Here is a 288358-nt window from a genome sequence, read left to right as displayed (position 1 = left end):
AAGTTTGTAATCAAGGTTGGAATACTCAAGAAAAATTGGATTTTTAAGTTTTATTTATGAAGTAGAAGAGCTTTAGGGTCCACATAGTTCTAGGGACTGAGGTGTCTTGATAGCAACAGCTCTGTCAGCAAATGCAGCGGGTGGTTTATAGGCTGCCTCTCTGATTCTCCCGGTGGCATCTGACAGTTGACCATGAACTCTCTGTGCCCTTGGCCTCCTGACCCTCTGACTCGTCATCCTCTAGTGGACTCTTCCTTCTCAACCCACCCGTGCCACACTCAGGAGTCCTCAGGCCCTTTTCCAGCCCCCTCTCTCCTTGCCGTGCACATTCCCCATGTGTCTCCTGTACCTGTGGCCTGGCCTCCATTCCACCCTGGCCTCCTTCCAAAGCTGAAACCTTGTCCAGCCCGCAGAGGGGCTGCAGGTGCCCAGAGCTGCCATCTCCTCAACCTCCTGAAACGGCAGCATCAACGCTCCTGGGCCCTCATCTCTCCCGCTCCCGTACCCAATCAGCCACCAAGTCCTGCCAATTTCACCTTCTCACTCTCTCGAACACGCCTTCTCCTTTCTGTCCCCTTACAGCGGCCCTCAGCTAGCCATCAATCCATCAGTCGGTACTTTCTGACAACTCACAATGTTAAGGTCCTAGAAATACAAGGCGGACCAGGGCCTGCCATTCGGAGCCTAAGCCAGCACTTCTCAAGCTTTACTGTGCACACCATTCCCGGGGGACTGGTTAAAATGCAGATTTTGGTGCTACAGGTCTGAGCTGGGGCCTGTGACTCTGCATTTCTAAGAGGCGCCCAGGTGCTGCTGCTGCTGCTGGTGGTCCCAGGCCCACTCTTTGAGTACCAAGGTCCTAGATTACACAAGGGTTTTGAGTCTTGCCAAACAGAATGGGCAGAGGGCCATGGAGGGGCCAGGAAGGAGGGGTCTTTTCACCCAATTGACGTTAAGTCCTTCTCCAGGGCCAATGCAATAGACTCTGGTTTCTTTCATCAAATCAATTTCCCTAGGACAGGGCTCTTCTGCTATTCTTGGCTGGATCAGGGAATTTCCCATGATGCTTAGTGAGCCTCTTGCCTCCTGAGCTTGGTAATTAAGATGCCCAAGGCTTTCACCCCATCTCTGGAGAAAAAAACAAACAACACTGCCTTCAACCCCTTCCTCTCTCATTGCATCCACCCCAGCCTCTGAAAGGGCTTGTGCCTGGCCAGCCCTGCGCTCCTCCACCAGCAGCTCCTGAATGGTCTCCTGCTTCTAAGATACCTCATCTAATTTTTCTTTCGGAACTTCCCGAAGCTCCCAGGGCTAAGGATGAGGTCCAGCTCCTTTACACTGCCCTCCAAAGGCCACCCTCCTGGACTTCTCCACTGCCTTCCAGCCCAGGATTCACAGGTTTGCTCTAACCAAGCAGAAACATCCTTTCCCTCCTGCTTCTCTGCTCTCCTCCTGCTGGTCCTCAGCCTAAGAATGTCCTTCCCAACTCCTCGACTGACCCTCTAACTTCTTAACAGGATTTTACAGTGTTTGCATTTATTTAATTTCTGTGCAAGCTTAGGAAGAACATATTATTTTGACCATTTTGTAGATGACAAATCTGAGGCTCAGAGAGGCTTGGTCACTTACCTCAGGTCACACAACCAGGAAGGCATTGGGTGGAGATTAGAGCTAAGCCTTTCACTCTGTCCTTCTGTTGGGTCACCCGAGTTTTGCTTGTTTTTAGCATTTCCTTGTGAGCCATACTTTGATGGAGGGCTATACACGGTGTGATGTGAGCCCAGAGGAGGCTCATCCACCTGTTACGTGCTTGAGCTGACTCATGTCAGCTGGAGAGAGCTGATGGCGGGCATCTCTTCCCAACTCATGTTCAGTGACATCACACTGGTAGCATGAAATTGGCTATGCTGGGAGTATTTACACCATGGAAGTCGGCAAATGCTACAAATCAGGGCTTCCTTCCTGCAAAGCAAGTGGTTAAACATTAGCCAGCACACCATTGCAACTCATCCAATTCTGGGAGGTAGAGACAGCCTCCTGGAGAAGATGACTTCTGAGCTGAGCCTGGCAGGATGGGTGAGGTGTGGGCAGGTGGACAAGTGTTGCCTTCACCTGGAACATTCTACCTGTCTGCTTAAGTCTCACAAAAAGTGAGCAAGGCACCTGGTCTATCCTAGAAAGGAAGCAAATGGTTTAGAAGAGAAGAATGCTAGGAGTGCAGAAGGGGTTCTAGTTGGAGGGCAGAGCAGGTACAAGGGCCACCTGACCTTGTGTTGTCACCTGGGAGAAACAGAGTTTACCCTGCATACACTTGGAGGCCAGTGGTGGTTTGCGTGCAGGAGAGAGACACAAGTGAACGTTTAGGGGGAAGATCTCCCTGCTAGCAGTGGGAAGGAGTAGAGGATGGCTGAGAGGGGCCGATGAGGGGGCCACTGAGACAACCCACGGAAGAGATGCTGAGGGCTCTAAGACAGCTGCCGGGGGCTGGCTGTGGGTGAACCAGCCAGCCGCAAACTCCATGACACCCTGGCTGACAGGTACTGTGGGGCGGGGAGAGAGGCAAGCGTCTAGAAGGAAGCTTACATTTCTGGCTTGGGCACCTGGATGCCAGTCACTTGAGACAGGAAACCTGGGCTGTGGATTAGTTTTGGGGGAAGAGATGGTGAATTCAAGTTACGTGTGTGTGATATGCATTTGAGGCACCTGTGCCATCCAGGTGGGAGGTCAAAGGCAGACAGACGTTGGAGCTAGATCTCCAAACACAGATCTGGGCTGGAGATACACAGTTGGAGGTCATTGGCTCAGAGTGATGGACACCTGGACAGAGCTCTGAGGGGCCCCAGTGTTCAAAAACCCATCAGGAGAGTCGCCAGATGTCCACTATTAGGGTGGTGGGGTTTTTTTCTCTTAAAAATAATGAGAACTTCCAGTTTCCAGTCCAGCACGTAAAGAACTTGAAAGTCATCACTCCCATTCTCCCAACAAGAAAAAAATCTGAACAAACTGAAAATCAATAACTCTTTTCAGATCCCTCAGAGAACTGAGGTCACAGGGCAAATCAGTGGCCTGAAAACTAGAGAGAGAGGTGGATACAGAGCTACCCCAGAGCAGAAGCCCACAGCTAGAGCCAGAGCTGCTGGTAGGACACTTATACGGCGGGTGACAATTGCTGGAGACTCCAGCGTAGATTAGCCTGAGAGTTAAAAACTTAAGGGGACCCCAAACTTTCATACTTTGGGCAGGGAGAGGGGAAACCAATTATTTGGAAATACATCACGAGCATTCTGTTCTCTGTAATGTAAGGAAATAAAAATTGTTCTCTATCCTCTTAGGGTTTCCAGCTGGGACTGACATAAAAGAGATTAACAGCAGAAAAGCATACAGATTTTATTTACATATAAGTGGGAGCCCTCACAACAAAAACAGAGACCCAGAGAAGTGACTGAGACCCAAGTGAATTAACAGTTAGGGTTAGGTGGGACTTCCCTGGTGGCGCAGTGGTTAAGAATCCGCCTACCAATGCAGGGGACACAGGTTCGATCCCTGGTCTGGGAAGATCCCACATGCCGCAGAGCAACCAAGCCCATGTGCCACAGCTACTGAAGCCCATGCTCCACAACAAGAGAAGCCACCGCAATGAGAAGCCTGCATACTGCAAACGAAGAGTAGCCCCCTCTCGCCACAACTAGAGAAAGCCCACGTGCAGCCCAACACAGTCATAAATAAATAAATAAATTTATTAAAAAAAAAGAAAACAATGACAGCAACCATGAAGATTTAATTATAAGATTATAGAATGTTTCTCCTTCATAACCTTCCAAAACAGAAAGCACCAGGCCCAGATCGTTTTGCTGGTGGATTCTACCAAACATTTGAAGAAGAAATGACACAGAAGCAGAGGAGACACTTTCCTAACATTCTATGAGGCCAGCATTACCCTAATACCAAAACCAGATGAAGACATTATAAGAAAGGGAAACTATACAGTTCATACAGCACAATATCAAAAAAACAAACAACCCAATCAAAAAAATGGGCAGAAGACCTAACTAGACATTTCTCCAAAGAAGACATACAAATGGCCAACAGGCACATGAAAAGATCCTCAACATTACTAATTATTAGAGAAATGCAGATCAAATCTTCCCTCCTGCTGCTTCGTGTCTCTTGCCATGGCTGTGTTATGGTTATTTAAATGGTCCCCTCTTTCTGGACACCCTTTTAATCTTTTTTTTTCCTTTTCTTTTCTTTTTTTTTCCCAAGGGGGAGTGGCTCTTACAAACAGTGCTGTAATTAAAATGTTTGTGCCTATTAAATCAGACTGGGTTCACATCCTACCTCAGTTCTGTTCCAGCTGTGTGATCTTAGATATGTTCTGTAATTTCTCTGTGCCTTGATTAATTTTCTTTCATTCTTTCTGGTTTGTTAACATAAACAAGTCCTGTCATTTAATATGTAAAGAGCATTGCTTTATCCCGTATCCCAAAAGTTCTGACATGTGTTTTACTATCGTCTCCTCTAAATGTTCTGCAGTTTGAATTTTGATTTCCTTTTTTCCCCCAAGTATTGTTTAAAATTTTCTGAGTGATAGGACCTTTGAGGAATTTGTTTATTTTACTGTCTGTTATGGGCTGAATTGTGTTCCCCTGCAAAGTTCATAGGCTGAAGTCCTAACACAGTACCCTCCCACAGTACCTTAGAATGTGACGGCATGTGGAGATAGGATCTTCAAAAATTTTTTTTTTTTTTTCTATTTTTTGGCTGCATGGCTCAGCACGGAGGATCTTAGTTCCCCCACCAGGGATGGAACCCGTGCCCCCTTCAGTGGAAGCGCAGTGTCTTAACCACTGGACGGCCAGGGAAGTCCCAAGACAGTGTCTTTAAAGGGGTTATAAAGGATTCTTAACCACTGCACCACCAGGGAAGTCCCTGGATGACCTGCTTTTAGGTAGAAAGGGGAGGGCAGAGAGCCCTTCCTGTATCTTCTGTTCCTCAAGTACCTTCAGCTCAGAGTAATCGATTTCCAGAGCGGTGTATTTGAGGGTAGCATGTTCTGAACCCCTTCAAATCCAAATCTTGGGGAAGGCAGAAATGCCCCAAAACTGGGGCTCAAATGCCACCCCTCCCCGCCCCCGCCAGAAGAAGAGGGCTCTCCCCCCACCCCCCATCCTGATCTCTCCTAGGGACCAGCTTCTTCCATGGGGTCAGAAACGGCTCTGCCAAAGGCTTCCAAGTTCCACCCTGGGGAACGTGACATTCTCGTCCTCGGCTCCAGTTTGCAAAATCCCGGTTCTGGGTTCTGACAGGTCCTCTCGGCCCATTGGCTGTGGTTTGGACACGCCATGGCTGGTCAGCGTGTTCTCTCCCTCTGGGAGGACCCTCCCCTCAGTGGCCGTCTGGTGTGGCAGGAAATTGAAAACCTGTGAGGGTCTGGGGCGGGGGACACTCAGACGGGGCTGGGGCCAGACTGCCCTCAGTCCCGGGCTGCTGACCGACCACTCAGAGGACGGATGCTTCATTTTCGGTTATGTCAGTGCTTCCGGGGAGCTCCACCTGTGCCCACCTGACCTGCCCCCTCTCACCTCCCCTACTAGGGCCCCCAGGGGATTGGAGGGGACATCTGGGGCCCCCTGACTGATATCCACCCCCCGAGACTGGGGCTGTAGCCCCTGGGGGGGTGGGGGTGGGCATTTGGAGCCAGCCTCAGGCTCGGCCCTGGGGACGGGCCTGGCAGGAGACCCACCTGGTCTCCCCCTCTTGGAGTCTTTGTTCTTTCTGTCATTTGGCCTCTGTTTGCCCCCAGTTTCCTAGGAAATTTGCTGGAGGGAGATTCCCTCTGGTCTCAGCTAAGCCAAGAAGACAACACTCTGGTCTGTGCTCATCCCTCAGGTTTGTCAGGCTGGGGCCTGGGAGCGTCCCTGGAGATTGGGTTTGGGGGCGCAGGGGAGTGTGAGAGGGAGGGAGAGAGATGCGGGGGGAAAGAGAGGATGAAAGAGTGATGAAAAGATACAGAGAGAGGACCAGAGATGGGGCAGAGAGGGAAAGGGTCGTGAGGGAGGACGGAGACCAGGCCCAGAGGCAGGGAGAGGAGGCCTTGGGAGGGAGCCCTAGAGGCTGAACCCCTGCCCCCCACACACTCCATCCCCAGGGACCTGAGGTCAGTCTCAGCTCCAAGGAGGTTGAGGCCTTTGGCCGCCTGGGCCAGAGGCTGAGAGCCCTGGGGGCCCCCTTTGATCCCAGAGCCTGGAGAGAAGGGAGTTGAGAGCTGCCGCCCGGGCCGTGGGCCTCCCGGGATGGACACGTTTGGGAGCCATGCTCCCAGGGTATTGCCACGAACAGTGGGAACACTGTTACTGGACTGAGCCAGGCCACACGCCACATCGGCCCTGACCACACCACCCCTGGGCACTGGTTACGGGCCCGGGGCTCCCTCAGTGCGACCAGACCCTCAGAGGCTACTGGGGGTAAGGCTGTGGCCACGCTCATAGCAGCACAGGGTATTCTCAGCAGCAGACCCTCTCCTTCATTCAGCAGACCCTCTTGGAACACCCTCGGAGCAGGATCTGTGCTGCCGGCTGGGGACCTGGCCACCCCGGGGGGCTCACGCCTTAGCGAGGGGGACAGGCCAGTCGACAGGGCAGCACAGTGTGTCCAGGGGCCACGGGAGCCCAGCAGAGGCTTCTGTCCCAGCGAGGCACGTTGGAGAGGCTTCCTGGTGAGAAAGAAGAGAGGAAAATTTGGCTGGAAAAGGCGTTGCAGGCAGGGAGACAGCCTAAGCAAAGGCCCAGGGGTGGAAGGACAGGAGCCCGCTGTGGTCTAACCTGTTTTTATATTTCTAAACATTTGAATCTTGGTTTTATAGTCTAAGTCTGATATTGACTACCTGTAGTCTTCGGTGTGGGGGGAATTATAGCTACTTTTCTCATGTGTTATATCAGCTCTCAGAGCCTGTGTATGTGTGTGTGTGTGTGTGTTTTGTAAATTCATATGTTGTTGAACTTAATCTGGAAATCCAGAGAGCTTGAATTGGGGACGTTTCCCTCCGAAGAGGATTTGTACTTGCCCGTGCCAGGAGCCAGCCACAGGCCTCATGAGCCAAGGCCACAACCAGGCTCAGAGCAGGGCGAGCACAGCGGCAGGGAACTGAGACAACCCAGCAGCGCTGAGAGGAGGGAACAGCGGAAGGGGTCACATCCCCCTCAGGCCCACGTGGGATGAAAGAAAAACTAAGCTCATTACAGCCGCATGAAGCTGGGATCTTCAAAGGGCACGAAAGTCCCAGGTTAGTGATAGATAATCCAGGAACCTGGCTCCTGGCATGGGCAAGTACAATTCCTCTTTGGAGGGAAACGTCCCCAATTCAAGCTCTCTGGATTTCCAGATTAAGTTCAACAACATATGAATTTACAAAACACACACACACACACACACACACACACACACACACACACACACAGGCTCTGAGAGCTGAAATAACACATGAGAAAAGTAGCCATAATTCCCCCCCCACCCGAAGACTACAGGTAGTCGATATCAGACTTAAGACTATAAAACCAAGTTTCAGATGTTTAGAAATATAAAAGATGGAGTAAAAGTAGTGAGCAGGGAACAAGAGACCATCCAAAGCGGTCAAACTGATTTAAAATGAAACCAAATAGAACGTGTAGACATTAAAAATACAATTTTTAAAAATTAAATTCTCAACCAAGAGGGGCTTAAACAGTACAATAGGCACACAGAAGAATTAGCTGGAGGGTATAGCTGGAAGAGAGATATAGAGACATTACTCAGAACACAGCACAGAGAGGCCAGGAGACGGAAGTAAGAAGACATAGCCCATCTAACCTGAGTCCCAGAGGGCCGGGGCGGGGGTGTGTGTGTGGCAAAAGAAGAGATAATGGCTGAGAATTTTCCAGAAACGGTGCAAGTCGTGAATCTACAAATATAGGAATCACAACATATATTAAGCAGAATAAATAAAAATAATCTAAACCTAGGTATGTTTTTGATGCCGAAAGCACAGCTTCTCTGTACACCGGTGCAGAACTGAATCTCAGAGACAGAGTTCTGGGTGAAGTAGAAAAGGATAGCTTTATTGCTTTGCCAGGCAAAGGGGGCCACAGAGGGGTCCTATCCTTGGAAACTATGTGTCCCAAGCCAGGGGAGTTTGGTGAGGAGTTTTACAGCAATGGTTCAAGGGTGGGGTTGCTGATAAGATTAGGGTGTGTGTAGGGCCTCTTTTCCTTTAATCTCACCCCAGGTAATCCTTTTTTTTTAACCTTAGTTTGGCTGTTCTACATGCAGGATCTTAGTTCCCGGAAGAGTGACCGAACCTGAGCCCCGGAGTCTTAACCCCTTAACCACCAGGTCACCCTCAGGAAATCTTCTCTGGTCCCTTTAATCTTGCCTCAGGTGGTTTCTTGGTTGCTTCTCCCTTAATTGGCAACTGTTTGAATCTGCTCTTTGGAACTCAGGGATGGTCCTGGAGGCTGGACTCTTGCCTACAAGAAATGGGGGACAAAAAAGGCCTCCGTTCCCGGGAGCCCCACAGGGTCCCATTCGATTTCATTTTCACAAAACTGCAAAGTTCAGACACCTCCTCTGAGCTCCCGTGGCCCCTGCACACACCGTGCTGCTGCCTCGATCAAAGTCAGCTCCCCTGGCTTCACAGCTGGGCAGGATGCGGGCTCACAGACTTCCAGGGACTTGCCACTCTGCTGTTCCCCCAACCCCTTCCTCTCCTGAGAGCTGCCCTTCCGCCCTCCCCAGCCTCGTGGGCCAGGTGGCTGGCCCTCACCACCCCCCGAGCCAGGTTGGGGTGCCCCTGCATCACTGCCCGGTCGCCAGGCCTGGCTGGGCCCGTTCCTGCAGGCTCTCTGTCCTCAGCCTCAGGAGGCCTGGGTCAGCCACTGAGCCTGTGTGGTCCTGGCTAAGCCCCTGGCCTTCTCTGGGCCTCAGCTTTTTCCTCTTGAAGATGGAATGAGGATCCCTGCCCCAGCAGCAGGAAAAGCATGGCAGCGCAGGGTGCAGCTCACCCTGGAGCGAGGTTTGGATTCTTCCGTGGGTGAGGGTCCTGAGCCCTCCTGTGGGGCTTAAAACATCTCCCTTCCTACCCTGTGCTCTCCTGAGTTCTCGTAGGCTGGGGCTTGGCTGTGGGAAGAATGTCTGGCCTGCGTTTCCTTCCAGTGTCCACCTGGCCCCACCGTCCCCGTGGGACCTTGGGTGAAACACGTCATCTCTCTGAAGCAGAAATAAGCGTAACTACTGCCGCACAGCACGTTCTCAGGGTGGACGGGAACACCTGCTCACAGCAGGAACTCAGCACAAGGTAGAGCTTGTATTGCTTCTTTGTTTCCTTAGAGTACAGTACCTCATAGTAATTGTTCTTAACAAGATGGGATCATCTTGCAAAGCTCAGATGCTGCCTGATTGCACCTGCGGGCTGCCCAAGTGTCCCTGCAACTGTTATTTCCAGGTCCCCTGTGTGTGTGGAGGTGGCATCGGGACCAAGCATGATGGTGAGTGTCCTGGGCACTGAAGGTCCTGCCCCCCACCTCTTTTTGGGATGATGGGTGTGTCCCCAGCATGTCCCGTCTTGCTGGATGGTTTCTCCAGGTGCCCAACTGCCCCTGTCAAAGGCTAGGCATAGATCCAGCCAGGCCTCTCGTCACCCTGAGTGTAGGTCCATGGTTGGCCGATGACCAATGGCCTCAGCCTGGGCCCAGGTCCTTCATCACTACTGTTGATGAAGAATTAATCAATAGTCGATCTAAGACAGAAATGGAAAATTTTATTCGAGCCAACCTGAGGATTATAACCCAGGAGACAGTCCTTCAGAAAGCTCTGAGGACTGTTCTGCCCATGAGAGGTCAAGGCACAGTGATTAAGTGTTTGAGACAAAGGGTTATACGTCAAATGACATGTTATTGACGGTTTACACAATACAGATCTACGTGTGGAAAGCAAGTCATAGGTCGTTGTGGCCTCTTACAAGATTAAGGAAGGTTATCTCCTAAGCAGTTTTGACCTTTGGTGAGATTAAGGAGGAATGTTTTCTCCTAAGAAGGTCTGGTTAATGCAGACGCACAATATACACTAAAGGGGAGGGAGGAGGCCCAAACGGACAAAGAAAAGGTTTATATTTAAATTTTTCTCATCTCGCTGTAATACAGGAACTTCATTTCATCATTATAAACTACAACCCCGTGAGTTCTGCTTTCCCATCATCCAGAGCTCTGGCTCCCCGTCCACTGAGCCCCCGCTGCGGGGGCTGGCTCAGCTCCAGGGCCTTCTGGGCCTCTGTTCACCAAACAAAAGGCAAAATCAAGAACACACGCGGGGAGGGAGCGTGACGACCAGGTTGCTTCGCCCTCCCCGAGCCTTGTGAGGTGGGACTGGAGGACGAGAAGGGGGACTGCAGCCAGCAAGGGGCCGGCAGCCGGGGCTGAGTCGGGCTTTGGAGCTGGGCCCCAGGACCCCAGGGCTCTGAGAAAGCCAAGAGCCAGGCCTTCTTCTTAACCTTCTTCCTTAGGCAGTGGGCCCAGACACAGCAGGATCAAGGCAAGGTCCCCCACGGGCAACATTTCACTATAAAGATTGCTCCCGTGGAGGTGAGACCTCCCAAAGGGCGAGGCCAGGGTGAGTGGAGAGTGAGGGCCGTGGCAGCTGTGCACACCCGCTGGCCCCCGTCCTGCCGCCCGAGCTCAGAACCCGGGTCGTCTTTGTGGGGGGCCTGGGGCTGGGCCCACAGCTCCACAGGCCTCTGGCTGTCTCACAAGTCGGCAGGATTAGGCTGCCACTGGGTGGGATCTAACTTTCTCTCTCTGACTACCCCGCTTTAAGCTGCTTAGACCTGTTATTTGTAGTCAAGCCAAACAGGATATAAAAATAGTCCCCTAAGGAGTTCCCTGGTGGTCTAGTGGTTAGGATTCTGGGCTTTCACTGCCGTGACCCGGGTTCAATCCCTGGGGGAACTGAGATCCCGAAGGCCCCGAGGCGTGGCCAAAAAAAAAAAAAAGAAAGAAAAAGTCTCCTAATCGACTTAAAAATGGTTCCCCAGAAAAGCAGGACAGTTGCTGCCCAGAATGCGTCAACCATTTAGGAACCAAGAGAGGACTTTAATTGTCCTTCGTATCACAGACACACGTGGGAGGGGGTGACAGGCGTTCCTGGTACTCAGGCAGCATTGAGAGGCATTGTCCCTGGGTCCCCCTGCGGGGCAAGGGGAGAGAGGAGGGGCAGGAATGCCAGGGCCCCCCAGTCCCTCTAGGCCAGAGGAGGAAGGGGCCGGAGGCCACACCAGACTCCCCACCACCCACCCCATGGTCCACCCCGCCTTGGGCTTCCTTGGGTGTCACTCGGCTGTTCATCCTCCAGGAGACTGTGGGCCATCCAGAGCCTCCGTTTCCTCATCCTCAAACTAGAAATAATATTCATCCTTCCCTCCCAGGTTCAGGGTGAAGTGCCGGCTACCTGGGGGCCTGGGCAGGGAGGGCACCATGGAGGTGGACAGGGTAACCCTCTCGCCATGAGGGCTTGTGCTTCTGTGGTCCGCGGCCTCACTCCCTTGTCCTCCCAGGACACTTGTCAGGCTGTTCATCCACACAGCTTTGGCCCTAACCAAATTATCTGGGCATCTGGCTCCAGTTCTGGCAGATTCCCTTGCTGTTCCACTCTCCAAATGGATAAGACAAGCAGATTAAATACCAATTATGTCTCCATGATCCATGGCTGGGTTTTCCTGGCCTGATGTGGTATTTTTCTGAGTAAGAGGAAGAAGTCATCGAGGCAGACTCCTGCCATTTCCGAAGCGCCTTCGGGCTTCTGGGTGAGTTCCAGGGAGACTCTCTTACCACCACTACCCCTACCCTCCAAACCCTGTCTGCATCGCCTCCAGGAAGCCCCAGGAATGTCTCAGCTATAGCCACCCTGAAATATGTCCCCTCCTCAGGCGGGTTTGTCTTTCTGTTTGGGCTCCGAGACCCTGTCCTCCAGCCGGAGCCAGCCAGGAACGATGGGCCAGAGTCACAGCCCCTCTCCAGTTGCAGGATGCTCTGAGAACTGTAAAGTCACCCCAAATGCTTATCGTCATCACCGTTCTCCTCCAAAACAGCCGTGGGGCTGGATCTGTCTGGATTCAAATTCCAGCTCCGCCGTGTGAGCACTGCCTGTGCGCTGTGGGCACGTCCCCTGGCTCCCGAGCCTCAGTCTCCTCCCCAGCAGAATGGGGACGACAGTGAACCACAGGCAAGGCCCGGCTAGGGCCAGCCACGCCACAGGGCTCAGCAAATGGGGCCGATTTCAGCGTAGCAGCTGCCTAGGCCCTGCTTGCCCTTCCAGCACTGGTGTGGTCCTTCAGCTTTAAGGAAAATTTTAAGAAGATTCACAATTGTGTGTGTTCTTTTTCATAAATTTATTTATTTATTTTTATTTGTTTACGTTTGGCTGCACTGGGTCTCCGTTGCTGTGTGCGGGCTTTCTCTAGTTGCGGCGAGTGGGGGCTACTCTTCGTCGCGGTGCGTGGGCTTCTCATTGCCGTGTCTTCTCTTGTTGTGGAGCATGGGCTCTAGGCACTTGGGCTTCAGTAGTTGCGGCACGCAGCCTCAGTAGTTGTGGCTCGTGGGCTCAGTAGTTGTGGCTCACGGGCTCTAGAGCACAGGCTTCAGTAGTTGTGGCTCATGGGCTTAGTTGCTGCACGGCATGTGGCATCTTCCTGGATCAGGGCTTGAACCCGTGTCCCTTGCATTGGCAGGTGGATTCTTAACCACTGAGCCACTAGGGAAGCCCTCACAATTGTTGAAATAAGAGAAATAACATGTAAGAGTTCAAAAACTAACAATAGTAACAATAACACACGGCTTTAATAAATGGTGTTGAGTCCATGGGATATCCATATGGATATAAGTGAGTTTCAACACCATTCCCCATATAATGGAGCAGGACCTTATGGGCCTTCCTAGGACAGAACGACCCCCGCAAAGTCCTCTGCCTGCCTCTTGTCTGTAGAAAACTTTAGTCAAACAATATATTTAATCAGAAAAATGAAAAAATACAGCAGCAAAGGAAAATAGTCAAACAAGACAAAATAATAACAGTTTAGTCATTAAACAAAGTCAAGGACCTTTAGTTCCTCCTCAAGGGCTGTAGATAATATTCTGAGCTGCATCCTTTGCGCTATTTTATAGGTACTGAAACCCCCACCATGTGGAAGGAGTTAACTACATGATGACCAGACTGTAGCCATGACATAAGCTGCTCCATCTTACACAATTCAGGGAACTGACCTCAAGGAAATGAGAACAAACCGACCTTGGAACTGAAGATTAACTGTATTTAAAATCATCAAGATGACCCTGATCAGACTACCATATGACCAATTTTAAGATGATTTTCAGAGCTAACTGTGCTGTTCTGCATGTAGCTTCCCTACACCCCTGCCTATGCACCCCTGAAATTCCCCTTTAAAAACTCTTGCCCCTCGGGACTTCCCTGGTGGTGCAGTGGTTACGACTCCGCACTCCCAATGCAGGGGGCCCGGGTTGGATCCCTGGTCAGGGAACTAGATCCCACATGAATGCTGCAACTAAGAGTTTGCATGCCACAACTCAGGTGCCCACCCGTCGCAACTAAGAAGCCCGCCTGCCACAACTAAGACCCAGCGCAACCAAATAAATAAATAAATAAATATTTAAAAAACAAAACAAAACCAAAAAACTCTTGCCCCTTGATCAACAAAGGGGAGTTGGTTCTTTGGGACATGAGTTCACCTTCTCCCCAGGATTGCCAGTTTCCTCAATAAAGCTCTCTTTCCTTTTACCCAACACTTGTCTCTAAGTATTGGATTCTTTCTTTCTTCTTTTTTTTTTTTTTGGGCTGTGCCCGCGTGGCATATGGGATCTTAGTTCCCCAACGAGGGATCAAACACATGCCCCCTGCACTGGAAGCTCAGATTCTTAACCACTGGACCACCAGGGAAGTCCCATCAGTATTGGATTGTTGAGCAACAAGCAGCCAAACCTGAATTTGGTAACACCCATACCATACATAAATATCAATTCCCAGTGTACTGACAATCAAACAATGAGAAAAGCGAACAAAGCTTCTAGAAGAAAACAAGGGAATATCTTCATTGGGTTATGCAAAGCCTTCTTAAAGAGGACACAAAAAATGCTAACCATAAATGAAATGATTGATAAATTAGGCTACACTAAAATTAAGAATTTCTGTTCATTAAGAGAGAGAAAAAGGTAACACACAGAGTGGGAAAAGATATTTGCAACATAGAACTTCCCTGGTGGCACAGTGGTTATGAATCCGCCTGCCAATGCAGGGGACATGGGTTCGATCCCTGGTCCGGGAAGATCCCACATGCTGCAGAGCAACTAAGCCTGTGCACCACAACTACTGAGCCTGCGCTCTAGAGCCCGCGAGCCACAACTACTGAGCCTGCGTGCCAAACTACTGAAGCTCGCGCACCTAGAACCAGTTCTCCGCAACAAGAGAAGCCACCGCAATGAGAAGCCCGCGCACCGCAACAAAGAGTAGTGCTACCCTGCTCGCTGCAACTAGAGAAAGCCCACACGCAGCAACGAAGACCCAGCGCAGCCAAAAAGAAAGAAAGAAAGAAAGAAAAAAGATATTTGCAATATAAATGTATGACAAAGGTCTGTATCTAGAATATATAGGAAACTCCTACAAATCAATATGATAAAGAAGATCAAAACAGGAGCGAATGACTTCACAGAAGAGGATCTGGAAAAGGTCAGTAATAAAAGCGTGGACGTGCAGATGTGTTAGTCATCAAGGAATGAGATTAAAGGTATGCTGCCATATCATAGCACTGTTTACCCGCTAGCAGGTTTCGAGTGAAAAGACAGATGCCACTCACTGCCGGTGAGACTGTGGAGGGGGAGGAACTGGGACACCCACGCTGCTGGTGAGTGTGCCCACGGTTACAGCCTCTTTGGAAAACATTTTGGCAATATCTTCCGAAGACACACACCATATGACCTAGCAGTTCCATCCCTAGGTACATACAACAGAAAGTGCACAGATGTTCCCCCCAAATCTCATACCTGAATGTTCATAGCAGCTTCATTCATAATAACCCCAAACCAGAAACAACCCAAAAGTCTCAACAAGAGAATGGATACACACCCGTGGTGTATTCACAAAATGGAAAAGTAGCACTGAAAATGAGCAAATCACAACACCACAACAACAGTGTGGACAAAGCCCACCAATACAACATTGAGTGAGAAAATGTAGACACACAAAAAAGAACAAAACACGCAATGCTGATTGCAGTTTGAGAAGACCTCACGATGGGAGATAGTGACTGGGAAGGGGCCCAAGGATACTTTCTGGTGCTGGTTTTATGGGGGCATCACTTGTGAAAATCCATTCTGCTGTGTGTATCTTTGTAGTCATGGAATACTTAATTCGAGAACTTACTTTAAAAAAGAAACAGTAATAATTTAAAAACCAACTCCAAATCCTGTTCCCAGGAGAAAGCTGACAGGTTGACAACTTTTCCTAAATGCATTTTCCCCCAGATTTAGGATGCATATCAAGACTTAGATCATGTTGGTTCCTGATTCTTCATTTCTACTAAAATGGGAAATTCTATAGGCCATCGGGGTGGATGGAACCTGCAATGGTCAGTTTTATGTCAATGTGGCTGGGCTATAGCGTCCAGTTATTCGATCAAACACTAATCCAGGGCTTCCCTGGTGGTGCAGTGGTTAAGAACCTGCCTGCTAATGCAGGGGACACAGGTTCGAGCCCTGGTCCGGGAAGATCCCACATGCCGCGGAGCAACTAAGGCCGTGCACCACAGCTACTGAAGCCCGCGCATCTAGAGCCCGTGCTCCGCAACAAGAGAAGCCACCGCAGTGAGAGGTCTGCGCACGGCAATGAAGAGTAGCCCCCGCTCGCCGCAACTAGAGAAAGCCCGCATGCAGCAACGAAGACACAACACAGCCAAAAATAAATAGTAAGTAAAATAAATAAATTTTAAAAAACATTTTCACACACACACACACAAAAAAGCAGAGGACTTTCTTTGGCTGGAGGCAGGAGATGTGACGGCGATTCCAGGAGCGAGAGGGACTTGGCGCACTGCAGCTGGCTCTGATGGAGGCTCCCTGGGTAAGGACGGGGAGCTCTCAGGTTGCTCAGGGCAGCCCCAGCTGACAGCCAGCAAGACAGCAGAGATTCAGTCCATAACTGCAAGGAAGCCAATTCCACCAACAACCTGAATGAACCTGGAAGCAGATTCACCCCCGATCCTGCAGAGAGGAACGCAGCCCTGTTCAGCAGGCATTAGGCCATCTCTAACTCCCCTCTGACTTATATACGGGACCAGACTATGCCACTTTGGCATAAGGATGATTTTGAGCTGGAGGCATATGAGAATCAACAAATGCAGAAGGATGCCTTCCTGGAACCTCCCTCACCTGACTTAAAGCAGAAACCTCTGAAAAACGGGGACTGCCACGAATCCCCTCTCCCGGGAGAGCTTTACGGCCACAAAGAAGATGGAAGCTCTGGGCCAGGATGGACCTGCACAAACAAACATTACTCCATTAGTTTCCCTGTATATTTACCTTCCCACGGTTTGCTGCTCTTGAAAGCCTAAATCCCTTTTCCTTTGTCTTCTCACTTCTCCAAGGATTTATTATTCTTTTCTTAAGATGCTGGGGGCTTCCCTGGTGGCGCAGTGGTTAAGAATCCGCCTGCCAATGTAGGGGACATGGGTTTGAGCCCTGGTCCGGGAAGATCCCACATGTCGTGGAGCAACTAAGCCCATGCGCCACAGCTACTGAGCCTGCGAGCCACAACTTCTGAAGCCCGTGCACCTAGAGCCCATGCTCTGCAACAAGAGAAGCCACCGCAATGAGAAGCCCGCGCACCTCAACGAAGAGTAGCCCCCGCTCTCCGCAACTAGAGAAAGCACGTGCACAGCAACGAAGACCCAACACAGCCATAAATAAATAAATTAAATTAATTTATTAAAAAAAAAAAAGATGCTATAGAAACCTTGGTCCTAACCATGGGTGCTCCCATGTGTATGTGCGATACACATGTTAACACACTTGTTTGCTTTTCTCTTGTTAATCTGCCTTTAGTCAGTCTAATTTTACAGGGCCCCAGCCAGAGAAGCTAGGAGGGTAGAAGGAAAAAGAATTTTTCCGCCCCTACCCTTTCTACACTGAAGCCAGGTTGGGCCTCTCTCAGCCTCCCCTCCAAAGCCTGAGGAACGCGGGGAGGGGGCAGGACAGAGGCCTGAACGGGGACAGAAGGGGCACGGGGAGCCTGCTGGGCGCTGGGCGCTGGTCACTCGGGTGTGTGCTGAGAGCACACGGCGGGTGCTTCAGTGAAGGAAGGAGTGAGACCACTTTAGTGAGGCCGCCCTGCAGAGGGGGACCCCAGGCTGGCACCCGCCATACCCGCATTTACCCATGTGACCTGAGCACATCCTGGGCACACTCCTGCCTCCGTGCTTTCTCCGTGAAGGGGCAGGGATGCCTTACCTACCTTCGGGGGCCTCAGCCAAGGGCCCAAGCCGCAGGCCTACTGTGTGCAGGGGGGCCCCACTAGGCGCCTCATGCACTTCCTGTGGTTCCTCCCATCGCCCGCGAGGCGGTGGGCCCTGCTCTTCTCCCCATTTGGACGATGAAGCGGTGAGACTGTCATCGCCCCTCGTAGCCTGCTCACCTCCTGAACCAGCTCTTACCCACCACCCGTGAGGGTTCCTCCCAGCGCAGGCAACCGCTGGGGAGAGGCCCGGAGGAGAGACAGAGCCTGGCTGCCCCTGGGCCCGCGAGGGGCTGAAAGGGAGGAGACCTGAGGGTCTGCGGACCACCCTGAGGGAGCTGGGGCAGGGCGCGAGCTGGGGGGACAGGGGGGCCTCTGTGTGTAAGTGAGCAGCTGGAGGAGGGGCCCCCGGGGCTGCAGAGCCCCCCTGGCCGGGGACAGCGAGGGCTCAGCTCGGGGGGAGGCCGTGGGATTGGGCACACGTGGGAAGGAGGCTCTGCACGAGCTCTCCGCACGCGGACGGTGGGAGCAGCAGCAGGGCGGCCAGAGCAGCCGGGCAGGGGCCTGGCAGGTGCCGCTCTCGCCACGGACCCGGTGGTCCTTGGAGGACCAGGTGCGGGTGAGTTGGGGAGGTGAGGGGGGAGGCTGCCTGCAGGTGAGGGGTCGCAGGGGCCGGTTTGAGGGAGGAGGGGTGGACTCGAATGCCCGGCAGGGTTCACCTAAACTCAGGCCGAGCCCTGGGTGCCTGAGCCCCACGTGCGGCCCGGGGCTGTCTGCGCTGCTGGAAGGGAGGCCAGTTCCCACACCTGCGGCGTGTTGTGCAGACAGGGTGCAGTGACCCAGCCGACAGGAAGGTCAGAGAGTGCAAGAGAGGAACTGGGCGCTCAGAAGACTGAGGTCATGTCTGGTGCAGGCGGCAGGGTGGGGACAGGATAGGAAAAGGGTGACCCAGGCGTGGGGAGTCAGCACCAAATCCTCAGGGCAAAGCTGGGACACTCAGCGGGCAGGGGGCCCCATGACCCGGCGCCTCGGGCCCCAGAGAGGGACCAGCACAGAGGGTGGAGGGCAGGCGAGGGAGCCTGTGTGGTCAGAGATACCCCTGGTGTCTCCGTCCGTCTGTCCATCCATCTGTCCAGGCCGGGCCCACGGCTGGCGTTCCTGCCACTGCGCTGTTGTTTTCAGCGAGACAAATGACCTGGGCAGGCAGGACGATAAGAACTACAAATAGAGGAAAATGGACCCGGAATGGAAGGGACGGGAGAAAGCACAGGTGCCTTTGTAAATCGATCACATGACTCAGTGCAAACAAGGGTGTCTGAGCCACGTAACCACGGAGAGCAGAGCAGTTTTCGGGTCTGGGGGGAAGGTCAGTGACCCCACATCCTGAGCGCAGGAGCAGCACTGGGGGGAGGGCTGGGGCCTCAGGGTCTAACCCTGGGAGGTCACGGTCACCTTGAGTCCCAGTGGCGGACCCAGACCCTGATGCCGGGCTTCCCGAATCCTCTTACGCCACTGCCGCTGCCCACCGTGTGTCCTGGGAGGTTGTCACCCGTCTGCCCACCTTAGCAACCTGCTTTATATGGCAGTGGGCCCGCCGAGCTCTTGGGGGGGGAGGGCAGGGAAAGCGTTGTGAACAAACCAAAACGAGTGGTGGTGAAAGAGATGGCTGGAAAATGTGCCTAAAACAGGGATTGCGGCACAGGGTTAGCGGTGCCGGGAAAGTCTGTCCAGGGTTCGAGCCCCAGCGTCCTGCCTGAGGCCGGGCCCAGCTCCTGCTTCAGCATCTCCTGTCATGCTAGCACATCACCCTCTGCAGGGCAGGGCTGGGAAGACGGAATTCCTTCCCTCAAAATGTGCTCCAGCCACGGTTCTAGGCACAGGCACAACCCGTGAACCAGACGGACCAACTACCCTGTCCTCAGGGCGCTTGTGTTCTACCGGTGCTGGGAAGACACAAGCAATAAACAGGACGAGGGAGGCAACTGTGGGAAAAGGCGGAAGGAGAGCAGGACTGGGGCATCAGAAGTGTCTCGGGGAGGGCTGCAATTTCTAGAAGGGAGATCGGGGTCACTGAGAAGGACAGAGACCTGAGGGTGGGGCCTTAGGTGGGAGGAGGGGCACGCTGGCCAGCACCCAGGAGGCCGGCCTAGGTCCAAGAGGGGCCTGGCAGAGTGGAGGTCTGGGGGAGGCTCTGACAGCTGGAAGGGGCCAGCGAGGAGACCCCGGGTTCCCTAGGTGGCGTCCCACGATTTGGGGGAGAGTCACATTGGAGCCAGGTGTTCAGGCTGAGTGTCCAGAGGCGAGAAGGATACAGGTGTCCTGAAGCCTCAAACTGCCTGTGAGCAAGTGGGAGGGGGGAGTCTGGCCGGAGTCCTGGCGTCCGTCTGAGGCCTTCGGGTCGGCTCTGCTCGGGCCCCCAGCGTCACCCAGGCCCCCCAGGCTCCCCACCCCCCTGGGAGCCCCATGGTCTCACACTTGGGTTCAAGCTCACTGGGAAAGCCCCCTCCAGGCAGCACCTACATCTCCATTCACATCCATTTACCTACATTCCCAACAGCTCTTCAAGGTGATCAAAAAATGCCGCATTTTCACAGAGAGCTTGTTTGGTAAAACATTCCCTTCCGCTTCCCCTTTCTCTCCCTTTGCTTTTCCTAATTTCACAGAAATACCTGGCCCTCACTGGCTTTGCTCTCAAGAACAAAAGCATAATAAATATCTTTTTCAAAGCACCACTGCTTAACCCTACAGCCCAGTCTCGGCCAGTTTCCTTCAGGTCCTTGGATTGTCGTATCATCATTTTCTTTTTTTTTTTAAATTAATTAATTAATTTTTGGCTGCGTTGGGTCTTCGTTGCTGCGCACGGACTTTCTCTAGTTGCGGTGAGCGGGGCCTACTCTTCGTTGCGGTGCGCGGGCTTCTCATTGCGGTGGCTTCTCTTGTTGTGGAGCACGGGCTCTAGGCATGCGGGCTCAGTAGTTGTGGCTCGCGGGCTCCAGAGCACAGGCTCAGTAGTTGTGGCTCATGGGCTTAGTTGCTCCGCGATATGTGGGATCTTCCCGGACCAGGGCTCGAACCCATGTCCCCTGGATTGGCAGGCTGATTCTTAACCACTGCGCCAGCAGGGAAGCCCACCGTTTTCTTTTTTCTTTTCTTTTCTTTTTTTTTTTAATTTTATTTATTTATTTATTTATTTATTCATTCTTGGCTATGTTGGGTCTTCATTTCTGTGCGAGGGCTTTCTCTAGTTGTGGCAGGCGGGGGCCACCCCTCATCACGGTGCGTGGGCCTCTCACTATCGCAGCCTCTCTTGTTGCGGAGCACAGGCTCCAGACGCGCAGGCTCAGCAGTTGTGGCTCACGGGCCCAGTTGCTCCGCGGCACGTGGGATCCTCCCAGACCAGGGCTCGAACCCACGTCCCCTGCACTGGCAGGCAGTGTCTCAACCACTGCGCCACCAGGGAAGCCCACCATTTTCTTTTTTAATCAATAGATCCCAAATGTGACTTGTTAGAACAATTATTAACTAACATCTTTACTATTTGAAGCACTCATGCAAATTGATTACAAAACAAAACACCATGGGGCGGGTAGTGCTGTGCAGTGGGGCGAGCCCATCCAGATGGGGCTCCTGCCAGCCACGGCCCTGTGGTCCAGAGGCCCTTCGTGTGAAGAAGTTCAATGATGGAGAAAAGCAAGGCCACATTCAGAGTCGGGGGAGGACCTTTCACTGAGTCTCACTCGCTCCCCCCGTAAAATGGGAACATAACCTGCTCGGAGGGTTTCCTGGAGGTGGACTGAGCCCAGGCCCCAGCCTGGAGCAGGGCTAACTCAGTGTGGGAGCGTCTCATGGACACTGTTATGGACGGAATTGTGTCCCCCTAAAGTTCAACATGACTGCATTTGGAGATGGGGCTTTTAAGGAGGTAATTAAGGTTAAAGAGGCCCAGATCCCACAGGACCGTGCCCTTATAATAAGGGGAAGAGACAACAGAGGGACCTCTGGTTCTCTCCGAGGGAAGGCTGGGTGAGACACAGAAGAGAAGGCAGCTGTCTGCAAGCCAGGGAAAGAGTCCTTTCCAAAACCACCCTGACGCCACCCTGACCCTGCACTTCTCGCCTCCAGGACTGTGGGAAAGTACATTCCACTGTTTAGGCTGCCTGGGCTGTGGCACCTTGTTAGGGCAGCGTTTTGGGCTTGAAAGACGCCACTCTGCACACCCTCACTTTCAACAAGGGCTCCGGCCCTGCTCCGGTGCTATGGACGACACCTCAGTTCAGGACAGCTGCCCCTCAGGCCTCACAGACACCCTAAAAACAGATCCATCTGGAATTACGTGCTAATCAAATGTGCATCAACGTTACAACATGAGCCTTGATTTATGATTCATTGGGAAAGCTTTCGTTAAGAAAAAAAAGTAGGCAACATGATCTGCCGCAACTGTTTATTGTATTTAGAAGTCTACAAATTTGAGCTTTTAAGAAAAATTCACAAAATATTCAGTTGAAACCACATTTCTGGTTCATCAAATGTCAAATATATTTTACTGTGCTGAACAATATATTCTAATGCTGTCTAAAACACAGCCAAATTATTTTTCTTTCATTCATTTGTACACATTCTGTAATTTTTTGAAAACCAAGATTAAGATAAAAAATGTTAAGAAAACTACCCAATTACAATGACTATTTTCCCATGTACTGGAATATTTTCTGTGGGTGTGTCTTCTTACCTTATTCATTTTTACTTCTGTACACTATTTGATTTATAAATGCACTTAGGGAGTTCTCATCTTACATTTCTCATAAATTCAAACAGCAACGCCTTGTCAAAAGATTAATTTGCTTGGCAATGTAGAAGCTTAGGCTGTTAAAAGCACTCACTGAAAATTATTTTTAAATTTATCGATCATCCAAAATAAACAATTTCAAAGGGACAGACTTCTTTAAACATTATTTTGAAATCACCTTAATATGTGGAAATATAAATGAAGCAATCTGTCAAATTAGACACCAGCCATTTTTGGTCTTTTGTTTTTATTCTTTGTTCCCTTTTTAATGAAATATATGTTGTGAATTTTGTTTCTCCAGGCCCTTCTCATATCAGCTGACGCTGGTAACCCTTAGCCCATGAGCCTCACAGCACTGACCGCCCCCCCACCGCCCCCAAGGAGAGGTGGAGGAGCCCTTGTTTCCAGACCCCCAGCTGTTGAAACCAAAGAGTCCAAGGAAATAAAGCAGAGGTGTGCACGGATATGCCAGAAGGAAGGTGTGTGCACGTAGTCACGCAAAACAGAAATCGCAAGGAAGCTTCTACTACATCAAAAATAACAATTTCTCAAAAGAAATATTAAAAATCAGTAATGTATGTATACCCTGTGAAAAAGTAGCAAAACAATCCACAAAACTGGCTGGTCTTCACTGCAGTCTGTGATGTGGTCACTGGTTCATTTAAAGAGGAATTTCTCCAGGAAATACATATCGCAACGTCAGTATTAAGAACCATAGCGATCCTACAGAAAGAACCAACACAAAAGTTTACGACTATCAGCATTAGTTCCTCATTCTCAGTGCCACCAAAACGGGTGCCGTAGCGACGGGAACCCGCACCCGAGGAAGTGGGAACTGGGAGCTCCTGGCCCCCATGCCGTGGCCCCTGGGCTGTGGGAAGGACTGTGAGGGGTGCAGGGCCCCATGGTGAGCCCTCCGGGGGGCAGGTGTGATGGGGGGACAGAGGAACCCTGAAATTCTGGTTCAGCTGAGTGATCTTGCAGGAGCACCTGAACCTCTCTGTGCCTCTGTTTTTCAATCTATAAACTGGGGATGATCACCTACAAAAAACAGGGATGTCACCTCCGTGGAAGGACTGATGTGGGCTCGGCTGACCTAAGGGACGTGAAGGAGCTCTGTGAATTCTAACCAAAGGTTGTGTCACCAACAGCAGGAGCCCCAGGGCTGAGGACCTCTCCACGGTGGGGGCACCTCCCCAACCCGGGAGCCCCCTTTAGCGGCAGCAGAGTCCACGTCGATTAGGTCCTACTCCCTACAGCCGTGTTTTACGTTAATAATAGCGTCCTAAAATAACGTGACGTAAGCTAGAAGTTTCACAAAACAGTCTTCGTATAATCAGAGTCAGCCTTAAAGCGTTATACATGAGCATGTTCCACTCTTGCCTCATTTAAAAGATTGAAATACAATCTAAATACCCAACTCGGGGAATATTTAAATAAATTACACCTATTTTCACTCAGAATGTGGTTTCTGAAGACTTTTTCACAACATGGAAGTGCTCATAACAAAACATCATGAAGAAAAAAGAGGATGCAAAACCACATATACAATACAACCCTTTAAAAATTATAAACAGGTATGCACAGAAATCTAGAATTAAAATAGAATAAACCAAAATATTAACGGAAGTCTCCCCTGTGAGGTGGGATTATGGGTAATTTTTTATTTTCTTAATATTTCTGTTTCAATATAGGAAAAACGTAGGTCATGATCATGACAATTCCTGTAACAATTCCTCTGGAGTCATAAATTAGAAAATTTAAACAAAAATGAAATTATAATTTCTGGTTTTCACGATGTCCTGGGTTACACTGTAGCAAACATATAAATCAATAATATAAAATCTAATTTTCCAGCAACTGAAGAGTGGTCCAAATCTCATTTTCAAAACTATGAACCCACCATCAAACTCAGTTAACGTCATCCCCGTTTCACTAACCTGAATCGAAGTCATGACTCCGTTAGCAAAGACGGAGAGCTTTCCAGCAACGGACCTCACTCCTTGCTTAAACTGGGCCATGTCGGGGGCCGTGGGCAGCATGCTCGTGAGGTTGTAGTTTCCTGCACACAGAGCAGACGCCGGCTCGTCACTACCGCAGGGATGGCACAGCCAGTGCCCAGGGGCCCGATGGCTTTGGAGAACTCGGCCCCCCTCCCCTCCAGACCATAAGCAGCAGCTGTGGTTAAGGGAAAAGGAGCCTGCGGTGGGTTTCAGCGCCAGCCCTACCACGAAGCAGCTGCAAGACCCCACGGTGAGAGAAGATGCAGCACTAGGTCTTAGGACCACCACGGGTTCAAATACTGGCACTGCCACTTCCAAGCTGTGTGCCTTTGGAGAGGTTCCTTACCCTCTCTGGGCCCCTGTTTCCTCCAGGCACTTAACACAAGACCTGACAGAGAAGTAGTCAGTCAATGGCAGAGGGGCGGACATCTGTGGGTTTTTCGGACTCAGCATCCCTTCCCTCTTTTGGTAAAAGCCCTCCTCCCTTCCTCTGCAGGAGGTCTCTTCCCCAGCCCCCTAAACCACGCGTGGGCACGTGACCCAGACCTAGCCAATCAGAGCCTTCCTGGATTCCCGTATTCTCAAGGGAGGGGAGCCGTTTGCTTGCTCTGGGGTTACTGGTGGGGACGAGGCGCTGCTGCAGCCGTCTGGGACTAGGGCTGTCCCCTCCCACTCACTCCTCAAGGAGGGAAGGAGGGAGCCTCTGGCAGTGCGGGAGGAGGCTCACCCCAGGAGGAAAGCCAGATGGTGGGTGAGGCTGTCTGCCGACTCAGCAGGGCCAAGCGCACTGCCAGCGCTCCCGGGTAGAGGCCGAGCCCTCACCTTCAGCGAGGCCGCCGTTGGCTGGGTTTCTGTTGCTTAGGTTTTGGTTGTCCCAACACAGACAGCAGCGTATTGCACACAGGTGAAGCGCATCAGAGTTACTACACATAAAGGGGTCCCTAGAGCTGGCAGATGGGCTTTTGCGGCGCACTTTTGTCACACAGCTGTAATAAGGTGCCGGAGGGGCTCAGAGACTTTGTGAGAGAACCCAAACCCTGCAGATCCTCCAGGGGGCCAGCCCAGCTGCCCCATGGCTCCGCAGGTCACTCTACACCCACCTGCCCCTTAAGCAGCAGCAGAAGCCAGGTCCCTTTCCAAGAACCAAATAGGAGGCACGCATTTACCCTCCAGCACGGACGCCACCCAGGAGAGACAGTGTGTCTTCCCACAGCGCCGTCCCGTGCCCAGCACTTGGGCAGGGGCCACAGGTGCGGCTGCTTCTCCTCTCTGCCTCTGGGTGACATTTTAGAGTCTTGTAGCCCTTTGCCAATGACAGAGCGACAGCCCAGCCCAGTGACGGGACTTGGGTTCAAAGCCCAGCACAGTGGTGCTACCAGCCGGTAAGATGCATCTGAGAGGAAATGAAGAGCTAGTGTGACATCCTGAGCGCAAAGGGCCAGAGTCACAGCTGCTCCGTGGCGTGGCGAGGTCCACAGGGGCGAGGGAGCTGTGCCCCAGAGGTCAGCGGAGGTGACCTCAGCAGAAGCGCCTCCACTTACAAGCTTCCAACTCGAGAAACGTTGAAAGAGGAGAGCAGAGCTGAGGCAGGAGGTTTAACGTGGAACCAAAGCGCTGCGGTGTCTGCTCCCCTCGGGCGCACAGACGCCCCTTCTTTTCGCTCAGGTTGACAAGACTCCGGTTTGTGTAACTGAACCTGGTTGGCGACAGCACCGCACAGCTGTGACGTATGACAAACACGTTCAGCAAATCACCAAACAAAACCGCCCGACGGCCGACTGAAGTCAGTGCTTTGGAGGCCGACAGGCCCAAAGAGGCCAGGCTCCTGGACCCCGGGCCAGAGCCAGGAGGAAAGGAGAGAGTGGCCGAGGTGCCTCCAGGGAGCCTCGAGAGCCAGGGACAACAGCAAACGCGCCAGGAGCCCCTACGACCCTGGGCAGTGCGCACCAAGCCCGGACAGAGGTGTGCGTCCGCAGCGCCCTGGGCTTCCCAGGTGGCCCTGTTCAGACTCAGATGATCAGAATCAGGTTTTGGAAAGAAATACACCGGAGGGGCAAGCTGGGTTTCCAGCTTCGTTTGTTCCGACACTGCTCTCAACAAAGAACAAAGCCACCTCTGCTCTGTCATCTGGTTCCCTGTGAGCCTGAGTGGCTCCCTCTGAGGCAGTGCCCAGCGATGGCCGTCCCCCGTCCCCCAACCGACCCTGCTCTGGAGTGAGGGCAGGGACGGACACTGCCAGCTGTGGATGCTCACGTGTGCTCCTCATCCACTCCCTCCAAGACCGTGGAAGGGAATGGCCTCCGAGCAAAGCCAGGGTTAACGCACGCCCCCAGGAAGTATTTCACTTCACCAGGAGGCATTTCTAATTTGGAGCTATCTTCCCCTTAACCCTGAAGAAATTGTAAAGGTGATCTACCCAGTGGCACTGATATTTCACGGATGGGGAAACATTTAAGATAAGGAACACAGAATACTCTCTTAAAACCAGCTTTTGCTCTTTGCTGAAACGCACTCTAAATATTTAATGAGAATTGTTCAATGCGCTTGCATTTAGAGCAGTTATTAAAGGCATCTGATGAGAGATGCAGAATGAGGGTAATCGTGGTCTGAACCATCTGGGTTTGGGATGGAGGAGGGAAGGGGAGGGAGGGCAGGTGCTGCGAGCTGGACCACTGGCCGCCGGGGAGGGGCTGCCTCGCACCCCAGGATGGTCCCATCATGGTTGCGAGTCCCCAGGACGGGAGCTTGTCTGGGACCCACAGAGGGCCAAAAAAATCAATGGACCTTTGTTCTCTGAAAGGGGACAGGAAGGTAAACGTCATCGCTGGCTGCAACCTTCCTTCAACAATTGGAAAGGCTGCTCATTTGATCTCTGAAAGGTTTTTTAAACAAACAATAACGTTTCAGAGTGAAACTTCCAGTAACTTGAATTACAAAAACACACACGCCCAGGGGTGAGTTTCAACCTGTTAGGTTCTCTGGACTGCCCTGCCCCCCGTGCCAGGGCGCCCATGAGGCAGCCCAGCACTGGCCCACGGGGGGCGGAGGCGGGACCCTGGGAGGCCTCCACAGGAGCCGAGCACCCCTCTGCCGGGGCGGCCACACAAGCAAGTGCCCTGACAAGAGGCCAGGACGCCGGAAGTTCGCATGTGAGAACACAAGCCCGTGAGCCGCACCTGCCCCAGCCCAGGCGCAGTGCAGGAAACGGCCAGTCAGAAAGCAGCCCCTCCGGCTCGAGGCCAGAGGGCGGCCTAGGAGGCTTCCTGCCCGGGCCCGCACGGGGCCTGCGTCCCGCGGGTCTCCGGTCCGCCCACCTGGCTGGAACCCTCCCTCTCACTGCAGCACCGCAGCCTGGCAGTGCCCGCTTCACCCAGGGGCCACGGTGGCTCTTGAAACGCCCCCCAAGCCCCAACACAGAAGGCCCCAGACGTTCGGGTCTCCCCCATGACCTTCTCTGTGGAGGCTGTTTCTCTCTGGACTCTGAAAACAGTTGTTCTCTGTGGCTGCAAAGCCCAGCGGCTGCCCGCGTGGGGTCCCTCCGTGCCCACGCCCAGCTCCTCCAGGGTTGGAGACGAGGGGTGGTCCCGGGCCTTGAGGCCTTGGAGATTCCCCCCCGCTTGGGTGCTCCTGCTGACGAGTGGGCTTCTGAAATGACCTCAGAGGACCCTGCTCCTTGAACGTCGGCCACGACACAAGGGGGACACGTGGCCCTCCCCTTACCCCCGAGGCCTGACTCAGGGCTGACTGGGACCGGAACACGGCTTTCCTACGGCTCAGGGTCAGAGGGACAAGCAGAGAGGCGCTTGGTTCTGGACGCCCGTGACGGGCCTGTGTGCCGAGGCTTACTCCCTGGGGGGGCCCAGACATCTCCTCACCGGGGTCTGGACCCTCCTCTCCACCTGCCTGGCTCCAAAGCCCCACTCTGTCTCCCCTGGGAGGCGGAGGCTGGTGCACTCACCTGCTCTATCTGCTCTGACCAGCCCTGGGGTCCGGGAGGGGCCGGGGAGGGCCTGCCATGTGCCAGACCCCGAGGTGACACTTTACATAAAGGACCTCATTTCAGCCTCAGTACAAACTGGTGAGATAGGTATGGATATTACCCACCCATTTAACAGAGGAGGAGCCCGAGGCTAAAGGCGACCTGAAATCCCCCAGGTCTCACAGTTAGGGAGTGGGTCCCGTCACACGGGAGCCCAGGGCTGTCCCCTCCAAGGCTGTGACACCACACGAGCCAGACACCAGGTTCACACCATGCTAGGCACCCCACCCCCCGTGGTGACGGTTCAGGGAGACGACATGCCGGGTAACTTTGGGGACGTTGCTTAAATTCCATGACTTGGTCTCTTCACGTGCAAAGCCCAGAATAATAACTTCTGCTCTGCCTGACTTAGAGGCCATAAGAGCATCAGATAATGGCCGCTAACAATCCTGGAAAAGTGAGAAGTCCTATCCAGAGAAAACGTGTTCACGCCGCAGACACGGAGGAGGCCAGCCCCGCTACCCGCCTGCCCCTTCCCCGCGCTACCTGCCGGCTGCTTCCTCTGCTCATCAAACAGATCAGCCGAACTGATGGACGAACTTGCCGAAAGCCTCTCCAGCCGGGCCCTGGTTTCATACTAGAGGAGACCAGGAGAAAAGAAACATTAGGCTCCAAAAACCATGAGCAATTTTGCAGAAAGAATCACTGAGGAGCTATCACGGCCAGGCTGGGGGCCGGCATGACACTCACGTCCTGCGGGTCACAAGCAGACAGATGAACGCACAACGCCACGGCCAACAACGGTCAGTGGAGGGGAACCCAGAGGGAGAGTGGCAGTGACAGCTCTGTCATGTGCCGCCCTCACCCAGCTGCCAGGAAAGGCCACTCCAAGAAGCTCTCTCCCAATAGCCTTATGTTATTTCTTAACTGAACTTGAATGTTGTCAACTTTAAAACAAGGCAGATTTTAGTGGGTGGAGAATAGCCAAGTGGCAACTCTAAATACACTCAAAATGCTAGTGGAATTTCTACTGCTACAAAATAAAATCGGTACACTTGAGGAAATAATTATTCTCTGTATCGTGCAAGAAGCCTAGTAATAACACTTATCTATAAGAGTTTTGCGTAAGCACATTAGTGCTTCACAATTAGAAGGAAACCTTTAAGCTCCCCATTTCCATTTGAGTCTTACTGCTTAGCCAGACTTCACTAAGATAAGCTCATTAACATTTCTGAGAAAAGAGGCAATAATCTCTTTTCTGAAAATAAATATACCTACCATTGAGAAACTATCTATATACTTCATTTAACTATGGTTAAAAAATTGCTAAGTAAATTACAGGTGTATCAAAAATCTCCTGAAATTTACTCAAAAGATATCGAATGGATGGCTATTCAAAACACTGCGAAAGGAATAAGAGAAATATGAGACACTGTCCCTACCTTCCAATCACTCCTCTAGCTGGAGCGGCAAAGTGGGGCGATTAGCCAGAAAGACCTGGGTTCGAGTCCTGCTCCAGCACGCTGGGGACAGGGGTCCCTTGCAGCTTGACTCCATCTCACTCAGCATCCAGCACCTCCTCCCACACCTCCCGTGGCCCTGCTGGCTTCCTGCTCTGTGGGGACCACACAGAAACCCCCTGGGCACTTACATCAGCTTTGGCTTGTCTTCCAAAGTACATATCTGAGGAAATGGCTTTGACATTGCCAAACTTCTTCTGGGCCTCATCTGTATTTTCAACTGGCTCATAGTCTGGCTTGCAGCGAGCAGGTCTACAGTTAGCAACAGGCAAAACAGGAATGACATCAGTAAGATGATGGAATAGGAGTTTTCTACCATTACCCCTTAGAGAACATTGGTTTTGACAATCACCCACAGATGAGGATGCCTTTGTGGGAGTCCAGGAGTCCAGCAGAGAGGGTCCAGCACACTGCTGGAGCAAAAAATCCAAGATTGGATGCATTAAAGAGGGTAAGAGGAATAGTTTCACTGGGCCCATGTCACTCCTCCTCCAAGGCAGCACAGCTCAGTGCCAACAGAGATCCACGTGGCCTGCAATTTCTCCCACAGGGGAAGGTGAGAGGGTGGTGAGCGGGTGCCTGGTCTCCCCAGCTGTGTGGGACATTGCCAAGGGTGCCTATTTCTTTCTCATCCCCCCCAGGATCCTGAGGTGACCAACACGGCTTAGGGGCTGGGGGAGGCTGGAAGCAGAGCAGCCAGGGCTCAGAACTCATCACAGCCACGCGGATTCCACTAGCCGCTTCCCGAACTCCACGAGGAGGCCTGCTCACAAACCACTGGATACACTTTGCCTGGGGAGCCCCCAGCTGGCCCTCCAGTGCTCTGCATGCCTCACCCGTGCACCTGTGGCCCCACAGCTGGCTCCCTGCACGTGCCCCTGCAGACGGTGAGGGCAAGCCTTTGCAGACAGCAAGTGAGCATGTGCAGAAAGTCAGCCCAACTCTGGGGGATCCGCAGAAAGCACACAGACTTGGGCATTTCAGGGCACCACCCTAGGGAAAGCAAGCAGGAGGCTCTCAGCACCTGGTCCTGCTTTGTGGGATTGAGAGAAGACATACCATCCTAAGACGTCACCCCCCAAAAGGAATGAGAAGTGTGGAGTGAGTGCATCCATAGAAAAGGTCTGCGTAAGCCTCAGCGTCTCTAGCAGGGCTGACTATTGAAGGTATTTCCCACCCAAAGCCAGGCAGTAAAGACTGGAGGAGGTGATTGCTCCTTCAAATGCAAAGACAGCAACACAAGACTCCAAGGAACATGAAAAATCAAGGAAACATGATACCACAAAGGGAGACAATAATTTTCCAGTAACTGATCCCAAAGAATTGCCTGACAAAGAATTCAGAATAACTGTTTTAAGGAAGCTTATCAACCTACAAGAACACAGACAACTCAATAAAATCAGGGAAATAATACACAGATAAAATGAGAAGTTCAACATAGAGATAGAAATCATAACCTCTCCCCATCACTCGCATTACCGTCTGAGCTCCGCCTCCTGTCAGATCAGTGGCGGCATTAGATTCTCATAGGAGCATGAACCCAGTAGGTTCGAACCAGAACTGCACGTGGGAGGGATCTAGGTTGTGCGCTCCTTATGAGAATCTAATGCCTGATGATGTGAGGTGGAGGTGAGGCGGTGATGCTAGCACCGGGGAGGGGCTGCAAATACACATTATCATCAGCAGAGAGGTCTGACTGCACAGAGACCATAACAAATCAATTGCTTGCAGACTCATATCAAAACCCTATCAGTGGGGACTTCCCTGGTGGCACAGTGGTTAAGGGTCCGCCTGCCAATGCAGGGGACACTGGTTCGAGCCCTGGTCTGGGAAGATCCCGTGTGCCGTGGAGCAGCTGGGCCCATGCGTCACAACTGCTGATCCTGCACTCTGGAGCCCACGGGTCACAACTACCGAGGCCCACGTACCTGGAGCCCATACTCTGCAACAAGAGAGGCCGCTGCACTGAGAGGCCCGTGCACTGCAGCGAAGAGTGGCCCTGCTCGCCGCAATTGGAAGAGGGCTGGCACGCAGCAGTGAAGACTCAACACAGCCAAAAATAATAAATAAATAAACAAATAAATAGGTAAAATAAATAAATTAAAAAAACAAAACAAAACAAAAAAACCCTATCAGTGAGTGGCAAGTGAAAACAAGCTCAGGGCTCCCATTGATTCTGCATTATGGTGAGTTGTATAATTATTTCATTATATATTATAATGTAATAATAATAGGAATAAATACAATAAATGTAATGCTCTTGAATCATCCTGAAACCACCCACCCCCCAATCCCGGTCCGTGGAAAAATTGTCTTCCACGAAACCGGTCCCTGGTGCCAAAAAGGTTGGGGACTGCTGAAGCAGAAGAAAGAATCTGTGAACTCGAAGACAACTCATTTGAAACTATCCAGTCAGAAGAGAAAAAAGAAAAAAAGAAAAAGAAAAAGAGCAAAGAAGCCTATGTGAATTATGGGACATCATCAAGAACACAATTCATGCATTATGGGAGTCCCAGGAGGAGAAGAAGAGAGGAAGAAAGGGGCAGAAAGCTTATTTAAAGAAATAATCTCTAAAAACTTCCCAAATCTGGAGAGAGATACGGACATCCAGATACATGGAGCTCATAGGTCCCCAAACAGATTCAACCCAAAGAAACCTTCACCAAGAAATATATAATAAAACGGTCAAAAATCAAAGACAAAGAGAGAATTTTGATAGCAGCAACAGAAAGAAACTCATTCTATAAAATGGAAGCCCTGTAAGGCTATAAGCAGATTTCTCTGCAGAAATCCTGAAGGCCAGAATATAGTGGGATGATATATTCAAAGTGCTGGAAAAACAAAAACAAAAACAACTGCCAGCCACCAGACCTGTCCTACAAGAAATGCTAGAAGGAGTTCTTCAAGCTAAAATGAAAGGATGCTAATTAGTAACATGAAAACATATGAAAGTATAAAACTCACTGGTGAAGGTAAGCATATAGCCAAATTCAGAACACTCTAATACTGTAATAGTGGTGTGTAAATCACTTAACTCTAGTATAAAGGTTAAAAGACAAAAGTGGTAAAAATAACGATAGCTACAATAATTTATTAGTGGATACACAATATAAAAAGATGTAAATTATGACATGAAAAACATAAAATGTAGGGAAGGAGAGTAAAAGAGTAGAGATTTTGTATGCAATCTAAGTTAAATTGTTATCAGCTTAAAATAGACTGCTATTAACTATAAGATGTTTTATGTAAGCCTCATGGTAATCACAAAGCAAAAACCTATAGTAGAAACACAAAAGAAAGAGAAAGGAATCAAAACATACCACTATGGAAAATCATCAAATCACAAAGGAAGACAGCAAGAGAGGAAGCAACGAATAGAAGAACTACAAAAACAGCCAGGAAACAGTTAATGAGATGGCAATAGTATATGCTTAACTATCAACAATTACTTTAAATGCAAACAGATTAAATTCTCCAATTAAAAGACACAGAGTGTCTGAATGGATTAAAAAAAAACGAAAACAAAAACAAGATACAACTATACACTGCCTGTAAGAGACTCACTTCAGCTTTAGGGACACACATAGGCTGAAAGTAAAGAGATGGAAAAAGCTATTCCACATAAATGGAAACCAAAAGAGAGCAGGGAGAGCCATACTTATATCAGACAAAACCGACTTTAAGTCACAAACTGTAATGAGAGACAAAGGTCATTATAGAATGAGTAAAGAGTCAATTCATCAAGAGGATATAACAGTTGCAAATATTTATGTACCCAACACAGGAACACTTAAATATAATAAGCAAATATTAACAGATCTGAAGGGAGAAATAGACAGTACTGCAATAATAATAGGGTACTTTATTATTATTATTTTTTTTTTTTAAAATAAATTATTTATTTATTTATTTTTGGCTGTGTTGGGTCTTCGTTTCTGTGCGAGGGCTTTCTGCAGTTGTGGCGAGCAGGGGCCACTCTTCATCGCGGTGCGCGGGCCCCTCACCATCGCAGCCTCTCCTGTTGCGGAGCACAGACTCCAGACGCGCAGGCTCAGTAGTTGTGGCTCACGGGCCTAGTTGCTCCGCGGCATGTGGGATCCTCCCGGACCGGGGCACGAACCCGTGTCCCCTGCATTGGCAGGCGGACTCCCAACCACTGCGCCACCAGGGAAGCCCGATTATTTTTTTTGATTTTTTATTTTATTTTATTTTTATTTATGGCTGTGTTGGGTCTTCATTTCTGTGCGAGGGCTTTCTCCAGTTGCGGCAAGTGGGGGCCACTCTTCATCGCGGTGCGCGGGCCTCTCACTATCGCAGCCCCTCCCATTGCAGAGCACAGGCTCCAGACGCGCAGGCTCAGCAATTGTGGCTCATGGGCTTAGTCGCTCCGCAGCATGTGGGATCTTCCCAGACCAGGGCTCGAACCCATGTCCCCTGCATTGGCAGGCAGATTCTCAACCACTGTGCCACCAGGGAAGCCCAATAATAGGGTACTTTAATACCCCACTTTCAACGATGGACAGATCATCCAGACAGAAAATCAATAAGGAAAACTGGACTTGAACCAAATGGAACAAAAGACATATTCAGGACATTCCATCCTATAGCAGCAGAACACACATTCTCAAGCACACACAGAACACTTTCCAGGATAAATCACAGGCTAAGTCACAAACAAATCTGAATGATACTTAGGTCTTAACAAATTTAAGAAGGTTGAAATCATATTAAGTATCTTTTCCAACCACAATAGTATGAAAGTAGAAATCAATAACAGGAGGAAAAGTAAAAGATCCACAAATAGGTGGAAATTAAACAGCACACTCCTGAACAACCAATGGGTCAAAGAAGAAGTCAAAAGGGAAATTAAAGGATATCTTAAAACACAATCTTCAACAAAGGAGCCAAGAATATACAATGGAGAAAAGACAGTCTCTTCAGCAAGTGGTGTTGGGAAAGCTGGATGCTGTAAATCAATGGAGTAGAACATTCCCTCACACCATACACAAAAATAAACTCAAAATGGCTTAAAGATTTAAATATAAGACATGACACCGAAAAACTCCTAGAAGAGAACATAGGCAAAACATTCTCTGACATAAATTGTACCAACGTTTTCTTAGGTCAGTCTCCCAAGGCAAAAGAAATAAAAGCGAAAGTAAACAAATGGGACCTAATCAAACTTATAAGCTTTTGCACAGTAAAGGAAACCATAAACAAAATGAAAAGACAACCTACAGAATGGGAGAAAATATTTACAAGTGATGCGACCAACAAGGGCTTAATTTCCAAAATATACAAACAGCTCCTACAGCTCGATATCAAAAAAACCCACAAACAACCCAATCGAGAAATGGGCAGAAATAGACATTTCTCCAAAGAAGATATACAGATGGCCAACAGACACATCAACAGATGCTCAACATCACTAATTACTAGAGAAATGCAAATCAAAACTATAATGAGGTATCACCTCACACTGGTCAGAATGGCCATCACCAAAAAGTCTACAAATAATAATTGCTAGAGAGGGCATAGAGAAAAAGGAACCCTCCTTCATTGTTGATGTGAATGTAAGTTGGTGCAACCACTATGGAGAACAGTATGGAGGTTCCTTAAAAAACTAAAAATAGAGCTACCACATGATCCAGCAATCCTACTCCTGGGCATATATACAGAAAAGGCAAAAACTCTAATTCTAAAAGATACATGCACCCCAGTGTTCATAGCAGCACTATTTACAATAGCCAAGACGTGGAAGCAACCTAAATGTCCATCGACAGATGAATGGATAAAGAAGATGTGGTTTATATGTATGCAATGGAATACTACTCAGCCATAAAAAAGAATGAAATAATGCCATCTGCAGCAACATGGATGGACCTGGAGATTATCATACTAAGTGAAGAAAGTAAGACAGAGAAAGACAAATTTCATATGATATCACTTACACGTGGAATCTAAAAAAGATGATACAAATGAACTTTACAAAACACAGACTCACTGACAAAGAAAACGAATTTAAGGTTACCAAAGGGGAAAGCTGGGGGAAGGGATAAATTAGAAGTCTGGGATTAACAGATACCACTACTACATATCAGTGTAAAACAGAGGGCTTCCGGGGTGGCACAGTGGTTAAGAATCCGCCTGCCAATGCAGGGGATACGGGTTTGAGCCCTGGTCCAGGAAGATCCCACATGCCGCGAAGCAACTAAGCCCGTGCGTCACAACTACTGAGCCTGCGCTCTAAAGCCCGCGAGCCACAACTACTGAGCCCACGTGCCACAACTACTGAAGCCCACGCACCTAGAGCCCGTGCTCCGCAACGAGAAGCCACCGCAGTGAGAAGCTCACACACCGCAACGAAGAGTAGCCCCCGCTCGCCGCAACTAGAGAAAGTCCACACACAGCAATGAAGACCCAATGCAGCCAAAAATAAATAAATTAAAAAAAAAAATCCCACCAATTTTCTAAAAAATAAAATAAAATAGATAAACAACATGGTCCTACTATATAGCACAGCAAACTACACTCAATATCTTATAATAACTTATAATGGAAAAGGATATGAAAAAGAATATATATATATATTCTTACATATTCAGTTGCATCTATCTATCTATCTATCTGAATCACTTTGCTGTACACCAGAAACTAACACAATATTGTAAATCAACTATACTTCAATTATAAAAAAAAAAAGAAAAAAAGGATATCTTAAAACAAATAAAAATGGAAACACTTATGGGATATAGCAAAAGCAGTACTAAGAGGGAAGTTTAAGACCAACAGGTATATGAAAAGGTGTTCAACATCAGTGATCATCAGGGAAATGGAAATCAAAACCACAGTGAGATATACCACCTCATACCTGTTAGGATGGCTATTATCAAGAAGACATGAGATAAGCGTTGGTGAGGACTGGAGAAAAGGGAACCTTTGTATACCACTGGTGGGAATGGAAATTAGTATAGTCACATGGAAAACAGTGTGGGAGTTCGTAAAAAAATTAAAAATAGAACTACCATATGATCCCACTTCTGGGTATATATATCTGAAGGAAACAAAATCAGTATCATGAAGAGATCTCTGCAGTCCCATGTGCACGGCTGCATTATTCACAATAGGCAAGATATGGGAACAACCTAAGTAGCCGTCAATGGGTGAATGGATAAAGAAAATGTAGTATATAATATACAATGGGATAATATTCTGCTATAAAAAAGAAAGAAGGAAATCCTGCCATTTGTGACAACATGGATGAACCTGGAGGAAGTCAGAGAGACAAATACTGTATGTCCTCACTTGTATGCAGAATCAAAAAAAAAGAAGTTGAACTCAAAGAAACAGAGAGCAGAATAGTAGTTCTCAGGGAGATGGGGGAAATGGGCAGATGTTGGTCAAAGGGTACAAACTTTCATTTATAAGATGAATAAGTTCTGGGGATCTAACGTACAGCATGGTGATTATAGTTAATAATCCTGTAGTGTTACTTGAACTGTGGGAAGAGAGTAGAGCTTAAATGTTCTCAGCACAAAGAACAAAAACAGCCAAACTAGGTTAAACTGATTTGAAGTAAGGCAAATGCACTTCTCATTTATAATGTATGCACATGCCATTTTACTTTTTAAAAAGCCAACAGCAGTAATTTTGTAAAAGGATTTTAGGCCACTTTGAAAAGCCTGAAAATTCTAATTAGAAAAATGACTAAATATCCAAACCACACAACATTTGAATGAATTTTGCTATTTAAAATAGGCCTGTTATTTCACTCTTCAGTTAGTTCCACGGATCAATTAGTAAATATTGAATATATTGTCATGCACGTAAGACACTGCTCCACATTATGTAGGATACAAAATGAGTAGGATGACGGTATATCCCAGTCACCGAGGACAATCCCAGGTCACACCTGTTGTCCCAACGTACTAGTATTGTCCCCCTGCACTCTAAAGAGTTCCCTGGTTTGGATGATACATTACACAGCCCTTCACTCATAATCACCAAAAACTGGAGACAGTTCTTTGACAGGTAAATGGATAAACAGACTCAAAAATAAAGAGGGAGGAACACAGCAACATGAATGAATCTCAAGTGCACTACGAAAAGTCAGAGAAGCCTGTCTAGCAAGGCTGGTTACTGCATGACTCCAGTTACATGACATTCTGGGAAAGGAAAAACTGTGAGGTCAGAATACAGACCAGGATACAAAGAATATTCTTGAAAGAGCACAACAAAATCATTTACTAGTGTTAGAGAATTTCCCTAGAGATGCATGGAGTCACTATTTACAATCCCACTGCTCTGGTATTCATACCTGTCTGTGTAGCCTGTGGTTTTCAGAATTATGTCAGTGTCTTTGATGGTCTCCTTTTTCCAGTAGGAATCCGAACTGTCATCCCAGCTAGAAAAAGAACTGCTCCTTAACTCCACTGGCTCGTCAAAGTACCTGTGTGAGAGAGAGCAGAACAGTGACTTGGGAGGACCTTACCGATGACCACTCACATCCGGTACGTGGGGACTGCCCTTCCCAGCCTCTTTGAAGTTGGGGGCAGCCACGTGATCTGGCCAATGCAACAGGAGCAGACATAAGGCGAGTCATTTCCAAGGCCTTTCAGGTGCCCAGTCTTCTCTTCCCTCGCCGCATGGAAGAGGTCGGGTTTTCCAGGTGCTTCAGCCTCGCGCAGGTGAAACCACCATCCACCTGGACAATCAGGATTCCACCAGAAGGACAGGTAAGCTGGACAATCACCTGTACCCTCAGCTGACTTTAGTGAATGAGAGACAAACCATCATTGTGTTAAGCCCTTAAGATCGGGGCGGGGGGGTGGGGGGCAGTATTTCTCCCTGCGGCATAACCTAGCTTATCCCAACAGCGCATGACGTCTTTGAGTGCTACCCCACTCTAGGTTAGTCACAAATAATACTTCGACCCCATCCGAGGAGCTCTTTGCCGGCAACCCTGCCATGTCAGCCACGGTGTAAGGCATCACCCCGAACAGCAACCAGCACTGAGTGTAAGCGGTGCTGACCAGCCTCCTGCTGGAACCAGTCACAGCGCTGCGATCGCTGATCACAGGACCCCCGCCCCGAGATGCCCTCTCGGTCTGGAGCTGGATGTGAGCTTTGTCTGTAAGCATCTCAGGGGAGCTGCTGGCCTTCTGGGTGGGTTTACACTTTCATTAGCTGAGCGCCACTCAGCAGGGCATCGCTGAGAGAGCAAGACTCAGTGACAGCTTTTGGTCCTGGGTGGTGGGAGAAAAATCTTTGACCAAGAGCAGCAGGGTTTGCCTGGAACAGGACAGAGGTTGACAGGTGAGGCGGATGCACCAGAGCCGCAGTGAAGAGTGACCGTGCCATCTCGGGATTCCGGACCGCTTAGGGTGGGAAAACACCCGGCCAGGCATGCACTGCTTATAAAGGTGGTTCCCGAAGTTCAGAAGAGAGACGCAGATCCCAGTGCTTGGGCCTCAGGAGAGGAAGGATGATGGAAGAGGGCACAGAGGCTTCAAAAATGTCACCAAGGTTTCTGCAGAGAGTAAGAACGGAAGCACACAGGAAACAAGGTGAGGGCCAAGCCCCGAGGGCATAAGGAGTTCAAAGATGAGCTAAGATGGGGGGCGGGGGAAAGGACTAAATATACTCTCTTATTCTCGCAGGAAAAAAAACCAGAAAAAGGAGGGGGGATAAACCTGCCGTTTGAAGCAGATGGTATGACTTCATATGAATAATAGAAAAAAGGCAGAATTTCCAAATGTGGTTTCTGCATTCTCTGGCAAGGAGGTCATTAGAACAAAACTTGTTACACTAGCCTTCTCTCCCCAGGAAGGAAAACATGCAGTGTTCAAAGCATATCTGGATTTCAGCTAGAAACTGACCAGGCTCTCCCTGTGGCCGATCAGCGGATGAGCCCTGAGCCACTGCGCTCTGCTCAGAGGAACAGAGACAACCAATCCCTGTTCAGAGAAGAGACCAGAACGGCGAAGAGGCTTGAAGTCACGTCTGAGAAAGAAGGTTTGAAAGATGTGACTCACGTGTTGGCCTGGAAAGTTACCTTCAAATATTTGAGGGACATATTTCTAAGGGACCAAGTGAAAGAACTAGGACCGATTCAATAAGGAATTTTAAAACGACTTAATAAGCACCTATGAGGGGCCAGGCACTTGCTGGGTGAGGATACTGGGCAAGGAGATATACTCAGACCCTGCCCTTACGCGGTTGGCCGATCTGAGCTCAGAAACCCGGGGAGATATGTAAGCATAGGGCCGTGTTTCTCATGGAGCTGCTGTTGGACTGAACAGCTGCCTGGAGGAGGAGGAGGAGGAGGGGGAGGGGGAGGAGGGAGGGGGAGGGGAGGGGGAGGAGGGGGAGGAGGGGAGGGGGAGGAGGGGGAGGAGGGGAGGGGGAGGAGGGGGAGTGCTGAGGGGCTGCGGCGTCCCCTGGAGGGCTCTGGGGTGGGGCTGGAGGTGAGCACTGGATGGAGGTGGGTGGAACTTCCAGGCCCTTCACAACTCTGAGGCACTGGTACTCATGACTTTTCGAATTTAGTATCACTCTAAGGGAATATTCTTCATTCTGGTAAGCCAAAGTGCTTATCCTGGAACGTAGGGCCATCGGATTTTTTTTTTTTTAAATGACTGGACAATTCAAAAGTCAGAAGGAGAGAGAAAGCCATTCTGCTAGGGTCCTACTGATTAGCAGGAGCCCGTTACATCGCATTCTCTGCGCTGCGGCGGGGAGGGTGCCCTTCCCACCAATCACCAGCGAGGCTCGCTGTGCTCCTACACGGTGTACACGGTGCGGGAGGGCCTCCAGATGCAGCAGGGAGGATGCGGTGGAGGATGGGCACCCACCAATGGCTGTGGGGCACCTGCCTTTCCTCGGAAACACAACAGCTGCCCTGGATCTCCAAATCTTTATCGACTTTCTAATGTTTTGATTTCTAGATCCTTGTTCTTAATACATTTCATTTTTATTTTCGCCCTCCCAGTCTGTCTTCACCCAACCTGAAAACATTCCTTACAATCCCTTGATAAGAGCCCCTAATAGCACATATCTGATTTACAGCTATAGACAACTGTCTATTCCCTTGAAGGCCACACTGGCTTTATAAGGCTGAACAAATTGTTCTAGTTTCATTAGTTGGTACTCAATGTATAATTACATTGTTTATATCCTGGAAATAATGGAACTCAAAAAAACAAACAAAAAAACAAAAACAAACCCCCAAGATATGGTTGGTCTTATTTTTAATAGAAACAGTACTCTTTCATAATTCATAATATTCAAGTTCTAATGGGCTAATGAATTATTTGGAAGCAATGAGAGCTCTTCATGGAATATGCCTGCTTTCCGAGAGTCCATGTTTATTTGACTTCATTTGCCAAAGTAAGCATTGTTCTACCAATAGTGGCTACCACAAGGAGGACCAGCAGAGGCGCTTACGTTCCCATCAGACAACCTGCAGGTGATGACAAACAACACACCAAGGTCTCTGGCAGGAACCCAGCAAGTGCGGTCAACATACAAACGCCATCTGCTCCCCGGTTTCAAACCGTGAATAACTGTTCCATAGCAACGAAGGCCTTTAGGGCTAACTCTTTTGACTAAGCTTTTGGAGAGGGAGGCCAACAGGATTCCTAAAGCTCCCAACGGGCAGAGGAAGCCCCACAGGAGCCCGCCGGCGGCCTGGAGTGGGCAAGGCTCCCCAGTTGCCCCCCAGGGCCCGTCCTCACCCGCAGCCACCTCTCCTTCCAACCCTGTGACCAAGCGGCACCACTCATGGAGCTGGAAACCTACTTCCTTTACTTGCCTACGCTCTCCTCTGCAGGAGTTGTAATGAGCAGTGAAATAATCAAAAAGGCTTTGTGGAGAAGCCAAGCGGGCGAGTGTAGACCCTGCACCACTGGGACTTTTCTTGACCCGGACACATCCTCTCATCTAGTGTGCACATCTGAAGTGACCTGACACACATGCAGCCTTCAAATCAAGTTAGACATTTAATTTTAGCCTGTAGAGAATGTATTTGAATACTTTAAAAGGCATGATTTGGAAGTTACCTCTAAGTAACCTGAAACCCAGTATGTTATACAGGTTACTCACAAGCGGCAAACATCAAACCATCCCTGTCTCTGAAAGCACTGACAGGGAACATCTCTAAACTACTAACTTTTTTTTGGGTAAAATATCTGGACTTGAAGTAATTTGAAGCTATGCTAGGAGAATGATTTAAAGATAGTTCTCTGTATTACAATTCCTTACTTACGAACTTTGATAGAATACAGAATTTCAGGATTAGATTCTAATTAGTTAACATACATTTATATCTGCTATGTATATGAAAACGCTTCAAGCCTGTATAATTGCCAGACAACAGTAATGCCCTTTGAGATGTGGGTGAGTGATGGCGTCTCCTTGTAAGGACCGCCCATTACTGATGGGCACACATTCAATTTCCCCAAACTCCAAACTTGAAGGTGGCCCTCAATGCGGTTAAGTATCTAACAATAGTAATTAAACATTTAGACTGAGTCACACGGCTCCTGAACTGAGTTTCTATATAATAATAGCAGCTAAACATGACAGCACTATTCCCAGTGCCCTGTATTAACACATTTAACCCTTGCACACCCTGAAAGGTTGGTACTGCTGGTGTCCCTAACTTACAGCTGAAGAAGCTGTAGCACAGAGAGGTTACACAGCTCGGCCCAGGTCACACAGTCAGTAAGTGGCAGGGCCAGGGTTCAAGTCCAGGTCGCCCAGCTTCCCAGCTGGTGCCCACCTCCTGATATCCCAAGTTCACTTGGTGCCTGTGAAGCAGGCCTCTCCCTGTGCTGCTCAGGTTCTTGGAGGAACCGCACAGACTGAGTCAATTCAAGTTAAACTTGTTTCCGGCCTCTGCGGGCGGCTTGAACCTGAACCACGGCCTCTCCATGGTCAGCTTCACACTGGAGTTGGGCAACTTGTCCCCGTCGGATGGGGAGCGCTGAAGGATGGGGCCTAGGCTTTATCCTGGGACACCTCTCTGAAAGCAACAGTGTTTTACATTCATAAATATGCACACACAAAGAGCATTTATTTAATATTCTATCCTGCCAACTGGAGACTCCAGAAGCTGGTATTCTGAAAACAAAAGAAGCTGCTGAAGGCACAGCTGTGAAATATTCCAACTGTTGGAATAAGACTAAACAACTTAACATATACCTTTGGGATTTTGCATATTTCTCCAATTTCACATTTTAGATAAATACAACTTTCCCACCTCTAATTTTAACTCTGGGTTGCAGATTTTATTTTATTTTTTTAAAAATTATTTTATTTATTTATTTATTTATTTATTTTTGGCTATGTTGGGTCTTCGTTTCTGTGCGAGGGCTTTCTCTAGTTGCGGCAAGCGGGGGCCGCTCTTCATCGCGGTGCGTGGGCCTCTCACTATCGCGGCCTCTCTTGTTGCGGAGCACAGGCTCCAGACGCGCAGGCTCAGTAATTGTGGCTCACGGGCCTAGTTGCTCCGCGGCATGTGGGATCTTCCCAGGCCAGGGCTCGAACCCATGTCCCCTGCATTGGCAGGCGGATTCTCAACCACCGCGCCACCAGGGAAGCCCCAGGTTGCAGATTTTATTAGCAAACATCATCCACTAAAGACAGTTACCCCAATTTTTTCCCAAAGGACATCCTTGACTCCAGCCAAAGCTTTTAAAAACAATGAAGTAAACTGATTTGTATTTGTTCCTAATGCAAATAAACTCGTGAGTCCATAGTGATCACTGCTTTTCAAAAAGACTTTAAAGATGATTTTTAACAGGTTACCTTGAGCTGGAAGCAAAATACGAGTCATCACTGTCATCACTATACTTTTTTCTTGGTTTTGCTGTGATTGGAGTTTCCTGTTCAATGGTCTGCAAATCTGAAGTCACTGAATGTGAAATACCACTTGAGAAAATAGAGAATAAAATGGAAAAGAATAATATTAGTTCATGAAGACACTTGTGTGTTCACCAAAGAACGAATCGTTTTTTTTTTTTTGGCCTCGCTGCGCGGCTTGCGGGATCTTAGTTCCCTGACCAGGGATCGAACCCGGGCCCCCAGCAGTGGAAGTGTGGAGTCCTAACCTCTGGACCGCCAGGGAATTCCCATGAATGTTTTAATTTATACTCTCAACAAAAATATACTTATTAGTGGGGTTAAAAACATGAGCAATAAAAAAATATTCTTTTGGTGTAAGCATTGAAAGATACTGGACCTCAGTGAGGACTGTGACTGATTATACAAAACACAGTCACATGTGTCAGCTATGTTCACGGCATCCACTTAATGACAAGTCAGACCTGTTTCCTTTTACCTAAGAATCAAATGTGGAATTTTTCATGCTACAGTGAACACCGCTGTCCCTCGGCTTCTGAGGGGGATTGCTTCCAGGACCCCAGCAGATAAAAAAAATCCACAGTACTCCTTTGTACTTTAAATCATCTCTAGATTACTAATAACACCTAATACAATGTAAATGCTACATAAATAATTGCAAATACAATGTAAATACTATGTAAATAGTTGCCCTTAAGAGTGGTATATGCAGCAAATTCAAGTTTTGCTTTTTAGAACTTTCTGGAATTCCCCCCCCAAACATTTTCAATCCCCAGTTGGTTGAATCTGCAAATGCAGAACCCGTGGATACAGAGGGCTGCGGGCGGCCTGTATTAGAGCAAAAGCAAAACAACTGAAGAAAGTGAGTAATGAGAAAACATTTCTGAAGTTGAAATTAACAAGGAAAATCCGTTCATGATTAGCGAACTAGTTTAAATTCTGAAATCCAAGAAAGCAGAGTCTTACATACCTTCTGCAATTTCCAAATCCCATGCCAAGTCTCTCTGATTCCACCTTCTTTTTGCCACTCATGTTCATCTTTTCATCTTTCTTCATTTCAATTTTAAGATCCTTATAGGCTAATCGTAATGATGACACACTGCCAGAAAAACCAAATGCTCCTTAATTTAGCTTTAATTCTGTGTTCTTAAGTTAAAATACGAAGAACATTAAACATATCACTCTACTTTTAGCTTTGTGCTTCTTTCCATAAAATAACAATTATGAAGGCAAGTTGGCATTTTTTTTGGGTAAAGGTCTTTTTTGAGTAGATGCTCAAGAAAATCTGAATGAGTTTACAGATACTTTTTGGTTGCTGCTGAACTTACATTACTATTCTAGTTTATATCACTTATTATCATGTCATAACATGATGTATACTGAAATTATTTCTCTAAAGGATAGTAAAAAGCAGAATTTCTTACTTGGACTAATATTTTACTATACTTCGACATTACATATCAAAAATACGAGGTTAGTCTTGTTGGTTTGCTCTGGTTTAAGATAAAAAATATATACAAATTTGACTTAACAAATAGATAAATTAAGAAGGGATTACTTCATTGCAAAAGGGTGCTTCAGTTTACAAGAAAATTTCCTGTAGGGTCTCTTTATGTAATCAGGCTCTGAGAGCATTTAAAATGGAGTTATCTCCAGTAATACCACTTCTGGGCATATATTCGGAGAAAACCATAATTTGAAAAGATACATGCACCCCAACGTTCATTGCAGCACTATTTACAATAGCCAGGACATGGAAGCAACCTAAATGTCCATCAACAGAGGAATAGGTAGAGAAGATATGTGTGTGTGTGTGTGTGTGTGTGTATATATATATATATATATATATATATATATATATATATATATATACAATGGAATATTATTCAGCCATAAAAAAGAACGAAATAATGCCATTTGCAGCAACATGGATGGACCCAGAGATTGTCATACCGAGTGAAGTAAATCAGACAGAGAAAGACAAATATCATATGATATAGCTTATACGTGGAATCTAAAAAAGGGTACAAATGAACTTATCTACAAAACAAAAATAGAGTTACAGATATAGAAAACAAACTTACGGTTACCAGGGGGTAAGGAGCAGGGAGGGATAAACTGGAGATTGGGATTGACATATACACACTACTATGTATAAAATAGATAATGAATAAGGACCTACCATAGAGCACAGGGAACTCTACTCAATACTCTGTAATGGCCTATATGGGAAAAGAATCTAAAAAAGAGTGGATATATGTATATGTATAACTGATTCACTTTGCTGTACACCTGAAACTAACACACCATTGTAAACCAACTATACTCCGATAAAAACTAAAAAAAAAAAAAAAGAAAAAACAATTGGAGTTGTCATTCCTCAGCCAATAGTTTCCTCTGCACCACCAGGCAGATACTCATCACCTACCTCTCAAATATTTGTGACAAATAATGCACCCAGGTGAGAAACAACGAATAAAACACTGTCCTTTACTCTCAGATTTCCAAAAATGCTATAAATACTTAATTTTTCATAAAGAAAACCAGGCCTATATTAACAATTACAAGAGTGTATTATCATATTAGTAAAACAGCAACAAAATTTCAGGACCTTGAAAAATGATATACCTACCTTATCATGATTTCTGAGCTATCATCCATTTTATAAAATTGTGTAAAACGTCACGAATTCTTCATAAGAAAGACACTGTATAAATTCCATAATAATATAAATACATTTCTCTGTAGTAAAAGGGAATGACAACAGAATTTCTTACTAGGAAAAAATAATCTTGCTTTTGCTGTTTCCCTCCTTAATGAGTCAAGCAGGATTTCTATTTTGTTTTAATCTGGCAGTTTGTTTTCTTTACTATTATTCCTACAGATCAGGTAATGGTAATATACCCACTTTATTACTTGGAAAATATAATATACTCTTTCAAGTATAATTTTTGGAGGAAAACAATAGATCTGTTTAAAATCAGTAGAACTGTGGTAACAGAGTCTTCTGGAGATGAATGGATAGGGGTGGTATGAGATGGGGAAGTTTTCCTTCTTGGGGTACTTGACGTACGATTGGGTCTATCCTCCATTAAAAGTGTGCACTTTTAACAGCCGGGCCCTGGAAGCACTAATGGAATAAGGAAGCCAGGACTCCAAGCTTCTCAGACCTGCAGAAGCCCTTCCAGTACCAGCTCGGCTCCGGGGAGGGCTGGCCAGACACTCAGGTCAGCAAGAGAGCAGCTCCAGCGGCGCCACTGTGTCTTCTTACTCTTTCTACCAACTGTGCACACAGACGCCTCCGAGGATGGGCCCAGAGACTGCCAGGCGAGGCTCAGGCTACTGCACGCAGAGTTTAGTTTCACAGTCCGACAACACAAGAAACGATACTGCTCCTGACAGCTGACTGAACTGAAATAAATTTATTTACAGCCGTTAAAAAAATGAACTTGCAGAAGACTAACATAAAGCTTGGGCACTTCCTCATAGCTGGCACAGCGCTAGTTTGGTGAAACTGAGCTGTGATGTGTCGGAGCGGCAGGACGGTGATTAGGGCGTGGTGGTGCAGCTGTTCTGAACAAGGCCACGAAAGGGGTCAAACTGGGTTCCCGAGTCCAGTTCATAAATACCCCATGATCTGCATCTTTGCTTTTATGCTGTACTGAATGGTCCTAATGAAAGAGCCACGTTGAGGCTGGTGTTGTTTCTAATAGTAACACGCTAGTGTCCGTCCACCTGACCCGCAGGGAGGGAGCTGCTGCTTCCTGTATTCCGTGTCTCCTGCTCTGATCAGGCGGGGATTTCACACGTTCTCTGGGAGAACCTCGTGCACAAGCAATCTGGACAGAGCCTGCTCCAAACATACTCAGATTTTTTTAAAACTATTTCTTAAAATTTATTTTATTTATTTATTTTTGGCTGCGTTGGGTCTTCGTTGCTGCACGTGGGCTTTCTCTAGTTGTGGCGAGAGGGGGCTACTCTTCGTTGTGGTGCGCGGGCTTCTTATTGCGGTGGCTTCTCTTGTTGCGGAGCACGGGCTCTAGGCACACAGACTTCAGTAGTTGCAGCACGTGGGCTCAGTAGTTGTGGCTCGTGGGCTCTAGAGCGCAGGCTCAGTAGTTGTGGTGCACAGGCTTAGTTGCTCCGCGGCATGTGGGATCTTCCCGGACCAGGGCTCGAACCCGTGTCCACTGCACTGGCAGGTGCACTCCTAACCACTGCGCCACCAGGGAAGTCCCAAACATACTCAGATTTAACCTTCCCCCTTGCCCAGTGTCAAGAAGCCTAGCGAAGTCAGAGACATCAAAGTGAAGTCTGTGACAACTCAGCGTAAACCTGACATAGAGCATTTCAAATCACATTTTACCCAAATACAGTTTCGTGCTGCCCCCTAGGTTCTGTGAGTTAAAGGACAGTGAGGAATAACGAGCGATTTCAAATGATCTGGGCTCATCACATGAAGGTCCTCTTAGCGCACCGTGAGCATCGATAGCAAGAAGTCGCACTGGCTGAGCACCTACTATGCGCCAGGCACTGTTTGATGCACTTTAATGAGAATTCACTAAAGGAATCCGCAAAACAACCTCATAAAGTATCTTCTTCATTAGGCAACCCGTAGTAATTAACTTAAGCTAAAACAGATACACATGAAAATAAGAGAAAACACCGTATAAATAAAATACACACGCATACAAAACAGGAGTCCAAGTCGCCTTTCCTCTATTCTCTCCTTACCATCCTCTATGCCCAGTCACGGGCACTTTCCAGACGGCCATGTGTCCCTTCTGTTTTCAACACAAACGAAAACCTCTCAGGAGCCTTAAGTATCTACCTAAAACAAGTCTCTAGTCTGGCCTCCCGGCCTCCAGTTTTTTCCCGTTCCTTCTGTCCTGGATATCGCCACCAAACGCACTTTCTAAAACACACCCCTTCTTCACAGCACTCCCCTCAGATGTGATGTAAAACTGCTGGCCTGACTTCAGGGTGACCCACAGCATCATTCCCATGTCCCCAATCCAGGCAGGACCCCAGTACCACCGTCTGGATTCCCTCTTCTTCATTCTCTTAGGCTCTTCCTGCTCCCCCTGCCCCGTGTCAAGTCTGACTCTGAGACTCCTTCAAGATCCAGGCTCAAAAGCTCTGGAGATGCCACCATACCCACAACCTTCCATCATACAATTAGAATTTAGTCACCAAGTTCAACGGGGCTTCACATTATAAACACTCTTTTCATTACTGAGATATAATTCACATACCATAAAATCCACCTTTCTAAAGTACACAATTCAGTTTAGCATATTCACAAGGCTGCCACCGTCAGCACCATCTAATTCCAGAACATTTTCATCACCCCCAAAAGAAACCCCCGCCCATTAGCGGTCACACCGCGTTCTCTCCCCTGCCCCCAGCCCCTGGCAACCACTAGTCCGCTTTCTGTCTCTGGATTTGCCTAATTTGGACATTCCATTTCTAAGGAATCATACAATATGCGGTCTTCTGTGGCCAGTTTCTTTGTTAGCATAAAATTTTTAAGATTTATCCATGCTGCAGCACGTGTCAGTACTTTATTCCTTTTTATGGCCGAATAATATTTTATTGTATGGACATACACATTTTGTTTATCCACTCACTACTTGATGGACATCTGGGTTATTTCTACTTTTTGGCTACAGGGATTAATGCTGCTACGGACACGTGTACAAGTTCTGGTGTGGCTACCTGGGCATATTTTAATTTCTCTGAGAATGTACTGAGGAGTGGAATTGCTGGGTCATATGGTAACTGCCACCAGCAAAGCACGAGGGCTCCAGTTTCTCTGCATTCTTGCCAGCACTTGCTGTCTGTCTTCTTGATTGCAGCTACCTTGAGTGAAGTGGCATCTCCCTGTGGCTCTGACTTGCATCTCCCTGACGACTGACGATGCTGAGTGTCCTTCCGGCGTAAGCACCTCCTGAGCGCGCTGTCTCTCCCCTCCCGCGACCCCATCCCAATCCTGCCTGCACAGCTGCAACCGGAAAGGGCGGCTGCCTCCTTCACCCCTGGTCTCTCCGCTTCTAATCTACACGTCCATGCAGTTTTCGTTATCATAAAACTGAATTTTGCATTATCCTCCTCACACACATGTGTAAGAATAAATGGCATTTGGAAAGCAAATCTCAGAGTTGTTTAATTAATAGGGTTAGTCACTAGAAACATATTACTATGACCCAATCAAACTTACACTGATTCTTCATTAGGTGCCGCCCTGGCCAGAAGGTCTTCCTGTTCCTTCATTTTATCTACGGCTTGGGCTTGTTTTTCAATTTCATTAAAGCACGTATTCGTCAGTTTCTGGGCTCCCAAACTTCCTTTTTTGGCCCCAAGCTAGAAGATACAGTATAAGATTACATTCTACCCAAACTGTTTGAAAACGTTTACAACAAAAGCTAACATTTATCGAGGGTTATTACTTAGTCCTCACGACTCCATGAGGCCGGCACTGTCACCATCCCCGGGTGATGGATGTGGACCTGAAGCTCCCGCCAGTTAAGCGACTCAACCAAGATCCCACAGCTGGCAAGTGACCAGGTCGGGACTCAAACCCCGCACCCGCCTCCAGAGCAGGGGCTCTGAACGGAATCACAGCATCTCAACATTCAACCAATGACAACCCTCCCAGCCTCACCAAACAGCACTGCTTTTAGAACCGTGACCATGACAGAAACTCCCAGGGAGCCTCTGTTGATTTTTTTCAGAATTTTGTCATTGACAGAGCAATGTTAAACACTCATTCTAGAAAATCTTCACTAAGTATAACATCCCCTTATTGAACAAAACAAGCTTTTTATCAAAGCCACATTCATTATAATATGGCTCAAAGTAAAAGTACAATGACAAAGGTGGCTTTTCTGAGTGCATAAGCCATTTTACAGCTAAACTACCAGATATTTTATACATAATACTCACTCCTCTTTTAGCTTGATTTGGTTTCTTTTTTATGATAGAGGAAACCTCTGTCAAAAAATAAAAAGTACAAAGTCAGACCAATGGAAATATATAATTTCAGTGTATATTTTCAGTGTATTTTTAAAAATTCTAAGATACTGTATTTTTTTTATTTAGGAGACTATAACATTTTCCACATTAGTTTGTCATCCACAAGGCTCAAGTATATGAGTGTACTTTAGATGAACAGAGTTTCATCAAAATAGAGTCCTCAGTATTTCCACGTAGTATCCAAACTCAGAGAGTACATATTTTTTTGGGACACCACACTAAAGAGAAATAAAGAGACTAAGTTTGCCCCATTCACTACTTTCTTCAGGAGCATTTCATATTACATTAGAACAAACCCTCCTATTAATCTCCACTCTTCAAAAATTTTCAAAATTGTTTTAAAGTAGAAAGTTAGCCAGGCATTACGTATACAACTAAAGCAGTGAAGTGCTTTCCACTCTGATTTATGTTATCATATTAACCAATAAGAAATATAAAACACTCTATTATTTTGGTAGCATTACATTCTAAATTGCACAAAAATATATGATGCTTTCAGGTAAAGTTTCTTAAAAATTGTTTTCTGGGTAAATTTTAATCATAGATTACATATTCTGTGTTTAGAATTATGTTAAAGAGACCCAGTAAGAATAAACCATTATTTTCTTACAAAGTGAGAATGTGCTTTAATAGGAAAAAGATAGCATAAAACCACAAACAACAAAGATTAAAACTTTTAGTCCTAATGAGGGAATAACCTCATTACATTTCAAGTGTAAAAAAGCCATCCATGGAAATTTTCCTTTTCATCACTTTCTTTTAGATTTGTACTGCGGTAGTCACATAATCTGCTCCCAATCTCCTACAAGTCTATTATAAATACATGATGAAAACACCTGGAACATTTCTAATAGTTTAGTTATTTTTCACCAAAGCAGCTGCTTTCCAATTAATGCAGTGTAATATGCACTAATTTCAGATTGTATTTCCCTGATAATGAAAAATTAGAAATTAAGTTCACCTACAATAAAATCAGAAAGAGAAGAAAATGCTAAGAGTTCTTGAGCAGCTAGGAATGACCTGGCTGCTCTGAGCTCTGCTTATGCTGGGACATAAACCAGCAAATCAAAAGCATCAGGAGCAACCTTCGCCGGGTACAGAGGCTGCTGCATTTCACAGTCCTCAAGCTGGCCGAAACAGAACAGCAGTTTTTGCTTAAATAAATCTCATTACATTTTAAGTTCTAGGCAGAATGTAAAGACAGGATTCATTTTTTTCTTAAGTTAATCTCACTCTCTAAATCACAATATAGGGTAACACATACCACCTAAAGCAGCCTTTGTTGGTACATTAAGACCTTCCACACTTGGTCCTTGTTCTGGTCCACCTGGAAGTTGAAAATATTGATATTAATGCAGAATATAGACTTATCAAATGTACTTTTGAATATATAATACACTCAACTTGCTCAGTACTACGAATCTTATCCAAGTCTGTCAATGACTGTCTTTTCTTTTTAGCTCCATATTCTATCATTTTAACAATTTTAATTTAAAAGTCCATTAAAACAGAAGTATATTTTGTATCCAGTTGCTTTGTAGAATGAAAATGTTATTGGTCTCCTTAATTAATATCATTTGGAATTCTACCTTATGGTCCGGTGTTTTATTTTACTTTTATTTCTTTCTTTCTTTATTTATTTGGTTACAATGGGTCTTAGTTGCGGCATGTGGGCTCCTTAGGTGTGGCATGAGAACTCTTAGTTGAGGCATGCGTGTGGGATCTAGTTCCCTGACCAGGGATGGAACCCGGGCCCATGCATTGGGAGCATGGAGTCTTAGCCACTGCGTCACCAGGGAAGTCCCATGGTCTGCTGTTTTAAAGTAAACTGTTCTGAGGGACTTCCTTGGTGGCACAGTAGTTAAGAATCCGCTTCCGGTTTGCAGGCAGAAATTGAGACACAGATGTAGAGAACAAACGTATGGACACCAAGGGGGGAAAGTGGGGGGCGGGTGGTGGTGGGATGAACTGGGAGATTGGGATTGACATGTATACACTAATATGTATAAAATGCATGACTAATAAGAACCTGCTGTGTAAAAAATAAATAAAATAAAATTCAAAAAAAAAAAAAAGAAAAAGAATCTGCCTGCCAATGCAGGGGACACGGGTTCGAGCCTGGTCTGGGAAGATCCTACATGCCGCAGAGCAACTACATGCCGCAGAGTTGTGGCCCGTGCGCCACAACTACTGAGCCTGCGCTCTAGAGCCCATGAGCCACAACTACTGAAGCCCGTGCGCCTAGAGCCCGTGCTCCGCAACAAGAGAAGCCACCGCAGTGAGAAGCCCGCGCACCGCAATGAAGAGTAGCCCCCGCTCGCTGCAACTAGAGGAAGCCTGAGCGCAGCAACAAAGACTCAATGCAGCCAAAAATAAATAAATAAATAAATAAATAAAATTTAAAAAATGCTTTATAAAGTAAACTGTTCTGAGATACCAAGTACATATGTGGACTATACACCCAATATATGTTAACATTTGGAAATTCTAATACCAATTATATCAGTGATAGAAACCTAAATTTTCAGTTGCCAAGAAATCTGCTCTGTTTTCTAGTTGATCTAAAAAAAATGATTCTGGTTAGGAACTCTATTAAAGTTTTTATTTTAAAAATGTTGTTATTTTAATTTAATTTTATTTATTACGTTAAAAATGGATAAACAAAATGTAGTATATCCATGCAATGGAATATTATTTGGCCCTAAAAAGAAATGAAACACTGATACACATTACAAGATGGATGAACCTTGAAAACATTATGCTAAGCACAAGAAGCCAGTCACAAAAGACCACATAGAGTATGATTCCATGTATATGAAATGTCCAGAACAGGCAGATCCTTAGAGACAGAAAGCAGGCCGGTGGTTGCCAGGGGCTGGGACAAGGAGAGAATGGAGACTGACTATTAACGGGTAGGGGTTTCTTTCTGGGCTGCTGAAAATGTTCTGAAATTAGATAGTACTGATGGTAGCACAACCTTGTGAATATACTAAAAACCACTGAATTGCATACTTTAAAAGGGTGAATCTTATGGTGTGCAAATTATATCTCAATAAAGCTATTTTTAAAAAAATAGCAGGCCCAACAGTGGTTTAGAGGAAACTCAAGTATTTTATTTTTATACATTTTTTAAAAGGTAAACTCTAGTTAAGGCATTTAAACAGGCAAAGCAGGATGAGTGAGAACAATGCCAATTTTTAGAAAGAGAACTGATTCTACATTTATTGATTACTTACTCTGGGCCAGGAACTGCTCCGGGCACTGGAGGAACAGCAGTGAACGACAGCACAGAAGCAGAGCATTGCAGGCCCCACATTCTATTTGTTAAAATTCTTTTGTTCTCTCGTTTTCACTGTGTGACCCTTACATTTACTCGAGACTGTACCTTGTCACCCGATGCTAACACATGAAATTCTGGGTTAAGCCTTGAGACGACAAGTCTCCCTAACTAACCACAGCTTAAGAAAAGTTCTAGATGGAGAAGAGAGAGGAAAATGTTGTTGCAGGTGCAGAAGAGGCGGGATTCCAAACAATAAAACCTTTTAGGGGAAATTCGTCAGCTAGGGACGCAGCTTCTGAGAGATTGCCAAGAAAACATCTTGGTCTGCATTCAGTTCCCTTAGCTTTCTGTTAGTAAAACAAAAGGAGACATCTGAACTTCAGAGGTTACTAGACCTCCCGTGGCAGGTAACCCTCAATCTCAGAAGGTGTTTTATGCTAATAAATTGTAAGAGTTAGAATATTCAAATTAGGGGGCTTCCCTGGTGGTGCAGTGGTTAGGAATCCGTCTGCCAATGCAGGGGACACAGGTTCGATCCTTGGTCCGGGAAGATCCCACGTGCCGCAGAGCAACTAAGCCCGTGAGCCACAACTACTGAGCCTGTGCTCTAGAGCCTGCGAGCCACAACTACTGAAGCCCGCGAGCCACAACTACTGAGCCTTTGCTCTAGAGCCTGTGTGCCACAACTACTGAGCCCACGTGCCACAACTACTGAAGCCCGCGTGCCTGGAGCCCATGCTCCGCAACAAGAGAAGCCACTGCAATGAGAAGCCCGTGCACCGCAACGAAGAGTAGCTCCCGCTCGCTGCAACTAGAGAAAGCCCGCGTGCAGCAACAAAGACCCAACGCAGCCAAAAATAAATAAGATAAAATACATTAAAAAACAAAACAAAAACTGTAGCAAGTTGAAAGTAAAAATCCTCAGTAATTTCATTCTCCAGTGAACAATTTGGTGTTAACTGTGTGATTTGGGCTCTGTTTTTTATAAAAATGAGATCATATTCCGTGTTCAGTAATCTTTTCTCCCCACTTTATAACTGACCATGGGCATCTTTCCCTAGCAAATGCAAGATTCTCATTTTCTAGTAGTTCCACAGATGCCAGTGAAGCACAGGACAGCACTACAGGGCAGGTCTCAGCACTACCTTCATTGTTTGCTGGAGGAGCGTCCACGTTCCCTGGTGTTAAAGAAGATGGTTCTGGTTCTGCTGATGCCCACCCTGTGCCACTCACCTGAAGCAAGGGGAGAAAAGTCGTTACCAGCAAAGCAAGAAAAGTCATAAAACACAAATAACAGGGGAAGAACCTAGTAATTTAAACAGTCACCTTCCCACCTGGATTAGTGGGAAGGATAAGATTAAAATATACCTGTTCTTAAGTCTCTGTTTCCATGCTCAAATTCCTTATTTTTCCTCCTTTTCTTTAAATAAAAATTTTATTACGCAATGATTTCAGACTTACACAAGAGTTGCAAAGATAAAAGTTTCTATGGACTCTTCACCCAGCTTCCTCTGATGTTAAAATACCCAGGGTACATTTGTCAAAACGAAGAATCATCATTGGTACACTATTCGCTAAACTCCAGACTTTATTTGGATTTCACCAATTTCCCCACCAGTGTCTCTTTTCTGTTCCAGGACCCACCCAGGACCCCACGCTGCATTCGTCAGGTCTCCTCAGTCTGCTCTGCTTTGTGACAGTTTCTCAGTCTTTCCTTGTTTTTCAGGACCTTGAAACTTTTGAAGGGTACTGATAGGTATTTTGTAGAATGCCCCTCACTTTGAGTTTGTCTGATGTTTTCTTGTGATTACACTAGGTCTGGGGGAAGAACAGCAGAGAGGAGGTGCCCCCTCAGTGCCTCATGTCAACACGACTGTGCACTGGTGATGCCAATCGTTTTCACTTGGTTAGGCTGACGCCTGGCAGTCTTTTCCCTGTAAAGTTACTGGTTTCCCCTTTCCATCCTCTAGTCCTGGGAAGCGTCACTAAGTCCAGTTCACAGGCAAGGGGAGGGGGGTTAAGCCCCACCTCCAGAAGGGTGGAGAGGTATATGCATGATTTGGAATTTTCTGTAAGGAAGACTGTCCTTTCCCTCCATTTCTTTATGCAATCATCCGTTTGTATTAGTATGGATATTTATTTATTCTTTCGATTATAGTCCAATACTATCATTATTTTGTTGTTCAAATTGTTCCAGCTCTGACGACTGGCACCTCTTCCAGGTTGGTTCCTGAGTCCTTCAGACATGTCCTCGTCCATTCCCCCTGCCCGGCCTCCTAGCACATCCTTTCTTCTAGCACCATAGGGCGCTCCAGGCTTATCTGCCGCAGCAGCCCCAGTCCTAGAACCGGCCATCTCTCCAAAGGTAGCCCTGGGTCCTTCCACTGGAAAACAGCATTTAGAAACCAAGGTGTGGGTGCTGGGTGTGCCTGCTGTCCCGGGGTGTCACTGTCTCTAGGCCTCTCAGTGGACAGAGCTAGGTCATATATCTGTGTGTACCAACCCGTGTGTACACACGTATCTGCAATTAGTTCTCCATCATGTGTATGTGTGTGTGTGTGTGTGTGTGTGCGTGTGCATATAGATATATAAACACAGAGAGAGAGAGACACTAAAATAAACATGAATTCATACTAATATCTCCAACTCTAATCCATACCAAACTGTTCATATCTCTCCTCTTTTTAGCCCATCATTTCTATTCCTAACATTTCTCAGCTACTAATCATGGATATTCTGTATCTAGTTCTACATTAAACAATAGCAGCAGATCACGATAGCACACGTTTCTCTTTTGTTTTCTGTTCCCATCTTTTTTGATAACTATTTCTGGTAACTATTGATTCTGTCAAAGATAACAAATGTGCAAATTACAATAGCAAAAAAAAAAAAAATCAAGGTTTAGCAATGTATACAACTTTACATAATTTTTACTTGAAAATCAGTTAAAGGACTGAGTGGCAGTTAAGCGAACGGCGGCCCCGCCCCATCGGGAGTGGAAGACGCAGGGCAGCTAACAGAATATCTGGGGCTGTAAGCCGGGGTGGCACGCATTTTCTTAAAGGACCAGCTAGTAAATACTTCAGGCTGTGCAGGCCTCATGTTCCCTGATCTAAGCGATCTGGGGAAAATGCACAGAGGGACCATGGATTGTTGTTACTACTATCGGACTACGAAGATGAGGTTAGTGAAACGGCACTTGTTGAAGGCTTCCTCTGTGCTAGGTACCAGCTACTTTTATCTGTGTTAACTCACTTCATTCTCACAATACCCTTGAGATATGTTCTACGTACACAGCTAAATAGGGGCAATGCGTTTCAAACCGCTCTTAAAATCTGGGTTAAAAAAAAACCAACAAAAAACTGTCTTCATTCTTTGTCAGTTCCAAAGCTCTGAACTGCACTGGGAAGACCCCTAGTAAGACGTCCTCAGCCTCCCTTGAAGCTGGGTATAGGGCATGGGACTGAATTCTAGCCAGCAGGCTATGAGCAGAAGTGACGTGGGCTACCTCTAGATTGTAAAAGGATGGGGCACTTGCTTTCCCGAATGTTTGTCCTCCTCCCGCTGGCTGGGAAAGGTCATGAACTGCAGCGGCCACTCTGGACCCTGAGTAGGAGCCACACAATGAGAAGAGCAAAATCCATACCCTGGTCAGCCCTGGACGGCCCACCTCTGCACTGCTGGTGGGAAATTAACTCCTACCTTATTCCAGGCCTGACTGTATTTCAGGGCTGTTTGTTACAGCAGCTTGGCCAATATCCTAACTGAAACATTATAATATATGCCCTTTATAACTTTACTGTTGATAACTTTAGTTATGTCTTAGAAGCACACATGAAAATTATGTGAAGTGTAACACATACCTCAGGAGAAGCATGAGAGGCAAAAAAGTCTTCCTCCTTTGGTGGAGGGGACAAAGGTGGAACCACACAGCTATCAAGCCACAGCTGGAACAAAAACACATGCACCGCTCAGCATTTCACCTGCTTTAAAGTGTTTATTTAATGCTCTTCACTCCCTCTCTGGAGGCCTGTCTGCTAAAGATTTGTACTTTCCATTATTATAAAGTCAGGGCCCCTGAGCACATTTTAGTAACACATCAATCCAGTAACTTCTGCCACCAAACCCTATGGAAGACAATTGCCAGCTCCCCAAGCCATTTCCGAAAAGGAAAGAGCCAGGGCTTCACGTCTAAGTGCAGGTTCCAAAGTACAGTCAACCCCCATCATTTGTGGATTCCATGTCTGTGAATTTGTCTACATGCTACAATTGACTTGTGACCCCAAATCTGCCGTCCTGCATGGACACACGCAGAGCAGCAGAGAATCTGTCACCCAAGATGCACGTTCCCAGCTGAGGTGGAACAAGGCAATGCTCTGCTTCCTTGTTTCGGCTCCTGCTGTAAACACGGGTCCCTTTTACGGGCTGTTTCCTGACACGCTTTCCACATTTTTGTGCTTTTTGATGGTGGATCCATTGTTTACAATGGTCCGGAGCACGGTGCTGAAGTGCCACCTCCTAAGCACAGGGATGCAGTTAGATGAGTGTCACTCAGCTCGAGCCACAATGCCCTTGGCCGCCAGCTCAGTGTCAGTGAGTCAACAACATACACTAAAGAAGGTGTCTTTAAACAGAAACACAGGTAAAATAAGGTTAGTGTTGATCAGCTGACAAAGGTGATGCTGCAGGACTCTCCTGCAGTGTTCACAGACACATTATCAAGCAGGACCATGAATAGTAAGAGTCCACTACACGCTGTTTCCTTGTAAGAGAATCCGGCTAGCAAGTTTTACTGTTTGGGGTAAAAACTACTTTTTCTACTGAAACAAATGTTCCTCTGAAGGAGACCCCCCAACCCGCTGTGCTTACGTCAGTGCCATGCTTCCGGGTTGCCTGGGAGGCCAGCCCCTTGATTCTCTCCCTGTAGAGCTGGGCAGTGCGACTGTTGTACTTGGCATTGGTGTCGTTGGTGTCACACCCGTGTTGGTGGAAAAAGGAAGACTGCAGAGGAAAATATGTAGGTTAACAGCAACGCTGCATTAAATCTAACATGGTGATCAAAAATGTTACTGCATGCTATGAAGAATTTTTTTGAAAATACTAGTGAAAACCAAAATAATTTAAACCATGAAAAATTTTTATAAAATTTTTCCTTGTAAAAGGGGTAATACCTTCCACAGACGTAACATTAATATTCTGGTAAAAGTGGACATGAGATTTGCCTCACAAAACAAAATAACTGGCCCTTCCTTGCTCCACTAAGCCACCTCCATCATCCTGAATGTTATTTGGGGGGACGCTTTCCACTCAGGACTACTTTTAATTTGAGGAATCCACTTTACTTTAGATTCCACTAAACTGGAATTTTTTTTCTCTTTTTCTTTGTATCTATACGAGATTTTTTTTTTTTTTTTTTTTTGGCTGCGCTGTGCAGTGTGTGGGATCTCAGTTCCCCGATCAGGGATTGAACCCGGGTCACGGCAGTGAAAGCCCAGAATCCTAACCACTAGGCCACCAGGGGGCTCCCTACATTGGAATTTTTGACAAGTCAGGAGCCATGCTAACCTTCTCCTTGTCGAGCACTATTTCTTCATCAGCGGAGACCACAGCATAGGCAAGGTGATGAAACAGATGTTTAGACAATTAGAGGACACTGCTTTCAACCACCTCTGATCTATGTACAGACATGAATTACAGTATTCATATCTTAATTGAAGCAGGTGTTCTAAAAGCCTGCATGAGGGACCCTCTTATTAACTCAATGGGATGAATAACGGTACAGAGCACCCACATGTACCAGGTCTTGTCTGGTCCTTTGTGGGCACCATCCCGTCAAATCCTCGTAGCCAGACTCTCAGACAGTCGGGGAAACTGAAGCAGAGAGGTTCAACAACTTGCCCAACGTCACACAGACAAGCGAGGGGCAGAGCTGGCACTCAAACCCAAGCAGGATGGTTCCAATTCCACTGCCTGAGCTGAAGGACCCCTGACTGACCTGCCTCACCCCATCTGCCCCATCTCCGCTGGCTGAGACAAGGAAGCTGCTCTCTGGAGTTGGTGGGGGACTCTGCAACCTAGGAAGGTTTAGTAACAAGGACAGATACTATCAAACCCACAGTATTAAGTTGAGGAACAAGTTCGTGGACATAATGAAAATGGGTATGGGTTTCTATTAACATGCTTGAAATACTTAAGGCACGCATTCTCAACAGGGGCAAAAACGGTTTCCTGGAAAGTGGAAAAAAAAAAAAAATCTTAGTTATTACAATGGTTTGTAGCCTTCCAAAGATCACCCTTACCTGACAAAATCATATTCCCTAGTATTTAATTTCTCTCACTAGGGAAAACTAAATCCAATTTAGATTTAAAATAAGTTAATCAATTAATTCAATTTTTCTGCTTAAGGAACAATAATGAAAAAAGGTTGAGATACACTGGTCCAGGGGCATCTGGGTATTTTGAAAACTACTATTTTAGATTTACTGTTTTAATTTTAAATATTTAATTGATGCTAGACATAATTTTTATTTGAAATGTAGACAAATTTGATTTCCAATACTTTGAATGTTTAATGGCATGTCTAAAGGAATTCTATTTACTCAACCTATACCATTTTGGCATACCATTATAAAAACACAATGGTATTTTATATAAAGGATGATTTTGCTGGCTAGATTTATAAGGCTGACAGTTTAGCGTTTTAGAAATCAGATATACTGAATTTGTAAATGAAGTTTAAAATGTGTGAGGATCCTTAACTACGTTTGTAAACGGGGTTAAGGAAATTTGCTCTTTTAAAATTATAAATTAATTGAACACTTAAAAAGTTATTTTTTACACAGAAATTACTAAGTTTATAAATTGATACATGATATTTAACTGAAGATTTGGAAAACAGGTTTTTTAATTTGTAGATTTAATAAATTAAAGAAATTAAATAAAATTCAGGTAAAAGAAGCTAGAAGCGTTCCATCTGAGTACAAATGTCACCCTCAGATATTAAAGAACTGTATTATCATAAAGAAGTCTCCCAGTTCCTCTATGCCATCACTTCCTGGTTTAATTTTCTTCAAATCACTTATCACCACCTTTTACTTTGTTTATTTACTGCTTTACTTGCTCTCTGTCTCTGCCTGTAAGGGCGGGGTCTCATTTGTCTTGTTCATCACTGTATCCTAGCCCAGAGTTTCGTGTTTATTAGGTTTTTAATAGATTTCTGGATAAACAAGCGAGCTGGGTCGTCCAGCTCCTAAGCCCATGTCTTTCCGCGGTCCGACCGGGCCTCCCAAACTCTTACATGGAAACGTTGAACTTCTTTACTAGTGCTACACATATTTATACAAGAAGAAAACGACAAGTCTGAAATGAACTTACTGCATTAGCGTTTCCTCCAACTTGCATGCATCGCAATTGAAACCAAGACCAGTTAGAATCCAACTCTGTAGATCTAAATGGAAAAAAATATTCTTAAATGTTAATACTGTTCTTCCCCATAATCAAGCCACTAAACTTTTGAGGATAAGCTTTCCTCGATCTTCAGGATCCTGAAGAATTCTAAGTTTGTGTTAACAGTGACACATGCTTCCAGGACGCTAGGACTCCAGGGTGCACAATAGTTGGTACAAGCCACTCCTGGCCCCTCTCACCCTTCCTAGAAGCCAAGGCTCCAAAAATAGATGTACTGTTTGGATTTTTTTCAGGTTGGCTATCGATTTGTCCAGTGTGACCCCTAACAGGAGCCTGGAGGATGCTCACGGTCTTATCATCAAGTAGAAGGGACCTACTCAACATCACCACCATCAGGGAGCGGAGAAGACTCAGGTTTTAATGCTGCTTAAGTGCCTCCTATCCCCCACCGACACCTTATGCCCTACTTATCTATAATCCAAGATCAAATCAGAGCAAGAAAAAGGCAATAATTGTAGTCCCTAACAAAAAAAAATTCACCAAGTGATCACCGTAAAGCAAGATATGACCGCCCAACAATATTAGAAATCTTTCTATTGAATCCATAGACATGAGCAAAAAGCAAGGCTAACCCATATTCAACACTAGCTTGTCCCACACTAACTGGAAAGGAATGTGGACGTTTTAAAATGGGTATAGGTTGAACACCCTTTACAAAATGGGCAAGGTAGAAAGAAAAGAAGCTTTAGATTCACCAAAAAATGTCTTTTATGCTGCCGTTCCTATTTCTCTTATTTCTCTGCCTATTGGTATGATTTAACTTTTGTAAATACTAGGATGTTATTTTGAAGCCAACAGCTACCGTAAGATTAATAATAATACTAATACATATTATTATTACATATACATAGGACAGATCGCCTTCATGGTAATATATAAAAAGTAAAAATTAAACCATACTTTATAAGAAGCAGATTTCTTATAAAGACAAAAAAAATCTCTTTTTAGAATCTGATTACCAAGCAAGGTGACTAAATTATATATCTTGCTCTGAAATCCTTTCCCTGAAAGATCTTGCTTAGTCACCACATTTTTAGGTTGAAGTTAGGTGCCATCCCCACCCCCCTTGGTCACAGGGTGGCAGTTAACAGCACAGTCTCTGGAGGCAGCCTGAAAGTACAAATCTCAACTCTGCCATTATGAGCTGTACGGCCTTGGAGAAATTACTTAACCTCTCTGCACCTTACTTTCCTCATCTGTAAAGCAGGTATAATTATAGTATTATCCATTTTGCTCTCACAGAAATTAAATAAACTAATATCTGAAAGGTGCTTGGCTCATGGTAAACACTACATGGCTAAAATGCTCATCACCACCATCATGATGATGATCACCATCACCATCATCATCATCATCATATCACGACCATCACCACCATCAAATTCATCACTACCACCATCATCATGATGATCACCATCACCATCACCATCATTATCATCATCGTGGTGACTCTGTCACACTGTTATAAGCGGCAAGCTCCAGAGGACAGGAGTCTCCCACATGTTTCTCTCAACTCCTAGCACAGGCACGTAATAGGTACCTGAATATGGGCTGACTTTAAACATTTTTAAAAGTCCTAAAATTGAGGATATACGTACTCAGATTTGCTCATCTGCCTTACAACACTTTTTAAATTAATTTTTACTTGAGTATAGTTTCTTTACAATGTTGTGTTAGTTTCTACTGTACAGCAAAGTGAATCAGCTATTCGTATACATGTCCCCTCTTTTTTTTAAAAAAAATTTATTTTAGGGGCTTCCCTGGTGGCGCAGTGGTTGAGAATCTGCCTGCTAATGCAGGGGACACGGGTTCGAGCCCTGGTCTGGGAGGATCCCACATGCCGCGGAGCAGCTGGGCCCGTGAGCCACAATTGCTGAGCCTGCGCGTCTGGAGCCTGTGCCCCGCGACGGGAGGGGCCGCGATAGAGAAAGGCCCGCGCACCGCGATGAAGAGCGGTCCCCGCACCGCGATGAAGAGTGGCCCCCGCTTGCCGCAACTGGAGAAAGCCCTCGCACGAACCGAAGACCCAACACAGCCAAAAATAAATAAATAAATAAATAAATAAGAAAATCCTTTAAAAAAAAAAAATTTATTTTATTTATTTATTTATTTATTTTTGACTGCGTTGGGTCTTCGTTGCTGCGCGCAGGCTTTCTCTAGTCGCGGCGAGCGGGGCTACTCTTGGATGTGATGCGCGGGCTTCTCATTGCCATGGCTTCTCGTTGCGGAGCATGGGCTCTAGGCGTGCGGGCTTCAGTAGTTGTGGTACGTGGGCTCAGTAGTTGTGGCACACAGGCTTACTTGCTCCGTGGAATGTGGGATCTTCCCGGACCAGGGATCGAACCCGTGTCCCCTGCATTGGCAGGCAGATTCTAAACCACTGAGCGACGAGGGAAGTCCCTTCCCTCTTTTTTTGGATTTCCTTTCCATTTAGGTCACCACAGAGCATTGAGTAGAGTTCCCTGAGTTATACAGTAGGTTCTCATTAGTTATCTATTTTATACATAGTATCAATAGTTTATATACGTCAATCCCAATCTCCCAATTCATCCCACCACCCCCTTTCCCTCCTTGGTGTCCATACGTTTGTTCTCTATTTCTGCTTTGCAAATAAGATCATCTATACCATTTTTTTAGATTCCACATATTTGTGTTAATATACGATATTTGTTTTTCTCTTTCTGACTTACTTCACTCTGTATGAGTCTCTAGGTCCATCTACATCTCTACAAATGACCCAATTTCGTTCCTTTTTATGGCTGAGTAATATTCCATTGTATATATGTACCACATCTTCTTTATCCATTCCTCTGTTGATGGACATTTAGGTTGCTTCCATGACCTGGCTATTGTTAAGTAGTGTGGCAATGAACATTAGGGTGCATGTGCCTTTTTTTTTTTTTGGCTACGTTGGGTCTTTGTTGCTGTGCTCAGGCTTTCTCCAGCTGCAGCGAGTGGGGGCTACTCTTTGTTGCGGTGCGTGGGCTTCTCACTGCAGTGGTTTCTCTTGTCGCGGAGCACAGGCTCTAGGCACACGGGCTTCAGCAGTTGTGGCACGTGGGCTCAGTAGTTGTGGCTCACACGCTCAGTAGTTGTGGCGCACGGGCTCAGTTGCTCTGCGGCATGTGGGATCGTCCCAGACCAAGGCTCAAACCTGTGTCCCCTGCATTGGCAGGTGGATTCTTAACCACTGTGCCACCAGGGAAGTCCCCATGTGTCTTTGTGAATTATGGTTTTCTCTGGGTATATGCCCAGGAGTGGGATTGTTGGGTCATATGTTAATTCTATTTTTAGTTTTTTAAGGAACTTCCATACTGTTCTCCATAGTGGCTGTATCTGCCTTACAACTTTTAATCCTAAACTATCTTTAAAAAAAAAAAAAAAGGCAAACATTTCTCTATATGTTTCTTAGAAATGAAGGTAAGAGGTAAGAACTAATTGTCCTTGAACTGACCTGACAGGGATTTTCTCTCCTAACACTGACATTTCGCAATAAAAGGTTGGTGGTAATGGACTCTGAATACAGTCAGCCGGAAGAAGGCACCCGAACTGCTCATCAGTTCCCATCCCTACAGCAGGGGGCGGCTCCCTGTAGGTGGCTTCTCACCTTAATTTAGATTAAGAGCTACGTGAAAGGAAGGGGTCTGTGACAGTGCTAAGAAAACAGTAAAGCAGAGAAAGTAAGAGAAGTTGGAGAATTCGTGTCACTTTAACAAAATAGCTTCTGTTAACAAATTAGGTAAATGAAAAAACAGGTTTCCCACAACCTCTATAATCCTTATATGAGTCAAGACATAACCTCCTTAAAAATTGCAAGAATTAGCTTCACTAATGGCTACCATAGTCAGTATTTTTTTTTTTTTAAGTAGAGCATTTAAATGGATTTCAGAAACTTATGAAATTCGAATGACTCTCACAAATAAACATGACAAAGTTAGGTAAGCAAAATTTTTACTTTTATTTATTTTTTTGGCTGTGCTGTGTGGCTTGCGGGATCTTAGTTCCCCAACCAGGGATCAAACCCTGCCCCCTGCAGTGGAAGTGCAGAGTCCTAGCCAGGGAATTCCCTGTAATCAAAATTTTTCAGTGGAGTAAATTACACCATAATTAATCCAGACTCGTACAGACAAGCCCAGCAACAGCTTCCAGGCAGCCATTTGTTTATAACTGGCTTGGTTGATTGATTTAAATCATGAGAGATGTTGCCTTTCTAGGCTAACATCATAAAAAGGTTCCCCCCTTGCTGGCACCTCTCCACTGAGCTGGCACCCAGATAATTCAGATCTGATCATCATCAACAAGCTGGGGGCGTCCCTGGTGGCGCAGTGGTTAAGAATCCGCCTGCCAACGCAGGGGACACGGGTTCGAGCCCTGGTCCGGGAAGATCCCACATGCCGCAGAGCAACTAAGCCCGTGCGCCACAATTACTGAGCCTGGGCTCTAGAGCCCGCGAGCCACAACTACTGAGCCCGCGAACCACAACTACTGAAGCCTGCGTGCCTAGAGCCCGTGCTCCACAACAGGAGAAGCCACCGCAATGAGAAGCCCACGCACTGCAACGAAGACCCAACACAGCCAAAAATAAATAAATAAAATAAATAAATTTATTAAAAAAATAAAAAACGATAAAAACAAGCTGGGGTCTGGCCACGTGCCAGGATTCATGTGAGTTCATTTGCTCACTCCTCCCAAAGCCCTAAGATGAGTACAAGCCTTCCCATCTCCACTTTTCAGGGAAGGAAACTGAGACACAGAGAGGTAAGGAACAGGCGCAGAGCGAGTAGGGGATGGCGATGGGATTCAGCCCCCCAGCAGCCTGGCTGCAGCATCCGCACCCCTATCACCTGCCCAGCACTGCCTTGTCCACCTCTGGGGCGCCTACTGCACCCAGGCTCACATCAGCCTTCCCGTCCCACGTGTACCCCCCAAGGGCCTCAGGGGCATAAAGTTTAAGCTCCCACACTGGCCCTCCCAAGGTCACACAGATCTTCCCCTTTGAATCTTATTTCTCCTCATTTTCCTATGCATATAAAAACTAGCTACTAAACATTTCACTTTTTCCCATCTCTGTATCTTTTCTTTTTTTTTTTTTTTTAATATTTATTTATTTATTTATTTATGGCTGTGTTGGGTCTTCGTTTCTGTGCGAGGGCTTTCTCTAGTTGTGGCAAGCGGGGGCCACTCTTCATCGCGGTGCGCGGGCCTCTCACTATCGTGGGCTCTCTTGTTGCGGAGCACAGGCTCCAGATGCGCAGGCTCAGTAATTGTGGCTCACGGGCCTAGTTGCTCCGTGGCATGTGGGATCCTCCCAGACCAGGGCTCGAACCCGTGTCCCCTGCATTGGCAGGCGGATTCTCAACCACTGCGCCACCAGGGAAGCCCTCTGTATCTTTTCTTAAAGTCTGAGTGCTGCCCTCCTTTTTCCCTACCTTGTCTCCATTATCAAAATCTCACCAGACCTTCGAAGTTCACTGCAAATGTGACCTCCTCCTTTACACTTTGCCTAATTTTCCAACCGGAAGTAGACACAATGCTCTGTTTCTATCAATGTTCTTTATAGTTTATCTTCTTATTTATGTTGTATTTGTACCCCCAGCCCAACAACAGTGATGCAAGGGGGAGACCCCCTGCACGTGTCACAGCTCATGACATACTTAATGGTGAACCTGAGAATAAACAGAGCCAGAGACAGGAGCACTGGGAGACTCAGCGGCACAGGCACTGGGCGAAGCGCTCCGAGTCCCGGGGGGTGGGGAGAGGCCAGACAACCAGGTCCACTCTGCAGTCAGCTCCCAATGCAGCTTGCCATTTCCATAGCTGCCTAACCTGCCTTTTCCTTTTTGCTTGGCAAAAGCCGTAGTTTAAAAATTTTTTTCCCTTTGTAAACTTGTTGACTTGAAATTCTACTTAAAAACAAAACAGGGGGCTTCCCTGGTGGTGCAGTGGTTGAGAATCTGCCTGCTAATGCAGGGGACACGGGTTCGAGCCCTGGTCTGGGAGGATCCCACATGCCGCGGAGCAGCTAGGCCCGTGTGCCACGGCTGCTGAGCCTGCGCGTCTGGAGCCTGTGCTCCGCAAAGGAGAGGCCGCGATAGTGAGAGGCCCGCGCACCGCGATGAGGAGTGGCCCCCACTCGCTGCAACTAGAGAAAGCTCTCGCAGAGAAAGGAAGACCCAACAGCCAAAAATAAACAAATTAATTAATTAATTAATTAATTAAAAAAAGAAGAGTATGAGCACGTTTAAAAAAAATACCCTTTAAAAAAAAAAAACACAAAACAAAACAAAACCAAACCTCCTTTTAAATAAACATTCCACCCATGCCAAACTGTTAATATGTTCAAGCCTGGGAAATGGGACTCTGTGTGTGTGTGTGCACGTGTGTGTGCAGCCAGCTAGCACGGGGAGAGGAAGGAGAGGGAAGCGGGTTCTAGAGCGGGGACTTTCACTTCCTACTTTATATACTCTGGGACTGTTTGGATTTTTTCTCCAGTGAACTAATGTTCGTAAATTTTTTAATCAATAAAAAATGTTTAAAGAGCAGCCCTACACCTCTTAGAAAGAAAATCCTTAGTACCCTTACCATCCTTGACTTTCTCTTGCCCAAATCCTAGACTGTTGCCCTTGGGTTATATGTACAGTGATTTTTTTTTTAAACAGTTGTTCTTGAGTCATTTATAAGCATCATGATTCATACAGTTATATTTATCTAACTTTTAAAAGGGTAGTGATTAAACCTGCCACATCCCAAACAGGCCCTACTGGTGTCCAGCCTCATCAGGCTCTCAGGCAGCCCTGCCCTCAGCTGGGGAACACGTCAGAAAACCACCTGATTTCCTGGAATGGTTTAAACTGGTGCTGTGCTGCAGTGGTGAGGAAAAGGGAGGGCCAGGTTCTGATGGGCGGGACCTCGCAGAGAGGAAGAGGGAAAGAGCACAGTAAGAGAGAAAGGAAGACAACAAACTACGTATTGCCTCGAGTCTAGGCATTGCGGCCTCTGGACAGAGTGGGTCACCATGTGCTAGCTGGTGACAACTGACTCTGGGGGAAAAAGTACATGAAGAATAAACTTGCCCTGGCAACCAAATCCCTCCACATTTCAAAAAGAGACAAGGTCAGGGGAGTGTATTAAAAATATCCTGGGTCCAGCATCTAAGAAAAAAGAAGACAGGAAACTGATAGATATTCTGAAAGTAGTAAGAACACCCAAGAGAAATCCCTTTTCTAAATCATGACCTATGGAGTTCTATGGCTATAATATTCAGCCCATTCTGCTTTGATAAATTGATTTCTGAAAAAAAGAACTCAGGAAAGTACAGTTTTTTTCAGTTAATACATGAAAAAGAAAGCTATGGGGACTTCCCTGGTGGCACAGTGGTTAAGAATCTGCCTGCCAATGCAGGGGACACGGGTTCGAGCCCTGGTCCGGGAAGATCCCACATGCCGCGGAGCAACTAAGCCCGTGCGCCACAACTACTGAGCCTGCGCTCTAGAGCCCGCGAGTCACAACTACTGAGCCTGCGCACCTAGAGCCCGTGCCCCGCAACAAGAGAAGCCACCGCAATGAGAAGCCCGCACACCACAACGAAGACCTAACGCAGCCAAAAATAAATAAATAAATATGCTTAAAAAAAAAAGAAAGTTATGTTGTTATTATTACTGTATAGTTTTTGCGCCAGGATACAAAATATCTCGTTGTAAGTTATCATAGATTTCACCCTACAGGAACAAACGCTCTTTATGGCAATCACACTGTGGTATCAGTATTCCTCAAGTCATAATATAAAATAAAAGTGCTCGCCATGAGTTCAAACAGCCTGCCTGCCTAGCTGGCTCCCTCCCTGGAAAAAGAACTGGCCGGGAAATCGGTGACCTGACCTGGGGAGGCCGGCCACACAGGGGTCAGAGCCACCACTGCTCAGGGGTGCCCCTGCACTTCCAGCCTCCTACTGGACTGTGGGACTGTGTCCAGAGGGGGCATCTTTCTCTGATGGCCACAAAGGCCCCAGAGAGGCTACTACCAAGGGGTCAGAGCAGAGACAGGGACTCGCCAGAGGGGCCCAGGCAGCCCACGTCTTTCACATTGCAAACATTTGAAATTGCCACTAAAATTCATGCAAAAATCATTCCCTCGGGCTCTGCTGTAAGCGTCCTTGGAGGCTGAGCTGCCGGATTTTGCTGGGGGCACAGCCCTGCTCTGACAAGGGTCTCCCGCCACCTGCAGTGACTCTCCACCTGGAGGAGTGACAGAGACCCCATCCCCCAGGAGGCATCAGAGCAAGACTCCTGTGTGCTGCTAATCATCAGAGACAAGAAAGGAAAAGGAGATGCTGCCTCAAGCCTTCTGTTCTGACTGTGGCTTCAGCACCGCTTCCTCTCACACCAAGCTCTACAGCACAGCGACCAAGTAGAAAATAACTCATTTTCCGAGTTTACTCAATTACATAAGATTTAAATCTCCATAACTCATAACCAACCTCTCATCTTACTTGACGTCAAAACAAACATAAAGGAAAAGGGGAGAGAGACCCACGTAACGAGGTAATCACTCCCACCCCCAGTGAGGAAAGGTCCCCTTACCGAATAAAACTCAGGTGGACGCCAAGCGAGCGGTGTGACCCCGAGCAGTCTATGCACAGGAACACCCCGTAAGTGATGCTGGCCCAGCTGGGATTCTTGGCACCGCAGTCAAAACACACCTGAAAGAAAATTTCAAAATTCAATTATTCATCGATTCTTATTAGCCAAATGAGCCATCCTATAGGACAATACAGGATTTGGCTTGAAAGCTGCTTAATCTTTACAATTTAAACTGATTATTAGAGGGAATCCCCTGGCAGTCCAGTGGTTAGGACTCAGCATTTTCACTGCCAGAGCCCAGATTCAATCCCTGGTGGGGGAACTAAGATCCCACAAGCTGCACGGTACGGCAAAAAAAAAAAAAAAAAAAAAAAGAATAATAGATAAACAAACTGGTTATTAGAAAAATATCTCACCTAGATTTTTTTTTAAAACCTCAAATTTCTATTTCTTTTATTATTATAATAATGTTACTGTATTATATAATTATATATCAATAGACTATTAACATAATGCATTAATTATATAAGTTATATAGTATTGCATATCTATTATAATAGTACGTAGTACGCGTGGTGAAGAGAACTTAGATGTGTTTATTGTCTCAAGTATGACTCATGCATGAGCATCAACAGGGTTCCTACCAGTCACATGAATGAACACTAGACAGGGATGTCCCCTGCTGGAAATGCCTTACTGTCCCCTGGGCAGTGGCTCTCTACCAAATGGCAGGCGTCTGTGCATATTTCTTCTCTCCCCAGCCAGAGGAAGAGAGCCCCCTGGATGCCCCCCTGGATCCTGCCCTCCTGGTACTCACCCCCTCATGTAATCCCCACCCTCGATTTGCCCAGGAGGCCTGTGTGACCAATGATATGGCAGAAGTGCTGGCGCGTCCCTTCCGGGGTGAGGTCATAAAAGACCCTGGGGCTTCCTTTCTCTCTCTCGCTCTCCCCCCTGGATCACTGGCTCTGGGGGACGCCAGGTGCCATGTCTTGAGGACACTGGGTCGCCCAGTGGAGAGAGCCACGTGGAGAGGAACTGAGGCCTTTAGTCCAACGGCCAGTGAGGAGGGGAGGCCGGCTGACCACCACGTGAGTGAGCGTGGAGTGGAGGCCCCAGCCTTCGGTGACTGCAGCCTCCTGAGAAGCCCTGAGCCTTCCTTCCTCAGCACCGACTAAAGTCAACATTCTTCACCTGATAACAAGAGCACAAACGTAGTGCTTGCTGTGGAAATGAAAACTTATGAGTAATTAGAGCCAGGACAACAGGACAGTTAAAAATTCCACAAATAACAGACTTGTTTTGAATTGTTTTCCAGGAAAAATAAAACCATATTTTAGCTAACTGAGCCACCCCCAGATTCCTGGCCCTCAGAACCTGTGTGAGACAACTTGTGTTTGTTGTTTTAAGATGCTGAGCTCCGCAATAGATGCTAATAGAGAGAGCTGTCCCTGCGTGAAATGCCGTGTCCTTCATGACCTCTGCCCCCTCCACTCTGTCCAGGTCACTGTTATTACTCAGACACACAGCTCACGTCCAAGGAGTGGGCCCCCTCCTGCACAGCTCGGAGCTCCTGCAGGGTCGGGGACCCTTCCCTCACCTTGCCTTCTTCCTGCATCTGCACAGAGCCCGGACGTGGCTAACGCTCAATAAATGTTTTCTGTGTGTTTTTTCATCTCCCACAGAGCCTGAAAAATAGTGACCTACCCATACAAACTATTCAGGAAATATATGTTAATCAAATGAACAACTTACAAAACTTATTACCAGCTCAAAAATTAGCACCAACCCCCTCAACAATGAAGTCAAACGTTCTTCATCTGATAACAGGACACAAAAGTACTTTAAAATACACAGTGCTTGTCATGGAATTAATATTTGTAATGAATTAACATCAGCACAACGGAGTGGTAAAAATTCCACGAATAGGAGGTTTTTTAAAAGTCCACATCTTTTAGGTATGCTTTATAGGCAGAGCCACCTATGTGAAGGTTGTCCCGACTAAAACCATCAAGAAAGATCTGGGGACTTCCCTGGCGGTCCAGTGGTTAAGACACCACGCTTCCAATGCAGGGGGGAGCGGTTCAAACCCTGGTCTGGGAACTAAGATCCCACATGCCATGCAGTGTGGCAAAAAAAAAAAAAAGCAAGCAAGCTCTGGCTTCTGGCCTTTTGAGGGCAATACAAGCGTGAAAACACGCGTGGATTTTCCAAAGCCCCTCACGGTGACAGGTTCACCATAAGCAGGCAGGAGTAGTGGCAGAGCGGTGACAGCTGACACGAGAGGCACCAGGCCTTCACTTCAGTGTTTACTGATTGCCTGCTGTGTGCCAGGCACTGCAGCAGAGGCTGAGGTATTAAGAAGTGGATGGCGGCACTGACTCCACAAGCGCTTGCTGAGTCTCCCCACCTTCCCCTACCCTCCGCCCCGGACAGGCCACTGAAGTGGGAGTAAAGGACACGGAAATGAAGATGCCCTGTGGTAACAGCCATCAGAGTAAGGAATGCCCTCCCCTGGGATGCCAAACAGTGGGCCCGACTCTGCCAAAGGTGCCGTCCCTCTGCGAGAGGCCACTGTGATCCCTCACTCACTTAGCTAACAGCTGTCACTATCAGTATGCCCCCGGCACACACGGAGTGCACGTACCAAGGTGGCCCGGGAAGAGTCAGCCCGCATGGAGCTCACGGTCCAGCAGTCCCAGCGGGCAAGACAACTAGTTACAATGTTGAACCTTAGTAAGCAAGGATAGGATGCAAAAAGTTTTCTAGACAGAGTCCAAGTGGCATGTGGGATATCAAGAATAGAGTCTAAAAGGGCAGAAGGGGCAAAAGCCTGTGCAGGAAATCGCCCTGTGCAGGGGCATGACCCAGAGATTGGGAGCACACAGCCCAGAGCAGGCAAGTCTGAGAATCACTCCTGAGGTGGTCGCAAGGCTGGTTATGAAAAGACAGCGGCGGGGTTTCTAACAAGAGGCCTCAGAATCCTCCTGACCCACCAACTAAGATGAGGAATTGCAGGCCTCTCGCCTTCGGAGATGGCCCACACTCTTGTCTGTGGAGTGTGTTTCTCCCAAGGCCGTTCTCGCCTTTTGAGACAGACCGCATTCGGTCTACAGAATATGTATCTCTCTAAATAAATCCATTTCTGGACTCCCCTGGTGGCGCAGTGGTTAAGAATCCGTTCCGCAATGCAAGAGACACGGGTTTGAGGCCTGGTCCGGGAAGACCCCACATGCTGTGGAGCAACTAAGCCCATGCGCCACAGCTACTGAGCCTGCGCTCTAGAGCCCGCGAGCCACAACTACTGAGCCCGCGTGCCACAACTACTGAAGCCCGTGCGCCTACAGCCCATGCTCCGCAACAAGAGAAGCCACCGCAATGAGAAGCCCATGCACCACTCGCCACAACTAGAGAAAGCCTGCACGCAGCAAACGAAGACCCAAGGCAGCCAAAAAAAAAAAAAATCCTTCTTTCTCCTGAAAAAAAAAAAAAGATGAGGAATTGCAGAATGTAGCTCTGTGAGGGCTGGGGCCTTGTTCACCTGAGCTGAGCGCTGAGCACTGAGCCTGGCACAAAGTAGGCACCAAATGCAAATACAGGTGGTGGAAGAGCTCACAAGCTGAGACTGGGCCCTGGGGAATCTGAGGTCAGAGGGCAGTTCGAAATCCAAGTCTGGCTCTCTGTTGGAGCAGGGACTCCATTTTGTTTTGATGGGCAATCCTAAACCAAAGTGGAGATATGGTTTACTAAGCAGAATATCAGTTCTTATGGTGATAAAAAGTAGTTTTGGACGAACAATTTCTTTTGCCACATGGTGAGAATAATTACTATAGAAATCACAGCTAATATTTAGTGTTTGCTCCATGTCATGCACTGTTGTTGGCCAACGGAATCTTGATAACAACCCTATAAGAAAGTACTGTTCTTATGCCCATCGGAGCCAGCTTCCGGGCGTGTGTGTGATCAACGCAGTCACACAGGACACTGCACACAGAAGGGCCCATGGGTGGTTAATGCTCTGCTGTCTCATCTTGAAATTCTTCGTACTTTTCAAACAAGGGCCCTGCACGTTCACTTTACACATTTCAAGTTCCCTGCAGAGTATACAGCGCCAGTTTTCATCCCCGTGTTAGAGAAAACTAAGGAAACATGAAGTTAAGTGTCATAGCTAAGACGTGGTATCACAGGGACTGGACCCCGGGCAGTCTGCCCCGGATCGCACTCGTCACCCCTTCACTACACTGCCTCTTACCCCGCCAGGCAGCCCTTTATCTGTCCTCCAGGCACCAGATAGACCACCTGCTTCCTGAAGGCAGGAGCCTGTCTCTTTTTCCATCAGTACATCCTCAGTGCTCTGCAGTGCCCGGCACGCTGCAGGTGCTTAACCAATATTTGCTGAATGGATATTTGCTGAGTAACTCAAACAATCAATATAACACTAAGGGAACAGCAGAGACAAGGGAGGATTTCACAAACTAGAAAACTGACTCTTTGAGTTAAAACCTTTGATCCAGAGTAAAGATTCATCACACATGAGAGGGAGAATTGGACACTACATTCTAAAAGTAAACCGAGGTGTTTTTAAGTACTTTCCTGTCTTGTGTGTCTTAGAGCTCTTTTTAACCACCTCATTTTAAAAATGCTTATTAACTCTTCCACATCATTAAAACTAGTTTTCATCTTTGCTTAGGTAATGGTTTCTTATTAACAATCAAATAAAAAGTCTTAATCAAGAAATGTAGCACAATACTGTGGAACACTACCAGGAAATATTTTTGCTCGATGCTTTTATGAATCCTACTACAGAATATAAAATTTTCTACAAGTGTGTTGTTCATAATTAAAATAATAATAACAACAAAAAATTGCTGACATGTATCGAGGGCCAGTATATACAGGTACTGCTCTAAGTGCTTTTCTTGGATTTTCTCATTTAATCCTCACAATAATAATAATAATTCAGATCTCTGAATTAGATCTAGTTCATGCCCCATTTTCCGATGAGGAAAATAAGGCACAACGTAGTCAAGTGACCTGCCCAAAGTGACAGTTAGGAAGTCCCAGGGTCTGGATAACAATTTACAAGCAAGCCCACACATGTCCCTCAAAAGTGTTCTTGGTATAAAGACACTGACTTCTTATTTAAAAGGGGCATCTTTTGATGAATTCAGTCAAAGAGAATATATGTTGGGTTTCTGAGATAAAGCAGACAAAACAGTGTATAGTTTCTACAGTGCTAACTGCAGATCTTAATCTGGTCTAGTTTACATCAACCCTTCTTTATAAACAGATTAACCTAAATTTGAAAATCAAGAAAATAGCACAGAAATTGGCACTGGAGAATTCCTGGACCCTTTCCCCTCCTGACTTTCCTATGTTCATCAGATAACACCTCCAGTAAACTGTTTCCTCGCTCACTTCTCTTAGGCTGTAAAAACATGGGCTCCCCTCCACCTAGACCTAAAACAAAGACATCTAAGTTTTGTAAAACTCTGGGACTTTCTTTCTATGCCATCATGTCATGGCACACAGAGTCCACGCTGACACGACGGCCCTTTGCACTGTCCAGGTTCCACTCTGACCTGTGATCCTCAGCGGAGGGTGTCACTTTAGCCCGATGTGTCACCACAACATCTCCAGACAGTAGCGAAAAGTTGTAAGAGTCATGGGTGGGGGGAAGGGACAGTCTCTGGAGATGAAAAAAAAAAAAAAGGAAAACCCCCATCTCCAAAGAGAGAGACAAAAGGGAAGGAAGGGAAAGGGGTTTGTGGCGGGCTTTCTTAGCAAGAGACAAAAGAGCTCGAAGCCACTTAGCAGTGATCACTTAGCAGCTTTATCAGACAGGGAAACTGAGGCTGCCACCAGAGGACACAGCTTCCCTGAGGAGCTTCAGAGGTGAGCTCGGAGACGGGGAGGGGGAGAGCCGAGCTTCCCCGAGCGCCCAGCGCTACCAGCTGGAGTTTCTGGCCCGGCGCATGCTTCCCGGCTGGGTCATAGGTGGCCTGCGGTCTCCGCCCCCAGTCGCAGGAGCCGCGGGTACGCCCCCTAGCCCTCTCTCGGGCCCCCGAGCTCGCCCCCGGCTCTCTCAGAACTCCTGTCCACTCCACCCCCACCAAAAGCCGCCTCCGCCCCCCGTACGTTCCCCGGCCCGGTGTTAGGAGCCCGCAAATGTCCGCCCCCGGGCCCCCCAGATGCTCTCGCCTCCCTCCCGCCCCCAGGACTCCCAGGTGCCCGCCCTGCCTCGGACCCTGGGGTGCGCCCCCTCCCCCGCCCCTCCCTTGCTGAAGCTGGGGGGCGGCGCACAGTCCGGACCCAGGCGAGGCCCAGCCGCTGCGGCCGCACAGTGCGACGTGTCACAGGCCGGGCCGGCTCCTCCTCCCGCGGCCGCGGCCACTGGCGCCGCAGGGGCCGCCCGCAGGGTCCGGCAGGGATGCCAAGCAAGCCCGAACACGCCCGGCGGCCGTTACCTTGTTGGTGGGCACCGACCGGAGGCGCCTGAAGATGGTCAGGATGTCCTGCTTGCTGGGGTCCCCCATGGTCAACAAAGAAACGAGGCGCAGCTGGCCCCGCCAACCGGGAAGGGCAGAGCAGAAGCGGTTGCCGCCTCCGGGAGGTAGACGATGGCCGAGTGGCAGGGCTGCCCGTGACGATGAGACCCGGCCTCTCGATGTCCCCGCCCACTGCCGGGGCGCACGCGCCCCTCTCCCCCGTGGCCCTCGCTTAACCGTGCCACTGGCTCCGCCCACTCAGGCCCCGCCCCGGTTCCTGCGCAGGAGGCTCGTGCGCCTCCTCCAGGCTTCCGCCGGGCCTCCGCTCCCGGCGGTGCGTGGCGAAGCCCGGCCCGGGTCGGCTTTGTGCCTACGCGCACGGCTGGTCGAGCCACCGCCGCTTCGGCTGACGCACTGCTTCCTCGGCCAAGGTACTCTCACCTCCTCCCCGTGAGAGCGGCAGAACCTGTCACTCCAAGTGGCAAAGGAGGAAACTTGCGGGGCAAGGGCCTCCCCGCCGTCTCCCCACACCCGAGGACTCAGTCCAGGCGCCGGATTTTCGCTAGTCGCCTGAGCCCTGGTGGGAAGCGTCCTATGGCGAAAGGGATCAGTTTGGGTTACGTCAGTGAGAGAGTCAGCAGTTCTCCTGAGGCAAAAGGCGCTCAGTCAAATCTGATGAATATAGACAAGAAAAGAAGCTGGCCCTTTCCTACCCTTCGGCTGACATTACTAGCTGGAGGGTTTAAACGCTTGGAGAAAGGTGCCCGTTTTGCGTTAGTGGCTGTGGAGCCACTAGGTAAGTGTCACCTGAGGTTCCGCGGGTCAGGAGAAGGATAACAGGTTTTGGAGTCAAATGCAACACCTTGGCTCCAAGCTCAGTCCAGCCAGCTCCTTCCCAGCTCTGTGACCTTGGTTAGATCACGTTTCTAAAGTTGGGTTTGTTCCTGTGTACAGTGGGGTGAGAGAGTGCTGAGCAGTGCAGGAGAGCAGCTTCCCAGTGAAGCCCTGGGAAAGGCTTTGGCAGTGGTCTTTCAACCTGTCTGGTTAGATGCCCTCAGGGAAGTTGGAAGCTTGCAGGGTTGGAACTATGCCAAGGAAGGGAAATGTATTACCTTCCAGAACAGTAAGTTACTTTTACAGTAAGTTTCAGCTGTGACTGAAAGTTCTGCCTTGTATTGAGTCAAAGTATATACATACCCCTGTACTTTGTGTCCCTAGGTACGGGTTTGACCCTACACAGAATACCTGGCATGTTTATGAGTCCTGTGCTTTCTGATGGGAATGGGAATGATGGTCCCATTTACTATTTGGAGTTGAAATCTTCTTACCAAGTTATATATCAGATTCAGGATATTGTCTATTCCAGTCTCCAGTACAGAGATCCCTGAGAAGAAGGAAAAAAGTGCAATGAAGTGTAGACAGTATCTACACTAGTTGGGGTATAAGGGGACACACACACCCAAAAAAAATACCATTTGTACACCCATCTTTCTCTTTTCTATCATCTGCTTAAGCGTTCTTCATAGAACTTACTATCACCTAATGCCGTAATGTGTAATACTCCCCTCAACTGAATATAAATTTTTTGAGATCAGATGTATTGCATCTACCTCTCTATCCCCAGCACCTAGAACAAAGCCTGGCACATAGTATGCATTCAATAAGGATGCGTGGAATGGGCTTAGAATGTAGAAAGCTGCAAAGAATGTCACTCCTAACATAATAATGAGAAAAGGCTGGATAACCTTTAAAATCATAACTTCTCTTGAGCCCATCAGAGAGCTGAGGTTGCAAAGCAACCAAGTAAACTGAATTCCAAAGAGAGCCTAGCCTCTCCAAAGACACTTTGAACAAAGAGCTCTTTCACCTTTGGCAAAGCACAGGGGAAAGAGGTGGCTGCCACACAAGTGGGCAAGAGGAAATCAGTTAAAATTTTAATGAATTCTTAGAGGCCAAGCATGGGCTAGCATGTCAATTTGGAATAGCTAGGAGCCTCAGAAACAACAAGAGTTTACATTCATTCACAAGCTCTTTTCCATAAACCTCCATCAGAAATCTTTCTTCATGAGAAAGATGGAGACAGAGATCTCTGACACCAGAGAGAAACCCCTTGGTAGGGCAGGCATCCAACTTTTGGGGGACGGGCACAAAACCCCACCCGCTTCCCTTCTCTCTTAGAAAGCAAAAGCAGCAAATTCACTCTCCCTCAGGCTACAAGCAAAGATCCATTGCTGCCAGGAGTAGAAGCAAAATCTAGTCATACCAAATCCTGAAGAGGATAGGAAATCCTCTTGCTGTCAAAGGAGGGTAGGCAGAAATTCATTGCTTCAGATCTGAGCATAACAGAACACAGAAGAGCTTCGAAAGAAGGGCCCAGCCAACAGGCAGGCGCATGTTGCCTTCTGGGTACTGTCCTTGCTATCTGTGTCTTATGGGGATATCCTGGTGTGGCTCTGGCCAAGTGAGGCAACATTTAGTTTATTTAGTCCATCCAGTCGGGCAGGAGCTTGCTGAAAGCCAAGTGCCACTCTAGGAAAAACCGGACATGCTTACATAGTTGTATGATGAGTCACAAAGTGAGAATAAGCGCAGATCTCGTCCTTGCCCTGGTGGACTTTAGTTAGTGCTGAAAAGAAAACAAATTGCTGACTTTAAAAAACAAAACAAAACAAAACACACACACAATGTAAGAGCTGTGAGTTGAATTTATTCAGTGTCTTCCTGAGGATTGTAACCCAGGAGACAGCCTTTCAGATAGCCTTGATGTACTGTTCCAAAGAGGTGAGGGAGGAGCCAGGATATATATAAATTTGGGGGGGGGGGGCTGGAAAAAAACATGTAATTGAAAGTCAAAAGATTACTGGGAATCACAAAAACAGACATCTCAAGTTAATGATTTTAGTGCTTTTCTCTGTATGGGAAGATACAAGAATCTGGGGTTACTGAAATTTTTCCTTAGTTGTGTATCTTAACTATCTCAGGGCCAGTATCCAAAGGACAGAATGATTCCTGTTTTTCTCCATCCTGAATTCCCCTCAGGTACACTGTCAGTGGGTGACTGCAGTGGCTGTTGGCTTGATCCTTGTAGAACTGGTATGGCAGGCAACATTTTTTTTTCTTTACAAACTGAACACTATCTCAGACATGCCATTTCCGTACAGGTCAGATACTTTTGAAAATGAGCTCATGGAATCATGAGCAACCTTATCTGCTTTTTTTTTTTTTTTTAATTAATTTATTTATTTATTTTGGCTGTGCCGGGTTTTAGTTGCAGCACGTGGGATCTTTAGTTGCGGCATGCGGGATCTTTTAGTTGCAGCATGCGGGCTTCTTAGTTGTGGCATACATGCGGGATCTAGTTCCCTGACCAGGGATCGAACCCAGGCCCCCTGCATTGGGAGCGTGGAGTCCTACCCACTGGGCCACCAGGGAATTCCCAGTCTTATCTGATTTCCACCAATCCATATATGCTCAGGCAGTGCACTTGTTACCAAACTGAACTTGGGTCTGCTTGCCTGCTGCACAACAAAGCCAGTTTACTGACACTGGGTTGTGGTGAAGGAAAGCACAGTGTTTATTGCAGGCACCAAGCAAAGGAGAATGGGCAGCTCATGCTCCAAGACCCAAACTCCTCAATGGTTTTCAGGGAATGGGTTTTAAAGGCAACATTGGGGTGAGGGTTTCAGCTCGTGGGCTTTCTTCTGATTGGTTGGTGGTGAGTTAACAGGGTGATATTTCAGGAACCTTCTGGTTCCAACCAGTCTGGGGTCAATGTGCTTGGGGTCAGCGTGTAGTCAACAACCTCCACCTGCGTGGGGTCTTAGTTTCTTCAGAACAACTCAAAGATGCATCAGATTGTTATGACAATTGTTATGAGGAGGAACTAGGACTCTGCTCTATCGATGAACTAGTTTCTTGACTGCTTTTCCTTTGTTTCTGCATTTCCTCACTTCCTTGATTAGTAGCTGCTTGAGTCTGGTCTTTGGAACACAGGGAAGTTCTGGGAGACTAAAGCTGTTTTTCACAAACAAGAGACAGGGGACACAGAGGGGCTTTTGTACCCAGGAGGGCACCGCGGAGTCCTGCTTGGTTTCACACTTCTGGAAATTCACAAATGCCCTCTCTGCCCCCGTTTTTTTGGCTGCACTGTGTGGCTTGTGGGATCTTAGTTCCCTGACCAGGGATTGAACCTGTGCCCCCTGCAGTGGAAGCGTGGAGTCCTAGCTCCTGGACCGCCAGGGAATTCACCTTGATTGATTTTTTAAAAATAGAAATTTAGGCCTTCCCTGGTGGCACAGTGGTTAAGAATCCGCCTGCCAACGCAGGGGACGTGGATTCGAGCCCTGGTCCGGGAAGATCCCACATGCCGCAGAGCAACTAAGCCTGTGCACCACAACTACTGAGCCTGTGCTGTAGAGCCCGCGAGCCACAACTACTGAAGCCCGCACGCCTAGAGCCCGTGCTCCACAACAAGAGAATCCATTGTGACGAGAAGCCCGTGCACTGCAACGAAGAGTAGCCCCCACTTGCCACAACTAGAGAAAGCCTGTGCACAGCAACGAAGACCCAACTCAGCCAAAAATAAAATAAATAAATTTATTTAAAAAAAAAAAAGAAATTTAAGCTGATGCCATTACCGCCCTTAATGGGATAAAAGATTTAGAATCCTCAATACTGTGACATTTGCAACATTACAATATTATAAAAAATAATTGGATAGTGAAATGAAAAATTATGTTTACACAAAACCTGTACTTGAATGTTTATAACACATTTATTTGTAATCAAAAACTAGAAACAACCCAAATATCCTTCAATTGGACTGACAAACCATGGTAAATTCATTCAATGTAAACTACCCACAATAAGTAATAACAAACTGATCCATGAAACTACGTGGATGGATCGCAGACGAATTATGTGAAGTGAAAGATAAGACAATTTCAAAAAGCTACATATTGTATGATTCCATTCATATGACATTCTGGAAAAGGCAAAACTATGGAAACAAGACAGATCAGTGGTTTCCAGGGGCTGGAAATACAAGGAGGGGTTGATTACAGAGGACCAGGCAGAAATCTGGAGAGTGAGGGGACAGTTCTATATCTCGTTTGTGGTGGTGGTTACATGACTTATGTGCATTTGTCAAATTATACACTGAACAGGGTGCATTTTACTGTATGTAAATTATACCTTAAAAAATAAAAAAAGATGGGAAACAAAGACATGCTCAGCAATATGAGACTTCTAACACATGGAATGTCATGCAGCCATTAAACATTTTTAGTGGAAGCATATTTAGGGACAGGAGAAAATGCTCATGATCAAATATTAAGAGAATGAAGCAGGGTACCAAACTACGTTTAGAGTATGATCCCAGTTTTGTAAAAAACACACACATTAATGATAAGGACAATGAAACATGGGCACATGTGTATGTATAGAAAAAAGACTAGAAAAAATGCACCAGAATGTCAGCAGTATTACCTCTGGATGTTGGGACTTCAATGTTTTTCTGAATACTTTTGCTTAGTTTCCAAGTTGTCGTCTGAACCTTTGTTCCTTTTACAGCTACAGAGTGGTCATTAACATGGTTATGTGAAAACTATCATAGAGGGGCAGGAGCAGCCCGGCTGATCTCGACCAGAAAGTGGCCAATGAGCTGCACACAGTTCGCTTGCAGTCAGTTTCACCTTGTTGATCAAATGCCATGCGGCTGGGGCTTCCCTGGTGACGCAGTGGTTGAGAATCTGCCTGCCAATGCAGGGGACACGGGTTCGAGCCCTGGTCTGGGAAGATCCCACATGCCGCGGAGCAACTGGGCCCGTGAGCCACAATTACTGAGCCTGCGCGTCTGGAGCCTGTGCTCCGCAACAAGAGAGGCCACGATAATGAGAGGCCTGCGCACCGCGATGAAGAGTGGCCCCCACTTGCCACAACTAGAGAAAGCCCTCACACAGAAACGAAGACCCAACACAGCCATAAATAAATAAATAAATAAATAAAAATTAAAAAAAAAAAAAAAAGCTATCCGGCTCGGGGCTTTCTGTTCTCAGACCTCTTGGCCAGGCACTCGGGTTTCTGTGGCCTTCAGTTGCCACGCTGCACGGCAGGGCTTTAGCCCGCTGACGGCCGGTGTTAGTTATCCTTTGCTCAGAGAGTGATGTTATTTATGCAGTTCATTTGTTCATCTGTTCCTTCCTTCCTTCATTTCCTAGCCTTTTCCACAGAGGATTTGAAGAGGTCTAAAACAGTCCAATCGGAGTTTTATTGGGTGGTCCAAAATTGATTTCATTTTTTCTTTTCAGTTTCGCTCCAAAGCACTGGGGCTAGAGAGAAGATTAAGGCCCAGTGTCTGCACCAAGGAGCTTGCTGTTTAAGCAAGAAGACGTGCCAGTAGTGGCACTGAGGGGCTCCAGAGCACGGAGGAGGGCCTTTCAGGTCCGGCGTCTCTGAAATGGGGTAACTCCCGTTCTGGTAGGTATGTTAACGAGCGCCACTGGGGGCAGGCACATCCCCGCCCTCCGAGGCAGGCGACCTCGTGGTCCAACAGCACAGCCTAGTGGGCAGGGACTGCACTGCACTACCCACGTCTGAACCTAGCTCGCTTGGCTGTACGGTACCTTTGGGCAAGTTACCTAACCTCTCTGTGCCTCAGGTTCCTTACCTATAGAAATAGGAATAATAATATTTACCTAGGTCATAGGGCTGCTTTGTTAAATATTAATAAATGTTAAAGAGTTTAGAACAGGGTCTGGCACAGAGTGAAATACAAATGTTTACTATTTTTTTTTTAATGTTTATTGCTGAATGTTACTGAGGTTTTTTTCTTTTTTTTTTTTTTAAGTTTAATTTTTATTTATTTATTTATTTATGGCTGTGTTGGGTCTTCGTTTCTGTGCAAGGGCTTTCTCCAGTTGTGGCAAGTGGGGTCCACTCTTCATCGAGGTGCGCAGGCCTCTCATTATCGCGGCCTCTCTTGTTGCGGAGCACAGGCTCCAGACGCGCAGGCTCAGTAATTGTGGCTCACGGGCCTAGTTGCTCCGCGGCATGTGGGATCTTCCCAGACCAGGGCTCGAACCCGTGTCCCCTGCATTGGCAGGCAGATTCTCAACCACTGCGCCACCAGGGAAGCCCCCAAATGTTTACTATTATTGCCATTTTATAGACGAGCAAACCAAGCCTCGGAGAAATTAAGTATTTTGCTCAAGGTAACGTAGCTAAGTAAGGTCCCACAACTGGAGCCAAGTTTGAGTGCAGAGAATATGACCTCACAGTCTATGCTCTTAACCACTGGCTTCGTTTTCACACCTTTGTAAGACTCATTAATTTTCAGAGAAGAAAAAAATATTTCGTCAAATTTTGGTGCGGAAAACCCAGCCTTCTTCCGTACAGTTTCAGAGATGGATGAATATACAGCTTGGAGGAAGCATTCATGCCCAGCCTCTGGCTGGGGAGGATCCGGAGTCTCCATCTGGGGTCTGCATACTTTGGTTATTACCGGCTTGAGTTAGGATGGTGTTTGGGGGTGAGACCACTTTCACAACAAGGTGCCTCATATTTGTGTGTTTTAACAAGCACTTTCACACTCTTGACCTCAAATGATGATGAAAAAGAAAAGATAGGAACCATTTCCCCATTTTCCAGATGAGGAAACTAAGGGTCAGGGACACAAGGTGCTCATCCAACCCTCATGAGGCACCTCTCCCTCTACTATCTGGCTGCCTCCTAACCCTCCCTGCCCCTTGCCAGGGATGGGAGGTCACATTGGCCTGTGTCCCTTGCTCCCTGGGCTTTGTCCATACCGTGCCCACCTCCTCGGCCCAGACTGTGGTTGATCGGTCTCTGGGTCCCCAGAGCTGGGTTAGGAGCATCTGCTGGTTGTATGAACAAATCAAGGAGGACACGGAATCGCTGGTACTTTGGGCAGCTCTGACTTGCTCAGAGGGTGGTCCTGGGTCAGCTGGGGACTTGTTAGATATGCAAGCCCTGGGCCTCACCCCCAACCTGGTGACTCAGAAACTCTGGAATGTGGCCCAGCAAGCTGGGCTGTAACAAGCCCTCTAGATGTTTGAGAACCAGCAGTTTAGACAGCAGCATCTGCTGTTTGGAGTTGGGCATCGGAGTTCAAACCCCACCTCTACCCTGACTTGCTGTGTGGCCCGATGTAAGTCACTCAAGCTCTCTCGTTTGTTTCCTCATCTATAAAATGGTGCTCATACATCGTGAGGAGATTTCTATGATCCTTTGCAGGGAAAGGTGCTCAGCACAGGGCCTGGCATGTAGCTGATAACATGTTTAGCCCAAGGCTGGTTGGAAACAGCAGGCTGAGAAGCTGCCTGTCCCCCAAGAGTGCCGGGGTCAGCGTGGCTCCTCTGACCCTGTGCTTGGCAGTGGCCCTGCCTGGTGGGGCATGAGCCTCATACCTCAACCTGGGTCTGTCCTTCCCCGGGCAGCGGAGCTGCTTCTATCCCGGGCCCAGGCCTCTCCACCAGGGGGCCCCAGGTCTGTCCATTGAGGCCCTGTGGCCCGGCCCTTCTGCTCGCTCCCTCCAGAGACCACAGAGATCCAGCCCGGAGGTCACTGCGGGCCCGTCTAAGGGAAAACTAAGGCCTGGAAAGGGGCACACACCTCCTGCCGGTGTCTGGGCAGGGGCGCAGAGGGGGCAGCTGCCACCCTGGAGAGAGCTGGGGCTGTGAGAGGGGGTGGGGGGACGAGAGGTAGTTTCCAGGACACCTTGAGAGCAGGGCCCTGACCTGGCAAGTTCTCCCGCTTCTGGACACCCAGCTCAGAGAGGCTCAGGCACCTGCTCGGGCTTCAGGGCCCCCAGGGGTGGAGGTCCCCCCAGTCTGCCCACAGCCCAGCCTGACCTCCACGCAGGCGGGGACGCTTCCCGCTGGAAGTGGGGGAAGCAGCTCAAGGACCCCATAGTGCTCCGCCCCTTAGGGCCTTGGAGCCGGGTTGGGAGGCCCCGTTTGTCCAAATTTCCCGAGACTTGTAGGCTGACCTCCAGAATCCACCGCGCACACTCAGGAGACCATCCTGCCCCCTCCTTTCTGGCCACTGCGGCCAGTATCACAGTGACTCCGTCCCTCCCTGATCTCTGGAGTCCCCTGAAGGCAAACGTGGGCCCTTCCTCATGTCTGTCCTGGCACCACCGAGTCTTGCACACAGTAGGTGCTCAAGAAATGCTTGGTGAATGAATACAACCCAGGAACAGAAAATAGGGAGGGAGGGAGCCAACGGCCTGCCAGGAGGGGCTACTCGGGGTCAGACCTGGCTCAGCTCCTCCAGCCACTTGCTCTGTGGCCACAGGCGCGTCACTCCTGACCCTCACTTGGCCTCAGTTTCCCCGTGAACAAGGAGGGGCCCCTCAGCCTCCCACACCCCTATCCCATGGATGGCAAGCGGCCCCCCAAGCCTGCCCCCTAGGACTTGAGGCGTTGGCACAGCCCAGACCCACAGGCCACCCAGAGAAGGCCAGGCCAGGCAAGGGGACCGGCCTGCCTGTGTTTAGGTGGATAAGGGCCCTGCAGGGAAGCCTGGGACACCGAGGCCAGCCCTGTCCTCCATCTGCAGGGACTTCAGAAGACCCAGTGTTTTAGCTCGTATTGTGGCAGCATCAGATCCCTGCCCAGGTCACTAGGCCAGAGGTCACTTGCCCTCTGGGCATTACTGGGGGGCTTGGAGAGGAGGAAATACTCCCCCCCGCGGGAAGTGGGGTGGGCTGCTGAGGGCCCTGGGGACCCCTGAGGGTGGTGTGGATGCAGCAGTGACCCAGGCGGAGAAGGGGCAGCTTGGCCCAGGCAGTGGCTGTGGGGGTGGGGAAGGACAGAGAGGCAGAGAGAGCTCAGTGGCCCAGCATGGAGGGCATGGGAGGGGCAGCCAAGGATGCCAGAGGGTCCTGACGGGGGACCAGGAGGATGAGGTGTCACGCATAATCATGGCAAAAGTTACCATCTCCTGAGCACCTGTGGCCTTTCACCCCTTAACCCTGACCCCCACCCGGGGAGGCAGGTATCACTCTCGCCTGAGAAGATGAGGCCCAGGAGCGAGTTAAGGTTTCCAGGCTCACCCTGAGGGCCAGGACAGGAGAGGGCAGGTCGGCAGTGTGGACCCTCCAGGCTTCCTTGCAGGAGCTCTGAGGATACAGGAAGCTGAGAAAAGGGCCTCGCCAAGCAGCGGTGGTGTCGGCCCGACTTTTGAGGGTTCCTCCTGTTCACCCACCTTGTTCTTTATCCGCCAGTGGAGGGAGCGAGGACGGGCTTGCCCTCGAGAATCCTGCAGATGTGGGTTTGAATCACGGTTCTGTCACAGGGCCTTGGGCAAGTCACTGGACTTGCGTTTCCAGACCTTCTGTGTCTTCTGCAAAGTGGGGTGACTCCAGCCTCCCCCGTGCGCTGGCATCACAGAACCTGAGCTCACCAGAAGCCCAGGGCTGGCTGGCCCAGCAGGCCTAGCTCAGGAGACGGGAGTGGGAGCCTGCTCTGACCACCCCCGTTCTGCCCTGGCCCAGCCTGTCTCTCGGAGGAGCCTGGGGCTGGCGAGGCAGAAGCTGGTGACCGCCCTGGGCAGCGGGCAGCGGCGATGGGCTCCAACTCCTCCTCAGAAGCGGACAGCAGGGGCCCCATCACCATCAGACCAGGTGGCAGATGACAGAGATTCATCCTTGGCCCTTCATGAGCTGGGCAGAGTTTACCCCTGCCGTGGCAGCTACCCCCTCGCTCCTCCTGCTCCCCTGTGAGGCCATGGTGCCCGGGTGGGGCGCTTCTCTGGCAGCCTGACCGACGTGAGTGAGTCCGGCAGCCCTCACATCTCTCCTTTCCCGCTTTGCCCCGGCCTCCTTTCGACTCAGGTCACCCCCGAGGGTGAGGGTGGAGGGCTCTTCAGGGATTTTACTTGGGGCCACAGACCAGCGGGGACTCCTTGGGTGAGTCTGGCTCTTGGAGCCTCTGCTTCTTTCTCTGTAAAATGGAGACGGGGAGACTCATCTCACTCACAGCGTGTTTGGAGATGGGCAAGCTCTTTGCAGATAATGTAAGGAGAGAGGGCCCAGTGCACAGCGGGTGCTCGGGAAATACGTTCAAGGAAGCTCGGGTGATGAGTGGCCTCTGGTCTGGTCCTGCTATTTGGGCCTTGGCGAGTGGGTAGGGAGGCGCCAGCCTGCTGCCCACACTGGGGGAGCCTAGGCCACACAGCGGCAGGTTTCGGGGAGAGGAGAACTGCAAGGGGCTCCGGTGCCTCAACTCCCCAACCTCTAGCTTGGCAGGGGCAGTGGGACAGGGACACGGTCCCCTGGGCAGTGGTCTTGCACCTGGGATCTTGCCCGGCTCCAGAGCTGGTGCATAAATGCCAATGAAGACACGTCCACCGGCTGATGAGAGCGTGAGGCACACGCACAGCACAGAGACTGTCATGCTCACGAGATCAACTGTTTATTGATTTTTTTCTAAAATACTATGCGTTTAAAGAAACACCTAAACTGAAAAGACGTGACAATTTTTGGTACATCTGTAGCAAAGGAATGAGGATTTCTGCTGGTAAGTGTTCATGACAGACAGACACACATCCATTTTCCAAGCAAGACATCAAGCTCACTGGAAACACTGAATAAAATGCATAGCTTGTGATGGCAGCAGCCATTTCTCCAATGTCTGAGTTACACAAAATAAAGGTTATCCCTCCCTCCCCTGCCCCGTGACTACAGTGTAGCTTCCTGCCCCAGCACGCCTGCTCCCTGATGACTAAGGATGCTGAGAAGAGACCCTTGTGCTAGGGGGGTGAGACCCAGCTTTTGTTTGCTCACGAGCAATACAGATGACAGTGAAATCTGCAACTGCTGGAAAGACACGGGAGGTTTGTACAGTGTTCTGCTACAGAAAGGACTAAGGCTAGTTAGAAGTTGGACCCACAGCCAGCCAGTGAGGACAGACTTCCCTACTGCAGGCTCCACTTCAGAGAGGCCCAGGGCCCGAGCCCGGAGGGTCTCAGCCGACCAGCCAGGCCTGTGCCCAAATGCCACGGTCTTCAAGCAGTTTACAAATTAAACCCACTGTCAAAAGCTGTTAAATCTCATTAACACAGTAGACGAGCTCTTTAGATTCTCTGAATATCAAATAATATATACAGATATACACCAAGACATGACAGTCTAATATAAAGCATCTTAACTATAGATGCATTCACTTGAAAAGTTAGTCTTCTTATTTTTTAACCTTTCAAATCACTGATAAAATTGTTAATTTGCGTGAGTGAAGTTTTAAGCACAGAGTGAAAATAGTTTTTAAATATGGTGACTTTAGAGAGTACTACATAAGGTTATTTGCGAAACTCACATTTGGATGCCCCAAATGTGGACAGCATTCACAACAGGAATCCAACCATGTGTTCCCATCTTTCTACTGCAATCTCTTGTCTCAAACATTGTCTGTCCAAATGAGCTACCGGCTCTCGCAGCTTGCCCCAGGCAGTGGCATGGTTGATTAACAGTACGACATGGAAATAGAGATATTTCCTTAAGACTGGTGTACATCCATCTATGCCATAATTTAAGTATAAATGAATGGAAGAACATGTATATAAAAAAGTAACTGTACACAGCCTTTAAATTAAAAACCTCAAAGTCCTCCTTCAGAAAATGGCATTTAAGTTTGTTCATCTAAGTTGCAGGTGATGGGACTCGTCAGAGAAAGTAATCAGTGGAACCAGAATCAGTGTAACCCACCATTACCATGGACTTGGAGGAGAGGAGGAAAGACAAGGTCAAGAATATACAGATCCATGATAAGCCAACACACAGCGAGTGGGGGAGCGGGGGCGGGGAGGGGCCCGGCGATTTCTGTTGTATTGCATCTTCCTGTTTGCACATCTCTCCATTTGCACTGTGGAAAGGGTGCCGAGTCCCAGGTAAAATGACCAGCTTGTCTGCCTTCAAGAGACACCATGAAGCCAAGAGCAATGGAACCATCATCTTTTGCAGGAAAAGGAGTGGAGGCCCACACAGCTGGCTGGAGGCACCAGAGCCCGGGGCCAATGGCTAACAGAGCTCCTGGGCCCTCCACCTCCACCCCTCCGCCAGCCAGCCCACCAGCCCGTCACTGGATCGCCTCGACGTAATTCGCTGGGTACAGGCCAACCTGTCCGCTGTCCAAGCGTCCCTTGCACCAGCCCTGCTCATCCTCATCCTCTATCTTGGTCAGCTCATCCCCTGCAAGACAAAAAGGAAGCGGTCTTGGTGACCACCGGGTCAGAGAGTCACCCTCATGTTTTAGCCCCCACCGTGGGCCCACAAAGGGTCCCTAACTTGGGTGGGAGGGGCAGGCATTCTCCTGGGGGCAACGTGGCCCGAGGGCCTGGCTCTTTCTCTACCAAGTTGCATCTGAGGTTTTGTGTTTAGCCATGGGGGCCTCTGAGAGATCTAAAGACGCCGGTCTCTCACACAGTGACCCCAAAGCAAGCCATTCTCAGTTGCCAGCGGGGCTCCCAGAATTAAACGCTGCAGAATTAAACGCTGCAGGACTTTTGCCTTCCTGACTGTCCCAGGCCAGGTCATAGGAATCCTTTCACAGGGTCCGTGCCACCTCCCTCACAGCCCTGTACTGCCATCCTTCCTTCCCCTGGGCCCTGGCCCGCCTGATCTTGTATCTCCTCCAGCACTTGTTGCCATGGTCTTGGTGCCTTCATTTAATGTGTGTCTAGACTGCAGGCTGTGGGAGGGTTGGGGACCCATTATTCTATCCCCAGCACCTAGCTCAGAACATTTGTCCTCTGACTTAAAGAAATCAACCCCTCCCAACACTGAGAGTGTTGGCACAGGTCTGGAATCTCCCCATGGCTCTGTGTTAGTGCAGTTTATCTTTCGTTTGTTCAAGCATGAAGGAGCCTCTACATCACGCCAAGGCCCTGTGTGGCGAGGGAGATACAGACATGAGAGAGGGACAGATGGAGCCCTGGCCCCTCAAGGAGACAGGCCAGGGGACGAGGACCAAAGGTGTGGTCAGGGCTGAGGTGGAGGGAGGTCCAGGCCTGGCACTTTCCTGTTCAGGACAGACCGGGCAGCCCAGCCAGGGGACGGGAAGGAGCTCTAGCTGGTGAGCACCCTGCAGAGACGGCTGTGGGAACTGGGGGAAGACAGGCCAGCTGAGGCCTGTTCTTATTGTTCAGTTTGCAGCTTTGTATTTCTTGCTGGCATTTTGGTCCATTTTTCAGGCTCAGTTGCATTTTTTTTCCTCAGGCAATTACGCCTTGTTTAGCAACATTTCCCTGACTCCTTACTTTGTGTAGCAGCAATACTGATCCAGATGCCTGGAGGGCCAATACCTGGGCTGCTGGAAGACCTGGCCAAGGCCCCGCCCCTGGGGCCTAGTTTCCTCATCTGTGGACTGGGGGAAGGGGTGGGGGGGGCGCTGTGAGGACTAAGTGTTAAAACACAAAAGGGCCCTGGGTCTGTGTAACGAGCACTCGGTAAACGGGGGCTGCCGTTACGCCCATGAGCGAGATGGTTCTCCTGCCCGCTGCTGTGAACCCGACCCGCTTCTGGCAGCACCCCTGCTCGTGCAAGTCTGGCTTGGGAACATCAGGAGCGAATGCAGGGGGCCGAGGCGTGGCGTGCTGAGCGGTAAACCTCATCTTCGCCCACCCCCAGGTGCCCCCGGCAGGGCCGACACTGACGACTGGTGTTTCTCCCATCAGGCCCTGATGAGCGAGGCTCCCTGGAGCCGATGGGGCACCAGCTCTATGATGCTGTCACGTGGTGAAAAGTGACCAAGCGAAGACTCCGCAGGCTCCCAAGGCCCAGAGACGTGGAGAGCGGCCAGAGCGTGCTGAAGACAGAGGCAGTGGTATGGGCCGGGAACTAATGTCACGTCGGGGAAAAGGAAAACAACACGGAAAACAGACGAAACTAACAGGAACCTTCCAAGTTGTGAAAATGTAAACCGGTGACTAGAAACATTCATTTGTTTGCTTTTGGTAATTCACTGGGAACGGAAGGAAACATTTTAAATCTATAAAACTGCTGACTAATCCAATAGGTAAAATTTAGAGGGAATTCCCTGGCGGTCCAGTGGTTAGGACTTGGCGCTTTCACTGCCGGGGACCGGGTTCAATCTCTGGTCAGGGAACTAAGATCCCACAAGCTGTACAGTGGGGCCAAACGAGAAAAAAAAAGATTTAGAAAGAATGAGAAATTGAAAATCAATCAGTCAACAAACAAAGCAGGGGGGAAACAACCCCAACCAAAGATGTCAGAAAACTCGAGGTAATTCCCTGGCGGTCCAGGGGTTGGGACTCTACCCTTCCACTACGGGGGGTACAGGTTCGATCCCTGATCAGGGAACTAAGTTCCCGCAAGCTTCAAGGCACGCCCCCCCCCCCCAAAAAAAAGAAACGAAAAGAAAACTCAACAGAGGTGTTTAAAGACATGTAAGAACTTTCTACATCCAGGGCTTCCCTGGTGGCGCAGTGGTTAAGAATCCACCTGCCAATGCAGGGGACACGGATTCGAGCCCTGGTCTGGGAAGATCCCACATGCCGCGGAGCAACTAACCCGTGTGCCACAACTACTGAGCCCGCGTGCCTAGAGCCCGTGAGCCACAACTACTGAGCCCGAGTGCCACAACTACTGAAGCCCACGCGCCTAGAGCCCGTGCTCCGCAACAAGAGAAGCCACCGCAATGAGAAGCCTGCGCACCACAGTGAAGAGTAGCCCCTGCTCACCGCAACTAGAGAAAGCCCGCGAGCAGCAACAAAGACCAAACACAGCCAAAAATAAATTAATTAATTAATTAAAAAAAAAAAAAAAAGAATTTTCTACAACCAGCCATAGGCACCCAATGACCAACCCTGGGGTCGAGTGTCTGGGGAGAGCTGGCTGGCCTGCTGAGTGCGGAGAGGAGGGCTTCCGGACACAGCCCCAGCCGGGGTGGGGTGGGTTCAGAAGTGAGGGTCTGTCCCAGAGATGGAGCGCGGAGGGCACACTTCAGCCTGTGCTGGTTGAGTCAGGGCCCAGCACAGCCCCTGCCCTGGAGGGATGGGTGCTGAATCTGGGCTGGCTTTGAGGAGGGGCAAGGCAGAAGGAAGGAACTTGGCTCCCTTTGGGCCCACTTGGCGCCAGGCCGATCAGGCCTCGCTGGACAGGCTCTAAGATAGTGCTCTTCAAATGGAGGGTTGCAACCCATTTGGTGAGCTGCAACCAGCATTAAAGAAAAAAAAAGAAAGGACAGGATAGAAAATCTCCACACGCAGAGCTCATACAATCAGGATCCAGACTGTTCTATAAAACCGGGGCTTCAGCTACTGGCAGCAAAGGTGTGTTGGTGGTAGGTGTGCACACAGCATGGCTGCAGGAAGAGCGTGAAAGGCACTGCCCCAAGATGAGGCTCTGCGGGCCCACGGACACGCTGCCTGCTATTCTGGGGTCTGGGCTCCTCTGCCAGCTGTGGGCCTCTGGAGAAAGGCTTCGCTTGGGGACCCGTAGGGCAGCTGCTTCCAGGGGGCCTGGCAATCAGCATCTCCTGTGCACAGGCCTTAGCCCTGCTGGGGCAGCATCTTGGGCAAAGGCACATGGGCACCTCACTGTCTTCTAAGCTTTGGTGTTGAGGATCTGCTACTTTTTTTTTAAAATTAATTTATTTCAATTATTTATATATTTTTGGGTGCGTTGGGTCTTCGTTGCTGCGCGCGGGCTTTCTCTAGTTGCGGAGAGCAGGGGCTACTCTTCGTTGTGGTGCGTGGGCTTCTCATTGCAGTGGCTTCTCTTGTTGCAGAGCACGGGCTCTAGGCAAGCGGGCTTCCGTAGTTGTGGCACGCGGGCTCTAGAGCGCAGGCTCAGTAGTTGAAGCACACGGGCTTAGTTGCTCCGCGGCATGTGGGAACTTCCCGGACCAGGGCTTGAACCCTTGTCCCCTGCATTGGCAGGCGGATTCTTAACCACTGTGCCACCAGGGAAGCCCCCATCTGCTACTTTTAAAATGGGGGGTGGATTGGCGAACACACAAATGAAACTAGCAGGAATTTTAGCAGACTTAAAAAAACCAACCTCCCCCAGCAGGCTGGAAGCACTCGCCCCCGATGCCAGCCGGGAAGTCCACCTACCAGTCTTGAAGCTCAGCTCATCGTGCTCCTGCCCTTCGTAGTCGTAAAGGGCCCGGACCCGCACTTCCGTCCCCGAGGGTGTGTCCTCGTCAAATGGATTTGAGTCCCCGTTGGCGTCCGTGGAGGAGAACGGGTTGTTAGACTCGTCGTCGGACCAGTCCGTGGGGTAGCTCTGGGTCTTCTCGTAGCTGCTCACACTGCAAGAAAGGGTTGACCCAGGGGCCTGAGCACGGGGTTGGCAGAGGCCTGAGGCCCTGCCTGGAGCCGTGGTCCCCGCCCGGGTGGCCGAGGGAGCCCTGGGGCTGGGCTGCGACCCCTTCTGCAGGATCACGGCCCCCTCAGCTGCCCTGCGTGGGCAGGCTCCCTGCGGGGCCACCCGGCACGCCCATCTTCCTGTGCTGGTGTGCCGGGACCTTGACATGGGTTAACAGAGGGCAGAGAAAAAGCAACCACAGCTTGTTAACTGGTGCCTCCCTCCCTAAGAGATCGAGAAGCCAGAGACCGTCCACCAGCTGGCAGCCGGGCCACCTCCTGCAGGCCTCATGCATTGCTTTGAGTGCCGAGGGGGTGAGACCCTGGACAGAGAGGAGAGACAAAGGGAGCGAGGTGGAAACCAGAGGGAAACGTTTGTTCACCAACTTTTTGGCCTTAATGTCCTCCTTCTCACTGACGGTGCTCCCCGTGTCGTCCTCGTCCTCGAAGGGGTTGTAGCTGGACAGTGAGTGCGCTGACCGTGCGGGGTTGCTCGGGACACTAAGGTCGCTACGGGGAGAGAGAGAGCTTTCAGGGGACCCCAACTCGGCGGCCCCCATGGCCCCGGTGCTCCCAGCTGCAGGATCACAGGGCCAGGGTTTGAAGGGACAAATCAGCTCCCCGTCAAATAGGAGGAATATGTTGTTGCGCAGAAAGCCTGTTTCAGCAAAACACTTGGCAACGCTTTGGCTGTTAAATGCGCTTTAAGTGTCTAAGAGAGAACAACGTTTCCCTTTGCCCTCCTTGTGTCTGAACACAGTCTATCCTAACAGGAGCCCTGGAGTGCGCACAGGCTGTCGCTGGAGCAAAGTGCTTCTGGGCTCAGGGGTTCTCTCCATAGTCCGCCCCACCTGGCTCTCTGCTGAGAGCTGGCAGCCGACAGCCTGTGGGGCTCAGCCTGGGGAGGGTGACAGCCGGGGAGGCTCAGAGCCCTGCCGAGAGCAGGAGGGAGGCTCCCGGAGCTCTCCAGACCCCACAGCGCAGCGTACCCTCTCCTTCTGACTACAGAAGGGCCCAACAGCCTCCGCCCTGGTTCTCCTGGGTCTGCAACTTCCAAAATCAGAACCAAAGCCTGATGAATAGCCCTTTCTGGGAAGAAAGGACCCCTTTTGTGCTCCAGAGAGGGAAAATCCATCTGCATAACTGTATCAACTGCCTACTGTGTGCCAGGCCCAGAGGGTACCAGAGAGAAATTTGACCCCAGCCTGGCCTGAGTGCTGACAGCCAGGCGATGAAATGCAGTGACTACAGGTACAGAGTGCAGAACAAGACAGTAGAGATAAGACAGGCCCCCGAGAGCCCAGGCACCCCACTGTTGAACTCTGAGTTGAGGGACCGCACCACTGAGCTGCAGGGCAGGGCTCCCCAGGCCAGCACCACCTCCCAAGCCAGGGCGGCACGGAGCGGGCCCACAAAGTGCTGGGGGGATGGCTCAGTCAGAGCAGGGGAGGGTAGGCAAGGAAATGCTTCAAATGCCACCAGAGTGACCCCAAGTGGCCGGCAACTGCCTCACTGGTTTCAGGCCAGGCAAGAGGCACTGGGCCTACGCCTGCCTGCTGCCTACATCCGGGCCACATGTCTGAGACCACCAGGCCCTCCTCCCTCCTCGGCACCTTTCTCCAGCTGACCTGAGAGGGGGTTGGTGCTGGGCAGCTGAATTTGTGCAGCAGCCCTGGCCAGCCTAGGCCGCCCCACCCCGCCCCTAGTCACACAGGTGCTGGCCTGACCCCTGGCACGGTGCTCACTGCTGCAGTCACTTAACCAGGCCCACCTGCCCAGACGGTGGCACAGCAGCTGAATGACAAGTGGCCATGTCAGCCCAGGGAGCCTGGGTGGGGGCTTCACTGCCCAGGGCTACAGAAAGGCCTGTGGAACCTGTGCTGACCCTTCCCAGAAAGCCACGAGCCTGAGGTGTGTTATCACCCAGCATGCCGTGGAGGCCTCTGGGCCCGGGGCCTGCAGGGCGGCCTCAGCTCTGCAGAGGACAGCAAGATTTATCTGCTGGGAACTCTGTGGCCTCATCTGGCACACGCTTTCCAGGAGGTTCTAAAGGACCTCAGTGCCACCTCTTTGATCCAAACTCAGTTTTAGCAAACAATGAGGTCAGAAATAACCAGTGCTCTCAGCAAAGAGGTAATTTGAAAAAGGGGGCACTTGACAATGTCCCACCCCCGAATCAGGCACCTGCATACAGCACGGGGAAGTAAGTACAAACCTGGCCAGGGCACCTGAACCCACCTGAAGGACCCCACCGACAGTGACCTCCACCTGCCCATGTGCACCACTGGGGACACATAATGACCAGCACCTAACATCAGTTCTTCCCCTCATTTGGGGCCCAAAGCACGTTTGTGGCAAAGGCTCCCCCTCTGGATCTTTCTGCAGCTCTGGCACCAGGGGGACTGATGATTCTCCCCAGAGATGACCTTGGGCCACTGCCCAGCAGAGCGCGGGCAGCCAGGGAGTGTCTGGAAAGATGGCCCTGGGGCTCCCTGCGAAGCCCCATTGGGGAGTCTCCCGGTGTCCCGGGTGGGGGCGTCCCAGCCCGTGCAGAGGACCAAGGGGACCTTTCCAGGGATTGAGGCTGCCCCAGTGCCCACCTGCTAGGCTTGCTCTGCAGAGCCTGGTCGCCGGTCTGGTTGATGCCCGTCAGGGTCACACCATCAGCAGTCTTCTTCTTCTCTCTCCGGCTGAGAGTTCGGTTCAGGTCTGCAGACCACTCCTGAGCAACGGGCACCGAGGGAGAGAAAGTCAGGAAGTTCATTTGTTTGAGGCCACATCAGTCTAAAACACCGGCCAGCGAGCCAGTGGCCTGCCCCGCACACTTAGTGACGTCTAGCCTTGCTGCCTCTGCTCTCCCTTGTTTCCCAGCAGACCCCGGGCTCATGACACCCACCACTGACCCCTCCTCACTGTGCAAAGTGTGGACTCCTCAGGGGGCCTGGAGGTCGGCACCAGGCCCAGCCTGCAGGGACGGATGGATGATAAGAAGACTGGAGCCGACACTCAGGGATCCTGCATTCCAGTCCCAGGGAGCCTCCCCGTCCTACCCCTGTCCCTGTGGCACTCAGCCTCCGGACCCTCAGGCCCGCAGCAGCAGCCAGAGGCCTCGCCAGGTTTCCTTGCGCTTCCAAAGGAGACAGAGCCCACCCTCCGAGGGGCTTGGCATTCAGTGCTGAAGACTCTCCCATCCATGCCCTGAACTGTCAGCAGGGCAAGAGAGCTGGGCGTGGGGGCCTGAGCAAGCCTGCAGTGTGGGAAATGGGCCCTGGGTGCAAACAAAATCAGGGGCCCAGGGGAGCTCCCGCATCAGTGCAGGGGCAACCCGGCCACTCAAGTCTCCAAGGAGCAGTGCCCTCCCCTGCCCAGGAACGTCCTCCCCCATCTGAGCAGTGTGCTGGGGGCTAGCTAACAAAGCAAAGCAGTGTTTATCTCCCCAGAGGTTCACTATTTTTCCAGCATGTGAACAGGCTTTTATCAACTGCACTGAAAACACTGGGAGAAAAGCACGTGTGTGTACACATTTAATGAACTCTTCCCCCTGCCCCATTTCCACCCATTATCAAACAACTTTATCTGAATTAATATTTGGGATGACTTTGAGCTTTGCTTTGAGTCATGAGCTTTGCTCATGTGTAGTTATGGAATTTCAAGGCTAGAAGCCACCTTAGAAACATTCAAGTCTAACCTGCCAATTTGTCAGATGAGGAAACCAACGCCCAGAAAGAAAAGTGACTTGCCCACGCAGAGTTGGTGGCAGACCTGGGCCCTCAACCCCAAACTTAGGTCACCTATTTATTTGTTAATTATTTTCTTAACTGAAATAAGCTGAGAACTCAACTGGCACTCAGAATCCCCATAGTGACCTTTTTTAAAAATTTTTCTTGAATTTTTGAATTTTACTTATTTTTTACACAGCAGGTTCTTTTTTATTTCTTTTTTTTTTTTAATTTTAAAGAGACATGACAACTGAATGCAACACATGAGAGTCTGAACTGTATCCTTTTGCCCTAATTACATTATTAGGACAACTGAAGAAATTTGAATGGAATCTCAGCTATCTATCTATCTATCTATCTATTTATTTATGGCTGTGTTGGGTCTTCATTTCTGTGCGAGGGCTTTCTCTAGTTGCGGCAAGCAGGGGCCACTCTTCATCACTGTGCGCGGGCCTCTCACTATCGTGGCCTCTCTTGTTGTGGAGCACAGGCTCCAGACGCGCAGGCTCAGTAGTTGTGGCTCACGGGCCTAGTTGCTCCGCGGCATGTGGGATCTTCCCAGACCAGGGCTCGAACCCATGTCCCCTGCATTAGCAGGCAGATTCTCAACCACTGCGCCACCAGGGAAGCCCTACACAGCAGGTTCTTACTAGTCATCCCTTTTACACATATTAGTGTATGTATGTCAATCCCAATCTCCCAGTTCATTCCACCACAACCACCGCCCCCCCGCCAGTCTCCCCCCTTGGTGTCCATACGTCTGTTCTCTACGTCTGTGTCTCTTTTTCTGCCCTGCAAACAGGACCTTTTGAAATATAAATCCGTCCTGACGGGGTGGCTTCCAAGGGCCGATGTGATCAACACCAGGCCAACTCTGAAGGGAAGGGTCTGCTATTAACTTGGACAACAAAACAGCCTGGGCTACACTGTGGCCACGGTTCTTTAACCAGCACACGCTGTTAGAAGCAGGCTGCGGACGCCACACACAGACCCACCTGGGCTGAACACACACTGCAAGAGGTTTGGAATTCAATAAGTTAGCCATAAAATAGGAACTTACTTCATCCTTGTGGCATGGAAAATAAAAACAAATAATTTCATTAGAGAAAGGAAGCATGATCCTGTAAGAGCTGCAAGCATGCACCACATGCAGGCATGGGTTCCTGGCCCGTGGGACCCACAGAGAGAAGGGCCACCATGGGCTCTGGCCAGGACACCCACCCCAGCAAGACTGCCTGTCAAGTCTTCCTTTCCAGACCATTCTGTTCTCTGGGTAGGGACGAACAACCCTAAAGGACCTGGGGGCTGGAGGGGATGCATGTCACAGGGGGTTTCCTGAGCCTCTCCTGAGAGCAGCAAACACTCCCCACAGAGGAGAATCCAGGTGTGTGCACAAGTCCCATCACCAACTCGCTTCTTGCCCGTGTGCCATCACCAGGGGGAGGAGAAGCCGGGCTGTGCTGTCTCCTCTAGGTCCACTTCCACCTGGGAAGGCCCCGGGCCTCTGCTCTTGGCCCCTGTTGGGAGCAGGTGTCCTAAAGGCAGTGCAGGGGGAATGCTCAGCTGCAGGGACCCACACTTTCATCTGGAGGAGCTTTCTTGAGAAACTCCAGGAAACAGAGGCACAGGGATGCGGACTGAAAAAACTATAGGCTAGGACGGGGCCAAACAAGCTTCTGTGTGGTGGGCCCAGGGGCAATACCCAGTACGGACCAGGTCACTGAACCCCCAGCCACCAAGAAGATCGGGGCTGTTGTCATCCCCGTTTTACACATGGGAAAACTGAGTCACAGAAAAGGGCAGATGACTTACTTGCTCAGCATCCCACAGCTAGTAAGTGCTGAGGCAGGATCTGAGTGCAGCCTGGGCTCCAGCCGCTACCGAGTCAGCGGGGCCAGGTGGTTGGAGCCCAAGGCAGAGGGGGCTGCCTCCAGCATCCTCCCCGGGGGAGGCAGCAGCCATGGCCCTGTGGGGCCCTTCCCAGCCCCTGCTTCGCCACGAGGTGCGGAGAATCCTTTCCCTCAGAGAACAGGGTGGTGGGACTCGTGGCCACTGCCTTCTTTGCTATCAGCAGGAGGCCAGGTGGGGCCTGGGGACCCAGTTCTAGGGCTGGAAGAGTCTTGAGATCCCCAGGCCCTCAAATTTTGCATGTAAAGATACTGGACAGCTTGGACCCATGAAAATGGGAAAAGAAGAAAGTTAATCCTACACCAAAGCTGGTTGAATTTATATAAGAAGATAAGGAAAAGCCCTCATGTGAAGGGTAAGAACAGCTACACACTAAGACCATGCTCCCCTCTCATCCTGGACCAGAGGCTGCTGAGCCGGTGCTCTTGGCCCACCAGGCCTGGAATGCACTGTGGCCACTCCTTCCCTGGCCATCCCGCAGGGCTGAGCAGGGAACTGTGACTCCTGCAACTCCTGGGACTCACCACGAAGGGAATGCCAGATGCTCAACAAGTGACCGTCAAAGTTGTCAATTACAAAGAACATAGTTGCATCTTCACCAGGGATTCAGAAGGCCCTTTGGTGATCCTGAAGCCCCCCGGAACATTAAACATCCACTTGGTGTCTAGGGTAGCCACGTGTAAAGGCTGCCACATAAACAGGGCACAGGCCAGCTCTGAGTTGGATGGAGAAAGAACCGTGTATGACTCGACCCTGTGGGCCTAGGCCCCTCCCAGGCCAACAGGTCACAGGCAGAGCCTCCTCTCACCTCAAACTGTGGCCAGTTCATGGACATGCCTGGCCCGTGGTTGGCTCTGAACCACCTCAGGTCCTCCACCGCGTCGGCAGCTTTGATGCTCTGCTCCAGGTCTCGGTAAATGTTTTTGTAGCTAAATCAGAGAGAGAGAGAAGCGTGACTCTTTTCGAAGGAAGGGAGGGCCAGCCCTCAGCCTCGCCCAGGGCCTGCCCAGAGCTGGCGCCACGGTCTGCAGCCGCACGAGAGTCGACGTCACAGGGCAGACCAGACCCCTGCCCTGGCTCAGCTGGACGGTCATCTGGCCGTGATGCACACAGAACGGGGCAAACAACAACCATGGCGTGGAAGCCACAGCTTCAGCTTCTGACAAATCAAACCAGGTGGCAACAACCTGGCTTTGCTCTGTGTCAGATAATACAAAAGGTGCTGGCATCGGGGCTACATGGGCCACGGATCTGTGTGGCCCCATTTAACCAGGTCCAGAACTGAGTGGCAGAAAGCTCCCCCTCATCCCTTCAAAAAAGCAGGAAGGTTTACACTCAGCTGTGCAAAAACAGTAAACGAAGATTGGCCAGTGCTGTGGTGGCTGCAGACCCCACGAGCCACCTGGGGGGGACTCCTGCTTCTGCGTGACCGCTCAGAGCAGCTCGCCTCCCTAGGAAGCTGACCGTGTCAGACAGGAGTGTGACCAGCGCGGGTCCTGGGGTTTTCACTTCTAGTCTGTATGGCTAGCAAGTCAGTTACCCTCTCTGGGCCTGGCCTCAGTGTCTTCCTTCACTGAGTGTGCATAATGCCACCTGTTATGGGGTGAACTGTGTCTTCCAAAAAAGATCATGTTGGAGTCCTAGGCCCCAGTACCACGGAATGGGACCTTATTGGGAAATAGGATCTTTACAGAGGTCATCTGTAAATTAAAAAACCACCTTTTTATAAAAAGGGGGAAATTTGGGTACAGAGACAGAGGGAAGACAACGTGAAGACACAGAAGACGGCCATGTGACTGGAGTGATGCGTCTCATCTACAAGTCAAGGAAGGCCAAGGATTGACCCCAAACACCAAAAGCTGGAAGAGGCAAGGAAGAGTCCTCCCCTAGAGCAGAGCCGTCAGAGGGAGTGAGGCCCCGCTGACACCTTGATTTCAGAAGCGCAAGAGAAGAAATTTCTGTTGTTCTAGGCTGCCCAGGTTTTGGTATTTCATTATGGCAGCCCTAGAACACTACTACACCATCTCCTCCCCAGGGTGGCTTGGAGGACTAAGGGAAGCAAGGCACATCAACCGAGGACAAGCCCTCGCACAATGGGAGTTACTCCACCCGCAGAAGAGCCTGGCAGCCCCAGCCCTGCCCCAGCCGGCGGTGCAGCCTTGGGCAAGTCCCTTAACCACGCCAGCCTGCTCCCTCATCAGCAAGATGGGGAATACTGCCCCTCCTTCATAGACACTCATAAGGACCCATTAGTTGTTGCCAGAGGAGCTGAACAATAATTGTTGCTTTTGATGTTTTTCCTATTAGAAGGAGACAAAAGGAATGTAATTTCCTATTCACGACAAGCTTTAACTTGTGAGTCATTTCTAAATGGCTCTGCTATGTGGATGACAGAAGTCTAGGTCCAGGGTTAGCACGGGCCTCTGCCCCGACGAAGGTGTCATGGGACCAAAGACAAGGAAAGTACGGAAGGAATATCACAGCCTCGGTGTCTCCGTTCAGAACCGAGTCTCTGAGGGTCTGTGCTGCCCGCGGCCCAGAACCACTGGAAGTCAAGGAACAAGCTGGCAGCCAGCTGCTCTGGATTGAAAGGACCTCGTAAAGGTCCTCAAAGAAAGGCCACCCCGGGGGCAGGGTGTGCCAGCCCCGGAACTGCTCGACTCACTCCCGGGTTGATTTCAAATGTGCAACTGTGGCGGGTCCAAGCCGCGGCCCTCCCTTCCTGCCCAGACGCAGAGGACTGCACCTAGAGCTGGCAGAGAGTGGCAGGCGGCTATCCGACTCAGGCCAGCGAGCAGCCGTCCCAGGCAGCAGGACACTGCATGGCCGCAGGCAGGCTCGGCCAAAGGGCCCTCCCTGGGCAGGGGAACTTAAGACCTTCTGACAAGCACTGCCACCCCAAGGCTGGAGAGCAGCAACCGATCTTTATTCCAAAGCAACTTTCCGCTGACTTCCCCGGGATGTGCTTTTCAGCTAAGGGACACTTACCTGGCCACGTTCGACAGGTCTAGGTGCTTCTGAACCTCCAGAAGAACTTCCCGGAAGAAGCGCAGGCGCTTCTCCTCAAACTGCTGGCACTGCTCAAACACCTGCTCCATGCCCTCCATGTACTGCGGCGTGCCCTGGCCCAGCTCCTTCAGGGACTTCTCGTACTTCTCTTTGGTCTACGAGAAAGTGCAGGCACACGAGTTGAAGACTAACTTCCACTCAGCCCGTTTCCCTCTGACCGAGAGCGAGCGAGCCCAGCTCTGCACTGCCCTGTCCCTCGCCCGGCCCTTGTCCCCCTCCACCACTTCTGAATCCATCGGCATCTAGACTCCTCCTCAGGCGACCCCGCGTCCAAGAAGCACCCGATCTATCGCCTTTGCCCCGCACGCTCCTGCCCAGAGGACTCACGCCCCACCTCTGCTCCTGACGGGGCAGCCACCCAATCCGGCCGTGAGACAGCCCTCCGCACTCCACACGCCAGGCCCCCCCGGCTCATCTTGGATGCTCTCCCCACCACCAGTGTCGCCCTTGGGGAAAGCTGCTCCGTCCCCCAGCCACCCCAGATTCCAAAACCCAAAGAGCACAAGCTCCAGAGTCTGACAGAATTCCAAGTTCAAGTCCCAGCCCCTCCACTTCTGAAATGCAAATCACACTCCTGGCATCTGCCAGGGCTCTCAGCTGGTGTAAGACCGAAACAGGTAGCCACTGGGGAAGAGGCGGTCACTTGGAGCCCAGTGTGCGTGGCCTCGAGCCCCACGTCACTTGCCCGTGTCCTCTCTCCCACGGGGAAGGGCTGAGCCTCGGATCTTGCCCACAGCAGCAGTGGCTCGACAGTTACCTTAAAGGCGAGATCACAGGGCTCCGAGCGCCAGACAGACCCGTGGCCAAAGCCTGTGCCGCTCGTTTTCTGGGAGCTTCGCTTTCCTTCTCAGAAAACGGAGTACTTCTACTTCACAGTATCCTGATACTCAAATGAGGTGACAGACAAGGACACCAAGCAGCACCAAGGCATTCAAAAGGGTCCTAGTCCCCTTTCCTCCAGCCCAAGACATCCCCAACACGGCTGTTCCTCCCCAGACTGTCCTCAAGAAGGGGTTTTACCAGAAAGAAAATATGAATATAGGTATGCCCTATTCTCAAGGGTGTCTAGGGACAGTGTGTCATGTCTTTAGCCTAAGAGCCATGGCTAAAGTTAGCACGTTTACCTCGCAGGGATGTGCCCGGGGTCAGTAAACCCATGCAGTCTTCCCTGCACCCCACATCGTTTTTTTGTTTTTTGTTTTTAATATTTATTTATTTATTTGGCCACATCAGGTCTTAATTGCGGCCCATGGGATCTTTGTTGTGGCATGCGGGATCTTTTTAGCTGTGGCATGTGGGATCTTTTTTTAGTTGTGGCATGCGGGATCTTTTTAGTTGTGGCATGGGGGATCTTTTAGTTGCAGAATGCGGGATCTTTAGTTGCGGCCTGTGGGATCTAGTTCGCTGACCAGGCATTAAACCCGGGCCCCCTGTATTGGGAGCGCAGAGTCTTAGCCACTGGACCACCAGGGAAGTCCCCCTACCCCAACATGGTTTTGATACTTGGTGGGACCATCAAAGTGATGGTAGCCTCCGAGGGTAAAGTTAGCGATGGCAGGGCTGGGGCCGCTCATTTATCACAAGCCTTTTCCACTATCAAGACCCTGAAAAATGGGGGTTGATCACGGATGGGTGGGCTGGTCACCTAGGAACTTTGCTTTTCTGTTCCTGACGACAGCGTGGGGCCTTCTGAGGAAGGAATGAACCCTCCCTGAGCTTTTGCGGGACCCTGTGCTTTTAAGACCAAGCCCTGGCCTCAGGGCCCGGCCCCTGCCACCTCTAGAGCAGCTTCTCTGCCCCCATTTGGGATCCAAGTCCACTCGCCACCTCCCCTGCTCCTCTCCCAGACGACTTTCTCTGACTCATGCCCTGGAAGACTCCCCTTTATGCTCCAAAGAGACCCTCTTCTTGAAGCCTTCCCCAACCTCCAGAGAGCAGGCCTGCCCACCCCCGGAGCCCCCACCTCTGCCCCTCACCCCTCGCCTGCTATCTTTGGTTCCTTGTTCTCTTCTAAGCCTCCTGCCTTGGCTGGGCTTGGGTCCTCTGTGACCCCAGAAGAAGGTCATCCCTGCCAGAGTTTGGGCATCCCCAGCGGGAGCAGCGCTCCACAGCTGCTCTGGTTATTCATCATCAGCTGCCCGTGCCTATACGTGTGAGGCCCCTCGCAGCAGCTCGAGCTCAGACGCCCAGAGACAAGCAGCTGCGGGTTCAAACGCTACAGTGGTGCCATCAGAGTGACGCAGAGCGACCACTTCTCGGGCTCCTGCACCATTCGGTAACCTCCCAGGACCCCTGGTGGTGGCGGGGGGGCTTCACCCGGCCTGTGCTCACGAGCAGCCCCGTCCCAGCACTGGCCAGGTAGAGAGCACGGTCATTGGTCATCGCCATTCGGGGAACTGCTAGCACAGAGACAGTTCCCAATGAATATTCACGGGGTGAAATGAGAGGCAGCACCCCCCCCCCCCGCGTGTACTGCGATGCTCAGCACGGAAGGGGAGAGGCCCCCCCGACGGCGCTGCGAGATGCAGGCGCTGCCTGGCCCACACGCAACACAGAGGACGTGTGCAGCCGGTTGGTGCTGGTTCTTAGAAACTGCTGAGAAGGGCAGCGGGAGTGAGCTGCCCTCCTCTCCGGGCCAGCTCTCCGCCTACAAGGACCATCGCGCCCCGAGGTCACCGGCCAGACCACAGGGGCAGGGAGGGAACCCTCTACAAAGCGCCCTGGTCATCCTGACACGCGCCTTACGTCTGACCTCAGGCCCTGGGTTTGTTGTGCCAGCGTATCAGCTTGGCGGAGTCTGTGCTGGGTGGTTGTAAAACATGAAAGGCACGCACCACTCTCTCTTTCACACGCACACACCTGGGTATGGAGATGCCTCATCTCTCCTCTAGGCACTTTCCTGGGCACCCGATTCCCTGTGTACCTGATGAAGGCAGCCCCTAGAGTCCCCCGAGCCTGTGTTCCTTGAGTCCAGGTGCCCCCCACATTCAGCAGGTGGTCCCAGGTTCCTCACCTGATCCCACGGAGGAGGCCCCCAGGCTGCTCCACGACCCCCGATTCCTGGCTCAGGCCCGTCTTAGAGACAGGCGCGGGCGTGGAGGGATTCTCCCCGAGGGATTCTGACACTCGCTCTGAGCAACGAACTCCCCTCTCCCACCCTCCTTGCTATGCGGGGAGCACTGGAGAGGGCACGGGCTCTCCCACGCTCACATCACTGGGTGGCACCTGACTGAACCTCTCCGAGGTTCCTCCGTTTCCTACGTCACAAAACAGAGATGACACCACCTAATTCCCTGGGGCTCAGCGATGCTCATCTGAGGCCCGAAAAGGTGGGCAGGTCGTAACACATCAGCTCGGGGCTCCTGCTTCCCCTTTCGGGGTCACGACCTATTCCTGAAGCGCACCTCCTCTCTAACGTCACCTTTTTCTCCAGATCCAGGCTGGGACTCTCTTCCGTGAACACTGCAGCAGGGCAGGCCCTTGACACGGGCAGCCTCCGGCCGCCCAGCCCTTAGAACAGAGCAAAGGAGGAGGGTGGGGCTGGGGGCCAAGCTGGGAGCCAAGGGCACAGGCCCAGAGCCTTGCTCACGTCGGCCCGCCCCTCCCAGGCTCTCGAACCTTCTCCCGGTGGCTCCCTGCCACAACGCCCCAAGCGCCTCACTTTGCCTGCGTTGCAAGGGCGCCGGCCGTCTGCTCCTCATAACCCTCCGAACCAGCTCGCCCACCAGCTCCCCGCTGTTGACATCCACAACTCGTGTCCTGCACAAGCTCTTCCCTCCCGCTGCCCCACTGCCCTGGCCCCCGCGCACAGGAGTCACCCGTGGCCCCTGCCTAACCAGAACTCGGTTCTGCCCTGGTCCTGAGGCGGGCACTAATGGCTGTGGTAAGGTAAGGCGTGACCCTGAGGGCAGGAATGTGTTTCATTGACACAGCCGTCTGTCCGAGCATCCGACCAAGCAGCGACGAAGGTACACTGCGTGCCAGACACGTGAACGGGTGAGGCGTGTGCTCTCAATATGTAAAGAGAAGTGCACGATTTACCTTAAGAACATCTTGCTTGCTTTTTTCTACTTTGTCTTGCAATTTCTTAAGCTGTTCAGGGTTGAGGGATGGATCCGCTTTGCTGTTGGTTTCTCGTGATATTGCCAGCTTCTCCTCTTTGCACGCTGCGTGGTAGGCTTTCTTTGCTGCTTCTACCTACAGGGAGAATGAGTTCCTGAACACCACGTTTAAAGTTCAAAATCCTCGCTAGAGGTTACACAGACTGTGGGAAGTGCTTGCACTCTCAAGAGGAGAGGAAAGAGCAGGTACAAAGCTGTATGTTCAGTATAATTACAACAAGTAAAACAGAGGAGTTCATTCACCAACTATTGGCGGAGCGCCTGCTTTGCTGTCAGGAAACATGTAGGCAGTAGGGGTACAGTGCCAGTCAAAAACCTGGGCTCTCATGGAGCTTACCATCTAGCTGGGAGAGGCAACCCCAAGAAACAGTTCAAGTACACAGTAAATTAGAAGGTGGCAAATGCCAAGGAGGAGAATAAAGCAGGGAGGAGAGGCAGGTGCAGTGGGTGGGTCTGGGCTGGTAGAGCGGTCCATGGAACGGTTAGAGAAAACCACGCACACAACATGGAGCAAGAATGTGACGGAGGTGTGGATCTGAGGCAAGAGCCGCCAGGCAGCTGGAAACCTAACGCAAGAGGAGAGTAATGTTGGGAGGCAGGGTTATGGGCACATTCCACACACACACACGTGTATATATAGATATGGATGTGTATGTGTGTGTATATATGTAATTTAATAGACACTTCTTACTTGAGCCAAAGTCACAGATTTCATTCTAGAGAAGAAAGATGAGTTTGTAACCACTGCCTCATGAGGGGGATAGTGTCATTACAAATGGAACCAGAGACAAGAAGGAAGGGAAAGGAGACGTGGCAAAAGCCAAGGCACAGAGCACAGAAGGAAAGCCTGTTGTTACAACCTGAAGCCAGAGGTCTGTTCTGGGTGATTCTGAGAAGGAGGAAGGCGGTGCAGCTCCTGAGAAAAGCCAGTGGCGGGAGTGGGGTTGGACGGAAGTGGCGTGTCCACCCCGAGCCCGGGCGGACCAGGCTGTAGGTCCTCACGTGCTGAAGGCTGGGGGGTAGGTATGACAGCCTCCAGCAAGCCAAGGCTGGGTGAGACTCAATGGTTTCCATTTGCTACTTTTACAAAAATGAGTATCAGTATCATTGCAAATTTGAGAGAAAAACCCATACAAGAGAAAGAACAATTTAAAATTATCCTTTTTACTAGTCCAAATGGACTTTTAAGTCTCTGTAATAGACAATTTCCCAGGGTTGGGGGAGGCATTGTTAGTGGTCAAGAGCTGGGGTTTTCCATCTAGGATATTAATTACTAGCTCCTGAGTGCTACCAAGAGCTCTTCTAAAACTGTGCTATTCAAAATGTAGTCCTTAGACCAGTGGGCGTGGCATCACTTGGGAGATTATTAGAACTGAGCATTAATAGGCCCCGCTTCTTTTTGTTTTTGTTTTTGGCAGTGCCACGTGGCATGTGTGATCTTAGTTCCCCGACCTGGGATCAAACCCAGGTCCTCATCAATGTAAGCACGGAGTCCTAACCACTGGACCACCAGGGAAGTCCCATAGGCCCCACTTCGGACCTACTGAATCATTATATCTGGAGGTGGGGCCTGGGAATCTGGGTTTTAGCAAGTTGCTTAAATTTAAGAAGCACTATTCTGCAATAGTTTAACCTCAGATAACCTTTGGCAACTGTGGATTTAATTTTTTTTTAACTTTTTTTTTTGAAGTATAGTTGATTTACAATGTCATTCCAATCTCTGCTGTACAGCAAAGTGACTCAGTTTTACACAGATATACGTTATTTTTTTAATATTCTTTTCCATTATGGTTTACCCCAGGAGATTGGATATAGTTCCCTCTGCTATACAGTAGGACCTTGGTGTTTATCCATTCTAAATGTAATAGTTTGCATCAATTTAATATTCTTGATAGACCAGAAGGTTCATGACATGGAGTTACTGGGAAAAAAAAAAAAAAGAGAGAGAGAGAGAGAGAGTTTGGGTTTTGAGTTCTACGCCCTGTGTGTGGTTTTCATCCTGTTTCCAAGACGGGGAAATGGGTTGATAAGGATTATGTAAAGGAGGCACATAAAGCACTCAGCGTCTTGAACATGGGTAAACGTTAGGCACCACAGGCTCCGGGCCTGAGCGCGGGCCTTTGTCTACCAACTGCAGCATTCTGTGCCTAAAGCTGAGGCAGGAACCCCTGGGAGTGCAGGAGGGGGCGCTGCAGGTGGGAGGCCTGGCCAGCGAGAAGCAGGCTGCAGGGGCCAGGCAGGGGCCTGCAGGAGGGATGCACCTCTTTCAGCTTCTTGGCCCAGGGCTTCTGTGCCTTCCGAAAGCCATCTTCGGCTTCTTTGGTCTCCTTAAAGCCTCCCATCATTTGCTTGTGAAAGGCCTCCTTCTGCCAGTTCTTGATCTTCTCGAAGTCCTCATTCATCAGCGAGGCCTTCACCTCCAGGTGCAGCTCGCTCACCTTCTCTGCCTCGGACATGACGGCCACCCAGGCCTTCTCCACCGTCCCGTACTGAGGCCCTGGCACAGGAGAGAAGCTGGTGGGTTACTAGGCACTGCGGGGCCCAGACAGGCCCTGGGGGAGGGGATTTCCTCTATTAACCTCCCTCAGCTGTTGGGATGGGGTTTTAGGCCGGCAGCCTGGCTGCCCGGCGGGGAGGTTTCCTCTTGGTTGTTTCAGATACTTTTCTCTCAGTGCCGTTCCTTTTTCAGTTCCTGGGATGAAGAAAAGAATAAGGAACTGAAGCTGGATCTGTTCTTTTGTTAGGGAAACTGGGGGATTACACACATTTCCTTTCTGTAAAGTCACTGAGCTCTTGAAAAACTCAAGTTGCTTCATCTTGGAAGTTTTGACTTGCTTAAGGTTGGCTAGAGAAGGAGGGCCTTCTGAAATGAGCTGACCTCTCTGCCAGGCCACTCTGAGCCCACCCGCGTGGGCTCCTGCTGGCCCCCTGGCTCCCCCTCCACCGGACCACAAGTTCTCCAAGGCCCATCCACTCCATGCAGAGCAGGACCCTGGGAACTGCCTGTCGAACGAAGGACTGTCTCCTCAGCAGAATGGAAGCCCTGTCCTGGGGAAGGAGAGGAGGAGACAGGAATCTACTCTGGCCCAGACAGAATTCTCTAGATAGCAGTGTGGGGTTGCCTGGGTCACCCCACTCACTGTTCTCAGGAAGAAAACTCCTAATCTGGCCCGTCATTTTGTTGAGGGTGTGGCGTGAGGTGATGGAGGGAGAGACGGGCTATGACAGAAGCTGAGGACGGAAACGGGAAGACCCAGCGCCTGCCCTCAAGGCGCTCCCGGGCGTCAATGACTGTTGGATCCGGGTAATGACACAGAGAGGCGTGGTGTGTGGGTGAGTGTGTGTGGGTGGGTGAGTGTGTGCGTGTGCGTGTGTGTGTGCGCGCACGTGCATGCATGAATAAACGTAGAACATTAGCCCCTCTGAACCTCTAACCCCTCATGTCTACAAAACGAGCAGCTCCCTGTCCTGCCTAGGTCTTGTGGCAGGATCCACAAAGTGAGCGGGCAAGAGTGCTTTATGAACCTCAGGTTCTGAATAAACAGAACGGGCGGCGCTGACAGCTGGATCCTGAGAGAGGGGATTCAGGCAGGTGGAAATAAAATAACAACAGCTACCGCTTCCTGAGGGGGCTGGCTCATCCCCAGTCACCCCTCACCCAAGCACGGCTGCCCCACTCCCTGGCACCCACTCTGTACCATGGCACTGTGCTAAGCTCCACAGAAAACCCGTTTCAGCAACAGGTGAAAGACGGGCAGCTGCTCTAGACCCAACTGAAGTCGCCTGGGGGCCCTTTGCCCTAGCCTGGTTTCCTCTGGTCGGCTCCCCTGAGGACAGTCAGTCACGGTAGAAGAGTCTGCCCCAAAACATACCCTGAGAAAGCCCTGCTAACCCACTTCTGTCCCAGGACGTCCTGTAATCAATCGAGCTCCCCCTCTACTGCTGGGAAGTGCATTCTGAGCACAATCCGTATCCACAGCAGCACTGTCACTAAGCTCTAGAATCTTCTGAGTTTTTGCTAGGGAGGGAGGGGAGGCAAAACCTGCATCATACGACACCTGTAGTTATTCCTGTTAAAATTCAATATTAGAAAGCCTGCCCGATGTCGCCATCTAGGCTTATCTGACTTGCTACTTGGCCAAGCTTACAAATAAACAGCCGGAGTGTCAGCCACCACGGTGCTGAGCAGCAAGGCCTTTGACCGGATAGGAGGCTACTCAAGTCTGGGCCCCGAAGGAGCCGTTCTTTGTTAACTCGGCAAGCGCAGCACGTCCTCTGGACGACAAGGACTGCCACAGGAGTCTTGGATGCTGTCCGAGGACAGGAGTCCTGTGTCCCCAGGAAAGGGGAGGAAAGCTCATGCAGCCTATGCTGCCGGGTGACGAATCACAGCCCCCCGAAACTGTGAGACAAACTCCTGCCCCGATCTTCCAAGAGAGGAAACTGGCTCAGAAAGGGTCAACGATTTGCCCTGCGCGCCTGGGGCTGAGACGCCCCCAGCGGTGGCCTCCCTACCCTTGTCCACAAGCTGCCTCCAGCGCCGGGCCCACTCGGTGAGCTGCTGCGCGTACGCCTTCTCGATGCGCGCCCGCTCGTGCAGGCAGTTCATGAGGTCGCTGCACAGGCGGTGGCCATCCTCGATCCGCTTCACGGTCCGCTTGTAGTTCCCGACCTAGGAAACAGAGCCACGCTGTGAGGCCTGGGGCCGCGGCTGCAGAAACGGCTTCCACGCCAGCCCAGCTCTCGGGTGCTCATGCCCCCCTCCTGTTTCAAAGGCACCCTGCGTTGCTAGATGACCAGCTCCCCGTTTTTATCACTAGCAGAAACACGCAAAACAGTGATTCGGAGCTTCTCAATGTCCATGCGGCCGGCGTCCATGCTCTGACCCGTGGGTCAGGGAGGGAGACAGGCCAGAGTGGGAAGGGCTCTGATGGAGGGAAGCGAGGGGCTGAGGGCACCCGGAGGGCATCTCACGCAGCTTCCCAGAGTGGGTAATGTCTAACTAGAAAGATGAAAAACAACAAAAACAGAAAAATAATTTTTTAGTAACTCAGATTAAAATGATTTTATAATTAACATTATAGACTCTTGGCTAAAGGCCTTTTGAGCATTACTGGAATAAGCAGGTTTTCAGGTGCCGACTGCTGAGATGTCATCACATGCTAGATTACTATTACTTCCCAATTAGAGCAACAAACACTATTTCCCACTTTCTGAGCACATGCCAGGCACCACAGTAGGTGTTCTACACCCCCAACATTGCCACTGCCCTAATGAGTAGGAATAACTGTCCCCATCTTAAGATGAGGAAACCAAGGCTCAGGGAAGTTACACTGTTTTCTAAGATCCCACAGTCGCAGTCCTAGAGGCTGGGCTGCAGCTGAAAGCAGGTTTTCAAATGGTTCCAGGTAGGAGTCTCGATGGCAAAGCTCACACTCTTATCTGCTCTGACGAGAGCCAAGGTGAGGCTTGATTACTTTATCTCACATATGAGAGGAGAGTTACCTTATCTATATTATAAATAATAAAAGAGTCATTGAGAAAATATTAGCGGCTAATTTGGAGTGAAAAATCAAAGTGTTCCATATGTTCCATTCATTGACCTGCTGATTAGAAAGGATACCAGGTAGCTGATACTGGAGCACTTGGAGGAAATATGACAGAAAAATGATCAACTGTATTTTCAACCCTTTCCTCCCAACTGTCTTCAAAAACTGTAGTCACCTTTTTGTCAGTTTTTCCGTTTCTAAATGTCTCTGCCTGGCTAATCACTCTCATATTTCATCTCCATTTAGAGTCAGCCTGGAAGCTCCTGGAGAACATGGAGGACTAGTTCCCACTTCTACAGAAAAGGTCACAGTCCTCTCTCTGCCACGTAGCCTGTTTAACTCTGACTTATGAACAGTTCAAACTGCCCGAGTCCCTCCCATCTTGTGCTGAGTTAGCCAGGTGAAGAAGAGGCTACACTGGAGTGGCAGGAAGACCTTGCAAAGAGACAGGACACATGGAGATGGGCATCGGGAGGAAAGGGGACTGTGGTCCCTCCAGGAAGGGCTGTCCCTGAGGCCAGAGCTCTGGACAGGTTGAGATGACCCCACTCCCATGGGAACCAGAATGCTGGGGAACAGCGAGGATCCCTGGAAGGCAGGTAGTCTGGTGGGCTTCTCCAGAGGTCTGGTATGATTTCCAGCAGTCTTGCTGAAGTGCACAAACAGCTCTCAGGCCCCACGATCAGTCATCGTTTCCTCCACAGACCCCTCCCGCCCAGGCGTGGCCTGGCTGCTACCCCCAGCAAGGAGAGCAGGTCAGCAGCTCACCAAAACACAGACGGTGAACCTGAGTTTTCAACTCTATCCTTCAGCGGCCCCTTTTTAGGAAGGAGAAAGCAAGCATTTCACAACCAATTAGAAGTGACATCACATGTTCATGTCCCTTAAAATAGGGCCTTGCTGTCATTTTGAAATTTACAGCAGGATGAAAAAAATAACCAAGAAAACACAACTCAGTATTGCTGAGCTGGTGGCAAGAAGAGCTAAGATAATCACAGCTCAATACAGACTTGACAGCCGACAGGAAACCACGATGTAGATCTGGTTTTCATCCCACTGTTACCAACAATATTCAAACTGGCAATCAATATTAAAATATGTTGGCTCTCCAGAAACCTGCCCGCCTCTCTGATTTTCAAAACCCTTGTAAAAAGATTTAGGGAAAAGAAAAGGATATTTCTTAACAAGGTACACATTGGTACAGCCCATCAACACATACCATAGATACTGTTCTTATTTATTTATTTATTTATTTAATTTATTTATTTAACATCTTTATTGGAGTATAATTGCTTTACAATGGTGTGTTAGTTTCTGCTTAATAACAAAGTGAATCAGCTATACGTATACATATATCCCCATATCCCCTCCCTCTTGCATCTCCCTCCCACCCTCCCTATCCCACCCCTCTAGGTGGTCACAAAGCACAGAGCTGATCTCCCTGTGCTATGCGGCTGCTTCCTACTAGCTATCTATTTTACATTTGGTAGTATATATATGTCAGTGCCACTCTCTCACTTCGTCCCAGCTTACCCTTCCCCCTCCCCGTGTTCTCAAGTCCATCCTCTATGTCTGCATCTTTATTCCTGCCCTGCCTCTAGGTTCTTCAGAACCATTTTTTTTTTTTAGATTCCATATATATATGTGTTAGCATAGGGTATTTATTTTTCTCTTTCTGACTTACTTCACTCTGTATGACGGACTCTAGGTCCATCCACCTCACGACAAATAGATACTGTTCATATTTAAATGACAACTCTTGAAATCTGAAAAGCAGCAAGGAATACGAAGGTTGTTCCTGGAAGCATGTGTTTTAGGTTTAAATGCCGGGCCCAAGGGGAAAGGGGAGTGCTCATGACAATAGGCACTGAGATGCTCCAGCAACATCGGCCCTGCTGTCCTTTGCTCAATGGAAGGCTACATATGGGCTTGTGACAGACCATCACTTCAGTCCACACACGGGGACATTCATCAGGTTTCACTGCTTCCATCTCCATAAACCACACAGCAGCAGAGCAATGTGGCTTTCCCACTCCCTGAGCAGGGCGCTGGTGGTCATCCTAAGAGCAGAGCCACTGTTTGTTTCTAAAATAAGACACAATCAACATAAAATAAAAATCACCCTTTACAGGTATAAACTTAGATAAGTTCAGACGAATGTATACTGTGTATAACCATCACCATATCAAGGTACAGAATACTTCTACCTCCCCACAGAGTTCCCTTGCACCCTCTTGCAGTCAATCTTCTCCCCACACAGCCCCTGGCAACCACTAATCCGATTTTTGTCCCGTTTTCACGATGTCCAGTGATGGGCTCCGTCACTTACCACAGCGCTTTCGAGACTGATCCACATTGTTGCCTATATCAGTAGTTCACTCCATTTTATTGCTAAGTTGTATTCTATCGTATGGACACACCACAATTTGTTTACCCTTTCATCCTGTTTAAGGACATTTGGGTTGTTTTTGGTTTGGGGCAATTATAAATAAAGAAGATATCAACATTTCCTATAGGTCTTTGTGTGGACATATGTCTTCATTTCTCTTGGGTGAATACCTAGAAGTGGAATTGCTGTATGGTTAAGTGTATGTCTAACTTTATAAGACAAAGTGGCTATACCACTTTGCATTCCCATCAGCAGTATATGAGAGTTTTAATTGCTCTGCATTCTCACTAGCACTTGGTATTATCAGGTTTTTAAAAAAAATTATTTTAGCCATTTAGTATATAGCAACATCTCATTGTGATTTCAATTTGCATTTTCTTAGTGTCTAATGACACTGGGCATCTTTTCTTGTTCCTATTTGCCATCCATGTGTCTTCTTTGGTAGAGTGTATTCTCTTTTTTAAAATTGAAGTATAATGACTGTTTTTTAAAATCCAAGAAAAATTAATTTCAAATATATGATAAACTGATAATACATTAAAGTCAGGAGATACATGGTTAGCTATTTCTGCTCTATCAGTTTTGTAATTACAAAGCTTCTCTCTTGCTTCTCAAAATACTAGCTTGTTTTGAGATGGCCAAATGACAGATGACTTTAGGTAGGAATTGAAAATAAACAAGCTTTCTTCCAATCCTTATTATCAATTGATTTGTTCATAAAATGCCCATTTTAAAAACTAGGTCTGAAGCCATCTATTTTCCTAACTTCTTTTAAATTCAGACTCACCCCCTCAGATACCAAGATGCTAAAGACAGATGTTCAACATGCAAGTGCCTGGGTGCAAGGTGGGGGTACCCCTACTCTCCCCTCAGGAACCCACCTGGCCGAAGGAAGGGTTAGGGGTGGGGCAGGTATACTAGAGGCAACAACCAGACTGAATTTTCAAGGACAAGGGGACAGATTAAAGGTGAGGTGAGGGAAATGATTCCCGGCAGAGACAATGTTGGCAAAATGAAGAAGGTGTGACAGCATGGAGACCTGGCTCTGGGACAAGTCCATCAGGAACAGAACGTGGACCACAGAATGCAGGGGGGTGACTAGAGACTTAGCTGGGCGCTGGGTACAGCAAGTGGTGTGCGAGGTGGGGTCAGTGAGATGGTGAAGAATCTTGAGGGTCAGGCCTTCATCCAAAAGGGCGCTGTGCTCGGGGAACGGTGGTGGGGTTCAGGAAGGTGAAGCCCCTGGAGGAGAGGTATGAGTAGCCTGCTGACTCTGGGGCACAGCAGTGGGGAGGAGAGCAGGAAAGCAGGAAAAAGGAACTGCGCTGTCCTCCGGGTGGCACATGGGGCCGGCACAGAGGTAGCAGGATCCCAACTCCCAGGCACCTGGGGGGGCGGGGGGGTGGTTCCTGCAGGCTGGACCTATCAGGTGGAGAGAGCGGAGTCCTCCTCCTTTCCAGAGTCCTCCAGAAACCAGTCTCCCGCCTCCCTCCACCCAATCACCAAAAGGCCTGCCTTGGGCTCACCAGGAGCCCAACCAGTCCTGCCATCCTCCCGGGAATCTGAGTCGCTCTACCCTTTTCTACCCTCAGTGCCCTTCACCTGGGCCCAGAGGCCCCTTGCTGCCCGCCGTCCTCCCAGCTGCCTGTGAGTCTGGATCTCATCATTCCTCTGGCTTTCCTCTGCCCCAGGCCCTGAGAATCCAGCGTCACACAAGCCTTGGTTTCAGTCAGCTAAGACGAGTCTGGGGCTGGAGTTGCAGACATCCCCTGGCAGAAACTGCGTAATCAGGAATCAGAGCAGAGACAGTGGGCTCTGCCTAAAAACCAGCAGGTTTATAATTACAGGGGTGCTGGGAAGTACTGTTCAAACAGGTCGCACCAGTTCCTCATTTATCCTCTGGGTGTAAACAGTCTGGAACTGCCTTTCACAAGGACGCTGGAGAATGTTTGCTTCTCCGACTTTACAGCCTACTTACCTTGGCCAACTCCATTCTGTGGAACACAGTGGCCAAAGGCAACAGGAAAGCTGGAGGATTTCCGCAGGTCAGTGGGACCCCTGCGACCCCAGGTGGATGAGAGGGAGTGCAAATGCGGACGTGCAGCTCCTCCCACCTGTTGGCCCCCAGTGCCAGTGCTGGGCCCCCGTGCCAGCTCAGTTACCATTACCTCTGTGAACTGCGGGCTCAGGTCGGAGAACCTATGGGGTCACCTCATGTACATCTTCCACATTATTCCTTTTACCCTTCTCTTTGGTTGGTGACCATCGAGCCCATCTCGCAGACAAATTGCGTGATTACAACCAAAGTCCCAGGGTGAAACCAGTGGCCCAGGTGAGAAGGGAACCGGCAGGGACACCACAAAGCTCACGCTCTCCCACCCCGTGCTGCCTTGGCCTTGAGGCGCGAGCCTCTTCCCTCCAGTGGCTCATCTCAACATCACCGAGAATCCCTGTGGACTCTGGATGTCCCCAGGAACCCCAACAAGCTTCTGGCTGTCGCACTCTGACTTGATGCACAACACAGAGGGTGCTCCTAGGCCTGCGGCCCGGACCACCCTGCCCTCCCCCCGCCAGCCCCTCTGCCCATGCCGCCCCCAGACGGCCTCACCGCCCGCCGTCCCGGGCCTGGGCAGACCAGAGCCCGCAGCACACAGGACACCAACCCCACGCACCTTCCGATGGTGCTGCAAAAGTATGCACCTTTGTCTTTCTTCACTGTTCTTTCTCAACTGCCTTCCACTCACTGGGTCTTGTCAGGCACTCAATAAAAATGTGAAAGGTAAAACCATAAAGCGACTCGAAGAAAATGTAGGCAAATATCTTTGTGACTTAGGGCAGGGCAGGATTCCTTAAACAAAATTTCAAAAGTAAAAGCCATAAGGTTACGTACACACACATCCGTGTGTGTGTGTAAATAAATTTTATTACTTCAAAAATTATGGATTTCTGTTCAGAAACCAATAACAAGGACAAAGTTAACAGATTCAAATACTGGCTACTAATCTGTCTAAATTGTCTAAATTGACAAGGGACTAAAATCTGGAATATCCCAGGAAATCCTACATATCAACATGAAAGAGAGGCCCCCGGGGAAGACGGGCAAAGGTATGAAGTGGTAACTTCAGAGAGAAGTGGAAGTCCATGGGGCTAAAGGCCTAGGCGAGATGCTCACGCTCGTGGGACTGCCCATGAGAGCAGCAAGGTAGCTCTTTACCTGTACAGACTGGCACACTGTAGAGAGCGGGAAATGCCAAGTGTGGGGCGGAGCTGGGCACACAGGACCCCTTCTGAATACAATGGTGGAAACCAGCCTGGGGCAAGCCTGTGAGAGCCGGGCAGTAATTAAGTCACTAAGCATACACATGCCCTAGGAGGACCCAGCCACATGGCTCCGGAGTTTTATCCCCATAGATATGTTGGCTCGGGTCACAGGGCACGTAGGGGTCTCCTCCTTGGGGAATGCATGGGTGAATGTGGGGGGCACCCCAGTGTGGCAGCAAGAAGGAAGTGCAGGACTGTGTAGACACCGCAATGGAACAGACCTCACACACAGTGCAGAGAGGAGAAAAAGAAACAGAACGGCAGGGCACAGGATGCCTTGATGTGAATTAAAAATAGCTGCACATGAAGCAAGGGTACAAAGTTTACAAGAACACACGTTCACAAAAGCCATAATATTAGAAAGGGGGAGAGATTAGGTGCCAAAAGCAGGGAAAGAAATGGAGAAGGAGGTGGTGCTGAACGAGTCCCGTCCTACCTGCCCCAGTTTCAGCTCTCTGCTAAGGCTCAGCTGGTCTTCCCCACAGAGGCTTCCCTGACACCGCCCGCCATCCCTGCCGGACCACCAAGAGGGCGGGCCTGGATCGCCTGCACTAGCAGACAGGCGACACCAATTCCCCACCATGGGGTCCTGCTGGCTGGTCCACCTGGGGGCCACGAGGGCCCTTCCAAACACTGCCCCCATGCCCCGCAGTCGTAGCTTGTTCCACATGGGTCACAGCTGCGCATGTTAGCCTCCCGGCCCCGCTGGACTGCAAACCACTTGGCAACAGGCGCCACACACAGAGTGTCTCCATCAGTGGCAGCATCATAATAGAGCACACCTACACTTTGCCAGGCAGCGTGCTCACAGCTCTACATGCAGCCTCATTTAATCCTGTGATGATCCCAGGCAGGAGGATTTTACAGAATAGGAAACAGGTTTGAAGAGGCAAAGTCACCCATAATCATGCAGCCAAAAGGAGGCAGACCCCACCTTCTAGAACCTTCCTCAGGCTGAGAACAGAGAGCATGTAGAATGAAGACTTAACGGGTCCATATCAGGTGATGTGTATGTTTCCAACCAGCCCTGCAGGTTCCAGGAAAGACCACAGAGTTCAGGACTGTGAGGCAGTATATGAGCCCCACTCCTGAACCCCCCGACTCCTCTTTGTGCCGGTGAGGCTCATGCCGGGACCCCCAAACCTGTACACTACTAAGACCGCTTGACAGAGATGACCTTGACTTTACTCTCAGAATGCTCATGCTCTTTAACCTGTGACTCTGAACTCCCAAGCCCCAGAGCTGCTCCCTCTACACCCTGGAGAGGCAGGTCCGAGAGTGAGCCAGCTGTGCCGAGCTGACCGGACAAGAAGGAAAAGCGGCTGGTGGTGCCCCTCCAGGCATGTGTACAGAGCCAGAGACCAACATTCTGTCCGAAGCTGCTGCAGTATGCCCAGAGGCTCCAGGAGCTTCTCAATCAGCCTGAAAGATAAGGATGAAAGACAAGCCTGAAGAGGTGGCCATCAGCCCCTGGCCCTCTCTGATGAGGCCACCTTCTCTCTACCCCCTCTCACGAGGGGAGCAGCAAAGAGCTGGCCCTGCCCTGAAAGAAATGACCAGGTCTCTCTGCCTGCGTTTCTATCCCTTCAGCTGTACGGTGGATTTTGTGAGGACGTACGCACTGGTAAGTTCACAGCATAGGGTGGGTTTTTTCCCAGTCAGACGTGCTCTTAGCCTGGGGCAGCCATCACTTGACAAGACCTGGCCATTTCTTCATCTTGTCCCTCCAAACACAAAATGAAGAGAGGGGACAGGAATAGGTGACCTCCAAGGGACCTTCATAATTCCAGGTAGCTAGCTGGCTGGCTACCTCCCGAAGCACTCAGAACTCTGTTTTTGAGGGTCTGGCAACACCCTCTTGCCACTCACAAATACGGGGTGAACACCTACTGTGCGCCAAGGACTATGCAAGGGGCTAGGGATACAGTGGTGAACGAAATGTCATCATCCCTACCTTTGTGGGACTTCGGTCAAGTAACAGTTACAGACGGTGACAAGTCCTGGAAGGAACACTCCAGGAGATCGGGGCTGCCTGGAGGAAACGATGTTTGAGGTAAGAGCCAAGGGACCTCTGGGGCAAGGTCACTTTCTGAAGGCTTGAGGCAGCATGTTGAGGCCCACAGAGCATGAGCTACATGCGATGCCACCCCCTCTGTGCAGGTCCCCCCTCCCCAGCAGCTCATCCCTCCCTGTTACTTTTGCCACAATGTCTGCTGTCACATGCAAAATGTGGTAACATATGGGTTTTGAGGGCAAGGACTGTGCCTTTATTCTTCTCCATCCACCATGCCAGGCACACAGAGGGCACCCTGTAATATCTTCTCAATGCCCGAATGATGCTGGGAGCAGAGATTCCGTTCCATGTAGACAGGAGGGGACTGAGAAGTTGCTGAGTGCCCAGCTAGAGGCACAGACAATGAAATAAGTCACGATCCTTTATTTATTGAGTTCTTAATCCAGTGAGTCCCTTGAGCTCTCCCCACAAAAGCTAAAAAGGATCACCTCTCAGCACATCATCAGATATTAACTCCACAGATGACAAGTGAGCAACTAACTAACACTTCTGCCAAGCACAAACCAGCAGGAGAGCCTCGCAGTTCCTTCATTGCACCTGCACGGCTTTCAGTCAAATTCCAGTTCCCAGTCAGTTTACCTCCACGTCCCGCCATGTCCACGCAGGCCGAGAGGGCTCCAGGACTGGGCCCTTCAGTGCCGCTACTTCCCCACCCGCATTCCCTGCGGAGTGCACAGCAGAGGCCATATCCATACACACCAGCAGGGCCTCCCGTCTCAGGCACCCTTCTTCAATCCATCCCAACCCCTACTCTGAACCTCCCTTTCCAAACAAGGGGTCACAATCGATCTTAAGGTTGTAAAATCTGTGATGCGCTTGAAAGGACCAAGGAGTAAGGCGTATCCTTGGAGAACCATGAACTCTGTGCCTTGCTCTCAAACTGGGCTCTGGCAGTCCTCGTTTCTACAGGATTCCACTTCCAGTTCTCCAACCTACCTTCCAGCTCACCCACCATCGGGCTCCCAATTCGTCCTGCACTGGAGCAGAAGGTCTAGGATCTCCTCACCTCAGTGCTCCCCTGAACCTGACCTCACCGGGCTCCCCATGCTCGAAACAGGGTAATGCAGTTTACCTGGCAGGGCCCCAAGAGGGTTAGACATCAGGCTCCTTGCCGGCCTGCTGCTGCTGTCGTTTATTTACAGCCTCAGTTTCCAGCCACCTTGAGCCTGACCTGTGTGCTGACCCAAACTAGTCCTGTCACTGCCCCGGGCCTCACTCAAGTCCCAACTCCTGGTTTTCAGATCTCACCCCCAACACTTACCAGCCCTACCCCCTATTCCTGGAATTTGCATTCATCAAGTAGGAGGGTGAAGAAATTGTGGCTCATCACCCTTGCTGTTTGAGAGTTTTAAAGCACAAATCCCAAACTTCAACAATGTTAAAAATAACTGCATTATCAATCTTTAATCTAAATGTTCAAAATGACAAGCTGAAAAATGGATGAAATGGAAAGTGAGAAATTCCAGTTCTCAGATCTAACTCAAAGAAGAACACATAATAACGTACAGAGGAAGGATGTGTTTAAACAGTTATTTTAGACCTGAACTCCTCCTCAACACTGGTCAGCCAGGCTCACTGTGCTCTGCCCTCTCGGCACACGTTGCTCAGATGTCAGGATAAAGGCCCAGAGACGCCTGGGGACTTGTTCCTGAGCACAGCACATGCCCCACCTGTGAGCCACCGCCCCGAAGACCCTGCCCTGGAGTGCCCAGTCTCCCCGGCATGAGTGTACGTGCACACGCTCATGCTTCAGCCAAGCGTCCGGGAAGCAGCCTGAGCACACGGCTGCCTGGTGACCAGGTCGCTGCCCCTCTTATTCCCCCTCATGCTCCAGTAGGTGCTGCATGAGTGGCACCTCCTCGCTCTAAGGGCTGCCGCCAACCCTGATGGTGAGATAAGTTCCGGCTCTGTTAAGTAAGGGCTCGCTGAAGACCAAGCCGCTTTTGGCAGAAACTCTAACAGAGAAAGGAGGCAGGGATGGTTAGAGAGATTTCTGAAATCGGTGAACCCCCGGGGTAAAAAGCCAAAAGACCTAGTGTGGAAATCATCAGATTGGAAAAGTGGGAATAAATAGCACTTCCTCCAGGGAGCACCCCGCTTCCACCATGTCCACCCCCTCCCCAGCTTGCGGCTTCCACAGCGCCCCGCCCCTCCCCCAGCTCCCTGGTTGAACGCTCCTGACTCCTGTTAAAAAAGGAAACCCTCCGCCCCAGGACTCGAGCGCCTCCGCCCCATCTCCGTGCCTGGGCCCCTCAGCACCAGGCCCACCGTACGCACCCACACATTGTATAAAGGTGTCCCAGTGCAGCCAGGCCACCACAGGCTAACTGAGCGCTCAGGACTTCTCCAGTTCTAAAATCATGCATTCCTATTTGTTACTGAGTAGAAATGGAAAACGTTTTCTCCTACAGGGCTTACACAAGTTACTTTGACATCACTGAAATCAAGAGAGAAAATAAAAATCTATCTTCAGAGAATAAGCTTGACAGCAAAACATCTTGAGTGTTCGAGTCTCTCAACGCCAGAGCTGAGCGGCTCGCTACCTGGCATCTAGAACAGCGGCATTTAGGCAGGGGAGGGGCAGGCCTGCACGGACCAGGGGAAAGGCCACCTGATTCGCCCGTCTTCACCTGTCTCCACGGGTGCGACGCTCACGCGTGAAGAGGTGACGCTTTGAGACCACTCGGGCTCGGAGCCATTCGGACCCTGGCGCTGTTGGTGTTGTCTGTTAATTCTCACAACCATCCTGGGAAGTAGGAATTAGCAATGCCATGTTCGCGCCTAGGACACTGAGCAGGTTACTTCTCTTCCCTGAATCCTCAGGGTCACACACTAAGAAACGCTGGCACCGGGCTTGAACCCAGACAGGATGCTACTTCCTCACGCCGAAGCAGAGGCATTTAAGTACGTGGCGGTCACTGCAAAGGAATGCCTCTCTTCTATAAGGAGCTCCCAGGAGGCTGAGAGCAGAGGCAGGAGAGCAGTTCTAGAGAGCAGGTGCTTGGGCCCAAATCCCAGCTCCACCCACTGCTAGCACCATCAGACCACCCGAGCCTCAGCGGCCCCACCTGTAAAGTGGAGCTCACAATCGCAGAGGCAGTGGAGAGGACCGAGAGCACCCATGTGAAGCAGAGTAGGTGCCTGGCACAGAGCAAGTGTGCAATAAATGCTAGCCGCTATCACTGGTTTTCATTGCTAAACGTCTTGTTGTGGGTTAACATTCCCACAGAGGGTACACAGACCCTCGCAGAGAGCTTATGGGCACCCAGCTCCAGGACTTGGCAGCACGTGCACACCCATGCATGGGGTACAAGGGGCGGCAGAAGTCACTGCTCTCCTGACGCCACCCCTGACATGGCGCAGTCCACCCGCTCAGGAGGGAGGGCCCTCTTCCACAGCCTCACAGCATTTGCCAGATGTAAAAGTCACTTTTGTCTGTTTATTCATGCTGCACCCTCAAGGCCTAGAATAGGATCTGGCACATAGTGGGTGCTCTGTAGGTGTTTACTGAAATAATGATTTCTGTTCAGTTTTATGGCTATTTGCATACATATTTTAATTCCAAATATTTGTTTGTAAGCTTCTTATGAGCAGGGCATATCTTATTACCCAGCATTAAACCTTATCCTTTCTCTGATTCACCTGTACATTCAATCAACAATCACTTAGTGTGTCAAGCACTGTGCTAAGTATCAGATTCCCAGGAAAGAATCACATCTTTGCCCCTAGGGAGTTCACAGCCTAGAGGGAGAAGCAAACGGTACAGCATGCTAGGCAGGCATGCGCGAAGGCTGCCTAGTCCTGCCAGGGAGGACCAGGGAAGGTTGCCCGGAGGAGGGGCTCCCCGGGAAAGAAATGGAGGTCAGGCTGGAGAAAAGACCACTGCTCTCAGCCCCTACCCTCCCAGGCAGGGAGACAGCTTTTGGTGGATGGGAGCCTGGGGGGGCTCTGCTTGGCTGGAGCCCAGGGCAGAGCTCCTTAGGAAGGGCCAGGTGTCCAGCAGCTGCCAGCACATGCTCAAGTCTTAGGCATGCTAAAGAGAGCGGCTTTACTTTGAAGGTGATGCAGAAAAGTGAAGCTTCCTACCCGGGGCAGGGAGTTGCACAGGTTTGCTTTTCTGGATGGGCTACCCTGGTTGCAGGGTAGAGAACAGACGGAACGCGGCACAGGGGAGGCTAGTGCCCTAATGCTTGGTCATGGTTCAGCAAATGCTAGTTTGCTTGAAAGAATGAATTAATGGTTCTATTTAGAAACTTTAGTGAAATAAAGGTAAGCCACCAGCCTGCTGGGAGCTGTGTTCAAGTGCTGTGGAATAGTGATAAGGCTGACACACCCACAGTAAGGCTGCCATGCAGAGAAGTCCATCCAGATCTGTGTATGTGGGAGGTGGCTGGAGAACACATGGAATGGACCACTGCTGCTGAGAGGCAAGGTGACAGTTACTTTCATACACCTCGTGCTTCCACTCACGGCACCCACCCAACCGCCCATGACTGCCCGCCACTAAAAATGTTGGCTCTGGGGTCCCAAGACTGTGCCCTCATTTTGGGACCCCAGGACTCAGCCCAGGGCCTGGATCGTGGCAGGTGCCAAATAAGGCTTTATGGACTCCATGAACAGGGGGCAGCAGCATCTTCTAAATATGTTACCTACAAAATTGGTCTAAAAGGATGGGAAAAGTACACACCATTCCACACGGATGGCTTTCCAGATGAAACACTGACGCACATGGAGATGTTCTTATGTGATGTGCTGTGTCCACAGTGCTCGAGTCTGAGAGGACCCTGCAGGGAGAACCTTCTCTGAAGGAGACGGCAAATACTAGTCACGTGCCAACTCTTTAGGGCTAACGTTCCCAGAACATTTTACAGCAAGATATTTATGTCCTCTTCATCTCCAAAATATCCTTCTCCTCAAAGGCTCCTTGTGCCCACAGAGAGTGCAGTACAGGCCAGCCCCAGCCTGGCTTCAGCCGGGGAGATCTGAGCTCTAATTGCACGTACTGCTGACAGTTGAACAGAGCTCCTGCCTCAGGGATGAGGCAGATGCAGGGCCCAGTTCCTGAAATCAGCAGTTTGCCCTCCCAGCCTGGCCCCAGGAGCCCTCAGAGATTCAGGCAGCAGCCCTCAGGCCTGCTGGGGCCAAACCCGCTGTCGTGTTCCCAGAGCCTACGAAGGGCAGAGGGGGGCCAGGCTTCCTAGGAAGCACTGGTAACACTTGAAAAGCACCATGGCCTGCAGCCTAGGCTCTCTCTGTACCCCAGCCCCCAGAGCCAAAGAGGAGACCCAGAAGGAGGGCCTGGAAGTGAAGGACGTGGGGGACACCTGCAGGCTCCCCGCGCGAGCCAGGACTTGCCAGAAGCGACCGAGCCACCCACGCCCCACTGGGGAGCCTGTGGGCAGGATGTGCAAGCCTCCAACTTCAGCCAACTGGTGGCTAAAGGAGTCATCCTCTTGGGGAACCACCTCCACTAGGCCTCGACCTACCTAATCCCACATGACTTCTCACCTCCAAAACAGACCCTTGGCTCCAAAGAGGTCAAGATCCTCAGCCCTCTGCAAGGCCATGCTCATTCCAACCTCCAGACGTTGCTCCGGCCTAGAATGCTGTCCCTGCTCCCAACTCATAGCCCAGCCCCACCCACCCCACACATCTTCTCTGGTGATGCCAGCAGCAGACCCCTCTGCTCTGAATACCATGACCCTGAGAAGCAGAGCTGTGGCTTGGCCTCACTGCCCTCACTCTCCATGGAGGCCACCATCCTTTCTCCTCCCAACACCTTCACTGTGGGAATCAGATATCCAACCCTCTTCTCTTCTGAGTCGTTTACTACGGTGTTGGGGATACAGAAAGTGTCCCCTCCAAATGCCCACTAAATACTTCTGGCTGATATTATGTCCCTGTGGGTAATCTCTCCTCCCAAGATCACCACTTGTTCACTCATTCATCTAGCAAACATCTGAGTGCTTAGTAAGTACTGATCCTGCCCATCTTCCATGCTACCTTTCCTGCCCCCCACCCTAGGGGGAGCCCTACCTCCCCCTTGCACCCCAGCAAATTCTGCAGCACCTCAAACAATGATCTGTCTCCTCCCTCAGGGAGCTTACCTCCAAATGTCACAGCCAAAGGCTCCTGGAGGGCAGGGCCATGTCCCTCCCGTGCAGGCACACAGCCAGCATGCAGAAGATGGTTCTGGAATGACCCACTTCAGTTAGCACCTTTTGGTGGGAAGGAGTAAAATTAAGCACAAAAGACTTTTCCACCTCGAGACCGCAAGGCTTTCTTTAGACTGTACAGCTCTGTGGGTCACACCAGTGAGAAGCGGCCTTCCATGGGGAAGAGGGAACTTGCTGGCAGCTTGGGAGCTGTGCACCTGGCAACGTGCGCCAAAGCTGCTCAGAGACGAGCAGGGCCGGTTCAGCCCGAGCAATCCAGGGCACATCCACCAGAGGAGGAGGAGGAGGGCGGCACTGCTGATTTATATGAGATGAAGAGTAATTTCAGGGACAGCATCACAAGATGAGCAGAGCCTGAAGAATCCTTAGGATTCTTCATACAAGAGATGTTCTTGTCTACCGACATCGTAGTTAAGAATTTAACAGGGTGCCTAAGGGTTTACATCAATGACAGGACTTGTTCAAGCTACCTGACTTAATATATGCTGACAATACACACTGGCAACTTTCACCTACTTTTTTCTTTTTTAACCAGCAGCTGAAGACTTCTGTAATAGCACTGTATTTAGCTACTTAATTTTTCCACAGCAGCTTCTGGCATCTGGGTAATTACGGCAACGCTGACCAACACACCCCAGAGGAACAGATTATATGTCGTGTGTGTGCTGATGGCCCCCCATCCCCCAGAGCAGAGGGACAGAGCTCCCAGCCAGCACCTGTCTTGAGGCCCGACACCACTTTACATGCATTTGTTCCCTTAACTCTCACAATCCTAAGATGTGGGTACTGTTAGTATCCCCATTTTACAGATTGGGAAAGTGAGAAAAAGAAAAAAAAACTTGCCTAAAGCCACACACACACAGTTAAGTGACAAGGCAGGGAGTCAAACCCAGGCCACTGGCTCCAAAGCCTGTGTCTGAACCTGTCCTGTTGCCTCTCCTGGTCTATCCCTCACAAGGCCGTTCGTGTGCTCTAGCCTCTCCATACTACCACCTCGCTCAAGGCAGGCGCTGATGGCAATGTCACGACAGTTACCAAACAGAAAGTTTCCCCACGACTGTAAAGGATTCTGTCCATAGTTTCAGATCAGTGTTGAGAAGAACAGGAACCTGCATGTCTAAAGGCCAGCTTCACAGGAGCTCACAGGAAGTCTCTGCAGCCAGCGCCAGCTCCCCAAGTGCTTCTGCAGTGCTGGCGAGGCCACAGCCTCCCCAGAGGACAGCAGGCGGAGCTTGCCTGCCTGTGAACCCAGGACTGCATACGGGACCAGAGGGGCAGTCCTGAATCCCAGAGGTGTCCCAGAGGCACCTCCACACTGCATCTTGGAACTGCCTGTTCTGATCCATTTTTATCTAGTTTTACCACCGACCTTCCCGCATGCTGTGAGAATGCACCTGACTATGCCAGGGAGCTGCTGCTGCTGAGCAGCTGGGATGCGCCGCGACTCCGTTGCTGCCCCGTCACTCTTGCTGCCTTCGGTGAAATGTTTCCCGGGCCACATGTGCCTCTCTGGCTACTGAAATTTGAGCTCCAGCCTGGACACCGACCAGGAAGGCTGCTACCAGCCGAGGGGTAGGGATTCAGGCTGTCACATTTTCCCCTGTAACTCACAGGGCCTAGCACACAGGAGGTGCTCAATAAACACACACTTTTTTTTTTTTTTTCTTTATTTACTTATTTTATTTATGGCTGTGTTGTGTCTTAGTTTCTGTGCGAGGGCTTTCTCTCGTTGCGGCAAGTGGGGGCCACTCTTCATCGCGGTGCGCGGGCCTCTCACTATCGCGGCCTCTCCTGTTGCGGAGCACAGGCTCCAGACGCGCAGGCTCAGCAATTGTGGCTCACGGGCCTAGTTGCTCCGCGGCATGTGGGATCTTCCCAGACCAGGGCTCGAACCCGCGTCCCCCGCATTGGCAGGCAGACTCCCAACCACTGCGCCACCAGGGAAGCCCAAACACACACTTTTAATAAAACGAAGTATTCAGCTAAAAGTCAATAATGACATTTCCCCCAATACCCAAAGAAGAAAAGTGTTGAGACAATTTTGAGTCCATCTTTTGAAAACTTGGGCTCCTGTGATCACTTGTCTCTGTTAGACTATAATATCAGATGGGGGGCTTCCCTGGTGGCGCAGGGGTTAAGAATCCGCCTGCCAATGCAGGGGACACGGGTTTGAGCCCTGGTCCAGTTAGATCTCACATGCCGCAGAGCAACTAAGCCCATGCGCCACAACTACTGAGCCTGCGCTCTAGAGCCCACGAGCCACAGCTACTGAAGCCTGCGCACCTAGAGCCCATGCTCCGCAATGAGAAGCCACCGCAAGGAGAAGCCCGCACACCGCAACGAAGAGTAGCCCCCTCTCACCGCAACTAGAGAAAGCCCGCGCGCACCAGTGAAGACCCAAAGCAGCCAAGAATAAATAAAATAAATAAATTTATAATATCAGATGGTATTTGATGTCAGACAAAATTATACACCTAATTAATCTAACTTCATAAAACTAATGTATTTTAGTTTCCAGCAAACCCCAGGGCCTCACCCTCATCTTTTGCAGCACTTGAGCCTTTTGTGTCAGGAAAGCACCCACATGGTGCCGATGTCTCCATTCTTATTTCATCCTGGCAACCTCACTCGAAGACCAGTATCATTTTCCCTCTTAGAGATGAAAACCCTGAAGCTCAGATTAGTCAAGCAACTTGCCCAAGGTCACACAGACAGCTAGTAATGGCACAGCTGGGATCAGAACCCAGATCTTTCCAACTGCAGAGCCAGTGTTCTTTCCACTAAGCCCACAGATGCTGGGAAGGTTCCGGGGGTTTTGCCATACGAACAAAATTTTATCAAACATGGACTTTGCTTTAACCAGCAGGCAGGAAGTAAGTGGGGTTCAGGAAGAGTAACCTCCAAAAAAAAAAACCACACACACCACAAAATAATCTGATTAGGAAAGGAATTCCTCATGGGCACAGACTGACAAGAAGATGCTCCAGCAAGCTCAAGGGTAGTGTGTTCAGCCCTCCGGCCACTTGCCTGTACCGTCCAACATGATGTCACATCACCGCCGTCCATTTTTCTATACAAAACTCAAAAGTAATGCCGCTTCTCAGGCCAAGCCCGGTAATTAGTGTACGTCACGCCAAGTCATATCAAGGCTAAACGTGGAAAGGAAGCTCTGAGAATGGACAAATTGACAAGACCTTAATTAACACCTCTAACCTCTCTCATTAATCCAACTCTCCTAACAAGGTAAGTTTACCACCTTCACTGAGAGCTAAGCCATACCTGCTGCCACCTAGATCTGACCACAAATGCCTGGCTGGTTTGGGGGTATGTTCATCTCATCCCCCAAATCCCAGCCAGAAAAGAGGGAGGGGTCGTCAGGCACGATTGGCGTGGTCTCTGCATTCATCCAGAAGAAATCATGGGCATTACCTCCCAGAAGCTGTCGCTGGACACTTCGACTCCAACGGAATCATCATAAGTGACAGACATCTCTTCAAAGGGTGAGGGAGCAGCAGGGAATGCTTAAATTCAGAGGTCAGCTTCAGATGCTCAAAATCCGTAGACAAACCTATAAAAGAAAAACATATCATTGTGGTTTTAAATTCCCAAGGTAAAAAAGCAAGCCATCTCCATTTCACAACTTCCATTTCCATTACTGCCTTCAGTACAGAGCAGTCTAAAATGTCTCCTTTTGGTGGGAGAAAGTCAATAAACTCTAAACTTGGCACTGACATACATGTGTGTGTTATATGCATGTGTGTGTGTGTATTTCACAGTAACAAGTAAACCTTTCAACATTTTAATTGAGGAGCTCAAAGAACTTTCTGCAAACAGTCCGTGTACTTAAATCAACAGATTGATAACCTTAATCGGCCTCATCCCTTGGAGAAGGGGACAGAGAACATGTGAAGAGAACACGCCAAAGCAGAGTCCCTGCATCTCTGGGCCCACTCTGTTCCAGCCTGTCCTACCCATCCGACAGGACTAGGACCTGGGGTAAAAATGTGAGTGGAAATAACCCACCTTCGACACCTGACTCCACTCTCCACAGAGTTTCCACCAGGCTTTGCTTGTGTTGGGCGCTGTCTCCCCCTTTCCATGACTGGCTCAGTTCAGCCACTGATGCCCCGATTCAGACCAATTTATTCTGACAGTCTGTGTGAGGGTCAGTTAGAAAGAGTAAAGTTCTAAATCCAAGCAAGGGTAACAGGGTGATTATTTCCCTTGCCAGAGAGAAGAAGTTGAAGGACCCCCCGCTATATTCACAAGCACAAGTCACGTTGATGGAATAACCCGTCCACAACCAGATGAGATTCCCTGACTTCTTGGTGAAAAAGTGATTCCACCCTCCCTTATACATCACCCTGCATTCAGACCACACAGCCAGAGACCTGAAACTTTCCTAACTGCCGCAGGCAGGAGTTCAAAGCCTCAGCTTAGCCACAGGAGGGAGAAGGTAGGGCAGGGTAGGCAGAGTGATCTACATTGTTACACCTACAAGGTACAAGACTTTGCTTTGTTCTAGGTACTTTCCCACATGTTATCGTACTTAATCCTCATGATTCCCTGTGAGACAGTCTAGAAGCAGAGTAAGGAATACCAGCTGCCTGGGCTCTAATCCCAGACCCATTACTCACTAGCTGGGCAACAGTGGGCAAGGTACCTAAGCTCTCTGTATGTCAGTGGCCTTATCTGTAAAAGAGAGACAATACTGCAAGGAACTACTGTGAGGGTCAAATGCGGCAGGACATACAGGGGTGAACAGTACGTGGTCTCCAGTTAACTGCTATGTAGTAAATGATAATGTAATTATTATTAGATAGTAATTATTATCACTATCATTACTTTTATCTCTACTTTACAGCTCAGAAAACTGATGCTAAGGGAGGCTAAGTAACTTGTCCATGGTCACCCAAGCAATGAATGGTGGAGACCAGCAGGACACCAACTGTGCCTGTTTGTTAAGGTAATGTTCTCTCTATCATACCAAGATGTTTTCTAAAAATGATCTCAAATTTAAATAAATCAGGTATCTTATAACCTAAGATCTAATTGCTAATTAAAAGGTTTAATCTGATGTATTTCACAACTTCCCAACTTGAACACAGCCCTGTACGGACAATAAATTTGAAGTAAAGAGCAAATTATGGTACCTCGAAGCCAAGTACTCCAAATGCACGCACTCTATAACCAGGCAGAGTCGCATGGGTGCCACACACGCACTCTTCCAGACAGCATGCTGGCAGGATCTCTGCTCCATAATCACAGAGGCAGCGTGTCCTTTTCATCCCTGGGATATAACAAAGGCCGGACAGGCTTCTCTGGCCTGGGCCCTGGTGCTACGTTTCACAGCATTCCCTTCCTGTGGAATCCGATGCTCTTAGCCAGGGCCCTCCTAGAAGCACCCCAGTCCATGATTGCAACAGCAGAAAGTTTCCTACCCAGAGCAGCTGGTCTCTGCTCCAGGCTCCTCAGGGAATATCTGGGCTTTCGGCTCAGGCGAGTCTCAAAGTGGCCAAATCCAGCCACTGGCTGGGCTGCCTGGCCAGCTCTGGGGAGCAGCTGCAGGGGACAGGTGCAGGGAGATGGGGCGCCTGCTCTGGGAAGAGAAGCAGCTTGACACCTGAAAAGCTCATTTTCAGGAATTCATTTTCTGCCTGGGTTCAGCCCTGGTTTAGACACTAACAGAAGATGAGTTTTGCACAAGATTTATTAAGAGCCTACTAAGTGCCAGGAGCCAAGAAGAGGTTGCCACCAGGCTCAGCACGAAACGACACAGACTTCTAGGAGCAAGAGACTGAATCACCGAGCACGGATGCCCTGCCCAGTAACAAAACCAAGAAACACCAGAGCTGCAGAGAGCACTGGAGATGAGGCATGGGCATACCTGACCAATGGAAACAAGGAAAGTCCAGCTTTCTTTGCCCAAGTCACACAGTGGCAACTTGGTAATTTTCCCTGTCAGTGCAGGGACCTGTTTCTCACCGAAGCACTGTGCTCAGTGACTGCGACATTCCCAAGATCAAGGCCAAGCTGACTCCACCGGCTCCCCGTGTAGCCACAGCCCAATGTGCAATGACTGCAGTCAGCTCACCTATCTGCGTGTGTGTTGTTTAGAGTTGCTTCTAATGCAGAACCAGCTCCCCCGCACAGATTCTCAGCTCTTGCTCCCCATCTTCCCACTTACACATTCTCCAAGCTTATATATGAATGTCATTGAGTAAATGCCATAATCTAAGTAAAACAAAATCAGGAAGGCCAATCTCTTTCTGTAAAATTGTGCAAGGCCTTCCATTTATATTACTAAATGACTTTTGGAAGATCTATGCCACCACTTCACTTCTGACTTGTAATAATTCAGAATTGATGACACTTCCCTTCTGAACCCTCAAAGCAGATCTGTTCAGTCTCCTCTAAGAAGTCAGAAGTCAGCAAAGACATTCAAAGTCCTAGAGAGGAAACCGAGGCAAGGCATAAAAAAAACCCAAGTAGACATAGAAAGTAAGAGGAAGAACTGAAGATCTCCTGCCCAAAGAGTTAGTGAGGTAATGTAGATGAAAGCCTAGGATGGTGGCAATCAGGAAAGCTCAGATTCACGAGCTCTACCACTGATGAGCTAGGTGACTGTGGGAAAGCCATTCTGTTCTCTGAGCCCCCGCTTCCTGAGCTGTGTTCTACCAGGTTTGAGCGAGGGTTAGACGAAATGGTGCATGAAGGCCCCAGGATCCCAGGTTGCAGCCCACGGCAGGGCCTCCCTCAGTGGGAGCCTTGCCCTGGGCCAACACCCTTGGCTCCAAGTGTCCTCACTCTTTCCTTCAGCTCCACATGACAGTCGTAAGGCAGACAGGAAAAAAAGAGGGGCCTGGGGGACCAGGGTCTGTACCACAGAGGAAAACCCAACTGGTATTAAAGCACCAGTTGACCTGAAAACTCATCTCTGACATTCACAGAGCAACACCAACTTCTGCGGGGCTTGAGGTCAGGCCGCCGCGGTCGCCCAAGCGGAATTCTCAACCAGCATCTCCCCAGGTCCCCCTTTCCTGACCTGCAGTAGGGGTCCTGCCCAACCCTCCACCCCTCCCAAAGCACCCTGTACCAACCTCAGTGATCCTGGTCTCTCCTGGGTCTCTTCTCCCTCTCTGATAACCCCCTCTCCTTCTCCCCATCACTGGTACGCCCCATGGTCCATTCTTGAGGCTCTCCCTGTACCTCCCAGCAATGTTTCATCCCTTCCTATGACTTCAAATGTCACCCATATGTGGGAAGCAGTGGCACCTCTTCCAAGAGTCAGCCCCTCAATAAAATAAGAATGAGAATATTTTTCTCACAGGACTGAAGGAGGATTAGAGACAGGGGATCAAAGTCATGTGGCATACATCTGACACCCTAGAAGTGGTAGCCATTGCTCTTAAAATCACCACCCAGCAAACCACCAAAAGGTAGTGAGAAATGCCAGTGACTGGGGCTGGATTTGCTTTTTGTTTTCCCATGACTGTTGCTACTGGGATAAGCACTTGTACGAGGCTTCCCCTACCACCCTGATACTATCACCAGCCCTCCTTCACTCAGCAATGGGGAGGCCAGTCATCACCTAATGCCTGGGAAGACATTCTCATGAGCCAGACACTGCACTAAGTGCCTTGCGTGTGCTGGCAATCTGCAAGGGTGCTGACCTAGGATGAGCTTCCACTGAGGGAGGCCCTGCCATGGGCTGTGACCTGGGGCCCTGGGGCCTTCATTTAACCCTAATGACAACCCTCTGAGGGAAGTGTTAGAATCATGCTCCTTGTTAAAGGGATCCTGAGTCACAGGAAGGGTAAGGAGCTGGGCCAAGTGGTGGAGTTGAGATCTGAATAAAGGCAGGTTCACACCAGCCATGCTCTTAACACTGACAGTAACCACCTCAGTGCTGAGCTCAAATCTTCTAGAACATAAAATGTGAAAAACAAAACACGTGCTGCTGTTTCTTTATGAGTTACTACTGAAGTCCAGTCCTCACGGACAGTCTGCTGATCTTAGCCTTCAGATGCATGTGAGTTGTAACACTGATTTTAATCTGATTTCCCTCACTAATGTCTTGTATAAATTATATGCATTGCCCTATGTCCTACCTTTTCATTGCTTAATGGTGCCACCTGTTGCATAAATATTCTTAATTTTAATATAGTCTAACCTATCAAATATTTTCTATTATAGTTAGTGCTTTTTATGTTCTGTTTAAGAAGTCTTTTCTTGGGCTTCCCTGGTGGCGCAGTGGTTGAGAATCTGCCTGCTAAAGCAGGGGACACGGGTTCGAGCCCTGGTCTGGGAAGATCCCACATGCCGCGGAGCAACTAGGCCCGTGAGCCACAACTACTGAGCCTGCGCGTCTGGAGCCTGTGTTCCGCAACAAGAGAGGCCACAATAGTGAGAGGCCCACGCACTGCGATGAAGAGTGGCCCCCGCTTGCCACAACTAGAGAAAGCCCTTGCACAGAAACGAAGACCCAACACAGCCAAAAATAAATAAATTTAAAAAATAAAACAAATAAAATAACAAATGTTCAAGTACAATTGGTGTCTAAAAAAAAAAAAAAGAAGTCTTTTCTTATGCTGAGGTCATAAAGACATTCATTTACCTTTATTATCTTTTAAATGGTTTTGTTTTGGTTGGTTTTTACTTTTCATACCCAGAAATTAATTTTGTATGTGATATGATATACAAGTCAAGTTTCATTTTTTTCCATATGGATATCCAACTGTTCCAGCATGATTTGTTAAAAAGAGCTTCTTTACTTCTGTATTCTGCAGTGCCACCATCGTCCACAGATGTGTGGATCTTTACGTACGCTCCCTATTCTGTATTCTGTCTGTTCTTGTGACAATACCACATTGTCGTAATTACCACAATCTTATAAGAATTCTTGGCATCTAGCAGAAGAAGTCCTCCGACTTTATTCTTCAAGAGCGGCTTGGCTATGCTTGGACGTATGTACACATGTATTTATTTAGCTGTACTGGGTCTTAGTTTCGGCATGGGGGATCTTTTAGGTACAGCATGCGGGATCTTTAGCTGCGGCATGGGGGAATCTTGTAGCTGCAGCATGAGGTCTCTAGTTCCCTGACCAGGGATCGAACTCAGGCCCCCTGCATTGGGAGCATGGAGTCTTAACCACTGGACCACCAGGGAAGTCCCACGGCCCTCTGCATTTCCATATACACCTTAAAATCTCCTTGTTCAGTTCCAACCAACCAACCAACCAACTCTGCTGGGATTTTGATCAGGATCTCGTTGAATCCTCAGACCACTCTGAGTTAATGGACAACTTTACAGTACTGAGTCTCCTAATCTGTGGAATGTATTTCATTTATTCAGGCCTTCTTTAATTTCTCTCAATATGGATCTGTACTCTTTTTATAGAGTTCACACACACCTTTGGTCAGTGTACTACTCAGCATTTAATATGACATTGATATTATAAATAGTATTTTAAAGTTTTTTTCACTTTGTTTATTGCTAACATATAAAGCAACTGATTTTTGTATACTTACCATGTACCCACCAACTTTGCACTATTTATTTCCTTTTTTTGTACTTATTATTTCTAATTATCTATAAATTCATTTGGATGACCTATACACACATTCATATCATATTCAAATAATGACAGTTTTATTTCTTCCTTTGCAATTCTTAGGGCTTTTATTTCTTTTCCTTGGTTTTTTGCACTGGAGAGGACTTCCAATAAAATGTAGAGATCCTTTCTGGTCTCAAAGATGAAGTATTCAACAGTTCACCATTAAGTATAATGTTTGCTATAGGACTTTTTTTAAAATATCACTTTTCAGGTTAAGAAAGATTCCTTCTACTACAATTCTACTAAGAGCTTTTATCACATATGGATGTTTGTGTAAGATTGGATTTATTTTTCCTTAAATGTTTGGCAGAATTTGTCAGTGAAATAATCTGGGTCTGGAGTTTTCTTTAAGCAGTTCTTTTTTTTTATTTTTTATTTTATTTATTTATTTTTGGCTGTGTTGGGTCATCGCTGCTGCGCACGGGTTTTTCTCTAGTCGAGGCGAGCGGGGGCTACTCTTCGTTGCGGTGCGCGGGCTTCTCATTGCGGTGGCTTCTCCTGTTGCGGAGCATGGGCTCTAGGCATGTGGGCTTCAGTAGTTGTGGCTCACGGGCTCTAGAGCACAGGCTCAGTAGTTGTGGCGCACGGGCTTAGTTGCTCCGCGGCATGTGGGATCTTCCCGGACCAGGGCTCGAACTCATGTCCCCTGCATTGGCAGGCGGATTCGCAACCACTGCGCCACCAGGGAAGCCCTCTTTAAGCAGTTCTAATGACAGATTCTAGTTAAAAAGTAGAAGACTAGTCACGTATTTTCTATTTCATTGTGATGATTTTGTAAAGTTGTGGTTTTCTAGAGAATCCAGTTCATTTTTTCAAATATATTAGCAAAAAGCTGTTCATATTATCCTCTTATGATCATTTTAAAGACTGAAAGACCTGTAGTAATGTTCCCCTTTTCATTCTTGACATTAGGTTTTTGTGCCTTTTCTCTTCATCAGTCTCATCAAAGGTTTATTGATTTTTGTTCTTTTTTTCAAAGAATCAACCTTTTTCTTTTTCTTTTTTTTTTCCAGCCGCGCCGGGTGGCTTGGTGGGATCTTAGTTCCCTGATCAGGGATTGAACCCGGGCCCCTGGCAGTGAGAGGACCAAGTCGTAACCACTGGACTGCCAGGGAATTCCGCAAAGAATCAACTTTTAGCTTTCTTTCAGCTGTCTATTGAATATTTGTCCTCTTTTTCCTTGATTTTTTTCCCTTTATTATTTCCTTTCTTCTACCATCTTTGGGTTCAAGTTGTTCTTTTCCTAACTTCTGGAAATTAAAGCTTAATTCATTAATTTTCAGCCTTTCTTTTCTAATGTATGCATTTAAAGCTATAAATTTCCTTCTAAGTACAGTGTTTTTTGTGTGTGTTTTTTGTTTTTGTTTTTACTATTTATTTTTTTATTTAGGCTGCGCCAGGTCTTAGTTGTGGCATGCATGCAGGATCTAGTTCCCCGACCAGGGATCAAACCCAGGCCCCCTGCATTGGGAGCACAGAGTCTTACCCACTGAACCACCAGGAAGTCCCTAAGCACAGTTTTAGCTATATTCTACAATCTCATTTATTTTTTCATAAGAGTCCCACGAGGTAGGCATATTTATTTTCTTTTTTGCAGATGTGAAACTAAAGGTCAAGTAACTTTTAAAAAATTTTTTTATCGAAGTACAGTTGATTTACAATGTTGCGTTAATTTCTACTGTACAGCAAAGTAATTCAGTTATGCATATATATACATTCTTTTTTATATGCTTTTCTATTATGGTTTATCACAGGATATTGAATATAGTTCCCTGTGCTATACAGTAGGACCTTGTTGTTTATCCATTCTATATATAACAGTTTGCATGTGCTAATCCCAAACTCCAAATCCATCCCTCTCCCATCCCTCCTCCCCCTGGCAACCACAAGCCTGTTCTTTATGTCTGTGAGTCTGTTTCTGTTTCATAGATAGGTTCATTTGTGTCATTTTTTTAAAATTTATTTAAAAAAATATTTTATTTATTTATTATTTATTTATTGGGCTGCATTGGGTCTTAGTTGCGGCATGCGGGATTTTTCGTTGTGACGCGCAGGCTCTTCGTTGCAGCACATGGGCTTCTCTCTAGTTATGGCGTACAGGCTCCAGAGCGCGTGGGCTCTGTATTTTGCAGCACACGGGCTCTCTAGTTGAGGTGTGCAAGCTCAGTAGTTGTGGCATGCAGGCTTAGTTGCCCGCAGCATGTGGGATCTTAGTTCCCCAATCAGGTATTGAACTTGCGTCTCCCACATTGGAAGGAGGATTCTTGACCACTGGACCACCAAGGAAGTCCCTCATTTGTGTCATATTTTAGATTCCACATATAAGTGATATCATATGGTATTTGTCTTTCTCTTCCTGACTTACTTCATTTAGTATGATAATCTCTATGTCCATCCATGTTGCTGCAAATGGCATTATTTCATTCTTTTTTATGGCTGAGTAATATTCCACTGAATATATATACCACATCTTCTTTATCCATTCATCTGTCAATGGACATGTAGGTTGTTTCCATGTCTTGGCTATTGTAAATAGTGCTGCTATGAACTAAGGGGTACGTGTATCTTTTGTTTTCTTGTTTTTGTTTTTTAAAAATATTTATTTATTTTGGCTGCGCCGGGTCTTAGTTGTGGCATGCGGGATCCTTTGTTGTGGCATACGGGATCTAGTTCCCCGACCAGGGATCAAACCCGGGTCCCCTGTATTGGGAGCATGGAGTCTTACCCACTGGACCACCAGGGAAGTCCCTGCATGTATCTTTTGAATTATAGTTTTGTCTGGATATATGCCTAGGAGTGGGATTGCTGGATCATATAGTAGTTCTGTTTTTAGTTTTTTTGAGGAATCTCCATACAGTTTTCCATAGTGGCTGCACCAACTTACATCCCCATCAACAGTGTAGGAGGGCTCCCTTTTCTCCACACCCTCTCCAGCATTTGTTATTTGTACCCTTTTTAATGATGGCCATTCTGACTGGTACCTCATTGTAGTTTTGATTTGCATTTCTCTAATAATTAGTGACCTTGAGCATCTTTCCATGTGCCTGTTGGCCATCTGTATGCCTTCTTTGGAGAAATGTCTATGTAGATCTTCTGCCGATTTTTCTATTGGGTTTTTGGTTTTTTGTTGTTGAGTTGTATGAGCTGTTTGTATATTTTGGAAATTAAGCCCTTGCTGGTTGCATCATTTGCAAATATTTTCTCCCAGTCTGTAGGCTGTCTTTTTGTTTTGTTTATGGTTTCCTTTGCTGAACAAAGGCTTGTAAGTGGGTTCCATCTTTTTTTTTTTTGCTTTTATTTCTAATGCCTTGGGAGACTTACAGGTCAAGTAACTTGCTCAAAATTATAAATGGTGACAAATGGTGAAATCAAGGTTCAAAACCAGGTTCTGTGCTTCTAAAATTCAAGTTCTTCCTATTATAGTACATTACATATAATTAGTAGTTTATAGGTATTATGAATAAAATGCTATGAAAATATCAAGAAAGCAAAGTCGGGTCTTTTCCTCCACAGGATGTGGGAAAAGCTAGAAAGGGACTTACAGGCAAATAGGCTCTGCTGAGGTACACAGGAGAAGGGCTTCCTATCTGTAAGCAGGGGAAGAGGGGAGGGGCAAGAGGGATTGACAAGATGGGTTAACAGAGGCCAAGAAAATCTCATCTGTCCCTGGAAATCCATGATTGGTGATTTTATAAAAGTAACAGAATCAGCTCTCAGCCTTCAGGGCTCACTCAAGAAATGTTCTCCATGATGAACAGTTAGATCCATTCTTTTATGACCAGGATTTGACTGGCATCACGATCAACCACTATCCCTGGGTCCACATGACCTCTTGAGTCATACCAGCGATAGCCAAGCTCAGAGACGGTCAGGAAGGGACTGGCAGAAAAGAGCACAGAAAGCATCTTGTGGCTTAATGACACACTGGTCTTGTGTCAACTTAAAACTGGAAAGAAGGGAAGACCTGTCATCCTCAGCTGCTCTTGGGGAGCCTCATTCATGCATTCAACAAAGATCTAAATTTCAAGAACTGAACTAGTGCTGGGAATACAAACAGCTTGTAGGCTAGACCTCAATTTCTTTTAAGTGAAAATGAAAAACTAAACTAGACTAGAATAATGGGAAAATCAGGAGATACTCAAACGTTAAATTTGTCAAACACAAACAGAATACTCTTTGCCCTTTTAGTACTGTAATTAAAGTGAAATTGGTAGTAAATGCTTGATGACAATCTAAATAAAATCACAGGATATCTGCTCTACAAATTTATATAAGACAAGAGAAACTGTGATACTCAATGCTATGGGGTCTTAATGTACCAATCAACTTGCAATGTTTTTTCTTTTAATGTATTTGTAACTTAAAAAAACAAAAATAACCCATGTTTTCCATAGAGAACTCAGAGAAGAGAGTTTGGGAGAGAAAGGAAGAACAGGAAGAAAGATTATCCATAGTTCCATCACTCAAAGACAACACAATGTATACTCTTCCCTCAAAGCTTATTTCCAGTCATCACTTAATTCCCTCCTTAAAGTGCGAAGTGGGGTGGGAATAGGGGTGGACATGTGTGAATAGGGGGCTTGGAGCTGCAGACAAATAAGTCTAAGGTAAGAGGAGAGGGCACAGGGCACAGCCTACACACAAAGAGAAAAATAAGATTTCTGAACAAAGCCCCCGAATGCCCAGCCACACACTGGCGCTCTGTTCCAGTGTGTGCAGGTTCACTTTAGTATGCCCCCCTCCTGAGGGGGGACCAGCTGCAGACCAGGTCGCACCCCAGGAGCACTCTCAATCCCATAGTGAAACCAAGGCCACCAAGGAAGGAACTAGAAGAGCTGCCTAATGGCACCAACTCAGGTGTTCAGTAACTATCTAATGACCGAAAGACGGCCCCAAAGAAGGCTCCCTGGGCTGAAGTCAGCCATGTCTGTGTCAAGTAAAGCAAGCCTGCTTCAACCAGGTGTGGTTCTGTTGCTCCACCTGGAGCCCAGGGTAGGCATAAACCAACATCTAAGCAGCTTCCACATACCGGGCACATCTTAGCACCAGCTTTAGACATATTATTTTTGTTCCTCAAAAACCCTGCAAAAGTGAATTACTGTGCCCATTTTACAGGAAGGCAACCGAGGTGCAAACCATTCAAACCATTCGTCAAGGGCCCCACAGCTTGCAAATGCGAGGCCGTGACTCAACCCAGCCTGTCTGACTCCATACTGCCCAACCCTAGCAGGACACCTCAACTCCAGCCTGAGTCATTCCCAGCTCTGGGAACCCTGCTTGGCTGGGAGGCTGCTCCCTAGAAAGGGGGCTTGATTCTCAGAGCTGTCTTATTAAGGGCCAAAGACCCTGACATGTCAGGGAATATTACTCAGATTTTTTTTTTCCACACACAAACATCCTTAACCATAAAAATGAACCTGGTTTCAGTACACTCTGGGTAAAGAAACATGTAAGTTGGGGAACCTGAGGCTTCTGAGGGCAACAAGAGAACCTGCAGACTCTGCTTCAAAGGGAGATCAGGTTGGGCACATTTCCTAGTTCTGCTTCCTTCATTCTTTCAGGGTCTTAAAAGACATGCTATGGCACAAGTCGGTCTCTCATGCCAAATGGTACTGAATGCTCCTAAGATACATTTATCAATGCCAACAACATAAATGTATAGTTAATAATTAATTGGGTGTGTCTCAACAGGAAGGTGAAGTTCCTCAGAAGACAGTGTGAGGATGGGTGGAAGACAAGTCTTAGCTTCACCTCTGGGAAGCCAGCCCCCTATCCCTCCAGACGGCCCTGTCCGCCTCTGTAAGGCAAGGGCATCACTGGTGCTCCTGCCCTCCCGAGTATGAAGAGGCTCAGGGGTGGTAACGGATGTGGAAGAACTTTGGGAAAGTGCAAAGTGACAGACAAGTGAGTTAGTACTGCTCTTCCCAAGGACAGGTACTGAGTCTGGCACTTCCGTAGTATATTTCAGACTGTCTAGCACCCAGCAGTTGACTGACTATTTCTCCCTAAAGAAACTGAACTACAGTACTCGACGATAATGCTGAATGAGTTCAGTTACCTCGGAACACACGCTGCACGTGAGGGAGAGCACTCCTGTTGGACACTCTTCCTGCACATGGACCCGGTCCTGATTCTATCTTGTGGGCTACACTGCGCACCAAACACGCTGAAACAGGCTTTTACACTCTAACCTGGTGATAGGAGAATGCCATCTGAATCCCAAACAACCACTCTGAAATGAACTTTTAGGATGAGGTAGTGTATACTGAGTTATTCTTGATCCCTTCCCATCACAACAGGAGAAACAGACAAGAAAATATGTTCCCCATGTATTTCCTTCAACTCTGTTTCTCTCCCCCAAATCACACTAAAACAGCCAGTTCAAGAGAGGTGCACACATCTCTCCCTCCCTGCCCCTAAGGGCCCACTAGGTTGACAAGAAGGAACTTGTAACAGTGCAGCAACAGAGAAGCAGGGAGGATGTGCTAGAGGAAAGCAGACAGGTCTGGGCTGGGAGGAGACTAAGAAAACCATCCCAGAGGCCAGGGTGGGGACGAGCCTTCCCAGGGCAGGGGTGCCGAACAGAGCTGGGGGAGGGGGGACTGAGAAGCAACCATCACAGTAATTTTTAAAACTGCACTTGTGACCATCGAGCCCAGACACCCTTCAGGGAGGCCCACCTGGGGCCTTTGCCCAGCCTCTGCTGAAACGCAGACATCCTCCCTCTTAAGGCAGAGGCCAACAGGGAAACCCGGATCAGCTTCCTAATCAACCTTCTTCTTCTCTCATGAACATGAACTGATAACCAAGGATCTTCAACCATTAAATAAATAATAATGAAATAAAAACCCAAACCATTAAAGAGTAGGACCAGGATAAGCAGGATGACTTTTACTTTGAATTGATCTCTGGGGAAAACACAGATATTTCAGGGAACAAGAGAGAAATTCTAATAAACGCTGGTAAGAATTCTCCAAGAAAGTCAAGGGTTATTGTACCCGTAAAACAGGAACAGGCTGCTATGAAAAAGGAGTGATTAGGTAGTAAGTAAATTTTTTTTCTTAATTTTTAAGAACCTTATTACCAAAATAAACATTTTAATGTTTGGTGTGTATAATAGAACGACAAGATTAAAGAGGAAGCTAGTGACCTAGATGATAAGATCACAGGAACCTCCAGTCACATAAAACAGGGGGAGTAAGAGGCTGGTTAAGGGACAGGGAGGAGCCAGGCTGGAGGTCTCGCGGGTGGGGAGGCGCAGGGGAAGCCCTGGACTGCAGGCTCTGCCATGTGTCTCACTTACCACTCGGCTCTAGTGCCCCCCAGTGCTGCACACAGTAGGTGCTCAACCAAGATCTGAGTGAGTGAATAGCAGGTGGGGATTTCCAACCTCTCCCTCCTTTTCCGAGGCCTCTGGGAGGAGCGCAGCTCCGCCGTGGCCACTCAGGGAACTGCTGGTCATCAGTGGAGTGGGCAGGTCCTCAGGCAGGCTCCTCTCGGAGACTTTAAAATTCCAGTTGCACAGGGGGTAGGGGCAGTGTGTTTCTGCCCATTGAAGGTGTAAAAGCAACAAATTTGAGACTTGAGAGCAAGAAAATCCTAAGTGTAAAGATGTACAAATCATTCCCCCTCCCCCTTCCCCTCCCAGTCCTGAAAAACACATTCGTGGTCCCCCATGTGTGTCCTGGGAACACAGTAGGCCCTCAAAAGATACTTGCTGAATACATTCAGGAATCCAGGAATGACCGAGGTGGGGGAAATGGTTCCCAGATCTCTGGATTCCAATGACTTCTGCCACTGATGTAAGTAAACACCGTGAGTCAGAGCCATTCCCAAAATGGTGCACAGAGTATCAGAGGTTAACAGAGGCTGCCAAGGGTGCCCTTGGTCCAGGCTGGGAGCTGGCATAACATCTTTCCTCCCCTCCGGGCCTGATAACACATATATCAAGTAAAGAAAGGTACAAATTACATAAGTACATTCAGCTCCCCCTTAATGCCCTTAATTCATTCCAAGAAATAAAAACAGAACAGGTCATTAGGCCAAAAGGATATTACTATAAAGCAAGAACATTCCGAGAGGAGGCACATGTTGCTCATCTCTCTGAAAGTCAGCCTTGGAGAAGTCATCTCTAATCTCTGTAACTGCAGAAGGCAGCACAGAAGGAAGGCGTCCTCACTGCTGCCCACACAACACAACGCTGGCCTGGCCTGTGCTGCCCTGCAGACCTCGCCGTGAGCACACACTGGATCTAAGGTTTGTTCCTCCTTCATTATCCAGGGTGGGAAATTCTTCACTCATTAGAAGTGACTACAATTTCTTCTAAGCCACTGTTTGGCCTGGAGTGAGGGGAGGATCAATCCTTAAGCAAGGAGTGGATTTACCCATTCATTCTACAAACAGATGTTTGAGTACTTACTATGTGCCAGGCACTCTTCTAAGTCCAGGGTTTGGAGCAGTGTACAAGACAGACACGGCCCCTGCCTGCCTGGGCCTGACGTCCTAATAGGGCAGACTGACACACAGTAAAGTAAAAACAGCCACGAGTGTGAAAAGGGCTAGAATGGAGGTAAATAAGGCGTTATGAGAGAGTGGAGGGAAGAACGGGGTGAAGGACTTGTGAAGGTAGAATGGTCGGGAGGACCCAAGGCGGAGAGCAAGTGGGGGTGTGAAGGACGGGGAGGGGCCTTTCCAGCAGAGGGAGGCCCCAGGGAACAAAGGTGGCTGTTCCAGTCCCAGCAGGGCAGGAGCCCACAGGCCTGCCTGAGGTGCCACTGAGGGCGCCAGGGAGGAATGGTCGGCGTCACTGGTGAGCTGCGTGGTAACTCAGATCTTGTATCTGTGCTAGCAGATAAAAATTCAAGCCTCAAGTGCTTGTAAGATATGCTACTGAAAACCAAGCACGTATATACGCATAGTCTTCCATACCTGTCTGAACCTGTGCTGCCTCTCAACACGTGATATATTTAACCGAAGAGAAACACCTAGCCTTTGACCCAACTATTTCTTCTAAAACTTCTCCTACAGATAAACTCACCCAAGGATTACAGGTAGATATTCACTGTGGCACTGTTTTCAGTAGCAAGAAAAATAAGACGCTGAAAACCACCTCACTGTCCATCAAGAGTCGCAAGTGCTGATACACCTGTGGAGTGGAACACAGGCAGCCAGAGGAGAGAGAGGGCGGGGAACTGCGTGTACAGACGCGGAAGAATGACACATCGGTGTTCCCCCATATCAAGCGGAATCAGTGGGTTGTAGCACGGTGATATAATCTGATCCCACTGTATTGAAACACAGGTACCCACCAAAGTGTGCCAACGCACAGAAAGTCCCAGTGGGGTCTCAGACCTGGGGGGGGGGTTGGACTTTCACATTTCACCTCGTTCTAACCTGTTTGAAAATTTTGACTATCACCATGTAATACTTTTAGGATACAGCAACTAGTTAATAAAAAATACCCTACTTTGTTTCGTTAATGGCCTGTGCTGGAACGAAGGAGGGGCCCTGTGTGCCACGTGACTGCACCACAGCCTCGAGAGAGGACTGACCACCCCCTCTTCAGAGGTGCCCGAAGCCCCCGCCCCAGCACCTCTCCGTTGCATAACCGCAGTCATCTCCCAGTGGTGTCCTGGCTCCCCCACTGCCCTTCAGTCTATTCTCAACACAGCGACGCTTTCAAAACTCAAGTCAGACCACAGAGCAGTCACTCAGTAAAAACCTGCTGGATGAATTCAGGAGGAGAAAAGTTGAACTGAAAAGTCTGGGTAGTTTTGATTCATACAGACTGAAGATCCACAGATGGAAAATACTTGGGGCATTTATGTGAAGATGCTTTAACTCTAGTGGCTAGAACTCTCTTATAAACACTCTGCACATGTTAAACTAAACCACAGCTGGGTTTAGTAACCACCGTGCGGGACGCGTGGCTCAGTCCCGGCTGTCTACCAGCAGCCACACAGGAAGCCCTTCTCCTGCTCAGCCACGGGGCCTGACCACCATGGGCACCCACAAGCTCCTGGGTCCTCTCCGCCTCCAGCTCAGGCTATTCCTGTACGTCTAGTCAGTCCCTCCTGAGGAAGGACGGGCTTTCCTGCTTCTCTCTGGCCCTCAAGCCACCTCCCACCCGGCCGGTGTCCAGGGAGTAGGGCCTGAGGTAATACACTCCTTTGCACCATTAGCAAAGCAGGAACGCTTTTTTTTAATGGCTCAAATGTCCAGCACAGACTATTTTGTTGCCAACGATTTCATCTGGAAAAGTGAACATTCCTCAAAGGAAGAGATAGAGATCAGCAAATAAAGTGACTTATATCTCTGGAACATTGTGTAGTGCATTGACTTCAACAATGGAAAGCAGCTTGTGCACCGCGAGATGCTCAGTTTTAAAGGCTGCCCACTCCAAGGGAAGCACACGCCACACCTCGGCAAGTCCCAGGCCCCGGACGGGGCGGGGAGGGTCCTCCAGAAGCACCTACAAGGGCGGGCAGTGTGGGCCGAACACACTCAAAGGTACTTCCAGAGACGAAAACAACAGTCAGCATCTCTCACAGACAAAGTTGGTGCTGCTGTGAAAACCACTTCCTGAAACTAGTAAAGGATTGGCAACCACTTGATGGAACAGAACTACCTGCTGCCAACTGAAGTAAGAGCTGGTGAGAGGAAGGGGAATTTCAAGAACTCTATTAGGACACAGAGCCATTCTGCCAAAAACAAACATGGCTCAGACCCTGGAATGTCACAGTTCAGAAGAAAAGACAAAAAGAGTGGGGGAAAAAAACACATCTTATTTTGTTTCATCAACACTACAGGGCCTCTTCCACAGAAAAAAATCATGTTGGGTTAGGTTAAAGAAAAACAAAATTTTCTAAACAGGGAAGCTATTCCACAATATCAAATGTGGCGCTGCTTTGGTTCAGCACAGCATCAGTTCCAAAGCAGGTGCGTTCCCACTCAGGTGTGACCACCCGGCTGCCATAGCTTTGCTCATTCAACCCGCCCTGTACTGCTAAGCCCGTGACAGTTTCAAGTCCAAATGTCTATTCTTTTGGTCACCACAGGGCCCTCAAAACCAGTGAGGGCTCCTCGTGGCGGGGCTCTGCTCTGCTAGCCTTCATTCTCATTACTCAGCCCTTTCTTCTCCTGTCATCCACTGTCTGTCTGTGCTGCAGTCACAGCCAGCAAGCCACCCTGAGCACCTCCCCTGCTGTCCACGCCGTCTCCCCATCACTCCTAACGGCTATACAGCATCGCGTCTTGGCCCCGCGTGACCACGCCAGGTCCTCACAGTCACACCTCGGGCGTTTGGGTCTTTCCCAGTCAGAGCCAAGACTGGGGGAATGTCACGGTACATACAGCTTCCCACTCTGTCCAGTTACTTCACTGGGGGCTCTGGGCTCACACGTTCTAACGATATTTGGTGAACCTCTCAAATACAGTTTAAAAAGCAGGAGTTCAATCTGACATCCTCAATCTACATTTAAGGGGGCGATTACACACCCATGAGAAAGGATGGAAAGACACCCTGAGAGGCATGGAGAAAAAATGACCCCAAAACACACCTTGGCCTTTGGGGTCTTACTTGTTTCACACAATGAATCTGAGGATATTTTTTCTTTCTTTCTTTCTCTTTCTTTCTTTCTTTCTTTCTTATTTGTTTGTTTGTTTGTTTGTTTGGCTGCGTTGGGTCTTTGTTGCTGCACGCGGGCTTTCTCTTAATTGCGGCGAGCGGGGGCTACTCTTCGTTGCGGTGTGCAGGCTTCTCATTGCGGTGGCTTCTCTTGTTGTGGAGCACAGGCCCTAGGCATGCGGGCTTCAGTAGTTGTGGCACACAGGCTCAGTTGCTCCGTGGCATGTGGGATCTTCCCGGACCAGGGCTTGAACCCATGCCCCCTGCATTGGCAGGCGGATTCTTAACCACTGCGCCACCAGGGAAGTCCCTGAGGATATTTTAGGATATGAAATAGCACCAATAATATTACACATGAACAAGAAATGGACAGAAAAAGGAAAAGAATAAGCTCGTGTGAAAAGGAGACTTAGCTGCAGTGGGGACAAATGAGCCTCATCACAGCTTCTAACTTCTCACTTGGTAAATACAGAAATCAGATTGGCTGCGGTTTTTTGTTTGTTTTTAAAAAGCTTCAAGTAAATAAACATTTATGAAACTTATAAATATGAAATTCCTTTGATGTATACATTTGCAGAGTGTTCAGGACTCACTCCATTCAACCTTACCTGGACACCTGTTATCCACGCATGGATATCCTGGTGGACCGATGTCCTTTAATCTTAGTGGGATGTTGTGAATGTCTGAACACAATTAATTCCCCCCAAGAGGCAGCGATGGTGGTGGTTAATCAGTCTGGTTTAGGGAATCACTGGGTACACCTTGCTGGGAATGCCAATTTTTAAAGAAAAATACACACAGATATTCATATACCTCAAATAAACAATGAACTTGGTAAAGTGGTACTGAACATAATTTAATTTTTGATGATTCCGAAGTCATTTTTTACTCTTACAAAGGGCTCTCAGGGCCAAAATTTAGAAGACTCATTCCAAATTTGCCACTAAACAGCTGCGGGACCTAGTGCATTTTCTCAGCATCCCACTATCTTCACCTAAAGAGTGTGGGATTAAGCAAACTCTTAGATGTCCCTGAGTTTAAAATGTTTTAAAAGAACCTCCAGGCTTCCCTGGTGGCACAGTGGTTAAGAATCCACCTGCCAGTGCAGGGGACACGGGTTCGAGCCCTGGTCAGGAAGATCCCACATGCCGCAGAGCAACTACGCCCGTGTGCCACAACTACTGAGTGTGCGCTCCAGAGCCCGCAAGCAACTACTGAGCCCGTGTGCCACAACTACTGAAGCCCGCGTGCCTAGAGCCCGTGCTCCACAACGAGAGAAGCCACTGCAGTGAGAAGCCCGCGCACTGAAACAAAGAGTAGCCCCTGCTCGACACAACTAGAGAAAGCCCGCACAGCAACAAAGACCCAACGCAGCCAAAACTAAATAAATTTTAAAAATAAATTTATTTTAAAAAAAAAGAATAAACAGCATACTGATAAAAACAAAAAAAACACCTCCATGATTTGGGTGATCCAATCTCTCAACCTGGTTTGAGTCAATGGGAAAATTTAAGAATTACAAAATGAAAGCTTCTGACAGTTCAGGTTCAAAAGTAAATTTATCATCCTAAGTGAAGTAAATCAGACAAATACCATATGATATCACTTACATGTGGAATCTTTAAAAATGATGCAAATGAACTTATTTACAAAACAGAAACAGACTCACAGACTTAGAAAACAAACTTATAGTTACCAAAGGGGAAAGGTAGGGGGAGGGATAAATTAGGAGGTTGGGATTAACATATACACACTACCATATATACAACAGATAATCAACAAGGACCTACTGTATAGAACAGGGAACTCTACTCAATACTCTAATAACCCATATGGGAAAAGACTGAAAAAGAATAGATTTATGTGTATGTATAACTGAATCACTTTGCTGTACACCTGAAACTAACACAACATTATAAATCAACTATACTCCAATATAAAATAAAAATTAAAAAAACAAAAGTAAATCTAACCTTGAAGTAACTGTATTTTATTTCTTACTGATATTCCTAATCTTAGAGACAGATGCTAAATGTATAGTGTAATGGTTTCTAATGAGATGTTAGATGAGCTTGAACACTTAAATTTGAACTAATATTCAAGTTCCTGGTATATTATATTCTGTGTAACTTAAATGTATTTCCATGTGCTTCACTGACTAAAAGAATGAAAATATTAAGCAAATGAAAGGAATAATCTTAGAAACATCACTACTAAGGCTGCAGCAGACACAGCAAAGGCATAACAGCATCTGGGCAAAAGTAGGTGACGAGGGGTCATTTCAGTTATCGGTTACTGTTGCTAAGAGGGGTACTGGCAACACATGAGCTGATATAATAATTTACTGGACTAAAACGTCAAGACTGATAGGCAGCGGGATGGGTAGAAGGGAGAAAACAAGTAGGACAAAACAAGGAAACCTGCCAAACCTAGGACAGTAGGAGAAAAGACCAGGAAAAATAAGGGGCCAAAAGCTGACCACCGTTCAGGCCGTCCTGCCCCTCACAAGGGTCCCACAGGGTCAGCATCCACGTGCCCCACAGCCACCAGACGTGCACCAGCGTGGGTGGAACTCTAACCTGGACAGTCATGTGCAGCCCAGTACTGCCTCCCACCTTTTCTTCCCTCATCCAACGTTTACAAGCCCTGAACCAGTGGCAGACACCATGGTAAGACTGGTGAGGGGTTCACAACTGCCCTTGGAGTTGTATGGGACACAGGTCCTGTCCTCACTAGATGGCAGAAATAACAGTATGTCAATATTTATTGAGCACTTCCTAGGTGCTAGGCACCATTCATTCTCAGAACAGCCCTACAAGGCAGCTATTATCACCCTCATTTTACAGGTGAAGAAACAAGGCACAAAAGTGTTTAAATAACTTGATCAAGGCCACAGAGGTAGGAAGTAGCAGAGCTGGGATTCAAACCCAGGCCAGGCACCCCAGAGCCTGCCCTGTAGCCGCCAGGCTACATTCCTCCTAGGTGAGACAGAGGCGATGGAAGACCGAAGGAGAGGCAGAAGGGAGGAATGTGAGCATGACTCCGACTAAACAAAAGGTTGGGGGCCTGACGGGATGGCGCTCCAACCAAGGCCCCAGTAAGGGTAGGATGTTAGCATTCACGCATTCATTCATTCAGCATTCACCAAGCACCTGTGGAGGAGTCCTGTTCTGGAAGCGTGCCTGCTCAAGCAACTCAGGGTGGTTGGGGAGGGAGACAGACACATAGCCCACACCTGCCTCACTCACAGGTGTATTTCAGAGGTGGGCACAGCGGCCAGCATGACAAGGCAATAATGAGAGAAGGAATGAACAGTGAATGAATCCCTGCCACACACTAGCTAGATAACCATAGGCAAATTACTTAACCTCTCTGAGCCTCAGTTTCCTCATCTAGAAAATAAAACTAATACTTCCTATTACTCCTTGGGATTCTTGGGCGAATGAAATACCTTAGTTCAGGGTGGACATAGCTGCTCTCCACCACGGTGCTGAGGAAGGCTGGAATAGCAATGTCCAGCGCAGACAGTTTCCAAGCCTGGGGACACCAAGCTGAATCCTGAGGAGCCAGTGGGAATCAGGCAGGTGTACAGGCGCAGGGGCAGGGTGTCCCAGACAGAAGAATCCTTGGGGAAAGGGTGGGGTCGGGAAGATGGGGGTAAAGAGGGGGCACAGGCCACCCAGGCTTCAGAGAGCTAGACAGCATGGTGGGGTGCCCACCCTGAAACAGGAACAGTGAGGAAGGAAGGAGGAACTGGTGTCACACTTCTATACAAAAATCCCCATGTGGTTTAAACTTGATGAGTTTCTCATAACTTGTAATCGTCCAGCTGCTGGCTATGCTGGGAACTATTTTACACACTACTGTATTAATAATTACATGTTTTCATTGACAGGATCATGCAGAGATCATTTTATCATTATTAACAACCAGAGTACATTTACTTACACAATACCTCTCCTCAAAAAGAACCCAGAAAACTTCACAAAATCCCAGATCACTAGGAATGCAGGTGGTATTAATAACTCTAAAATTTCAAATCTAAAATGAGAACAAAAGTTTAATGTTTTTCTAAGTAACCCCAATGTTAGGTAGAACAGAAAATCTACCCTCACTTTCAATTTTTAGTCCCCTCAGGACAACCTTCAAAAATACTTAAATCCTGTCACTTCCCTGCTCCAAACCCATCGCACTCAGAGCTAAACCCTAATTCGTCACATTTGCTACAGGTCCCATCCTGACCTGGCCCTTGCCTGCCACTTTGGCTGATCTCACCCACTGGCTGATCCTGTTCTATCTCAGCCACGATTATCTTCCTGCTGTTTCTCCAACACACTAAGCTCATCTCTGCCTCAGAGCCTTTGTACGTGCTGTCCCCTCTCCTTAGAATGCTCTTCCTTGAGGTAAGTGTGTGGCCAGCTCCCTGACACCACAGGAGCCTCTGCCCAAAGATCCTGAGAGGAGCTTCCCTGACCATCCTCTCTCATCCAGCCCCACCTCCCACCACCATCACCTCTATAAGATCTATAAGATCTTTACAACAATATACTGTTGTTAGTAATTTCATTCATGAAGCCATATAGTGACATCTCTTGGATTACATAAGAAAGAAAAAAAAGACTAGTTACTCAGATTATTAATCGCAAATGTTTCTTGAGCTGAGAGCAAAACTTAATTTTTCAGTGATTCTTCAAAAGTCAATTATTCTCTAATGACCAGCTTGTATAGTCACTCAGTCGGAAGACCTTCCCACGTGGAGCCTCCTGGGCAGCCTCCAGAGCACTCAGAACCACGTTTTATTTTGGTTTTGTTGTTGGAAAAGGGGTCCTCTCTGAATCAGTGGAAGCGGCTGTGTTAGTAACCAAAGGTCCAGTCAGTGATAATACACTTTAAATTCTCAAGTATTAGGAATTGTTCTATCATTAAGTCAGCATTAATATTTATAGTAGAATTTGAAAATGTTTGGCCAGACGAGTCCCCTATAATATGCCTTAGATACAGGCCCAGAACCTAGTCTGGTACTAGGAAAACCTGGTTATCCCTGAAAAGTGGAAGAGGTCAAAAACTTTAAGAGACTGGAAACAAACTACCTCTACAACTCCATATTGCTCTGGGACTTTCTCTAAATCCTGAACAGTCCTTTAAGAAATACACATTTCTCAAAGCAGTAAAATTCAGAAAAGTATCTCCTTGAATAGTCCTGAAATGCCAGGAAGAGAGAGCAAGGCAAACTTCACCAGTGACTGCCAGGACCAGCACTGTTTTTCTTTTGACTGCAAAATCTTAAAACAAGAAACCTTCCCAAAGTGGAAGCCTCAATCAAGTCCAAAAATAAATGAATAAACAAATAAGAGCAAGAGAACAAACACACACTCGTGCTTAAGGAGAACCAAGAACCAAGTCTGTTGGATGTCTGGACCAAAACATCCAGTGCCATCACTTCCCAAGCAAAGGTGGCAGCTGCCGGTCTATCCTGTACGCTCACTATGGGACCTAAAGGGGAAGTGGCTCCAGACAGACGCCACCGGTCCCCTGCTCAGACGGCCAATGGGCACCTCTAATAATCTCCACCCACCCTACTCACCGCACGGTCCTTCACAGAACCGAACCTCCTCTCTCCCCAAAATCTGTACTGGGAAAAACAGCTAACTTTTTCAATTTGGAGAAAAATGCTATTGCAGCTGGAGAAACATTCTTGGATATCATGAATAAGATATTCTAATTCTAAGGAACTGTAAATTTGATACTAAAGTGTGTGAAAGTATGAACAAGCAGATTTAAGGAAATATTATGAAGCCATGGTAACAGAAACCACGGAAGAAACTCCAGTTGCACAGAACTGTTTAAAAATAAACCGGATACTAAAATACCAGCAAAAAGCTACAATGACTCACACTGTTCTCCTCAAATACTTATGAGAACAGCCAGTTCTTTGACAGTCTTCCAGGCATTTTCCCCATTGGAGAAACGTGAGACAAAGAAAGTGAAAAGAAGCTTTGAAATTTTTCTCTAATTTTATGAGCAACTTGATATGAATAGGACCTTATAGGTTTTAAAATTTGATGGGAGTATGGAAATGTACATTCATGAAGAGAGAACTTTTTTGAGGCTTTTAATAAAAGCCAAACTAATTCAAAAATAACCGAGGCCGCAGAGTGCGCTATACTAAGTGCTCAAATACTAGTAAATGTGGTAAAGAACTGCAGCACAATTTCTATCATTAATGTACAACCTTTCAAGGCATTTTGTGTGTGTGTGACCACCTTCTCCCTTTCTTCACCTGCATGAACACCCCACCTCCCTGTCTTGGACCCCATCTCCACTGCTTGTCCTTTAACTACACATACACACCTTTTAATGTGCAGCTTCACACAGAGGACCCTCTTGGGCCCACACAGAGAATAAACCCACAGGTCTCCGGCCTGGGGGCCCCACATGTGCAGCAGAGTGCTGCCTGAGACTGACCTTCCTCAACAACTCCTACTCATCCTGCAAGCGCCAGTGTGACTGTCATCTTCTCTGAGGAGCCTCTCAACCATGCCAGTGACCCTCTGCCTAGCACTGTCCCAGTGTAATTCCTCCATGGAGCTATTATTTGGCTGCTATAACTCCATCTCCACAACCAGACTATTAGCTCCTGGGGGTACCCTGGTGCCTATCACAGTACCTGAAGCTCAGTGACAGTCACTGAAGGAAGAAATGGAGCCAGGGGATGAATGCATCTCTCAGGAAACCTCAGAGTCCCGGCGTGTCTGTGCCATATCCTCATTAGTCAGGACCCGGCTCCTCCCTGTTCCCCCTTCCCCAGCCTTACTCACCGTATCTCTTCTCTTCTTCTCCCACGAAAATAATTATTCTCCTGACCAAAATGCCCCTCTTTCACATGCCCAAAGACCTGTTTTGGACATACTACATACACCTACAATTCTGTCTGGAGTCAGAGCACCAGAAGAACTTGTTTGCGAAACAGCTTTGCTGCCAACTGATAAACAGTTTCAATGAAGAAACTGTACTTAGGCATCCCTTAAAATTCACTTTGCTTGTTTAGGGCTAATTTTTTAATCTTTTGCAACATAAATTATTTATCAAGTCCCATAATCACTGCGATTCCAATTTGGTTTGTTACCAAAAGCCCAGAAGAACCGCCCCAACACACACTGGCTTTGAGCCATGGAAAGTGTTGCCCACAGAGACAAAGGTCAACTTGAGAACGTGCTCATGGCAAGAAAATGGAACACACTGAGCCAGTGAAAACACAGGTGACCGACCAGCAGCAGCATCAAACACCACCAGGCCTGGACAGCAGGATCTCGATGCTCCCCACCACCGCTGAGGAGGAGATTCCCTGTGCATGCCGTGAGGGGCTTCGGGGGTGTCTCTGAGAGCACCCGCTGGGAACAGGACTGGCCCAACCATCCAGGTCTGACTAGCCGTGTGCACCAAGCAAATCACATTACTGCTCTGTGCCTCTGGTTTTCCACTCATAAAACGAAGGGGGATGACCATGCACACCCTGCAGACGTCTTAACGAGGCTTAGCTTAGATAATGCAAGGAAGTGCCTGTCTCTTATGTGGCAAACGATAAATGTTGGTTCCCTTCCCTGGCTCTGGTGCAAATTTAGTGAGATGGAACAGAATGACCTTGGTCTCAGCACAAGACTCCTTGGGGCTTCGATTTCCCTGTTCATAAAGTAGGCGATCTTTAAGTCCTGCGTAGATTCTAACATGCTAAGGGGAGCCTGGGAATGCAGGCAAAGGATGGATGGGGCTGGCACTGGCTCAAAGTTTTAAGTGAAAATGTGTATTATGCATTTTGTTTCAAAACAAATGAAGAAAGATGATTTTTTTTAATAAATCAAAGCAGCAACCAAAAGGAGGTTTATTTTTAATTAAATTAGCATATATCCATTGGGAATGCATTGGTAATCTATCCACCCTACTGCTTTTATTTTCCATTCTTTCCACACCCGTAGTCACACGATGTGCTAGGGAATCTAACAGGGTATGGAGCAGACAAAAATCTCTCCACCCTCATGGAGTTTATGCTCTAGCACAGATGACTGACAAAGAAAATAAATCACACAGTAGCAGCTATGCAGAGAAATAAAGCAAGGAAATAAAGCAAGGAAGAAGGATGAGGGTGGACGCGGAAAGGAGACTGTACTTTTAAGTAGGGTGGCTAGAGCAGGTCTCACTGAAAAGGTGACATCTGAGACAAAATGCGAAGGAGGAGCCCTGAGGACCTGTAGGGAGAAGGCCCCCAGCAAAAGGAAGATCGCATATGACGGCACGGAAGGCCTGTCTGGCATGTCTGAGAAACAGTGAAACAGCTACCGAAGTATTTCCCAGGGAGGGATGACGGTGGCTGAGACCACACAGACAGCAGGAGAAACAATGATACATGAGCTTTGAAAGAATACCGAGGATAAAACAAAATGGCCTCATTCTTTCAACTTCTATCATACCACAATGTCTACCCTAACTCCCTGACTAGGTTTCCGGGCTCAAGCATTCAACAAACATGTGCCCAGCAGCAATCGTGCCCTGTGTATCCCTGAGCTCAGCTCTCCCTGACCCAGACTTTCTCAAGACCCACTGCGGATAAGGAGCGGGGATGTGGGCCCCAAGCCCTTTCCGCTGAGCCATGTAGTTCTGAGAAGCAGGAAAAGTCCAGCACCCCTGCGGGTCCCACACTGTTGGGGGGCCAGCTGCATAGACATGAACCAGAGCAGCTTCTCCTCCCCACCAAGCAGTCCTGGACCCCCATCTCCAGAAGGCTCAGTCTTCCGCTCAGTAACTTCAGAACGAGACCGGGAGGTAAGAAGTCTTGCCTGTTCTGCGCAGCAGACTATTCCCAAGCTCATTTTCTCACCACCCCGACCCACACACGCACAGAGTAAAACAAAATCATCTTGCTGAATGCTAGATTGAAGCTGACAATCCTAAAAACCAATGCCATTGAAACTGAGCAGAATGTAAAATGTTTTTGAAGCACACCAGTCACTTCAGGTAAGTTTAGAGAAGATCTTTTGAAATCACTCACTCTGGATCTGCACAAGGACTTTAGTTTCTAAATTGTTTTCTGGACTCACAAAACAGCAGAAGATATGAATAGTGAATACTCAGCTGTGAATTCCTAAAGCCTGAGAATGAAAATTAAGAGGGTTCTGTAGATCCAGAGAAAGGTGTGTCTGTTTATTTTATTTTTACAATTGGCCTGAAGAAGAAAGTAAAGCCCCAGATGCAGAAAGACCTTAATAAAGCCTCTACCTTTGGGATATGCAAGGAGGTGTTAAAAGGCTTGACCTTTCCTTTCCGATTATCTTACAGGAAATGAACTCAAATCTTAAAACTGTTCTATCACACAGCTGGCTTCAGAAGCAGTTAGGGAAGTTCTTTCTTTCAGAAGGGCTCACCGAGTATGCACTGTGTGTCAAGGACCACACCAAGCAGAGGGTGTGCAAGCACGCCTGGCCCCAGACAGGCCACTTGGCAATTTCCCTGTGTCTTTCAGGCTCTGCCGTTTCCTCCTGCCACGCGCCATCTGCACAGGCTCACAAAGGTCTGTCTCCTACTTTACTTGGAATCCCACAGGGGAAGGTCTCTGCTGTCTTTTATCTATGTATAATCCAAAACAGGTGCTCAAGAAATGAGATTTGGACCACAAGGTGAAGGGAAGAGAAGGGGAGAGAAGAGGTGCTGAGTTGGATCTTGAAGGTTACAGAAGGTGACAGATTTTCTGTGCAAGAAATCAGTATTAAAAAATACTAGATTTGGGGCTTCCCTGGTGGCGCAGTGGTTGAGAGTCTGCCTGCCAATGCAGGGGACACGGGTTCGGGCCCTGGTCTGGGAAGATCCCACATGCTGCGGAGCGGCTGGGCCCGTGGGCCACAATTACTGAGCCTGCGCGTCTGGAGCCTGTGCTCCGCAATGGGAGAGGCCGCGATGGTGAGAGGCCTGCGCACCGCGATGAAGAGTGGCCCCCGCTTGCCGCGGCTGGAGAGGGCCCTCGCACGGAGGCAAGGACCCAGCACAGCCATAAATAAATAAATAAATAAAAATTAAAAAAAAAAAAAGCAGTGGAAAAAAAAAATACTAGATTTGGAGTCATGTAGTCACCCTTAAAATGACTATGTTTTGCCCCTCGTGTCTTTTACATCCTAACAGCTGAAAGAAAACAAGTGATGGCCAGCTCCCTGGTCATTTTCTGATGGCTTTTCATGTTCTGGGTAATAACTGTCTCAGGTTACAGAGAATCGGCAGCAAAGGTAGGATGAGACTCCAAGTCACCTGGCCTCGGTCCAGCCTATCAGCTGCTGGTTCACCCACATGATTTAATGAGGAGCTGGAGCAAACAGAATTTAGACTTGTCCCCAAAACTCATTTTTCTTATGTAATGGAAACATGTCAGCTGACAGGTCCGAGCCTTGGACTTCTTTGCAGGGGTACTTTTTTAGACCTCTGGTTGGCAAGCACCCTGGGAACGTGGAGACTCAGGCTGAAGATTTCCCTAAGCTAAATACTGAGTTAATGGCTCCACAGGTTTAAAAATAGAGAAAGTTACTTTAAAAATGACACATTTTCAAATCTACTCCCCTCCCCACAGCTCCTATGAGGAGCCAACCCCACAGTGGGAATGGGACACATCCCCACAGGGCAATATTTTTATAAGAAATATACCCATGTTTTTAAGATTGGGGTGGGACTGGAGTGTACAGTGAGACCACAGAGCCAGGAGACCTGTACTCTAGTGCTCACTCTGGCTTTTACCTGCACAAGCCATTTCCCAGCCAGCCTCAGTTTCCTCGCCTACTAAAAGAGACACATTCCCTGCCCTGACTAGCTCTCAGACAATGGAAGGACTGTAAGAAATTGCTGCACAAACAGTATCACTGCACTGAGGCCAGTCCCTCTGGTCATTCGCTTATTTACCAATTAACATATCTTGTGCACCTACTATGTTCAGGTAGGGGAGATCACATGAGCAAGATAAAGTCTTTGACTTCACAGAGCTTGCTTTTTTTTTTTAATTGGAGTAAAACTGCTTTACAATGTTGTGTTAGTTTCTGCTGTACAATGAAGTGAATCAGCTATATGTATGCCTATATCCCCTTCCTCTTGGACCTCCCTCCCACCCCACCCCATCCTACCCATCTAGGTCGTCACAGAGCACGGAGCTGAGCTCCCTGTGCTGTACAGCAGGTTCCCACTAGCTATCTATTTTACACATGGTAGTGGATTTATGTCAAACCTAATCTTCCAGTTCGTCCCACCCTCCCCTTCCCCCCCTGGGTCCACATGTCAGTTCTCTACATCTACGTCCATGTTCTTGGATTGGAAGAAGAGCTTGCATTTTAAACGTGGGATTTGCATATACCAGGCCTTTGATAAACTGTTGAATTTGAGAATGCTCCACCTAGCACCAGACCCAATTAGTAGATTTCGGAAGCTGGATTTTCTCCCCCTGGCCCGCTGCATTAGTGCAGCCTGTTGCAGGGAAGCTCCTCAGAGGGTGGTGAGGCTCGAGCAGGACGATGGCTGTGATCAGCCTAACAAATGGTATCGATCACTATCATTACACAGCCATTAAAGAACAAAAACTAAAACTAAACGGAAAGAAGTCATGCTGGCGTAAAACCTCAAATTCCTTCTTAACCACTCAGCAATTAAGACAGCATTTTACTCCAAATATAGATTTTTATATTCTATGCATCAAAAGGAAAGAAACGCATCGCGAAGTATAATTAGATTGTGATCTGCTCCAGGCAACCCATGTCGTCTTCACCTCTGCATATCAGAATCTGCACATTGCAAAGGGTCACTACGTGTCTACTGTCGAGTAAGTCCCCACAGTTGGCGAGAATGAAGGTTACAGCAGAGAGCCTGTGGTGCTCCAGGGACTGTTCCCACTCTCTTTAATACCTGCTTGTCCTTCCGCAGACTCAGAAGCTGAGTCACCGTGGTCAGTGAGTTCAGTAGGAAGTGGTGTCACCAGAACGGAGCCCTGCACTAAGGACAGGGAAACTAACGTGGCCTGGAGATGGAGACCCGCCAGTCCCAGTCCCTCCCCTTCCAGCTGGCAGCCCACACCTCCCTCCTCCTCCTCCTCCTCCTCCTCCCTTACTGTGGGGTTTTGTGTTTAACCCTGGAAATCACAGTTCAGGAGGTTCAAGAAAAAACAAAATTTTGTTTCTACAAGTGAAAAAGACCTGAACACATCTCAAGAAAAGACAAAGGAATGATATTATTTGCCAGGAGAAGTTGTGGGAGGGGTAATGGTTTAAGTACCTGAAACTTTTGCTATTTTTTCAACACCTTTATTGAAATATAATTCATACACAATTCAGCCATTTGACAGGTACACAATGATTTTTAGTGTGTTTAGAGTTGTGTATCATGACCACAGTCAATTCTAGAACATTTCATCACCCCCCAAAAAAACTCTGCACCCCCATTCCCCTCTCCTCCAGTGCCTGGCAACCACTAATCTACTTCTGTCTCTATGGATCTGCCTATTCTGGACATTTCATATAAATGGAATCATACGATGTGATCTTTTGTGATCATATGTGATCTTTTGCGGCTAGCCTCTTTCACTTGGCACAATGTTTTCGAGGTTCATCCATGTTATAGCACTTATCAGTAGTTCATTCCCTTTTATTGCTAAGTAATATTCCATTGTATAGATATACCACAATTTGTTTATACATTACCAAGTTGATGGGAATTTGGGTTGTTTCTACTTTTTGGCTATTATGAATAATGCTATGAGAATTTGTGTACAAGTCTTTGTGTGGACATGTGTTTTCATTTCTTTCAGGTACCTAGGTATGGAATTGCCAGGTCACATGGTAACTCTATGTTTAACCTTCTGAGGAGCTGTTTTCCAAGTTAGTTGTTTCCAACAGTCAGCCAGACTGTCTTCCAAGCAGTTTTACATCCCCACCAGCAGTGTGTGAGGGTTCCAATTTCTCCACATACTCACCAACACTTGTTATTGTCTGTCTTTTTTATTATAACTATCACAGGGGGTGTGAAGTCACATCTCATTGTGGTTTCAATTTGCATTTCCCTAATGACTAATGTTGTTGAGCATCTTTTCATGTACTTATTGACTATTTGTACATCATCTTTGGAGAAATGCCTATTCAGATCCTTCGTCCATTTTTAAATTACGTTATTTGTCTTTTTATTGGTGAGTTTTACCTGAATTCTTTATATATTCTAGGTATGAGTCCTTTGTCAGAGATATGATTTGAAAATATTTTCTCCCATTCTGCAAGCTGTCTTTTCACTTTCTTGATAGCATGCTTTGAAGTACAAATGTTTTAATTTTTATAAAGTCCGATTTATCTATTTTTTTCTTTTGTTGTTTGTGTTTTGGTATCATATCTACGAAACTATTGCCTAATCCAAGGTGAAAGATTTATGCCTGTTTTCTTCTAGGAGTTTTATAGATTTAGCTCTTTACGCTTAGGTCTCTGATTTATTGTATCAGTTTTGTATGTGGTGTGAAGTAGAGGTCCAAATTTATTCTTTTACATGTAAATATCAAGTTGTCCCAGCACTATTTGTTGAAAAGACTATTCTTTCCCCCACTGAATTGGCTTGGCATCCTTGTCCAAAATCAATTGACCATAAATTTAAGGGTTTAGTTCTGTTCTCTAAATTCTATCCCATTGATCTATATGTCTATCCTATATGCCAATACCACACTGTCTTTTTTTTTTGGCCACACCGCACAGCTTATGGGATCTTAGTTCCCCAACCAGGGACTGAACCTGGCCATGGCAGTGAAAGCCCAGAGTCCTAACCATTAGGCCACCAGGGAACTCCCCTACACTGTCTTGAATACTGTAGATTTGTAGGACTTTTTGAAATTGGGAAGTGTGAGTACTCCAAATTTTGTTCTACTATTTCAAAATTATTTTGACTATTTTGGGTACTTTGCATTTTAATTTCCATGTGAACTTTAGAATCAGCCTGTCAATTTCTACCAAAAAAAAAAAAGGCAGCTGGGATTTTGATAGGGGTTGCACTGAATTTGTAGATCAATTTGGGGAGTAGTGCCATCTTAACAATGTTTCAATCCATGGATGTGGGATATCTTTCTATTTATTTAGGTCACCTTTACTTTCTTTCAAAAATGTTTTATAGTTTTCAATACAGAAGTTGTGTACTTCTTTTGTTAAATTTATTCTTAAATATTTTATTCTTTTTGATTAAAAATTATTTTGATTATAAATGAAACTGTTTTCTTAATTTCATTTTTGGATTATTCATTGTCAGTTCATAGAAATACTATTATTTTTGTACATTGATCTTGTATCTTACAACCTTGCTAAACCTGTATATTAGTTCTAATAGGTTTTAAGTGGATTCCTTAGGATGTCCTACACATAAGATCATGTCATCTGTGAAAAGAGATGGTTTTACTTTTTCTTTCCCAATCTGTACACCTTCTATTTCTTCTTCTGGCCTAACTGCCCTCGCAAGCCTCCAGTGACTAGAAGTGGTGAGAGTAGACGTCATTGTCATTTCAGTGTTTGACTTTGCAACCCTGTGAGTTTTCATTCATGCCTTTTATCAGGCTGAGGAAGTTCCCATCTATTCCTGTTTCACTGAATGTTTTTATCAGGAAGGGGTGTTGTACTGTTCTGCTTGTTTTTTGTTTGTTTGTTTTGTTTTTTGTTTTTTACTGTTACAGAACAAAAAGGTACGACCAAGGACCAAAGTTAACTTAGATTAAAACCACTTGATGTCCGCGATGAAGAGTGGCTCCCACTTGCCACAACTAGAGAAAGCCCTCGCACAGAAACGAAGACCCAAGACAGCCATAAATAAATAAATAAATAAATAAATTAATTAATTAAAAAAAAAACCCACTTGATGTTATATACTTGGATGAGTTTGAAGTGTCATATGGAGCCAAATAAAAATCTACTTTAAGCAACTCAAAGAAAATAGCTTATTCTCTGGCTTTTAGAAAATGATAAATTTGTAATATTAAAGAAACAAAAGATATCAGAGAAAAAGAGGGATGTGCCCCAAACTTATATTATTTAAACGTCTGCACAATAAAGTGTAATGCAGAAAGCAAAGAAAAATGGATTTGACACAACTGATAATCTTTCTACCTAAAATATACTAAAGACTGATATGAAACTGAAGATCCATTTCCACTGCATAAAGAAGTTGTCAAAGATGAACATACAGGAGAGAAGACAGCTGGGGCACAGACAGGAACGCTCACAGAAGTTCTCTCTGCTAAGCCAGGTCACATAACTAGTGAAAAGCCTGTGCAAAGTCCCCAGCCTTCTCCTGCCTGCCTGTCATCCACTGAGGAGGATCACACTGCAGCTACAGGAGAGCAAGGTCTCCTGAGTCAGCGTGGCCCCAGAGTGACTGCGTGGACTTGCACCCCAGTGCCCCACAAGGGACATGCAGAGCAAGCAAAAGAGACATTTTGTTATGTAAGCCTCTGAGATTTGGGGTTGGCTTGTTACTGTAGCTTAACCTAGCCAAATCTAACACAACAAATTAACGTGTGGGGAAAAAAGCACAGCTTCCTTTAAAAATGGAAATAACTTGTAAAGATGAGAAAAATTAAAATGACAATGCCACTGGGGCTACAGGAAAAATAGGAATGAACTCGAACATTGCCAATAGACTTCATGGAAAAATCTGGAAACACAGAACAAGGCAGATAACAGTTACCAACCTCTGACCCTGCAGTCCCACTCTGGGGAATAAGCCTCAAGCAAATAAATTCAAAGAAAAAATAGCTTGAACAAAATGTTCATCCCAGTAATATTTATAACAGCAAAGACTGGAGACAAGTCAAATGCTCACAAACTGAGAAATCATTGGTGAACTGACAGAGTGGACACTACGTAGCCATTATAAAAGACAAGTAGGGGAACCACTTTATATTCGAAATTGGGCATACGCAAAAAAACAGAATAAAATAGCACACAGACCTTCATCACACACAAGTGTTAAAGGCAAGGATTATGTATTTTCATCTTTGTAACCCCAGTGCTTAGCATGAGGTAGACGCTCAAATATTTGCTAAGAGACTGAATGTCTGAACCAACAAATAACCAAGTCGGGGGGTGACAAGGTCTGGAGGAGACTCTGGGGACGGAGTTGAGTGCCCCTTATTTCTGTAAAATGACTTCAGTGTGTACACTTTAAGATGCATATATTTGAATTAGGAAAAGGGAAGTAGTATTCTTCCTTCATGTAACAAAGCTGGATTAATGTTTCAAGGGGATGGGTCATGACTTTACACAAAGAAAAACTCACTAAAATCCAAGCTCTGAAACACTAGGAAGGAATCCTCAGTAAGTGGTAACTGTGAAGTTCAAGGAGAGGCTGGCAGGTCGTGGTCTGTGCTGGGCAGTGGGAGAAGCAGGGTCAGGTCCCGAGGAGCTGGTTTAACAGTTTTACTTGTATTGTAGATGCCGATGTGCCGAACCACTTTACAGTGAGTGGACACGTACTGTAAAGGTGCATCATTCAGACACCTGGACACTTTCTTAGACCTCCCCAGTGTCTACTTTCAATTGATTCCTATCTGCAATCATAGAACCTCCTTCTGTAACTATAAATATCCTGTTTCTTCCTTTGGACTAATATTCACATTAATGGAAAAAATTCACCAGAAGCTCAACAGAAGTGATGCTGAGTGGTCACCACACCTCCTCTCTCTCCTTTGTCCTGGACTGGCTGGTGTCACCTGTCTTCAACCCTCTTCAACGCTCAGGGCAGCACTGGAACTAACTATGTCAACTCCTTGAGTCGAATTCTTCCTTCACACCTGCCTGGTGAAAACTCTGCCCTCTACCTATCACGTGGCCCTCAGCCTCCTGCGCAGTTACAAGCAGTCTGCCTTCTGTCTCCCAGCAGCTCTCCCAAGCCCTGGCCAACAGCTCTTGCAGACCTTCTCTCTGGTACCTCCCTGCCCTTCACAGAACATGGGCAAGTGGGCAGTCAGAAGCTCCTCTGTTTCTTGCCACCCACAGGCCGGCCTCTCCACACACACTCCCGTCTAAGGCTGACCCCTCATCTGCCTCTTCCCACTGCCACAGGACCCCCTCCAGCCATCAATCCCTTTCTCCATCTTCAGCCTTGACTCCCAGACCCTCTCTAGCAGTCGCTCACCCCTCTTCCCTTCATAGCTAAGCTTCTTACAAGAGCTATCCACTCTCAAGTTCTCCAGTTCTCACCCCACCTGTTCATTTCTCAGCCTACTGCTTCCTCTCCCATCTTTCTTTCTCTTATTTTAAAATTGATTAATTTATTTATTTGAATGCATCGGGTCTTAACTGTGGCAAGCAGGATCTTTCGTTGTGGCGCACGGGCTTCTCTCTAGTTGTGGCACAGGGGCTCCAAGAGCATGCGGGCTCAGTAGTTGCACTGTGCGGGCTTAGTTGCCCCACAGCATGTGGGATCTTAGCTCCCCCACCAGGGATCGAACCCACATCCCCTGCATTGGAAGGTGGATTCTTAACCACTGGACCACTAGGGAAGTCCCCCTCTCCCATCTTTCTAATAAAACTGATCAGACTAGAAAGCCCAAGACCTTCCTGGTGTCAGGTGCCACCCTAGTGTTAAACCACCCAGCTCTTTCAGGTCTTCTCACTGCCCCTCCTGCACGCTCTCCTCCTACAAGCAAGCCCCTGGCGTCCACAACACTGCATCTCCTGATTTTTCTCCTCCTCTCTCCTCAGGATTCTGTCCCAGGCCCTGCTCTCTAGCTGCACACTCTACCTAAGCAAGATCCTCTGTCCCCACACATCAAACTACCTTTAACCTCATAACCCTGGATACGCATCTCTGGCCCCAAACTCCAGACCCACACATCTGACTGCCTACTGGATGCCTCCACTCAGCCATCACACAGTCCCTGCAAACCATTTCCTACCTTCCCTGAGCCTGCTCCCATCCTTGGGTCTCCTCCATCAGGAAATGGTCCCACCATTCACCCAGCTGCTCAAGCCAGAAACTCCTTTTCTTCTCACACCCAACCCCTACCAACCCCACTACATTTAATCAGTTTCCAAGACCTGACAACACTAGTTCTTCAGTATCTCCTGAATCTTCTTACTTTGCCAGTTCCCACAACAATGGCTACCTTTATTAAGGCCACCATCATTTTTTGCCTAGTTCGCCAATGGCCTAACTGATCCCCCAGTCAACAGTCTGGTCCCGCTTCCTGTCTATCTCCATGATGCTACCATGGTGGTTGGTGGTATGTCTTTTGGAAGATCAAGTTATGCTTCTACTTGAAATCCCTCCAAGACTTCTTACTGTGGCCAGCAGGGCCTCCCAGCTCTAACCACTGCCCCCTCCAGGCTCAGCATTCACACCGTGCCCCCAGTCACCCTGTACTCCCTCCGCCAGTTAACAACCTGCAGTCAGCTCCATATAAGCACCACGCTCCTCTAGCCTCTGCGCCTTCACACATGCTGTTCCTGCTGAACAAACACAGGAGTGAATGAGAGGAGGAGGAATTAATTTCTCGCTGCCAAACAGTTTCAAAAGCAAAACTATAAAACTCCTTTCAATTAGTTTTACAATATAAAAAAAATGTTTAAATTAATGTGAGTACAACGTAATATAGCTAATATAATCCAGGGTGAGTGCCCAAAGTTTGCCTCACTCTAGAAGTGAAGAACAGAGGAAGATAACAAAGCCCCAGGACTTGTCAGGGCAGGGGACACCGCTGCCAGACTGAGCACACGTCACTGGTCCCTCCTGGCTTCTGACTTGGTGACAGCAGTAATGTGCTGTGTGCCCACCACGCTCCAGGCCATTCTCCACAAGGCCCCTCACGCTCACAGCAAGTTTGTAATAGGCCCCATTTCACATGTACTCGAACAAAGGCCGAGCCACCAAGTAACTCACCCCAGGCTTCTTCGCATGAATGGGGAAGGGGCTGGAGTCATTCACAGATCTGTCCCACTCACTCTCTTGACACTCAGTTTTCCCTTCTCCACAATGTGGGGGTGGGCTAAATGATAAGGGTCTTTGCAGTTCTGATTTTCTATCATTCCAAATGGAAAAGGGTTATGACCTGTGGTCATCAGAATCTCAAGGAAGTATCTGCCAGCCACGATTAAACACATTCAACAGATGTGGCTTCTTCTGTCCCCAAAATGTAAGCATTCTATGATGATCGCCCAGGCAGTCACATTCAACAAAGACTCATTTTACAGCTCCAAAGAACAAGTACTCATTGATTGGCTACCATGTCAACCCAGCAAGAAGCCCCAGTTACACCACAGCACGCAAAGCTGCCCGCCAAGGCTGAAGCAGTGTTATTCTAACATAATCTTAGAACGCCTTCACACAAGTGGCATCACGCATACACACACACACCATCCTGGAAATTCGCTGCTCCTCTCTCATGTCCAGCTGGCGGTCAGGGTTAGGAAGCAAGCACATGGGGACGCACTGGCTCATCACCACCACTAGCTCCCCCATTCACTTCAGGATGTCTTTACATCCTAACACAGCACCTAACAAGAGACAGATGTCACAGATACAAGAGATGTGTATGAAAGTTGCAGGGAACTGGGCTGTCGATTCGGGCACCCTCATTTCATCTTTATTCCTTGAAATTCTCTGTGCGGCTCCACCTCCCCTGTGCCAATCTTTGAGGAGCACCGCCAGAGACAGCTATTAAGCTTTATCAAACACTTCCCAAAGATTCCTTCTCTCAGTGAGAATCTCTTGTCCAGTGGGTTACTTCTTCCTTGAGCTGCAAGTTTTCCAACTCAAGAGACATACTTAAACACTAAAAAAGAAAAGTCAGACGAGACAGAAAGATTCTTCTGGCAAAAGTAGAAGGAAAAAATACAGAATGGGTCAGGAGGTTGTCCTTTGTTCAGGCAAGAAAATGGGGGTATTCAACAAGGGCAGATATGATAGGGAAAGAGGGGAAGAGAAACACTGACCACTGAGAGCAGGCAGTTATGGGGCCGCCCTCCAAGCTCTGTTAAAGCAGGTTCCCAAGATTCGACAAAGGACATTATTAACAACAAGCATGAGTCAGAGTGGCCCCAGGTCAACCACTTCAGCTTCTTTCAACCCCTCCACTTTGAGGCGGCCCCTTCTAGAAGCAGGACTTCCTGTCACACAAAGGGCCTCTGTGGGCAGTTCCTCGGCCTCTTTTCCTGTGCAGAGCACCAGCACTTTCCGAGGCTCTTCCCTCCCTCAAAGTCTGACTGAGCACTGAGCACTCTAGCGGGGCTGCAGCCTAGCTCAAGGGGTGAAACTTACCCGCCCTGAAAACTAGACACAGCAAGAGAGAACAATACCAAAGGACACGGCACACCTGGATGCATACAGCTAGAACTGAAATCTAGCCGCTGAAATCTGCATCTATGATGCTTCACAAGACATGCTAGGGTGATCCCTTGATGGCCTCATCACCTCAGGCAAAAAACTCAAGAGGTCTGTGATTGACACTGCTCATCTGTAAAGTGGAATCCAATCTGCCTTAGAGGTAGTGCAGATCAAATGGACTCTGTCTGGCGCCTGGCCCAGTGCCACTGTGGGGGCCTCCAGAGTGATGGTGACTATGGGCCAGCTTCAGTCAAACAAGCCGGGCGCCATCACTGAGGCACTCCCCTTCCCACAGGCTTGACGGACATTTGAACAACCTCCTCCAACACAGCACCAAGGCCTAGGAGAGAACACACTATTGGAACAGGAGGGTCCTGAAAGGGTACATGGGGCTGACATTTCAGTGGGAATTCATCAGCTGGAGAAGTAGGGAAGGGCATTCCAGTAGAGGAACCTGCATGGCAAAGAGAAGGTGGGATAAACCAGTGCAGTAGAGGGTCACACAGATCCTGAGGGCAAGCCCTGGGAAGTGGCTTTTAAGGAAAGAGGAGAGATAATTTACAAAGGGCAGGGTGCTGATGGTCACACCATCTGGTCGCCAGCCTCAGTGGCTCATTATGCTGCAAGAAGAGTGACTTCTGCTCTGTCAACCTAACAGCAATAAAAAGCAGCACATCCTGGGGGACTTCCCTAGTGGTCCAGTGGTTAAGAATCCGCCTTCCAATGCAGGGGACATGGGTTCGATCCCTGGTCGGGTAACTAAGATCCCACATGCCGCGGGGCAACTAAGCCCTCGTGCCGCAACTACTGAGCCACGCGCTCTGGAGCCTGCGCACCACAGCTAGAGAGAAGCCTGCGCGCTGCAACTAAGAGCCCATGTGCCGCAACTAAGATGCAATGCAGCCAAATAAACTAAAAAAAAAAAAAAGCACATCCTGAAATAAGCCCACCACGAGAAGGCTAGGAAACCACTGACTAGACTTCACACCCATCAGAGCTCTGTCAGGAAACAAACTACTCAAATACTTCTCAAGCAGTGCTGTAAATATGTGCCTTTGAAGTCTAAAAAAAAAAAAAAAAAAAGTCATGCAAACCACAAAAGGGTTTGGTTTTTAAGTATTTTGTAGGTATCTACGCACTCAACTACAGGGCCACTTTCTCAAGACACTATTACATTTCATTCAAACGTACAAGCTGGAGCCAAAGCATTCTGTTCCAGGGGAGGAAGGACACAGTGCCAGTGTGGACCTCTAGTGACAAACTGACAACTGAGTTCTAACTTGACTGTGATTTTATTTTTTAAAAAGTTCCCATAACGTGAAGGACTATCCAGTAATTTGGAAAAAGGAACAGGGAACCCACTTATCAAGCAACAGTCTAAGGCTACTGAGCTAAATAAAGTTTCCCTTAAATGGGGAAAGAGAGAGCAGGGCTTGAAGTAGCAGTGGTAGCTAGGTGATAGGTGTAAGTTTTAACTTCTAAGCCTCATTCTTCTCACCTGTAAAATGAGGATAAACATGGCTGACCTGGGGCTTCCCTGGTGGTGCAGCGGTTGAGAATTTGCCTGCCAATGCAGGGGACACAGGTTCGAGCCCTGGTCTGGGAAGATCCCACATGCCGCGGAGCAACTAGGCCAACTAAGCCCGTGAGCTACAATTACTGAGCCTGCGTGTCTGGAGCCTGTGCTCCGCAACAAGAGAGGCCGCAATAGTGAGAGGCCCGCGCACCGCGATGAAGAGTGGCCCCTGGTTGCCTCAACTAGAGAAAGCCCTCGCACAGAAACGAAGACCCAACACAGCCAAAAATAAAAATAATAAATAATAAATTAAAAAAAAAAAAAGAATCTAAAGATACCAAAAAGGTAAATTTAAAGGAGAAACCCTAGAATATAAGTAGATAAGTCAGCTTTCTCTCTGAGGCGACAAAGAGAGAAAATACAAAAGAAAGACTAATAGACTTGGAAGAAATAGTGAAGTCTAACTTACAACTCATGAAGTTCCAGAAGGAGATAACATTAAGAGCAGGGAAGAAGTAATATTTAAAGATAATTTTTCAGAACGCTGAAAGACATTACATCACAGATCAAGGAAGCCCAATGAACTCAAGCAAGACTTTAAAAAGAAAGAGAGAACCATACCAAGACAAATTAAATTAAAATTGTAGAACCTCAAAGGTACAGAAAAGATCATAAAAGCAGCCAGACAGAATTGATATATTTAACATGCTAAGCAACAAAAACTGCCAACCAAGAATTCCAAACCCAGCAGAATTAGTTTTTAAGAACTAAGAACTAGACATTTTCAGAAAGACAAAATATATACCACCCAAAAAACCCCTGCAGAAAGGGAAATTTTAAAGGATATACTTCAGGCAAAAAGAAATTATCTCAGCTGGAAAGCTTGAAGCACAAGAGAGAATGTTAAGTAAATATACTAGTAAATACACGGATAAATCTAAACAGCATTGACACTATAAAACACAGTATCTAATTTATAGGATTAAAAAATTCAGAAAAGAAATACTGGACAAGTTGGGAGGGGATGTGGAGTTAAAATGTTTTAAATCCTTCCATTAGTCAAGAGAAACATAAAGTCATCACTTTAGATTTTGTTAAATGTTTTTGTTAAAAATGGATATCTAGGATAACCACTAAAGGACTAGACAAAATTTAATTTCCAAGCTAAGAGAGAAAAACAAATGCAATAATTGGGGTGGGGGGGAGCAGGAGCATGGTGGAATTCAATCAAAACAAAAAGGCACACGAGCGCACACACACACGTAAACACACACACACACACACAGAAGAACTGTAGCAAAGAGAAGGCACAGGAACAAGAAAGGGCTGCATCTATTCAGTACCACTTCTATTCAAATTGTACTGGAGGACTAGCCAAAGCAATAAGAAAAATAAGTAAAAAGTATAAGAATTAGAAAAGGAGAATCAAAACATTATTTGTAGATGATATGGTTTTAGCAAGGCTGACGGACACTAAAGATATCTGTCCAGAATGACAGCTCTCAGCTATGACTTGAGAGCTGTCTAGTTAAGTACAGTGCTGGGGGCTCTACACATTTGGTTTCGTTTAACACGCGGGAAAGACCATTATAATCTTCATTGTACAGAAGAAGAAACCAAGAGTCAGAGGTTAAATATCTTGCCCAAAGGCACAGGGCAAGTAAATGGTTAGTTTTGAAATTAAGCCTCTCTGTCTCCAAAGCTTGGCCACTATGCCTGCCGCAGAGCGATAGACAAACGACGATAGCACCACACGATAAGCACCATCTGTGCTCTCTCACAGCCGCCTACGACGGTGTGATTACAAGTACTGGAGTACAAGGAGAAGGAGATTAACCTGAAGAAAGCCAGCGAAGAGAGCCTGGAGCTAGGTCTGAAGTGTGCAGGAGAATGTACAGACAGCAAATGGTAGGTACTCTGGAGAAAGACAGAACAGCATGTACTAAGGTTAAAAGGTATGAAAGAATCAAGAATGTGACAGTGGGAGAGCAAAAAAGGGAGTAGCTGAATACAAGGCAAGATAGGGGCCACCAGGCTGGGGGTCTTGAAGGTCACACTGGGAATTGGGAAAGTTATGGGGAGGGACCTGATCAAAGGCCCGTGAAAGAAAGTTCCCTCAGACAGAGAGCAGAGAACAGACCACCAAGCCTGTAGACCTGGGCTGTCCAATACAGCAGCCACTAGCTACTGAGTGCTTGCTTGAAATGCAGCTAGTACAACTGGGAAATTGACTTTTTTGTATTTACTTTTAATTCATTTTAATATAAATAGCCACACATGGTTACCAGCTACCATATTGGACAGTGCAGCTCTAGAGGTTAGAGATTGGAGAAAGAGAAAGGGTTAGGAGACCAGGAAAGAGGAGTAATATTCAAGAGAAGAACAGGCAGGATGAAGTAACCTGTGAATGAAGGGCAGAGGGGGAATAAGGCTTAAAAGTTCCTAGTTTTGGAGGCAAGGTAGGTGGTGATGCCACAAAGAGAAACAGAAAATTCAGAAGAAAGAACTGGGTTACGATGAAAACTACTGGCCTGGGCCAGATAAATTTGACGTACCTGAAGCCCAGCTACATATATACTACTGTTCAGCCGTATCAAACTCCCAAACACGGCATATTCCTTCTGACCTCTTTGCCTTTGCATATGTATTTCCCCCTGCTTCTCCTGTCTGCCTGACAAACCTCTCTCTCCAAAACACACCACCAACCTGTGAAGTTTTCCCCGACCTCCCCCATTCTTCACAGCAGATAAGGTCCCTGTAGCACTGTAAGAAGACGTATCACTCTGGAGTTTAGAAGTCTCTTTATCCGTCTGGACCGTGGGCCTCTCAGGGGCAAGAACTCAGTCTTAACCATCATGGATCCCAGGGCCTACTAGCATCATGCCTGACACAAACTGAGTGCACAAGAAACTCCACCAAGCGGGTAAGTTGAATGCATGCGTGCCCGCACAAGTGAACGAAGCAAGTGATCCAGCCAGCCAGCATTTAGGTGGACTGTCCCTCCAGGCAGTGACCTAATGGATGGTCAGAAATAAGCACAGGGCTCACTCAGGTGCCTGCATAGCTGTTAATGAAAGTAGTCAGATGATGGAACAAGCACAGTTTACATAAGTCTCACACTATGACTTTTCATCATTATGACAACCTCTACCCATCCCAAATTCAAACTCTTCAACCTCAGAAGTCTACTGGATGTGCCTAAGATAAATTAATGCCTTAGAAGTCAACATTAAATATGTAACAATTTCTCCTCAAAAAATGGTCCTGACACTTCTCCGCATGGCCTCGTAGTCTTGTTGTGTAACTTTCTTCCCGCAAAATAAGGGTCAGATCTCACGAATAAGTGAACCTGAGCTGAACACCCTCAGAGGTGGTAAGTTAACAAAATGTTTCTGTTTTCCAAGTCAACAGATACTTGGTCATAAGTGCCCTGTGCTATTTTTTCTTTATGTGTCAGCTCATACCAGAAAAGAACCATAAAAAGATCACTTCATTGTCTCCATATTGCCCTGTGCTTCATTTATTTTGCTAAACGAGCACTACCAATACATGTTAGGAACTTGAGAATCAAAGAAAATTCCAAATTGGTAAGTTCAACATTTTAGCCCTGTTAGTTCCATCAATAACATCTTGTCAAGTAGCAGTCTCCAGCAAAATCATTCTCCCTGATCTCCCTCAAGGACTCCACTGCAGAACAAATTGCAATGAGAAACAAGACTGAGTATGAAATTCGTAGCACAGGCTTCCCATTAACATAAAGAAATTTTAAATCCCGTACTATTGTGATGGCCATCGTCACACATTTCAAATTCAGAACACTTTGTGTTAGATTCTTTAAGTTTTCCAAAAGACAGAACATCGTGCTTTGCGAGTCCACATAGAGATTCATGTCTTATGATTCACGTATGACAGTCTAATTAGAAAAAAAATTGAGGCCAGATTCCCAGGGCTGTTGGAGACATTAAATAGACACCTAGTCTGCCACTTGACATCAAGGCAGAACTGTGAGATGCAAATGCATTTAGACCAGCCCAGTGAAACACAACTATAGTGCCTTCAATCTCTGTGGGAAGGAGACCATTGCAACCCTTTCATTTGTTCACTCACTCATTCAAATTAATGGCCCATGTTTTCCATTGTTACTATTCACCCCCACCCTGACCCCCAGCACGCACACAGTCCTCTTTACCTGCCTCTGGAGCCTGGGATCTACTTGGGCTACTAGGAGAAGTTTCTTCAAAGCCTTAGCGGTGGTTCTAAGGCCACCGCTAGAAGCTGGCGTGCAGAGATGCCTCGAGCAGAGACAGAAGTGAAGAAGGCCCAGACAACCCCAACCTCACACACTCTCAGAGACTTCTGGGCCAAGAGCAGCCTCAGGGGCTGCCTGTAAAGTCCTCCTCAGCCTGCAGCAAAGCCAGCACCACATCCCCCTTCACATATTTAAATCTCACAGGCACAATCAGAATTTACACTAACGTGGACAGAAGCTAGGGGCAAGGAGGAATGTCAAATATTACTTATTACTGACTAGGACTATTATATATTAATTATGTTTATATATACATATATATAATTATATATTTATTAAGGCCAACCCGACATGTATTAAGAAAAGGAAGCCAGTTAAAATATTCTATAGTTAATATGTACTGAAAATACAGCAGGACATATAAAATGCTGACTGGGGAACAAAGGTAACTAAATTACAGGAGAAGTGAACTAAGCCAGTCCCTGAAGCAGCCTCCTCACCCTTTCTTTAACCCCCGATGTAGTCAATCGGCTCACCAACTGAAAGCAGCTTCTTCAAGGACAATGACAAAAAGCGGTACCAGAATACCAGGAGGGAAGACACAGTCCCAACCTAGTGCGCAAAAGCATTGCTCATCTCCAGGCAAAGAGGGCAAGAATGCATGTCCACAGTCAGTGTTAAAAAAACAAAACAAAACAAAACAAAACATTGCTCATGTATCCTACTTCATTCCCAGGTTTTATAAGTTAAAATAGGTATAAAGTTATTGACCACAATTTCAAGTACAATTGAAATATTTATAAAAATGCCTATTTTCCTGTAGTATATTTGTTTCAGAAGTTCTCCACAACATATACTCTAAGTCCTCAGAAAATGCAAATACGTGCTCGTCTGTGAACCTCTCCAAGGCATTTTAAGGTGACTTTGGACAGAGTGGGCGCCACATCAAGGTCTAAGAACAGTCACTCACTGTTCTCAGCACGCCTCCATTTGCATCTAATTCCCATACTTGAATTTCAGAGGATTCAAATTCAATTTTTAGGAGAGACTATTTTTAAATGTTTCTGGAAGGTTGTAGATAAATTTCATTTTTATAAGTTAAATCACTACCCCTTTTATTTACATTATAATGTATTATTTTAAAGTCTATCCTATTCCAAAACCCTGTCAGTCCAGACTGAGAGTTAGCAAGATAGAGTTGTCAGTATTCCTTCCTAGGGGCCAAAATGCTCCCACAGAGTTCAGGGTTTTCCTTTCACAATCTGAAGAATCCTCTTTTCAAAGAAGAATCAAGTACTTTCGTCTATTTTTTTTATTAGTTATGATTTTATTAAGTATGGATTTCTCATCTAGCAGATAATCATATAATGAGGTTTTCTTATAACAGTAACAATTGAGTAAGACCTAGTTTAGGGGAGAAACAAGAAAATCTTTATAAAATAGAGAACTCTTTGTTTTTAAGAAAAATCTCTCACAAAGGGAGAAATGTCAATGCTCATTGTGCTTGACAGGTAATTTGTGCTTGAGGTAATTCATTGCACACCTGTGCCAAATGGTGCTCACTTAGGGAAATTCTTGAATAAAAGCTGAGTATTTGAAAATGAAACAAATGAAAATGGACTCATAAGAAGAAAAAAGCCAGTCTTGGCCAAGTCCTATTAATCTTGAGATAATATGTGGAGAAAGCAGATAAAGGAAAAGCCAGTGGCCCAGAAGTCAGGAGAACTGGGTTCCAGACTCACTCAGCCACCAACAAGCCATGTGACCTTGGATAAGTCAGCAAGGCATTTCACCTCTCAGTCTTAATTCCTTTGTTTAAAAAAAAAAAGATGAAGGGGGACTTCTTCCCTGGCCGTCCAGTGGTTAAGACTCCACATTTAAAAAAATGGTTCTGAAGAACCTAGGGGCAGGACAGGAATAAAGATGCAGACGTAGAGAATGGACGTGAGGACACGCGGAGCGGGAAGGGTAAGCTGGGACGAAGTGAGAGAGTGGCATGGACATATATACACTACCAAATGTAAAAGAGATAGCTAGTGGGAAGCAGCTGCATAGCACAGGGAGATCAGCTCGGTGCTTTGTGACCACCTAGAGGGGTGGGATAGGGAGGGTGGGAGGGAGACGCAAGAGGGAGGAGATATGGGGATATATGTATATGTATAGCTGATTCATTTTGTTATACAGCAGAAACTAACACAGCATTGTAAAGAATTATACTCCAATAAAGATGTTAAAAAAAAAAAAAAAAAAAGGACTCCATGCTTCCACTGCAGGGGGTGTAGGTTTGAACCCTGGTCAGGGAACTAAGATTCCCACATGCTGCACGGCGTGGCCAAATAAATAAATTAATTAAATAAAAATTAAAAAAAAAAAATTTTTTTAATGAATGGGCCTGACTATAACGACTCCAAGAGCCATTACAACTCTGAAGATCATGTTCCCACCTTTTTAATTATGCCACCTCCTAAAGAATAGAATTATATGGCTGAGCAAAACAGAATACTAACAATGTATAAAAGTGGGGGGGGGGGCTTCCCTGGTGGCGCAGGGGCTTCCCTGGTGGCGCAGTGGTTGAGAGTCTGCCTGCCAATGCAGGGGAAACGGGTTCGAGCCCTGGTCTGGGAAGATCCCACATGCCGCGTAGCAACTGGGCCCGTGAGCCACAATTACTGAGCCTGCGCGTCTGGAGCCTGTGCTCCGCAACAAGAGAGGCCGCGATAGTGAGAGGCCCGCGCACCGCGATGAAGAGTGGCCCCCACTTGCCACAGCTAGAGAAAGCCCTCGCACAGAAACGAAGACCCAACACAGCCATAAATAAATAAGTAAAATTTAAAAAAAAATTAAAAAAAAAAAAAGTGGGGGGGGGGCTTATTTTTACTACTGGCATAAATCTCAGACCTATAAGACATGCTTCAGTTTGAAGCTAGGATACCTGTTTATCATTTTCATAAATGCAGCATTAAAGTTCACCTAGAATTAGGTAAGATATCTTATATATGAAGAAAGAAGGAAGTTGAGATATTCTAAATCAGCGGTCCCCAACCTTTTTGGCACCAGGGACCAGTTTCGTGGAAGACAATTTTTCCACAGGCAGGGGAGAGGGGGGAAGGTTCAGGCAGTAACTCCAGTGATGGGGAGCAGCAGATGAAGCTTCGCTCTCTTGCCGCTCACCTCCTGTTGTGCAGCCCGGTTCCTAACAGGCCACAGACTGGTACCGGTACCGGTCCACGGCCCCGGGGTTGGGGACCCCTGTTCTAAATTATAAGAGCAAGGGTGAAACCTGATTAAGGTCTAGAAAATAGGAAATATGCAACCTTAAAAGTGTTAGAAATACATACATCACACTAGGTAATGACCTAACAAGAAAACATGCTTGTGCGTGTGGCACAGGCTGTACCAGCATGGCGCTTTCTGGAGAACAGAAAGAGGACACTGCCTTTCTAACGTTCACAGCAATAGGTAAGCCAATAAATAGTGATGAATCACTCACATATCGGGATTTTTTAAAAAAATCTTCTAATTAGAATTACAGTACTGCATAAACAAAGGAAAGGGAGAGGGAGCCAAAATTTTTCAATTCCAGAGTACGACTTCAAGATAAGAAACAAATATGTATGTAAAGCTGCTCAGCTATTGAAACAATAAAAGTTTTCCATTTTGCTATCCAATAAAAATGAAAATAAAGTGTCCAGTGATAGCAGTCAGATGGGGACGAGAGCACAGGGTCCAGATGAGAAGAAAAATAAGAACTGACTGAGGAGGAAGACGGAGGGGGGCCTTGGAGCAAGCCGCATGCTAATTCTGGGATTCTGGAAGAGCCGGTCATGAAACAGCAATTACAGTTAACTGGAAAAGCTAATTTGTTCATTTTCTATCACAAGTCCCAGTTGTGAGTTTGTAGATTAGCTGTGGCTGTTAAGAAAGGAAGTTGCAGCATGTAATAAACGTAATGCCTGACAGCAGGGGGAAAAGAAACCAACCCTCTATTAACTGTTAACTCAAGTAATTCATTTAGCTACACAGTAAGAAAAAAATACAGCCAGAGGTATGCAAACTAGTCTAAAACATGCCTAAGTTTTTAATTTATTCCCTCTATTTTGAAATGAAGCATGCACATATGTTCTAAAACCAGAGTAGAAATTATAAAGCATAGTCCTTCATTTGTTTAGGTCAAGATGAATTCACCAAGAAAATCAAACACGTACTCTAACATTTTCTCAAAGCATTTTGGATAAAACACTCCACACTGTTCAGTTGATATTGAACTGAGTGAACATTTCTATCAAGAAGCTCTAAAACTAGGTGTGCTTAAAAGGTAAGGGTTCTGTTAAATCAATCACTCTGGAGGGAAAAAAAAAATCAATGAAAATTTTACTTTCAGAAGGTCTCCCTTAAAGGAAATGCATGTTCTAAACAGCACACTCACGTTTTCCTGTCAAAGGCGGCTTCAACTGCCTAACTTGGCAGATCAGCTTCCGTACCTGCCTCCTTCCGTCCCTGCTGGTATGTCTGACCTCGGCTCCCAGCAGAATTCTCCCAGCACATTTCATCATTTCCTGTTGGCTGCCGACTCCTTGCAGCCGAGATAAGGCCATTCCCCTACACTGCTGCATTCACCCTACAGGCACCAGGTTCTCAGACTGCCGCTGCAAGCCTGCTGGGACCATCACAGAAGAGCTTTCTTTTCAGTAAGTAGCCAAACAGAAATCTCAGTATTCCATGGAAAATCAGAGAGAAAAGGACTGAGAACGAAAGTCAAATCACCCCCCAAAATCAACTTATATATAAACTAACTTACACTGTATATGATGGTCTTAGAGTCTCTTCTTGTATTTGGGATCCTCCCACTTAGGAGGAAAAAAAGACATGCTCTGTTTCTAAGGAGCCAGGAGTTAATGTGACAGGGGTTTACTTGCATGGGATAATCTTCCATTGCCCCTACGTGTAAAACCCAGCTTCTCTCTGTGACTCCACACACAAGGCAAAGCAGCTTGACAGTGGGAGATGCAGGGGAAGCCTGACGCAGGCTCATGCTGGACACAGGCAGGGGACCCTGGTCTCAGCAGTGTGACTGCCTCCTAGGAACTAGGGCACTCAAATATGCAAGTGTGATTCCCTAGAAGTAAAAATCAACACAAAAACACCTTACTTCCTAGAGTTTTACAAAGAACTGAAAGTGGAGGAAAAAAAGAATAATATAACTTTAGGTGAGGAGGAAGAGATCCTGTCTTCTCATTTTATTTATTTATTTTTTAAGTGTTGAGGGGTTTCTTTTTTTAAAAATATTTATTTATTTATTTGCACCAGGTCTTAGTTGTAGCAGGTGGGCTCCTTTTAGTTGCGGCCCGCGGGCTCCTTAGTTGTGGCATGCGAACTCCTAGCTGCAGCACACATGTGGGATCCAGTTCCCCGGCCAGGGATCGAACCTGGGGCCCCTGCATTGGGAGCACGGAGTCTTACTCACTGAGCCACCAGGGAAATCCCCCTATCTCCTCATTTTCAAATGTATGTGCCCACAAGAACATACTGTATAATTCCCATTAGATAAAGAGAAGGCACAACTCTGTGCCCAGTGAGGCCAGGACAGGGCAGAGCAGAGAGGGACAGAGCAGGAAGGGGTCACCAGGAATGCTTCTGAGCAGTGTTCTGTTTTTTGAGCTGTTATGGGTGTGGTGTATTTGTGAAAATTCATTGGTATACACACGTAAAATATGCACATTTTTATGTACATATATTTATACCTGAATAAAAAGTGTTTTAAGGGGCTTTCCTGGTGGCCCAGTGGTTAAGACTCCACGCTTCTATTGCAGGGGACAGAGGTTCCATCCCTGGTCAGAGGAGATCCCACATGCCGCAGAGCAACTAAGCCCGTGCGCCACAACTACTGAGCCTGTGCTCTAGAACCCGCGAGCCACAACTACTGAGCCCACGCACCTAGAGCTCGTGCTCCGCAACAAGAGAAGCCACCGCAATGAGAAGCCCGCACACCGCAACGAGAAGCCCGCGCACTGCAACAAAGAGGAGCCTCCGCTCACTGCAACTAGAGAAAGCCTGCGCACAGCAACGAAGACCCAACGCAATCAAAAATAAATAAATAAAATTGATTCTTTAAAAAAAAAAAAAAATCTCGGTTTAGAAATTCCTTAATGGAAAAACACCAATAAAGCAAAGACCATATCAACAAAAGCCTCAATTATTTGACATGTGATTATCATTCACACTACTCAGAAAATTATGATACCACTTTCCCCTCACTCTCCCCACGAAGTCAACCCAACGCAGACTTCACCGTACTCTGCCGCCAGCCTAGTTAAGTCAGTTACACCCTTACAGACGTGCACACGCCACAGCAGCATCCTCTGTTCTGCAGGGAGGCTGGCCACTTCATCCCAGGGTTTGCTGTGGGACAGACAGGATCAGGAACTGAAGGTCTAATGGCCCTAAAGGTCATTTTGTCCAGTGGTGGACACTAAGGCTGGAAAAGGTTGAGCAACAAGTCAAAAGGCTTGTTGAGTACCAAGACAGGCTTTCTAAAACCAATGGCATGGCAGCTCTCTTTCAGAGTACGTGCTTTAACTAAGCTTAAGCAGCATAAAAATATGGTCACCAAAGCCTTTGTCTGGGGGTATTCTCTTCCACTAAGAAGGAATACACACCTGAGTTGTTCTAGCAAAGCAAGCTGATTGTCTACCTCTCCTTGCTATAGCTAGCATGACAGAAAACTCTTCTTTGCCCCAGAGCCCCACTTAGCGCTCTTGGCTATGGGAGGGACAATCACAGCAAGGTTTAAGAGCCTCATGCTCTTTATTTTTTTTAAAATCCAACAAACAAAGGCTGCTCAATAAACATTTATATAGTGCTTACTTTATTTATGGTCAATCATGAAAATAACCTTATGAGGGTAAGTACTGTTACCTCCTCCATTTTCCAGGTGAGATAACTGAGGCACAGAGAAGTTATATTACTTGCCCTGTGTCTTGGAGCTGGTTCATGGCGAGGGCCAGGAATGAACCCCATGCAGTCAGCCTCCAAAGCCCAGCTGTTAACCACTACACCACACTGCCTCTCCATCTTGGCTTCCCTAAAGAATCAGAACTGGGTCTTGGATACAGCTGCTGCTTAATAAAAATTGTATATGAACTGAATTAAGAACGCAGATAGCAGTAGGACTATGAAGTAGCGAGACCAGCTTTCCAGCGTGGCCAGGGCACTTTCTCCCTCCTCATAACTTCAGCCACGTCTCACCAGTGGATGCCTGGCAGGAGGCAAGCTCTCCTGGCCCTCTGGCAGCTCTCCCATCCTGGGGCAGGGGTGCAGCCCCTGGAGGTGGTGCTGGGACAGAAACACTGCTCCAAGGAAACCCACCTGCTAACTTCTAGCATGTGGGGTCTAAACTGGTATTTCCAGTTCCAAACTGGTTTGTCACCAGACTTGAAACCATTGGGCATTCATTCAACAAACATTAGTGCCAGGCACAGTGCTTAGGGCCTCGGGGCCCCATGACTGAAAAGCCAAGGTCCCTTCCCTGCATTGCTCACAGTTTATGGTCACGGCAGAAGTGTAAATAAATTAAAATGGCACGAGCTGATAAATGCTAGAACCAACGTGCCCCAAGGGTTGAGGGAACAGCGTGAAGGGAGCAGTGACCCAGGGTGGGGAGGCTTCACAAAGCAGGGGACACAAGTGGGCTCTCCAAAAGCTTGCCACCAACATACTCAAACCATGTGGATTAAGGCAGAAAAAAAATTCAGAAGCAGAGAATCCAGCAAATTAGTTAAAGACTGCCAGGGTCACCCATTACCTCAGCCATCGTTACCAATGCACAGCAGCAGGGGGATTCAAGTGAACAGCGGTTAACCTAGCAGAACTCACAGACATCAGGACAGCGTCTGACCACGCTACCTCTTCTATCTGATACCTTTGTTATATGACTGTCACGTGGTGAAAATGGCTGCCTCTACCGAGCTCTTTTAAAAGATCCCATAAGATAGGTACTACTAGTCCCCTTTTACAGAAGGGAAACCAGCACAGAGAAGTTAAGTGACCTGCCCAAGGTCACCCAGCTAATAATGGCAGAATGGGGATTCAAACTCAGGTTCACCTGATACTTCAAAGCCCATCCTCTTTCTGCCACACTGTTATGCCCCCCATGGAACTAGAGCTGTGAAGCAAACTAGGATATTTAGCAACAGGTCATGTCATATGGGGAAAGAGTAAAATTTCTATGATGTCAATTTCCCCCCATTCCTCTATTGGTCTGTCCTTGCTCTAATACCACACTTTAAAAAAAATAGCTTTATTGAGGTATAATTCACATACCATACAATTCAGCCATTTAAAGTGTACAATTCAATGGTTTTTAGTATATTCACAGATATGGCAACCATCACCCCAATTTTAGGACATTTTCATCATCTCAAAAAGAAACCCTGTACTCTTTAGCAATCGCCCCTCTCCCTACCCCACCATGCCTTCCCCCAGCTCTAAGCAACCACTGCCTCTTACAAGGTGACTCTTTCTGTGTTTTTTTGTTTGTTTGTTTTTTGGCCACACCACAGGGATCTTAGTTCCCCAACCAGGGACCGAACCCGTGCCCCCTGCAGTGGAAGTGCAGAGTCCCAACCCCTGGACCGCCAGGGAAGTCCCACAAGGTGATTCTTAAAGAGGTTATGGGCACACAGTAATTGGGTTGTTAATATAACAGTGCAAATTGCAGTTCTGTGCTTTATTCCTCCCAACTGGGCTAAAGCTAACAGCTGAGCCAGGACAGAGCAGGACAAGAGCCAGACGACTCAGAGGCAGAGGCTGGGGTGGGAGGCGGGGGTGCCTGGCGGCCCCATGCTACATGTGCTCCACGGTTCACATGTCTCGGAACTTAGCAAGCCCTAAATGCAGAGCCAAGAGGCCTAGCGCCAGCAGGGATGGCACAAGTCATGCAAAAGCCCTAGAAGAGCCTCTCTAGTCACAAGACCTTAAACCATTCGGAATGCCCATCCCCCCATCTCCAGAAAGACAAACACCAAGATCATATCGGCTGCCACAAGCTAAGGGTCACCAGAATAGTGTTGCTCTGAGAAGCCAAACCACTTAAGGACTAACAAGACTCAAGGCTCTGATGAAAAGGTGACACCCCTAAAATCTTGGTTTGTTTATTTGCTCTTCCTCTCAGCCTTCCTCAATGCTGAGGAAAGTTGGGGGAAGAGGGTATTACAAACAGACTATGCGTATACTCCTGCAGAGCCCTGATTTCTCTGCCACACTTCTCCATACAGGACATCAAAAACAACCGTGGGCAGCATCATCGACACGCAGTGGAAAACTACTTGGCGCTTAAAAGGAATGAGCCACTGACAGAAGTAACATGAGGGAAACACAGAAACATCATGGTGAGCAAAAGAAGCCAGATGCAAAAGATACACACCGTGTGTCTCATATTTACATGAAATTCTAAACCAGGCAAAACTCACCTAGGGTGACAGATCAATGTATGCCTGGGGCTGGGGACAGGGGGGCTGACTGCACGGGGGCACAAGGAACTTTTTGAAATGATGGAAATGTTCTATGTCTTGATTAGGACAGTGGCTACACAGGCGTATCTATTTGTCAAAGCCTCTAAATGAGGGCATTCAGTTGTATGTTAATTAATATCTCAGTAAAGAGAAAAGGGAGGGGAGGAGGGGGAGAAGACAGGACAGGAGAGAAGAAGAAGAAAGAAAAAGAGGAGGAAAGGAGCCCTCTGCAGAACTTGAAAAACAGAACTTTCTCCTGCTCCCAGCATCTGCATCAGCGGTACAACAGCAACTGACATTCACCAGGAATTGAACTTCAAGGTCCTCTGGTTCAAAGGCCAAATGAAATAAGTTCTGTGTAATGTTAGCACTAAGTATATTTTATTAGGTCTCAATTCTTAGAATAATTGATCCTCTAACACACACAAATGATTCTGATGAGCCCGAATGGTCCACTTTCTAACCAGATTAGCTCAGTTCTCTCCATCATCACTGCAGTAAAATTTGATAATGCCAGTCAGCAACTTAGAAATGGCAGCTCTCAGTGACAAGTTTCAATGGTTGACAGTCAGTAAATAAGTAAAATCTAAGAACGATAATTACAGGTATTAGCTTTTCCTTTTTTTTTTAATTGATAAGTAAATCTTAAATTCTAGAAACCTACCATGTTCATAAATGGGTTATGTAAAAACATTCTGATCTTTTTGTTGTTTTTGTTTTTTGGTTGGGGAGAGGGTAGTGGCTATGTTCGAATCCTACTGGTTAGCCTTTCATATTTTTCATGAACCAAGACATAAACAGAGCCATCTTACCTTTACTCTTCTCACATAATGTACATGAAAAGGAATAAACAAAGCCAAATTTCTATCACTCTCTATCAAAGAAGTTGCCAGGACAAGCTAAGTACCAGTTCTATCTTTGGCAAAGTTAAAATAAAAAAAAGGTTAAAACCTTTTATATAAGCTTCTTTGCTTCTCTGACACTTGCTCAAAGCTTAAAAAAAAAAAAAAGAGAAAGAAAATATGAAGCCAGGCTAATTAAAGCAGAAAGCCCAATTAAGAAAAACTTCAAAGCACCAATGTGATAGAAAAAAACACGTTAATTTCTTTCCTTATGCATTTTATAAAATGCCAGCATGAGAAGCAACACCTGGAATTCTAACACAACATCTCAGTGGTTAGGATGTCATACAGCTCCTGCCGCTGCCCCCCAGTCCCGGGAACAGCTCGAGCCTTCTTTGGGCAACACACCCAAAGAAGAAGGTCTGAATTCAAAAAAAGAGTGGTGAGCAGAGTTTGTGGTAAGTTTTGGGGTATTTTCAGGAATAGAGTTAAAGATATGCTGTGCTAATGTTTTATTAGGGGCTTATTGGTGTCATTTCCCCCCTCATTTATTTATATGTACGCTCTCTCTGCTAGACTCTGGAAGTCACAAGCTAAATAATTCACCACACTTTTCCTTAAGCAGCTTAGAGTTTAGTAGGGTAGACAGACAATCCCCCAGAGGACCACACAGTGTGACAAGTGCTACGTAATAGACCTAAGCAGGAGTGAAGGGGGTTTGGGGGTTGGAGGCTGGGAAGAGATGTGGGAAGACTCCCCAGGAGAGGGGACCCTGAGCTGAGTCAGGTAAGAAGGGGTTGTGTCACTCTGCACCTCTGGCTATGGCTTCCTCTTCCCCAGGGGAGAGGGTAGGGCACCATATGAAAGCTCCAACTTCACTGACGAGTGCCTTTCATTAAGGGCATGTGAACTAAAATATTGCCTGCCATATCAGTAAACAAAGGATGTTACAGCCATCAAGCCACCACATTACAGCGGCCGACGGTGAGCCCTGAAGGAACTCAGAATAGAAACAAGATGCCCACCATCTAGCAGTCAATTGCCTCAGCCAACCCCGATAGTGCACCCTGAGGAGACTCAGGATGAGAAAGCACAGGATGCTGGCCCCATGTAGCTGAGGTGCATGTCAAAGGAATGATTTCAGTGAGCCCAGACTCTTGCATCTTCCCATACATAGAAAAGTGCTAAATTCCTTAACTTGAGATATCGGGTTTTCTTTTATTAACAGTAACCCTTTGATGTTCGGACTACCTGGTCTGTTGTTACAAAAACTCCTATATATCCTGGCTCCCCACTGTGCCTCTTTGGAACAGTTTCTCAGCGTTATCTGAGAAGCTGTGTCCCAAGCTTGAAGTTCTCAGAATGTCCACCAAATAAAACATAACTCTCAACTTTTAGGTTGTGCATTTTTTTTCAGTCAACAGGCAGAATCACCCAACTTAAGGCTGCCAACTTTATTCTGTCCACTAAGGACGTTAAGAAAAGAGAAAACCTAGCACTTAGCATTATTCCATTTCAAAGGCATTTTAATAATTTTTAAAAGGTATTTTAACACTAAAATGTGGGTCATACAACTTCAGAATAAATGAAAAGCCTCAAACTAAGTGTCTTTAGCTTAAACAATGATTATACTGTTGATATTTTAGCAGCACAGCAGTAAAAATACCATCATAAACTTGTGTTTGGAAACCCTGCAAACAGAGGATAAAATTAGGGACTATTTTATGACATTTTATATACATTTGCCAGGATCTTTACATACAATGATTCTACACTTCATGATAGCCCTACAAGGTGGGAGTACTGTCCCTATTTTTCAGATGAGGAAACTACGGCCGACGGGGCAGTGGCTGTGCATGGTCAGAACTGCTACACTTGGTTCCCTCTGACAGCGGAGCCTGTCCTGGGCCCCACAAACACTGAGTAAGAGCGTTCTAGGTGACCTCTGAGGTCCTTATCAGATACTAAACATCTATTTTATTGCTGTTGCTTTGGGGATAGCAAAGGAAGCCACCTTTTACTTATTTATTTATTTTTGATAGTCCCAAACAACCAACTCAAATCCTTTGTGAAACCAGGAGAGGTATAAATATGTAAATAAATGAACGTGATCCCAAGCACTCCAGAATGCTACCATTACCTTCTCCTTTCTCCTTCCCCATTTTGGACCTGTGCTAGGGATAAGATGGGAAAGATGGAAAAGATCAAGAACCCCATGTGCCAAGAAACTGGAAACATTTGAACTCTTATTCAAGATTTTCAATCCTGTACTTCAATTTGGCATGTAATAAGAATACATTAAGTGTTTAATAAATGAATGAATCTAAAGCTCGCAGGCACTGTTGAGTGTTATAGAAAGTCAACTTAAAAGACATGGTCTCTAACCTCTAAAAGCTTCCATTCTCAGTCTGAAATATGACTATAAATATAATACAAACTTTGAAGTGTATCTTGTTTTACAAACTTTACGTTTTTCTTCTACTTTCACCATTTAAAATGGAAGTCTACTATACGAAACAGTCTTTTAACACAATGTTCCCAGTCATACTCTGGCATGGGTCACGATCCTGCCGTGTGAGGACACAGGCCAGGTAACCATTGGAGGCAGGTCCCCTACAGGGCCATCCACAGACTTCTGCGTGAGAAAAGCAGCACTGAGTGGGGGCAGAGGTGAGCAGATGCAGGATCTTGGCCAGTCTGTAAGCTTCCTGTGCCTCTACCTGTAACATGAAGACGGCCTCAATAACCACCTCAGGGCTTGGGGAGACTGAGTGAGATAAGGTACACGTAGTGTGTTTTTCAATGGTAGCCATGGAAATCACCTCCTCATGACAGAACTGAACGCTCCAGAGGATGCTGGTCAAAACTAAAGTCAGGGAAGGGTCAAAGGGGCCTCTCCAAGGGTAGGGCTGAAACACAGGAGGCACATACTCAGGCAGCAGCAGCATAAGGTTAACCCCCAGGAAATTCAGAGAGTAGGCAATCAGTAAATGTCGGAAAATCAGTGAATCAATGCCATAACAATCCAAATGGAAACGAACTCACAATGACCACAGGAATGGAGTATGGATACGGAGAGGCTGGTTCAGAAGGTCTCATGAAGGAAGATAAAGTGAGGGAACCCTGCCAAGAGGCTGACCGGGCTGAGCACCTGGCGGGAGTCACAGGGAGAAAGCAAGCCACTCAGCCTGGCAGTGGTCACTTTGCATTTGTGACAGGTGATCCATCCTAAGATGAGGGACATGTATCTCCCATGTGTGAAACTAAGCTAAAGACGGACAGGTTACAAAACAGTTTAAATATTATGACCCCATTTGTTTTGCTTTGTTTTGTTTTTAAAGTTGCTATCCTTTAATCATACCAAAAAGTTAGCCCTAATTTGATAAAATATCAAACAGAAAAACTGATTAATCTCATTGATATCTTATAGGCAGAGATGCTATTGAAAATGTCCAGCATTTGACAGGCAAAGGGGATGAAGCACATAATAACAGATTTGAAAAAATATGGAACGCTTCACGAATTTACATGTCACCCTTGCACAGGGGCCATGCTAATCTTTTCTGTATCATTCCAATTTTAGTATATGTGCTGCTGAAGCGAGCACCCCCGTTTGTTTTTAAAAATCACATTTGTGTTTGTGACTTTAACAATCTGGAGAAGTGTACATCTAGGTATTGACAGTGATTATCTCTTTTGAAAACCTATATTTGTACTTTACAAAGTACATGTACTGATTTTATAATGAAAAAATAAATGAGTTCCTTTAGGAGTTTTTAAAAGCAGAGAGACGATGCCAAGGCTGGGTTCAAAAGGGCTGTCCAGATCCCCACTACTGAGAGGGGGTTCAGGACCACAACTCGCAGAAGTCCTCTGTAAACCGACAGATACAGCGAGGTCACGGGCAAACCCCTGCCTGCAGGGCATGTCACCTCCTGCAGCTGGCTTCACCAATTGTGCAATATTTCTTGGGGGAAAGAGGAGGGACGGGATTCCTGAGCACTCCACAAAATTTATTCCATAAAGTCTGAGATTTTACAAACCATTTCTGTAAAGAAACACAAGTTCCAGGAAGAGTTAAGACTCTCCAGCTGCGCTGAAAAGCAGCAGGTGCTGGCCCCAGCCTCAAGCCAGAAATCTCATCCACAGTGTGGAAGTTCTTTAAAACCTCCACATCACATGAATTAATTCCATGCAGAGGCAGGTCTAAGGGAGACAATCTGGTATATAATCAAGTCTCAGTTTGCTGGATGAAGAGAACCAAGTGAAAGGCCCCATCCCTAGCGCCATCCACACACAGGCAAGGACGAGACTTAGGCTCTCAACAGCCAGACCGCCCCTTCCCTAAGAGGGGACAGTGCCTCTGACAGCTCACATGACTGGTGACCACCAAATGCATTCAATTAACATACACACACAAAGCTGTCATAAAGGCCTGAAACAGGTAAGAAGAGACAAACCTACACACCGGGAGTAGGGCTGGGGGTAACTGTATAAACAGTCACAAGTTAGTACTAACTTCCAGAGCCAACATCTTCTTAAAGTGTGACACCACCAAGTGTGCTTATTATACATCATGACAATGTTCACTTTTACAACTCATAACTCGGTGACTGTGTTTGCAGGTTAACTGAGGGAGCACAAAGACAGCAAGTTTATCCAGATCCTGGGTCACTTTGTGCTTGTTCCCTCAGTATACCCTTCACAATCCACTCACAATCCCCCACCTCTTAGAAAGTGTCTTGGGGTTCAGGAGGAGGGGCTAGGATCTTTAAATGGAATCAGTATTTCTCTACTACATTCACTGAAAGACCAGACTCACAATTTGTAAGGTCAAATTGCTGCACGTATAAGAAATAGGCCGCATCCAAATTCATTATTCAAATGTTCTTTACAGTAAATTAGTGACAAGAGTCAAGATTTTCTTTCTAGTCCATAAATATATTCCAACTAATTTGTAACCTCATTTTAATTGGAATTATTGTCTGATGGCACACTAATGATTTTTCTTCTTCAAAGATGTTAAGAAATATTATTACATAGTTATTAGCAGTACCACTTAACATTGGTTTAGATGCAAGTTTTTCTTCCTATCTGGGCCTTGAAGAGGAAACAAATACATTTAAGATGAGTAACAGCCTGAACAACTCTGGCAACAATCAACATCATAACACCTACACTATCAAAAACAACCTGGGATTCATTATAGCTGTAGATTGGAAATGTTTTTCTCTCTCTTTTTTTTTAGATTTATTTATTTATTTATTTTGGCTGCGTGGGGTCTTTGTTGCTGCATGCGGGTTTTCCCTAGTTGCAGTGAGCCAGGGCTACTCTTCATTGTGGTGCACAGGCTTCTCATTGGGGTGGCTTCTCTTTGTTGTGGAGCACAGGCTCTAGGCACGCAGGCTTCAGTAGTTGTGGCACGTGGGCTCAGTAGTTGTGGCTTGTGGGCTCCAGAGCGCAGGCTCAGTAGTTGTGGCACACGGGCTTAGTTCCTCCATGGCATGTGGGATCTTCCCGGACCAGGGCTCGAACCCATGTCCCCTGCGTTGGCAGGCGGATTCTTAACCACTGCGCCACCAGGGCAGCCCTTTCTCTTTATTTTTTATCGAAAATGTTAAACATATAAAAAAGAGAGACTAGAACAATGACCCCTAGTTTCAACAATTATCAACACATGGCCAATCTTGTTCCACCTATGATTATGAAAATTGTTAAATGCTCACAGAAGCATGCAACTCAAATACATCTTTACTTGACCCTGCAGGTCCACAGCATGCATCCTCATGCTGGGAAGAGGCACAAAGCAAGAAGAGCAGGGGCCTTGGCCTGAAAGGACTAGCAACCCAGTGGGGAACCAGAGCCACATAAAACATGTATAAAATCAAGGAATAAAAATACTAAGCCTGCAAGGTGAACCTCTGCAGTGATAAGCCATGCTGACGTCACTGTACTCCCTGATACGATACAATGAGGACAGCACTTCACCTCTGCATATTCTTCACCCAAACTCATCAGGCCAGTCTAACAATGTGAAAAACACCAGGCAAACCCATACTGAGGGCCATTCCACAAAATATCTGACTAGCACTCTTCAAAACTGTCAAGGTCATGAAAAATAAGGAAAGACAGAAAGTGTCACAGATGGAGGAGACTAAGGAGCCATGAGGACTAAATGCAATGTGATATCCTGGACTGGATCCTGGAACAGACCGAGAACCTCACTAGGGAAACTAGTGAAATCCAAGTAAAGCCTGTAGTTTATTTAATAACACTGTCCAATGTTAATTTCTTAATTCTGACAAATGTGTCATGTTTAGGTTAAGTTAACATTAGGGAAAACTGGGTGAAAGGTACATGAAGAATCTCTGTTTTATCTTTGAAACTTTATATCTAAAATTTTTCCAAAATAAAGTTTATTACAAAAATAATAATATAAAAAATTTAACTGGCTAATGAATATTCATCATATCCTTCACAAGAAGGAGTCAGTGACAATGTAGTTTTCATTTCAAAATTCAGCCTGGGAAGATGAAACCTAAAGAAACAAAGCAATTTGTTAAGAAGTCTCAAAGAAAGTAAGCACCTTGAAATGAAGGCAGGGCCCTCGGCCACACCAGGTGATTGGTGGCAGCACACCACTGGGGAACCTGTGACTGTGATAATGAACTGGGCTGACAGCCAGAAGTGACTTCCTAACCTTGAGGCTGCCCCTGCCTGGTCTCCCGCTCCACCCAGAGCAGTGCTGGTCAGGCGCCAACCCAGTCTCCTTGTACCACCCTAAGCTGCCCCCAGCCTCCCCCCAGTCCTCTCCCCCGAGCCCACCCTCACAGCACCAGCACCTCTCTTCATTCACTCAGCAATCTCTGAGGGGCTGCAGGTTACCACTAAGCTGAAAGCAATAAAAGGAGGCGATATTACAAGCCACTACATAATAATTCATTTTAAAAAAATAGTAGTTTATCTAGAGCAAAGATGACCTGTGATCAGAACTGTGCACCAGGAGACCTGAAGCTGCAGCCCTGAACAAGGGAGGGGCTGGACGCAGCAGCAGCGGCAGCACCCTACCTTCAGTCTCTCTGACCTGGAGACCACGCGTGGAACAACCGAGCCTACGAGCGCTCACTCGTGCTTCTAAATAGCTTTGTACGTGCTTTTTAATAACAGCACCATCCTCCATTTGAAACAGGACACAATTCTAGAAATGAAAGTGCAGACTGGATTTGCAAACTAAGAACAGCATGTGGGGATTTCATTCATTCTGAAGCAGATTTAAGATGACTTCTGTGGCTGGAAGCAATGCAAAAGTAAACACCCGTGGCAGAGCAGCTGGACGTCTGCCTTCGCGCAGAAGCAAACGTGTCTTGCGCTTGAATGTCAGCCCAAATAAGAACTTATATGAAATATCCCTGCCCAAAATGCCCCGCAACAAAATTACTGAAAGACAAAGAGAGGAAACCAGCACTGATGTTTTTAAAATAATCTTAAAATAAGATGACAATCTAAAAAAGTTGTACTTGTTCTCCACAACAATTTGAAAATGAACACATCTGCCATGTTTCTCATCGATGAGGCAATCCCTCCTCAGCAACTTCATTATTTCTGCTTATCCAGTAATTGAAGAGCGTCTTACAAAATGCAAGTCAAAGCTCCCCCAGTGCCCTGAAGTATGCAACTAGGAATCTGGCCAAGACTGTCACTGCTCAACAGCCCTCCACTGAGGCTTCACCCTTTAACGCCACATTAAGAAAAAGGCTACATATGCTTCCCCCATTCATTTTTTTAATGTTTTCTTAAACTAGAAACTTTCCAAATACACCTTGGACTCTTTACACGTTTGTCAGTTTTGCAGAGTTCACGGGAAAGCTCTCAGGCCACACGCCTGTGGCTCTAGCAGGTCTGACAAGCCCCGCACCAGTGCCAGGCGTGGCCCCCTTCCCCAGATAGCCGGTGGGATGGGCGTTCCCCTCTCTGAGCTGCTGTGGAAGCAGGCTGTTGTACTCCATCCAATCTTAGGCCTGTGCCTGTCCCCCCCTCCTCCTTTCCCCATCCTGTCTCACTGCCCTCGTTTCCTTGGCACCTAGGACAGGGCTTAGTACCTAGGGGCACAGCATATACCAAAAGAAGAAAGGAAAAAAAAAAAATCCATGAGAGAAATGGCAGCTTCGCCCTTGGACATGTACAGCTCAGGTGTGAATGCCAAGCCTCAGGAATAGAAGTGCACCTCAACTCGAAGCCTAGAACAAATCCCAGCTCACAACCTACCGGCTGTGGCCTCACAAAGTGATTTCACTCTGAGTCTCAGTTTCCTCGACTGTAAAAAGATCAGCCCCTCCCACCCCTTTTCTTTCTCTCTCCATCCCAGACCAACACAAGGTAGCCAGGTGGAGCAAGCGTGTCTGCTCTACGGAAGCAGCTGACCTTTGCGGAGGCTGTGCCAAAGCCTGGAACACAGTCAGGGAAAGTCAGCACGTCCCCCGGCTAGCGCGGAATCTGCCGCGCGCACCATATCCTCCGGACCTGTTACAAAGGTGGTGTTTTGGTCACATTGTGACTCTCCTGTATCACTCTCTCATGGGTCTGAACCTGAGTGAGTTTAACTTATGAACTCTCTCAAATCCAATGCCAATGCTCAATTATTAGCATTTATTAAGCTCCCACCATACGCTCACCACAAAGTTAAGTGCTTTCAAGGGATACAGAGATCCTTTAAGTCAAAGTCCCCATTCTTGTGATTTACTCATCAGGAAGAAAGAACAAAAATAATTCTATTAAAAAGCAGAATAGAGGAAGGAGGGGTTGCCTCTTCTTATATTGACCAGGTACAGACCAGAAACAGACCCACAGGCTGTGGAGAGAGAGGCATGGAGAGTTATCATTTAGTGGGGACAGAGATTCAGTTTGGGACAATGAAAAAGCTCTGGAGGTGGCTGGCTGGCGATGGTGGCTGCACGACAGTGTGAATGTATGATATTTAAGGCCACAAAACTGTACAGTTAAAAATGGTCAAAATGGTCAATTTTATGTTATGTATATTTTACCACACACACACAATTTTAATTTAGAAAAAAAGACACAGACCCACACATATTTTAAGATTTCCTAAGTGACAGAGGTAGAGTCCCAAGGTTCAGGAGGGCCACTCAGTAGTGATGCTGTCTCAATCAAACATGCACTCAGAAGAAAAGAAAACTAGATTTTTACCTCACACCAAACTCAAAAATCAGTTACAAATTACTCCAGAAAGACTAAGGGTTAATATGAAAAGCAAAAACTTAAAACTGTTAAAAGAAAATACTGAATATCTTTATGATCTCGCAGCAGAAAAGGATTTCCTTTAAAAAGTCCTTAAAAATACCTATCATAAAAGAAAGGATTAATATAGGCAACTACATTGAAATTTAAAATGTTTAACAAAAGACAACATAGTGAAAGTGAAAAGACATGCACAAACTATGAGACAATTCCTGTACCTCATATAACCAATAAATTGATTGGTATACAGAATGTATAAAGAAGCCATACAAATCAATAAGAAAAATACAGACAACCCAAGAGAAAAAATGGGAAAAGCCTTAATCAGGCATGTCACCAAGAGAACCCATTAATTGTTAATACCCATGTGGAAAGAGACTCATCACCCTCAGTAAGCAGGTTAAGTTCAGACTAGAATGAGATAACATTTGACATCCACTAGGTGGGTAGGATTAAGAAGCGTGACCATTAGCCCGTCTGGGCGAGGATGTGAGCAATGGGAACTCACACATGTGCCGGGTGGGAGAGTAAACTGGCACCCCCTCTGGGGGAGGTATTTCTGCATGCTGAGCACACTCGACCCCAGAGGCCGCAAGTCTACTCCTATATAAACCTTAGAGAAATGAGTGCGCCAGGAGACCTGTACAAAGAAGGTTCATAACCACAGTACTCCTACTGGTCAAAAAAAATGGAAGCAATGCAATATCTGCTGACAGGAGGATGATAAATTGTGGTCTATGCATGTGATGGTTAAGTTTACGTGTCACGAAATACCCAGATATTTCATCAAACATTATTCTGGGTGTTTCTGCAAGGGTGTTTTCTGATAAGATTAACATTTTAATTGGTAAAATAAATTGCCCTCCAAAATGTTGGCGAGCCCCAATCCAATCACTTGAAGGCCTGGACAGAACCAAAAAGCCAACCCTCCCCAAGTAAGAGGGAATTCTCCTCCTGTCAGCCTTCAGTCTTCATTTGCACCATCAACTCTCCCGGGTCCCTAGGCTGCCAGCCTTTGCAGGGAACTGGAACTGCACTACCGGCTCTCCTGGGCTCGAGCCTGTGCTGAGTTGAGTTTGCTAGTCTCCATAATCACGTGAGCCAATTCCTCAAAATAAATCTCTTTCTGTACATATATAGATCCTATCGCTTCTCTTTCTCTGGAGAACCCTAATACAATATACACAGTGGAATATTATTCAGTAGTAAAAATGAAATTCGCAGATTACGTGATTCCCTTTTGATAAAGCTCATAAAAACTGAATATATTATTTATAGACACATATATATGTGTGTAAGTGTTCTCTGTTTTAAAAAAGCAAGAGAATGATCAAATATCCTGGAATACCTTTGCCCCCGGCAGGAAGCCCCAACCAAGAGCCTCCCTGTGGTGCACAATGGTTTCAAGCTGGGAGGCTGGTTTTGAGGTTTTTATAATTATGCTTCGAAACTTACATATCCATCACCCATTGTTTACATAAATTTTAAGCTAATAAAGCATTTCTAAACTAGAGGCAAAAAAGAAAAGTGCTACGAGAAAGACCCAAGGAAAAAAAACACAGGTGTTCAACAAATGCCAGGCTAAAATCAGACCAATGCTGAGACCTGCCCCTCCCACCAAGGCTTTCCAGGCCAGTCTGGAAGGTCTAATCTGACCTGTACCCCTCCAGGGTTCAGATCATTCCGGCCTTCCCTCCCTCTCGCATGTTGAGAACATTGGTCCACTTATTTTGCATGCGGAAGAGGAAGGGGAAGGTTAGAAATTACGACTGGGCTGATTTCCTTGCAGAGAGAAAACAGAACCATGTGCACCTGCGAGGCTAAGCCACCTGCTGCTGACCCTCGGTGCCCTAGATGTCATACTTGGTTCCCAGTGCTCCTACTACTACAACAAAACTGCTCCCCTGGCCATTTAGAGGTGGTTTGTTACTTTTTGCAATCCTCTTCCCCCCTTGACCCCAGGGATTTATTCCTGGTTCCTGCAGGGTGAGGGCAGAAGCCACACCCACGGTGCAATGGGAAGGGCAGGCCTTAGGGACAGGTGGTCATGTGCTCCAGACAGAAGAGAAACACAGGGCCAGCTCAGGCTGGACAGACACTGCCACAGCGGCTCCTCTGGCCCCTCTCCCCACAAGCCTGCCAAGTCCACAGGATCATCTGGGGATTCATAGATGTGAGGGAAGAGTGCTGCATGCAGGCCTCCCCGTCATGCCTAGAGTTGAATTAAATGGCCACTTAACGTGCTCACTGCTGAGTTCTGGTAAGTATTTCTGTACTCGCTCTATGACCACTTTTCTTAGATTTTTATTAGGATTAGCTGCAGAATTTTATTATATGCCTTCCAACCATCTGCTGATTTAGTCAACGTAGGTTTTCTTTTTGTGTAGTGAATTGTTATGCATGACATTTAATTGAGCACTTACTATGCACCAAGCCCTGCTCTAACCACTTTACGTGTAATATCCCATTTAGTCCTGACACCAACTCTGTATGATGGCACTCTTCTTGTCCTGCTAATTTTACAGATGAGGAGATTGAAGCTCAGGGAGATTAAACAATTTGGCCAAAGTCAGAGTTAGTACATGGCAGGACTGGCATACACTACATGCTCTAAGCCCTGGGCCACAGCTTTCTCTAGCTGACACAATTCCTCACATGAGGCTACCCTTGTACTTCTGGAATAAACCTTGCTTGGTCATGGAGAATTAATCTTTTACTACACTACTGTATTCAAGTTATTGTTTTACTTAGAAACATATTTAGAAATGTTGCAGATATATATATATATAAACATATATAAGCACACACACATAGGAAATTGGTCTATAGCTTTCTCTAGATAATAGATGGAACAGGAAATAGGAAACCTAAACACTATAAAGACATAAGCATATTTGACTACATAAAAATCTTCAAATTTTATGGAAAAAGACATCTAAACAAAGGAAAAACAAATCATAGAAACAGTAGCCAGGGGGATTGTTGTATCTGCAATACTAACAACAAAGGATTTATAGCCCAATATACAAAATCTCCTAAAAACTGAAAAGAAAAACAATTCAATGCTGGGGCGGGGGGTGGGGGGGGGGAACGACAAAAAGTATGTATATAGAATTCACAGAAGAAGAAGAAATACTAATGGCCAATAAACATGTGAAGTGATGCTCAACTTCACTAGTACTCAGGAAAATATAAATTAAAATAACAATGGGAGGGAACTCCCTGGCAGTCCAGTGGTTAGGACTTGGCGCTTTCACTGCCCGGCCAGGTTTGATCCCTGGTCAAAAAAAACACAATGGGATATGAATTTTACCCATCAGATTAGGAAAAAAAACATCTAGTGCTGGTGGAAATGCCCAGTAAATGGTGTCCTCATACACTGTTGGTGTATGTCCTACAAAAAGGCTGAAGCTATTCAATCTGGCCTAACTTCCAGAAACTACTGACCTGGAGAGATACCCAGAGTATAGCATTCATTCATTCACTCAACAATAAACACCTACCACATGCAGAGCACTTTGTTAGATCTTTGTTCTGAGAGAGCTTAAAATCAGGAGCGTAAAAGCTAAAGGGAAGTGAAAACAGCAAGTTGCTGAGTGATGCCTACAGTATTACTCCTTTTATTAAAACACACACTGATGTTTGTGAGAGCATGGAGGAAGTTGTGAAGGCTCTGCTACACTGAAGTGGTCAACGCTGGTTCATCTCAGACTGTTGGTGTTGGAAGTTTATTACCATCTTGCTGTGCATACATCTTTTTTGTTTCGCTTGGCATGAGCATATAGCAAAAAATGCAATAACCTGTAACTTTGAGAAATCTAATAAAGAATATTGCAAACAGCTGTCATTGCACACAACAAAGAAGAGCACAAGGTCCACATCAAGTTTGCGGCAGAGCCAAGAGTCCACCCTCTGTCCGGCTGACTGACCGCAAAGCTGGGCTCTTCACTCCAGATGATACCGTTTCTCCTCACTTGAGTTCACCCACCCACACAGGGCAGAACTCAGGAAGGCTGCTATGCTCATGCGGGCAGTAAGTTTCGGGAGGCAGTCTGGCAACATTTCTTGAATTCATAAGAATCACATATTTCTTGAGCTCCTATGGGTGATGTGCTATGTTTTTTTGCCTCTAGAAGCTCAGGTGGACTCATTGGAGATAATACAAAAGTGCATTTGCTATCAGGATGCATCCTGGCCTTTGGTTAATGTGTTATCCATTTCATGGGCACTCTACAAAGCGTTTCCCAACAGGCTGCTCTTTGTCCAGCACCCATTCCTCCTCCTTCTGGCAACAACATTCCAACTGGGCTTTGAGGAATCCCCCACCCCCTGGAAACAATCCCCTCCCCAGCTCCTCTGCAGGGTCCCTCTGGGTCTGTGAAGCTACCTTACCCAACATCTCCCAAGGAAGTGCTTTTATGCTCAGGTTAGCTTAGCACCACAGAACTGTGACCGGTACATTGTTTCCTGACTGAAAGGAACACCATCCCTCTTGAGGAACCCCCAACAACAGGGGTATTATGAAGCTTTGTCACTTAGGAGAAATAGCAAGTGCTTCTACAAAGGATAGACAAAGAAACCTCAAAAGCCTTCAGATGTTCTTACCACTGCCTAAGGCCCAGTGACAGTTACATCTGTTTATATCTCTGCTAACAGAAAAATATTCAACTAAAGACAAAGAAATGAATGGCCCAGGTCAAATACCTGCTTCTCCATGAATTCTCTGATCCCTTCCTGCTGGGAGTACATGCTGTCTCTGAAGGCATCTGCCGCTTTTTAACTTGTGTTACAGATTCTGAAATACAGAAATTGCCCCCACCAGGCTGGAAGCTTCCTAAGAGCAGAATCCCTGTCCAATTTACTAAAAGACCCCCTTGGCATTGTGGCCACATGTGACAAACAGAACCGCATGTTGCCCAGTGTGCTAAACAAGTGTTTGTCCCCAAACCTGTTTATGTCAATTGTACATATAAATTGCAGGGACTGCTCTGGTGGCACAGTGGATAAGAATCCGCCTGCCAATGCAGGGGACATGGGTTTGAGCCCTGGTCCGGGAGGATCCCACATGCCGCAGAGCAACTAAGGCCGTGCACCACAGCTACTGAGCCTGCACTCTAGAGCCCGCGTGCCACAGCTACTGAAGCCCACGCGCCTGGAGCCCGTGCTCCGCAACAAGAGAAGCCACCACAATGAGAAGCCCATGCACCGCAACGAAGAGTAGCCCCTGCTCACCGCAACTAGAGAAAGCCCGCGTGCAGCAACGAAGACCCAACACAGCCAAAAATAAATAAAATTAAATCTTAAATAAATAAATGCATATGTACTTATATATATGGATGTGTATATGTGAATGTATATAAATACATACATATACACATACATACACACTTAACTATATAAGCCTATGAAATAAGTGTACAGTTGCTAAGATTTTTAAAAACTTTAAAAACCCTAACTAAATCATAGGTGTGGGTAAGACAGGTAAGATAAGTGGACTGGGTGAAAATTTGTAAAATCTAGGATTTAGCAACTCAGGTTGCTTTACATATCCAAGTTCGCAATCCTCTTCAGGCAAAAACCAAATATCAAACAATAAATTATAGGCGTAGTTTATGTAAGAAAACAACTGACAAGTCTGATCAGCTAATTCAAAGTAAAAGAAAAGGTCAATGAAAGATTGGCACATGAAATATAATCTTTTTTTAAAGTTAGAAATAAAATGCCTAAACTATGTATTTTTTTAATGATTCTTGCTTTACCTAACTTTTTCAGTTAGCTGACTACTGGCCAGTCTCAGTCCCATGAGACAAATGCTAAGCTACCACTGGGCAGGGGTCATATCAAGTACTGGGGACAGCACTGCCTCATGTAAAATAAACTAGTATAAGACTCAGCTGAAGGAGCTGTGCACAGGCTATGAGGCACCACACTTAGCATGGCATTAAAAACATCCTTCCTTGCCATCAGTGAAAATAGAACAGCTATATAATTCCCTTAAAGACCAGGGCAAATTTAAAAAAAGTATCTAATTCAGAATTCTCAATTTCCAATCTAAAAGAAAAAGCCCCAAGGAATTCCCTGGCCGTCCAGGGGTTAGGACTTGGCACTTTCACTGCTGTGGGCCCGGGTTCGTTCCCTTGTCCGGGAACTAGGATCCCACAAGCCGCGTGGTGTGGCCAAAAAAAGGAAATGAAATGAAATGAAATAAATAAAAATAAATAAAAGAATGGACTTCCCTGGTGGCGCAGTGATTAAGACTCCATTCTCCCAACGCAGGGGGCCCGGGTTCGATCCCTGGTCAGGGAACTAGATCCCACATGCATGCCGCAACTAAGGAGCAGACAAGACCCAGCACAAAAGAAAGAGAGGAGGGGGGAGGGAGGGGGAGAGAGGAGAAGGGAGAGGGGGAGGGAGGGGGGATAGAGGGGGAGGGGGAGGGAGAGAGAGAGAGAAAGAGAGGAAGCGAGAAAGAAAGGGAGAGAGAGAGAGGAAGAGAGAGAGAAAGAGAAAAAGGCAGGACGGGAGGGAGGGAGGGAGGAAGGGAGGGAGGAGGGAAGGAAGGGAGAAAAGAAAAAGCCTCAGGTTTCCCTGAAGGTACTCTGATGTTGATATGTTAACCTAATAAAACTTTGCTCCCAAAGGGATAACTAATAAGGACCTGCTGTATAAAAACAAAAACAAAAACAAAACTTTGCTCCCACCTGGCACTCATCCACCTCCCCAAATTGAGCCTGGAGATAATGTGAAAACCCACCTGCCAGGGACAAAAGCATGATGCCTATGCGCTTTTGTGCCTGACCCAGGACAGCTGGTTAGCTACACCTGATGCAGAGATGGCTCCAAGTGGAAAAAACACTCCCTTTAGTCGCTGCTTCAGGACATCTGGGAATAAGGAGCAAAGCAAACCGGAAGAAAATGGAAATTAAATTTCTCTTACCTTACCTGTGCCAAAAGATTACAAAGCTTTGGCCTATTTGACCATTACAAGATTAACTTAGCCTGGGGAAGTGTTTAACACCTCCCGCTTACGGAGACAGAGGTCTCCTCCTCCCCTTGGCTCATCAACAATGCCACCAATTTAATAACGATGAGATCTTGAAGTCAAGCTGTTGTGACTACACCAAAAGAGGCAAGTGCTTGCCCAAAAAAAGCGGTGTGGGGCGGGGACAGTGGTTGGAAAACAGAAATGAGGCCAATACTTAATTTTCCTTATTCTAAATTAAACCCTAGAGATGGATACATATTGGTTTGTTTCTTCTGTTTGATAACCAAAGGTCAGGAAAGCCGGATGCTCCCTATAAAGAATGAAATCAGGAAGTGTGCAGGGATGGCGCGACCAGAGAGAGACCCTCTCCTTCAGCTGCACACCTCGCAGGGCGGGGTGCTCACCCCCAGAGACTGGCTGGCTCCTCCCAGGGCTGCTCCTGATGGGCTCCACACTCTGCCCCCTGCGGCCAGCACATGGGCATGCTTGGAGGCTCCATGGTGGTCCCAGGCTCTACACACCCCTGGCTTCACTTCCTTCCACACCCAGACCCAGTTCCAGGGCTCAGCAAGGTTACCCTTTACTAACCAGCACCCCCATCTGACCACATGAACCAGTCCTCAGCCAACCCCTCAGAAGGGCCTACCTGGTTTTGAAACACTTGCTAACATAAAGAGAACAGCACAAAGAACAGCCCCACCCCCGCACTCCACACCCCAAACACACACTCACACATCTGTCTTCCAGCTTCAGGTGGTTTTAACCTGTGGTGCCTCTACACCACATCATATTCTGAATGAAGGGGTCAAGTCTGAAAAAGACCTTGAAATCTGACAAGTGCTCCCCACCCTATCCCCACCCAGAAATCACTGAGTACACCCACATTCTCACCCCGGACTCTACAGCCCTATCTCCACTTACAGCCATTCCACCCACCTGCACCCCACCGTGCCCCGCCCTCGCCGACTGCAGGGTTGATGTCCATTATGGGTTCATACGGCGCCACCAGCCACCTATCCTCGCCCCCACACCACCAGCACAAAGGACACATCAAGGTCATCTTGACTGAGCCTCAGGGTCTGGCACACCGCAAAAGTCCAGAATCAGGAAGCTCGAATTTTAATTTCAAAATGTTCTACATTATCTGGTCAGGCAACTCCAAGTTGATTTCCCTTTCCTCAGAATTAATACAGAAAAAACAAGCATTAGACAGGGGAGAAACATGAAAACGGAGACCAGGAGCTACACTGGAGACTTAAAAGAGGGCAATGATAGCTAGCAAAAGAAAATTTGCTAAAGGGAAAGGAAAAGCCATCCAAGCTAAACAAAATGATGCCGTTGTCATAAGCCACAAAGCTCGCCCACAGAAGTGGTCAGCAAGTCTGGCAAACATTCCAGCTGTTTAGGAAAAAGCAGTGGCCACCCAACTGGAACATCCACTAGTATAAGCCAAGGGCAGCATTAATCTGGTTAAACGAAATTAAAAAGAAGGACCTTGGAGCCTGTCTCCCCTTTCCAGCCATGCTACCACCAGACCAGCTCCAACCCACCACATCTTAGATCTCACACCACAACTGCTCATTCACACCACACGTTCATCAGGGCCTTGCAAGGCCCACACTGTTCTGAGAGGAGAGAATACGGGACAGACAGGCCGCTGCTTGTGTGATGGTCTAATAGAGAGGGATGGAGGTAACTTAACACGCACTGAGATTCATGTGGGAGCACGATGACTTCAGACATGCAACAGAGACAGCAGGACAGGGAGCAAGTTTAGACTGAGTAGTCAGGGAAAGCCCGCTGAGGAGGCGGCTTTGGTGCTATAACCAGAAGGATGAGAAGAAGCCATCCAGGCAAAGGACAGTCCAGGAAGTAGGAACCACATGTGCAAAGACTCTAAGAAGGGGCAGTTGTTACTGCAACAAACATTTGCCTCTCTACATCCAAACTCTACCCTTTTCTAGCCATTCCAGAAAACTTTCCTGAAACCCAGATCTGATCTTAGCCTACTCTTCTGCTTAAAAACCTTTGTTGATTGCCAATGCCTATATAATACCCAAGTCCCTGAATTTCTCAAGCGAATTTTACTGTATGGAAATTATGCATACCCACACCACACAGAGATACAGACATCTCCACTGTCTCCATGAAGCCTCCCCTGACTACCATCTCCGGGCTGCACCCACAGCTCTCTCCCCTCACGCCACTCTGACAGCTGTGGAGTCCGCTACCCCCTCCGTACTTGGTTAATGAGAGGAGACATTTCCCATGGCTGGGGTGTGTCCACATCTCTGCCCCCCAACACAGACGGGGACGGAGCCATGCACATCACAGCATTCAGAGGAACACAGGACAGACATAACCACTGACACCCCCACGCAGAGCTGTGTGTGAGCGGAGGCCGCACGCTCACATCCCAGGCTGTCTTAACTGCCCTCTGCGGCCGGACCCTGAGAGGAGAGGCTGTGTCAAGGAGCCCAGGGGTGCCACACGCCTACCAGCCCCGTGCTACGGGTGAAGACCAGACCGGCCTGCCTTCAAATCGTGGCTCTGCACCTCCTAGCTGGTAACACTGAACAAATAGCTTAGCTCCCTCTCGGAACCTGTTTCCTTTATGTGTAAAGAGGAGGCAACAGTGTTAGCCTTGAACCCCTGCAGTGAGGGCTGGATACAATGTATGTGAAGTACCTCCCACATGGTAGGGGCTGGAACATTGATCCCTACTGTTATCTTTCAGGCTGGTTAGCTCTCCACAGAGGAGAATTCTGTCTCAAGCCCCTAAACAACACCCCTAAACGCAGCTGGCTCTTCCCCTCAAGGACCTCACTGGCCACCCACCATGGTGGCTCAAGACCACCCACTCTGAGCTCAGGAGGAAAGACCGCACACACCCCTACTGGCACCATGTTCAGAAGTCAGACATGCGCCAAGAGCAGGAGTGGACAGCTACCAAATAAACCCATTTTCATAAAGATACAACTCAACCTTCTATTTCCCCTCCCCCTCCTTCCTCCCCCTCCCCCCCCACACACCAACGTGAAAGTAGACGGGTAAGATTGATTGATCCTGCCTCCTAGTAATTAAAGCAAAAAATACATTATGCAATGAACTGGAAATTTAATTCAAAGGTTCATATCTCAACAACCCAGGAGAGTCCAGCCTCAGGATCCATCAGCCAAAAGTCTAAAATTCCTTGAACTACAGCAGCTCAGGACTAAAAACACATAGTCACAGGCATGTGGACTACAGTGAAATGCAGCAAAACACTTCTAAATAGCTCTCTGTACTAAACACAGTTCAGTTAGCATTTCTTGCCAAACTTCTTTCTCCTTCAAAAACAGACACCGGGACTTCCCTGTTGGCGCGGTGGTTAAGAATCTGCCTGTCGGGCCTCCCTGGTGGCGCAGCGGCTAGGAACCCGCCTGCCAATGCAGGGGACACGGGTTTGAGCCCTGGTCCGGGAAGGTCCCACGTGCCACGGAGCAGCTAAGCCCGTGCACCACAACTACTCAGCCTGCGCTCTAGAGCCCGCGAGCCACAACTACTGAGCCCACAGGTCACAACTACTGAAGCCCGCACGCCTAGAGTCCATGCTCCGCAACGATAGAAGCCACCGCAATGAGAAGCCCGCACACCACAACGAAGAGTAGCCCTCGCTCACCGCAACTAGAGAAAGCCCGCACGCAACATCAAAGACCCAACGCAGCCATAAATAAATAAATAAATAAATAAATAAATAAAATTAAAAAAAAAAAAAAAAAAGAATCTGCCTGTCAATGCAGGGCACATTGGTTTGAGCCCTTGTCTGGGAAGATCCCACATGCCGCGGAGCAACTAAGCCAGTGAGCCACAACTACTGAGCCCGCGAGCCACACCTACTGAAGCCCACATGCCTAGAGCTCCACAACAAGAGAAGCCACTGCAATGAGAAGCCTGCGCACTGCAATGAAGAGTAGTCCCCACTCACCACAACTAGAGAAAGCCTGTGTGCAGCAACGAAGACCCAACGCAGCCAAAAATAAATAAATAATAAATTAAAAAAAAAAAAAAGAGAGAGACACCAAACGAAACTTGATCCATTCTAAGCAATCCATGCTGGCCCCAACATTCCAAAGAAACATTTTCTAAAATTATTTATTGAGCTTACCATAAAAATTACAATGGCATCACAGGCATCTGGGGAAAAAATGTAGAAATTTAAATTTATGATCTAAAAGATGGTCAAAGAAATAGCATTTTTCTTTAACACAATAGAAAACTCATTCTCATAGAGGGAAAATAAAAAGATCTATGTAAGTCTCACTCAGGATTTAAAGGAATCACTGAATAATGCTTTTTTTTTTTAATTAATTAATCAATTTTAGCTGCATTGGGTCTTCGTTGCCGCGCGAGGGCTTTCTCTAGTTGTGGCGAGCGGGGGCTACTCTTTGTTGCGGTGCGTCGGCTTCTCATTGCGGTGGCTTCTATTGTTGCAGAGCACGGGTTCTAGGCGCGGGCTTCAGTAGTTGCGGCACATGGGCTCAGTAGCTGTGGAGCAAGGGCTTAGTTGCTCCGCGGCATGTGGGATCTTCCTGGACCAGGGATGGATCAAACCCATGTCCCCTGCATTGGCAAGTGGATTCTTAACCACTGCGCCACCAGGGAAGTCCCAATAATCCTTTTTAAATGCATCAACATCACTTTCCCCATGAAGGCTGCCCTGGGCGCCTGCAGTCATAGATGATATTACAAAGCAACAGGTCTGAGAACTGAGGGTCCTCATATTATTCATGTCACATTTGTTCATCCCACAAATGTCTGCCTTCTGTCACATGCCAGTACAAAGCTAAGAACTGTGAATTCCAAGGTAAAAGGCAGTCCCTGCCCTCCACCTCACCTAGCCCAGTGGAAGAAGACCAGCAGGTAGTCAGTCAATCATACCATACATGAGAAGCACTGGAACAGGTGTGGACCTTGCACTCTGTAGGCCCAGGGGCAGGATACCTTAGGTCAAGGAGAAGGGGGTGAAACTAGAGTTGAATTTTGAAGGATGAGTAGGAGTTCAGCAGGCAAAGATGGGAAGAAAGGGCATTTACAGCAGATGTAACAGGGTCTGTGGAAAGCACATGTGAGAAGGGAAAAACACAGAAGTTCAGTGTGGCAAGATAAGGTTGAAGGGGTAAGCAATGGCCAGATCACAAGTTTGGATTTTACTGTGATGGCAACAGGGAGCCACCAAAGAATTTTAATCTGGGGACTTCCCTGGTGGTCCAGTGGTTGAGAATCCACCTTCCAATGCAGGGGACGCGGGTTTGACCCCTGGCCAGGGAACTAAGATCCCACATGTCGCGGGGCAACTAAGCCTGCGTGCTCTAGAGCCCGCGCATCACAACTAGAGAGCCTGCATGCTGCAACTACTGAGTCCACACACTCTGGAGCCCGTGCGCCACAACCAGAGAGAAGCCCAGGTGCCGCAACAAAGATCCCACATGCCGCAACTAAGACCTGATGCAGCCAAGTAAATAAATAAATAAGTAAATATTAAAAAAAAAAGAAGAAGAAGAATTTTAATCTGGTTAAACAGTTAAACTGCTCCCCACTGCTGATAAGGAAATGAAGACTTAGAAGAGAGAGCCCCATAAACCACTATTTCTATTTTGTTTCATAAGAGTTAATGACAAATGTTAAATAAAATCCCTCCTCCAACAGTGAATGATGGAAAGCATGGCCCAAAGACTTCTCACACCTGGCCTTCTCTGTGTCTCAGTTTCCTCATCTGTAAAATGGGCTGTAGCCACCCTATAGGGTTGCTGTGAGGACTATATGGGTAACACAGGTAAAGGGTTTAGAGCAGAGGAGAAGCTCCATTGCTGTTAGATGCTGGTGATGGTACTAGTAGTGCTAGTACTAGTAATACCAGCAGTATATGAGCCAAGAGAACCGCACACGGGTAAAAAGCGGACAAACATTTTACTGCCCCCTGTGAAGCTGCTGGGTAGTGGTACAAAGGTGGAGGCCTCTCAGACCCCTTTGTGACTGAAGAGAAAAGAAGAATGAACACCCGTTCCCTGCACACACAGTCACAAAGCTGGGCTGAGGCGGACCAGGAGCCCAGAGTGGAGCCACGTTCTCTCAGTCTGATGACAGGTCACACTGCTGCCAGCCCACACAGAAGAGAACGGCCCCTCCCACCTTCCTCAACTGCAGCCACATCCCCAGCCTGGGCACACCCCCACCCATCCAGGCACAGAAGGCTTATTGTCCCTGCACTTCTCTGTACCTGGCAGGCCTTCACAGTCACCTCTGGAAATGAGACACTGCCCGGAACCCACCCACCAGAAAGACCTTCAAGGCTCTGTGCCCAGGGATCTGGAAGGTCCGGAGTAGAGGAAGAGACCGCCTGGGATCCCAGCAGGCATCACCCAGCCCCTGACTCACATGCTGCCCAGTGGTAGCACCTCTGCCATCAAGGGGCTCAAGACATGCATGAAATAAAGAGAAAGCCAGGCTATGTGAAACTGTCATGAAAGGGGAGAAATCAGGGTGCCTAGAACCACAATTCCCAAACTTTTGGATTTCACCAACTAAAAACTTCCCCCCCCCTTCAAATTTGGAGGACTTTTCAACAAATAGTACTGAAACAATTGGACATCCACAGGCAAAAACTAAATTTCAATCCATACCTTACACCATACACAAAAAATAACTCAAAATGGATCACAGACCTAAATGTAAAACTATAAAATCTCTATGAGAAAACATTTGTCACCTTGGTTAGGCAAAGATTTTAGTTATGACACCAACCAAAAATGCACAAACCATAGAAGAACAAACTGACTTCATCAAATTTTTTAAACTTCTGCGCTTCAAAACACACCGTCAAGAGAATGAAGACAAGCTACAGACTGGGAGAAAATATTTGCAAATCATATATAAGGACTTATATCCAGAATATATGAAGAAATCTCAAAGCTAATTAATAAAATAAAACCCCCAATTTTTTAAATGGGCAAATGATTTGAATAGATAGTTCACCAAGGAAGATATAGACAGCAAACAAGCACTTGAAAAGATGCTCAACATCACTGGTCATTAGGGACATGCAAATTAAAACCACAATGAGACACCACTACAGACCTATTAAAATGGCAAAAATTAAAAAGATGACCATACCAAATATTAGCAAAGACATGGAGGAACTGGAATTCTCACTCACTGCTCATGAGAATGTAACATGGTTCAGCACTTTAGAAATAGAGAATAATTTGGCAGTGTCTTAAAAAGTTAAACCAACACCACCATTATCAACAAGTCATACGACTCTAGTATCTACCCAAGAGCTATGAAAACATACGTCTATACAAAGACTGGTACACAAATGTTCATAACAGCTTTATTAGTAACAGCCCTAAACTACAAACAGCCCAAATGTCCATCAGTAGGTGAATGGATAAACAAACTGTGGCATATCCATACACTGGATTAAAAAGAATGAAACACTGATATATGCTGCAACATGGATGAATCCCAAAATAATTTTGCTGAGTGAAAGAAGCCAGACTAAAAAAAAAAGTGTACACTGTATGATTCTATTTATATAAAATTCTAGAAAATGCAAACTAATATACAGTGACAGAAAGCAGACCAACAGTTGCCTGGGTATAGTGAGGGGCAGGTGGGAGGAGCTATAAACTGGCTCAGGGAAACTCTGGGGGGTGACAGATATGTTCATTATCTTGAGTGTGGTGATGGTTTAACAAGTGTGTTCATATTATCAAATTGTATACTTTAAATATGTGCAACTTACTGTCAGTTATACTCAATAAAACTGTTTAGAATTTTGCAGAATTACATAAGGCTGCTAACTTTTTATTTTGTTAAGTAAGGATAGTCTTTAAAAAACTACCAGCTCATATCAACACCACCAAAAGAAAAGACATTTTAAAACTAAAAAATACAGGACTTCCCTGGTGGCGCAGTGGTTAAGAATCCGCCTGCCAATATAGGGGACACGGGTTTGAGCCCTGGTCTGGGAAGATCCCACATGCCGCGGAGCAACTAAGCCCGTGCGCCACAACTACTGAGCCTGCGCTCTAGAGCCCGTGAGCCACAACTACTGAAGCCAGCGTGCCTAAAGTCAGTGCTCCGCAGCAAGAGAAGCCACCGCAATGAGAAGCCCGCACACCACAACGAAGAGTAGCCCCCTCTCGACACAACTAGAGAAAGCCCGCGCACAGCAACGAAGACACAACACAGCCAAAAAAAAAAAAAAAAAAAAAAAAAAAACTGAAAGATAAAAGGTCACCATCTTATACTAAAAGAATCCTTCCCAAGAAAATGCAGTTGCTAATCTTAACACATAAAAACTACACTGTGGGGCTTCCCTGGTGGCGCAGTGGTTAAGAATCCGCCTGCCAATGCAGGGGACACGGGTTCGTGCCCCAGTCCGGGAAGATCCCACATGCCGCGGAGCAGCTAGGCCCGTGAGCCACAACTACTGAGCCTGCGCATCTGGAGCCTGTGCTCTGCAACGGGAGACGCCGTGACAGTGAGAGGCCCGCGCACTGCGATGAAGAGTGGCCCCCGCTCGCCGCAACTAGAGAAAGCCCTCGCACAGAAACGAAGACCCAACACAGCCAAAAATAAATAAATAAATTAATTAATTAATTTAAAAAAAAAAAAAACTACACTGTGAGAACACGGTTTCAGACCAGCTCTTGTGACCCTCTGGGCTGGGGACACGCTGAAGACTCCACAGTCCTCAGGCAGTCCCCACACTTGTCTCCATCTCCAACCTGGAGCTACTTCTGGAGGGACGGCACTCCAGCTCCAACGCACTGGGATAGTCACGTGTACTGTGGGACACTGCAGCTAGGGCAGTGACCCGAGACACTGTGTCCCTCCCCTCCTGGAGGACAAGAAGTCACAAGAAGAATGTGCCCTGAAAGGTTCCTGGAGCGCTGCTTTGCTGCTGCTGAAGTGAACTGACTTGTTTCTAGAAGAGCTATTTACCCCCGAGCCAGAGTATCTGTGCTTTGAGGCAAAGAAAAGTTATATATGACAATGTTAAAGCTGTTCGCTGGGAATCTTCCAGGCTTAAGTCCATGGATAAAATGAAAATAAAATATGAGCTCTAAAAAAGACCATGATATAAACTAGAATCCTTCTGATACTGTGCCAGAATGCTAACAAAATCTAAAAGACCTCAATCAGCCAAGTCTTAGAAGGAGACTTTGGGTAAAATGGCACAATGCAAGCGGTCCTCCTCTGGTGTGGTTGATTTAATGCTAAGAACAGCTGAGCAGGGGAGGCCTGATGTTGAACCCACCTCCCCAAGCCCCAGCTATGAGACAGGGAGGGACACCTCCAAGCTCCGCAGGGTACCGTGAGCAGCAGAGGTGGCATGGGACAAGCACACTCAATAAGTAAGTATGGACTTTGTTATTTCCAAAAGCCAGATACACAATGAATCCAGAGCAGTGAGTGCCCTGCTCCACAAGAACCCCCAGTGCACTTGTGGGGACACCCCAGCCTGCACACCCAAGCCCCATCCACACACACATGCCCTGCGCACAGCCACCACTTGACCACCTCTCAACCTGAAGCATATGTACACGATGGCATGGTCCACCCGGTCCAGTGGGACACAGCCAGGGAAGAGGCCCAAACGGGTCTTGCAATTGGGTAAGGGGTTATTGGGACAGGGAATTATCGTCTAGAAGGGGAGGCCAGGGAAAGAAGCCACAACAGATGCCTTCTCCAACCCACTGTGCTCAGAAATCCTACAGGTTGGGCTTCAAACCTAGACTCCTCCAACCCTGCCTGACCTTTTAGACTGGAAACTCCATTTAGAACGCCTCCCAGACTCTCTCAGGACTCGACTTCCAACAGTCGCCCCTTGGTCACATAACAAAGGGACAACTTCCCCCTCCGAGCCTCAGGGCTTCTCCAGACCCAGCTGCCCAGGAAGGACGGCTGGACACTGCAACATTTAATTAGCACTGAGCCAGACCCACAGTCCAAGTGTTCCTCCATGACGTGAGATGGCTATAGAGAAACTTCACCCTGGCATTTAGTCACGTTTCAAAATAACTTCAAAGGTGCAGTTTTGTGTTTGACATGAAGTTGCAGCAAGCCTTAGAAGGAAGCAGAGATATAAAGTTATTAAACGTAAATATTTAAAGAACTAACAGCTGTTAATGCCAGGGGGATGGCAGCTTGCAAACCTCCAGTCAGAATAATGACTCTGTTATGTCAGGGGCTGAGTCAAGGTCACTAATACTGTTTCATTCCACCCTCTGCAGAGAATACAAAGTTTTTTAAAGCAACTTTTCAGGAAGTTATTCATTGGGTAGTGCCTTAAAAATTAAAACAAGAAAATAACTGTCTGGTGTGGAAAAAACAGTGTGCATATAAATCTCCTTAGCCAAGTACTAAATAATGTGCATTTCAAATGTCACTCATAGGCAGTTATTTGGGACTGAGGATGGAATTATGCAATCTTGCTAACAGTAAATATATATATTTGGTAACTTCAAGTATCTGTAACGTCTACCATGTAGAGGCCTGAAAGCATGTTCCACTCATGTTTCCAGCCTTGAGCAAGGCAATTTGATGTGACAGGTGAAAAATTTCTGACCGCTAAAGGAACCAGTCAGAGAATGGACATGTCCAGGACAAAATGGTCACACTTAATTTTTGTTGCCATTTCTGATGATGTCCTCAGGCCTGGCTTGCTGAATTCCACAATCTTAAGCTGCATACTGATCAAAAGCACCACACTTCCTAGCTATGAGGCCTGTCACTTAACCTCTCTAAGGCCAGCTTTCCACCTGCAAAACAAAGTTGTCATAAGAATAAGTGTAATCATGCATGGAAAAGTAGAGTACCTGGCACAAAATATGCCTCAATAAATATTAAATCGTTAAAAATCTATGCGATAATGATGGTGACGTCAAAAACCAGTTCAGGAAGGTGAAAGCTGGAAGTGAACTGGGAGGTTGGCAAAGAGCCTAGCCCCAAGCAGGCAGGATGAGGCCTGGATGCTCCAGCCCACCGAGGCTGACCTTCCCTCCATAAGGGACACGAGTTGTCCAACCATATTCAGTCTCCCCCGACTAGAATGTATGGTCTTGGTCTACTGTGTTTCTGCTGTAACCCCAGTGCCTAGAACTGTGTCTGGCACATGACAGAAATTCAAATATTTGTTCATTAAATGAATGGGGATTTATGAACCTGTCAGAAGTGAATGCAAAAATGTTTGTGTCCATTTTGCGGGGGGGGGGGGGGGTGGGGGGATGTAATCTGTTTTCATGAAATTCTGAAGGAGATCTGAGACCCAAATAAAGGTCAAGAAACACAGTGCTGAGTTTCAAGCACATATATCAGAACACCGATGACCAAGGTTAGGTGAGTAGGGAAGTAAAATTGCAGAGCAAAATCTAACAAAGAGGAGAGCTTTCCTAGAAAAGAGAAGGCCTCTCAGGGGCTGGCCACCATGCAACTGGCAGCTTAGCCAGGGGCAGGCCCCAGCCTTTAAGTCTGTGGTTTGGATTCGGGAATGTACTTTGCAACTAGAGCCTTACGTTAAAGAGGAGCAGGAATTTGTTGAATTAAAAAATATAAGGACTTCCTTGGTGGTCCAGTGGTTAAGAATCCGCCTTCCAATGCAGGGGACGCGGGTTCGATCCCTGGTCAAGGAACTAAGATCCCACATGCCGTGAGGCAACTAAGCCCGTGCGCCGCAATTACTGAGCAAGCGAGCCACAACTAGAGAAAAGCCTGCGTGCTGCAATGAAAGATCCCACGTGCTGCAACGAAAGATCCCACTGCTGCAATTAAGACCTGATGCGGACAAAAATAAAATAAAATAAAATAATATTTTTTAAAAAATAAAAATTAAAAATATATATGAAAAAATAAAAAATAAAAAATAAAAATAAAAATATATATGTATCACTCTGCCCCAGGAAGGCACCCTAGGAGACACTAGTGAGGGTGAACCAGAATCAATGCTTCAGAGAATCGAGGGATCCAGCAGAATTCAAGATACCTCAGGTGTAAGGACCTTCTTTGCTCCCATGGAGACTTCAGATATTCCTCCTGTTTGAAGCTGGTATGGATTCTGAGCTCCCAACCTTGCTTCCAGCTCACAGTTCGGCCCAGCCGCAATGGAGACTCCATCTCCACAACATGCCCTGAGCCTTGAGGAGGCATGCAGATGCCAGACATACAGAAGGACATATACAGGGCAAACAACTACTGAGCTTGCACTCTAGAGCCCGCGTGCCACGGCTACTGAAGCCCACGTGCCTAGAGCCCGTGCACCGCAACGAAGAGTAGCCCTGGCTCCCCGCAACTAGAGAAAGCCCGCGTGCAACAACAAAGACCCAATGCAGCCAAAAATAAATAATTTTTTTTTTAATTTGAAAAAAAAAATACAGGGCAAGAAAAGGGCAACAATAAACATCTACTGAATTCTCCCCCCAAAAGGACCCTTTTTTAATATTAACAATGTCCTTAGATCCCTAGACGATAGTACTTTTCGCATTCAATGATTGAGGAAATCAAGGTGACAAAAGGCTACAATAAATTCAAGCTTTAAAATGAATTGGTATTTTATTCATCGTAAGCACAGCCATCATTTTTATACAGTAACATATAAATGTTTTGTGTGTCTGTGTGTCTTTGCTTGTGTACAGGGGCAGTAAAAAAAAAAAAAAAAAAATCCCCCTACAAAGTATGCCTGGTGGGTATAGTTGTGAGTGAGCCATCCCTTTGTAATCATCCCCTAGCGTCCTGGAGAACCAGGGTCCCTGTGGGGAACCACCAGTGCACTGAAGAGAGAACCTTAAGGCAGATCTGGGTCTAAGGAGTTATTAAGCTTCTGTGAGCCTGTTTTCTCAACTGTAAAGTGAGAATCAAAGAGTCACGTGGCAGGACAGTTGGGAGGCTCAGAGGCACACAATGGCTACACTAAATGGGGCTCTTAAAGTGCAGCACTGCCCCAACCAAGTACAGGACACATACCCATTCATCCAGTCCTCACAACAATCCTATCATTATCCCCATTTTAGAGGTGAGGTAACTGAGGCACAGAGAGATCAGTAACTTGCCCAAGGACCCACCATAAATTGCAGAACTGGGATTCAAGCCCAGGCAATCTGCCTGCAGAGCTCGTGACATGATAAACTCACCACGTAACACCTGCAGCACAGAACATCAGGCTGGCCCATAACCAGAACTCAGCAGCGCTTGTCCCACTGCTCCAAGAAGGCCCTCCTACAGGGGAGAGCAACCTGGGACCAAAAGCCAGCCCCCCATCTACAGCAGGAGCCTTTGCAGCCCCTGTAGATACTGGCAATCTTCTACCCCTACCCCAGGGAGGGAAAGCCCCCTCTTCTTACCCACCCCCCCAGGAGTTCTGGGGCGGGGTGCAGTGGGGGGTAGGTTGCTGACAGAGTTCGCCTCTTGAGAGTGGGCCTGCGCCTCTTCCAATCACACCACTAACATTAAGTTTCTGTAAGGCAGGGATTTAAAGGTTTGGGGGTTTTTTTTTCCCTGCTTCTTTACTTGTTAGTTAAGAGAGCATGTTATTTTCAACTATTTCTAAATTTCATGAACCTGTAAGTTCCTACTGGAAGTTATAGACAAAAAAGCACAAGTCCAAAATAACAATTCTGGAGATTTGCTCCAATTCTGGAGCAAAAAAAAAGCTTCAAGGAAGGTGACTTGTCTGAACTTTAAAGGGAGACAATGAGGGACTTCCCTGGTGGCGCAGTGGTTAAGAATCCGCCTGCCAATGCAGGGGACACGGGTTCGAGCCCTGGTCTGGGAAGATCCCACATGCCGTGGAGCAACTAAGCCCGTGTGCCACAACTACTGAGCCTGCGCTCTAGAGCCCGCGAGCCACAACTACTGAGCCCGTGTGCCACAACTACTGAAGCCCGTGCGCCTAGAGCCCGTGCTCCCCAACAAGAGAAGTCACCGCAGTGAGAAGCCCATGCACCACAACGAAGAGTAGCCCCTGCTCGCTGCAACTAGAGAAAGCCTGCGCACAGCAACAAAGACCCAACACAGCCAAAAATAAATAAATAAATAAATTTTTAAAAATAAAGGGAGACAATGAGACAGCCCAGCCCAGCCCACCCCCAATCAAGCAACTTCAGACCCACACCTGCAAGAGCAAGAAGGAAAGAAAGAAATCCAAAAGATAAAAAAAGTCTGGAATGTACTATACCAACCACTTCACTCGGTTTTCATAAAAGGAGGCATACTGCAGCACTCCAATTATCCAATCAAATTATTTTTTTTCCATGACTTCCGCATGGCCAGGACTACCACCTCAGGCCCCACTTCAAGGCCCTTTTTTTGTGGGACTCTCAGGCAAGGCCTAGCTCTGGACTCCAGTCACCGGCCCCAGTTCTAAGAAGCAGAAGACACTTGATGGAACAATGTGCACCTGTCCAACCCAGAATAAAGCTGGGGTTAAAGGCTGCTAAGGAATCATGCCTCATGGTCCAAAGGTCCATGTCCTGAAATAAAGTAGCCCCATTCCATTACATGCCACACCCTGCCAAGCTGGGGCAATTGGGCAGAGATTTCTCAGGAAATAAAACAGGAAACGTGGAAAAGACAAAGGGAAGCCAAAAGCGTGTGCCCCTGGGGCTTGGTAGTTACCATCCAGCTTGGTTGAGAAGCCATAAGGATGCCTTGGTGCTTCCACCCAGCCTCTACCAGAGCCTTCACCACACACACAGCCAACAGCTCGGCCAGTTGCCCAGGCAACAGCCAACTTACACATGTTTAGGCGTCTGTGGAAACCAGGGCAAAGTACAATTTCCGTACTTGTGATAAAAACACAGATTACCCAGCACAGAGCAAAGTATTACTCTAAAATTTGGGTTTATTGACTAAATAAACGGGTGGGGAGGGGAAGCAGGAAGCTAGGCAGCACCGAGCTGAGCCAATGCAGTCAGACTAGCCCTACAGTGCTGGCATCAAAAACCTACTTGTGCCCGAGAAACAACACTCTTGTTATGCTTCCATGTTGTTTGTGATTATTTCCTCTTATTTCTACCTTAGTACATAGTAATGTTTTCTGTTTTGTTGTGTTGTGAACGTCAGACTTTCTTAGCTAGGATAAGAGGAACCAAGAAAAGAGGAGTTTTTGCCCAGGATGAGGCCAGAGAACTAAAGAGGAAGCAGCCTTCTGGGGGTGGAGGAGTGTGATGGACGCACAGCAGGAATCCAAGGGAGAGAACCCGAGGGTGAGAGTTGAGGTCTGGCCACTGCTCCCCACCTGGGGCCCTCCTTGTCCCTGCTAAGCACCTTTTCCTTTGCAGACCCTGAAAATGAACCACCAGGAAAACAGGACTCCACTTAATCTTCAGGTGAATACCTAAGGAACAATGGAAGGTGAAAAAGTAAGCCAGCCCATGGTGAAGGGACATGGTAAAGGACACAGTGACTTCAGAACAGAAAAACAAACAAGACAAAAAAAAAAAGAAAAGAAAAGGAAAAAAAAAAAAGTGTAAGCACCAACACTATAAACCTCCCAATACTTCTCGGACTTCCCTGGTGGTCCAGTGGTTAAGAATCCGTGCTTCCAATACTGGGGGCACGGGTTCGATCCCTGGTCGGGGAAGTTCCACATGCTGCGCACTGCAGCCAAACAAACCTCCCAGTACTTCTCTGAGATGTTTGCCTCTAGCAATGGTAGGAATGTCCGTGAGAGCAGCATCTAGAAGCTACACAGGCAAAATCCAAAGGATCGCAAGATCCCCCAGGCTGTCCTGATGTGTGACGATACCAGCAGAAACAACCTTGCATGGTCTTTCCCACTATGCGTATTTCAAGTGAGGAGAAGAAAAGACGAACAAGTTCAGAGAGACTGTGGTTCAGAGTATCATGACAGCTGAATTGATGAAGGAATGCAACCATAAACATTTACAACCTAGGGAATGCAGAACATTGGCTCAGATGATCAATAAAGAAAGTAGTAAGGACTTTTTCAAAGACTGTTTCTTGTTTATGAAAGTTAAAACATCTAATTCAAGTAAAATGATATCCAGAAACTTAGGAGGAAATGTGACTCATTTAAGAAAACCTCACAAAAGTTTATCTCACAGATACTTGGAAGTTCTAAAGGCCAAAGCATTTTAGAGAGAAAAAAAAAAAAATCCCTCAATTTTTTTCATCCATAAGTATCAGAAAGATAAACCCAGAAGCAACGGAGTAGGCTTTCAAAACACTCTAAGATGTTCATACCCTTTAATCCAAGATTTCTATTTCTGGGAATTTATACCCAGGAACTAATTACACAAATGAAAAAAGAAAAATGAAACTGTAAACTGCAAATTCATCTACAATAGCAAAAAAAAAAAAAAAAAAAAAGTGGAAATAACCTAAAATGTCCAGCATTAGGAGAATGTTTTAACCTCATTACATTAACAGGATTACACAACCATTAAAAACCTTTTTAAGGACAATGATAAAAACATGATATTTGATAAAATAAGGGAATCTGAAGAATACAATTGTGACAGTGTAGATTGACGAGAAGGGGACAACCCCATGTAGCCAGTGCAGGCTTCAAATTCTCTCCCCTGTTTACAACACTGATGACCTTGGACTAAGCACATGATCTCACTACCTGCAGGGCCCTCATGTTCAAACTGGTAACCTCAGAGTCTTGAGTGTTGCTGTGAGGACAGACAGAGGCAATGCCTCTTGCCTCTTCTGAAGTGTGGAACAAAGTAGTCAGTAGGTGGCAGCTACTGCTTCTAAGATCCATAAAAACCCCTATGCATGTGCCAAGTAAAATACAGAGTTCTTTATTAAAAAAAAAACAAAACTCTATTTCCTATGTTGTACCTTCAATTTTTAAAAGACTAGAAAGCAAAAACACAAAACAAAAAAAAAGCCTTTTGACACAAAAGTGACAAATATTTACAAGCATAAAAACAAAGATCTGCTCTAAATTACCTGTACAAATGATGTTCATTTGATATCACAATGTCAACAAAATGTGAAGCTCTTTTACAAAGTGTAGTGCAAATGAATGCTTTACAGAAATGTAATTTCTTCTCCCTTAAATAAGTGCTTTTTCTCTTTTTTTAATTTTTATTTTTTAAATTTTTTATTTGTTTGTTTATTTATGGCTGCGTTGGGTCTTCGTTGCTGCGTGCAGGCTTTCTCTAGTTGTGGTGAGCGGGGGCTACTCTTCATTGTGGTGGCTTCTCTTGTTGTGGAGCACGGGCTCTAGGCGCGCGGGCTTCAGTAGTTGTGGCTCGCGGGCTCTAGAGCACAGGCTCAGTAGTTGTGGCACACGGGCTTAGTTGCTCCGTGGCATGTGGGATCTTCCCGGACCCCGGACGGGCTCAAACCCATGTCCCCTGCATTGGCAGAAGGATTCTTAACCACTGCACCACCAGGAAAGTCCCTCCCCTAAGTAAGTGCTTTTTCAATCTCATATGACACCAAGGCGAGGCGAGAGCACTCCCACCTAAGCCAGGAGCTCTGGACTGTTTAGAAGCCTCTCCCTTTCTGCCCTTATCTCCCCATTTCGTAAATTATTGCAAACTTTTGGATTATCTTAATCAAGTTAGTTGTAGGCATAGATCCTGTCTTAAACAAAAGACCACATAACTTGCCTCTTTTCTATGTTTCTGAGAAGTGGGGAAGGAAGATTAACTTAAAGATTTTTTTCATATTTGAGGGCAAGTGACTCAGAATCCACTTATTCAAGACAGCAGATAACTGTGGCTTCAGAGCCAGGCTGAGGGTCAGCTCTGCCGGTGACCCTGTGAAGGTCACTTCATCTCTCAGAGCTTTGGTTTACTCATGCGTAAAGTGAACTTTATCTTGTTGCAAGAATTAAATGAGCAGGAGTGTGAAGCTTCTTGTATGGTCCCTCAGAAACCCCCAGAGGCCTGTCCCAGCCGGTGATGCCCTGCCCCTGATCTACCCTCCTCATTGGCTGCCCATGCTCCTCAGCTGATGGTTACCTTCACTGGTGCAGAGGGCACAATTGCTTCCTTAATTAAAACATTGTCATGTCCAAGCTAAACAGTACCCAGGTAGGCCAGCTCCATCCTCCAGCAATCAGTCAGCTACAAAACCCACTAACAGCAGGCCTGGAGGTCCACATGGGGTGCAGAGCCTGCTCTGTGGTTCTTCTGAAGACCACAACTCACAGACTTGGCACGCTCAGTTGGCGACAACGTAATTGGATACAATGGAACACAAACGTAGTTTAAAATATGAAAATGTTCACAAACTATGGTTTGGGTATCACTTTACAATAATAAAATTTCATTTATTCAATAGGAAACTTCAAAGCACTAGCCACAGCTTATTCTATATGTGAAAGACCACCCTGCAGGCCCCGGCAGAGACCCCCATAACTAGGCTCTCTAAGAGCTATAGACTTGGGCTGATGCCCACCTGGGGTCCTGGCTGGCCAGCCTCAGGCAAAACCAATGACCCTCCAGTCCTCCCTCTTATCCTCCTCTGAAAAATGAAGAGGGGAGCAGACCAACAAGGCTGTTCTGAAAACAAAATCAGGACTATGGGAAAATTCCTAGTAAACTGAAAATGCCTACACAATCAAGCCATTTATATATATAAATTTTTTTTTAATTACAGAGTCAAGTCATTACTTAAATATTAATTCTAAAAGTAAAAGGGCAATGGAACAGTTTGGAAATCAAGGAGAAACTTTCCGTAATTCTACAACCTTCACTACAGTTGCTGTATATTGTTTTAATATTTTACACTTGTGATGAGTATACCTATTGCTTTACAATTTGCTTTTTCAAGCCTTTAAATTTTTCATTACTTAAGTATGAGCTACTGTCACCATCACACATGGTCCCTTCCAATTCTGAGTCACTAAGGCTAGTCACAACACCAAATGTCAGGTTTTCTATAACCTAGGTAACATTCAACTCAAGCACAGAATCACCATCCCAGATGGGAGCAAGGCCTCTGTGTGGCAGGGCTGCCCTCAAAACCCAGGAAAGAAAAGATCGCCCTCAGGCCTTCACCCCAACAAAGGGGACAGAATCAGAGAGAAGCCTGGAGGTGGAAAGAAGAGACAAGACAGGCCCTGTTGGGCGCGGGATGGGAGGGTGTTCCATGCAGGGTCAGAAGCCTCATCCGTGCCGACAATCTCAACAGCATCCCTGTGACCCTGAGTCACCAAGGAGAGGTCCGAGTACACTGAATACACTTAGGCTGAGAAAAGAATAACACATCTTAGAAGGATTTTCAATAGCATTGGATAATATAACATCAGTTTGAGCCCTTTAAACGTATATTTCTCTTAATTAGCAAACTCACTCAAGTAGACACTGCACTTTGAGCGATACCAAAGTTACTGAGCTGGCACCATGAACCAGGCACAGGGGCTGAGCTCTCGGGGTCTACGGTCCACCCCCTCACATTGCCCTCCCCAAGTCGTATGAGGAGGGGGCTGTCAGTATCCTGGTTTTGGGGATGTTGAAGTATTTGGCCAAGGAAGACCACGGTTACCTAGTAGTAGAGCTGGAACTCAAACCCAGGGCTGTGTGGCTCTGAAACCATGCTACTTCCTATACCTTACTGCAAATACTACCTTTTTTCTGCAGGAACTGGCGGTGAAAGTTACACACTAACTGCATGGATTTGTGAGCATAAACCATATGAAAAGAGAAGCAGAACCCAGGCAGCTGCTGTATTACCAACTAAAAACGTAAATTCAGGCAAAGGAACTGAGCTAAGACTGACGCCGGTCCTACTGTGGAAGCCCCTCTCATCAGAGTTTAGCACTGCTTCCTAAGAACTTCCACACTGGGCTTCCCTGGTGGCACAGTGGTTGGGAATCCGCCTGCCAATGCAGGGGACACGGGTTCGAGCCCTGCTCCGGGAAGATCCCACATGCCGTGGAGCGGCTAGGCCCATGTGCCACAACTACTGAACCCACGTGCCTAGAGCCCGTGCTCCGCAACAGGATAGGCCACCGCAATGGGAAGCCCGCGCACCACAACGAAGAGTAGCACCCGCTCACTGCAGCTGGAGAAGGCCCTCGTGCAGCAATGAAGACCCAACACAGCCAAAAATAAATAAATTAAATAAATAATTAAAAAAAAAAAAAAAAAGAACTTCCACACTAATCCTTGAGCCTCCAGGGACATAAGTGACTTTTGTTAAAATAAGCCACTTGAATCACCCCTCCCCCACCTGCATCTCTGACTTCTCACCTGACCTCTCACGTCTGTGCAGGGCTTCAACCTGCTGTGTCTACTGCCCCCAACAGCTCCCCATTGAACTCCACCCTTCAGGAGGAGGTCCAAACCTGAGCTTGGCCTGCAAGGCAGGTCACACACCTGAAGTCTGACCACCCAGCCTTCTCCCCCTCCACCCTCAGCAGCCCCCTCACACCCCCACGTTCTTTACAACTCCGTGCCTCTGCCTGGAGAGCGGCAAAACCACTCCGAAGTCACCTCCCTGAAGGCCAGCTTCTGTGCAGTGTCCTGAGGGCGGTCAGATCCACCCTCCTCTGTCTGCCCCAACTCTGTACACACTCCTATCTGCTACTGTCACAAAGATGGGATTGCTTCTAAGCTCACCTCCTGACTAACAGTCACCTGAATCTCGGGATCCCAGAACTGTGAGGAGAGACAGCGTCAGGGGCACAGCACACACAGTGGCCAGGAAGGCTCCCACCAACCCACCTTGCCCAGTTCCCGTCATCGGCATACACTCCTTCCAAACACTCAGCCCGGGAGTGAACTTTAAATAAAAAGCAGGTACTTCGACACAGCAGCCTAATGGAGTTCCCCAGCTCATTACTGACAACTCTGCCGCTCTATCAATATATAAATCACAGACAGGCCTCTGGAAGAAAAGAGCCAACAGATGCAAGTTTCCTGGTCAGAGAAGGGCCCGTGAATACTAGCAGACCTCACGGCAGGTTGTGTAGTTAACTGGATGCCATCCCTGCACAGTGGCGGCAGCCTGGAGTTCACACTTCATCGTGGGCCTTGCCCTCTAACAGCCTCATCTCCTCACCAATGCCTCTCTGGCGAGCAACTCACCTAGGGAAGCTGACACATGACATCAGGCTTTATGTTCGATGTCAGTGAGGCTGTGCATGTCTGCCTCATCCTCTCCAGTATTCTAAAGAAATGCAGTGTGAAATGAGCAAATACCCTTTTCCATGCCTGGAAAGTGAATGATGTCGGCCAATCTCCTTACAGGTATCAGACGTAACATAATAGGAAGACTGGAGGACACACACATATACCACATTTGAGTGGTACCTACTGTATACCAGCCTATTACCTCCATGTCTGATTATTCAAAACATCTTTATTATGATGATTCTTTTCATCAGGAATAAACCATTTAACATCTGTGAGGCTTTAAAGTTTAGTATTCTTTTGCTTACACAAGCCTTTTACATAGCTGATACACTGTATTCTGTTAATAAACTGGAAAAAACCAGTCCCTAAAATATTCAGAATCTGGCCAGAAGGCCACAAGAAGTCACTGTGGGATAGTCATGGTCATGGGCACAATCCACACCCAACTCTCAAACCCACCCAGCGGCTCTGGGCCTAGGGAGGGGCCTCTCAGGCTGCAGGAAAAGTCTCATCTGTGAGGACATATTCGACAGAACAAGTCAAATGTTTGGAATTTTCACTTAACATTTATTTCACAAGTTTCTCAAGTGCCACTCAACTGAAAAGTAATCATCTCAATGTACTCTTTAATCAATAAACATTAAACAACTCTGCTCAAAACGCTCAAGTCCCACAAATGTTTCCCTATGAAAAGTATGGCACAAAAAAATAACAAAAACAAAATAAGTAACCTTTTGACAGTCAGGCAGAAAGGTGTTTAGTGATCCAAATTCAGACAAAAAAACAGTCCTTTCAGCAAATGCACAAGTATTTCCTCTGCAAGCGACACATTCTGGGATATTTACACTGCCAAACATAACCAACCACCAAGGAAGCAAAACCTAATGGAAAAACCCCAAGCTGGCAACCAGGAGCCCTGACTCTGGTCCCAGGACAGGCCGCTGGCTGTGTAATGCTACTAAAGTGGTGGACAGGTCTGGTACCCCTTCCTCCATCAGAAGAAGGAATAACCATCACCACCCACGCTGTTCAGAAATATTTTGGGGACAAAAAATGAGAGGTGAAAATGCTTTGGAATGTGTCTTCCATAAATACAAGTCATCATTATTATTAGCTCAAAGATGACCAGGAAAATAGGATTACAGAATATCAGAGGTGACAGGGAGCTTAGAGATGGGATGATCCAGGAATTCCTAATCTGGGGTCCAGGCCTCTGATGCTGTCCACAAGTGTGCCTTCTGGGAAGAAGTCCATAGTTGTTATCAGATTCTCAAAAGGTTAAGAACCTCTAAGGCTCTCCTTTTACAAACATGAAAACTGAGACCATAAGATACACAATTGTCCTAGGCCTCAGGGTTACTCAGGAAAAGGCTGGACAGAGCCCAGGGTTCCTAGTCTCCATCTATGCTCCTCCCCCTCTACTATCCCACATTCCAGGGAGGAAAAAAGTCACATAAAGCTCATATAGCTAAATAAATAAATAAATAAAAAACAAAAAAAAAAGGGACTTCCCTGGTGGCGCAGTGGTTAAGAATCCACCTGCCAATGTAGGGGACATGGGTTCGAGCCCTGGTCCGGGAAGATCCCACATGCCGCGGAGCAACTAAGCCCCTGAGCCACAACTACTGAGCCTGTGCTTTAGAGCCTGTGCTCCGCAACAAAGAGAAGCCACCGCAGTGAGAAGCCCGCGCCCCGCAACGAAGAGTAGCCCCCACTCACCACAACTAGAGAAAGCCTGCGCGCAGCAACGAAGACCCAACGCAGCCAAAAATAAATTTTAAAAAAAAACAAAAACCACACACGTGGTTTCTAAAGTTATAGCAAAATTTCCATCCTTTTTTTTTTTTTCTTAATGCTTCTGAGGCCTTTGATTGTTGAGATAGCGTTTTATTCATTCTATATTCTCATATGTTGTTCTTTCAGTGCCTAATGTCAGGAAACACTCAGATGAGGTTTTAATATTGAAAATAAAGATTTTATTCTAGGAAACAAGAAAACTAGACTACATGATGCTCTGTTTTATTAAGCAAACAGATAAACATACAATCATGGGAATGACTACAAGCTAATATACAACTTAAGTAAGGAGTTTTTGTTATTTTGTGTTTTTAATCAAAATACCAAAGCTTGTGCTCTTAGATGGCCACTGCCCCTCAAATAGCTACCTTTGGAACCACACATACGCCAAGAATGTTGCATTGCGCAGAATACTCCGAGAATTCTTCTTTTAACACTGCCTCCAGTCAGCATAGCATAATCGTCTGAATACCACCAGTCTCAAGGAACTCCTACACAGCCATCCCAGGGCCCACTACTGGGCCCATCAGGAACCAGGTTTCAGGCACTGACATGCTTTCAGGTATGCGAAGGATCACTGCCAGGGCCATAAAGTAAGGTCTCTACCTGTGGAATGCACACTGACGGACTTCGTAACTAAGGCACTGCTGCGCTGCCTTCAGGTATGCAGCTGCACTTCCAAACAATCTCAATTGGAAAAAAACTGAGCCAGCACTATCGCTCATGTGAACGTGGTCATTACCCAAATAATCTACAGGGTGGCCTCCACAAAGTCACCAGTACAATGTGATGGCAGATAAGGCAGGCCCGAGTCAGATGGGAGGTGCAGGTAAGGGTAGCCAGAGAGCACTTGGTAAAAGCTATCATGATCTCTAAGCACAAGGTGCCATTACCATTATTAAGGAATCTGTGCCACCTTTTTGATATTCCATAACATCCTGGAATCAGCTGTGACCTGGTCAGAAGAAGGAAACCTGAGCACCAGGCCCTTAACTTGGTCTGCACAGACTTTCAAGTGAATAATAAGAAATGAAAAAATGTAAGGACAAATGCCCCTCATCTCCCACCCCAGAAATTGCCTGGCCATCAGAGATCTGGACTGGGCATCCAAGACTGGGGAAAGACAACTTTATCTCCCAGCAACAAGCCATGTTCAAAACCTAGATATTGGGACTTCCCTGGTGGTCCAGTGGTTAAGACTCCACCTTCCAATGCAGGGGACATGGGTTCGATCCCTGGTTGGGGAACTAAGATCCCACATGCCGCGGGGCAATTGAGCCCGCGCGCCCAACTAAGACCTGACACAAATAAATAAATGAATGAATTAATTAATTAATTTTTAAAAATCAACACGCTTTATAAAAAAGGACATGGAGTATTTATTTAAAAAAAACAGATACAGCTTTCTATATATGCCTGCTTTTAGATCATTTAAATATTATGACCTATATCTTCTACATTTGAGACTAAAAGTAATGAAGTTTCAGTTCCCCAACAGCATGAGCTAAGAATGATATTTCCATTCAAATGAATTTTTATTCTTCTCCAAAAAAGTGAATTAAGAGTGCAGACCTAATCACTCATCTATTCCTCTGTGTTACGTTACTTTCCCAAGTAAAAAATATCATCAGCCTAATGGCCAGTTTCTTTAAAGCTTCAAGACAATTGTCAAAAGAAAAACACACCACAGAAAAGTTTTTGATGTAGTGGTCTCATATCTCAACTAACATAACCTCACCAAGGAGACTGTGAAACTCTAGAATTAAGTTTAAGTGCACACAGATTATTGTTTCCCACGTGAATCAAGAGAAACCCCAGTTGCACTGGCTCCCATTCAATGCCTCTATGGGGAGGCTGTAGACAGGCTTGTGAATCAAGTGGAATAAGAACTTTCATGCAAGAAGGGGAGGGCTGGCATTCAACCGAGCGCACCTGGTTGGCTCCTTTGCCCTGGGTTAAAACAGAACTTCAGCATATTGGGATAACTGGAGAGGAAGGAACTGCAGAGAAGGGAAGGAATTGGTGTGAGCTCACCGCCTGTAGCCCAGGTTTAAATTCTTTGAGCTGGTCTCCTGATTTTCATCAGGACAGCCAGGGCGTGTTTGGTAAACGGAGTAATGAGTAGCCGTGGAGACTCTGAGCAGCCAACCGTCCTTAACCACAGAAACACAGGACAGTTGGGGTAAAGGAGAGAAGACAAGACCCAGGAATGGTGCACAGACCCCACCTGAAGGCCACCTTCCCTCAGGCACCCAACCCGAGAGCAGCATCCTCAAAGGCTGCAGCTGTGTGGGACTCCCGGCGACAGCACAACTCGCTGCCCTGACCAACTCCTCTGAAAAGAAAACCAGCCTTCCCAGGCGGAGCTGAAACCCAACAAGACGCTGAAATCGAGCAGCAGCAGAAATCACTACCTCTCCAATCCCAGGCCTCTCCGGATGCCCCAGCAGGCTGGCAACTCACGTTTCTAAAAATGACGGTCTGGGAAAACTCCGAGGGGCAACAGGGCAAACACCCCCAGCTCTCCTGCCTGTTCCCCCAGCCCTAGGACATGCTCACAAAGAAGGGCTTGCCATCCCCCCGCCCCAAAGAACCAGAAGAGGGACAGGGAGGGTGGGAAGGAAGGAAATGGAGGACGGTCATCAAAGCGCCCCAAATAAGCGCATCCGCATATGTGTCCCGCCTGCTCTGGCCGCCCCCTCCCCTCCAGGCCACCCTCGGGCCCAGCCCTGCCTTCCAACCGGCGCCTACCGGGCCCCCTCTCCTCCGGCGCGGCTCCCTGAGCCGCCCGCGCTTCCCCCAGGGAACCCCTGCACCCCTCGGCTTCCCCGCGTCCCCTCCCCAAGTCTCTCCTAAAGTCGTCCGTCCCCCCTTCTGCAGCAGCGCTCTTGCCTCCGCGGGCCCCGCTCCCCAACTTCTCTCTCCAGCAAGCCCTCAACCCGAGAACTCGTCCTCTCCTCTGTGGCGCCCCCGCACCAACCCCGCACCCCTCGGCCCCCAGCTTTCCTCAAGCCCAGCCCACCCGCCCTCCGGAGGCCCCTCAACGTCCTCTCTGGCGCCCCCCTCGGCCCCCGGACGCCCCTCGGCGCCCGTGGTGGCCCCAGAACACACCCCCTCCCACAGCGACAGGAAGTTCGCGCGCCGGCGGCGCGGCCCCAGAGGCTGCCCTCGGGAGCGGAGCGCGGCCCCAGCGTGGCGGCCTGACAGGGCGCTGGCCCGGCCGCCGACCAGCGCCCCGCGTCCGCCCGCGGCGCCCCAACCGTCGCGGCGTGCCCCTCACCTTGGCCGCCGCTCGCCTCCCGATACGCCGTGGACCCTTGTCTGGCCGCGACCGCGTCTCCTGCCCCGGATCCGGCTCCAGCCCCGGCCCGGCTCCCGCCCTCGCTCTGGCCTAACTACCCGACCCTGCCCTGCCCCGCCGCGGCCGCTTCTGCCGCCAGCCCCGAGCGCCCCGCCCCCGCCGCGCCCGCTGTGCTCGCGCCACTGGCTGCTGGGAGCCGTGCCCCGCCCCAAAGCCCCTTCGGCGTCCCTGATTGGGCCAGAGGAGTGAAGAGGCGGCACGCCCCCTAGCGCGCCAAAGGGACCTCCCCTGGGCGTCATTGGTGACTACCTCTGTCAATCAAAGAGGGAGCGCCTACTTAACGGAGGAGAGGGCGGCTGGGGTCACTTTCCTCGAGTCGCTCAGAGGTTGAGGTCAGCAGGACTTACTCCCTGGAGCCAGTGTTTCGGCTTTGCGGGCGCCCAGAGGTGGGGACCGCGGGAGGGTAGCACCGCACTTAACTGGGAATTCAGGGAAGGTAGTGTTTCTGAAAGTTTTCTCCCCTAAGGCACTCACAGAAGCCAATGTCATCAGGGCTTCCTCAGATTCACTTGAGCCGGCTTAGTTTAAGCAAGACGGAGAGCGGTGTTGTGTGTTTGTGTGTGTGTGTGTGTGTGTGTGTGTGTGCGCGCGCGCGCGCGCGCGTGTGCACAGAGCCCACGAGAGGGTTTGGGGAACCGATGCCAGGTAACTTGCCGGGGTGGTGGGGGGCGGGGCGGCCCGGAGTAAATAAATAAATGTCAGAGCCAGGATTAGAAACCCTGGTCAGCCAGACCCCAGGCCTGAAGTGGATCCACATCACCACCTTGAAAATAATCACGACGATGGTGCAGCAATATGGAAAAACGCTTAAACTAAAATGTTAAAAGGAAAAGCCAGATACGAAATGGCGGGGACTCTAAAACTGCTACTACATTTGCACAAGGACCAGAAACAGAGTGGTTTTTCCCTTTTTAAGTATTTGTTCTGTTGCAATGTGCTTGTGATAATAATAATTGAGAAAGAGGAAAAAGAAAGGCACCACCTGCTTTGTGACCACCTAGAGAGGTGGGGTAGGGAGGGTGGGAGGGAGACGCAAGAGGGAGGGGATATGGGGATATATGTATTCACTTTGCTATACAGCAGAAACTAACACACCAGTGTAAAGCAAGTATACTCCAATAAAGATGTTAAAAAAAAATAAAATCAAGACAAAAAAAAAAAGGATCCATACAGTCTAAAGAGAAAGGGGGAGGGGAGGTGGGGGAGGGATGGATTGGGAGTTTGGGGTTAGCAGATACAAACTATTATATATAAGATGGAAAAACAACAAGGCCCTACTGTATAGCACAGGGAACTATATTCAATATCCTGTGATAAATCATAACAGAAAAGAATATGGAAAAGAATGTATATATGTGTAAAACTGAATCACTCTGATGTACAGCAGAAATTAACACAACATTGTAAATCAACTATACTTCGATGAAAATAATAATAATAATAAAAGAGATACAATTGACATATATATTTTAAAAAAGCACTACCATGCTGTGCCAGGACCAGCTACTACCAAGAACTCCCTGCCATTCTCCAGGACTCAGCCCTCAGGGACCACTCTGCCACCCAAAACACCTCTGGACCATGTGTGCAGAACCCAGTCATCAGCTGGGGTCTCCCAGACCTCTGAGATCTGGGGAAATTCCAGGTGCACTGCTTTTCCAGGCCCTGTGAAGATCCAGAGTCTCCCCATGGTTTCCGAACAAGTGCGTCACCTCTGCCTCCAGCCTCCTGCTCTTTCCCACATGTTCGCTGGTCCTTGCCATCATCCCCGTCTCCATTTGCACACACACTCACATAATCCCCCGTCATGCCGATCACTGGTGAAGCTAGCAGGGGTTCCTGCAGACTGGACCCCACAGGGAGGCATCCACCCTGGCACTAGTGGCCTGGCAACATGAGACACCTCCTGAGCCCTTTTGGCCTCTTGGCCCTGAGGTCACTACCTGGCTACGTGACCCAGGCAGCGCTCTGGCCTCTGCACACTGGCTCCCTTCTCTCCCCTTCCTTCTGAAGACAAAAACAAAATTCCTCTCATTTCTTTCACCAGAACTCTGACACTTGCTCAGCTCTTTGAGTCTCGTCTCTGTTCCAGCAGCTTATCAGGCTATTTTTCCAAAGAGAGCGCCCCTTTCCCAGCTGTGAGCATCCCAACTTTGACCCCCACAAACATTTCACAGTGTTGCACCCAGCCTCCTCCCGTCAGATCCAAACAGGCCTGGAGCCCAATCCTGCCTCTGCTCCTCCCCCACTGAGGGGCCTTGGGCAAGTCGCTGCAGCTCTGTGCATCTCTGTGTTCCAATCTGTAACACGGGGGTGATGACAGAGCCCACCTCACAGGACTGTGGCAAGGAGTAAATGGGGCAAATCAGGTAAAAGCACGGGAAGCAGCTCTGGATGCAGGCGTGAGTGCTTAGTATCTGAGCGGTTAACATGGTCACGCTTTGTCAATGTCATTTAGCTCCCTCCTTCTTGCAAAATGTGCTCATTACCTGAGTCTGGGGCAAAGGCTGACTGGTCCTTTATTAGCCATTTCCCACTAAACAGCCAGTATAAACAGAGAGCCGATGTTAAAACATACTTTCACAGAGAACAAAACATTCTCCAAAAAATTTAAAACATCCAGATACCGTTCTTGTACAGTGATATACATGTGTCTTCCAAGGAAAAAAAAAAATCAAAATCTGTTACAGATATTCATTTGATCGACAATTACTTCCAATGTTTAGAGACTGTGCAGGGCAAGGGATGGGGTGGATTGAGGGAGGGACGGACCTGGGTCCTGTTTGTGCTCCTGGGAAGACTCAGCAAGGACGTAGAGTCTAAAAGAGGCCTCCCCGATGAGTGACCACAGTGATCCCTGGAGGGTGACAATATTGAAGGCAGTGATATTTAACTGAGCCAAAGTGGATGGAAAGGATGCGGGCAAAGGCCCAGAGACAAGAAATCCTGCTGTCCAGGGAGACAGGAGGGTTCTGCTTGGCTGGAGCATGCAGCTGAGCAGTGAGTAGCCATGTGATGCTGGCAATCTGCTTTGCCACTCCAGGTCTCAGTTTTCTCAGCTGTAAAATGGGTATAATCACAGAGTCTAACGCTTAGAGAAACTGCAAGGATTCTTTTTTTTGTTGTTGTTAATTTATTCATTTATTTATTTTTGGCTGTGTTGGGTCTTCTTTTCCATGCAAGGGCTTTCTCTAGTTGCGGCGAGCGGGGGCCACTCCTCATCACGGTGCGCGGGCCTCTCACCATCGCGGCCTCTTTTGTTGCGGAGCACAAGCTCCAGACGCTCAGGCTCAGTAATTGTGGCTCACGGGCCCAGCCACTCCGCAGCATGTGGGATCTTCCCAGACCAGGGCTCGAACCCGTGTCCCCTGCATTGGCAGGCAGACTCTCAACCACTGCGCCACCAGGGAAGCCCCAAGGATTCTTGAGATCACACCTGTGATGCTCTTAGGACATAGCTGGCACAGCCAGAGGTTGTTGAGTGTTTTCCAAGGACCTATTTGCATTTTGTAAAAGTGCTCTTTTTAAAAATTTGTGATTAAAAAAAGAACATGGGCCCAAGAACATGCTCTCTGCACCAACTGTTAATATTCTGGAGACATCAAAGTGTTAACTGTTGAGGCCGGAGGAACACATTTCTGAATATACCTTGGAATGAAGCTCTCCTCTGCCAAGTCATGTAAAGATCTGAATTCCGTATAAATGTGTCCTTGATTAGGAGGCAATTACCCCAGCCTTTCTTGCTTTGCTTTGTTTTGCTCCATGCTGGCCTGTACGCGTCTGCTCACATAAAATTGTACCAGCAAGTACACGGCTCCACTCACATGCGCCACGCTCAACTCAACACCACTGGGCAAGACCCCTGGGCCTGGAGGCTGCTCCCTCCCAAAGTCAGCAAGATATGGTCACGTCATCTGGATCGCGTTTCCCAAAGTGGGCATCTCCAGGATGCCCTGCATTGGGATCACCCCATTTTCCACAAGTTCCTCAATTGGTTCTTATGCCTCACACAGTTTGAAGCTCTATTCCTGACACTGACAGATACCCTAACTTTTACTAAGTGGAAAAGCTCATTTGGGGAGTTCAGGGTTACAGTGTTGCCATTGGTGCCAAAGTGGAACAAGTATCAACAATGAGACAAATAGGTTCAAGTTGAGTGTTTTGAAACTCTGAATGAAGGCCTGGCAATGCCCAGACTTTATGTGATACATTGTATTTTCTACCATGTGATAAAGATATAAACTCCCTCAGGAACTCCTTCCTTGAGTCCCTGAATTTCAGGAGGATGAGGAGGTCCTGAACACCACAGTGATTCCATTCTGAATCCAAAGTATCATCTTACCCTTTTTCAGGCTCCCAGATCAGATAAATTGAAGGTCATCCTGTGATTGTAAAGCAAGATTTTGTTTTACAGTGTTGTCATGTGCATCTATTCCGGTGAACCCAGATTTCCTTGATACAAAATAAAATTAGATACTGAAGTTAATTGTTTTTAAAAACTGGAACAATCGTGCCTCCCTGGTGGCGCAGTGGTTAAGAATCCGCCTGCCAATGCAGGGGACACAGGTTCGAGCCCTGGTCCGGGAAGATCCCACATGCCATGGAGCAACTAAGCCCGTGCCCCACAACTACTGAGCCCGCGTGCCACAACTATGAAGCCCACGTGCCACAGCTACTGAAGCCTGCGCGCCTAGAGCCCATGCTCTGCAACAAGAGAGGCCACTGCAATGAGAAGCCTGTGCACCACAACGAGGAGTAGTCCCCGCTCGCTGCAACTAGAGAAAGCCCACGCACAGCAACAAAGACCCAATGCAGCCAAAAAATAAATAAATGAAAAAAAATCTGTAAAAAACTAAACAAAACAAAAAGAACTGGAGCAGTCTCAAACTGTGTATTCATCAAAAAAGTAACCTTGCTCTTATTATTGGTTAATTTTATAATATTGGTTCATTTAAAATATGTAAATGTTATGAACTTGAACTTTTAAAAGAAGTTGTACACCAATACTTACATTATAAAATAAATGTACACCAATAAAATGCTGCTACTGATTACATGTAGGATGTCATGGAAAGACTCCCACAATTAAAAACATAAAGAGGTTTTGAAACCACAGTTAGAGAGAGTGGGGAGCCCTCAAGGACTGCTCTTGGCCCCCAGACCAGCTATTACCAAAGGTTCTGCTGACCAGGAGTGACCTTCATCCGTGTGTCCATGCCTGACTTGTTGAATCACTATCTGTGAACACCGGACAGGGGCTCTGCCTTGGGGGCGTCCACATCTCGCCTGGGTTGGGCGTGGGCACTTCCAGGTGGGTGGGACTTGGGCCCCCTCCTCAGCCAGGGCTCGGGATTATATGTGGCTCAATGTTACTGTCACGGCAGGAGTACAAGAAGCAGTGCTGGAGGTCAGGCTTCCACCCCAACTCTGGTTAAATATTTAATTAGGTCCTGGTCATTTCCTGGTGTCAGAGGAAAGGAGGAGAGGCCTGAGGGCCACAGGCCCAGTTTTATCCTTTGCAAAAAAGAATCCCCCCCACCCCCCCGCCAACAGTTAGGGAAACCTAGGACTCAGGCAAAGGCTCAGGGGTTCCTTGTTCTTTTTTTGCTTTGTTTTTGTTTTTGTAGAGCAGTTTTAGGTTCACAGGTTTGGACACGTCACCTCCCTTCCCAGCCTCAATGCCCTCATCTGGACAGGGGAACAGCGGCTCACCACCCGCCCGGGCTGGGGGCGGGGCATGGAGGAATTAAACATGCTAATGGATGAAAAGGACTTTGCATGGTGCCCAGCGCACAGCAGGCACTCGCCCAACTGATGCTGATGTTGGTATTGGCCCAAACCATCAAGTGCCTCCTTGGGACTTCCCTGGTGGTACAGTGGGTAAGACTCCGCACTTCCAATGCAGGGGGCCCGGGTTCGATCCCTGGTCAGGGAACTAGATCCCACATGCATGCCGCAACTAAGGAGCCCACGTGCCCCAGCTAAGGAGCCCACCTGCCACAACTAAGACCTGGTGCAACCAAGTAAATAAATAATAATTAAAAAAAAAAAAAAAAAGACTCTGTGCTTCCGCTGAAGGGGGCAGGGGTTTGATCCCTGGTGGGGGAACTAAATCCCACGTGGCGCGCAGTGCGGAGGTGGAGCGGGGAGCCCCTCCTCATCTGTAAAGGGGAGGGCAGGCAGGGGAGGGGCCTGGCAGGGCCCAGGGGACGTGCCCGCTCCCGTTCCCTCTCCCTCTTCTGCACCCCCTGCCCCACAAGAAGCAGAGCCACGGGGCGCTGCTCCCAAAAGCGAGCATGGTCCAGGGAAGGTGGACTTCCAGCCCAAGTGAGTGCCAGATTCACTGGCATCATCACCCACGAAGGAATGTGGGCACCATCCCTCCAGATCACCGGCCGCCCCACCCTGCTGCCTGTGTTCCCACTCCTGCAGCCCTCTCCTCTTCCCAGGCCCAGTTCCTGCCCCCGCCTGGTCTCCCTGTGCACACTTCTCCCTCTGTGGGAGACTCCGACCAAGTCTGAGATCCGTCAGAATCCACCCTCCCATCCAGACAGCCCCACTGTGGGCAGGGGGCTGGGGAGGCCAACTCCACGTCAAGCTCAAGAAATTCCTGTGCCCTGTGGACTGCCCACGGTCACCCACTCTCTCCTCTCTCTGGGTCCAGGCAGCAGATGGTAGAGCCACACCAGAGCCTGCCAGGGTAGGTCACGGATGGTTTTGAACCATCTGAACTGGAGCTGTGTATGACGCGTGGCAGGTGCTCAGAAGTGTGTGTGACGAAGGACTATTCCTTTTCTTCTCCAGGAGCATGAATAATGGACAGTAGTTCAGAATGGGGGGTCAGCAGGGTAACAGGCGGAGGGGCGACATTTCACATTGGAGTGCAGTACTGGGCAGGGGGTGGGGTGGGTGGGAGAGATTGGCGGAGGATGCTGTTTGGGGGCCACAGAACATCAAAGCCAGAGACCCCAGAGGGTGACCAGGTGAGTCCTTCCCTGCGTCTAAGGTGAGGAGGTGGAAGTCCAGGGAAGTCAGGTGAGTTACCAGAGGTTTTCCAGCAGCCAGGGCCAGAGACCCTCGCAAACCGGGGCTTCCTGGCTCCTTCTCCTGTGTTCCTTACTTCCCCACAGCAATCCCCCCTTTCCCTCCAACACAGCAGACATGTGACGCCGGGTATCGAGCTGGGCAGGAATGAAAAACACGCATTCCCCACTTCCCAGCAAGTAATGCTGGTGGGGGCCAGAGGAGGCGGCTGTGAGCAGTGATGGTGAGGGGCCCAGGCAGTGCCCTGGGGACAGGGTCCCGGAGGGCTCCTGAGAAAAGCAGAGTTTGAGTAGATTCCGGAAGACTCACAGGGCAGGACTTGGGAGGACGGGTCTGAGGGGCAGGTAATGGGAGCAGTGGGAGTTGGGGCGGCGGGTTGCGGGGGGGGTCAGTCAGCCCGAGGTGGAGCACAGGCTGATTCCTCAAGGCTGTAGGCAAACATCCCTCCTTATGGTTTGAGACCAAGGGCAGGGGCGGCCAGCCGAGGGCATGCTCCAGGGAGCTGTCCTCTGGGCATCTGGGTCCTGGCAGCTCCTGGGGGGCTGGTGGGCGAAGGGCCGAGGCTGCTTCCGGCTGTCCCTCCAGCAGGCTCAGACACGCCCTTCCTGTTGTGACAACTCTGTCCTCTGTGCAACTGGTTCTAGCCCGTGGCTTGGGTTTCAGATTTCGGCCCATGCACTCTTTGAGGCTGATGGGAGTATCTGTGGACCCTGGGGAAAGCCAGCCCGCCAAGCCCGGCCTGGCTTCATTACAGCTCACAGCTTTCTTGTTGTGCGCCCAGAGAGTGGGGTCCCCGGGCCAGGCGCTCCCGGGGACCAGACCTGGGAGACTGCCGCTACTCACTCATTCAGGCAGCCTTCACCCTGCACCTGCTGGGACAGATCACCTGCTGGGTGTCCACGGAGGGCCCAAGGGGCTGAACTGGCCCTGGCTTCTCCCAGGCCCCAATAACAATCACATTCGCCACCCAAATGACCCCCTTCCATGGCGACAGGCCCCAGAATGGTGCTTTATACAAGAGAACTCCTGCTTCCTCACGACAAGTCCTCTTTGCACTTGGGGAAACTGAGGCTCGGAGGGGTAAAGTGACTTGTCCAAGGTCATAGGCTCTTGTCTGGCTCCAAAGCCATACCCTTTGCACTACCCCACACCACGCCGAGTCTCCCAGTAGAGAGGGCACGGGGAGAGCAGAGGCCATGTCACTCGTCAGTGTCCCCTGGCCTGGGGGCCTCCCTGAGCACTGGCCTTGGAGCCTGGCCCAATGTCGGGCACTGTTTCCAGGCACTTGCTCTGTGGTCTCCGCGCCCTCTCCCACTTCCTTGCTCTGCTGTCCCCCGCTCACCTGCTAATGTGCCCTCAGTTTATGGAAAAATTGGTTAGAAAGTACAGAGTTCCCACCTACCCACATCCACCCCCCACAATAGTTTCCTCTATTATTTACGTCCATATTAGTGTGGTGCATTTGTTATAATTGAGGAACCAATATTAATACACTATTATCAAATAAGTTCAGAGTTTGCATTAGGCTTCATGTTTTGTGCTGCACATTCTTTGGATTTTGACCAATGAATAATGACATGTGTCCATCCTTATTATATCCTACAGAATAGTTCCATTGCCCTAAAATCCCCCTGTGCTTCACCTATTCATCTCTCTCCCCACCCCAACCCCTGGCAACCACTGATCCTTTTACTGTCTCCATAGTTTTGCCTTTTCCAGAATGTCGTAGAGCTGGAGTCATACAGTCTGTTACATTTTCGGAGTGGTTTCTCTACTTAGCAATACGCATATAAGTTTCCTCCACATCTTATTGTGGCTTGATAGCTCATTTCTTTTTATCTCTGATAATATTCCATTGCCAGAATGTACCACAGTTTATTTATGCATTCAGCCACTGAAGGACATCTTTGTGGCTTCCAAGTTTGGACAATTATGCATAGGACTGCTATAAACCTTCTTGAGCAGGTTTTTGTGTGGACAGAAGTTCTCATTTAGGTAAATACCAAGGAATGGTGATTTTTTTTTCAGCTTTGTATTTACAGGCTTTTGTGTCATAGAACTGTGAGGTCAGAAAAAGCACCTAGGGCTTCCCTGGTGGCGCAGTGGTTGAGAATCTGCCTGCCAATGCAGGGGACATGGGTTCAAGCCCTGGTCTGGGAAGATCTCACATGCCGCGGAGCAACTAAGCCCGTGTGCCACAACTACTGAGCCTGCGCGTCTGGAGCCTGTGCTTCGCAACAAGAGAGGCCGCGATAGTGAGAGGCCCGTGCACCGTGATGAAGAGCGGCCCCCGCTTGCCGCAACTAGAGAAAGCCCTCGCACAGAAACGAAGACCCAACACAGCCATAAATTAATTAATTAATTAATTTAAAAAAAAGAAAAAAGAAAAAGCACCTATGAGAAATTTGGATAAATATGTGTGGAGTTATATGGAAATGTTTGAGGCCACCAGAACCATACTCAAGCTGGGGGGAAAAGTGAGGATGATTTAGTGGGAGGAGAGAGAGGTGAGAGGTGAAAGTGAGTTCACTTGTGTGGAACTGAAAAGTCAAGGGCAGGCAGAGAAGAGTGGCAGGTGCTGGGTCAGAAGATGGTTTAAAGACTCAAGGACGTGGTCGTTTAACTGGGCCTCAGGAATGGGCAGGATTTCAGCAGGTGGGGGAGGGGAGGGGAGAATGCCAGGTTGTGGGAACAGCAGGAGCTGTGGTCTTGAGGCGGGCATGGGGCATGAATGGCTGGGAAGCAGGATGCCTGCAGGTTCCACTGTACGTGTAAGTAGGAAACTTGCTCCAGGCCAAATGACAGGCCTTTCCAGGTACGGGAGCTGAGGCTCCAAGAACGCTTCCAAGCTGAAGGGATTCCTGGGCGGCCAGTTCACTGAAATTTTCCATTTGTCCTCCTGTTTCCTTGCTTTCTCAAAGCCTTTCTGTTTGGGCTCACTCGCCTGGAGGCATGGGACACAGCACCCTCCGGGCAGGAAGTGAGTGTAATGTAACCATGACACACCCCCAGCCCAGTTTTTATGGCTGTGACTCAGCCCTCACCCAGTCCAGGGCTCTGCCCGTTCCCCCTCCCCTGGCACTCGCACACACGTTCCCACTCCCCAGCTGGGCTGCTCTCCTCCGCAAGCCAGCTGTTGGGACCTGGAGACTGCTGCCCAGGGGACAGTGGGAATAGAGAAGGCGGACCCACAACAGAGCTTTGTGATCACTGCTGCTAAAAATAGCAGGACAGCAGGACTTCCCCGGCGGTCCAGCGGTTAAGACTCCATGCTCCCCAATGCAGGGGGCATGGGTTCGATCCCTGGTCAGGGAACTAAGATCCCGCATGCTGCACGGTGCGGCCAAATAAATAAAGTTAATATATTTTAAAAATAAAAAAAATAAAAATAAAAATAGCAGGACAGCAACCAGGGCAGCCCAGACCCAGGTGCACAAGCTCGGCCACTGCCTCTTCCCAGCTGGCAGGTGAGGATGGCAATCACCGTCATGTCATCATGCACACTTTGGAGACAAGGAAACAGACTCAGAGACATGATGGAGTGGACCCCACACAGACAGTCAGTGGACAAGGGTTCTCCCGGGACTCAGATTCCAGAGTCAGGCTTTGAAATCAGAGATTTATTGAGCACCTACTATCCACTGGCCACTGTTCTGGGTGCTGTGGTGAATGAGATGACAAGTCCCTGTCCTTGTGGGGCAGATCCCCTGGGGCAGAGGGGGAGAGGGATACTCCACAACTCAGCAAGTGAACAGAAAATTTGCTCGCAGGGCCCTAGAACTTGGCCCGTCCTCTCCTCGCCAGCGGTGCTGGGCTGACGCAGGCAAGCTGCTCTCTTTCCTCCCCATGCCCTGAAATGACTCTTCCCCTTAAGCCCCAGATGAAAATTCTAGGTCACCTCTGAACATTGGGACAGCACACGCCTTCAGCTCAGGGAACTCCTAGAGGCTCAGAGGCAGAGAGGCCCTACCAGCCACCTGTGCCAGTCTTATCCGTGATGGATGCCCTCTACCGCACCCCTGGGAGTGGTACCCTCCCTGAGACGCGAGGCTCATAAGATGACCCATTCTGCACCCAAGCAATGCTACCAAGAAAGGGCCCCCTTACACCAAGCCAACATCTACCGTCCCACTTCTGCCCTCTGCTCCTGGGTCTGCCTTCTGAAACACCCCGACTACATATTATTCCTCTTCACCTAACAGCCCCTCAATTTTTTTAAATTTTTAAATTTTTTTGGCCATGCCGCACAGCTTGCAGGATCTTAGTTCCCTAACCAGGGATTCAACCCGGGCCACTGCAGTGAAAGCATGAGTCCTAACCACTGGACCACCAGGGAACTCCCGGCCCTTCCATATTTTGTGTCACCCCTAAATCTTCTCTTCTCGAGACTAAATTTCTTCCAGTTTTAAACCGTTCCTCATACACCGTTTGATCTTGCTCTGGCTTGTCACTGCCGCCAGTGTCTGCTGCTCTAACGCTGTCCGGAAGTGCTTCACACAGTGACCACTGAGGGCCCCAGCCACGCAGGACAAGTGCCAGCCCGCCCAGGTCTTCCTTACCTCAGCCTGGGGGTGCGCGGCCATGACCTTGGGGCAGCAGGAGCCACACAGGTGAGGGCGAGGACCAGCACGAATGAGCGGGCACCTTAGACTCCTTCAGCCAGTCATTCAACTGTCATCCATCAAGTGCGTACCATACTCTGGGTCGGGCCAAGCAGAGGCTGTGGTGCCCTCACAGAGTTGATGGTTTTGCGGGGGAGAAAGTTAAAAAAGCAGGTAAATACCTAAGATAACTTCAGATAGCGATCAATGCTTTGAAGAAAGCCAGAGAAGATGATAAGACATTGTGGCTGGAAGGATGATCAGGAAAGCTTCTCTGAGAAGATGCCCCAAATGATGAGCTGGAGCCGGCCCCGCAGAGATCAAGGGGAAGAGAATTCCACGTAGAGGGGACCGCCAGTGCAAAGGCCCTGAGGCGGTGGTGGGCGTGGCACCCTCAAAGGCCTCTGCGGCTCCCGCAAAAGGAGTGAGGGCAGAAGGGAGAGTGGGCGGTGGGGAGATGAGGCTGGAGCTTGAGTTTATTCTAAATTACAGGGGAAGTTTTCTCGGAGGGCGTTAAGTCTCAGATATGATCTGACTTACGCTTTAAAATTTAAGAGAAAGGAGAGACCAGTGTAGACGAGAGCATCAGGAAAGTCTTCATGGAAGAGTCAATGGAATCTTCTACCAAAGAATAAGAGAAAAATCACAATCTCCTAGGAGGAATGGAAAATTCACCTCTTTAAAACAGTTTCTCCCAAGAAGACATAGGAATGGTCAATAAACCCGTGAAAAGATGCTCAACATCATTAGTCATTAGGGAAATGCAAATCACGTGAGATACCATGTCACATCCAAAGGATGGCTATAATTAAAAAGACAAATAATAAGGGCTAGCAAGGATGTGGAGAAATTGGAGCCCTCACACACTGCTGGTTGGAATGTAAAATGGTACACCTGCTTTGGAAAATAGTTTGGCAGTTTCTTAAAAAGTAAACATATATTTACCTATGACCTAGCACTCTTAGATATCTACGCAAGACAAATGAAAACATTTGTCCGCCTTAACACTTATACACAAATGCTCACAGCAGCATTACTCACAATGGCTAAAAAAGTAATAACAACTCAAATGTCATCAACTTGGTAATGGGTACATAGAATGTGGTATATCTATCCATATGATGGAATACTATTAGGCAGTAAAAAGAAATGAAATGCTGATACCCACTACAACATGCATGGATCTCAAAAACATGATGCTAAGTGAAAGAAGCTAGCTGCAAAAAAAAAAAAAAAAGAAGAAGAAGAAGAAGAAGAAGAACAAAAACTCCACATACTGTAGGATTCCATTTATATGAAATGTCCAAAAAAGACAAATCTACAGAAACAGAAAGTAGATTAGTGGCTGCTGGAAGCTAGAAGTAGGAATAGGGAGTTACTGCAAATGGGCATGAGAGATCTTGTGTGGCCAGTGGAGATGCTGTAAAATCGGATTCTGGAAAGCACTGCACAACCCTGTAAATCTGCTAAAGGTCATTGAATCGTACACTTAAAATGAGTGTGTTTATGGTGTGTAAATTAGACCTCAATAAAACTGTTCAAGACAATGATTTCTCCTCTAGCACCCTCTGGATTTTATGCTCCATGATGACAGGGACTGGCCCATCTTGTTTAGCGAAGTGTCCCCAGGACCTCGAACAGCTATGGTACACAGTGAGCATCCAGTAAATACCAGTAGAATGAATGAATGAATGAAGCCTATTAAAAGTTATAATCTTCAGTTGGGTGCACAGCCCCTCAGAGCCTCCTTCTCTCTCCTCTCCTCTCCCTCACCTCCCTACTTGAAAGACTTATCCCCACGCTGGTCCACTTCCTCTGGGATCTCCCTGCCACACCGCGACCCTGCTCTCACCAGGCCCACCATAGCCCCCGGTTGTGAAGTCCCAGAGCCCCTTTCAAGGCTGAGCTCCTGTGACCCCACGCAGCTCTCGTCACGCTTTCCTACATCCTGGCTTCCATGAGATGCCAAGCCGAGCTCCTCACTCCTCCCTGCCTGCTCCTTCTCAGCCCCTTCTTGTTGTTCCTTGTGGCCTCCGCCCTCAGGCAGTCTCCTGGAGCATCCCTTTCCAGCTCCATGCCAGTGGCCCTCGATTCTATATCACAGTCCAACTTCAGATCCTCAAGTGCCAGTGTGACACCCCACAGGAGTGTCCCCAAGATTCCTCAAGCTCAACATCCCTAAAACTAAAGGCATCATCTTCCCCTGAGCCCTGCATGAATGGTACCTCCTTCCAGAAAGCTGAGCATCCTTCTTGAGGTCTCTCTCCCCTTCTTCACCCATCCTCCCCCACCAAGTCCTGTTGACGCTACTTCCAAACACCACTTTTTTCTCCAGGACACCATCATCTATCGTCTGGATGACCATTCTCCCATCTGTTCTCCACACTGTAACCTGAGTGACCTTTTAAAGGTTAAAATTCTTTCAGTTGCAGCCAACTCTCTCTAACTCTGGCTAAAAATAGTGGTGGAGTTACAGGAAGGAGACAGGCAGTGTTCCGTGAAATCGAAGGAAGACCTGAAAGGTCAGGACTAGGGAAAGAAAGTGACCGGACAGCCCCCAGCCTCAGCTTCTGAAGCTCATGGTCCTTCTTTCTGGAACACATCTTCAAGGGGGCTCCACCTCAACAGTTTCTGTGCTGACCCAAGCAGCACAGACATGTCCCCAAGACCCACTTGGGGGATCAAGCTCCTTCCAGACCAGGAGAAATCACCTGTGCCCAGCAGCCAGCCCTCGCATCCCCCAAGTAGATCAGATCGCTCCCCTAATCCTGAGGATCTGTCCAGACACAACACAGAGAGCCAGCCTCTCTTATCCACTGCCCTCCGCCCCTCCAAAACCTCTGCCCGGTCACAGTCAGCTCTTTCCAGGCCCTTCATGGTCCCTCCGAGGGTCCACTTGAGCAGCCTGCCCTCTGGTCTCGCCCACCTCTGGGAATGTTCCTCTCTCATCTCTCTCCCCTTCAGACTGAACTCTGCAGAGCAAGGACTTGCCTGTTTTGCTCAGGGCTGTGCCCCCAGCACCCAGTGCTATCAAATCACTAATGCTCCTTCAATATTGGGTGATTTAATGGAAAAACAGGGAATTCCGCATGCTAAGGAGAAGTTTCTGCCTGGGACAGACCGTGTATGAGAAGAGTTTGCCTGTCAGTCCAGCTTTCCGGCAGACTCATTTTCATTCTTATTCTGAGTACAAGATTCAGGAACTGAAGCAAACCAGTGACTTTCTCGCTACACAGTTGTTACATGGAAACAACATTATTTCATAGCCATGAATTATAGGCTCTCACTGAACAGCTCCTGGAAAGTACTTTAGTTAACATAACTTTGCCAAGTTTACCTAATTCTGCTTCGAAGGCTCAAACCCCTTTTACACACACGCCCCCTGCTGGTCAACTGAGAATTTCTCCTGGCTCTAAAGATCTGCAACCCGGGGTGCACAGGCCACCTCTTCCACCAACCCTCCAAACCCCAATATCCTCCTTAGTCCACAACCTCAGCTCTTCTTTGCTTCCCTCCAGCCTCTCCCCACCTCGATCATCCTCTGAACCACCCCCAGAGTCTCATCTCTAAGAACACCTCCCTTGTCACTCTACTCCTCAGAAACATTCAATGGCTCCCTAGTGCCAAATTCTTTAGCCTGGCATCCAGGATCCTTCATAATTTGGCCCTGAATCCTCTTTCTGAAATTACCCCCCACAACTCCCCTGCCTCCCATCCAGTTTCCACTCATTCTTTAAGACACAGCTCAAGGAAACCACCCCAGATCACCCAGCCAACCCAGAGCACAGTTGTTGGAGCATATGTTATTCATGCCACTTCTCTGGCACTGAGCCTATACTGTTTTTTTCATTGTTCTTACAAGAAATAGTTTGTGAACTCCTTGAGGGAAGACATCAGGTCTTAAAACTCAAGTGACAGCAAAAAACTAATTAACTAATTAGTTAACTAATGCTGCTTTGGCACTTTTGCAATCATTGTCTTTCCTTCTTCGTGATGGCTTTGTGAGGTGGGCGGGGCACAGATTATAATCTCCACCAGGCAGATAAGAAAGCAAAACTCAAGAGTCATACAGCAAACAAGCAGCAGAGCAGGGAGAGGGCGCGGGTCTTCTGATACCTGACTCTGTCCTTGCTCTGTTACCCCCTGCAGTCTCCCTTGTGCATCTTCCAATTTCCCAAACCTTCTGAATGGCAAGTGGCAACCAATATTTGTTGATTTTATAATCTCCAATTTCAACCCCTGGATACTGTCCTGTTACCATAGGGACCTGGTGTTTCCCTGCCTTTTCCATAGGCGAGAACACGTTGTGTTGGAAAGAGCTGGGTGGGAAATCACATGCACCGGGTCCCAATGAGCCTCTGTCTTTCACTAGCTGTGTGACCCTGGGGAGTCACCTCCTCCCGCACATGAAGGACCGGGCAGCATTCTGTGTCTCTCAGATTAGGTGCTGGGTTTTTGTTGTTGTTGTTTGTTTGATTTTAACTCAGTAGGCCCTTAAGGCTTTGTGGGAAATGTAATTTGTAAAAGTTAGATAACTACATGACAGCACCCCCCCCAGTGCCTGGGCCTCCCTGGTTCTCCCCCCACCTTCCCCCCACCTTGCAGTAAGGGAGGTGGCTGCATTCCTGAGCAGGGACACCGGAGGCCAGCTTCCTTCTCCAAGCTGCTGCTGGGGCCCCTCCATTACCCCCTCCCCACTCACAGCATCTGTAGCACCAACTGAAGAGAAAAACGTGTTTACCTGTTTCTAAGACTGAACAGGACCTCTGCCAACCTTGGGGAAGGACTCAGTCTTTCTTAAATCTCAGCCACGTCAGAACTAGTGCAATTCCCCATGTTAAATCATTAAACATTCTCATAGTCTTATGTTCTTCAGCCAAAGGACAGGAGCATCCTGAGGGGGAACAGGGTGGGTGAATCGCTTGTTACCTAGAAGGAGAATGCGCCTGGGACTTTAGGGTACTGGGTGTGTGCTGGGTGATGGGTCTGGGGAGGTGGGCTTTGCTCTGGATTGGATGCTCTGAGGAAGGGCAGGTGATTCTGTGACCAGGTGTCTCAGTAAACCTTGTCTACAGGGAGCAGAGCCTGGGGCAGGTAAGAGCAGTGATTGGTGAAGTCAGTCCTTTGGCCGGGACAGGGTCGGGGAAGCTTGGTCATTTTGCGGCTTGGACAATGTTGATGCCGCTGTTCAGGTTCAGACACGAGGATGGAAGGATTCTGCCTTGATGATCGGTTACACAGTGGCCTGGTCTGATGCCGATGGTCTGTGCAATTGTTTACATTCCACGGGAGAACACCAAGCTGTGAGGGCCAGGCCTGCCCTTGGCTGTCAGGGCTGCTTTCTCTTCCTCGGGGACAATGTCAGCAGACAAAGCTCAGCACTCGTGGGACTTCCCTGGTGGCGCAGTGGTTAAGAATCTGCCTGCCAATGCAGGGGACACGGGTTCGATCCCTGGTCCAGGAAGATCCCACATGCCACGGAGCAACTAAGCCCGTGAGCCACAACTACTGAGCCTGCGTGCCACAACTACTGAAGCCCACGGGCCTAGAGCCCGAGCTCTGAAACAAGAGAAGCCACTGCAATGAGAAGCCCGCACGCCGCAACGAAGAGTAGCCCCTGCTCGCCACAACTAGAGAAAGCCCGCACACAGCAACGAAGACACAACACAGCCAGAAATAAATAAATAAAATAAATAAATTTATAAAAGAAAAAAAGAAAAGCTCAGTGCTCGTGGTCTCTCCAGATGGATCAGCCCCAGGTGCCTCCGTGGAATCCCTCTCCTTTTTCTTTTTTTTTTTTTTTTGGCCACACCACTTGGCATGTGGGATCTTAGTTCCCCGACCAGGGATCGAACCCTCACCCCCTGCACTGGAAGCTCGCAGTCTTAACCACTGGACCGCCGGGGAAGTCCTGTGGACCCTTTTGAAGGCATCTTTTCCTCACCTCTCGCCGTCTGCTGTGGGGCGTAAGGCCTGGGACACAAGGTGAATGGGGAGCCGCAGCCTCTGCTCTGCGGCGGGGCAGGTAGGAGGCACACCTGGAGCTCCGAGCCGGCCCAGCTCGATGTTCCAGCCAGGATGGGAGTCTGGTCCCGAGGTAGGAGCTGCCCGGCATCCTCAGCCACCACAGGAGAGACCCCTGGCAGGAGAAAGCCCTCGGAGGCTCTTCTCTGTGGCCCACCCTCTCCCCAGGAGGATCCCGGGCAACACCTGATGGGCCGCAAAGGCAGCTCCGGGGCAGGGGAGGGGGGAGGGCCTGGAGGCAGTGCGGGATGGGGAGGGGTGGAATGAACGGCGTGGGGGTGGGGGGAGGCGTGGGGGGGGCAGTGGCAACAGAGGAGACTGAATTCAGGAGGCAAAAACCCAAAAGTCTCAGTCCAGGACTGGAATTAAAAGGTGAAGGAGAGGAGCTTGGAGAATGGCCCTGAATCAGACACCAGAGGCACGAAAGCCCCAGGGGCATGCGGGCTTGCACTGTACCAGCAGAGACACCACACCGCAGCCATTGCTGTCCTTCAGGCAAGAGGGTCACCCACAACCTGCATCAGCATAGCAATCACATTACTGAGAAACCCTGAAAACTTGGGCTTTCTCTGAAGCATCTGACTCAGGTGAGAGAGTAACTAGAGAACAGGGGACAATCACAGCCAGGCCCGGGGCACTCAGGAGGGGAGGTCGCGGAGGCTTGGGATCTGGGGAGAGAGAAGGCACGGGTGTGACGCTTCTTCTCCGAGAACAGACGTGGCCAGCCCAGCGCTGCCGAGCCTGCAGGGCCTTCGTAGGGAGCCTGAGCAGGACTGAGACCTGGGAGCCGTGGAGCAAACCTGAGAACCAGGTGGTCACCTGTCACCAGTGGGCCCTTTGGTCGAGGGCCAACTCCTTGGGGCTGTCTCTGCCGCTCACCACTGTGTTCGTGTCCTAGAGCTGCTGGGAAAACTGACCACAGACTGGCTGGATTAAACAACAGAAATTTATTCTCTTACAATTCTGGAGGCCAGAGCCTAACATCAAGGTGTCAGGGTTGGTTCCTTCCAAGGGAGGATCTGTTCACGCCTCTCTTCGAAGCGGCGGCCGGCAACGCCTGGCTTGCTTGGCTCAGGGCGGCATCTGCCTCTGTCTTCACACGGCCTTGTCCTCTGTGCCTGTGTCCTCTCTTCTTCTGATAGGGACACCAGTCATGAGATTTAGGGCCCACCCCAAATCCAAGACGATTTCATCTTGAGACCCTTAACTAATTATATCTGCAAAGACCTATTTCCAAACAAGGTCACCTTCTGAGGTTCTGGGTGGACACGAGTTTTGGAGGGACACTGTTCAACCCAGTATACCCACAGAGAAGTCTGGGGTCACTGGTGTCCCACAAAGTTGAGGTTCTGAAGGTGATGCCCCTGCAGAAGTAGACCCAGGGGCCGAGGTCAAAGCCCTGGCTGGCACTGGAGGCTACTCAGTGGCTGTCAAGTGCTCCAAGGAAATTGCTGCTGCCACCCGCAGGGCCCATCCTGGCCAAGCTTCCAACCTCCCGGTGTGGAGGCCACTGGGAACAAGGCCAGCAAGGCCCCACTGGCCCCTCTGCCACAGCTCTGCAGCTTGCCTGGTCCCCCTGCCCAAGCTGCTGCTGATGGCCACGGCCACCTGGGCCATCTGCCAGGCCACCTTCCGTGTCCTGTCCAAGCTACGGTGTCCTCACCGCTAACCCCTGGAAGGAGACTTTGCTCAGAATTTGCTGTCTTAGACCCACTCGAGATCCTGGGAGGAGAACCCAGACTCCAGATACGGGGCTACCATGCAGCATTATCATATAAGAAAAATCAAGGGAATTAAACTTGAAAAAGAAAGGGAAAAAAAAAAGGACAATCAAGGGGCGGGGAAGCCCATGGCTCCCTGCGGGGGACCCTGCGGACCCTCAGGCTCCCTTCTGCTAAGGGAACACAGCAGCCACGGAAGAAATGAGCATGAGATGGAACGCTCGGAACCCTCTAGGCACAGAAGTACGCGGATGCTATCTTCAGCTTAAAAGCATATGAGGAGGGCTTCCCTGGTGGCGCAGTGGTAGAGACTCTGCCTGCCAATGCAGGGGACACGGGTTCGAGCCCTGGTCTGGGAAGATCCCACATGCCGCGGAGCAACTGGGCCCGTGAGCCACGACTACTGAGCCTGCGCGTCTGGAACCTGTGCTCTGCAACAAGAGAGGCCGCGATAGTGAGAGGCCCGCTCACCGCGATGAAGAGTGGCCCCCGCTGGCCGCAACTAGAGAAAGCCCTCGCACAGAAACGAAGACCCAACACACCCAAAAATAAATAAATAAATAAATAAAATTAAAAAAAAAAAGCATATGAGGAAATCCCCTGGCGGTCCAGTGGTTAGGACTCCGCTCTTTCACTGCCGAGGGCTTGGGCTCGATCCCTGGTTGGGGAACCAAGATCCCGCGAGCCACGTGGCCTGGGGTGTGGGAGAGGAGCGTATGAGACACAGTATGGTTCAGGCTGGGACAAATCAGAAAAGACATAAAAATACTTTGTCTGCTTGAATGAGAAACAGGAAACAAAATCTGATGGTGCTCCTGTTGCCTCACAGGTGTCCTGAAATGTCCCAGGGCACCCCACTTGGGCACAGCTCCTGTTAATGAACACCTTGTGGGCACTGGTCACTGGGCAGTGCCAGGCGCCAGGCGAGAGGCCAGCTGGCTGGGGTCCCTGCAGCAGACACTCACCTGCTTCCTTGGGCCACAGGAGGCTGATGGCCTGACGTTGGGGAGACCAGGGAAGCTCCTCCCGGGACTGGCTGGAGAGACAGCAGAGCTGGAAAGTGGACCTAGAGGGATGGTGGAAACTGCCAGTCTCCTGGGGTTAGAAAATCAGGTGAGTTTGGGGCTGGTGGACACCGTGTATGGAGGGCCTCCAGGTCCCCCCAAGCACAGGAGGCTCTGTGGATGGTGCTGAAGAACCACTGTGTGCTGGGGGAAACGGCCACAGGTCAGAAAAATGCTCTGGGCCAAAGGGTGGAACCCAGTTGCATGGGGTGGGGCTGCGGGCCGAGACCCAGTGGTCCAGGTGGGAGGCCCATCGAGGAGCTTGTCACCAGGTTTGGGGACTGCCGGGCTGTGAGACGGGGAACATGTAGGAAGACAACTTCATTCTGGGCTTGAGCATCTGCCAAAGAATACTGAGGCAGCAGCCCGTTCAGGAAGCAGGCAAATGATGGGTTTACTCCGGGAAAAATCAAACAAAAAGAATCACTGTGAAAATGACCAGATGCTACAACCCTCAGACTTTGGAAACCACCCCCTCCTACCCCGTCAAATGGAAAAAAATAATGGGAGTTGATAAGAAAACAAAAATTGTCATCCTGGACGATTCCAAATGGGGACACCACTGCCAAGATCTGAGCCGAGTGACTCGACAGTCTGTTTACAGCCCAACAATTTCCCAAGGCCTCTTCACACATCGCATACTTCCTACCCATGTATATTCTAGAAATGTCCAGAGGAAACATCTGCCCCAGAACATGACATCACTAATGTCACAGTCAATATTTGACATAAATCTATTTAGCAGACACTCGCTCTCACCTAGCAACCTGGTCATTGGCAAACTAACTTCTTTCCTCTGTGATTGAACTGCCCTCTGAGCTCAGCCTGCGGTCACATTCCCAGCCAGGGACTTCACCCTTTCCCAGACACATCTGAGAGGCAAAAATAAAGCAACATAACGGAGAACCTGGGTTGTGAGAAGTGGTGGGTGGAAAAGCTGTGTGCAGAAGCTGAGGGTGGAGGCCACCAGCCACGTAGATTTTGTCCCCTCCTGGGGTAGAAAACACCGTCAGAGCTGGAACAAGAGCAAGGTGGGGCAGGCAGTGGCACTTGTTATTTCTAAGGCAAATATAAGTAATCCCCTTCTTAAACACTGGGGAGCAAAGGTCCAAAGAGCCACTGTCAGCCTTGGGACAAACTAATAAATGGCAGAGCCAGGCCTCAAGCCCAGGTCTGATTCAGAGGCTCGAAGCCACACCTGCCATCCACAGTGGGCCTAAATATTAAGGAACACACGTAATGCATCGATCAATAAGCTGGAACTGTTTCAGGCTTAATGTGAACACAGCAGACAGATCCCTCCAAATTGCAATTTATTTGGATTCTGGCTAAATGCCATTTGTATTACATTTCGTTCACTTTGTATTATACCAGATCCATTTAAAAGGACCTTTTTCCCTAAATGGCTGTGAAACATCATTAAATATATGTTAGCACATGTACACACACGAGACGTGTAGGCGTGACAGGTGTTCGCATATGGGTACAGGAAAGACCTCTATCTTCTATGTCCTTGGTGTAATTATGTAACAACAAAATCCTATTCCTAATGTTGTAACCAAAAAGAGGTGGGGAGTTGAAAAAGAAACTCAGGACAGTGAATGAAGTATCAATGAAAGATGTCACATGTGACAGTAAAAGGTTCTTACAAAGAGGAACACCCCCATGGGTTATTCGGCCGCATCAGTCGCTCTACAGAGGGACACGGGTTGCCTCCCCATATTTTTCTGTAGGTCAATGGTGACCAGGGTGGCTTGTGGGTAAACACATCACATCAAGAGTTTATCCCGCCGCCGCCGGCTGCCAACAGCGCTTACCTCTGCGTCTGTGGCAAACCCAGACGCTGATGTCACGTAAGCCACATGCTGGGAATTTTCTGGGCTCATCTGACCGACAGACTCACCTACAAAACCCAAGTGAGTTGTCTGAGAGCCTCAAGACAAAGGACTTTGTAACGATAAATGCTGAGGAGTATTTCTAGTCACCTGTTTTCCTCCAAATCGCAGTCAAGCTAAAAGGAATGAAACCAAGGCAGCTGTCAGATTAAATAGTTTGCTTTCTCATGGCAGCATGATTCTGTAAGATATTCAGGTTTGGGGTTTGTTTTTAATTTAGTGCCAAATTTTAAAAACGTGAATACCTTATAATAAACTAAATCACATGCTGAAGCTGTTACTTTCTGTGGAAAGAGCTCGTTTTATACATTTGTGAATCAGTTCTTACAGCCCTAATGAAACAGACTGTGATATTGTGATTTATAAGAAATATATATTTGGTCTCCATCCCCTTTCCTGGCACACAGCTCCTAAAACCCTTGTAATTTCCTTTCTAAGAGCTACAGGGACATCTTTGTTATATTTAGTTTTGTTCCCAGTTCCTGAAATTGCTACAGAGCATAAAGGTGAAATGGGTATCTTTTGTTGTTCCTAACAAGTCCCTTTCAAGCAAGCCAGGGTTTGTGCTACTGACTGGAGGCTGGGGCTCCTGGATGGCCTTGGATGTGAGCTGGCTGCCCGGGGAACCAACCACCACGTGATTGGAGGGGTGGAACTTTCAGCCCCACACCTCAACCTCTGAGGAAGGGAGAGGGGCCGGAGGGTGAGTCAATCGCCAATGGCCAATGATTTAATCAATCATGCCTGTGTAACGAGGCCTCCATAAATATCCCCGGACCATGGAATCCGAAGAGCGTCCAGGGTGGTGCCCCCTGGAGAAGACGTGGAAGCTCTGTGCCCCTTCAACCTCACCTCGCCCTGTGCATCTCTCCCATCTGGCTTTTCCCGAGTTGCATCCTTTACGTAAACCAGTAATCTAGCAAGCAAACGGTTTTCCTGAATTCCGAGAGCCCCGCTAGCAAATTAATTGAACCCAAGGATAGGGTTGTGGGAACCTCCCACTTACAGCCAGTTAGTCAGAAGCACAGTTAACAACGTGGGCTTGCGGTTGGCGTCTGAAGTTGAGACGGTGGGGGCAGTCTTGTGGGACTGAGGCCTTACCCTGCGGGATCTGACTCCAACTCCAGGCAGACAGCGTCAGAACTGAGTTAAACGGTAGGACACCCAGCGCCGCAGCAGAATTGCTTGGTGTGGGAAAAATCTCCATACATCTGTTGTCAGAGTGTTGTGGGTGTGAGCGTAAAGGAGAAACAGGGACTTTTCCCCAATAATAGGCTCCTTAACCTTCCAAAGAAATGCCTTTATTTATTTACAGGGTTTAGGAAAGGAAAAAAGCTCTAGAAAAAGGAAGTTTCCAAAATAGGTCTTCAGCAAGGGTGGGTGCAGGCTGGAGTCTTGCTCTCGCTGGTGGTCACTTCCAGGTTGTGAGGACGGTCCTCCCGGAGTCTCTCGATCGGCCCCCTCTGGGCCCCAGCGACTGGCCCGGCCGACTTCTCAGCTCTCGGTCAGCCCCGTCGCCCTGTGCCAGCTCCTCGTCGTACCTAGAAACAGAGAAGCATCTCCAGGGTTCAGCGGCAGTGTCGCCATGGCTGCGGTGCGGCAAAGCAGCCTGGCCCCATCCCACACGCCTCCAGCCCACCAACCACCGCCCCAGGCCATGGAACACGAGGACAACCGCGTCAAACTGTTACTGTGGGCGGTCCCCACCCCCGGTAGCTGACATTTCATGCAGGCCACCAGACTGAATTTGGCAATGACCCCAAGGAAAGGAAAGAGACCTCCGGGGAGCGAGGGAGAGGAGTGATGTCTGGAAATACTTTACACGCAGCATCTCGCTCAGCATCTGTGGGGCGCGGATGACTAACCCCGTTTCAGACAGGGCACAGGGTGTGAGTGGCCTGCGCAGGAGGAGGCCAGGACAGGGAGAGGCCCTGCAGCTCGCTCACAGGCAAGGCCAAGGTGCCGCCTCCACCAGCTGTGACCCGCCCCCCTCCCCGGCTCCTCCCCACCAACGTTCCTGCATCAGGCTGGTGCAGCGCTAAAGCACCGCCTGGAAGAAAGTGCAGCCCGGGCTTTTGCATCACAAAGAACTGGCCTAACAACTACTGAGCCCAGAGCCCAGAGCCCATGCTCTGCAACAAGAGAAGTCACCGCAATGAGAAGCCCTCGCACCACAGCGAAGGGTGGCCCCGGCTCGCCGCAACTAGAGATAGCGTGCACAGCAACTGAAGACCCAACGCAGCCAAAAAATAAAAAATAAATAAATAAAATAAATCTATTAAAAAAAAAAAAAAAGAAAGAACTGGCCTAGAACCTCAGCGCCCCTGACCGTTTTGGCATCTGGGTGATCCTTTCTTGCTGGGGTGGGACCCCTCTTTTGGGGGTCCCATGAGGGTTGTGAAACCCGCAGCACCTGTTGTGGGCCCTGACACCACGCAGGCTCCAGCGAACAGGGTCTCCAACCCGCCCCCCCCCCACCCGCCGTGGCTTCACATCACCCTCCTGACTCAGACCAGGAGGCATTATGATTCCCACTCCCTGTTTGAGGAACGTGGGGCTCAGAGGGGTTTAGTCAGTGTGCTAAAGTCACACAGCTGGTACACGGCAGAGGTAGGATTAAATAAAACCCAGGAGTCCGGATTCCTAATTCGGAGCTTTTTACCCTGTAGCTCAGAGTGTGAAGTTCCCATCACTGCTGAAGTGCGTGCGTAGGTATCACTGCTGACCACACCCTGAGGAGCCTCTGCTACACGTGTGAAGACGTTCACATCAAACGCAAAAGGTACTAAGATGCTCAGTTGTGTTGCATTAGCTACATCTTGCTGACTTCTGGAAGAGGGTGTGCTTCCGTTATAAGCTCATTCCCAGAGTCAAAATCTGTGGGTTGAGTGTGGGTTAGAGGCCTCTGAGGTTGAAGAACACATTTCTGCATTGGGCTTCTGGTGGCAAAGGGGCCTGAAAGGGGAGGGGAGGGAGGAGGAAGGCCAGTCGCTGAGTGTTATCTACGTGGCAGGCACAACGGGGTTTCCCTCTGCCGGATGTAGATGTCAGACCACAACACGTGGGCCCCCCCTCTCCTCCCCGTCTCCCTACAGAGAGACGAAGCTGGACAGAGGACTCCCCAGGGACACTGGCGGTTCTCCCTGTGGGGGGCTCTCCCGGAAGCCGCCCTGGCCCCTCCCCTCCCCCGGGGACTCCCGTTCACACGTCATCACTCTATTGCCTGCGCGCGTCTGCAGTACCGATCAAAGGGCTGGAGTGACCCCTCCCCGCCCCCTGTCTGCTTCACGGTCCTCCCCCGCATCTCACCCGTGGGGTGGCGCGCAATAAGAATCTGCTGAGTAAACAGAGGGGAGACCCACAGGTGGGCTCCCAGCTTCACTGGGTATCTGTGCCGCTTAAAAACAAAACAAACTGAAACGAGCGTTTGGCAAGCGGCTGGCATCCAGGACGGGCTGCTCCCAGGGGTGGTGTGCCCACGGACAGAGCGGGCGTGGAGGAGAGTCAGAGACCGGATGGCTCTTCTCAGGCCCCTCCTGTGCTGGTGGGCTGCTCTCCTGGCCTTTCGACAGGCAGAATCCACTCACTGTCAGGGTTCAGAGCATTTCTCTTTTGAAAGGCCGCTAAAGTAGAACGGGCACCTTCCGAACCGGGCCCCGGAGGGAGCAGATGCAAAGTGCCAGGCCCCGTGGCCCCAAGGCCAGGACGGCGAGCTGGGGCAGCGGCAAGAGCGCCTGTTTCTGGGTGCCACACCAGGGGCGCCGGCACCCTCGCTGGGACGCTCTGAAGGGCTCTTGTGAGCACGCAGCGGAATGCAGAGAGGCTGGCATGGCAGGAGGGCAGGGCGGGGCCCGTGACGTCGTCGGGGCCCTCCCCACGCGGCCCCAGGGCTGTAAGCCCACCCGGGGCTCTGACAGGCCCTCTGAAGCACTGGGAGCAGGTCCTGAATGGAAGGATTCAGAACTGTCGGCCCCGCGCTCGAGCTTTCCTTATCACCTCAGCTGGGGAGAGGGTGGCTGAACGGATTGAGGGGGGTCCACCGTTTTGTCTCTCCAAGTAAAAGCACTGAGGCTTCGGACCACTGTGTCTTCAACTGGAAATGGAGGGTCTGCCCACTCCCTCGAGGAGGTAATGGGTTGATGGGGGCAGAGGGTCCCACAGGGTCCTCACAGCCCGCCTCCCCACCACCCTCAGCTGGACGAAGGCAGACCCACCAGACCCTGGCCAGACTCCTTCCCCACACAGCCCCCCATCTGTCTCAGGACTGGGCCCACGAGGCCCTCCATCACAGTCTGACGTCCGTCACCCGCGTGTCACCCTGCACGCCCACAATGCCAACCCCCGAGGCTCTGGACGGGCCCCATCCTGGCCCCACCAGCAAACTCTCCCTCCCTCTGTGCACTCAGAGCTCTGTCCATCGTCAGCAATGGACAGAGCACCCCCCATCCTCCACCTCATCCTGGAAGGTCCCCTTCACCTTCCTGCTCGGCAACCTGGCTTCCCCTGCAGCCCCTGGAGTGGGCCTGTTTTCTCTCCTACTCTGGAGGAGACCCTCCCACTGCAAACCTCCCTCCCAGGTCAGCAGAATTCACAACCCTCACCCGGCCTTGTTGGTCACCTCTAATCCTCCGTGTCACTGCCCCTAATTCCTTAAGATTCAGGCTCTCGGCTCCCTGTTGCTGGTGACCACAGTGACCAAACAGATGGGACCCCGATTCCCTGACCTACTGCCCTCTCCGATGACCTTGTCCTCCACCCCAGCTCAGCCCCGTTCCCAGGGCACCCGACCTTGCCATGTTTGGCGACCGCAGCCCCTGCAAAACCTTGGCCGCCAGCCTCACTCTGACCTCTGCCCCTTCTCTTCCCAGTTCACTGTCCTACAGCCCTGACCCCATGATCCCTACCCACCCCCGCACTGTCCTCATCTGCTCACACCCTGATGCTTCCTTGCCCTTCTCCCGCACCTGGCGAGCACCCCACCCCAGGCACTTCCACCCTCTGCCTACTCTCTACCTCACCTGCACAGCAGACGCGCTGGAGGACACAACCGACCGGCCAACTGGTCGCCCTTTCGGTTCCCGACCACCCTCCCCGGGCTGCACACTTACGTCCACATGGCAGCAGCGCTACCAGCCAAGAGCCCGGGATCTGTGCGCTGTGTAAAGTTCACTCACCACTTCTTCATTTCTTAAAAACGCTAAGTTAAACGTACATGTTTACTTTTACAGAATCACGTAACGTGATCCTAGCATATTCAGTCCTTCGGTTGGGTGCTGTTTCCCTCTCTTCCTGGCTCCCCTTCCCCGGCCCACAACCCTGCAGCGGTGGAGTCCATGCTGACCCCCTAACGCGTGTCCCTCCATGCTTCCTGGCCCGTCCACTCTCAGAGCAGCCACCACACGTGGAAATGCCCATCACACCGAGGGAGGGGGCACCGGGACCACTGCCCGTTTCACATGGACCACATCAGGCACCCTTTCCTGCAGCTCGCTTTCCTCCCAGGCCCTCGGCACAGCCCCAGGTCAGTCCTTTTAACGTCCACTCACTCTTCTATGGTGAGAACGGACTGGACTTGCTCGACCACTGCCCTCCTGATGGGTTCTCACTTTCCCCCGCTTTACGTCACTACCAACGTGCCACGTAACCCCTCTGAGCCTCTGTTTCCACACGTGTAAGATGGAGCCATTGACAACCCTCACCTCACAAAGCTGCTGGAGAAATGAAATGTGACAACACGTGTGTCAGACCCTCAAGTGCTACATTTCTTTTCCTCTCAACGCTGTAAGACAGATCGTATTATCCTCATTTAAAAAGATGTACACACGGAGGCTCAAAGAGATCGATTAGTTCCTCAGTGTCACACAGCTCTCGGGGTGGACCAGGGCGTGGCCAGCCTCTGCTCCACGGCAGGTGACCAGCTCCTGCTGCCCCAGCAGCGAACGTGGCAAATGCTTTGTTAAAGTTTCTCAGGCACAAGACTAGACAGAGGCCTGGTTCAGCACGCAAACACTTGTCTGCTACCAGATCGATCCCGTAACACCGAAAAACAAAATACTCTACCCGATAAAGTGAGTCCACATATACCTAGAAAATCCCAGTTGGGCCCTGGTGCCCCCCAATCTGACACACACGAGGCCAGCTGCACAGACACACAAACTTACAGAATTTCGTAATTGCCAAGGACTTCCTTTGGGGGTGATTTGTTCCATTTACAGTCTGGAATTTCGCCATTAGGGACGGCGATGTTGAGGGTGTCATTAATCAGGTTATACTTAAGGATTCGGTCGTTGGCAGTGCTGGAGGTGAGGGATGGGGACGCGTTCACCTACGAGAGGAAAGAGAACACATCCTTTGGCTGGACCACTTACTCGCCTGGAGTGAGGGCCCCGCAACGCAGATAAGGTTGTGATTCACACTGTTCATACCTAACACCTTCAGGGAGCATTTCGTGATCTATTTCATAAGCTGTTAGGTGAAATACAAACGATATTTAAAGGCAGGATTAGGAACAGAAGCTACAAATCCGTCACCACGCAAACAAAAATCATAGGTCGACGTCCATCACAAACGTAATTTCAGCGTCCACCTGTGTGATGAGCTCTGTCCTCAGCACCAAAAGCTGCCCAGAGCTTTGCTGGAATCAGTGACCCAATGACCCTGACCAAGCAGCATCGTGGGTTGAAGGAAAAGGAAAAGGACCCCTTCTGCTGAGAGAGTAAGTACTACCTCACCAACAAAGCAACATTCTGACAAGGTGAGGAGCCCATCCAGGCCTCTGAGGAGGTCAGCCAAGTCACAAAATCCACGTGTTAAAACGTGGCCATTTACTCCGCCGAGAGTCCCACGGGCCCTCAGTCAGCACCTATTTACCCGTATTTTAGGCACAGTTGTAATGACTTTGGTGGGCTGTTTTCTCAGGCCGTGAGAGAAAAGAGACAGCAAATGTGCAAGTTGTTCAGGCTTCCGCCCTCAGTAGTCAGACTGTGTCTTTGTGCCACCAGCAGGGTGGACCTCGGTTGCCCCTGAAATTACCACTGTGGCTGGTCGTATAATCCTGTAATTCTTATTACAAATATGCTACAGTTAAGACCTGTTATTATTTTAGAAGTAATGTTCACAATTAAGATCCTAGTTCATCAAGGAAAGCTTGAGTTCCATTCAAGTTATTTACTCTGTTTAAGATGGAGGAAAAGAAATCATAAATATGTTATATCTAAGGACTGACCTATCTGTCTATCTGTATGTACATTTATCTACACACACACACACACACACATACAGCTTGCCCTGCCGTAACCTGGTTCTCCTGGCAGCTCCCTGCAGGGCCCCCGCTGACTCCCCTACAAGGGACCACTCACTGCCACTTGCTCTCGTGACTCAGCTTTGGCTGGAAACAGGACTGAGCTAAAGGGCCTGAGCCGTCCCGTCCACATGGGTGTGGTGAGAGGACACAGCACTCAGGGGCAATAGCAGGGAGATGAGTCACCAGAGTGGGAGACTGCACCCTTTCTGCCCATCCAGCCCTGTGCCCCTCAGAGGCCCGAGCCCCTCTTCCTGGCAGCAGAGCAAAGCAGGACCACCCGGCAAGGTGGGCTCCGTGTCAGGGCCTCAGACGGGTGTGCCAGCGCCCGCTGCCACTGTCATCAGGAAAAGGGTGTATGCACCTCGCCCTTTCTAGAACGGCCATCACTACATCCTGTCTACGCCTTGAAACAGGCAGATGAGTCCCCTTCCAAACTATGCCTTCCTCCCAAGAGGATAGCACTCCTTATTTCCGGACAGAACGCTACCGCCTCCCAAGGGCTTCTGGGTCTGTGAGCTCCTTTCCTGAATGGGAACAGCGTCCGACAGGGCCGGGCCCCAGGACCTGGACTCACCCGGAAGCACCCATTCGGAAGGGGGAGGATGGCTCGGGCCCTGTGGGCTGGGCTCGCCGGAGGTGACAGACCAGGAGTGTGTATCCTCCAACCATCAGCAAACCGTCAGACCTGGACATCTGCCCCCGTCCTACCGCGCCCACCCCGGCCTGGGAAACATCTGGCTGGGGCCGCGGAGCCCGAGGCACAGGCACCGGGAGGGTGTGGGGCGACCGGGCAAGCGGGCATGCAGCGCGTGGGTACCTCGATCAGCCAGGGCTTCAGCTTGTCGTCGATGATGATGTCATAGCCGTAGCACTCAAAGCAGTGTTTGTCGTTGTTCATCACAGGCTGCAGGGAGAGGACCGGTGGGTTACAGAGCCAGAACTGGGGGGCCCAGCCGAGACCCACATCATGGAGATGCGGGACGTTAAAGCGGCAGGACCCTCCTCACGGTGGTGATGCCAGTGGCTCACGCCTGTGACCAGCGGCTCCCCATCTCCGCCTTCCCCCCTCCCCCCTTCCTCCCAGTGTTTCTCCCACAGGGTCAGGGATGGAAAGGGGGTTCATGAAGCAATCACTGTCTCCACGTCTCATTCATCAGAGGCTTGACGACCAGCAATGAACGTCTCCATCGGCACAAGACCGTCCTCAGAGTGGACAGAAGTCCAGCTCCAAGCCCAGGCACCCAGAGTTCAGGCCTGTGCAGCTTACACACACACACACACACACACACACATACACACACCCAGAGCCCACCAGGCTGTCAGTCCCTTTACAGACCCCTCGGAATGAGCTTATGAACCTCTGTTCTCTGTGACAAAAGTCAAAAGTCAAATCCATTTACTTAAAAGTTTTGGATTTTCTTAGGTTTCTTTTTTTTTAATTTATTTATTTATTTTGGGGTCTTCATTGCTGTGCAAGGGCTTTCTCTAGTTGCAGCGAGCAGGGGCTACTTTTCGTTGCAGTGCGCGGGCTTCTCACTGCGGTGGCTTCTCTTGCTGTGGAGCGTGGGCTGTAGGCGCACGGGCTTCAGTAGTTGCAGCACGTGGGCTCAGTAGTTGTGGCTCGCAGGCTCTAGAGCGCAGGCTCAGTAGTTGTGGCACACGGGCTTAGTCGCTCCGCGGCATGTGGGATCTTCCCGGACCAGGGCTCAAACCCATGTCCCCTGCATTGGTAGGCGGATTCTTAACCACTGCGCCACCAGGGAAGTCCCTTCTTCTCAGTTTTTAATTCCATTTCAAAAACTGTTCTCCAAGTGCATAAAAAACCCACCAGCCGCTTGTTTACAACACAGATTTCCAGGCTGCCCAAGCTGCCTGGATTAAACCCTCCAGGAGAGGCCCAGCCAGCAGCAGTGCTACGCACTCCCCGGGGACTCTCATGCACCCCACAGCGAGGGGAGCACACAGACACGACCGTGAGGATGGTGAGGCTTATTCATACGTTAGTGGATGCGTGGACTCTCCCTAAAACACTGGACTTAGAACAGGAAACGTCTAAGGGGGAGAGAGCCCAGTGCAGCCCCACTCACTGGAGGAAAAGCAGGCTGGGGGGCTGTTTCATCACGTGGAAATTTAGTGGAATTGCTGCATTTCCACTGAAAGCCTGGTGTCCTAACCCGGCCAGCGCACACACCACTGTCCCCCAAAGCCTCTGCAGCACAGAGGGAAGAGAGGAAAGCCACTCACCCTCTGTCATCCCCCAGTCCCGCTGTCTCTGGCCCTCTGAGCATTCCGCTCCCCAGCTCTGCCTCTCGGCTTCTCCGTGGGCCCCCACGTGGTCCACGCCCTGCACCAGGCCCTCCTCACGAGTTACCGCAGCCTCCTGTTTCCCTGCCTGCCTCTCCCCTAGATTCCCCGAAGGCAACAACCTGGTAAAAACAAGGTGACCAAATATTTGCTAAATTAATAAAAACTGCATAAATAAATCCCTGCTCCCCAAAGCCTCAGAGCCTTAGAAATCCAACAGCTTTTCAGCTCAGGGGGCTGAGGCCCAGGAGAAGATCTCAGAGGCGCCTGGAGGATCCAGCCTCGAGACAGGCTGCAGGTCCGGGGCCAGGACACAGGTTTTCTTGACTAAACAGCCAACGGTCTCTCAGAGTTCTGCCAGTCAGGCCAGGAAGGGAGCAGAGGCACTAAGGCTCCCACATCGCCTGTGTTACAGCCGCTGCCATTTACCTTCCCAGCCCGTAAGTGAGCCTCCGCGGAGCGTGTTCACACAACCAGCCCGAGACATCAGGGTCGAGATCCCAATTTCACAGAGGAGACCCCCGAGGCCCACGGAGGGCAGGCACTTGTGCCACGTCGCCAGGCGGCACATGGTGGCTTCGGCTTGAAATCTGAGCCCAGGACTCCCCACACATCCGCACCGTGACCCCCACCCAAGCGTTGAGGTTCAAGGCATGGCTTCCGTGGGGTGAGAGACGTGGAACGTGGCCCCTGAGACGCCTCTCTCCAACAGCTAACTAGACTAACTAGACCCTGGGTTTTTCCCCGTCGAGTCCTCCCTGTGGGCCCGAGATGCAGACTGAAGGCACAGGCGGGGCTCATCAGCACTTGGTGAAACAGGAAGAGCTCGATTCAAGACACAGGAAAGCCAAGGTGTCCACTGAAGGGTCACCTTTCCTGTCCATAATTTTCTTTACACAGTTGTTTCAACAAAGCTTTTCACGTACAGGGGAATTAGTATAAGTTGGCATTTTCAAAGATAAAAATGGGAGAGCAAATTCCCCAGCGGTCCAGTGGTTAGGACTGCCGTGGCCCAGGTTCAATCCCTGGTCAGGGAAGTAAGATCCCGCAAGCCGCACAGCGCCGCCAGAGGGGGGAAAAAAAGGGGGGGGTGGAGAGAGGGCCTTAATCTTCCACTGAGAAGGTTTCACATAAATATTGTCACACACATCCACCTCGCTGCCAAACCCACATCACACTTTCTCCAGAACAGCAATCTCCCCACGTTTCTGACTCCAGCGAGTGAAGCTCTTTTCACAGCCCCTCCACTCCAGTGTGTGGGCGTTACTCCAGTCTGCCCACCGGTATCTGCACCAGAAATAGCGGCCTGCATGCTGGTGCTCCAGGGTTTATTCTTTTCTTTTCCTTTGAAAATAGATGCACACCTGCTTTAGAACGGTGAAACGAAACACAAAAACTGCAAACCAGCCAACAGATATGAGACTTGAGTAAAAAATAAGAGAGGATCTCTCCAGCCCTAAATGTCTATGAAATAGCAAAGCAGGAAGCCTAAAAATAGGGAGGCTGCTGAAAAGTCCATCTCCAAAGCATCACCTATGACAAAATACTCATGCTCGACTCAGTGGGCACAGAAGAGCCGATGACGACGTCACGAGGTCCCTGCCCTTCTGCAGAGGTTCCAGGGCCATGGCTGCAGCAACGCCAGCCAGGAGCCAGCCCCTCTCCCTTCCCGAGACCACCCTCGCCTCTGGCAGACGTGTAGGAGGTGAGACCATAAAAACAGCTATTTTGGGGCTTCCCTGGTGGTGCAGTGGTTGAGAATCTGCCTGCCAACGCAGGTGACACGGGTTCGAGCCCTGGTCTGGGAAGATCCCACATGCCGCGTAGCAACTGGGCCCGTGAGCCACAATTACTGAGCCTGCGCGTCTGGAGCCTGTGCTCCGCAACAAGAGAGGTCGTGATAGCGAGAGGCCCGCGCACCGCGATGAAGAGTGGCCCCCGCTTGCCGCAACTGGAGAGAGCCCTCGCACAGAGACGAAGACCCAACACAGCCATAAATAAATAAATAAATAAATGAAATTAAAAAAACCCGAAAAAAACCCCCAAAACCCTCAAGTAAGAAAAAAACCAAAAAAACCCAGCTATTTTTAACAAAAGAACCACCTGCACCCCCAAATCCTGAACTCGTGCTGGGCTTGCGTGGTCTCCTTCGCTCTCTCTGCTCCCGGGGCTCCCGGCCCCGCCCCCCCGCGCTCCTGGGACTCACCGCCACGGCCTTCAGGGACTGCACGATGACCCAGTGGATCTCGTCGAACAGCTTGCCGGTCACCTCCCTGCCTCGGGTGCTCTCCAGGTACAGCCGCAGGTTGTTCACGGCCCACTTGCCCCCGTGGATGTGGTTGTAATCCTCCTGGCCAAAGAAAAGGGGGTGGGGCCCCAGGCAATGCTCCCAGAGGCACCCCGCACTTGCTCTCACCCTTGAGTGTTTCCTGGTGCCCCTCGGTGTGCGGGGGGCAGGCACCCGGGAACAAAGTAGATGGGCCCTGCCCCTTGGAGATCTGGGCCTCCTACACATGCAATTTTTAAAAAATACAGTTGTCCCTCGGTATCCACAGGGGATTGGTTCCAGGACACCCCTTGGATTCCAAAATCCTTGGACGCCTAAGTCCCTTATATAAAATGACACCGTATTTGTCTGTAACCTACACACATCCTCCCCATCTCCTGTGTACTTTAAATCATCTCTAGATTACTTATAATACCTAATGTGATGTAAATGCTATGTAAATTGGTGTAAACACAACAAAAAGGCTACAAAAATAGTTGCCATTGAGCAGCAAATTCAAGTTTTCCTGTTTTGGAAATTTCTGGAATTTTTTTTTTTTTCCTGAATTTTCTTTGTTTGGTTGCTTCACGAAGCTTGCAGGATCTTAGTTCCCCAACCAGGGATGGAACCCACGCCCCCTGTGGCGGAAGCGCAGAGTCTTAACCGCTGGACTGCCAGGGAAGTCCCTTTCCGAATATTTTCAACCCACGGCTGGTTGAACCCACAGAAGTGGAGCCCTGGGATATGAAGGGCCGACTCTACTCAACTCTGTAGTGTTCTCATAATCAATGCTTCATCCCCTACAGTGCATGCTGTGGATGGAGTGCCACCCAGACACCCCTTCAAGACCAAGGCGCTCCTTCTTGCAGCACAGACCCTTTCAGGGAGCTGCCCTTGGTTAAAAGGACCTGCCTAGTCCAACCCCTCCTCAGGCAGCCCACAGCCGGTAAGGGGTTGGTGCCCGGGTATTGGCCCCTGTCTCCGTCTGGGACAACTCTTCAGGGGCACCCAGCTGCAGAGCACGCTGAGGCTGGCTGGGGCCCCTGCTGCAGCTGTGTCCCCACTTGACCCCCACTCTGCCCAATCCAGCTCCCCCCAACTCCTGGTGTTGCCCCTGACATCGTGCCCCAGTAAACCTCCTGCACGCTCATCTCTGCCTCTGTTTCCTGGAGAAGCCAACCTGGGACACACCGTGCCCCGGGCACGATGGTTTAAGAGACCCACACATGAACCTCCCTCACAGCGTCCCAGCTGTCTGAGAGACTCGGGCTCAGAGAGGCCCTGTTACTTGCCCAAGCTTTCATCCTGGCTGTGACAGAGCTGGGACCTTAGCCCAGGTTTTCCGATGCCAGTTCAGTGCTCTTTCTATTTCTCTGACCCTGAACATTAATTCTCCACACACTGCCTCTTTGGAGGCAAAAAGCTAGAAAATACTGAAGTATATTAGAAAGTTATGAGATGGAGATTTCATTTTCTAAGTATAAAGTTGGTAACTGTGAACTAAAACAAAATCAGCCTAATAAGGAACAAACTCAAAGCAGACTCTGTTTACATATAAAAGCAAAGAATTATCCATATTTTTAAAAACATCTTTTCAAGGTCAGAGACAAATTCCTTTTACATGTCAGTTCTTTCTAAAATGCCTTAAAAGATGAGATGCCCAAGCTTGTTCACCTCAAACAGGCTCTCAAATATATTACTTGGTGTCTGTATTCCTACAAAAAGGACTATATCCTTAAAATAAATTATAGGAAAAACTAGGCTAACTGTCCAGCAGTACCTTTTCTTTTCCTATATACAGATTCTCTTCACTATCAAGACAAAATTTGTTTAATTAAAAAAAAAAGTTCCAGAGGCATAAAGTATACACTTTATGCAAAACACTGTCTTACACGTGCATAGATAATAAAAAGTATAGATACAAAGTAATGATAGAAAAATCGCCTGCTTTTTGGCCGTAGGAAAGTTATTTTATCAGAATTATCTCAGAACATTTTTCTCCTATCAACTTGCAAACATTGCGCATTTCAGGACCCACCCCTACTCTTTCAGCTCCTACCCCTCCACCCTGGGAAACCCGCCAGCAGTCATGGTTAAGCCAGCCTCCTGGCAGGCCCCAAACCCCACGCCTACACTCTCAAGGCAGCACTGAGGTCTCCTGACCTTTCCTTACACTCAGTCCTCTGCAGTCTGCCCCTCTGGCTGGACTTTGAGCTTCCTGAGGGCAGGGATGTGTCTCGTCATCCTGCCCCAGAGTGTGGGGTGGCGCTCTGCCCCCAGGGGCCCTCCGTGGGTAAGCAGATCCACTGGTCCGCAGCATTTCTGTGTTCAATACAACATCTATTCTCTATGCAATGCTAAATTAGAGCCATGTGAAGCTTTCATTCAAGGGTGAAACGGAAGTTTCTCGGGGTAACCTCTTTCTTACATTAAAAAGCGAAGCATTTAGAAATAGGAAGAATATGGAAAGCACTGCTGCTTCCGGTGCATGTAGAGATGCCAGGCTGAAGACAGCCTCAGCTCTCTCCTTCCGTCTTTTTACAAGAATGCTTTCTTTTCCTGATTGATGGAAATAGTGACCTCGCGTTTGATGGCCTGAGAAGGCTCATCAAATGGGACCCTCCCAATTTCAGTCTGGCCCCCCCCCAGGGTGAGGCGGCTTAGCAGGCCAACACATCATGCACTGTCCTCGGGACACCACCAAAGTGGACTTGAGGTCGGTCACTGTCATTTCCCACCCCCGCCCAGACTTCACGAAATGTGCTACTTGGCTATGAAGGGTGTGGCATCAATGCTCAGCTTTCCCCAAATGGCTGAGAAGTTCTGTGCTGTGTCACCTGAAAGACCATTTTCCCAAATCCGTATGAACAAGGCCTTGGCCGAGTCACCCCTTCTCCTCTAACTGCGAACACTGTAACGACAACACTCTCTCAGTTTGCTCTCAGGAAAACCTGATGGGCAGGTGAACTGGGGTCAGCCCCCCAGGGAAGCCAGTTGCCACGACCAGCAAGGTAAAAACCAGGGCTCCTGTTTGACAGGGAGGCTGGGTGACTTGCCCAAGTCACCCAGAGGTTAAGTGATGGGCATGGGATTGGGCCCAAGCTGGTCTGACCAAACCCGTCAGTAGGTTACTCAGAAAAGCTTGTTTTCTATCAATATTTACCCTCTTTCTATTCAAATGGTAAAAACATTGGGGTATTCAGGCTTCCATTCAAGCAAGACCCAAATAGAAGAGTCTTTCCTATAGAAATGAGACCTTCAGGCCTTGTTCGCCAGGACTGGATTATAGCCCCAAAGCCTGCACAGAACCTACCACGTCCTGTGTCCCGGCCTCCGCTGGCCTCTACAGGGCCCTCTCACTCCACCCCCCCTCGCTCGGGGGCTCCAGCTGCCCCGACTCCTTTCAGCTCCTGCGATGCTCCTTCCTGCCACGGGGCCTTGGCACGTGCTGTGCCCTCTGCTAGAATGCTCTTTCTACTCCTCCACCCAGGGAACCCCCACTCAGACTTCAGCTCTCTGCTCAAGGCCACTTGTGCATGGCGGCCTCCGACCACCTGGACTCCAGACTCCTTCATTCCAAGCTCCTCCAGGCCTGCACCTCTACCTGCAGAACACGCATCTCAGTTGCAGTGTGATTATTTGATGACTGTCTTCACCCCACAGGCTCTAGGCTCCATGAGAGTAGGGGTGAAGGAAGTTTTTGCCCATATTTGTAGCCCTCAGCATGGGACCAACCCAGACAGGTGCTCAGTATCCGGTGTTTAACTGAATGACCAAGCACAAGTCCTCTCATATAATCCTCCCACAAGCCCCACAAGGTAATAATACTATCTCCTTTTACAACTCAAGAGACCCAGGCTCCGAGAGTCAATTAACTTGCCCAAGGTCCCAGAACTACTTGAATGTGGGACTTTCTCCAAATGCCCCACCCCCAGTGGGACAAGCACACTGGATATTTGGGGCTCCCCCTTCCAATCAGTGCCAGAGCATCTTAAATACAACTCCTATACCCACCCACCCTCTCCTGCAAATAGAAAAAGGAAGAAACCCACAAAATCCTCATCAGTGCCAGGGCATCTTAAATTCAACTCCTATACCCACCCAACCCCTCCTGCAAATAGAAAAACAAAGAAACCCATAAAATCAGTCCATTTCCTTAAGCTCAAGGGAAAAGAAGCACTTACCCCGTGTTTCTGAATGGCAACGTTGGTGAGATGAACAAACATGTTGTCCAGCTCACTGGTACTCGGGGTGTATTTTACTGTGCAAAAGCGGCAAAATCCAAGTTTATACCTAAGTGGGAATTCAGATTAGTTCAACACTCTGAGGACAAGCGTAAACAAAATACAACACTTCTTTTTCTCTTGAAAGAGCTGCTTTTTGTTTTAAACTTTTTAAACAGCTGCTTTGTTATTTTTTCCGGTTCTTTTTATACAACAGCTTTATTAAGATATAACTTATGTGCCATATGACTCATCCACATAAAGTGTACAACTCAACGGTTTTTGGTATATTCAGAGCTGTGCAACCATCACCACCATCAACTTTACATCTGCATCACCCCAGAAAGAAACCCTGCGACCGTCAGCAGTCCCTTCCCAACCCTGGTGTTGGGCAAACACTGATCTACTTTCTGTTTCTACAGTTTTGCCTCTTCTGGGTGCATCATATAAACGGAACTGTACAACATGTGGCCTTCTGTGTCTGGCTTCTTTCTCTGAGTATCTTTGTAAGGGTAAAAGAGTTGCTTTTTGTTTTCAAGAGTCACATTCGTGTCAAAGTTACATGGATCACATGCCAGGCACTACTCGTACGGGGAGTTCGACCAACCCTTGCAAGGTCTCCGAGGAGTAGGAAGTATCGCGTCAAAGCACGGTTTTTTGTGGGTTTTTTTGGCCACAGTGCGCATTATGCGGGAATCTTAGCTCCCCAGCCAGGGATCGAACGTGGGCCCCCGCAGTGGAAGCCAAGTCCTAACCACTGGACCACCAGGGAATTCCCAAAGCACTGTCTAAAGAATGGAAACAAAACTCCGGCTCTTACATGTAGCAGCGCAGTGGGCGGTACGTAGACACCAGAACATACAAGCGCAGGTCAAACTTCCTGCCGCCGATTAGTAACGGGTTGTTAATGTACAGAGAGATCACGTAGGCTTCCTTGGTAGACTGAGTCATGAACCTGGGCGTGTCAAAGTCGAGGTTAGATGCAAAGACCAGAGGTCTCATAGAGAACAGACTTGTGGCTGCCAAGGGGGAGGGGGTCAGGGAGGGAGGGATTGGGAGTTTGGCGTTAGCAGTTGCAAACTATTATACATAGGATGGATAAACAACAAGGTCCTACTGTACAACACAGGGAGATATATTCAAATATCCTGCGATAAACCATAACGGAAAAGAATATGAAAAAGATTCTATATATGTATAACTGAATCACTCTGCTGTACAGCAGAAATGAAAACAGCATTGTAAATCAACTGTGCTTCAATAAAATAAATTAAAAAAAAAAAAAGACCAGAGGTGTTTAGTCGGCTGGTGACAAGCTTGCTGCCTCTCATTAAGTGAGAGGCCAGTTCACGGGGAGAAAACAAGGGTGGGGGTGGGTGGGTATCCACAGAGGAACCCCCGGGTGCTGGCATCATGCAGTCAGACTTAAATGCAGGACACAAGGAGGCATCCCTGCCACTCCTGGGAATTCAGGGGAGCCAGCGGCCCACCCGGAAAGGATGGCACCAATGGTGGCCTCCAGGCGCCTGCCGGCAGTTAAGGACCTCGAAGAGGCAAAGAGTGAGCCTTAGACTGAATCTCCTGGTGTCCTCCGTTCTGAGGGGCCCCCAACCCAGAGAGGAGACCTGACCTGACCGCCATCTAGGTCTTCTCTTACACTGACCGCACACACTGCCTGGCGCTCGGGTCCATCCCCACCTCGACCCCGTGAGGCTGGTGCTATTTGTGTCCCCAGTTTACCTGGATGAAGAAACTAAGAGTCTATACAACAAAACTTACTCAGGTGGTGAGTGCCAGACAGGGGTTCAAGCCCAGGCACCCAGGTGTGAAGCATGTGCTTCGCCACCTCAGAAGCACCAGGACTGGACGGGTCTCCCCCCAGCTTTCAGGACAGAGAGCGGCCGGCGAGGCTCCCTGCTCCTGTGACCTTACGCCAGTTTACCCACCATCCCCAGGTGAGATTCTACGACTGGTGACGCTACAGTGGCCACAGAGCCTTGCCCTGCTGCCACGTGTATACCTGCACAAATGCTGCGCACCTGGAAAAGCAAGCGAGGGCCCCCCCACCCCCCGCCGCGGCCAAGAGACTGAGGACGACGTGAGACGGCTGGGAAGCACACGCAATGGGCTCCCCCACTTACGAAGATGTTTTGCTGTCCCGGGACCACTTTTTGATTTGCGAGAGCTTGTTGATCAGAAAGATGCCCTTTCCCTGGGCTTTGCCACAAGGTTTCATGATCCAGGTGCTGGAGGGGCTTTTCCTGAACTCCTCCACGAACAGGTTGTAGTCGGCGGGCAGCATGTAGGTGATGGGGACGAAGTCTGAGGGTAACAGAGAGGGGACAACGGTGAGCCAGCCCTCCGGGGGCCACGACAGAAAGATGCTGCCACTGCCTCTTCAGCGCCTGTTTCACTACCTCACGCCCCCGCCCAGCATCTAACAGGGCAAGGGCTTCTGCAGTTCAATCCCGGTACAACACAGGCACACCTCGTTTTACTGCGCTTCACAGATAATGCGTTTTTTACAAACTGAAGGTTTGTGGCAACCCTGCGTGGAGCAAGTCTATCGGCACCATTTTTTCAACAGTGTTTGTTCACTTTGTGTTTCTGTGTCACGTTTTGATAATTCTCGCAGTATTTCAAACTTTTTCATTATTATTATGTTTGCTATGGTGATCTGAAATCAGTGATCTCTGGTGTTACTACTGCAAAAAAATTACAACTCACTGAAGGCTCGTATGATGGTTAACATTTCTAAGCAATAAAGTATTTTTAAATTAAGGTATGTAGGGACTTCCTTGGTGGCGCAGTGGTTAAGAATCCGTCTGCCAATGCAGGAGACACAGGTTCGATCCCTGGTCCGGGAAGATCCCACATGCTGCAGAGCAACTAAGCCCATGCGCCACAACTACTGAGCCTGCGCTCTAGAGCCCGCAAGCCGCAACTACTGAGCCTGTGTGCCACAACTACTGAAGCCCGCGCGCCTAGAGCCCGTGCTCCACAACGAGAAGCCACCACAATGAGAGGCCTGAGAACCGCAACAAAGAGTAGCCCCTGCTCCCCGCAACTAGAGAAAGCCTGCGTGCAGCAACAAAGACCCCACGCAGCCAAAAACATAATTAGTTAATTAATTAAGGTATGTACACTGACTTTTTTTAAGACATAATGCTATTGTACACTTGATAGACTACAGTTTAGTGTAAGGATAACTTTTATATGCAGTGGGAAACCAAAAATATTCATGTGGCTTGCTTTTATTGCGGTAGTCACTTTATTTTATTTTAAAACTTCATTCTTTTTATTTGTTTATTTATTTATTTTTGGCCACACCATGCAGCTTGCAGGATCTTAGTTCCCTGACCAGGGATCGAACCCGGGCCCCTGGCAGTGGAAGCGTGGAGTCCTAACCACTGGACCACTAGGGAAGTCCCATTGCAGTAATTTGCTTTATTTTGGTGGTCTGGAACTGAACCCACCATACCTCTGAGGTCTGCCTGTAATGAGTTTTCTCTTTTAGCTGTGTGCTAAGTACTTTACAAATCTGTACCATTTAATCTCCACAGCAAACTGTGAGATAGGTATTGTTATCATTACCATTTATCAGATTAGGAAACGAGGCCCAGAGAGGTCACTTACGTACTTTTCCCCAGCTGTGCAAAAGGGATTCTGAAATTACCCGACAGCCCAGCTTTTCTCACCAGGCGGGGCAGGGATGCACTGCACTCCCCAGGCATTGCTGGACACAGTAACGACCCCTCCTGGCAGTCTGTAACTCAGGGAGTGTCCCCCATGCCCACCACCTCCCGTGCACATTCCCAAGGCACTCACACAAACTCAGATTCCAAGTGGAGCCCCCTCCCCCAACTCTGGAGACGCCTGGAATGAAAGAGGTGCCCACAAACACGTTCACCCCTCGAAGCCAACAGGCACCATCTCGCGGTCTTGTGCCCCTGGAAAATACTCCACTATCTATTTAAAACGTGAGGCCGGTGGAAAGGACACAAACCCAGGTAGAGGTATTTCCCACTTTCGTCCTTCTCTGCCAAAGGACTCCCTTCCTTCTCCAGCTCTTTCCTGTATCTCTTGATGTTTTTCACCATCAGATCCTTCCGCGTCAGTTCATAGTGGTTCGGGAAATGGTTGACTATTTGATCATCTGAGAGCCGGTAGCCAGTTTCGACACTAAAAACATTGCGGATGGTTTGCACACTCATCCTGAAAGAGAAGCACAGCTTAAGGGGTGTGCAGGACGGAAGCTCAGAATGTGTCCACGTGGAGGCGGGTGTCGTCCCCAGCCGGCACCGAGCCAGGAGGTGCCTGGCCCACAGCGGCAGGCTGTGTGTCCGCTGACTGAACCTCAACTATCTGAGGCAGGGGCTGTTTTGACTCTCTGCCCTGATTGGTTGTACCCTCTGGCACAGAGTAGATGCTCAATAAATGTTTATCAGTTAATGATAACATTGATTTGGATACCAAACTAATGAAAGTCACACTCTGAAGTCAGGAAACTCATTGACTCAATATCTGCGCCCAAAGTCAGGAAGGACAGGGACCCCCTAAAACCAAAACCCCAGGGACTTCCCTGGTGGTCCAGTGGTTAAGAGTCCGTGCTTCAACTGCAAGGGGGGCAGGTTCCATCCCTGGTCAGGAACTAAGATCCCGCGTGTCACGTGACAAACCCAAAAAATTAAAAACAAACAACAAAAAAACAGGGGTTATTTAAGGACCCTGAGTTGGCATGTGACATTCTTGGAGAGACCCCTGACAGGCCAGCTAAACTGCGGAGCCCCCAGTGAAATGAGAGTTGAAAGAGAAATGGATTCCTTCTCATCCTCAAAGAAAGCCAGTCTCCCTGCCACATCTGTCTGACTTCCCTAGCCCCCTCCCAGAGAAGCAGGAAGGACGGAAGGGCTGGCATCCACAAGGGAGTCCTGGAGTCACAAGACAAGACAAGGTCCTCTCTGTACTCCCTGCCCCCAACCCGCCCCCTCCCCATAGCACCAACCAGAGGGTTTCTTTTGATTCCATAATCATCAGAACAAAAAGGATTAAAAAAAAAAAACCTTTTTATTATGGGAAAGCTCAAACACACGAAGGAGTATAGAGAAAAGTGTAACAGAACCCCGTAATCCAGCTTCAACAGTCACCACGAGGCCAGGCTTGCTTAGCCTGTACCTCACAGCACTGGCTTATCTTGAGGCACTTCCCAGATACCATATCATTTCATCCAAAATATTCCTGTTAGAATCTCTAACAGTTAAAGACTCCTTTTTATATTATATGATATCCTATTTTATACTGTTATCACAACTTAAAAAAAAAAAAGGAGCACAGCCAATTCCATTTTGTTTTTTTTTTTGCCTGCACCACGCAGCTTGCAGGATCTTAGTTCCCAAACCAGGGATCGAACCCGTGCCCCCTGCAGTGGAAGTGCAGAGTCTTAACCGCTGGACCGCCAGGGAAGTCCCAGGAGCAGTAATTCCTAAATATCATCAAATATTACTCAGTGTTCAAATCTCCCCAGTTGTCTGATAAATATTTTTTTACAACTTTTGCAAATAAGGGCCAGGCCTTCTGATTAGTTGTTCTCTCTCTCACACATCTCTTTAAATCTATACATTCTCCCCCACCCCTCCTTAATTTTTTTCTATGCAGTTTATTTGTTGAAGACACCAGGTAGGGGTTCTCACAGCTTCCTTATTTATCATGCTCCCCAGGGCCCTGTACTTCCTGTAAGTTGGGAGGCAGACCTAGAGGTCTGAAGAGCTGCAGGCCGATGGGGGCAGAGCTGCGTCCCGGGGTGGCATCCAGCCGGAGAGCCTCTCCCTTCGGGATGTCAGTGACTAATCAGCTGCACCGCCCAATAGAAACAGAATGTGACCCACAGTTGAGTCACATAGTGAATTTTCTAGTAGTCACATTAAAACAAAAGTTAAAGAGGGACTTCCCTGGTGGCACAGTGGTTGGGAATCCGCCTGCCAATGCAGGGGACACGGGTTCAAGCCCTGGTCCAGGAAGATCCCACATGCCGCGGAGCAACTAAGCTCGTGCGCCACAACTACTGAGCCCACACGCCACAACTACTGAAGCCCACGCGCCTAGAGCCCGTGCTCTGCAACGAGAAGCCACCACAATGAGAAGCCCGCGCACCGCAACGAAGAGTAGCCCCCACTCGCCGCAACTAGAGAAAGCCCACACGCAGCAACGAAGACCCAACGCAGCCAAAAAAAAAAAAAAAAGTTAAAGGAAAGAGGTGAAAGTAATTTTAATGTATCTTATTTAACCTAATATATCCAAAATATTATCATTTCAACATATTACCAACATAAAAATTTGTGATGAGGAATTTTACATTTGTTTCTTCGTGCTAAAACGGGAGCGTACGTCACACTCCAGCACATACACCTCTATCTGGACCAGCCACACTTAAGTGTCCTATTGTCCTGTGGTCAGCGGCCTCCGTCCTGCACAGCCGTAGATCCTTATGTCGTGAGGGGTTGCAAAACGGTGAAATTCTCCTTTTTCATTCCTCCTTCATTTATTGGCAGGAATATTTCTACAAGGAGAAACTTCCCTGCGTCAACAATTTAGATAACCCATGAATGGTTCCTACAGGGAAGACTGAGTAAGTGTGTGATTCTTTCCCTTTACCAGTTTTCAAAACAGTGAGCCGGTTCCCTACCACCCGCAGACGTGTGATGAGCCGTGTCCTGGGAACCTGTCCCTGCAAAACAATTACCCAACGTTAGCTACTTAAGACAACCACCATTTTATGATATCTCGAGGTTTTGTGGGTCAAGAACTTGGGCAGGGCTCAGCTGAGGTCGCTGGGTGGGATTCAGCCGGCTGGCCTGGGGGCCCCGAGAAGGCTTCTTCCACATCTGGCACCCTGGCAGGCACGGCTGGAAGGTGGGCGCAGCTGCAACCTCTCCAGCACGACGGTCCCGGGACGGTCAGGCTTCTCACGTGGCAGCTCGGGGCTCCCGCCGGGGGTTCCCACACAGGAGGAGGAAGCTGCTGGCTTCCTAAGGCCTGGGTCACACTGACCGCATCCCACTGGCCAAAGCAGTCACAGAGCCCACCCAAGGTCAGGAGGAGGGGAACGAAGACCCCATCTGCAGAGGGAAGTGGTGTCAAAAACGCTGTGGCCATTTTAACGTGCCACAAATTATGTGGGGTTTTGTTCCGTTTCAGTTCTTTTGGGGGGCATTTTTATGAACTCATAGATTCAAACATGATTCATGAGTTTCAGTCTGCTGTAATTATTCTTACGGAAGCTCTAGTTGTCCCTATTTTGGGCAGAAGGAACCCTGCAAGTTGTCTCCTGAGTTTTATTAACGTGAATCCAGCAGGCCTCGACGACGTCCTTGCTTTCCCATAAGACAAGCTATTCCGAGCTCACCTTGTACATTTCTTCCTGAGGCCCAGCATCAGGCATTTCTCCAAGGAGCAAAGGACCTTTTGTTGTAAATAAATGTTCACCTACTGTGTAGCCTGATTGTAAAAAGGGTCCCAATTGTCCACCCCTCAACTCCCATCAGGAGGTAAAATATATTTCCTCTTGAATCGGGGCTGACCTAATGCCTTTCTTTGGCCAAAAAGAAGGGCAGAGGTGATGGTGTACCATTTCTGAGACTAGCCCCGAAAGGCCTTGAGAGCTACCACCTCCCTCTTGGGCCCCCGACACCACCACAAGCCCAGGCTAGCCGGTTGGAGGGATGTGAGAGATTTGTGGAGAGAAGCCCCTGTCGTCCTAGCCAAAGGCATCCTAGACCAGCCAAGCCCCACATGACCCGCCAGGTGACAGTAGATGTGTGAGTGAGCCCAGGCAGGAACAGTGAAGTTCTGCCAGACCGAAAGAACCGCTCAGCCAAACCCACAAACTCATGTGCAGCAAAAAATGGTTGTTGTTTCAAGCCCCTAAGTTTGTGGTGTTTGTTACTCACCATCAGTTTGTCAATGGATAACCCATACACCCCCTCCGGGAGAGCCAGTGTTCACCTGTTTCACTTTCCTTCTACTTCCTGCCCACATGCAAGCTGCTTTTGCATAGTTGTTATCAGAATACAAATACAATTTCGTAATATGTTTTTCTTCACACTTACTGTTATTCAGTTTCCCAAACTGCTTTATAATCGTCACAATTATTTCAATGGCTGTACCGTAATCCACTTGGTTAATCTATTCACCTTTCCCCAACCAGTTAATGTTTAGTTGTTTCCAGTATTCTTCCCTAACCAATTTTTAAGACTCGACAGGACACTTAGTGCTTAAAGCATGAGCTCTCAAGATATCTCAAATATCCAAACTTATCATACTGTTTAGCTCTTTTCTTCTCTCTGTCATTCTCTTGTTGGTTAAGAAGAGCTCCAAAACGCTTCTCGGCATGAAGAAGCAAGCACTCAAATCCCCCATCCCTGGCATGTAACCAGCTGCCCAGAGAAGCCGAAAGAATGCGCTGAGTTCTGCTGGGCCCACAGCACTGGGCAGTGGGACACAAAACAGCAAGTACAAAATACTGTCCTGTTCAGCCTTCTTTTCAGAGCTCCCATGAAACAGGGCTCTGGATAAAGGATTTCACTTTACCTTTGAGAAGAAAGAACGTAAACTTGACACTAAACCATACACAGGCACTGAACTACTCCATAAACGCCCTCCCTCTCTGCAGTCCACGCTCCTGAAGGGAAATTAGGTTGCAGTTTGTTTGTTTGTTTGTTTATTGGCCATGCTGCCTGGCTTGTGGGATCTTAGTTTCCCAACCAGGGATCGAACCCAGGCCCTCGGCAGTGAACGCGCAGAGTCCTAACCACTGGACCGCCAGGGAGTTCCCAGGCTGCAGTTTAAAGGGCAGGTGACTTCACTGCTGTCAGAAGCAAAGCTAGGGTCATCTCTCCATCCACCGCTGGAGCTGGAGGCTGGGTGCTGCCTACTCCATGCCCAGGCCCGGCCAGGCTCCGGGGATGCTGGGATAAGCCAGGCCAGGTCCTCTTTCTCCAGGAGTTCACAGTGACACTGGAAGAGGGGACAGGCCGGGAAATCACAAATCACGGCACTCAGCATTTGCTGCCACGGCACCTGAAGAGAGCAGCCCGGGAGGGCGCGAGAGGCAGAGGTGGCTTCCAGGGCAGGTGCGCTGGTGCACAAAGGACAGTGACGGCACGCGCTGATGGGGCGCCCGCCACGCGCCAGGCCCTGCCCCGAGTTCTGTGCTTCGCTGCTTCCTTGAAACCTCAAACAACGGTGTTTGCAGAGAGAGGCCAAGTCCTCTGCTAACAGCCACACAGACGGCAGTGGAGGAGCCAGGGCTGAAGCCACGCGTGGCTCTGGCTCCAGGGTCTGGACATGTAACTCCTGGATGCACTGCGTCTCCAAATGGGGGGCTGAGGCGGCTTAGAAAGCAAAGCACGTACAAAGATGGAAAAGAAAGATAGTTTCAGCAGTGGGTCAACAGGGGAAAACGTGCAGCCTGCTGCACTGGCGGGGAGTAGGGGAGTCGGGGGGAGGAGAAGTGGCTGAGAGAAGCCGAGTAACATCTCTCAAGGTGGCGGCAGGGAGAGTGAGTCTGGGGTGGGGGGATGTACAGGGTGACAAAGCCCCTGCCGACCCCGATGTGTGCCCCCACTGGCCCCCTGCCCCCTCAAAGGTTCACTGCAGCGCTCTGGACCCAGGAGCTGCACAGGGTCGGCGAAGTGTTTGGCTGAGTAACCCAGCAGGGATGTGGAGGCCGCCCCGAGGGAGGGAGCAGACCAGGCCTGGACCAAGGAGGACACAGGACCTCACCCTGAGGAAGTGAAAGGCGGGGAGAGGAGTCTAGGAAGACTCCAGGCTCCTGGCTGGGTGGGTACCACCCGGGACTCAGTGCCCACACCCTGCTTTTCTAGCCTAACTCGCCTTTCCATGGTTTCTCAGTCAGTCCAGCCAGCACCCTCCTGGCCTAACGAGAGGGAGGTGAAAGGAAGCACCAAGCCCTCCCCACAGTCCTTTCCCCATCCTCCTCCCCACCCCACCCCGGAGGATGCTGACCTCCCCGAGGTGCCAGGCAACGGGGCACCACTGTGACCAGCACGAACTGGAGGCGGGTGGGGCTCTGTTTCTCACCCAAGTTCCCACTGCCGTGTAACCACACTCAGCCGTGCTGAGACATCCCGGGACTTCCTGATAACCAGGAGCGTGGGACACTCCGCCACGTATACTAACCCAGGGCCTTCTCCCCGCGCGCACGAAGGGCCCGGGACGAGAAAAGTGTAAGGGGGAGGCGGCACGATGGTGTGGAGGCGCCTGCACAGGACAGTCCGTGCACCGGTACGGGATTAACCACGCTGACAAACGGGCTCTGCAAGACAACCAAACCCTGGTTTATACTTACCAGTAAAAATTCCAGTCCTCGTTCTCTGTCACTTGGACCCATCCTCTCTTTTCAAAGTTATTTATCAGCACCGACTTCTCGATATCAGTGACCCATTTCACTTTTCCTGCCATAATCCTGGAAGAGATCACCTTATTGGAACCATGAAACTTAACAACTCAAGTCCCTTCGCCCAAAGGAGTCCTCTACACAAGGTGAGCAGACGTCCCCCACCCCCAGCTCAGTCCTCCCCACGGTGGCTCTCAGTCAGCGCAGGTCAACCCCCGGGGGACATATGGCAACGCCTGGAGGCACTTTGCTTGTCAGGACTGGGGGTGAGGGATGCTTCTGGCATCTGGTGAGCGGAGGCCAGGGACACTGCTCAACACCCTCCGACGTAGAGGATGCCCCGCCCCGGCCCCCGCCAACAGAGCATCCAGCGCCGAAGGCCAGTTGTGCGGAGACTGAGAATCCTGGTTAAGCGGGAAATAAAGGCAACACAAGCTGAATGGCAGCTGCGACTGGAGCCACGAGGAGAGGCACAAGGACAGGCACCACGGTGAGAGCGGAGGCAGCTGGGAAGGCTGCCCTGAGCGGGGACCCTGGAGCTGACTTCTGACGGGCGGGTGGGAGGACTCGCCCCAGTCTGGGCAACCCCCGTCCCCTCAAGTCCTGCCTATCTCCCTGCTGCTTCCCGATTCGCTACACCAATTCACTCTCTTTAACTGTGGGTGATATTTTTGTTTTTTTAATATTTATCTATTTGTTTATTTATTTTGGCTGCGCCGGGTCTCAGTTGCGGCACGCGGGATCTTTTTAGTTGCGGCATGTATGCGGGATCTAGTTCCCCGACCAGGGATCGAACCCGGGCCCCCTGCATTGGCAGCACGGAGTCTTAGCCACTGGACCACCAGGGAAGTCCCTAACTGTGGGTGATATTAAGTGTTTGACCACATCAATCCCGGTGAACAAGCAACGTGGCTCTCACTGTACTTAAAATACGCAGCCCCCTGGCCCTCATCTGCTTTTCCAGGTACATCTTGTGCCACCTTCTCCCTCACCCGCTGTTCCTGCCACATTGGACTTCTCTGCCCACCTCCTCTTCTACCTCAGGGCCTTGGCTCATGCTCTGCCTGCAGTACTCCGCCGTGCTCTGCCTGGCCAAGCTACTGGCCACTCGTCTGCCAGCATAAGTGAATGTCACTTCCTCCACAAAGCCTCTCTGACTCTCCAGACCAGCTACACGGCCCCTTGGCACCCTGCAGTTCTGTCCTTGCTAGAGAGCAGGAGCTGGCTTTCTTTGTCACTGCTTTGTGCCCAGGGCCTGGCACCGTGCCTGGCATGCAGCAAATGATCACTTCAGAGAGAATGAGTGACTGTGGTCACAGGCCTGTCAGTACCACCATGTGACTTTGAGAAAGTTTCTGGACTTGTTTCCTCCTTTGAATTCTGGTTTTCAAACTGCTGGGGCAGTCCAGGATTCCAGGCTCCCACCCCAGCTCCGACCAGAGAGGGCTGCATTTGTTACACTTCTGTGTACCTCTTCACAGAAGGTGAAGGGTTTTCAGGAAGAAGGGCTTCCGTGAAAAACTGGGCTTGAAAGCCAGGGGACCTGATGAGCCTCGAGGGCCTTTTATGAAAGGAGGCACCTCCCCCATGGACTTGTAATAGCTTCACATTTGGGGCAACTTAACAGGGCAGAAAAGGCATGGGACGAAGAGACGGGGATCCAGGTATGTGTTGCCTGGGAGAGGAAAAGCGAAGACACTCTCATGATAGAATCCACCAGGATTCTCGGGGTGCTTCCACCCAGCGTCAGCCCACTCCCTCCTCGCGCTGCCCAGCGAGGCGGGTAGTGTCATCGAGGCGGGACTGTGGTCAAGCATAGGTCCCGGAACTTGGGTTTGAGGCCCAGCTCCACCACTCACTAGCTGTGTGACTTTGGGCAAGTTACTTAACCTCTCTGAACTTGTTTCCCCCTCTGTAAAATGGGGATAACAACAGTATCTACCCATGTCATAGGTTGGAGTGAGAAGTAAATGAGTGAACACATGTAAAGCACCGAGAACAGTGCCTGGCACATAAGGAAGCGCTCAGGAAACATCTCATACTACTGTCATCATCCCCGGTTTTCAGATGAGGAAGCTGAGGCTCAAAGGTTAAGAGCCTGTGTAAGAACAGACCAAAGGGACTGATGGTGGCTTGAGCCAAACCTAGGGTGACCCTACTCTAAACCTCTTTCCACACAGCCCATCCCTTCCCTCTGTGAACTTGGCCTTCATCAGGATGATGACAACGCCCACAGGGTCACAGTGAGGAATAAATGGAACCGCTCTCTGCAAACTCTAAGTGCCACATGACAGCCACATAAGGCTGCTAACTGATCGGTCATGACCCACGTGCAGGTCAGCAGCGACCACACGGAAATGATGGCAGCAGCACCACAGAAGCCGCGTCCCCGTGTGCCGGTAACTCACGCCTGTACCGGAGCAAACCCCACACGCCTCACACCCACTTGCACTGTCCAGGCCGACTGCTGAGGGGAATTTACTTTTTCACCACGGGTGATTTGCACATACTGCATGTTACAAATTGAAGTTTTGTGGCAACCCTGCATCGAGCAAGTCTGTCGGCACCATTTTTCCAACAGTATTTGTTCACTTCATGTCTCTGTGTCACAATATTCTTGTAATATTTCACACTTTTTCATTATTATGTATGTGCTACGGTGATCTGTGATCTAGTGATCTTTGGTGTTACTACTATAACTCACTGGAGGTGTAGGTGATGGTTACCATTTTTTAGCAATAAAGTATTTTTTAGTTAAGGCATGTACCTCTTTTAGACAAGTTGCTAACTCCCAATACAGTCTGCAGTACAGTGTAAAGACAACTTTTAAATCCAGCGGGAAACTAAAAAACTCATGTGACTTGCCTTCTTGCGATAATTCGCTTCACTGCGGTGGTCTGGACCGGAATCTGCAGTTATGTCTGAGGTTGGCCTGTATTTGATTTCAGTCTGAACAGCCCTGCATCCCTGACCAATCCTGCTCGTACTCTGCCCCCTAGAGTCCAACTGCAGACACAGGATTTCGGTGAGAATCACCCCCAAGCCAGGTAGCGCCTACACCACAACCCACACCCTGCACTTCAAATGCCAGTCTCACTGGGCGACCTCACTCCCGCCACACCTCCCACCTGGAGATGACGCAGAAGTAAGAGCAACAATGCAGAATAATGATAAAGGCCGTACTTTATATGTGTGCTGTGCTTCAGTCATAAAATAGTCTGAAAATGCTTCCAAGGGTACAATCCTAAACCCAATAAGGCCGATGGGGCAAATATTCTCATCTTCACTTTACTGAGCAGGAAATGGAGCCTCCGAGAAGGGTGGGTTTCCTCTCGGCCCCCTGCCTCCTCCACCTGCTGTGTGGATGAGGGGTCACCAAGGAAAACATCTCAGCCCAGACCTACCATAGGTACTTATGGAGCCAACGGGAACGTCCAATTTCTCTTCAGTTTCACCAAATTTTGACTCGGATTCTTACCTAAAATAAAATACACAAATGATTGGCACAAAAACAGACATATGGATCAATGGAATAGAATAGAGAGCCCAGGGACTTCCCTGGTGGCACAGTGGTTAAGAATCTGCCTGCCAGTGCAGGGGATGTGGGTTCGAGCCCTGATCCAGGAAGAGCCCACATGCCGCGGAGCAACTAAGCCCGTGCGCCACAACTACCGAGCCTGCGCTCTAGAGCCCGCGAGCCACAACTACTGAAGCCCGTGTGCCTAGAGCCCGTGCTCCGCAACAAGAGAAACCTGTGCACCACAACGAAGAGTAGCCCCCACTCGCCGCAACTAGAGAAAAGCCCACGCGCAGCAACGAAGACCCAACGCAGCCAAAAATAAAAAAATAAATGTATTTAAAAAAAAAAAAAAGATTAGAGAGCCCAGAAATAAACCCACATACCTATGGTCAATTAATCTTTGACAAAGGAGGCAAGGATATACAATGCAGAAGACAGTCTCTTCAGCAAGTGGTGATGAGAAAGCTGGACAGCCTCATGTAAATCACTGAAGTTAGAACACACCCTCACACCATACACAAAAATAAACTCAAAATGGCTTAAAGACTTAAATATAAGACATGACACCAAAAAACTCATAGAAGAGAACATAGGCAAAACATTCTCTGACATAAATTGTACCAGTTTTCTTAGGTCAGTCTCCCAAGGCAATAGAAATAAAAGCAAGAATAAACAAATGGGACCTAATCAAACATAAGCTTTTGCACAGCAGAGGAAACCATAAACAAAATGAAAAGACAACCTATGGACTGGGAGAAAATGTTTGCAAATGATGCAACTGACAAATGCTTAATTTCCAAAATATACAAAGAGCTCATACAAGTCAATAACAACAACAAAAAAAAACAACCCAATCAAAAAATGGGCAGAAGACCTAAATAGACATTTCCCCAAAGAAGACATACAGATGGCCAACAGGCACAAGAAAAGATGCTCATCATTGCTAATTACTAGAGAAATGCAAATCAAAACTACAACGAGGTAACACCTCACACCAGTCAGAATGGCCATCATCAAAAAGTCTACAGATAACAAATGCTGGAGAGGGTGTGGAGAAAAGGGAACCCTCCTACACTGTTGGTGGGAATGTAAATTGGTGCAGCCACTATGGAAAACAGTATGGTGGTTCCTCAAAAAACTAAAAACAGAGTTGCCATATGATCCTGCAATCCCACTCCTGGGCATATATCTGGAGAAAACTAATATAATTTGAGAAGATACATGCACACCAACGTTCATAGCAGCACTATTTACAATAGCCAAGACATGGAAACAACTTAAATATCTATCAACAGATAAATGGATAAGGAAGATGTGGTATGTATATACAATGGAGTATTACTCAGCCATAAAAAAGAATGAAATAATGCCATTTGCAGCAACATGGATGGACCTAGAGATTATTATACTAAGCGAAGTAAGTCAGAAAGAGAAAGACAGATATCATACGATATCACTTATATGTGGAATCTAAAATATGACACAAATGAACATATCTATGAAACAGAAACAGACTCACAGACATAGAGAACAGACTTGTGGTTGCCAAGGGAGAGGGGGTGGGGTAGGGAAGGATTGGGAGTTTGGGATTAGCAGATGCAAACTACTATATATAGAATGGATAAACAACAAGGTCCTACTGTATAGCACAGGGAACTAAATATATTCAATATCCTGTGATAAACCATACTATAAATAAATATGAAAATGAATATATGCATGTATAACTGAAACACTTTGCTGCACAGCAGAATTTAACACAACATCGTAAATCAACTATACTTCAATAAAATTTTTTAAAAATTAGGGGAACTTCCCTGGTGGTCCAGTGGTTAAGAATCCACCTTCCAAGGCAGGGGATGCAGGTTCGATCCCTGGTCGGGGAACTAAGATCCCACATGCCGCGGGGCAACTAAGCCCGCGCGCTGCAACTACTGAGCCCGCGCGCCTCAACTAGAGAGCCCGTGTGCCACAAACTACAGAGCCCATGTGCCACAAAGAAGAGCCCGCACGCTACAACTAAGACCCAATGCAGCCAAAAATAAATTAAAAAGAAAAAAAAAATTAGGGACTTCCCTGGCAGTCCAGTGGTTAACACTCCACGCTTCCAATGCAGGGCGCACGGGTTTGACCCCTGGTTGGGGAACTAAGATCCCACATGCCATGCAGCACAGCCAAAAAATTAAAAATTAGAAAAAACATTAATATACAGACGAAATGTACACAGCACAAGATCAAGAGGTGTTCTAACAGTTTATGAATATAGCCAAATGATAACTAACCAGAATATTCGGTGGATGGCGTCTTCTGTTTAAGTGCCCAACGGAGGATGCCTTGGGTTCCTCTCTTGTCGTGATAAGTACTTCTGAATTAATTACTTATTGGCTCCCGCTGACCTTCCCAAGCTGCCAGGCCACCCCTTCACTTCACGCAGCCCTTGCTCTGGCTGAACGCACCCCCCTCTGCTGCTCTGTGCTCACGCGCTCACCCGCGAACCTGTGCCCGTGCTGTCCCTCCATCTGAACGCCTCTCTCTGCTGCTCTTTATCCAGCTCCACCAACCACGCGGGGAACAGGTCAAAGGCCACTTCCCCCAGGGGGCCATTCTCATCGCCTTCACTGGAATTAGTGTTTCCCTCCTCAGGACCCCCTGCAGACCCTTCCTGCCATCCTTGCCGGCACTCAGAACTTCCCACCTTGCATTTCAGTTCTTTATGTACGTTCCTTCCATAAATGTGTGAGGCGAGGGACTCTCGTAGTCACCATTTCCCTCTCAGCCCACTGATTCTAGATTTAAAGGGGAGCATTTGCAGCGAACCCCACAGTTCATTTGCCCGACCCCATTATCTCCAGCCCTTCAGCACATGAGACGCAAACAATGACTCCTTGTTGTGTGAGTGACTGAATGGACAAGTCCTCAAGGCTGGGTCCTTGGAACCTGACTCATCGCTTCCCTGGAGATGTTATGGGTTGAACTGTGCCCCTGAAAAGATACATTGAAGTCCTAACCCGGGTACCTGTAAACATGACCTTATTTGGTCAAAGTAGGGTCTTTGCAGTTAAGATGAGGTCATTCGGGTCAGCCTTAATCCAATGACAGGTACTCTTATGAGATGGAAAGTTGGACACAGACACACAGGCAGGGAACGCCTTGTGAAGACACAAGGACGGACAGACAGAGGGAAGGCAGCCATGTGCAGACGGAGGCAGAGATCGGAGGTAATGCTGCAACGAGCCAAGAAATGCCTGGGGCTCCCAGAAACTAGAAGCCGCAAGGAACCCTCCCCTAGAATCTTCAGAGAGAGCACGGCTCTGCCAACACCTTGATTTCAGGCTTGTGGCCTCACTGCGCCACCCAGTTTGGGGCACTTTGATACCGCAGACCGAGGAAACTAATACAAGAGACGACCATCCTAAACACTAGGGAAAAATGAAGACTGAGAAATTTACACCCATAAGGAGGTTTACATATATATATTTGGGGAACAGGGCATAGTAAAGTGCTGAGCAAGAAGACAAGAGAGTCATTTACGGTTAAAAAAGGAAAAAATGAAGTAAGGCCCCCTCTCCTTTAAAAGAACCTCTTTTCAGAAATGCCCCAAATCAATGTGGAAACCACCACTGAGAGCAGATGAAAAGGCAGCCTTGGGAAGAGCCAAAGGAGGGACGGCAGTTCCCTCCACACCTGAGGCTTAGAGACCTAGTTCGCTTAGAGACGCGTCTGAGCCACGGAGCAGCTGTGGATCCTGGCATGTCCTCTCCGGGCCTCAGCCTCCCCAGTGAAATAAATGGGAAAGAACTGATTCACTCTGTTACAAAGCAGAAACTACCACACCACTGTAAAGCAATTATACTCCAATAAAATGTTAAAAAAAAAAAAAAAGAATGTAAGTGACAGCTCCTGGGCGGTGCTGCTGGGATTACCGCAAGGTCAGGTGGGCGTGGACCTGGCACACAGCAGGTTCTCCGAACAGTCAACTGGGTTTGAAACAAGTGCATCAGGCAGAAAGAGCTTCACCCTGAAGCTGCCCCTGATTCGGCTCTGCACGTGCCTCCTTTCCAGCTCCTCCTCCCGGCAGGCGTGCCGGGCCCCGCCCTCACACAGCAAGTGAGTACGTACTTCTATCATCGCTGAAACAACAGCTACCACTTCCCGAACACCAGGACGCATCAGGCCCCGGGCTGGGCGGTGTGTGTAGATCCTTCTCTACTGGGTACCTGGTTACAGCTCACCTGAGGCCAGCAGGCAGGTACTCTCCCTATTTACAGACGGGAATGTGGGGCTTGGAAAGCAAGAGGCAGAGCAGAGACTGCTGCCTTGGCAACCCGCACAGTCTCCCTCCCACACGGGGTGCCAACCGTCATTACATGCATCCCCCTTGTCAGGCGTCATCGACCCCACAGGGCAGGGGGTGGGTCCCCCAGCACCCAGCCAGGGCCAGGCACAATGAGGGGGCTCAGGTATCATCTGTAGAACAGACTAAGGAACCAGCTGGCCAATTCCCACATTACAGAAACCAGGGCTGACGCCTTCCCAACCCTAGGAAATACTCAGCCTTATCTATTTATCAGGTAAATAGATAAATACCTGAGGTTAGATTGTTTTCCTGTGACTTCCTCCTAAAACAGAAGAGAAAAAAAAAGTGGAATTAGCGGTATTATGTGATGAACTTGACACGTTGCCTCTCTACTGGTTCATATGAACTGACGCCTCAGAATTTTAAGCCACAGGGTCGGCTACTTTCAAAACTGAGCATCATAAAAACCTAATCAGGAAAAGCAGCGAGTGATGTGCTGGTCCTCACGCTGCTCACAGCCTCGAGTCAGCGTGGGCTGTCACTACCTGAGGTATGGCAGCCTCGGAAAGCCATCCTGAAACCAGACGGTTGCTGGTTATTTCCAGAACACCGTGGGTCCCACTCCTGGGGCAAGTGAGCAGGATCTTCACAAGCTTGAGAACAGGTTTCCGCTGGGACATCCCTGGGCGTCCGGGCCACCAATAGTGGTGGCCATCTCATCCATCCACTGGGCACCGAACGCCACTCCGTGCCAGGCGGGTGACGGGAGATGGAAAGCCACCCGGGACCAGGTGCTCCTGGACAGTCCCGATCCAGGGAAGGCAAGAGACGCGTTCAACCAGCGGCAGCCCCGGCAGCAAAGTGCTTTAACAACCTAACAAAATCCAACCTCAGTCCTGGGGAGGAAGTAACCATCAGTCCAGTCCAGCAGCAAATCATGCCCGCTCCACCCCCAGAAAATTCCGGATCCGTCTGTGTCTCTCCCCAGAATCCCCACAATCCAGGCCACAACTGGCTTCCTTGGTCCCATTCTCACCCCATTGCAACACAGACCAATCTTTTCAGACACAAAGCAAATCTTGTCACTCTCATAAGCCCGCAGCGGCTTCCCACTGCACTGAGAATAAACCTAGCAGCCCACCCATGGCCTGCAAGGCTGGCCCAGCGTGACCCGGGACCCCCATGCCTCTCGGGCCCTGTCTCCCAGTACCCTTCCCACCTGTCTTCCCTCTCCAGGCCCCAGCCTCTTTCGGCCCCTCACACCCACCAAGCGGCATCCAGTCTTAAGGCTTTGCTCTTCCCCCACATCTGGCCCTTTCTCAAAGGTCAGCTCCTCAGAGTGGCCTTCCCAACCTCAATCCTTCCCCTTTACAGAGCTGTCGCTTTACTTCTCCGTGGCGCTCACGTTGCACACAGCTGTTTAGTCGGTGCCAACTCAAAGCATGGTCCGCGGACCAGCAGCATCTGCATCACAACCTGGAGCTCGTTAGAAATACAAATCTTCCAGCGCCCGCCATGCGCACACAAGAGTGTACACATTCAGACTCTTTGGGAGCAGGGTCCAGGAATCTCTGTCTTAACAAGCTCTCAGGCGATTCTTATGCAAGCGCAAGTTTGAAAAGACCTGGTCTATGAGACTTCCCTGGTGGTCCAGTGGGTAAGACTCCATGCTCCCAATGCAGGGGGCCCGGGTTCGATCCCTGGTCAGGGAACTAGATCCCGCATGCCTGCCGCAACTAAGAAGTCCGTATGCTGCAACAAAGATCCCGTGTGCTGCATGCAATGAAGACCTGGCGCAGCCAAAAATAAATAAATAAATTTAATTTAATTTAATTTTTTAAAAAAGGGACTTTCCTGGTGGCGCAGTGGTTAAGAATCTGCCTGCCAATGCAGGGGACACAGGTTTGAGCCCTGGTCCAGGAAGATCCCACATGCCGCGGAGCAACTAAGCCCATGCACCACAACTACTGAGCCTGCGCTCTAGAGCCCACGAGCCACAACTATGGAGTCCATGCGCCACAACTACTGAAGCCTGCATGCCTAGAGCCCGTGCTCCGCAACAAGAGAAGCCACCGCGATGAGAAGCCCGCGCACCTCAACGAAGAGTAGCCCCCGCTCACCGCAACTAGAGAAAGCCTGCACACAGCAACAAAGACCCAACGCAGCCAAAAATAAATAAATTAATTAATTTTTTAAAAAAAGAAAAGACCTGGTCTAGTTCATGTATTTGGTTCCTTGGTGACCATCTGTCTGACACAGATATGTCACATTGTGAGCAGCAGTGCTGTTCCGCTTTATCTCCTCCTGAATCCCCAGCACCCAGAACAGTGTCTAGCAACAGCAGGCTCTCAACCAGTATGTGATGAATTAACAAAAATAAAGACGTGAGTTCCCTCCACACACACAATCAAACAAGCACTGTTTGTGCCAAGCAGTGAAGTAGGCGCAGCCCAGCCCTACAGGGGCTGTAAGTCCCAAGGGGGAGACCCTGGAAACAGTCACCCATAAACACTTCCACAGCTTTACCCTGCTGAGAAATAGGAGGCCGGGAATTTAGCTGATTTCCGCTGAGCAAGGGAACATCTTGGGAAATCTCTGTGCCTACAACCCCAGGAGGACAGAATTCTGCCAAGAGGCCTTTTACCTCCTGGAGTTATGACTACTCCCAGACAAAAGTCAGAACCACCTCTGAGGAGAAACAGCGGGGGGCTGCGGGGGTGGGGGGGAAGAACTCACACTCATGGGAGTCACTTCACTCTTCTGGGTCCAGCCGTTGGAAAATGGGAGCAGTCTCCGCCCTCATCCCCTTACCCCAGACACTTTGATCACTATCAGTTTCAATAAAGTCCCAGCTAGGCCAGGATCCTTGGACACTTGCATTCTTTTCCAGCTAGTTAAGTCTTTTTTGAAAAGGCAAAAAGAGACACCTTTAAATAAAGTAACAATATAAATGACGACTTCACATCAGTGCCCTGCAGCATTCGGTCGCAGTTGTGTTGCCCTGTCCGTCTCCTCACCCCCATGCTCCACGTACCTGTTTACCAGTGCCTGTAACTCCCTGAGTGCAGGGCAGGGTCAATCTTTTTGTACTGCCACAACCCAGCACCCAAATGTGCTCATTAAATATTTCCTGAACAAAGAACCACTTTGCAAACAAACCTCCAAACAGCTTACAACGACCAGATACTTTGAGGTCTAGAATGAATCCCCTGTAATGCCCCAGCTACTCTAGGGGTGTATGGCTACCACCATCCCACCCCCTCTAATGATGGGAAAACAGTGCCCCAGAGAGAGGTGAGCAGGGCGGGGAACACTTATCTCCTGTCTCCTGTCCAGAGCTCTAGCCACAGGTACACCGCGCCCTGCAAGATGCCAATAGGAACAATACAGATTGCAAATGAATGAAAAAGCGTAGGAGCAATGAAATTCTGGGATAACCAATAATAAGAAGAATGCAATTACAAGGATCGAGCGGCACAAGTTAAGTCACAGGAACTCGGAGGAGGAAGAGGGGCACAGTGGTCAGCGCAGGCTTCCCGGGGAACGCGAGTCCAGCGAGCAGCATCTAAGCCGCACCTTTGCGGCCCCGTAGACCAAGGCCCACAATTGTTCTCGCATGCGCACTCGCCCACCAGCACGGCCACACCCTCGGTCCCCAGAGGTGGCGGCCTCGGCGGCGGGACCTACCTGTGGGCGCACAGTGCGGAGGAACGCCCAGGAGCGCGGAGCACGGCGGCCCCACGCCGCGGTCCGGCCCCGCCTCCAACCCCACTCGGTGCTCAGAGTAGGACGCAAACCGCTACCCGGCGCGGACGGGCTCTACTTCCGGGGCGGCGTCCTGGCAACTGAAGACGCGGCCCTGCCAGCGCCGCGACTACTTCCGGGGTCAGACTTTCCCTGCCGGTCTCTACACCCCTATCCCGGTGGCTCGCTACGCCTGACGCTGAGATCCTACGAGGAGCCAGCCGTACCCCCCCCCGGAGCCTTGCAACCTTCAGGGCCCAGAAATGAGGTTGCGAGGGGTCGGGATAGAGCCTAATAGTGGGAGGTAGAGCGGTATGATGCCGGGGGCATCCAGTCGGCTCGGTCCAGTCGGCTCTTTATCCCCTCTGCTGCTCAGCTTCAGTATCTGTAAAACTAGGACTGTTCATAGCACCTCCCTCGTAGGGTTTGTTGTAAGGATAAGAAGTTGTGCTCAGCAACTAGTAATCAATAAATGGCCTACTCAAAGGTAACCTCATTGGTGAAGTGTTCCCTGAGCGTGGGACAGGTTTAGTTCCTCAAACTAGATATTTAAAACGCCTTCTGTTAGGAAGAGGCAGCCTAGCCTAGTGAGAAATTTAAAACTGAAGCCAGGGGAATTCCCTGGCGGTCCAGTGGTTAGGACTCCGCGGTTTCACTGCCGAGGGCGCGGGTTCAGTCACTGGTTGGGGAATTAAGATCCCACAAGCCGCGCGCGTGTGGCCAAAAAACCCAGAAAAACAAGCCAGGCCTAGATTGAATCCTCGCTTCAAAATCTACTAGCTTTGTGGCTTTTGGCAGGTCACAGTCACTTCTCCTGCCTCAGTTTCTTGTCTGTAAATGGAACAACAGCACCTATATTGAAGGGTTGTTGGAAAGATTATTTAAAAAAGAAAAGGCACAAATACTAATTGCTCAAATACTTGTTGAATTAATACACAATAAAAGAGCATGTACCCCAGACATCTGTCAGCCATGAAATTGTACTTGAAGGCAGCATGAAAGAAGAGAAACAGAATTTATATCCCTGCTCTGTTATATTCTAGGTGTCTGGGCATGGGAAAACCCCAGCCTTTTTTTTTTTTTTTAATAAGTTTATTTATTTATTTATTTATTTATGGCTGCATTTGGTCTTTGTTACTGTGCGTGGGCCTTCTCCAGTTGCAGCGAGCGGGGGCCCTCTTCATTGCAGTGCAGGGGTTATCATTGCGGTGGCTTCCCCTGTTGTTGCAGAGCACGGGCTCCAGGTGCGTGGGCCTCAGTAGTTGTGGCACACAGGCCCAGCTACTCCACGGCATGTGGGATCCTCCGGACTGGAGCTCGAACCCATGTACCATGCATTGGCCGGAGGATTCCTAACCACTGTGCCACCAGGGAAGCCTCCAGCCTCTTAATTACAGTTTTTTCATGGAGAAATGGGAATAATGATCTCCATCTCTCAAGGGTGGAAAAGTGTTTAAATTCCTAGGTGAATAGCACCTAGGAAGATGTTTAACATGTCTTACCATGTCCT

General features: G+C 48.5%; 3 protein-coding genes and 1 non-coding gene across 14 annotated transcripts; all 4 read right to left on the bottom strand.

Moving 5' to 3' along the window:
• Positions 1 to 21965: 21965 nt before the first annotated feature.
• On the bottom strand, positions 21966 to 76766 carry ARFGAP3 (ADP ribosylation factor GTPase activating protein 3). Of its 3 annotated transcripts, none has more exons than XM_057556142.1 (16): positions 76518 to 76766; positions 70051 to 70169; positions 61379 to 61451; positions 58874 to 59005; positions 57868 to 57951; positions 55150 to 55237; positions 51992 to 52051; positions 50635 to 50681; positions 49910 to 50052; positions 44660 to 44788; positions 43636 to 43758; positions 38144 to 38275; positions 29958 to 30078; positions 28853 to 28943; positions 24265 to 24386; positions 21966 to 23047 (listed from the first exon to the last, which is right to left on the bottom strand). In XM_057556142.1, exons 1-16 carry the CDS (start codon positions 76584 to 76586, stop codon positions 23030 to 23032), a joined length of 1551 nt encoding a protein of 516 aa, XP_057412125.1. In that variant the 5' UTR covers positions 76587 to 76766; the 3' UTR covers positions 21966 to 23029. The 3 variants fall into 3 exon arrangements, with proteins under 3 accessions (XP_057412125.1, XP_007189217.1, XP_007189218.1); XM_007189155.2 differs by having other exon boundaries at positions 51989 to 52051; positions 76518 to 76763; XM_007189156.3 differs by lacking the exon at positions 57868 to 57951 and having other exon boundaries at positions 51989 to 52051; positions 76518 to 76765.
• Positions 76767 to 87951: 11185 nt separating this feature from the next.
• PACSIN2 (protein kinase C and casein kinase substrate in neurons 2) lies at positions 87952 to 226489 on the bottom strand. 3 transcript variants are annotated; one of them, XM_057556143.1, is made up of 11 exons: positions 226348 to 226489; positions 129640 to 129778; positions 111217 to 111373; positions 108963 to 109198; positions 106622 to 106777; positions 102500 to 102675; positions 100320 to 100440; positions 96485 to 96606; positions 94272 to 94394; positions 93633 to 93829; positions 87952 to 89745 (listed from the first exon to the last, which is right to left on the bottom strand). In XM_057556143.1, the coding sequence occupies exons 2-11, from the start codon at positions 129697 to 129699 to the stop codon at positions 89633 to 89635; spliced, it is 1461 nt and encodes a 486-aa protein (XP_057412126.1). In that variant the 5' UTR covers positions 129700 to 129778; positions 226348 to 226489; the 3' UTR covers positions 87952 to 89632. The 3 variants fall into 3 exon arrangements, with proteins under 3 accessions (XP_057412126.1, XP_007189214.1, XP_057412127.1); XM_007189152.3 differs by lacking the exon at positions 226348 to 226489 and adding an exon at positions 177999 to 178103; XM_057556144.1 differs by lacking the exon at positions 94272 to 94394.
• Positions 187424 to 187530, bottom strand: LOC114238739 (U6 spliceosomal RNA). Its single transcript, XR_003624030.1, has one exon. It is a non-coding gene; the product is annotated as a U6 spliceosomal RNA (small nuclear RNA).
• A 23567-nt stretch (positions 226490 to 250056) lies between the features above and the next one.
• TTLL1 (TTL family tubulin polyglutamylase complex subunit L1) lies at positions 250057 to 286934 on the bottom strand. Of its 7 annotated transcripts, none has more exons than XM_007189157.2 (12): positions 286792 to 286934; positions 283395 to 283426; positions 278692 to 278765; positions 275240 to 275356; positions 268880 to 269088; positions 267015 to 267195; positions 265694 to 265828; positions 264835 to 264943; positions 260591 to 260734; positions 256898 to 256984; positions 254939 to 255102; positions 250057 to 250318 (listed from the first exon to the last, which is right to left on the bottom strand). In XM_007189157.2, the coding sequence occupies exons 4-12, from the start codon at positions 275350 to 275352 to the stop codon at positions 250189 to 250191; spliced, it is 1272 nt and encodes a 423-aa protein (XP_007189219.2). In that variant the 5' UTR covers positions 275353 to 275356; positions 278692 to 278765; positions 283395 to 283426; positions 286792 to 286934; the 3' UTR covers positions 250057 to 250188. The 7 variants fall into 7 exon arrangements, with proteins under 7 accessions (XP_007189219.2, XP_057412128.1, XP_007189223.2 ...); XM_057556145.1 differs by lacking the exon at positions 286792 to 286934 and adding an exon at positions 286567 to 286636; XM_007189161.2 differs by lacking the exon at positions 265694 to 265828.
• Between the last annotated feature and the right edge of the window lie 1424 nt (positions 286935 to 288358).

The sequence above is a fragment of the Balaenoptera acutorostrata genome, chromosome 11 (genome assembly GCF_949987535.1).
Source record: "Balaenoptera acutorostrata chromosome 11, mBalAcu1.1, whole genome shotgun sequence".
In the NCBI taxonomy this organism is placed as follows: domain Eukaryota; kingdom Metazoa; phylum Chordata; class Mammalia; order Artiodactyla; family Balaenopteridae; genus Balaenoptera; species Balaenoptera acutorostrata.
This window is presented reverse-complemented; position numbering and strand designations above follow the sequence as displayed.

Bases quoted from the DNA above. Each gene is read 5' to 3' on its own strand.
- TTLL1 (XM_007189157.2), bottom strand. From the start codon at position 275,352: ATGGCAGGAAAAGTGAAATGGGTCACTGATATCGAGAAGTCGGTGCTG. The intron at 267,196-268,879 runs GTTTGTGTCCTT...TGTTACCCTCAG, and splicing joins TGGGAAATACCTCTACCTGG to ACTTCGTCCCCATCACCTAC. The intron at 256,985-260,590 runs GTGAGTCCCAGG...CTCTCCCTGCAG, and splicing joins AGTCCCTGAAGGCCGTGGCG to CCTGTGATGAACAACGACAA.
- ARFGAP3 (XM_007189155.2), bottom strand. From the start codon at position 76,586: ATGGGGGACCCCAGCAAGCAGGACATCCTGACCATCTTCAGGCGCCTC. The intron at 59,006-61,378 runs GTAAGTTCATTT...TTTCCTCTGCAG, and splicing joins TTGGAGGAAACGCTAATGCA to TCTTCCTTTTTCCACCAACA. The intron at 50,053-50,634 runs GTGAGTATTATG...TGTATCTTCTAG, and splicing joins CAAATCAAGCTAAAAGAGGA to CTTGGGGCCAAAAAAGGAAG.
- PACSIN2 (XM_057556143.1), bottom strand. From the start codon at position 129,699: ATGTCTGTCACTTATGATGATTCCGTTGGAGTCGAAGTGTCCAGCGAC. The intron at 94,395-96,484 runs GTGGGCACTGGG...CTCTCCCCGTAG, and splicing joins CTGCAGAGCAAGCCTAGCAG to CGACCTTAGTGTCCCGAGCA. The intron at 89,746-93,632 runs GTAGGTGGACTT...TTTGTCTTGCAG, and splicing joins TGAGCTGAGCTTCAAGACTG to GGGATGAGCTGACCAAGATA.